Genomic DNA, 288,358 nt, shown 5'->3' on the forward strand with positions numbered 1-288,358 from the left:
TCACCTTCTCGAAGGTAACTAGGGATGGGTAATAAATGCTGGCCAGTCAGCGACTCCCATGTCCCATGAATGAATTAAAAAAAATCAGGAACCTACATGCCTTAATTGAAAACAAATTTAATTAACCACAACTCAGTAATTCCTTGTCCTTTTGCAAATAGCTGGTGTGAGGATGTATTCTGCAATTATGGACATATGGTTGATAACTTTTCAAAGTGAGATGTGTCGTATTATTTGGCTTTTCTATGACTTGCTTCAAAAGGCCTTGGAAAATTTCAAATCCTTTTTTATTCAATGCCATTTAACCACAAGATTCATTGCCACAAAAGTACTATCTGCACGTATTGATCAACAAGGTGGTGGCATAAGGCAAAGTGTAGACACATGCACAGTCCACAGAACACCTATTCTTAATAAAAACACTCACGGGTTGCTATTTGCAGTAACTATTGAAAACAACTTGACAGTATCAGAGAGAAAGAGAGAGATAGAGAGAAATATCGTAAGATTACAAATTTACACAAAAAAGATTATTTGTCTTTTGATTGTCTTAGCAATAGCAGATTTTGTATTTTTTTAAATAAGAACTTATCTTCCTTTTGGGGCAAGTGTGTTTACACATATAGCACAGTTCATGTTGGGGGAAAGCTGAGTTCATAAATAGCAAGTATCATTTTAAAAAAAACTATAGGGGAGTCAAGGGTTATGGGGAACAGGCAGGAAAGTGGAGTTGAGGCCAAGATCAGGTCAGCCATGATCTTATCGAATGGTGGAGCAGGCTCGAAGGGCCACAAGACCTACTCCTGCTCTTATTTCTTATGTTCTTATAAACAGTGATTGTACCACGCTGTTGATAACCACAAGTCTCTGTTCCCTCTTGGTGTCCAAAATAAAGTCTTGACAATAAAGAAGGATTCAATCGACTTCGTAGTTAATATCAGATCAGGTTTGTGTCTTTTCGATAAAGGCACATTTCCATGACGAAGACCTTGGTGCAGTGGTTTTTAAATCAATTTTGTTTTCTCTTTGAAGGTCAGATCTCATTCGTAATTCTGAAACCATTTTCATTTTGCTTCTGTGAAGGTTAAGACAAAGCGTATATCAACTGCATAATCCACACATTTCATAGCTGGATCAGCACCACAGTCAAGGAGCAAAGGTGCAGTCTGTTTTTCTGCTACAAGTACTCAAGTTCCAGGGCATGTCGTAGGGCCTCAAGGTCTGCATGGCACGAGATCCTCCAGAATGGCATATTGTTCTGCGGAAAGCACAAGACAGCTTGCTGAAATGATAAATCCTTTACTTCAAGCAATCCATCTAACTGTTAGAACCTAACACCCCACAACAAGGTTCTCAATCAGAGTATTCCGTTCAGAACAATTTACCGGACCACCCCCAAACAGCTCAGCTCAACAGCACCAAGTCAAAGGAACTGTGGCAGGGATCAAAGGTCAGAGACTGGAGAAGAAAACCAATGAAAAAAGGCATTATTATTTTGGTGAATTGTTCAACTTTGTGTCATGACCACCGGTGATGGAATTGAGAATTTCTACATCAAAATCACTGTACAGATAATCTCCAATGACTATTTCTCTCCTTCAGTAATACAACCCAGATTTGACGTCAGCCAAACACACACATCAGTGCATTTATACATTACTGGTGGCGAGGGGAAATACTGAGGATGTAGGATTACGTTCTAATGGGCTTGATATTTATACTTTAGTGAACACATTTTCAGGATTATTTTCTGCCTTATTATTATATATATACTTCTTTTTATTCATTTGTGGGACATGGGCATTGCCAGCTGGCCAGCATTTATTGCCCATCCCTAGTTGCCCTTTGAGGGCAATTGAGTGCCAACTGCATTGCTGTGGCTCTGGAGTCACATGTAGGCCTGACCAGGTAAGGACAGCAGATTTCCTTCCCTGAAGGACATTGGTGAACCAGATGCGTTTTTCTGATAATCGACAATGATTTCATGGTCATCAGTAGATTCTTAATTCCAGATTTTTTTATTGAGTTCAAATTCCACCATATACCATGGTGGATTCGAACTGGGTCCCCAGAACATTAGCTGAGTTTCTGGATTAATAGGCTAGCAATAATACCATTAGACCATCACTTCCCCAACATATATATATATATCAGTTAATGTGATTTAATGAGAGTGTATGAGAGAATTCTTAGAGGACCTATTCCTCCTGGAGTTTGGGCTGTAATATTTGCCTTATTGCAGGGTAGTTCTATCTCCAATTACAGTCTCATCTAGTGAGGTCCCACTCTGGGAGCAGAGTCTTGTAAAATGAATCTTTAAAGCTGAACAGTCTTTCATTGAGAATTCCATCGAGCACTTGACCCAAATACTGAAAATAGATGCGTAAACTACACCCTCTTTGGACTAGTCCAACAAACAGGTTCTTCCAGTGCATTGCACAAAGTTGTTGACTTAATGAAATAATCATTTTTCTAACACACCCCAACCCAGCAGGTTGTAATGTACACGGGACTTGTGTAATGTGAGAGTGAATCTGGGAACAAACATTATCGTTCACTGTTTCCTCCAGGAAAGCAAAGCAAACACTAAGTCAAAGCGGTGCCAATGTGTTTGAACTGGAGTTAATGTTGCATAACTCAGTTCAGTACGACACAAAAACATCTTCACACCAACTCATCGTCGCTTTATACGATCAACAGAACTGCTGCTAATTTGGGTTGGGACTTAAGGAATCGGACTGTGAATGTGGTTTGGAACCCAAGCAGGGATTGCAGCGTGACTGGGAGTTGGGATTGCAGTTCTATCGTGTCAAATTAAATTCATTTTATTTTCTGTTGCAATTAAAAATTGTATGTTAATCCTAAGTAGAATTGTTATGTCATAACTTGCTTTTATTACCACCTCTCGAACCTTGGTTAGGCAGCACTTGGAATATAATGTTCAATTTTGGTTGCCACACTATTAGAAGGATGTGACGGCTTTGGAGAGGGTACGGAAAAGATTTACCAGGATGTAGCCTGGTATGGTGGGCATTAGCTATGAGGAGAGGTTGGAGAAACTTGGTTTGTTCCCACTGAAACGATGCAGGTTGAGGAGAGACCTGATAGAAGTCTACAAGATTCTGAGCTGCATGGACAGAGTGGATAGTCAGAAGCTTTTTCCCAGAGTGGAAGAATCAATTACAAGGGGGCACAGGTTTAAGGTGCGAGGGGCAAGGTTTAAAGGAGATGTACGAGGAAAATGTTTTACACAGAGGGTGGTGGGTGCCTGGAACTCGCTGCCAGGGGAGGTAGGGGAAGCAGATATGTGACTTTCAAGGGGTGTCTGGACAAATACATGAATTGGATGGGAATAGAGGGATGCGGCTCCCAGAAAGGGTAGGGGGTTTTAGTTCAGATGCAGCATGGTTGGTGTAGGCTTGAAGGGCCTGTTTCTGTGCTGTAATTTTCTTTGTTCTTGTCTATGATCTGGGAGATGGTGGGGAAATTGCAGCCAGTGTTTGTCATGGGTGAAAATGGTGACACCAGCAGAAGAATCATTCCCGGGTGACTGAGCAGAATTCTCCTATTTTGAGACTAAGTGCTGTGGCAGGTGCAGGAGCTTGGAATATTTCCCATGGCGGTGGCCAGCAAGAAAATACACCACATCTTCCAGCCCTGACCTCATTAACTATACAGATGGGTGTTTGAACCACACTCAGTGGTGGATCGGGCCTGGATGGCATGTAATGTCATCATGTAACGGCTGTTGTGTCTGGGTGCCATATTGAAAAGGTACCTGACATCACTGACTGACTGCTGGAGAAAGAAGGTGGACCTCCTGAAAATGAAGATAGATCTCTCGGAACATCCTGAGGCTGGAAGATGGATCTCCCTCCAGGACACTTAATCCGGAATGTCCAACTGCAGCTGTGCTCCGGATCCACTGCTGTAGTGTTGCAGGGTGTAGGGCTGAGGAGGGGGGGGGTAGCGTGGGGGGGGGGGAGGGGGGCCCTCCATCCTGAACTCTGGGAGCAGCTCTAGGCATTGTCCAGATGTGTCTGCATACCGTGTTGTTCTGGAAATATTTCATGCCGCATGCTGGCGTGATGGGTTGGACCTTGAATGGGATGGAAATGAGGTTCATGTTGGCCTCTGGTGGGTTTCCCGCCCTAACATGGCGTACACTGCTGGAAGATTCCCGCTGGTGTGAAACTGATTTCTGGGCCTGCTGCCGTATTCTCCCACCGTGTCCGCCATCGAGGGCTTGGGAGAATTCCGCTTCCCACTGCACCGTGTTAGCTAAAACTATTAACTTCCACATCACCCTATTACTACCTCCTCAACCATACAAACAGAAAGTTAGTTCTTGCCCTGTTTCTCTCTTCCCTCCCTGCAGTCCAGTTAAAACAAAACAAGCACCTTGACTTCCCAAAATACATCACTAATGCATACCATTTACTTCTTACTTTTCTTTGCGCAAGGATATTTTGGCCCTGGAGGGAGTGCAGAGGAGGTTTACTAGGCTGATACCGGAGTTGAGGGGATTGAGCTATGAGGAGAGGCTGAATAAACTAGGCTTGTACTCGTTAGAGTTTAGAAGAATGAGGGGAGATCTCATTGAGACGTATAAGATGATGAATGGGATGGATAGGATAGAGGTGGAGAGACTCTTCCCGCTCAAAAAAGACAGTAGGACTAGGGGGCACAGCCTCAAGATAAAGGGGGGGGCGGTTTAGAACGGAGTTGAGGAGGAACTTCTTCACTCAAAGAGTGGTGAATCTCTGGAATTCTCTGCCCGTTGAAGTGGTGGAGGCTGCCTCGCTAAATATTTTTAAGAAGTGGGTTGATGGGTTTTTGATAAGAGAGGGGATTAAGGGTTATGGGGAGAGGGCGGGAAAGTGGAACTGAGCCACAACAGATCAGCCATGATCTTATTGAATGGCGGGGCAGGCTCGAAGGGCTAGATGGCCTACTCCTGCTCCTATTTCTTATGTTCTTATGTTCTTATGTTCAGTATTTTTTATGACATGATTACTTTTTTAAAAAAGGATGTCACCAGCACTTGCTAAAATGGGGATCTAGCTATTGCCAAAAGCCATCACTGCTGCGGGCATGTCAGTTATTTGCAGTGAAAGTCTCTCTCCGTGCTATTGTGTGTAGCTCAGGTGTGGAACTGAGTCAGCCATTCCAATCAATCAAGCCAAAGACAGGCATGCAGGCTGCTCTTCAAGCACTGCCTTCACTACACACACATACAGCATTCACACCGGGAGACATCAGTAAGAGGCCACTTCAAACCTTTTCTTCAAACAGCCACTGAAGCTTATTAGAGTTAAATATCCTGGAAAAAAACGTTGTTTGCTCAGTTGTTTCAGGTGCTGACCCTGGGAAACAGGGCTTTCTTTGATGTCTGTAGGTCCGATCTGTCGCACCTTTGTTCAATCAGCCAGTTACTGGGATAGGGCAGCTTATCCAATAGGATCTCCACTATCTGTCATCATGGAGAGACCACCACACCCAGCCCCCCACCCCCTCCCCGCCCAGAAATCCCAGGCTGGATGCTGAAAATTGACAGATAATATAGAGCCTAAGGCATAGGATAAAAGGAAGAACAATACAGCTAATTTTAAATTTACATTTTCTGAGGTTAAGTTTTGTCAGATAGCAAATTAGTGATGTCTTCATAGAATAGAATCCCTATAGTGCAGAAGGAGGCTATTCAGCTCATTGAATCAGCACCGACCACAATCCCATCCAGGCCCTAATCCCGTAACCCTACATATTTACTCTGCTAATCCTTCTGACACTAGGGTCAATTTAACATGGCCAATCCACCTATCCTGTACATTTTAGGACTGTGGGAGGAAACCCATGCAGACACGGGGAGAATGTGCAAACACAGGCAGTGACACAAAGCCGGATTTGAATCCATGTCCCTGGCGCTGTGAGGCAGCAATGCTAGCCATTATGCCACCATGCCGCCTTTGTATTAGGTCCTTTCAATGACAACTGGGGACGTGAATAATTTGACAGTAGTGAAGGGTAGTTCTCCTGTAACAGTATGCAATGATATATATATATTTGTTTCAACAAGATTAAGGCTCAGAATATGATACTGTATGCAATGACAACATCCCAATGTTATGATGTGTGGAGTTATGGAATACCACTGCCAGTCCATCAAATTAGAATACATCAGCAATATATTTCAAAGGTAATTGGGAAGAACTGGCATCTAGTTTTAGGGTGCTATCAGGTTGGGACCTATTTGTAGTTGGAAAAATGTCTTTAAGAGCATCTTATAGTTTGCTATTTATTTGAGAAACCAATGTATAGAACCGAGGCTTAGGGTACAGGGCATCACCAAGGTTGGCAAGAATGAAATGTAAGAGACATCTGGCAGAAGTAGAAGTTTGATCCTGCGCATGACAGGAATCAATGAGGTTACACTGAGGCCTCATTTGAAGCAATTTTTAAAAACCGCCATCTAGGCCTTTTGGCTAAGATGAAGCTCGGATCAAGCACTGGAGGGGGTGCCATGCCCGCTCCTATCAGCTTGGATCATGTAGATTGAGCCCAAGACAGGAAGAATGGGCCCTGTCTTGTCAGCTTGGGTCTGTATCGTCTCTCCTGTAGGGATTTTGATTGGAACAATTTGGTTTTCAATTGGATATAACAAAAATAAAGTTGGAGAGCTTCTTGGCCCCTTGGCTAAGATCAAGTGTATATCAGGTCATGCACTTGGTCAAAGCCAATGAGGTTACACTGAGGCTCTACTTGAAGCAACTTTTAAAAAACCGACTCAGTCTTTAGGCTAAGAAGAAGCTCAGATCGAGCCTGGGAGGGAGTGGAATGCCTCATCCTATCAGCTTAGATCTGGCTTGACTGAGACCAGATAGGAGTATGGACTGTCTTGCCAGCTTGGATCTGTAATGTCCCTCATGAAGGGATTCTGTTTGGCATCATTTTCCCGGAGCTAGCTGGCAGATAGGACCAGTTGGCAGAGACGGGAAGGGCAGAATGAGACTGAGGAATTTGGAGGGATTGATTAAAGGAAACGGCAACTTAGCTTTCTCCACGTAGCTTACAGAGAGGACTATCCGTTAGGCAGTTCGACATCTGTATTATTGGAACCAGTATGAATGGTACATTCTCTGTTCATCTATTTATTGGGTCCTACACCCGGCATAGGGAAATTTGCATATTTGAACAAAATAGCACATCTGCAGGTAAAAGAAAAATACTGCGGATGCTGGGATCTGATACAAAAACAGAAAATGCTGGAAAATCTCAGCAGGTCCTCACAGTATCCGTGGGGAGGCAATAGAGAGATTCTCTCCACACAGATGCTGCCAGGCCTGCTGAGATTTTCCAGCATTTCCTGTTTTTGTTGTGAATAGCTTATCTGCTTTGTGCACAAAAGCTAGGCTCGCTTTTAAATGAGTGACTGAAAATTGAATCAGGCAGTCAAGTGGATGTCCAGGACACAGATCTTCCTCTGTCAAGAGGCTGTTTGTCAGACAAGGAATGGGGAGTTCTCAGTTACAAATCCTCTCTGGAGAAGAAATGTAAAGAAAACAAGATTTTCTTTCTTCTGTAATAAAAACCTACACATCATTATCATAGAACTCTTCCCGGGGCTCAGGCTGGCTTCTCCAGGGTCGTTTGCATTACCGCACTAGACGCTGGGAGGCGCCCGTCTTCGCCACTCTGGATTCGGGGATCTGAACCTTCCGATCAGCTGAGGGCGATGGAAGCCACCGCCCGTCCCTTCGGGGTGGCACACGCCCATCTCTTAGGACCAACTGACCCATGTAAATGTAATGCAAATGGTGTAAAAACCACGAGGAACATAAGCAACAAACTATTTCTCATGAATCTCTGAGCTTATAGGATGGCACGGTGGCACAATGGTTAGCACTGCTACCTCACCGTGCCAGGAACCCGGGTTCGATTCCTGGCTTGGGACACTGCCTGTGCAGAGTCTGTACATTCTCTCTTTGTGTCTGTGTGGGTTTCCTCTGGGTGCTCCAGTTTCCTCCCACAGCCCAAAGATGTGCGGGTTAGGTGGATTGATCATGCTAAATTGCCCTTTAATGTCCTAAGATGTGTAGGTTAGGCAGATTAATGGGGTGGAGTTACAGGAATGGGAGGAGTTGCAGGGTTTGCCGCTCTCTCGGCAAGTTGTTGCAGACACGATAGGCTGAATGGCCTCTTTTGCACTGTAATGACGCTATGGTTCTATAAACTGCATTGCTTGAATACTTTTAATAGTAATAATAATTAAAATTATAACAGTAATAATAGTAAACTTAATCTGCTTGGAATGGGTTGAAGTTCAATATGAGAGGCTTACCTTTTTTGCTGCTTGTTCTTCTTCAACCCCATCTCCCACCACAATGTAGACGGCTTTTCTTCCAAACCTTTGAATTATTCTTTCAAAGCAGCTTTCCTTCCCTAAAGGTAAGCATTACAAATAACAGTGCTCCAATCTCGGTGAGCAGTAATAACTTTGTAAAGTGTTTGCATACAAGTTTGATTTTGATAAGTGGCTGCCACTTGTGTAAAATACTCATGGGACATGACTCAAAAGTATGCAATGGAAATATATTTAATATCAAGATAACCCATAAATGTCTATCATTGCTGTCGTGGGTTGAACTATGTCTCAGAGCAGTATAGTTAAAAAGAGCATGTCCCCTGTACAGTCACAATGCAATTAGGCTAAAAAATACCATTAGGCCCTTTAGAACCATTAATGTGATTAGGCTGCACTGTCTCTTTCTTGTTTGTGATCCAAATTATTTGTCTTACATTGCCTAACTACTTACATTCAATTCAAATGTTTAATTTTAGTTTAAATTCAATTATCTATCAGTGTTGATCATGCAAGTTCTACAGTCAACATTAGTTTGACAACCCTATAGCTTGACAAAACCTCTCTCTGTTTGCCTTTATCTGACCATCGTTTACACACATGACATGTCATCCAGAAGGTGATCATCATCTATAATGCAGAATTAAATAATTTCATAACGTCTTTAAAATTCACATCTGCTTACCCGTTTTTGTAGCGCTGTAAATATTTTCTATTGGGAAGACTGTCCCCAGTCCGTATAACAATACCTTTGAGAGGGCAGGTATCAGCTGTGTTGTTGTAACGAGAATATTCACACAATTTGATCTGTAAAAGAAACCAACTCAATTTTTTACAATCACCTTTGAAATGCTGTTCCTACCTGCAGTGCCCGCGATGCCCTGCTTTCTAACACATACCTCCACTTTGTCTCAGCACTTTCTCAATCTTGAGCATCGACATCCAGGATAAAGGAACTTGCTTGTTTGACACCCATCCACCCACCACCCTGTCCATCACCGGTGCAATGTGGCTGTAATGAATGTCATCTATAAATCACGCTTGTCTAGGCTTCTTCCACATCATCTTCAAAAGCTACAGTTGTATCATTAGGGTGGCATGGTGGCACAGTGGTTAGCACTGCTGCCTCATAGTGCCAGGGACCTGGGTTTGATTCCTGGCTTGGATCCCTGTGTGGAGTTTGCACCTTCTCCCTGTGTCTGCATGGGTTTCCTCCAGGTGCTCCAGTTTCCTCCTACTGTCTAAAAGACATGCTAGTTAGGTGCATTGTCCATGTCTCTCTCTCAGTGTACCCGAACAAGCGCCCCTATGGGGCGACTAGGAGATCTTCACAGTAACTTCATTGCAGTGTTAATGTAAGCCTACTTGTGACACTAATGAATAAACTTTAAAACAAACATCTAGCAGGGTAAAAGCAGCAGGCACACAAGAACAAGACCACCTCCAAACTTCCCTACAAGTCACACATCATCCCTTCATCTTCATTTGGCCAAAATGTTGGAATTCCCTCCTTATAGTAGTGTTCACAGATAGGCAATAGCAGTTCATGGAAGTGTCTCACCCTCCTTCTCGAGGGCACTTAGAGATGGATAATGAATGTTGGCCAAGCCAGCAATGCTCACATCCCATGAACAAATAAGAATAGAAATCACACCAGCGTGCATCATCTTCATATCCAAAGCAAGTCATTTATGTAAGCTCAATCTGCTACTTGTTTTCTCCATTTTTCACCAATTTACTCTCTTGCCAAACAAAATTTCGAATGAATCTGTTCAGTCTTGACAAGTTGCTCAAGTGGCAGTTAGAATCCATAGAATCCCCACAATGTAGAAGGAGGCCATTTTCTCCATCGAGTCTGCACCGACTCTCTGAAAGAGCATCTTACCCAGGCCCTTCCCTTTTGTGCTTTATCCGTAACCCCATGCATTTACCATGGCCAATCCAACTAACTTGCACATCTTTGGACATTGCACATTGTGGGGTTGCCTTGGCAGTGAGCTCTGACAGGCTATTTGGCTAGAAAACCCATGCATGCACAAACATTCCAACAGCGGCTATCTGACAGAAATCAGGAGGTGAAGACTAAGTTGCTTAATTTGTTCTCTCACTCAAGAGATACTTAGGTCAGTTGAGTGTCTTGGGCTATAAGAAGATATAGACGGGAGAGTCAAATAGGCAGATAAGTGGCAAATGGAATTTAACCCTGAAAAGTGTGAGGTGATACACGTTGGAAGGAGAAATTTGACAAGCAAGTATTCAATGAACGGCATGACACCAGGAAGTTCTGTGGAACTGTGGTGTTTGTCTATAGATATCTGAAGACAGAAGGGAATGTTAGTAGGTTGGTAAAAAAGGCGTATGGGCCACTTGCCTTTATCAACTGAGGCATAGATTACAAAAGTAGGGAGTTGTATAGAACTCTGGTGAGGTCACAGCTAGAGTACTTTGTGCAGTTCTGTTTGCTATATTATAGCAAGGATGTGACTGCACTGGAGGGGGTGCAGAGAGATTCACCAGGATGCTGACTGAGTTGGAACATTTACATTATAAAGAGAGTTTGGACAGGCTTGAGTTGTTTTGTTTGGAGGAGAGAAGACTGGGGATGGGGGGGGGAGTGCGGGGAGGGGAGGTGCTGGTTGCGACCTGATTGAAGTGTACAAGATTATGAGGCACATGGACAGAGTGGATAAGGAGCAGCTGCTCCCCTTAGTTGAAGGGTCAGTCATGAGGGGAACACAAGTTCAAGGTAAGGGGCAGGAGGTTTAGGAGGGGATGTGAGGAAAAAGGCCTTTACCCAGAGGGTGGTGATGGCCTGGTCTGCACTGCCTGGGAGGGTGGTATAGGAGGGTTGCCTCACATCCTTTAAACTGAGTGAGAACTTGGCACGGCATAACATTCAAGGCTATGGGCCAAGTGAGATTAACTGGGAGGTCAGGTGTTTCACATGTGTTGGCGCAGACTCGATGGGCTGAAGACCCTCTTCTGCACTCTATCGTTCTGTGATTCTATGAATCGAAACATCCTTAATATCATTCCAGTTCAGAGCAGGTGATACGAAGCAGACTAGGAATTGAACATATCCCAATACCAATCCTGTTACCTATATTAATGGTGACAAACTAGGATCAAATACGCCTGTTAAAGTCAGGGCGAAACTAAATTACACAGAACCACCAAGAGAAGCAGTTTGTAAGACTCCGAAGATCTAAAGCAGCTAATTTGCTGCTTTTCACTCCAACAGCATGCTTTCAACATCTAGCTGGTTAAGAGGTGCCAGTGAGCTAAACATTACTTACCTAGAGTTAATTAGACTGAGTGCTTTCAGTGCATGTGTCAGCCACAGATCAGTTAGAGCCTCCATATCTGCCCTCAGCTGCAGCCAGCCTTCCCTCTTGGGTGTCCCAATTAAACCTACGCAATGACAAAGAACACAGGCTTAAGGAGAGTCGCTGATTTTCACCTTGTGTTGGTTATTGCACAGTTCCATAGTCAAAACTAACCAGCAAGAGAGATAAAGAGTAACAGATCGGCATTTTTGGCGACATTGTGTGAGGCTGGATATGGATTCGACAACAGAAATGATACAGACTGTTGTGCTCGTGATGAATTACTATGTTTACTTTACTCTTCAGAAAGGTTAGATGAGCTGTGAGGAGAGGCTGGACAAACTAGGGTTGTTTTCTCTAGAGTGGCGGAGGCTGAGGTGGGGAACCTGATAGAAGTCCATAACATTAGAGTTATAACAAGTCTACAACAAGTCTTTCACAGTAACTTCATTGTAGGCATCGATAGGGTAGACAGTCAGAATCTTTTTCCCAGAGTTGAAATTCTGGGAGGCATGTGAGGTGAGAGGGGGGAAAAGTTCAAATGATTCTAGGAGATGTGAAGGGCAAGTTTTTTTACACAGAGAGAGGCAGATGCCTGGAACACGCTACCAAGGTGGTGGTGCAGGCAGATATAATAGGGGTGTTTAAGGGTCTTTTAGATAAGCACATGAATATGCAAGGAATAGAGAGATATAGACCAAGGGCAGGCAGCAGGGATTAGTTTGATTTGGCATCATGCTCGGCACAACATTGTGGGCCGAGGTTCCTATTCCTGTGCAATATGGTTGAATGTTCTATGATTTACTTGTGGAAAAATCCAGAAATAGTCCAGAATCATTGTGCTATCCTTTATCTGTTTTTTTTTTCTTTAATGGCATCCTGCTTTTTCCCTTTGAAAGGAATTTCTCATTTGGGAGATACAAATAGGATTTCTATCTTAAGTGCAAGAGCAGTCAAATAGGGTGGAACTTGAAGGGCTCCTCTTGACTCATTCTGGAGTTGAACTGTCCATTGTCTGACTTGTGACAGAACTTTCCCGTTGCGATAAGAAAGATTTCAGCATTTTATTAAATTGCGGATACTTGCCCCCGACGTTGTTTTTGTAAGTGTTGTACATTTCTTTTACTCGACGATAGCGGAATGCTAATTTCCTCATCCAATCTACACCCCCATGCACACCAGAGCCTATACAAAGGTTTCCACCAACTGCTGCTGTTTGGAAACCATCTGTTGCAAAGTTATACGTGCTGTGTGGGAGGAGAGAGGAAGACTGTTAGTGGCATTAGTTCCATTAATTAGTGCACAGCTGACATTCTGAAGAATACAGCAGCCCGCGCGGGGTTTATTTACAGCGAGCAGCTCACCTCAAATCCTGCCCATTGTCATCCGAAGATACATCGTCGATGTGAACCTGGTCACACTCCTGCGAAAACATAATTAACATTAAAAACTCTGGAGTTTAAACAAAGTGCAGCACGATGAATATTCTAGTCAGCACGCAGTCTGCAGCGGAGAACTTTCCCATGTCAAGATCGCTTCCTGCATCAGTTGGGGATGAAAATGTGCCATCGGATGTTATATCAAACGCCAGAAAAATGATTTTAACCTTTGCCCTCCTACCGAAATCTACATTCTGTCTCATTTAGCTATAGTCTCTCAAGATGCTGAGGTCAAAGTTGAAACCCATGTTGGCTTTTAGCATTCCATGAGCAAGATCACAGGTTTTAACCAGTGAATGTAGTTGGAAAGTACAGCTCGCAAGGAAATGTTTGGTTCTGTATTTCTACTTGATTGCTCTGAATGAGGAGAAGTTACAGTAAAATTCCTTTTGCAGATGTTGATTTTGTTGGTTAATGCGCAGAGACTCTGAAAGCTGCAAAGTCTATTTCAGCTCAGCTTTGAAAATCTAATCAAAAATAACACTGGCTAAGTGCATGCGACACTGACAATTGTTCACAAATGGGGTTCATTCAGCAGCATGAAGTACTGGTTTCACTTTAATCTTGATTATGTGAATCAAAACATCGAACAGCCTTGACACAAATGACTCACTTCTAAACAAAATGTGTAAGCACTCATGGACTTGCCCAATCTGAGCTTTTTTTCATTCCTTCATGGGCTGTGGGCATCACTGGCGATTGCCTTTCCTAATCGTCCTCAAGAAAATGGTGGTGAGCTGCCTTCTTGAACCGTCTGAAGGCAGTCAGTGTGGTGTAGGTACACCCAGTGCTGTTAGGGAAGGAGATCCAAGATTTTGACCCAGTGACAGTGAAGGAGCAGTGATGTAACTCCAAGTCAGGGTGGTGAGTGGCTTGCAAGGCAACTTGCAAGTGGTGGAGGACAGCGCGGTGGCACAATGGTTAGCGCCGCTGCCTCATAGCGCCAGGGTTCGATTCCTGGCTTGGGTCACTGTCTGTGCAGATACTGCACATTCTCCCCATGTCTCCTCCGGAAGTTCCTGTTCCCTCCCACAGTCTGCAAGATGTGCTGGTCAGGTGCATTGGCCATGCTAAATTCTCCCTCAGTGTACCCAAACTGGCGCTGGAGTGTGGTGATTGGGGGACTTTCATAGTAACTTCATTGTAGTGTTTGTACTTGTGATACTAATCAATAAATAAAATAAATTTGTCCTTCTAGGTGGTGAGGGTCAAAGATTTGGAAGGTACCATCAAAAGAGCTTTAGTGAGTTGCTACTGGGCACCCTGTATATGGTCCACACTGCTGGGTGGGTGGTGCAGGGAGTCAACATTTAAGCTCTCACCTCACCTCCAGAATTTAGCTCTTTCAGCTCTTCAGCTGCATTAGCAGGTGAAGCTGTGAAGGGAAATGAGGGGTTGGGATGAAGAAAACCTTGCCCCCTGCATTGCCTAAGGACCAAAATAGAAGCTGCAAAAAAGTCCCATCAGAGACAAACATCACAAACCTTAATCTGGACGATAAAAAGCGGAGAGTAGAAACGACAGAAATATGACACAAGTGAACAAATGGCTATGCGTTATTGCCTATCATGATGTGCCTGAGTGTCAGTTTGTATCCCTAACTCTAACAGTAAGTTGATTGCAAAGGCAGCATTACAACACTGAACGTGCTCAATATTCTCTTTCACAGTCGGCCACAGACAACCTATTTTATGTGTTGAATTTGTACTTAGCAAACTGAGGGGGCTCTGTTCTGAAGAAAGGAAAGGAACTACTTCGCTTAATGCACTCACTGTCAGCATCAACTATTTTTAGATAAGATATATTGCCATTTACAAACTGCAGTGATTCTCAAATGTTTTCTGTCAAAGGATCCATTTTCACATGAAGTAATAATCATGGACTCTCCATCTAAATTACGGTGCTACGATCTGGAATCAACAACTGTAGATTCTGAACAAACATGGCATCAAATATGTTTTTTTCCCATGAGAAGGTCTAGAATCTAAAACCCCTCATCTCACCCCAAAACTGGAGAATAGTAGAAGATAAGAAACACTCACAAACTATTGCTCAAAATTTTGGTCGCTACTATTTCATAGATTCCCTGTAGTGCAGAAAGAGGCCATTTGGTCCATCAAGTCTGCACCGACAACAATCCCACCCAGGCCCTATCACCATAATTCCAAATATTTATCCTGCAAATCCCCCTGACTCTAAGGGGCAATTTAGCATAGCCAATCCAATTAACCTGCACATCTTTGGTCTGTGGGAGGAAGTCAGAGCAGCCAGAGGAAACCCATGCAAACACAGGGAGAACATGCAAACTCCACACAGACAGCGACCCAAGCTGGGAATCGAACCCAGGTCCCTGATGCTAAGCATTGTGTCACTGTGCCACCATTTGGTGATCTTTGTGACTCTCTCAGTTCTTCTCCATCGGCACTCTCCTCCTGGATGAGGCAGCCTGCATATATACTGACCATGTTCTGCTCCTGCCTCCCAAGCTCATGCTAAGCCCACCTCCGGCTACTGCTTGTTCAGTCTCTCCTGTTTCGACCATGGAACCTCCTCCCCATTATTAATTGCAAACCGCACAGCTCTCAAGAGGCAAACATAACCGAGGCTCCTTCCCTACTGGCCAAAATGAATTGTTATATAATTAGTCCCGTCTGAGACTAATTGTGGTGTTGCATGTTACTTTTATTGAAAGATGTCTTTCTGTCACTGTTGTAAAACATGTTCAGCAAGAGCCCAGCAGTGTTACTGATTATTTTTTGACCCCCACCCCCCCAATACCCCCCAACCCCCACCCCCGCTTTGAAAAATCTTCACTAGAGCCTCAGGGATCCGCAGACAGCAGTTTCCAACAGTAAAACCTCTATTCTGTCTTTGCTTAATGAACTCGAACATTAGAAGTTCTTTTTCTCTCGTATCACTACCAGTCACTGCCTCAGCTTGCCAATTTAGTGGTGGATAGAGATAATTTTGTACTGCGTATTTTGTACCTTTTAGAAACTTCCCTGACACAGCCTGGAACTCACTTTCTTTAAGATCTTTAGAGGGGGCAGCGAGGAGTAACTTTAATCCTTTCAGTCTGGGCTGCACTCAAGCTCAGGTCCCAGAGGTGAAAGTGAGTGTTCTAACACACTGAGCCACCATGTCCCATAAAGGCTCAGGTTTTCTTTTCAAACAGTGTGGCTTACCCTAAACCTGACACCCGCAGAAGCAAGGAAGTGACCTCTTGCACATGCCTGTAAAATAGCTGCAACCATTTTTATTATAAATCAAACTGTGGCAACCATTCACATCGGTTAACAGTTAGTCGAAACTCAGCGAAATTGACACTTTGTACCGCAATGCCAAACTGTACGTCTTAAGTGAACCTGGGCTTTTTGAATGAGGGAAATGAGAACTCAAAATGCCATTAGGACGGGGCTGAATGAGAGCACTGGGTCCCAGAATGAGAGCACTGGGTCCCATTTTTTTCTAAACGTATCTATGGGCTTCAATCAAAGGCTTTCTACCATTGCTGGGCTTAGTTCAAGTTCTCAAAATGGAGGGCTAAAGCATCAAAATACACCGCCAAGTAATCCTTAACGGCTCATCGCAATGAGTTGTTTTGCATTTCTAGTCGACCCCAATTGTCTCCAAGGAACGTGAACGGTCGCTGGTCACCAATGCAATGCATTCTAACCAGCAGGTGTCTCCAAAAAACTTTGAAAAGTTGCTATTTTATTGCACCGGCTACTGATATGTGTGTGGGCAAAGGCCCCTCCATGTGTGTGTGTTACTTATCAGTCTTCATTGGAACAGGTCTAGCCAAAAAAGTTATCCTTTAGGGGAAACTTGAGTGCGAGACCAGTTTTCAACCTTGGATTTCCCAGTTGGAAGGTTTGCTCTATCTTTACAGCAATGTGATTTTCATTGCTGCAATTAATGTGGGTCAATAATACGAGCACTCTTGAAACTGCATGTGTAATTGTTTAGTGCTGCATAGTTTTGCTATTACATGCTATGGGCAAACATTAATGATTTATTATACAAAACCATTACATATACATTTGTTCTGCAGAATACGTGAGCTTGAGTCACAGCCAATTCTACTGAAGGGTTACTGCCTGCCTATATAGTTTGCAACGAGTTTGCTTCTCTCAACCGTTAGACTGATACTTTGACTACAGGAGTAGCATCAAAAATGTCAACTAAATTAAGGAGATTGTCATCAACTTCAGGAAGCATAGTGGAGAACATGCCCCTGTCAATGGGGATGAAGCAGAAAGGGTCAAGAGTTTGAAGTTTTTAGATATCCCGGTCACCAACAACCTGTCCTGGTCCCCCATGCTGACACTATAGTTAATAAAGCCCACTAATGCCTCTACTTTCTCAGAAGACTAAGGAAATTTGGCATATCAGCTTCAACTCTCACCAACTTCTACAGATGCATTCTGGTTGTATCAGAGCTTGGTCTGGCTCCTGCTCTACCCAAGATCATCACGCAAACCAGCCTCCCATCCACTGACTCTGTCTACACTCTCCGCTGTCTCGGAAAAGCAGCCAACATAATTAGGGACCCCCTGCACCTTGGACACACCCTCTTCCACCTTCTGCCGTCGGCAAAAAGATACAACGTCTGAGGTCATGTACCAACTGACTCAAGGACTGCTTCTTCCCTGCTGCCATCAGACTTTTGAATGGACCTACCTCGCACTAAGTTGATCTTTCTCTACACCCTAACCATGATTGTAACATTACATTCTGAATATCTCCTTTCCTTCTCTATGAACGTTATGCTTTGTCTGTATAGCGTGCAAAAAACAATATTTTTCACTGTATACTAATATATGTGACAATAATAATCAAATCAAATCAAGTCAAATCAATCTTCAAATCATGTTGATTAATGCGCAGGTAAAATGATGTGCTTTCTTCATGAGTGAGGCATTTGTGCTATGAATATTTTGCTTTCTCTGCTTTCTACAATTTTTCTTCTGTTTTACAACTATACAAAAATATTGAACAAAATACTCAATTGTTCTGAAGACCACTAGCTTTCAAATAGCTGTTTAAGTGTTTCATTAAACAGCATTGGTGGTGACGCCATGGTTAGCACTGCTGCCTCACAGTGTCAGGGACACGGGTTCCATTCTCGGCTTGGATCACCGTCTGTGCAGAATCTGCATGTTCTGCGTGGGTTTCCTCCAGGTACTCTGGTTTCCTCCCACAGTCCAAAAGACATGCTAGTTAGGTGCATTGGCCATAGTACGTTCTCCCTCAGTGTACCCGAACAGGCACCAGAGTATGGCAACTAGGGGATTTTCCCAGTAACTTCATTGCAGTTATTGTAAGCCCACGTGTGATACTAATAAATAAATTTATTTTAAAAGCATCCATCAGTAGCTACAACAAGACCAATAAGATGCCTGGGTTCGAAGGCCAACCTAAAACAGAGACATTCAACAATGGACCAAGAGACGCAAGCTTTCATTTTAGTCTAAGCAATCTGTTTGTCTACACTGCTCCGACGTCTCACTCACAGCGAAACCAAGTACGTGATGAGTCAGTCAGGAAAATATTACACATTCATCTTCTGTGAATCTATAGGATCAGCTGCAGAAACCCATTGATGTCACTTTAATGCCATCTTCTGCACAAAGGGGGTGGAATTCTCCCATTGGGGACTAAGTCCCGTAGCAGGGATGGAGATATTTTCTGCTGTAAAGATGGATGATGAACCATAGCGAGAGAATGGGTTTGTGAAACGTATCAGCCATGATCGAATGGCAGAGCAGACTCAGTGCACCAAATGACCCAATTCTGCTCCTATAGCTTATGGTCTAATATGGTGCAATATCTTCTGTCCATGGTGTAATTAAATATGCATCCAGGGGTTTTGCCCTGTGTTCCGTGACGGGACAGGCTTAATGTTGCATTGATGCCATCATATCTGGGCACAATATTTAGAAGGTTCCTGACATGTTCAATGCAAGAAGAAAAAAGACAGAAAAACCTCCTGAGGAAAGTAGATGAATCTTCAGGAACACACTGGGGCTGGAAGGTGGACCTCCTCGATGACACTGAAGCTGGAATATCCACCTGATAGATGCTCCCCCACCATCCAGCGCTGTGCTGTTCCAGGTTCAGGGTCACTGGCGGCCTCCATCCTGAACTCCGGTTGCAGCCTCAGGCCCCCTGCAGGTACGTCCCAGCAACTGCACACGTTGGTGCAGACGTGTTCTGGACAGGTGTGTTTTTTCGCTGCGGTCATGGAGAATGGAGCATGGGTGCTGGGGCAAGATTTTAGTTGGGTCGTCATCTGTAGCCCATTAACCGGATAGAAATTGATTTCTCGCCAGCCTCCAGCGAGATTCCTGATAGATTATATAGATTATATAGATTATATAGATTCCATCTATATAAGGCTCCGGTCAGAGCCCATTTGGAGCACTGTGGGCAGTTTTGGGCCCCATATCTAAGGAATGATGTGCTAGCCTTCGAAAGAGTCCAGAGGAGGTTCACAAGAATGATCCCTGGAAAGAAGAGCTTCTCATATGAGGAATGGTTGAGGATCTGGGTCTGTACTTGTTGGAATTTAGAAGGATGGTGGGGGGGGATATTATTGAAACTTACAGGATACTGTGAGGCCTGGATAGAATGGACATGGAGAGAATGTTTCCACTAGTAGGAAGAACTAGAACCAGAGGGCACAACCTCAGGCTGAAGGGGCGATCCTTTAAAATAGAGATGAGGAGGAATTTCTTCAGCCAGAGAGTGGTGAATCTGCGGAACTCTTTGCCACAGAAGGTTGTGGAGGCCGGGTCATTGAGTGTCTTTAAGACAGAGATAGATAGGTTCTGGATTAATAAAGGGATCAAGAGTTATGAGGAAAAGGCAGGTGAATGGGGATGAGAAAAATATCCGCCATGATTGAATGGCAGAGCAGACTCGATGGGCTGAGTGGCCTAATTCTGCTCCTATGTCTTATGATCTTATGATCATGGTGGGCACCTTCAGAAGATCCCGCTGTAATTTCACATTGATTTAAAACTGACTTTCGAATCTCCTGCCAAATTATCCTCCCACCTACAGGGGCATGGGAGGATTCCACCCATAACCTCTGTCGTCAAGAAGAAGGACAATAACAACTTGCATCGATACAGTGCGTTTAACAAGTAAAATGTTCCAAGACACTCTGCAAATTCTTATCAAGAAAAATCTGAGCCACGTAAAGAAATATTAGGCCAGATGTCCAAGCGCTTCATCCAAACAAAATTAGCTTTTGCACAAGTTGACTTTGGACTCTACACATTCACCCATCTCCAGCTATGCCATTTTATTTCAGGCCAACTGTATGTGAAGAAGATAAATTACTTACCTCATCCTTCGCACAACATTGTCCTCTCAAAACCTCCCACACTATTTCATTCTTTCTAGGGTTATTTACAGGAGGCAGGAATTGGGCTGGACTCCCAGAATAACAGGTCTCTTCCCCTGCATCCTGTGCTTTGTGCCCAGGGAATCCACAGTCCCTGGAAGCAAACCACAGGAAAAGCAGCCCCATTATTATTGCAGATTACGATAGTAGTTCTGCCCATTTCCTCATCCTCTGAAGGAAGAAGTCATGGCCAATTCCATGTTAGGCTTTTTCTTCCAGCTCATGTGGTCATGTCCTCTTATTCCAAGCTTCATGGGAAGTACAAAGAACTTGTTAATTTATACTGGAACTGTTCTTCAGCAAATTAAGCACTTGTCCTATGTCCCTTCTGAACCCTTAGTCTTGTTTCTTTGTTGAAGACAAAATCCCTAAATTCTTTTAGTCCATTTTGTATTTCTTGGATCGCTGCCCAGAAATCATCCCGGTTGGTATTCATTCCACTTTTTCCGGAACAATCTCTGCGGGGATTCCTACATCTTACGGAAATCTTGTGCCTGATGCAAATACTGGAATGAGTTCCTGAAATTATGAACCAATGTTGGTTTATGTTCAGTGCATATCTAAAATGGTTATTAAAATTCTTCTTGAACGTTTGTTAGTTATTTCCACAAGCGCCTTGGAGATTCATGCATCGCATATTTTCTTTTTCCACAATGTGTCTTAACTAATTGCCTTGTATCCATTCACTGGGAGGAACAGAGTGAGAGAGTAGAGCTACAAAGCCAAAGTTACGACAGGAACCCCCCGCCCACCTTCAGAGATTCCGGGTGAGGGCAAACAAATCATATGTCAAACTTGGGACCAGGTGGACCAAACTTTATTTGCATTGCATTATGAATGAACTAGATAGAAAGCATGTGACACAAAAAAAGCAAAGGATTTGCAGAATACAACAATGTGTTTGCAAATATGTGCAAGTGTATGGAGAAAAGGTAGAACTTGGCACTAAATCAGAGTGGCGCGGTGGCACAATGGTTAGCAATGCTGCCTCAAAGCGTCAGGGATCCAGGTATAATTCCCGCCTTGGATGACTGTCTGTGTGGAGTCTGCACATTCTCTCCATGTCTGTGTGTGTTTCCTCCAGGTGCATAAGATCATAAGATCATAAGAACTAGGGGCAGGAGTAGGCCATCTGGCCCCTCGAGTTTGCTCCACCATTCAATAAGACCATGGCTGATCTTTTTGTGGACTCATTTACCCACCCGCTCACCATAACCCTAAATTCCTTTACTGTTCAAAAATTTATCTATCCTTGCCTGAAAAACATTCAATGAGGTAGCCTCAACTGCTTCATCAGGCAGGCAGTTCCACAGGTTCACAACCCTTTTGTGAAGAAGTTCCTCCTCAACTCAGTCCTTTCTTCTCACGGTCCATAAAGATGTACCCCCTGCTCACAGGGGAGACGCTGTCCTAGTGTTGTATCGCTCAGTTATTAATCCAGAAACTCAGCTAATGTTCTGGGAACTTGGGTTCGAATCCCGCCATGGCAGACGGTGGAATTTGAATTCAACAAAAAACATCTGGAATTAAGAATCTACTGATGACCATGAAACCATTGTCAATGATTGTAGAAACCCATCTGATTCACTAATGTCCTTTAGGGAAGAGAATTTGCCATCCTTACTTTGTCTGGCCCACATGTGATGTGTGACTTCACACTCACAACAATGTGGTTGACTCTCAACTGCCCTCGATCAACTAGGGATGAGCAATAAATGCTGGCCAGCCAGCGATACCCACGTCTCACAAATAAATTAAAAGATTAAGTGACTTAGCCGTTCTAAATCACCCCTTAGTGTCCTAAGATGTGTAGGTTAGGTGCATGGGGAATGGAATAGTGGAGAGGACTTGGGTGGGATGCTCTGTCGGAGAGTCGGTGCATTCGATGGGACGAATGGCCTCTTTTGCACTGCAGGGATTCTATGAAAATGCTCATTTGGAGAGCGAGTGCAGACATGATTGGGTAAATGCCTGTGTCATAACACTTCTGTGATTCCGTCACATGGATTTATATCAGCCTTACAACTAGGAAGACACACAGCAAATAAAATGCAGCAGCGATAAGTATTAGAAATGGGCCAAATACTTGGGGCATCAGTAAATAAATGGATTTAGCTTGGGCAGTGTAATAGTAAACAAAGCACTTTCAATGTCCAGTCATTAACAAAATGTCATAGAATAAGGAATATATTTCCACAGTGGCAGGGTAAGCATATAGAAATCACGCTAAGTCTTGGCGAAATACACTTCACTTGGAACATAATGTTCATTTGGGTCTTCGTATCATAGAGATGATAGACTTTGATCAGAGAGGGTATAAAAAAGAAAAGTTAGCTCAAATAGGATTGCATTATGGAGAAAAAGTTAAAATAGATTTAAACTTTGCAGACTAGGAAATGAATACACTTCTTGCACGGGGTGGGGCAGTTGTGAAACAGGGGGAAAATATTCAAGAATCTTTTAAAGATATTTGATTGGATAAAGTAGCCCAGATTATAACTTGTATTCATCTCACCCAAGTATCACCATGAACATAACCAGAGATTAGAAAAAAGGAAATTTACAGTGGATGTCATAAGAAACCTATTTTCCAAATGACACTCTTTAAAATCAGGTAGAATTTGTTCTGTAGAAAATATATAACTATTTCAAAGACTGCCGCTATATTCATGTATGCTGAAGGCTCCACTTAGGTGCTACACTCTATTTCAAGGGTGAAACAGACTCTCTTTCTGCATTTCAAACCCCTCTTTGCCCTCCCCTTCCATGATAATTTGCTCCAGCCCTACATCCTTCGGTGATAGCTGTGCCCCTGCCCTTCCAATTCTAACTTTTTGAGCATCCCTGCTTTAAAATAAAATTGGCAGTCATGTCTTCATAGAGTTATAAAATTCCAACAGCACAGAAGAGGCCATTTGGGCCATCGAGTCTGCACTGACTCTCTAACAGAGTATCTTACCAAGGCCTTCTTCCCTTGCCCTGTCCCCGTAACCTCACACATGTGCCATGGCTAACACACTTTGAACACTAAGGGGCAATTTTACATGGCCCAATCCGCCTAACCTGCATATCTTTGGAACGTGAGAGGAAACCAGAGCACCTGGAGGGAACCCACGCAGACATGGGAAGAACATGCGGAATCCACACAGACAGTCACCCAAGGCAGATTTGAATGCAGGACCCTGGAGCTGTGAGGCAGCAGTGGTAACCAGTCTGCCACCATGCCACCCATCTTCAGCTACCTAACTCTGGAATTCCCACCTTGAACCTTTCTGATTCTCAGTGTCCTCATTTAAGACATTCCATAAAACCTACCTCTTCGATCAAGCTTTTGGGCACCTTACTGGAGTTCTATGAGGATGTGTCTAGGGCGGTGTTTAGAGGAGAGCCGGTGGATGTGGTCTTTCTGGATTTTCAGAAGGCGTTTGACAAAGTACCTCATAAGAGGTTATTGCAGAAGGTCAGGGGACTTGGAGTTGGGGGTAGGGTGTTAGCGTGGATAGAGGATTGGTTGTCAAATAGGAGGCAGAGAGTGGGGGTCAACGGGTGCTATTCGGATTGGTGGATGGTGACTAGTGGAGTGCCCCAGGGGTCGGTGCTGGGGCCTCAGCTTTTTACCATTTATATAGATGATCTGGAGGAGGGAACCGAGTGTAGGGTGTCGAAATTTGCAGATGACACCAAGATTGGGGGAACGGCAAATTGTGCGGAGGGTGTGGAGAGTCTGCAGAAGGATCTAGATAGGCTGGGCGAATGGGCCAGGAAATGGCAAATGGAATTTAATGTTGGCAAGTGTGAGGTGGTCCACTTTGGAAGGAAGAATGGTAGGAAGGACTATTACTTACGTGGCGAAAAACTGCAGCAGGCGACGGTGCAGAGGGACCTCGGGGTCCTTGTGCATGAGTCGCAAAAACCCAGCTTGCAGGTGCAGCAGGTGGTCAGGAAGGCGAATGGGATGCTGGCCTTCATAGCGAGGGGGATTGAATATAAAAGTAGGGAGGTCTTGCTGCAGCTGTATAGGGCATTGGTGAGGCCGCAGCTGGAGTACTGTGTGCAGTTTTGGGCGCCGCACCTGCGCAAAGATATTTTGGCCTTGGAGGGAGTGCAGAGGAGGTTTACTAGGCTGATACCGGAGTTGAGGGGGTTGAGCTATGAGGAGAGGCTGAATGAACTAGGCTTGTACTCGTTGGAGTTTAGAAGAATGAGGGGAGATCTCATTGAGACGTATAAGATGATGAATGGGATGGATAGGATAGAGGTGGAGAGACTCTTCCCGCTCAAAAAAGACAGTAGGACTAGGGGGCACAGCCTCAAGATAAAGGGGGGGCGTTTTAGAACGGAGTTGAGGAGGAACTTCTTCACTCAAAGGGTGGTGAATCTCTGGAATTCTCTACCCGTTGAAGTGGTGGAGGCTGCCTCGCTAAATATTTTCAAGAAGCGGGTTGATGGGTTTTTGATAAGAGAGGGGATTAAGGGTTATGGGGAGAGGGCCGGAAAGTGGAACTGAGCCACGACAGATCAGCCATGATCTTATTGAATGGCGGGGCAGGCTCGAAGGGCCAGATGGCCTACTCCTGCTCCTATTTCTTATTTCTTATGTTCTGACCACCATCTCGTCATGTGGGTCAGCGTCATACTTTGTCTTATAACGTTGCTGTGAAGCACCTTGGGACATTTATTACATGAAAGGAGCCAAGTAACTGCAAGTTGTCCTTGACGCGTTAGGAAATTTATGTTAGGCAAAGTGTGTGAGGCAGTGCTGAGATATCAGGAATACAACATCTATTGTTATTTTGTTGTTTGCAATGATTGTGCTGAAACACACAATTCCTTCACTTCAAATGTTTTCAATGCACTTTTTTTTAACAAACTCTTCTCTTCTAAAGGCCTTGGGTTTTATTTTGTGCACAATAATTCTTTTAATGACAGCAATATATCACCCAATATATTGTGCAGACTGCTGTCTACACAGCTAGTACAGTGCCCCTTTAAATGGTTGAACATGACTTCCACTGGAAATATGATTCCGAAAGATTTTCCCTGTCAGGCAATTGCTTCAAACTTGGCCTGATCTGGGGAGAAGTTCTGCCAACAGCATATAACTGGCTTCTTACCCTGCACCTTTTTTGTAAGGCAGGTTGGCAGGGTTTTATATTAAGACTGGAAGGTAAAACAACATGGTGGGCACTGGCTACACGGCAACATATTTCTTTAAATGAAATGTATCCATCATTTCTTGCAGCAGCAACGTATAATGACTGGGGTGCAATTTTCACATTTCCATTTGAGTATCTAAAAACTCCAGGCATTCCCAAAGGGAATGATGCTGCAAACTCTGCTATTTTTCTAATGGTTTATGAGGAAACCTTTTTCAAAAAGAAAGTAGATTAAAATTATTTCTTTTTGTCAAAATGAATTAAAATAAATACTTTTAAAAATTATTGGATGATTCAAAATATGAAAAGTATTGATCATTCTTGAATTCCACTTTTTTTTATTGAATTCTCTGCAATCCTTTCTTTCTCTTTCATTGGCCTATATTATATATCACTCCTTGGTCAGGTGCAGAGGCAGGTACCACACCCTTTCAATATTTAATTATGAAGGCGTGGATGAGAGTGACCCACGGAGATTTAGTTACCAATTATTCCCCGTTCTCCTTCCTTCTTGGGGTGAAACACCATTTTCTTTTTGCCTCTCTGTCCAACACCACAGTGGAATTTGGGAAAGCACCTTTCAAACAACTATTCCAAAAGATAGGTGGCTACGGCATCATCTATCTTAATGTTTTTCAACTGTCATCGTCCTCTCTTCCTTACTAACAGAGTGAGGAGAACAATTTCTTCCTGGCTTTTACATTCGCAAATCACAAGTTAGGCTGAGTCTGCAGCCAGGTCCCTTTTTATAGGATGTTTGCCTACCTCCCAACAGTCCTCCAGGAGGATTGGCTAGGTGGGGTAACAATGGTTAGCACTGCTGTCTCACAGCGCCAGGAATCCGGATTCAATTCTGGCCTTCGGTGACTATCTGTATGGAGTCTACACATTCTCCCCGTGTCTGCATGGGTTTCCTCAGGGTGCTCTGGTTTGCACCCACAGTCCAAAGATGTGCTGGTTAGGAGGACTGGCCATGCTAAATTGACCCTTAGTGTCAGGGGGATTAGCAGGGTAAATACGTGGGGGTTATGGGGATAGGGTCTGGGTGAAATTGTTGTCACGGCAGACTCAATGGGCCCAACGGCCTCCTTCTGCACTGTGGGGATTGTATGATTCTATGATTCTATGTGTGGCGAGGTGCATTGCTCCTTCCCCATCTGGCATGACCCCACATGATGTCAGCTCAGTATTCAGAGACTTGAGCTCTCGCTGCTCTCCCACTTGCTGAGGCTTCTTTGGTTGTAGCAGAATGAAATTTGGAAATCCTCCAGGCAAAAAATCGAAGACTTGATTCACCAGCAAATATGTCCCTCAACATGTGCCCCCTAACTCTTCACCTGCACCCCCCACCTCCCCCTGCCCTGTCCCCCCATCTCGTAACTTCGCAAGAGGCTCCTACTGCACGGTAAAGCATGTTTCAACTTGACATTTTAAAAGCTGTAATGGCATTTGTGTGCTCCAAAGAAAAATTATAGAATTGTGAAGATAGTTCTGCCAGCCTCCTACCTCCTCTCTTTTGCTGATCTCATTTGTGGACTGAACAACAGCATCAATGGAATTTTTCCATCTGAACAAGAAACTTTTGCCCACAAATTTAAGTTTAGGTTTATTCATTGGGTGTCACAAGTAGGTTTACATTAACACTGCAATGAAGTTACTGTGAAAATCCCCTAACTGCCACACTCTACTGCCTGCTTGGGTCCAATGGGGGAGACTTTAGCACGGTCAATGCACCTAACCAGCACATCTTTCGGACCATAGGAGGAAACCTGAGCACCCGGACTAAACCCATGCGGACATGGGGAGAACATACAAACTCTGCGCAGATGGTGACCCAAGCCAGGAATCGAACCCAGGTCCCTGGCGCTGTGAGGCGGCAGTGCTAACCACTGTGCCACTGTGCCACAAAGCGATTAACAAATTTATAAAGTAAAAACAAAAGCTGCTGCAAACACACAAAAGAGGCTAACCCCCAGCGCTGATAGAAAGATAGCTTAACTTTCCAACTGAGTTTAAATGAACAGTTGGACTCCAAACATAAATCTGTCCTTTTAAGAAAAATATATAGATGATAATCACCTTGTTGTATCCAGCCTTTAGATTTTTATTTGCTATTTCCCAGATTGGTAACTCACTTCTCACCACAAAGCACCCTTTCAGTGCGGAGACTACTGCCTTGCAGAATCCATTGTGGATTATCTGTGCACACTGGATTGTACTGCTACCCAATTCCTATTAAGACACAGCTCAAACTGTCTAAGCAGTTTGGTATTTGCTTGGGATCTGTGTTTTCCATTTTCTTCTTTTTTCACTGATTGTTCAGTACAGGAACGTGCAACACTGGTAGCTATCACATTACTGACTTAATGAAATACCATGAAATTAACTGAGACACTACCTCAGAACCCATCAGCAGCCGCTATCGGATTACTGACTAAGTGACTGGTACAGAAATTGACCGAGACACTAGTTCAGACTGGCAAGTAGGACTACTTTATTGCTACTTTTTGAGACCTTTTTTTTTCTGTTTGCCATTTTTCTTGTCTTAAAACCCTGTACAACTTTTATTAAGCAAAGGCAGATGAAATATAAGAAACACTCGCTGGATGCTAAACTTCAGTCCCCATCCTTCAATAAATCTGGTAAAGGTGCAGGCTGCACACTCACTGTTTCTTTTGAATACAGACAATCCAGCAGCAGGCAGAGACCTTTCCAAAGGTTACACTGAGCCGATCTAAATGGCCTGAACGACCTTTTCACATGTCTCATGATTTAATATGTCTGTATCAGTATAAATGTACTATACGTGACCTACCTGGTGCCTTTTATTTCCCAAGTACTGCTGGTCCTACCTCTTTGAATAGGGTTAGAGTAAGTTCAGCACTCAGAGATAGGGTTATACAGCATTGTCCTGTCAATGCGGCTGCCTGATGGCAGCGTGCAATTGCTAAATTGACCTCAGTCGTCCCCGGTTAACTCGATATCTCTAAAGTGTGATTCACTCTCTTTATCCAACATAGTTGCTTGGGCTTAAACTGTTGGAACTAAAAATTCCAGCTATAGTGCACCAACAACTGAAAATTTACCAGCATTATTTCCATATTCCCTCCTTTCAATGCACTTACATATGAGAAGATAGGAACAGAAGGAGGCCATTCAGCCCCTTAAGCCTATTCTGCCATCCATTTAAACCATGGTAAATCCATACCTTAACTTCATTTACTTGCTTTGGTTTCATTATTTTTAGTATCCTTGCTGAGTAAATATCTATATATCAATCTCAGGCTTGAACTTTTCAGTTGACGTTGCCTGAACAGGTTTTTGAGGCAAAATGTTGCAGTTTTTTTATGATTCCCATTTATATGAAGAAGTGCTTTCTAACATCTTTGAAGATGTTTGAAGACATTTAATGAAGCAATAGCAACAGGTTTTAAATTGGGTCAGTCCATTAGTTTCATCACTCACATCAGGCGCAAATGTGCAAAGTCATCTGACATTCATTTGCATGTAATTTTTGTTGAAATACAGGATACAGGATAATTGCAGTTACATAGAAAGGTTGGAGAAGTTGGGACTAGTCTCCTTAGAGAAGAGAAGGTTGAGAGGGGATTTGATGGAAGTATTCAAAATCATGAGGTTTCTGGGCAGAGTAGATAGGGAGGAACTAGTCCCATTGGTGGGAGAACCATGAAGCAGAAAGCATAGATTTAAGATCATTGACAAAAGAAGCAATGACCACGCGAGGAATGACATTTTCATGCAGCGAGTGGTTAGGATTTGGAATATGCTGCGTAAACATGTGGTGAAGCTTCCAAAAGGAAATTGGATTATTATAAAACCTGGGTTAGGCCGCATCTGGAGTATTGCGGTTCTAGTCACCACACTACCAGAAGGACGTGGAAGCTTTGGAGAGAGTGCAAAGAAGGTTTGCCAGGATATTGCTTGGTCTCGAGGGTGTTGGCTATGAGGAGAGGTTGAATAATAGATCTGTCTTCACTGGAAAGATGAAGGCTGAGGGGAGATCTGATAGAGGTCTACAAAATTATGAGAGATAGACAGGGTGGATAGTTAGAGGCTTTTTCCCAGGGTGGAAGTGTCAATTACAAGGGGGCACAGGTTCAAGGTGAGAGGGGGAAAGTTTAAGGGAGATGTGTGGGGGAAGTATTTCATGCAGAGAGTGGTGGGTGCCTGGAACGTGCTGCCAGAGGAAGTGATGGAAGCAGGCACATTAGCTACATTTAAGGGGCATCTGGATGGTTACATGAATAGACAGGGAATAGAGGGATATGGTACAAATAAATGCAAAAGTTTAGTTTAGTTAGGGAATCATGATGATCCACAGGACTGGAGGGCCAAAGGTCTTGTTCCTGTACTGTACTTTTCTTTGTTCTATCAGAAAAGGACAAATTTGCCGGATTAGGGGGAAAAGGCAGTGAAGTGGCACAATGTAAATTATGATGGGCTGAATGGCCTCCTTCTGTGCTGTAATGATTTCTATGACTCTATGGCAAAGAAATTTTGCAATGGGATTTGCTTCAAATTGCTCAGGTGGGGGCGTAGTAGAGATATGATAGAGCCTCTTCTGTGCTACAAGCTTCTATAATTCTATGGTTTCATCCTACATTCCCACCCAGTGAGGATTTCAGAAAAGCCATAGAGAGTGGTCAAGTGCCAACCTATTCAAGTGCAGATCACTGGAAAAAAACTGGCAACCAATTCTCAGCTGCACTGCATCCATTTTCTAAGCACTGTTTTTGCTCCCCTTTTTGAAACCTATGTGTCAGAGGCTCTTGATGAAAAGTTGACGGTACTCTTTTCGTGGAACCTCTTGCTCTCTCGCTGCTGCTGCACATGCTCTTGTTGCAATAACAGGTGGCTTTGAAATTAAACTGCGCCTCCTGCAAATCACAGTCCACAAGTTAAACTCCAAGTGAATGGGATTGTCAGCTCTGCGCTGAAAGCGTTGCCTTTCAATCACACTAAATCCCTTTATGTAAGCATTGACCACATTTACAAAAGCACAGAGAAGTACTTAGCAAAGGAGGCTTGAACACTGCTTGGGAGGCAATTAAGCCCCTCCATCAGATTTTCTCATCTCTCTGTCTTTTCTCCCAGGTAATCAGGTATGGCTGCTCTGACACATTGCCACCTCTGTTCTCTGCTTAAATACATATTTTCCTCCTCACTGCACTGAGTCTATTCAGATGTGTCATTAGCAAATGGAGTTCTTAATTATCTGAATTAAGGGACTATGTAAGGCACAACCTCCCCCAAACCCACAGTACAATGTTGTTCCGCATTCTACTATTAATTATGTTTTTTCTTTAGATGTTCAGAAGGACTAACCTGCGTAATTCTAACTGCCCAAATATCACTGATTTACCAACAAACATTGTCCCTAAATTTACAGAGTAAAATCTGGCTGCATAATTACTAGGTAAAAGAACTTGTTCTAAAAAGCCAAGAAGATGTAAATCATGTGTCACATAGTCTGTAAGGGATTGTGACAAGAGTTTTAAATACAATAGTATTGTTCTATATTGTAAGTTTTAAAGCTTATCTTATTTATTATGGTCATCACAATTAGGCTTACATTAACATTGCACTGAAGTTACTGCAAAAATCCCCAAGTCGCCACTTTCCAGTGCCTATGCGTGGACACTGAGGGAGACTTTAGCATGGCAAACTAGCATGTCTTTCAGACTGTGGGTGTAAACCGGAGCATCCGAAGGAAACCCACGCAAACATGGGGAGAACATGCACACTCTGCACAGACAGTGACCCGAGCCAAGAATTGAACTGGGGTCCCTGCCGCTACGAGGCAGTAGTGCTAACCACTGTGCCACCATGTTACCCACAAAGCGGCATCCCTAAAATCTGTGACATAACCTGCTGTTGCAACGTCCCCAAACCTTAATGCCCTATATCCCTCATTTTCTCTTCCTAAGGGCAATCATCATGCTTACAAAACCAAAACTCTGAACACTCAATGCCAACGGGTCAACAATTTACCTTGTCTTCCCTTTTACTAATTTTACCCTGAGCGTTATGTTTGCATTTATATAAATCGGCCTTCACTGCTCTGACCAAAACAAACACAACAAAATGATCCAGAATCCTGAAACATTTTCTCCCTTACATCTGGCCTCAAAATATGATTTTATTGAATATAGTGCCAAAAATTCTGTACTTACCTGATAAGACAAGAATCTTTCCAAGCAAACATGCATACATGTGCAAAAATTATGAAGAGGAACATTGAGCATTAACATTCTTGGGTCACTTTATAGGGGTTGGATAATATCAGATGTGCATTGTGCAGTAAATGTGAGGATTATCATGTTACTTGCTGAGGAAATTCTTCAAAAATTACAGACAGGAAATGAGTTTGGATTACCTGTATCTTTTTGTATATACACGCCTGATGTTATTTGAACACTAAAATATGTCCGAGGGAACATAGCTCTGATACAAACGGACCCAACGAGTCCATTTAATTGGACCAACTGCATTTAATTCATACAAATGCACAAAAGGATAAATAACCAAATCCATCAACACAGCTGCAGAACTAAAACAGTGATTCATTGCAAGTGAATGCAGGTCAATGAGTAAATATGTCACCTGGGGTCCAAGATCAGGTTTGTTCACAGGTCCGTGCCAAGCTTAGCGGGTGGCATGGTGAGGTCTGCAATTTGTTGCAGTGCCCTGCAACAGGAGGGCAGACATCCACAAGGGTTAGCTGCCAACCCTGACTACATCCAGTGTGAATGCACAGATAATAGTCTCTACTTTTTCAGGAGGCTAAGGAAATTTGGCATGACCGCTACAACTCTCACCAATTCTTACAGATGCATGATAGAAAGCATTCTTTCTTTCTTTTATTTACCAGTGTCACAAGTAGGCTTACACTAACACTTGCAATGAAGTTTCTAATTGTATCACAGCTTGGTATGGCTCCAGCAATGTGAAGAAAGTAGCAAAGGGTTGTGAATGAAGTCAAGTCCATCACGCAAACCAGCCTCCCCTCCACTGACTCCATCTACACTTCCCGCTGCCTCGGAAAAGCAGCCAGTATAATCAAGGATCAAGAATCACACCCCAGATATACTCTCTTCCACCTTCTTCCATCGGGAAAAAGGCACAAAAGTCTAAGATCACATACCAACTGACTCAAGACCAGCTTCTTCCCTACTGCCGTCAGACGTTTGACTCTTGTATTAAGCTGATCTTTCTCTACACACCACCTGTGACTGCAACACTGCACCGTCACCTTTTCTTCTCCCCTATGTACTGTATGCTTTGTCTGTATAGCACGCAAGAGGCAATACTTTTCACTGTATCCCAATACAAGTGACAATAATAAACCAAATCAAATCAAAGAACGGCATTAGACTCAGAGAGGTTGTAAATGCCCACAGGCTGTAGCACACCTGCTAAACATCCCCTCAGGTAATCAGATCCATTATTGTCAACTGAATTGAGTACTGGATGGTACACGTAACAGCAACCAATGCAAAATCATTGGTAATACCCTATGGCCTTGAACCAGTTCTTCTCTATGCTTATTGCCCCATCCTCCTCAACAGCCGCCTCCTCTCCCTGCCCCCCCCCAACCCCCGCCACCCCCCACCACACACTTTGGTTGCATACTTTTTCAACATTCTCTGTCAGGCTTACATGTGAGACATAGTTACTTAAGTGAGGTGTTGGAGGATTGCCAGTAGCTGTGGAGCCACATCGCAGAATGAGACACTGCCTTCAGCAGAAATGTGAAGAAAAGCGGATTTAGAAAACGTGAGTGCAGGATAAGCTGAATAAAATTAATATTATTTTGAAATGTCTCATTGTCACTGACAGATATGTCTGAACCTATTTGGCAATTACGAATATGCAGGCAATTTTGAATCCTGACTTGGCATTCTACAATAGCTTTGGTTTTATTCAAAATAAAGTTCCTCCTTACCTCTAAGTCATTGAAGAATAGGTGCATGTCGGCCAAATTAAAAATCATTTCCTCCATTCGCAATCCAAGCGACACTGCGGTGGGTGTATCCTGTCAAAAGAAATGGCAGATTTAAGCCAAAAGCAAAATACTGCAGATGCTAGAAATCTGAATTAAAGGTCCTGACTTGAAAAGCTGGCCGTAATTCTCCAGTCTAGCACACCCCGCCAGCGAGAACAGAGAACTCAGCACTCAGCCAAATCGCCTTTAACTGCAGCAGGATTGGAGAATCCCAGCCACAAATGAAATGAATACTGTCCCAACCATTAACTCTGTTTCGTTCTCCAGAGATGCTATCAGACCTGCTGAGTATTTCCAGAATTTTCCGTTATTTATAAGTAGATTCAAGCTCCAGTTCTGAGAGCCCTGGTAAGTTTTAAGTTTACTTATTAGCATCACAAGTAAGCTTACATTAACACTACAATGAAGTTACGGTGAAAATGCCCTGGTCACCACACTCGGGCACCTGTTTGGTGCACTGAGGGAGAATTTGGCATGGCCAAGGCATCCAACCAACACATTTTTCAGACTGTGGGGAAGAAACTGGAGCACTCGGACTAAACTCACACAGGCACGGGGAAAATGTGCAGACTCCGCACAGACAGTGACCCAAGCCGGGAATCAAACTCAGGCCCCTGGTGCTGTGAGACAGCAGAGCTAACCACCGTGCCACCCTTTAGAGACTTGTTTAAGCGTATAGATGCAATTATTTTGCTCTTTATTTACATTCCTTTAGGGACAGTTCATAAAATATTTTCTAGCTGTCAAAAAAATCATAGAGTGATCAATTAATTCCATCAATGGGCTGATTCACAATGTGAGTCACACATACAGAGAGAGTGTATACTTTGAGACAGAGAGCAATGCACATTTTGAGTAACCTCTCAATTGTAACACAATGACTAATGTTGACGTAAGTCATAGAGTACTAACAGGATAAAGCATAAAGAAAGAATTTGTATTTATATGGGACCTTCACAAGTTCAGGCAGCCACTTTGAACACTCCAGTGTCTCGCAAACAGCAATGAAGTAGGATAAAAATTGTTACAATGGCTGTGGTTAAGGGTTAAAGGTTGGCGAGCGCTTTGGGAGAACGCCCCTGTCTTTCTTTACAATAATAGCTTGGGATCTTTTACATCCACTTGAAGAGGAAGATGGGGCCTGGGTTTAATGGTTCATTTGAATGCAGCGTTCTCTCAATATTGCAGGGAAATGCTGGCTTCTGTTATGCGTTCAAGTCGCTGGAGCAGGACTTGACACCACAACCTTCTGACTAAGAGGTGAGAATGTTAGCATGAATCCAGGCAGCAACCTTGTACTGAGCACCTTCAGTAGCCAAGAGTGAAACACTCATTCATGGCATTGTTTACGTAACATAATGGTCACAGGATATTATACATACAGGCTACAGACTGCATAAATTATGGCTGACACAAACTAACATGCACATTTGTAAAATATATTTTATTTCATTCCCCATCCACTGGAATGTCGCAATTTTTCATTTATGACGGTCTCATCACCATTAATTGTCAGTTGGTCACAGGTAAGGCATCAGACATGATAATGAGCTAATTGTGCGTCTCATGTCACTGGAGTAAGCTATAGTTAGGACAAATGCATTGACAACTGCAGGCAGAATTTTACTATCCCTCATTGGCCTGTTTGCAAGTGGGAGTGCCCGTAATATTGCCTGAGTGACCTTCCTTCTGCCCTGCTGCTTGTCCCTGACCTGTCCACAATTTCATACAGGGCAGCCCTTCCCCAGTTGAGGCCCTTACGTGACCTATTAATAGCCATTTTAGGGCCATTTCATGGCATATGGAGCTCTGGGAAGGAGGTAGGGTGGGCGCAGGAGCAGGGGGGACTGCCCAGCTGATCTCCCTGTTTGGGCCTCCGATGGGAAGGAGGGCCACTTTGCCTCAAAGGCTCCCTTTCCACATTGGCTGCTTCACTCCTAAGGTATGCTCCCTTATGGGTTCTCCCTCCTCCACCTCCCCCCATATCTCTTGCTTCTTCATCAAGAAACTCGATCCCCTCTTCCCAACCCCCTGACCCTACTTTCCCCCCTTAGCTCCTCCTGGACTTTGGGACTTAGAATTTGGGGTCAGCTCATAATCCCAGTCCTGGCCACTGTGACACTCTCGTTGCTGGGGCTACAGAACTACCAGCCAATCAGATTGCCTGGCAGCTCTCTGAGGCAGGGCCTCAGCCCTAAAAGAGGCAGAAGTCCCACCTCCAGCCAATTAGGGTGTCTAATGATTGTAGGGTGCTGTGATTGGGTGTTGGGGCAGGAAATCCCCCCACCTCAAAACCCTGCCTCATACGTTTAAAATCTGAGGAGACTTGCATTTTCACCCAATGCCTTTGTGAAGGAAAAAAAAATGTTTTACTTGGTTGGTTCCTGGAACATGCTGTCAGTGGAGGTGGTGGAAGCAGGCATGTTAGCAACATTCAAGGTGTATCCTGATAGACGCATAAATGGGAGGCAAAGGAGAGATAGAAAGTGTGTATCGGTGTACGCTTCATGGGCTGATGGGCCTGTTCTATTCTTTGTTCGTTGTTTGTTATTTGTGTTAGTCCCTTAACCATAATAGTGTTTTTTTTAAATGCTTTGGTTTGGTGATATGACACCTTTCCAGGATATGGAAAATTCTGGTTTTCCGGTGCGCTTCATCACATTATCTCATGTTTCAAATGAGGGGCTTTACTCATGGAAGTTGGCCAATGAGGAGCTGGGTCTACACTGCTCCAGAATTCTGCACAGCTGTTGCTAAAAATGCTAGTGTTAAAAAATTCTTGAACAACGGAGAGTCCACCACCCCAACCCCCTGCCTACCCCCCAAACCCCCCACCACACTCCCCCACCCTTCACATTAGCCCAAGCGCTCCATCACCAATCACTGCAAGTGACCCAAAATTCACCTTTATAAAAACTGGGCAAGCTGCCTGTGGAGGCACGGCTAGAGAAAATGTGGTTTTCATGTTAAAGTGGATTTGCAACAGATACTTTCAATTTCATTCAGTGCTGGAGCAGGGTCTGCGTGGAGCTTGTCACCGGTGTGTTGACAGGCTACTGTAAGGAGTTCTTTAGGTCAGATTGCAATGTGGAGCTCCACAGCACTGCAGCAGCATTTTTCAAGTTTAAAGTTCAAGTTTATTTATACAAGTAGGCTTACATTAACACTGCAATGAAATTACGGTGACAATCCCCTGGTCGTCGCACTCCAGCCCCTGTTTGTGTACACTGAGAGAGAATTTAGCATGACCAATGTCCCTCATCAGCTCGTCTTTCAGACTGTGGGACGAAACCTGAGCACTCGGAGGAAACCAATGCAAATGTGGGGAGAACGTGTATACTTCGCGCAGACAGTGACTCAAGCCGAGAATTGAACCCGGGTCCTGGCACTCTGAGGCAGCAGTGCTAACAGAAAGCAGTTAGAATTTCTCCACTCTTTTTAACAGGCTATTTTTCAATATTTTCATTTTCTGATGTGATAAATCCCATTCAGAGGATTTTACTGAGGAATTTGAATTTTCATGTCAGTTTGACCTTGGTTCTCAAAAGCTTGGCAATGGAGTTGAAAAGATGGGATTGTGGTATGCTTTATGCCATATTTCTGAATATTCTTGGGGTCTGATGCCTCAGAGGGTGGCATCATACATGGCCCTTTGCTAAACTTGTATTATAACATTACAGAAAGCCCTTCTTGTAGAAGCTAGGTGATTGAAAACATATTTGGGGTGTAAATTAACTTCACAAATCAAAGCGTTCAGATAGTATAGAACTACATTGCTTGGGGACAGGAAATGTGGATAGTGCTTAGCCTGAATTTGTGCAGCTAGAACTTGACTCAGTGTTATAAATTACTGGACCATTAATAAGGCAAAATGTGTTGTAGTTTGAATTTTTAAAAACTATTTTGTGACCTGAAGAGTTAATCTGAAACAAAAATGAAAAGTTTCATGTTGTCAGAATGACAAGTAATTTTTTTAGGTTCAAGACCAGATTTTTCTCTGACGAAAATGGTCAAATTGTCTACAAGTTGTTTCTTCCCTTTCAGTGGTAAATCTCAGACCGGGACGTGTCCAAACAAAGAGACTGTCTGAGTGGTGAGTGAGGCAGACTTATAATAATTAAATCTTTCTGTTGCTCTAGCTCTTCCTCCCCCTGAATTCCATGTTCCTCAGGTCCATCTCTGTTGGGACTTTAAAAACGCACCTTATTTAATCCATTAAAAAACAATTACGATTCAAAAAAAAATTTATTAAACCTTCCCTTAACCTTCTCGGCTATGAGGAGGACAACCACAGCATCTCTAGGCTTTCCAACGGAACCGATCCCCTTTTCCCTGCTATCATTCTGGTCTCTCCTCTGCAATCTCTCCAATCCTTTGGCAACCCTTCCAAAGTGTGGTGCCCAGAATTGGGCACAATATGCCAGCTGATACCTAACCAATGCTTTATAAAGGTTTGGCACAACTTCCTTGCTTTTGAGTTTTATTCCCCAGTTCAGAGAGCCAAGGATCCTTTTATGTCATTTTAATAAAAGCTTTTATAATCTTATTCTCCGGCCTCCAAAGATTTGTGGATTTGAACTCTTCCTGCACCTCTTTTAAAAACTGTAAAATTGCTTCTCCCCATCCTTCCATCTAAAGTTCGTCACTCGCTAATTGATTAGTCCACTGTATTTTATTTATTCACTCATGGGACATGGGTGTCACTGGACTCAGCAACATTTATTGTCCATCCCTAGTTGCCCTTGGAGGGTAACTGAGAGTCAGCCACATTGCTGTGGCTCTGGAGTCACATGTTGGCCAGACCAGGTAAAAATTGAAGATTTTCCTTCCCTAAAGGATATTGGTGAACCAGATGAGTTTTCCAACATTTGACAATGGCTTACACAGTCATCAATAGATTCTTAATTCCAGAGATTTTTTAGAAAATTGAATTCAAATTCTACCATAGCAGGATTTGAACACAGGCTCCCAGAACATTAGCTGAGTTTCTGGATTAATAGTCTAGCAATAATACCACTAGGCCATCCCCATCAACATGTACTTAGCACTGTATAATCCAACAAGCAGGACGGTAAATATTTCTGCTTTAATTCAGCAGCTCTTGACTCTCAGTGACCAATAAAATTTTCTTGTTACGATGCAGTAAATAGAATAAATCCTCTGCTAGGTTGTTCAGTAATAGCTCCATGTTACTTTTTGACAAGTATAGATTATTAACTGCAGAACAATTCAATGTTTTAATATCCCCTGTGACAATTAACATGTCTGAAGGGTTTCTGGCTAGCACTCAAAACCAAGTAAAATCACATCAACTTTTAGCATTCCCCAACATTTCGGGTTTGTTTTGGCTTCATGCATTTGGTGTATTGTGTGCAGTTCTGGTCACCACACTATCAGAAGGACGTGGGAGCTTTGGAGAGAGTGCAAAGGAGGTTCACCAGGATGTTGCCTGGTCTCCAGGGTGTTGGCTATGAGGAGAGGTTGAATAAACTAGGATTGTTTTCACTGGAAAGATGGAGGCTGAGGGGAGACCCGCTAGAGGTCTACAAAATTATGAGAGGCATAGACAGGGTGGATAGTCAAAGGCTGTTTCCAAGGGTGGAAGTGTAAATTACAAGGGTGCACAAGTTCAAGGTGAGGGGTGGAAAGTTTAGGGGAGATGTGTGGGGGAGTGATGGGTGCCTAGAACCTGCTGCCAGAAGATGTGGTGGAAGCAGGCGCATTAGAAGCGTATGGATGGTGACATGAGTAGGGAGGAAACAGAGGGATACGGACCGAGTAAAGGCAGAAGGTTTCTCTTTTACTTAGGGCATAATAATCGGCACAGGCTTGGAGGGTCGAAGGGCCTGTTTCTGTGCTGTATCTTTCTTGAAATTGTTCTTTGCTCACTAGGTATCAGCAATCTCAGGGATTGGTAAAGCAGAATGGGATGATTTATTAAGCCTCAAAAGTTGAACCAATCCTCGTATTTTGTAAACCAGGGCAGCCCCTTGCAATGATTAATCAAAGGCATTTCCTGCAGCAATTATTAGTTTGAGATTCTTTCCTAAGGTTTTCTTCAAAATTGAAAGGCTTTATGGAAGGGATTTTTATAGTTCATCGTGCAGCCCAGCAACTTCTGAAATCCAGAGACAGGTAAGCTTCTGGTGAAGCAAGAGGACCTATGTGTGGCCAGAGAATTTACTCCGACAATTAATCTGGAAAAACAGTGTTCTGGACTTAAAATGCACAACGTACTGTGCCATGGCTTACAAAAGGAGAAAGTTAACTTGTAGGGGAGTGGGACTCTCCGGCTGTTCACACCAGCGGGATTGTCTGGACCCGCTGGAACCAACGGAGGTTTGACTGGGTGCCAAATTCTTATCCTCACTGGCAGCGAAGACAGGGCATGAGTGGTTGGAGAATCCTGGCTGCGGTCATCTGTGTCGCACCAAAAATAATTGGTGGGCTAGTGCGGGGGGTGAATTTTGGTCGTCCCACTGAAACTTAAGGCCCACTTGATTCCATATTCAGGCAGGACTGTAAATGGGCAATCAACGTGCCCACCTAATACACTGATTGTAGGATCCCAACTTCAAAACTGAGCTACAAAATGGCCAGAGAGAAGTGTTGCCCCAGGTTTTGACTGGCCAAAACAATAGTCCTTAAAGGGACAACAGGAAACCATTCAAAACCCGCCACAATGTTTATTCAAAGTTATACAAGAGACCTAGGTCCCTCAACCTATCCTCATAAGGCATGCCTCCCAATCCAGGCAACATCCTTGTAAATCTCCTCTGCGCCCTCTCAATAGCTTCCACATCCTTCTTGAAGTGAGGTGACCAGAACTGTACATCAAAGGCTTTCCTTTATCCAGGGCTTCTGTTGCTCCAAAAAAAAACTTCAATAAACTTGTTAAACATGGTTTTGTGGAGGCGCAAACAGACGTGTTCCATCAGAACATGACCACTGGCCTTCGGATGAGCCAGATTTTCCCCATTTGCTCCCCGTGAGCAGTGCATTGTCAGATCCATTCTCATTTTGGGGCAATATGGAAAGAAGCATCAAGATGTCTGTTTGGCACCTGTGGCTCTTGTGAATCCATTTAGATGAGGTCTGATGCCAACTTTGCCAGGGAGACATGGAACAAAGCTCACTGACTTACTGGTGCAATGGTCACAAGGTGAAATTCTAACCAGCCACCACTGTCCCCCCTTTCAACACCATGTAAAAACTGTCCAAATATTAGAACAGCAACATTACAGAATAGAACGTGGAAGCTATCTATTATAAATGAGGTCTGAAGTGAGATGTTTGTAAACCTGGCAATAAACTACAATTTCAGTTTATTTGTTCGTGTCTAACAATTTCAAATGACTTGTACATTAAGGAAGCTTTGAAATTGTATGTGTTCGCTTGACTCGATGGCAGCATTTGGCTTCCGAGTTAAAAGGGCTTAGGTTTCACTGCACAATTTCAACGTAGAATTCTAAGCTGCTATTTTCATGTAGTGCTGAGGGAATTGATACTTAAAAAGTGACATTGTTGGAATCCTGTTTAGATGGACACTAAAGAAACCATGGGATTTTGTTTTAAAGAAGAAGGGCAAGGAGTTCTCCAGGTGTCTGGTCATTATTTACCCTCTCAGCCAATATCACCTAACAAGATTAAAGGGCCTTTCCTCTCCATTAGACCAGAAGACCATAAGGCACAGGAGCAGAATTAGGCCACTTGGCCCATCGAATCTGCTCTGTCATTCAATCATGGTTGATATTTTTCTCATCCCCATTCTGCCTTTTCCCTGTAACCCCTGATCCCCTTATTAATCAAGAACCTATCAATCTCTGTCTTGAAGATACTCAATGATCTGGTCTCCACAGCCTTCTGTGGCAGAGCTCCACAGATCCACCACTCTCAGCCTGAAGAAATTCCTCCTCATCTCTGTTTTAAAGGATTGTCCCTTTAACTATTATAATTAATTAATTAATTAAGAGTCACTTAATTTCTCCTCATCTCAGTCCTAAATGATTGGCCCCTTATCTGGAGATTGCGTCCATGTGTTCTACCTTCCACGACCTACAGAGACGATCTCTGTGCCTACCCTATCAAACCCCCTCAGAATCTGATAGGTTTCAATGAGATTTCCTCTCATTCTTCTAAAATCCAGAGAATATGAGCCCGATTTACTTGACCTTTCATCTTAGGACAATCCCCTCACCTCATCAATCTAGTGAACCTTCATGTTGGTGGCTGGGGAATGGAGTTTCTGTGTGGCACAGTAGTTAGCACTGCTACTTCACAGCACCAGGGACCCAGGTTCAATTCCCAGCTTGGGTCACTGTCTGTGCGGAATCCACATGTTTTCCCTATGTCTGAGTGTGTTTCCTCCCACAGTCCAAAAGATGTGCTGGTTAGGTGCATTGTCAATGCTAAATTCTCCCTCAGTGGTGCTAGAGTGTGGCGACTCGGGGATTTTCACAGTAACTTCATTGCAGTGTTACTGTAAACCACTTGTGACCCTAATAAATAAACTTCAACTGTTTGGTATTGTTTGTTATTTAAACAGCTTGGCGTGAATCTACCAGGTGAAGATTCTCCCGACACAACATTGTCACGCATTCCTTTCAGAGACTTCCGATCCCAGCTGTCCAATAAAACTCACAGCACAGCATCACCCGGATGGAGCAGTGTGGAGTCAGCTGAAATCAAGGACAGGCCCCTCTTGCGGCACTAGCTCCCATATTCAGATCCAGTTTTTGAGTGGGTGAGGTTGGAGAATGGGTAAGTGATTGTCTCCGGCCATCTGAGGACTAGAAGACTTGGGGCCCATTTCTTTTCTGAGTAAACAGACTTCTTGTTTACTGTAAAAATACATGGATTGCTGCAAGTCTTGTCCCACCCTGCTCCCAACACACTGCAGTCAATTCACAGTCTGTCCAAACTTAGCTTTCAATATGAACTAACTTGGAGCCATGTCAAAACTTCCCTAGCATGTGCTTGGTTAATGTAAACAAAAAAATCTATTTCAAAACATTGAATAAGTAACTTAAGCAGTGTCTTAAGGATGTGTAGCAGTGACCATATTGATGAATGATATAGCAAACCTATAGACAATGACATTCAATTCTGAATTAATGCTGAATAATAGAACCACAAAATCCATACAGAAAGAGGCCATTTGGCCTTTTAGGTCTCCGCCAACTCTCGGAAAGAGCATCCCACCCAGGCTCTCCCCTCCACCCTATCCCTGTAACCATGCATATTTACCACAGCTAACACACCTATCCTACACATCTCTGGGCGCAAAGGAGCAATCAGGTGAAGCAGTGAGTGTTCAATGCTTCACCTGATGAAGGGGCAACGCTCCGAAAGCTCGTGCTAACAAATAAACCTGTTGGACTTTAACCTGGTATTGTGAGATTACTTACAGTGCCTACCGCAGTCCAACGCCGGCAACTCCACATCATCTTTGGACTGTGAGAGGAAACCCAGGGAAATCCCAAGCAGACACAGGGAGAATGTGCAAACTCCATTCAGATAGTCACCCAAAGCCAGAATCAAATCTGAATTCCTGGCGCTGTGGGGCAGTAGTTTTAAACATTGTGCTACTGTGCCACCCACATGAAAATAAACCTGATAAATTAGGTTTTTAGGTACAAAGATATGCCCTATAAATAACTTGCACACTTAAACGATAAATGCAAAAAGTAAAATGCTGTGGATACTGTATTTTTTATTCTGACATAAGTCCATTGATATGAGACATCCATTCTACCTGCCTCCGTCTAACGACGCTGCCTGATCTGCTATGCTTTTCTATCATTTTCTGTTATTATTAGTGGCGCAATTAAAGGATGGTTAGTCCCTACATAGCGTTAAATACAATGTTAAAGTGCTGCCTGTTTTTTCTGGGGTTTTTTGCATCAAATCATACAATTCTTTATTTCCCTAAAGTAAATTTTTAGTTTTAAAAGCCTTGCAACATAATTACAGGATTCAACAGGTACCGCTAAGTTGCTTTCTGTGTGCTTAACTGCAGTTGAATAGATTGGCGTGTCTCTGTGATAACCGTTTCCAAGTAATTAAACTATTGCTGTCAGTTTCTACCTTGCAAGGAACATGCTTTGTATTCTAACTGCAAACGACAGAATCTCAATTGTCCCAAAGAGCCCACAGCAATGCACTAATCCCTGCCTAACCTCTGGTTGACTCGCATACAATTAAACCCACATTGAATACAGGTCTAATTTTAATGGAGTTCACCCCTCTACGTTTACTACACCACAGACACAATAGACTACTTTCAGCCTCATCACACTATACTTGATAGAACACAAGGCTCTCTTTAACCTCCTCTCGCTGGAACACTTCTCTTGACGGTCTCAAGAATGGACGGATCAGGTGTTGACAAGTTTAAAATTTATTTTTTTTTTGCATTCAGCCAAATTAATATGATTTCGGGGAATGCAGCAGTCTGTATTTCATTCTGATTATATGGGAAATTTGCCAAATTTAAATCCCTACTGTTGGGGAGAGCTGCAAAGGGGCAGAAGTAGGCCAGTCAGCGCCTCGAGCATGTTCTGCCATGGCTGATCTGCATCTCACTCCATTTGCCTGCCTGTACTCCATGTTCTCCTTTAACCGACCAATCCTGAAAATTTAAACTGACCCAGCATCTTCTGGGGGAAGAGAGTTCCACATTTCCTCCATCCTTTGTATGAAGAAGTACATCCTTTCGGTTCTTTTCAGGGGCGGCACGGTGGCGCAGTGGTTAGCACTGCTGCTTCACAGCGCCAAGGATCCAGGCTACTGTCCGTGCAGTGTTTGCATGTTCTCCTCGTGCCTGTGTGGGTTTGCTCCGGGTGCTCCAGTTTCCTCCCACAGTCCAAAGCTGTGCAGGTTAGGTCAATTGGCCATGGTAAATTGGCCCTTAGTTTCTGAAGCTGTGAGGGTTAGATGGATCAGACATAGGGTAAGAAAGGGTGGTGGTGGTAAGTTGCTCTGTCAGAGAGTCGGTGCAAACTTGGGGGGCTGAATTGTCTCTTTCTGCACTGTAGGGATTCTATGATCAACTAATGGAATTCCTATTTAAAGATGTGACGCCCTTGTTTGGAATCCCTCCGTCCCACGAGAGAAAACAGTTCCTTCATACTTATCCAACCAAACCTCTATTATTTAAAGACTTTGATTTGATCAGTCCTGAAGAGAATGTAGGGCACGTTCATATGGTTGCCAAGCACAGTTTCACCAAAGGAACGCCAAGACTTATATCATGATTTAAATCTTGGCATTCCTTTGGTGAAGCTGTGCTGTACCTCTTCCTGAGCAACCATACAATTACTGGAACACAGTGTGGAAAAGTCTGAGGTTGTGCACTTTGGAAGGGGGAATGGAGGCATAGACTATTTTCTAAATGGGAAAATGCTCAGGAAATCAGAAACACAAAGGGACTTGGGAGTCCTTGTTCAAGATTCTCTTAAGGTTAATGTGCAGGTTCAGTCAGCAGTAAGGAAGGCAAATACAATGTTAGCAATCATGTCAAGAGGTCTAGAATACAAAAGCAGGGATGTACTCCTGAGGCTGTATAAGGCTCTGATCAGTCCCCATTTGAAGTATTGTGAGCAGTTTTGGGCTCTGTATCTAAGGAACGATATGCTAGCCTTGGAAAAGGTCCAGAGGAGGTTCACAAGAATAGCCCCTGGAATGAAGAGCTTTTCGTATGAGAAACGGTTGAGGACTCTGGGTCTGCACTCATTGGAGTTTAGAAGAATGAAGGGGGATCTTATTGAAACTTACAGCATACTGCGAGGCCTGGATAGAATGAACGTGGAGAGGATGTTTCCACTAGAAGGAAAAACTAGAGTCAGAGGGCACAACCTCAGGCTAAAGGGACGATCCTTTAAAACAGAGATGAGGAGGAATTTCTTCAGCCAGAGAGTGGTGAATCTGTGGAATTCTTTGCCGCAGAAGGCTGTGGAGGCCAGGTCACTGAGTGTCTTTAAGACAGAAATAAATAGGTTCTGGATTAATAAGGGATCAGGGGTTATGGGGAAAAGGCAAGAGAATGGCGATAAGAAAAAATCAATTTAATGCCCCTTCCCAGAATCAGGGGCATTAAAAACAGTCATGGTTCCCAGTCCCAACAGTATTATATTGACTCACTGCTGAATAGGTTCATGTGCCTGGGTGCCATGGAAGGATATATTTGATTTTGGCTCTGATAATCAAGACTGAGCATCTTGCCAACCTCCACCATCCAGGCTCCCACTTGAAACAAGGTCGCTTGGTTAAACAAAGAAGAGGACAGCCAGCGTTCATGATCTATACCAGGTTGAGTTGCTGGCTTTGGTGGAGGTTGGGGAGAAATAATAGAAGCATAGAAATCATACAATCCCACAGTGCAGAGAGAGGCCATTTGGCCCATTGAGCCAGTGCCTACAACAATCCCACCCAGGCCTTATTTCCATATTACCACATATCTCCCCTGCTAATTCTCCTGACACTAAGGGTCAATTTACCAAAGGATAGCATGTTGGCACAGTTAGCACTGCTGCTTCACAGTGTCAAGGACCTTGGTTCAATTCCGACCTTGGGTCACTGTCTGTATGGAGCTTGAATGTTCTCTCCGTGTCTCTGAGTTTCCTCTGGATGCTCTGGTTTCCTCCCACAGTCCAAAGATGCGGAGGTTAGGTGGATTGGCCATGCTAAATTGCTCCTTAGTGTCTGTAGGTTAAGGCGATTCGTGGGATAAGTATGTGGGTTTACTGGGATAGGGCCTGGGTAAGACACTTACCCAGCCGGTGCTGACGTGATGGGCCAAATGGCCTGTTTCTATACTGTAGGGATTCTATGAATCCACCTAACGTGCACATCTTTGGACTATTGGAGGAATCCTATGTGGACACAGGGAAAAGGTGCAAACTCCACTAAGACAGTGACCTGTGGCTGAAATCGAACCTGGGTCCCTGGCACTGTGGGGTAGTGGTGCTAATCATCGTGTCACCCAATGAGAGGGAGAAAAAATGTTCATACATAGAACACAATTTGATTTAATTGGTAAACTGCACTGCAGAATTAAGTGTAGTAAGGTTCATTATAAGCAATTCTCCTTAATCTTGTGCTGTGTTTCCAAGAAAAAAAAGGAACATTTTTAGCTTTATCTCTGACTACTCTATTCCATTGGCATATATTTAGCTTGGTATCTGTGGGATGCCCAGTGTATTCTATGTCTTGCATCTGTGGGATGCCCAGTCTATTCTGAATACATATATTTAGCTAGGCGTCTGTGGGATGCCCAGTGTGTTCTGTGCATTGCATCAGTGGGATGTCCAGTCTTTTCCATTAGTATATTTTTAGCTTGACATCTGTTAATGCCTAATTTACTCTGTGAGTCTATCTGTGCCTTAGTGTTTGTGACTTTGGATCAGGTTGCACTATTTTCACTGACATATGCAGAAGAAATAAACTCGTCAAAGCTTTGAGAAAAATATGAAGCTTAATTGTAATGTAAAATATAAACATACAAATGTCCAGCACAAAAAAAAATGCTTGCTGCTTTAACAGTGCATTCACTTATTATAACTGGGTTATATTTTAAGATCCTAGTTTCCACAAAAATCTTCTATTCCAACTAAGGGTCCAGCCTCTCAATTCCTTTAACTGCTTTGCAAAGTAATACCAAAAACAAAAATTTGTATGCAGTAGATATTTTGAATATCTCCGCTGACACTAATCTCAGCAACAGAATACAAATTGATATTACAGAACTTGAGGATTTCTGGGAATGAGGCATGTTGAAACTTTTCGTCTTACACTGACCAAGACACTTCCCAAGAAAACGGATAAAAGCAAATTACTGCGGAGGCTGGAATCTGAAACCAAAAGAGAAAATGCTGGAAAATGTCAGCAGGTCTGGCAGCATCTGTAAGGAGAGAAAAGAGCTGATGTTTCGAGTCCAGATGACCCTTTGTCAAAGCTTTGATGAAGCTTTGCTGCCAGACCTGCTAAGATTTTCCAGCATTTTCTCTTTTTGTCCCAAGAAAGCGGACTGCTGTATGAGAAGAGAGTGCTCATTGATTGGCAAATGGACTCTGATTGGTAGAGGCATTGCCATGGAGACTGCACCAGTTGAAGGTGACTGAGTGAATTGCCAAGTGCTGTTTTGAAATTTAAACCAGGCAGCTTTTCCCTGATTGGTCAAGGCACTGCTTCGAGAAATGAGTCAGCAAATAGCTATCATTTATTTTCTTTAGCCGATTTAGGAGGAATATGTGTATGTGTTTTTCCGTCTGCAAAAAATAGGGCCCTGTGTCTGTAGCTTCCAGTGCACTCAAATATACCACACTGCAAGCCCGAATTGCAATCTTAAAACTGTTGTCAGCTCTATTCTTAGCACACAAATGTGCTAAGTCTACAAACTCAAGAACAGCTCCTTCCCCACTGCCATCAGACCTTCGAATGGACCTCCCTTGCATTAAGTTGATCTTTCTCTACATCCTACTGTACTGTGACACTACATTCTGCACTTTCTCCTTTCCTTCTCTATGAACAGTATGTTTGCCTGTATTGCGTGCAAGAAACAAATGCTTTTTACTATATACTAATACATGTGACAGTAATAAGTCAAATCAAATCAAAATCAAAAACTGGTCACCTGCATGAAATAATAATCATTCCAACGTGATACATAAGAACTTTACTTACAGTTATTCTGTCGAACATGATCTTGTGACACGGTGGCGCAGTATTTAGCACTGCTGTCTCATCAATTTCGGATTCAGGAGACTGTGCGGAGTTTGCACATTCTCTCTGTGCGTGGGTTTACTCTGGGTGCTCCAGTTCCCTCACGCACTCCAAAGATGTGCAGGTTAGGTTGATTGGTCATGCTAAATTGCCCCTTAGGGGGAACAAGCCCGGTAAATGCATGGGGTTACGGGGATAGGGCCTAAGTGGGATTGTTGTCAGTGCAGGCTCAGCGGGCAAAATGGTCTCCTTCTGCACTGTCGGGATTCTATGATTAATACACTAGTAATCACTGAATAAATACCAATTTACTCTTGCCGTAGCTATAGATCTAACTTGGGTAAGTACTCAAAAAGGTTTTGTTCTGTTCTTGTCGCACAAGAGGTATATTAACGCTGCTAATGCAATAAGCACTGACATCACAAGCTCCCCTGGCACCTCATGATGCCTTCACCATGTCCAGCTTGATACTGTTGTCTAACATTACAACAGTGACAATAGGACAGCAATACATATTTGGCTGTAAGGTGCATTGGGTTGTCCTGAGATTCTGAAATGCAGTGTATAGAAACAAGGCTTTCTATTTAATGTCCCCTCTCCCCCTCTCAATCTTACAACTGTTTATTTTTTTTTGTTTTGTGGAAAAGTTGTGACATGGTTAAATAAATGGTGGGCAGCCGCAACGTAACAGCACAAGACTGTCCCGACTCCTTATTGCTGTTGGTCGTGGCTAACCCTGTTGGAGCATGTCACTGGAACCAGCAGAAAGTCTCCACATCCTGAAGCTTCCCACTGACAAGACATGAATAATGATCTTCATGGCTTCTTCAGAAATGGATGGCTCCGACTGGAAGTATGCTAAGAATGTCTGTTACCAACATTAGAATCCAAGTGGTTGCTGGTGCCAGAAAGGCGCTGACTTGTGCTGATGGTTTGGAGGCTTTAAGAGACATGGGAAACTGGACGGGCCATTCACAGACCGGTCACGGGTCACTGTTGAACTGTATGGTCTGACCTGTGGTGTCAGGTGGCTCAACTTAGTGTTTACAAAGGAAGGTTAAAAGGGATTTGGTAACGTTTAAGAGGCAGTATCCGGTTGGGCAGGTGAATGTAAGCTGGACCAAGCTGATGTGAAAGCAACAATGTTGCTGTCTGTGAGAATCACGCTAAAAGTTTATTTAAAAATGATCTACTTATTTCGGTTCACAATCAGCAGCAGTAAACGAAAGAGTTCCGGACAAAAAATGCACCCATTAGACATTGTGCTGCTTTACAAACTGGAATTACTTTGTCCCATATATTTAACTTAGAATCCCTACAGTGCAAAAGAAGGCCATTCGGCCCATCGGGTCTGCACCAACTCTCCAACAGAGCAACTCATCCAGGCCCATCTCCAGCCTCTTCCCTATCCCTGTAACCCCACACATTTGTCCTGCTAACTGCCCTAACCTACACATCCTCGGACACTAAGGGGCAATTTTACTATGGCCAATGCACCTAACCTGCACATCTTTGGACTGTGGGAGGAAGCCAGAGAACCCGGAGGAAACCCACACAGATACAGGGAGAATGTGCAGGCTCTGCACAGTCACCCAAGCTAGGAATCGAACCCGGGTCCCTAGCGCTGTGAGGCAGCAGTGCTAACCACTATGCCATCGTGTCACTATTTTCTTTCCATCCACTCTTCCTGCACATTAGTGCACTTCTGTCATTAAGGATGATAGCTCAGTCTGACTGTAAATAACTCCACAGGCAGCATTTACTCCTCAGGAGACCACAGCCTTCTTCTCCTTCTCAACTGCGACCCACTTCATTTCCCTGGAGTCTTTTTCTAGACAAAACAAACTGAGCCACTGGCGGAATCTAATTCGCTCTGAGTGTTTATCAAAGTTTAAGCATTTGTTGAGACTTTAATTGGAACTTGGGTTGCCCGAGCAAGAGCCTAACATTCTAATATTACAGCAACTGGGTCTCCTTAGGGCGGACAATTGAAGATTCTATCGACTGGATACCATCGCAAGCTAATCTAATGTTACATTTCCTTTCACATCTTTCTTCACAACGTCTTGGTTGGACAGATCAGTAATAGAAATTCATAATAATTAGCTGAGATATTCATGGTTTCCACTCAAGCCATTCTTACAAAATAGTTTTTATAATAGCTACAATATTTTGGGTTAGAGGGTTTTTTTTATCGTCTGATTTGATGATCATTCTTCACGCTTGGTGAGACTGTTAAACGTTCAAAACTTGACCATAAATCATCCAATTGCCAAGAAGGAGTGATGTTTTCTCTTCATCCTTTCTCGGTGAGACATGGAAAGGGCTTGTTACAGAGGAAATGCTCCAAGGAATTAAAGGTTTGGCAGCATGTCAGTTAACATCGGACTGAAATATGTATCAACTATTCAGCTGCCATAAACTTGGCCGGGTGACATGGCAACAACTGGTTCTGGGAATTCAAAACATCCCCAGACAAACCAATGAGTCTATTGTTCAGTGTATGACTATCACAAAAGTTATAAGGTGCCAAGTCCTCAAGCCGTGTCATTTGATGTGCAATGGGCAAAATTATGTGGATTATACGAACGCTTGTAGGAGGTTGTGCCTGACTGTTGTTTGTCCCCCACATTCACAGTAAATAAAAGGTTCCCAAGCTTGGAAATTGCTTTAGTTTTCTATAGCAAACCTTTCAAAGGTATTCAAGCACCCAGAAAGCTTTCTCTTTTAATTAAAAGGTGCAATGGGAAAAGTGGAGAGGTTTCATTGTGCAGAGATTCTTGTGGTTTAGGAGCCTGTGTTTAAGAAGACTGTAATTAGTCCGCAGAGTTGAACATTGTTGCTGCAGTGTGCCCTTGCGAGGGCTCTGCGGTGTAGCGACCTTCCTGCAGAGAATGTTTACAGCTCAGCTCACCATTCCGATTCTGAACAGCCTGCAATGCACCTCCTGTTTAACTGTACTGGGTACAGTGCTGGTGTCCCGCAAAAATAATATGAGGCACCTGAGAAAGTACAAAGATTTACCAGGATTGTACAAGAACTAGACGGTTTGTAATATCAGAAAAGACTGAACAGAGTTGGGGTCTTTTCTAGAAAAGAGAAGGCTGAAGTATGGCATCAAAATTTTTAAATTTTGAGCAATAGGATAGAGAGAAAAGATGTTTCCAAGTGTGGGAGTAAGAACTATAAATGTGAGACTGTCACTAATAAATCCGATAAGAAATTCTGGAGAATTCAGTTGTTGGAACATGGAACTTCGACCAAATATATGTAGCTGAGGCAAATAGTAGAGATTTTAAGGGAACGCGAGGTACATAAATGAGGGAGAAAGGAATAGAAAGATCTGAAGATAGAGTTAGATGAATTAGACTGGACGGATGATGTGTGGCATTTAAATGCCAGCACAGACTATTTGGTCAAACTAAATTCTATATAATTTGATTTGATTTAATTTGATTTATTATTGTTACATGCATTGGGATACAGTAAAAAGTATTGTTTCTTGTGTGCTATACAGACAAAACATACCATTCATGGAGTACATAGGTGAGAAAGAGATGAGTGGATGCAGAATATAGTGTTACAGTCATAGCTAGGGTGTAGAGAAAGACCAACTTAATATGAAGTAGGTCCATCCAAAGGTCAGATGGTGGCAAAGAAGATGCTGTTCTTGAGTGGTGGGGTGGGTGTGGGGAAGGGGCAGCCTCCTCATGACATTGTTACAGTACTCCTCATCGTAATGCGGGAAAGACCAGAACAAGTACAGACTGATTTGTAGCATTTCCTCACCTACAAAGTGGCACATGCATCTTCAACCAGAGCCAGACTCATTTAACGTGTGGCGGAATGGACAGTGAAGCTGTTTCTCCACCATTCTTATTCCAGTTTCTATATTTTGGAAATACCTGAATTTGGTTGAATTCTTCTAATTATTTTCAGGTACAGCATTGACAACATAGACTTATAGGACTGACCATGGCAAAACTTCTACCTGTCCTACGGATATGCCTTCACCTTTTGCCAAATTGCAGCATCAATGGAATTGGCGCAATATTGGTGAATGTTCATGCCCTTTATAGTGCAAAAGAAGTTCCCAATGCCGTCTAGTGATGGGAGTCGATGGGTTAAAGAATTGTCAGTGGTTTCTGGACACAGTTTAAATTTAGTGATCAGAAAATACAATTGGTAGATTGGATGAATAGGCCACCTTCCCTACTTAATGCCATTTAGAATTGTAATTGGAGTACCTGCAAACAATCCAGCAATGCTGAATGAAGGACTACACAGGTCTTCCTTGCAGCACAGTGGCAGAGTGGTTAGAACTACTGCCTCGCAGCACCAGGGACCCGAGTTCAATTCTGGCCTCGAGTGTCTGTCTGTGTGAAGTTTGCACATTCTCCCTTGTCTGTGTGAGTTTCCTCTGGTTTCCTCCCACACTTAAAAGATGTGTGGGTTAGGTTGATTGGCCATGTTAAATTGACCCTAGTGTTAGGGAGTTAGCAGGGTAAATATGTGGGGTTATGGGAATAGAGCCTGGGTGGGATTGTGGCCAGCGAAGTTGTGATGGGCCAAATGGCCTCCTTCTGCACTGTAGGGATTCTATAATTCTATGATTAGCATTGCTAAGGAATGGTGGGAATTAAACCAATGCCCTCTTTTTTTCAAATTCCCATTAGATTTTGAAAAGGACAATGATTCCCCCCTTCCTTTTCCCCTAATAAGAATAGAAATGGTTCATTTATTATGCTCTCACAGCTTATTGATTCAAACTCAATATTGAATCCAGTTTGAAGCTTTTCTCCAGTGCATTAATATCTTTCATAAGCTTAGCATTTACGAGTGCTGAATGTTGCACTTGAAGCATCATTTGATTTATTGAATGTCAGCAATAACCTCTTTGAACTCTGCATTCTGTGCACAGAATTGAATCCAGGCGATAGAGTTCATGCTTGCTGACTGCAGAGCCCGCATTGTCTCCCTTGGGTAAGACTTGCCATATTAACTCCCAGAAAGACACTTAAGAGGCCAGTGGTGGGCTTCCTCTGGGATTAAGGATCCCAAGGGGCGGAAGTCTTATCCTTTAGGATCGGCCAGCCACAAAAGACACTGGCAACTCCTCATTACTGTCAGCACCACCAGGGGAGTTGAGGCGATTTGCTGGGAATAGACCCGCCAGGGTCAGTGCAGGGCACAGGCCAGAGCTGACTGAGCTGTGGGGAGGTAGTCAATTGAAGGGAGGAGGGTAGGAAAGGTCGGGGGTGACTCTCAGTGTCCCCCACCCCTAACTTCCCAATGTTGGGTCCTCTGATCAGGTACTGACTTAACATAATAGAATTTGCTTTTCAGGCTTCCCATATGTGGCAGGATGGCACGGTGGTTAGCACTGCTGCCTCACAGTGCCAGAGACCTGGGTTCAATTGCTGGTTTGGGTCACTATCTGTGTGGAGTTTGCATGTTCTCCCTGTTTCTGTGTGGGTTTCCTCCAGGTGCTCTGATTTCCTCCTACAGTCCAAAGATGTGCCGGTTAGGTGGGCTGGCCATGCTCAATCGCCCCTTAGTGTCAGGGGGACTAACAGGGTAAAACTGGGGTTATGAGGATAGAATCTGGGTGGGATTGTTGTTGGTGCAAGCTCAATGGGCTGAATGGCCTCCTCCTGCACTGTAGGGATTCTAGGATATGGCAACTACCCTGTCACAGCTGGCTAAATACCAACAGCAACGGGATGAGGCCCTTAAATGAGCATCAATGCCTGCTTAAAATTTTTAATTGGCATCTAGCCAAGAAGAGCATCCATGAGCCTTCGTGACCTAGACTTATTTGGGCCAGAGTTGGGAAGGTTGCAGCTTCCCTGTCTGACATCCTCCTGCCCGACTGAATGCCCCCTGGCTCCATAGTCACCTCAGGAAAGACCATTAACTCCTTTCCTGTCATTCTACTAATAGGTCCTACCATTCTGTATGGTCCGTCAAATAATATCATAGTGTGGTGGCACTTAGATATTTACTCACCTAGTAAATGCAAACCCCCTTACTTGTTTATTTAACCACGTCTTGTTTCCTGTTATTGGCTATATTACTTCCTGTAATTGGACAGTGTGACCTCCTGAGAGAAAGTCTTGAGCTGTTTGTAAATGCCAATAGAACTGACACACTGATTAATTGCTCCAAACTCACGGCCAGATATTTGTTCATTTACATTACGTGATCTACTCTTGGTAAATTGAACATCTTTTTTAAACTGAACTGATGCAGATGAGAGAGAAATAAAAAAATATGGTGAAGTGTTAGCTAAGGGTTCAACACCTCATATATCAACCCTATCTCTGCAGTGTCGCTTCAGTCATTGCTTCTGTCATTGCAACATAAAGCCCACTGCGCCCCAAAAGTTATACATCGAATACTTAGTTCACAATAAATTACGGCATGGAGTGTTTTTGTATAATTCTGCTTAAGTTGTTCGAGGAGAGACTTGATTTGAGACTTTTTATTTAAAGTTATACTTGTATAAAATTGTGGATATTCCCACCTAGAGGGATGAGGACAGTAGATACATAGGAACACCACCATCTGCAAATTCCTCTCCAAGCTATACATCGTCCTGATTTGGAAATATATCACCGTTCCTTCACTGTTGCACAGTCCCCTGACAGCACTGTGGGTGGAACTGCACCACACAGACTACGGTGGTTGAAGAAAGTGATTCACCACCACCTTCTCGAGGGCAATTAGAGAGGGGTAATAAATGCTGGCTTAGCTAGTGATGCCCACTTCCTGTAAAAGATTAAATTTATAAAAGAATTGTTTGCTTTCGGGGATTTTAGTACCGTGTTGTATTTCAAAATTCTAACTGAAATTCCAACAGGTATTCCCTAAGATTTGGAAGCAATACCTGTACAATACAATGTCCCCACATAGGCCAACATTAAAGGGTTAAAATTTACTCAGGTTACTCAGTCACTGGTTAACAGATTTGTTCCCTCATTGTTCTGAATCAAGATCTTGGAATTCCTTCACTAATTCTGAGTGGTGTGGGAATACTCACACCACACGGACCACAGTGGTTCAAGAAGGGGGCTCATGATCACCTCTACAGGGGCAATTCAGGTTGGACAATAAATGCTAGGTACACATCACATGAACAAATAAAAGAAAAAAATCTGACCACTTTTGTACTAAATTACTACATAAAACCTTCGTAAAATTACACGCAACTGGAAGCGTACGGATTAAAAAACAAATGATTATATGTGAAAATAAACAGTAATATGAAGCTTAATAAAAGTACAATATATCAACATTCATGGAATGAGAATGTCTACAATGTGTCATTGCCCTTTCTAAGACCCGTTTCTGATTAAGTTCAACAGTCTAATGTCTTTTTACAGCATAATGAATTTAGCCTCTTTTTATTCTCTCATCAAACATTCATTCACCCTCAGGCATCGTTTATTTTTCTGAGAGTTCATTTAGTTCAAAAATCACTTTCAAACAAGCTCAGTGCTGTTTTAAGCCACTCCCTTATGCCGTGCGCCAGCATCTCTTTTGTCATTTAATCACTCCTGCTCTCTTGCCGACAACAGACCCTTCCCTTTATTTGTTGCTCTTCCTTCCCTCTCGTTCCTCTGGCTCTGTAGTTGGTTATGAACTATCAATTCTCTAACTCTTCAAGTTTGGAAGAACAGTCATTGATGATTCATCGTTTCTCTCTCCACAGATGTTGCCTAACCTGCTGAGTATCTCAAACATTTTCTGTTTTTATTTCAGATTTCCATCATTCAGAGTGGTATGCTTTTGTGTTGTTCTGCTATTTCAACTCTCTTTTGTTTATTGTATACCTATTGTAGGCAGCTGGAGGACATTAATTGGGGTGTCACTTGCACACACACATAGAAATATTATTGAAATGGGGTGTGGTTGAGTTGGGAGGTACATGCATGTGATCTGTCATTCCGTCAATAAATGCAAGACTGAGTAAGGATTTTTTTCCAGTACTATCTTTCACTAACTGGCTTTCAGAACACCTTTGAGTACAAACTAACACTTCAAACTGCCTGATTAGGTTCTCACACAACCTTGTACAGTGATTCAGTAGAAAATAGATGTTACAAGTGCAGAAATGAACACTGAGTAAAATATGAACACTTCCCTTTGGTGCACACACACACAAACATACTGCAAACATGCTAATCGTCACATTGGAGTAAACCAGTTCTTTTCAATTAAAGGAACAATAGACCAAGTTTTATGAGTCCCCAGCAGGTGTGTTTCCGTGGAGGGGGCAAGTGAAATAGGGCATCCTGTCATATTCCTACCAAATCACCTTCACAATTGGCAACCTGTCATATTTAACAATAATTATCAAGGGTCAGTTAGACTTATTGCCAAGCCAACTGACCTCAATATTATGCTGCCCATGCCATAACATGCTGGGTAGAAGCAGGCAGCCTGATTTTTTTTAGTTAAATGCTTAAAGGATGGGAAGAAAGAGGGAGGGAGGCTGCCCTTTGCAGATCATAGGGTACCCCCCACCTCCCTTCTTACCCAGTCTCTCCCTTAAACCTGCCCCCTCCTCCCGCACTTCTCCCTAACCTACCCAACTCTCCTGGCTTAAGACCCTGGACCTACCTCCTCCAGAGATCCACTGGGCCTTGGTCTTCTTCTGAAGTCCTGGCAGCAGCTACTGAATCTCTACTGGCCAATCCAATTAGCCAGCAACTCCAGAGCAAGGGACATCTACGTCAGCGAGGGGCAAAGGTCCCACTAGGCCTTCATCAATCTGCCCCACAGCATTTCAGGTGGAATTTTACCATCCTACCCACCACAGGAACTGTAGCAGGTGGGACACAAACCATACAAAGATCCATGGACCTTGGGCGGGAATTTACGGAATTGAGATGTGAGCGCGGCTGGAAAATCCCTCCCTCTTTGGGATGGGTCATTGTGGAGCATGTTGTCTCCAGACTGACTTGTTTATGTTATTATTCTGCCCAATGCTTCTAAATGAAGGGAAGAAACATCTCTTTCGGGAAAGGGATAGGGTTTTCAAAATTATGAACAGTTTTGAAAGAGTAAGTAATGTTTGGAAAATAAGTAACAAGGGGGCATAAACTCAGAACCCAATCTGCAATCGGATACAAAACTTCAGTCTGTTCCCTTCGATATTTCTTTTGCCAATTTTCTCCTTTCTCCTGAAAAATGAAAGGAATATCCATATAATGCCATTGGCTCACCAGATTTTATAAAGAATGGTTGTGTAAAGCAGATTCATTTCATTCGCTTGTGTCCTAAGGTGAAAGGTAGTGTGGCATACATTGATGGATAGACGAATACAGTCTGTGCTCTACCCTTAACATTGATAAGATGTAGATGATAACAAGGAGCAATATGCATAACATATCGATAACATATCGGGCAGCACGGTGGCACAGTGGTTAGCACTTCTGCCTTACAGCGCCAGGGACCCAGGTTTGATTCCTGGCATGGGCCACTGTCTGTGTGAAGTTTGCATGTTCTCCCCGTGTCTGCATGGATTTCCTCTAGGCGCTCTAGTTTCCTCCCACAGTCTTAAAGACATGCTAGTTAGGTGCATTGACCATGCTAAATTCCCCCTCAGTGTACCCGAAACAGGCACCAGAGAGTGGCAACTAGGGGATTTTCACAGTAACTTCATTGCAGTGTTAATGTAAGCCTACTTGTAACACTAATAAGTAAACATAAATGATACAACATTTAATGTACGCACTGTGGGTTTAAAATGATGCTGCTATAGTATGTTCTGGATGGTTCTCCCATTGATGGGTTTTAGCAGGATGGTTCTTTTTAATATGAAACTCTTGCTAAGTCACAGAAACCTTTATCAGCTGTACGGGGGAGTTTTGAGGGCATGAATAAACACTTTATTGGCTCATTATCTCCAGGGGTCAGGCTCTTATCAAAATCACAAATAACATCCAATAGGAATGTGGCAAAGGTAAACAATTCCTGTTCATCCTTCTTGATCTGTTTGCAGCCCTTAATATGGTTAGCTAACTCATCTTCTTCCTGTTGTCTTGTCTCCAATTCTTAGCTGTGTGGAACTGTGTCACTTCCATTCTTAATTATAGCCAAGAAATCACCCGCAATGGCTTCTCTTCCCACTTCACACTATTCCATCTGGCGTTCCCAGGGTTGTTCTTGGACCCCCTCCCTCCTATTCCTCATCTACATGCTGCCCCTCAACAATGTCACCAGAAACTTCAATGCCCGTTTCCATGTATGTGCTAATGATACCCAGCTTTACCTCAACTCTTGACACTGCCACTGTCTCTGAATGTTCAGACTTCTTGTCCAATTTTAGCTTAAAATTAATGGGTCGGTGTAGGGTCCATTCATTCATTTGAATACACCAGGTGAGAGCACTTTGGTATGAGTTTTAAAATGGTTTTCTTTTATTGAAAAGAACTTTAAAAAAAATGATTAACATGACACAAGCGAGAAGAAAGCAAACTTGGGGACTGGTTTCACAGCCAGGCCTGTATAAAAACATGTAGCCAGATGAGCGGAATCTGAGAACTGCACTGAACAAGACATGTACTGAAATAAAAATATATTTCAATTGTTACCTTGTTATTTGAAGTGTTTTTCACATTCTCTCTCTGTCTGCAAAAACAGTCCTTGCTGCTGTTATTATGAAAACTTGTTTTGCCTGCATTGTGTACGCTTTAGGAATGCAGTCAATTTCTTGCCAACCCAGCATGCCTTCTGAGTTTTAAAATGTAGTCAAGTTTAGCATTTAAATGTAATTGCATAGGCAGAAATATCTTAAAATGAAGTCTTTGCATGGATGCAGTCTTTACACAGACTGAAGAAACAGGGCTAAGCACACATAAGATCTTTCAGTGGGTTTTGATTGGGTAGGGGGGTTAAAGTCTGAAAGATCTATTTCCCAATCCAAATTGGCCCACTCCCTACTTTAATCGGGGAACAAAGATGAGAGGGTAAGCAATCCACACCAAGGAAGTGAGCTGGTAATCTAAATATGATAATGATGCTGTGAGCTCCACTGTCATTCAGTTTTCCAACTTTAACTCTGCGCAGCCAGGTTTCCTGAGCGTCAGTAAAACCAACGAAGTACCACATCCAAGGTAATACAAGATAAGAGCGCACGGTGTTTGGGGTAACATAAAGGATTGGAGCGAACAAGAAGCAAAGAGTAAGAATAAGTGGGTCTTTTCAGATTGACAAACTGTAAGTAGTAGAGTGCCACAGGGATTAGTGCTGAATCCTCAACTTTGTTCAATCTGTATCAATGAAATGGATAAAGGGACCAAACACATGGTATGTAAAATTGCCACTAAGAGAGTAGGAAAGTAAGTTGTCAAGAGGAGGTAGAAAATCTGCAAAGGGATAGTGACAGGTTAAATGAGTGGGAGGAATTTGGCAGATGGAATAAATGTGAACAAGTCCATTTTAGCAGGAAAAATAGAAAAATAAACTTTTAGGGGACGTTCCCATTCTGCCCGCCACAGGAATCATAGCAGGTGGAGGGGGGTAGGAGGACCATGCAAATGTCCGTTGACCTCAGGCGGAGTTTTCTGGTTTTGGGGCGAGCATGGCTGGAAAATCCCACCCTCTACTATTTAAATGGAGGGTGATTACAGAACTCAGTGGTACAGAGGGATCTGGATGTCCTGTACATGGATCACATAAAGTTAGTTTACAGGGACAGCAAGTGATTAGGAAGGCAAATGAAATGTTGGCATTTATTGCAAGAGGAATGGAATATAAAAGTGGGGAAGGTTCACTGCAGTTGTTTTGATGAAACCACATCTGGGGTAGTGCGTGCAGTTTTGGTCTTCTTATTTGAAAAAACATGCTTTAGAAGCAGTTCAGAGAAGGATCACGAGATTTATTCCTGGGATGAAGGGTTTATGAAGAAAGGTTGAACAGGTTGGGAGTTTAGAAGAATGAGAGGTTATCTTATTGAAACATTTAAGATTTTAAGGAGATTGTATGGTGTATGATGTTTCATCGTGTGGGGGTTCAAGAACGCAGGAAAATAGTTTAAGAATAAGAGATTTTAAGACAGAGATGAGAACTTGTTTCTCTCAGAAGGATATTAGAATGTGGAATTCTCTTCCCCAGACAGTGATAGAAGCTGGCTCTTTAAATTTATTCAATGCTGAGTAAGGTAGATTTTCGTTAGACAAATGTATGAAGGGTTATGGGATGCAGTCAGCAAAGTGGAGCAGATATCACAACCAAATCAGCCATGATCTTATTGATTCATGGAGCAGTTTGAAGGGCTGAATGGCTTACACCTGTTCCTAAGTCCTATGTTCCTACATTTCTATGACAGCTTTGTTGAGATGAGGGTCAGAATTCTCTGGCTCGCATGCCCTGCTTCCACGGCCAGCGAGAACGGAGATTTGGCGCTCAGTCAAATCTCTGTTCACTGCAGTGGGACCGGATAATCCCAGCTGCGCTCAAGGTCAGAGAATTCCAGCCAAGTTCTTGGCAGAATCAAAAGACTGGTGCCTTTATGCTCAGCTGTTGGACTCAGATCCCCGTTTGGGGTTTGAAATACAATCAATCAATCTAGATGTCACGTATGACTTTGAGTTGATTTATTATTGTCAGATGTATTGGTATATAGTGAAAAGTATTGTTTCTTATGCGCTAGCCAGACAGAGCACACTGTACATAGAGAAGGAGAAAGTGCAAAATGTAGTGTTACAGTCTTACGCTAGGGCATAGAGAAAGATCAACTTAATGTGAGGTAGGTCCATTCAAAAGTCTGATGGCAGCAGGGAAGAAGCTGTTGAGTCGGTTGGTATGTGACCTCAGAATTTTGTATCTTTTTCCCAATGGAAGAAGGTGGGGCTACAGTATGTATGGGGAACATGGGGTCCTTGATTATGCTGGCTGCTTTTCCAAGGCAGCAGGAAGTGTAGACTGTGTCACTGGATTGGAGGCTGGTTGGAGTGATGGATTGGGCTTCGTTCATGAACCTTTGTAGTTTATTGCAGTCTTGGACAGAACAAGAGATATACTAAGTTGTGATACAACTGGAAAGAATGTTTTTGATGGTGCATGTGTAGAGGTTGGTGAGAGTTGTAGCTGACATGCCAAATTTCCTTAGTCTCCTGAGAAAGTAAAGCCTTTGGTGAAGCTTTCTTAACTATAGCGTCTGCATGGAGGGACCAGGACAGGTTGCTGGTGATCTGACCACTACAAGCTTAAAGCTCCCGAATATTTCTACTTTGTCTCCATTAATGTAGACAGGGGTATGCCATCCACTATGCTTACTAAAGCCAATGATTATCTCCTTCGTTTTGTTAACACTGAGGGAGAGATTATTGTCATTGCAGCAATTCACCAGATTCTCTATGTCTTTCCTGTACTGTGTCTTGTCATTGTTTGAGATCCAACCCACATTGGTCGTATCATCAGCAAACCTGAAAATTGAGTTGGAGGGGAATTTGACCGTACAGTCAGAGGTATGTAGAGACTATATTAGTGGGCAGAGGACACAGGCTTGCAGAGCACTGGTGTTGAGGATGATCATGGAGGAGGTGTTTGTGTCTATCCTTATTGACTGTGGTCTGTGGGTTAGGAAGTCTAGGATCCAGTTGCAATGGGGGAACCTGAGCCTCAGGCCATGAAGTTTGGAGATGAGTCTCATTGGAATAATAGTGTTAAAGGTTGAGCTGTGGTCTATGAATAGGAGTCTGACTTGCAGTAGTCATGTGACTCTGCCATGCGGCAAGCTGACTGTCAGCTACCATTTCTACTCAGTTTAATAAAGCCTCTCACTGAGAACATGCTGAAGAAGAACAGCAGTCCGTATACATGACACTATCCCTATCTAAGGAACTTCAATAATCATGCACCTCCCCCGAGGCCTCTATTCTGACCACAAGCCTCCAACCTCCCAAACCAAACACAAAGCCGACAATCCTCCAGGGCCCGATTTATTGCCCTTAGGCCTCAGGCCCCCTCCCAGCTGCGACCTTCAATCCCAACATCCTTCAGCCCACCATAAGTCACTCACTTCACACTCCCAGCCTGAGACTCCTGTTTCCTCTCCAGCTCCATCCCACTGATATCTCCTATCTCATAGAATCATAGAACCCTACAGTGCAGAAAGAGGCCCTTTGGCCCATCGAGTCTTCACCGAACGCAATCCCACCAAGGCCCTACCCCCATATCCCTACATGTTATACCCACTAATCCCTCTAACCTACGCATCCCTAGATACTAAGGGGCAATTTCTTAGCATGGCCAATCAACCTAACCCGCGCATCTTTGGACTGTGGGAGGAAACCGGAGCACCTGGAGGAAACCCACGCAGACACGAGGAGAATGTGCAAACTCCACACAGACAGTGACCCGGGCTGGGAATCGAACCCAGGACCCTGGAGCTGTGAAGCAGCAGTGCTAACCACTGTGCTACCATGCTGCCCACTCTGCACAATCAACTCTCCCTCCTCCGATCAGACCCTCTCCATTGATATCATTCCTTGCCCCTTCAGCCCAGCACAGACGTTCTGTGGCCTTCAGTGCCCTGCTCCTATCCAGCCGGACACTCAGCCTGTCAGTCAGGCTGCAACTTGATTGGTGACACTGTGGAGTTAGAAACCCACAGCATGCTTGGAAATCCTGATTTCTGGATTCCTGATGGTTTTCTTACCTGTCTGCTCCCAGGCAATCAGCTAAGTAAAAATTTACCCCGTTGTCTTTGGTACCAACCTCTATCTCTGTTCCACAGCTACCCACTCCAACCCTCTCCTTGGCAACTGCGTGAGATTGAATCAGATTACTCAGAATATTGGTGTCATATTTCATCCCAAACTAAGCTTCCTACCAGATATTCACCTACTTCCACTCTTCAGCGTTTGTTGACTTTGTCTGCCTCAGCTAATCTGCAGCTCAATCTCTCACCCAGACGTTTGTTCCCTTTAGATTTGACTATTGCAATGTTATTTCTGGACAAATTCCCACAATCTACCTTCTGTAATGGGGAGATGATGGCCTGGTGATATTATTGCTAGACTGTTAATCCAGAAACTCAGCTAAAGTTCCGGGGGACCCGGGTTCGAATCCTGCCATGGCAGGTGGTGGAATTTGAATTCAATAAAAAAAAGCTGGAATTAAGAATCTACTGATGACTATGAAACTATTGTCAATTGTCAGAGGAACCCATCTGGTTCACTAATGTCCTTTAGGGAAAGAAATCTGCCATCCTTATTTGGTCAGCCCTACATGTGACTCCAGAACCACAGCAATGTGGCTGACTCGCAACAGTCCTTTGGACAAGGGATGGCAATAAATGCTGGCCAGCTAGTGATACCTGTGTCCCATAAATGAATTTAAAAAAAAGTTCTGCTGCCTGTGTTCTAACTTGTACTCAGTCTTATGACCCCATTATCCCTGACTTACATGGATACCTGGTTAAAATTGTAAAAATCTCACCCTTACATTCAAATCTTTCCATAGCCTTGTTTGTCCTTGTATTTGAATTCTCCTCTAGCCGTACAACCTGATATCTTTTTAAAAATTTATTTACAGGTTGTGGACACGGCTGGCTGAGCCAACTTTTATTGCCCATCCCTATCGACACCCTTCCTCGATTTTAGTCATTTCATGATTAGTGGCCGTGTCATCAGCTGCTGAGTTTCTAAGCTCCGGAATTCTCTTCCTGAACCTCTTCACCTTTCTTGCTTTAAGATGCTCCTTAAAGTCCACCCCTTTGAAAACCTTCTGGTCACTGACCCTAAACTTCCCTTATGTGGCTCGGTGTCATATTTTGTTTGCTCATGCTCCTGTAAAGCACCTTTAGAAGTTTTCCTGTTACGGCCTTTAAAAGCAGGCAGCCAGTTCAAAGGGCAACATTAGTTTTTAGCAAGATGACAGAAGAAGAATCCTTATTATATTTCTGCAAAGTGACGCTTGTGAGGCCTGTCATTTTGAAGAATGGCATTTTTGAGGATTGATGTTTTGACATCCCTCCCCTCAGGGACCTATGAGCTCCATTCACCCCTCCCCCTGCCAGCCTACCCCTTAACATTGAGATCCTCCTCCCCACCGTCTACAGAGCATCCCATACACTCCTGCATCCGGTACCCCTAATACTTACCTGAAGTGCGGTCCTGGGACTTAGGCTCAGGCATGATGCTGCAGTACCTCTTCCAGCCACTGCAGCACTGTGCTTGGAGGGGCTGGAAAATCCAACTGGCCTACAGTTCTCCAAGGTTGAACTCCTGTCCAAGGGTACACAGATATCCCACTGGTTGCCAACCAATGCTCAATTGAACTTAAAATGGATGTGTTCCCCTCTGACTCTCAGGATGGTGGGCACTGAGTGTTCACCATCCTACAAATTGAGGCCCTAAGTTCCATTCTAAATTTCCTTTGTGGGGGTAAAACTTTATTCTCTTATAATGTTCCTGCTGTTTACTTAAAGTACCATTAACTCTCTAACCACACTTGTCAGTTCTTTTATTTTAATATTGTTCTTCCATTGTTTATCTAAATTCTTTCTTTACATTTCATGTTTGATAGTCTCTTGCACTATTCCATATATTAATAATGCTTTCAAAAAATGTTTCTAGTCCAAATGCTAGGATTATGGCTCTTTTGGCAGACAGGAGGCATTAAACTTTCACTATTTACTCTCATACTACTTCATTACTTTGTCGGTTTTGCACCCAGCGCCAAACAGTTTGCGATCATCCCGGCCCCTTTCCAAAGGCACAAACCAGATCACATCCAGAAAAGGCGCGAGGCTGTTTTGTATGAGATTGACTGGATTTCAACCTCATTAGCAGGTTTGGCACGCGATTGTCCCACCTCCCAGAATGTTCCCACCTGTCAGGAGGTCACACTAGCACGATTCACTACTGGTCTCCACTAATGCAGACCTGGCACAATGGGTAGGGGGGGCACTGGAGTCATGGAAGTCCCCGGCTGGCCAGGGGCATGATCGAGCAGTGTCCATCAGGCAGTGCCCATCTGGCATCCTAGCAGTGCCAGCTGGGTGCAGCCAGTGTGCCAGGAGCAACACCAAGGGTGTAGGATTTGGGTGGGAGCTATGACAGGGATGGGGAAACTATGATGGGGAGGGGCATGCGGGGGTGGATCAGACTGAGGGACCCATTGGGAAGGCCCCAATGCCAGTGACCCGTGTCAGGGAGGGGGTGGTGGAACATGCCGTCGATGAAGGGTGGGGGGTCCTGGCGTCCATGGGGGGAGGGAGGGGATCTTCCAGTGCACTATGAGATCAGGGAGCCTTATTAAACAGCGCCTGAGTGCCCTGAAGCCGGGCTCACTGGCACCGCCAACTACCCCACCACCGCACCCCCCACCCCCCCCAACCAACCCCCCACCCCCCACTTTACCGGCACGTACCTCACCATACTCCAAAGAATTGACTGAGCGTGGACTGATGACAGTGTGGAGTGTACCTGTGAGAGCAACGCAGATTGCTCCTGTTTTCTCGCCAATATGACAGGCTCGAAGGGGCAGACTCGAAGGGCTAGATGGCCTACTCCTGCTCCTATTTCCTATTTCTTATGACACTGCCTGTAGGTTTAATTGTGTCTGAACCTGTCATGTACAGATTGGCTATCCTTGCCTTGTTTTTGTATTAGGTGCTTTAATTCAGAACCCCATTTAATTTTTTTTATGGCTTCCTTACATTGGCAATCCCACTTTTCGGACCTTTATATATATAGAATGTCACCATAAATATCCCTATTCTGCAAAGAAGTTTACTGTTTACGATTTCGCTCCCCCTTTCTTGTCCAGAAGGCTTCACAAGGCTTACTAATTGAAAATGGGACAATTGAAGTGCAAAATAAGCAGCGTCTTTAACCAAACCCTTTGTAAAATTCTTCTCCAAAGTTATGGATTCTCCTTGTATCATCTTTGCCACGTGACTGGAAGGGTTAGGTTTGTGTCTCATATTAGAAATGCCTTATTAAATTCTCCACTTTAAAAATCCACGGTCTACTGAGCACATTATGTTCTATTTGTTTTCTAGACTAGTTTAAACGGTTTAGTGGGTTCTGTTTCACTTCTTTTGCCTGTAAGCCAAGCCAGTGTTGGAGTAAGGCATCTGCAGCTCTTTAATGTCCCTGAGTGCACAGCACGCATGACTAACACAGTGTAAATAAACACAGCTGAGCTAGGCAGAAATTGGAAGGTTTTCTCATTAGAAAAATAAAATAAACAGATGCGGTTAAGCGCTCTGTCTAAAGTGTTTGTCCAAAGAATGGAGATCTCTCAGAAGTTTGGGCACAAAGGTGATAGGGCCAAGTCTCGTGTAAAAGGAATGGAATCTGCATGGTCCTTTTAACTAATAGTCCTTGGGGAAGCCTGTTGATTTTAACCTTAAAGGAGTGTTACGTCTTGGGATTTTGGCAGCTTTTCTTTTTGGTTCTTCAATAACAAACTTGGGACAGTGGTTTTGTGTTTCACAAGGAGCAGAATTTATTGAAGTTGCCCATTGCTGATACTGGGCCAAGAAATACCTAATTCAACTCGTCTGGCTCAAAACGGGGCTGTTTTTATAACACAATGGAGACTATGGGGCTCTGTATAAAACACAAGGTAATTCAACAGACATAGTAATCACTGACCTCTTGATTAGTAAAACACTATTACATCCTTACACATAGCAGTAGGAACTACACACTCAAAGCATCACTCCATGATGTAGTAAATCCTGATTATTGTGAGAATACTTTATGGCAGTGAGGGATTTTGCAAGGAAATATATTTGAGAGGGTCGTATCCTTCCACTTTTTTCTTAAACATTTCTGACTTCAAAAAAAAACTGGGAAACCCCTTTTGCGATGTCTTACTGAAAATAATATTGCACAGCGATTTTACGACAGAATATTCATCTAAACAAAGAGAACGCAAAGGTGCTAAATATAACTGGCTTATTCTTATTTTCAAATACATTCAACAAGTGGTGACCAAGTGTGTCTGCTGTTACATCTCATTCATAGCCTCTCTGCAAGGAGTTTTGCCCAGGAGCAACAGTGAGGGTCAAAGAAAAGGATCTGGTGTGAAAATCAGAGGCTGCAGGTTTGAGTATAAATGGATTAGTGGGCAGGTACAGAACTCTACAGCAAGTCAGAAGCACTTGACATGGACTGCAGAGGATCAGGACTCATTGAATTCCTGCTTACTGATCCACATTTGCTGGAAGGTGGAGTGAGAAGCCAAGATGGAGCCTCAGATCCACACTGAACACTTCCTCTTGGATGAAGCAATGATCATAGTCTTCGTTACACCGGGAGACAAGGCTGTGATTTCCTTCTGCATCCAATCGGCACTAACTAGAGGTGACATTAACTAAACGTAGCTGTTGACTTATGCTGTCAAACCACCTCTTGTTTGCATTCTGAGTGTGAAGCAATTCAGTGCTCCCAGTGGTACCATAGGGGAAGTGCATCTCACAATATCCCTCAACTGTGTCCCTAGTGACTTCCCAAAATTTCTTCCCCCGTGAGGTAGTGTCAGATTGTTCTTTAAATCAAATCTTGGGAGCACTGGTACCAGAATGTGGATATTACAGTGCAGCAAAGATTTACCAGACTGATTCTGGCAATGGTGGGACTGATGTATGTGGAGATATTGACTAGGTTAGAATCGTTTTTGCTGGCATTCAGACAAATGAGGGGGGGATCTCACAGAGACTCCCCTGCAATCATTATGAAACAAATGTTGGGGAGCCTTATAAAATTCTAACAGGACTAATGGTACAAGCTTTCCCTGGCATCCAACCAGTGCTGCACCTGAACTGTGATTATTGTTCGGAATACAATGGGATCTTCAAACTGCTGTACCTGGCTTTAGTGTGCTTGAAGTTCCAGTGCAAATGTAATCATTTGTCCATGAATGAGATGAGCATGATTTCACACACACACTTCACAAGGAAACAATGAAGCTAACAGAGTTTGGTATTTACAATCTTGGGTGCAGTACAGTAAATTAATTTGAAGTTTGAAATAAAAGTTGAAAAACTAGAATCATGGAATACCCACAGCGTAAAAGGAGGCTGTTCGGCCCAATAAGTCTGCACCAACAACAACCTCACCCAGGCCCTACCCCTGTAACCACATGTATTTACCCGGCTTATCCCGACACTAAGAGGCAATTTAGCACGACCAATCAACCTAACCCACATATCTTTGGAATGTGGAAGAAAATCGGGGCACCTGACGTAAACCCACACAGTCTACGTGGCGTTTGCACATTCCCCCGTATTTGTGTGGGTTTCCTCTGGGTGCTCCGGTTTCCTCCCACAGTCCAAAAGACGTGCTAGTTAGGTGCACTGGCCTAAATTCTCCCTCAATGCACTCGAACGGGCACCGGAGTGTGGCGACTAGGGGAATTTCACAGTAACTTCATTGCAATGTTAATATAAACCTACTTGTGATACTAATAAATAAACTAAAACACATACATGGGAAGAATGTGCAAACTCCACACAGACAAGCACCTGAGGCTGGAATTGAACCCAGGAACCTGGTGCCATGATGCAGCAGTGCTAACCACTCTGCCACAATGTTGCCCTAACTAGTTTTGTAACAATTTATTTTGACTCTGTGATCCAGGAAGTTATAGCCACAATATTTCTAATATTTTAACTCATATATTGACAACAATGATGACTTATCGTTAACATGCTTCAGGAATGTGGGAATGAGTGAGTATAATAGAATCCCCACAGTGCAGAATGAGGCCATTCAGCCCATCAAGCCTGCACTGACAACCATCCCACCCAGGACTGATGAGCAATCTCAGAGACCTGGCTTGTGACCAGTATGTGAGATTACCAGAATACAGCAGGGCAAGGAGTTATCAAGAAAATCAAAATTGTCTGCTATAACTTTAGCAGAAGATTAATAGAAGGAATGGATCGAGTGATTGTGCATAACCGATAATAGAATTATTTGTAAGTGGTGATGGAATTTGTGTATATGGATATGCAGTGACTGAACTGTTACTTGTAAAGATATGTGGTTTCAGAAACCAAACCTCACGGATAAGTATTAGTTGGAGACATTTTTGATATGTTGGAGTGATTAGATATGCATTGATTGGACATCTATACCAGAGTATATTTTTGATATGAGAACACCTCTAAATTTGACTGCAAATTGGCATTACAGTTGTAAATACATCAATACATTCATAAACTGGCTCTGCGCAAACAGAGTAGTGTAGTTCTACTGCCATATTTCCTCTTCCATACAAGCAGTCTAAGCCTCTTCAGTTTTTGGTTTGTACACAGTGCTTAGCATGTATAATCATTATACATGTCGCAATAATTTTCAAGGGGAGAATTAATGTCTAGTTCTACCAGTGTTCATTTGGACTTCTGGACATCAGAACAAACAGCAACTGTAAAATAAGACTCTACCTTACAAAGCACTGGCTCTTTATTAGCCTCATTCCAAGTGTGTAAAATCCCAGTGTTCGGTATTATGTAGAGGTAAACTCTTAAAAGCTGAACAGTGTCTATCAGAAAACGTTCATGTCCATCAAAGTCCATTTTCAGTCTCCTTTAGTGATTGTCTAGTTATATCCTTAGTCACTCAACAACATTGTTTATTTTCACTGAGACACTGGCAATTCCCTCTGTGGACCTGAAAGCATCTTTCACTTCCTTCCTGTTGAGACACGGTGGTCACTGAATTGCAAGTCCTTGCCTGCAGAATTTGCTTAAAATGTCACTGAACATCACTGCATCTATTAGCATATCCAATGCAAATGCACTTAAATACTTTGCTTACATTTTCTTCACAACTTCAGTCTGAAATACTATCAAACCAGAAAACAAGGTCACACTATATCAGGTGCTTGGGTGATTTTGCAATTTCCCTCTCCAAGGTAATTATTTGTGCAGACACATGTTTGGGAAGAGCATGTTTCTGTGGGTTTAAAAAGTTTCTCAAGTGCTTGTTAGAATGATCTGGCATTCCAGTCCAAGCTGTTTCACTGAACTAAAACTGTTTGACCCTTGGAAGGAAATCTAACTCCCCAGGAATACAGTAGTTTAGAGAGTTAATGTAAGATAGCACAGCAGCAGCAAGGCACATATCCGCACACATGCGGATTTTTGAGACTACTTCCTAAGCAAGGCTCCTGCTGTTCTTGTCTCCTGACTCAGGGCAGTAGTGGCATATTGTTTACCACTCTCCGCAACCAAACTTCCAGAGTTATGAATTTATAGTTGACAGCGGATCTATTCCAGGGAATGGTGTATGGATGGAGTCATGATGTCAGCAGACAGTTATTCTCATTGCAGCTTGCGTACAATGTAATTCTCCATTTCCTTTCTCTTGTTCAAGAGCTTCTTTACGAGGTCCAATTGAGGGTTGCTCAGATTTCATCAAACAATCTGTTTCTTTCGCTAAACATACTGCTTATTGAGGGAGTGACCTGATTGTTGTAAAGTTTTATTTTCCCAGTATTATTGTTATCACCCTTCATAACAAAATACTTAAGTCTTCACTGTGTTCTGCATGAAGCCACCAGTTTTCGTTTCATTTGTGTTCATAAAACAAGGATGCACTGCACTGCTAGTCCTTCTTTAATGGAAGAAATTGGCATGAATCTTTCTTTTATTGAAGTCAGCAAATGGAACAATTTCCATAGTTTACAACAGCATCAAGCACTCCCTGATCTGAGATAGCTGCAGGGCAAAGCAAAGGAGACACTCATCCTAATTGTCTGCGTTAGATTTGAACCCAGGTTCTGAGGGCGCTGGAGAGATACTGGCCGAGAAATCTGATGACGCAGTGTTTCACATGTGGATTTCCAGGCCAGTTCTGTGATTGAAGATGCACACAGAAAATCTGCATAATACATTTCATTCCTAAGTTTTACATTGGCCGGAATTCACAGAATCACAGAATACTACAGTGCAAAAGAGGCCTTTCGGCCCATCAAGTCTGCACTGACACATAAAATGCCCTGACTTGCCCATCTAATCCCACTTGACCCATTACCTTGTATGTTATGGCGTGTCAAGTGCTCATCCAGGTACTTTTTAAAGGATGTGAAGCATCCCGCCTCCACCGCCCTCCCAGGCAGCACATTCCAGTTTTTCCTCAAATCCCCCCTAAACCTCCCACCTCTCACTTTTAAATTGTGTCCCCTCGTGACTGACCCTTCAGCTAAGGTGGAACAGCTGCTCTCTATTCTAATTCCCTGATCGTTCACACCCACCACCGCTTCATGCCAGGATGGAGGATTTGATACTCAGCCAAATCTTTGCTCACTGCAGCAGGACCACAGAATCCCGCCCATTAAGTTCACGTTCTCCCACCGCATCCGCACAGTGTGTACAGTTTCTCCTGTGTCTTTAAGTGCTTCTCATTTACACATTCCTGACCTGACTCCAGGGGCTGGGTTTTACTGTCCTGACTTGGGACCACATGGAGTTGGGTGGAAGAAACAAAATGGTGCCCAGAGGGAGGATCCAGATGTCCCATCCCCATTTCCCCCTCTGGCCATTAAAATCATTACAGTGCAGAAGGAGGCCTTCTGGCTCATCAAGTCTGCACAGCCTACCATCCTTCTAGGCCCTATCCCCACAACCACATTTGTTTACCCTGCTCGGCCCCCTGACACTAAAGGTCAATTTACTGTGGCCAATCAACCTAACCCGGCCATCTTTGGACGTGGGAGGAAACTGGAACACCTGGAGGAAACCCACGCAGACACAGGGAGAACGTACAAAACTCCACACAGTCACCCGTAGGCTGGAAGTGAACCTGGGTCCTTGGTGCTGTGAGGCAATAGTGCTAACCACTGTGCCACCATCTGTGGTGAATGACAGGAATCCCGCACACAGCTGTTTAGAAGTTGCCACCACCATTGGAAGCCTTTCTAACTTGTAGAGATAAACCATGGATGGAGGTGGAATGAGTAGGGAAGGTGAATAAAAACTGAGTTGACCCCTTTACAGCTCATCATGAAATGCTGTAGCCTAATTATATCTATGTTTGCTGAAGTGAGTTATGATTGTGCTATTACTGAAAAAGTCAAGTGATATTTAAATAATGTGGTTGCCAGATTGTTACTTTGGACAACTGGCAAGTTGTCAAGTGAATGAACAGCTTCATAAAAGTAAAAATGTCTTCAGATGAATTAGAATAGATCATTCACTGGATAAAGTGTTAATTTGCTTTGTACGTAGAAAACATAGCCCATTGTGGGGTGGATAGCCAAGTTATGATATTTTTCCCTTGGCTTTCATTCATTCCTTTAACACTACTCAGCCATCTATTTGGCTGCTTCAATGTTTTGACAGATTTTTGAGCTTTTGACTGTCTTCAAAGGCACTGATGGATTCTGTATTTCAAGATTTGTTTATATAGAGAATAGAGTTCCAACAGCGCATGACCTAGTGATAATATCACTAGAGTATTAATCCAGAAATTCAGCTAATGTTCTGGGGTCGAATCCTGCTTTGGCAGATAGTGGAATTTGAATTCAATTAAAAAAATCTGGAATTAAGAATCTACTGATGACCAGGAAACCATTGTCGAATGTCTGGTTCACCCATGTCCTTTAGGGAAGGAAAACTGCCATCCTTACTGGGTCTGGCCTACATGTGAATCAGAGCCACAGCACTGTGGGTGACATTCTGAATAGGCCAAGCGAGACACTCAATTCAAGGTCAACTAGGGATGGGCAATAAATGCTGGCCAGCCAGCGACACCCACGTCCCACAATGGATAAAAAAAACATGTTTCTTCCTCCCAGAACACTAATAAATTGGTGAAACGTGATTTTTTTTCACAAAACCAGGTTGACTCTGCCTGATTACCTTGAATTTTTCCAAGTGTCCTGCTATAACACCTTCAATAATAACCTCTAACACTTCCCCTATGATAGATGTTATGCCTGTAGTTTCCTGCTTTCTGTCTCCCTCCTTCTTTGGATAAAGGAGTTATCTTTGCTATTTTTCAATCTAATCGAACCTTCCCTGAATCTAGGGAATTTTGGAAAATTAAAGTCAGTGCATCATCCATCTCACTAACTATGTCTTTTAAGATCCTCAGGTGACGTCCAAAAGGAACTGGGAACATATCAGTTGCAGCTTCAACAACTTGCACAGTGTCATTTCTCTGGTGGTTGTAATTTTCATGAATCCCTCTCTCCTTTCCATTCCCTGATGTACAGCTATGTCTAGGACATTACTTGTATCCTTTAGACTGAAAATTAGCGGAAAATATCTATTCATTTCATCCGCCATCTTCTCGTTTCCATTATTAATTCCCCAGGCTCTCATTCTATAGGATCAACACTCACTTTGTTAATTCTTTTCATAGAATCCTACAGTGCAGAAGGAGGCCATTAGGCCCATCGAGTCTGCACTGATCACAATCCCACCCAGACCCTATCCCCATAGCCCCATGCATTTACCATAACTAGTCCTTCTGACATCAAGGGGCAATATAGCATGGCCAACCCACCTAACCTACACATCTTTGGACTGTGCGAGGAACATAGACATGGGTCAAGGGTGGAAGAGGAAAAGCACATTGTTAAAATGGTGGCGCGGGCTCATTGGGCCGAAGAGCCTGTTTCCCGTGCTGTGTTGTTCTTTGTTCTTTGAAACCAAAGCACCCGGATGAAACCTATGCAGACATGGGGAGAATGTGCAAACTCCACACAGATGGTGACCCAAGCCGGGAATCAAACCAGGTTCCCGGCACTATGTGGCAGCTGTGCTAACCATTGTGCTATACTTTAAAAGTTCTTTATTGGCAGCAAAGTGTCTTATGAAGCTTTGAAGATGATATGTACGTTATTCTTACCTCTTTGCTGCTGACCAAATTATCCTTGTGGCAGGATTTTACGGCCTTGCTTGTCCCAAAACCGTAAAATCCCACCCAAGGTCCTTAGACCTTCCCATTGTCCGTCTCTTGATTGCTCTGATTCCCACGATGGGCGCAGGGGTAAAGTTCCAGCCTACGTCTTTTATTTTCTCCCATTTATTTTCTACCCACCCACCCAGCTCTTCCAGCAAAATCCGTGGGCGAACTCGATTTTGTTCAGGAAAAATAAAAAGCTTGAATTTACATTGCACTGTTCACAACCTCAGCTCATCTCAACGCACTTTATAGCCAAGTGGGCACTGACAGAGTGGATAAGGAGCAGCTGTTCCCCTTAGCTGAAGGGTCAGTCACGAGGGGCTATAGATTCAAGATGAGGGACAGGAGGTTTAGGGGTGGGATATGAGGAATGTGTAGCCTGGGAGAGGGGTAGAGGAGGGTTGCCTCACATCCTTAATGACAACTTGGCATATCATAACATTCAAACCTCAATGACTCTATTTGGGACTAGCTTAGGGGTTAAAAAAGGGACAGCATGGACAAGTTGGGCCGAAGGGCCTGTTTCCATGCTGTAAACCGCTATGGGCCAAGCGCTGGTAAATGGGATTTGGTGGGAGGTCAGGACTTTCTCACATGTCAGTGCAGACTTGATGGCCCAAAGAAACTCTTCTGCACTGTATGATTTTGTGAAGTATATTGGAAGTGGCGCGTTTGTTGCAACAGAGAAAAAGTGGAGCTGACAACTCAATTTTTGATGCCTGAACTGCTTCAGCTGGCATTGGAGCTCCAAGACACCAGCTAATGTGGGCAAGAGGCACCTGGCAGGATAAGAATTTGTGCACCAACCATGCCCTAGGCTTCTCACGGCCTCAGATATTATTTTAATTAGAGGGCTTGCCCATGACGTGGCTGGAATGCATTAGCAATGCTCCAGTCCCTTCGAACCTGTTTTCAAAAGGATGCTGAGGGGTATACTTGTATGACTAGCTGGTTCTCAGTGACTGTCCTTTTCTTATGCTTCGGGTTTGGACCAGAATGAATGGGCAACATGAAGCAACACAACAGAGGCCTGAACTCTCTTCAAGAAATGCACTTTTCCAGATGGTATAGATGAACATAAAAACTTTACAGCAAGTTAGCTGAAAGCACAGGGACTTGTGGTTAAATGCTAATGTAATTTTTAAGGGGAGTCTTTGTGCACCTGATTTTCCTATTTTCCATGCATCTGGCGAATGAAGACTAATAATTCTGGGTACTCTACATTTTATTATCATTGCTTGTAAAGATCGGTCCCTCTAAATTCCACACATTCAATTTTACACAGAGAATTCTTTCCGGTTGTATCACAACTTGGCAAGAAACTACAAAAGGTTGTGAATGTAGCCCAGTCCATCACGCAAACCAGCCTCCCATCCACTGACTCTGTCTACACTTCCCGCTGCCTCGGCAAAACAGCCAACATAACTGAGGATCCTCGCGCACCCCAGACATATTCCCTTCCACCTTCTTCCATTGGGAAAAAGATACAAAACTCTGACGTCATGTACCAACTGACTCAGGGACAACCTCTTCCCTGCTGCCAGCAGACTTTTGAATGGACCTACCTCACACTAAGTTGATTTTTTTTACACTCTAGCTATGATTGTAACACTACATTCTGCACTTTCTCTTTCTCCATGAACAGTGCGCTCTGTCTGTATAGTGCACAAGAAACAATACTTTTCACTGTATAGTAATACATGTGACAATAATAAATCAAATCAAAACAGAGAAATGATTAAATCTATAGAGCAACAGAAACTTAATTTGTAATGGTTTCACACAAACAGAAAGATCAACTTACTTTATATTACCCTGGTCCTAAAAGGGTTAATTGCAACCTCTATATAACACATAAAAGGGGGTCCTTATCTTTCAACTGGCAAATAAATACACACACAGCATTCTTTATCCTCTGAGGAATAGGGGCTTTAGAGTAAAAGGTCCTACCTTTCCATATCGGGTGGCATATGTCCCTGTGAGTAATGAATGGAAAATAATGATGGTTTCGTCCAAATCCCACACAAAAACCCGCTGTGAAGAAAAGAACCAAAGAAGAGGTTAGCCCTGTCAGTAACTTGGAACTAATCTACAATATCATTATCCTATAAATGTGGGTTCATGCATATTTCATAGGCTGAGTGCTGAATCAGAATCTGGCCTGAATGTTATCGTTCGATCAGTGGGAGTCGGTGACTGCATTATGTGATTGCAATTCGCAACTTCCTCGGCAGTGACAGTCTGCTAAACCACCAAGAGAGGAAGCTGAACTGGAGGATGAATCAGTATTTGATGAATCTGTAAATAGGTGTGAAGAAAACTTTTCCCTGACAAATTCAACAATACTATAAATCCGCCTTCGCAATAACACCGCGACTGTTCAAACGTCAAATAAAGGCAACCCTCTGTTTTTTCAGTTTTCCTGGAAAAGAGATGGAATCTCAGAATAATGTCCCCAAAACACTGGTAAAATCCTGGAAAATCCCATAGTTATCTGCAATAAAAATGGAATTTGAGTCATTTAAGTCACCATGAACCAGTAGCTCTAATTGTAAGCAGACAGAAACCTGGAATCCAATCCCCAAAACACTGGTTAAAACAAAATCACACAATCCTTTGTAATAAAAGCAGAATTTGACTTATTCCATCTAGCAGGAAACACTGACCATGGAAACACGCTGAAACTGAGGTACATAATGGAATTGTGAAATATCCAATGGGACTGAATGGACGGAGCAGCTTATAAATCCGTGCTTTGTGTAAGGTGAGAGGGGGAAGTTCAAAGGAGATGTGAGGGGCAAGTATTTTTACATAGAGGGTGGTAGGCATCTGCAACACGCTGCCAGGGGTGGTGGTGCAGGCAGATGTAATAGGGGCATTTAAGGGGCTTTTAGATAAGTACATGAATATGCAAAGAACAGAGGGATGTGGACCAAAGGCAGGCAGAAGGGATTAGTTTAATTTGGCGTCATGTTTGGCCATCATGGGCCGAAGGGCCTGTCCCTGTGCTGTACTGTTCTATATTCTAACACAACTAACAGATCTCATAGAATCCTACAGTGCAGGAGCAGGCCACCCACTCCCTTTCCCTATAACCCCATGGTAGTGCCCCTGACACTAAGAGGTAATTTAGCATGGCCAATCCACCTAACCTGCACATCTTTGGATTTAGAAGGAAACCAGAGCACGCAGAGGAAACCCACATAGACACGGGGAAAATATGCAGACTCAACACAGCCGGGGATCGAACCCAGGTCCCTGGTGCTGTGAGGCAGCAGTGCAAGTCACTGCGCCACCATGCCGCCCCGTTCAAGGCAATTTCATACATAGAACAGGACTGCATATTCTAGTCCTTAGTTAGCAATAGTGGAGAAAAACTGCCTTTCCCCCCCTAAAAGAAATACTTAAGAACATAAGAAATAGGAGCAGGAGTAGGCTATCTAGCCCCTCGAGCCTGCATCTATATAGCACCGCATCATATCTCTGAAATAGTTTAGATACAAAAAATTACTTTGCCGTCACTGTAGACAAGTACGGCAGCAATTTTCTACCCAGCAGGATCCCAAACAGCATGCTGTGACACATAATCAGTTAATGCATTATTGGTGGTGTTAGCTAAGGGAAGAATGTTGGCACTGGAAGAACTGCCTATTCTTATTCAAAATAGTGCCATGTTGGGTAAACATAGCTAACGTAATCCTGTAATATGTGCAATATCGATTCAGATATGTGGCACGGCCGAAAATGAAAATTGGGAGAGATGAATAACAGACTATTGAATTAATATTGTTAATTTTACAGCAGAATTCAAAGTCAATATTGTCCTCATGGGATCTCAGTGGCCACCCCTAGTCAAGCAGGTGAGTTTATTGCTTCTACCAAAGAACACCATCTCCAATAGTGCAGCATTCCCTTCATACTCCATGGGGCGGCATGATGGCACAATGGTTAGCACTTCTGCCTTACAGTGCCAGGGATCTGGGTTCGGTTCCAACCTTGGGTGACTATCTCTGTGGAGTTTGCACATTCACCCTGTGTCCTTGTGGGTTTCCTCCAGGTGCTCCAGTTTCCTCCCGCACTCCAAAGATGTGCAGGTTAGGTGGATTGGCCATGCTAAATTGCCCCTTCGTGTTCAGAGATTTCTAGCTAGGTGGATTAGCCATGGCAAACATGTGGGATTATCTTGATGGCCTGGGTAAGGTGCTCTTTCAGAGAGCTGGTACAGACTCGATGGGCTGAATGGCTTCCTTCTGCACTGTCAGGATGCTGTACTAGAATATTAACCAAGATTATCTGCTCACATCTTGTAATGGTCCCTGAACCCACAGCTTTGACTCAAAAGGCGAAAGTACTAAAACCTTAATCCGACAGGCTTTCTGTACTGAGTGGAACAGGGAAAAATGCTGAACAGCTCTGACTACCCAGAATTAGGGAGATCAAACTTTAACCAGAATATTTAATAAACTTGAAATTATACTAATGAGGTTCTCTTTTATGTCGCTTGCTGTTGGGTAAAATATAAACCCTGAAAAGCCTTGGATTGAATAAATTCACATAGATAGTTCTTAAGGAATTGAGTTGGAACTACTTTTACCTTTTATTCTTTTTGGATTTATATCCAAAGCCTAATACAAAACTCCATAAAATCACAGTGCCCAGGGCTCACAAAAAATTTCACCCAGATTTCACCCATTTGGTGCAGTCCTATTGAGTTGATATTTTGCTAGAGATTGTACAGATTCTAACTACACTAATATTAGAATCATAGAATGCAGAAGGAGGCTCTTCAGCCCAGTGAGTCTGTCCCGACCACAATCCCACCCAGCCCTATCCCCGCAGTCCCAAGTATTTATCTTGCTAATCCCCCAAATACTAAGTGGCAATTTAGCATGGCCAATCAACCTAACCCACACATCTTCAGTCTGTGGGAGGAAACCAGAGCACCCAGAGGAAATCCACGCAGACATGAGGAGAACGTGCAAACCCCACACAGACAGTAACCCAAACTAGGAATCGAACCCACGTTCCCTGATGTTGTAAGGCAGCAGTGCCCCACTCTGCCCCACCATTTCCTGGTGCAAGAGACCATCAGTACTAACCACTGTGCCACCGTGCTGCCCATATTGAAGGAATATGCAGCAGAAATGCATTAAAGAGCAATATCATGGACTCACTCACTCTAAGGGAAGCATCACATAGATGATAACTTGGAGGGCAGGACAGTTTAAAAATTAGGGTCTCCCACTTAAGACTGAGATCAGGAAACTCTTTGTTTTTGTCACAGTGTCATTGGTCTGTGGAATTCCCTCCGCCAGAGAGCAGTGGAGGCTGGGTTACTGAATATGTTGAGTTAGAATCTTGATGAGCAAGAGAGTGAAGGGTTTATTGAGGGGGGCAGACAAGGAAATAGAATTGGGGCCCTAATCAGATCAGCCATGATCTCATCAAATTACAGAGCAGGCTCAAGGGGCCGGGTGGTCTACTCCTGTTCCTGTCTCCTTGCATTCATGCGGGCAAATTAAAAGAGCAGGTGATGGCCGCACTGGAAAAAAATCAGCCACGATGCCACATTGAAGAGACATGTCACAGAGGATTATTAAATAGTGCATCATGAAAACGATATGTCACTGGGACGTTTTAAAGGGATACCTCACAAGTCACATTAAAGGATGTAGAACAGGCACAAATTTTAAGTCCAATTAAACAAATTGCTCTCTCTTCAAAGTGATTCTGGCCTCTCCACGCCAATGCGTGCACGACATATCAATGTAAGCAACCATTATTTCACTGAATTTTTTTCAAATTATGTGGCTTCATATGGATGTTCAATCCAATCTGAAACAAAACAAGGCGTATTGAGAGGGTAGCACAGATGTAGAATATGGTTGCTTTCTGAGAGTCGATCGTGTCAAGGTGTACGGAATAGAACTGTCATCCCAGAAATGTATAAAACAGGACTGAATATACCAGCTTTCCAAAGTTGAAAGGTGCATTAGACTTTTTTTTTCTCCCAGGAATGTCCTTAAGTAAACAGGGGCTGCCCAGTACCAATAAAACATGTTTGAGTTTTCATAAATTACATGTTTTACCTTCTCTGTTTAAATACAGAAGTTGATGACTTGGATAAATGATGGCTTTAAATTTGATACTGGCCACACAAAAGTAGCAGCTACTTTATAAAAATTTGAAAAGTATTCAGAAAGCTAACTTGTTTAGACAGTATCTTCCCTTGACTTGGGCTTTTACAGAGATTACTTGACTCATTGAGTGGTTGGTAAATACAGAGAAAAAAAGCTGTACTGTAATATTTGACTGACATCACTGTTAATGCTGCAACATTATGATGTAATCATAATATTGTAATACAAGCGTTGCAACTTAGTTGCAACAAATATAATGGTAATTCCAGCATCAAGCACTAAGCTTTCCTCCTCCCCCTCAATAATTCTTCATTTGACCTGGATGGGCCAAGGTAGATTGCAACACAGTTTATTATTAAAGTTTAAAGTTTATTTATTAGTGTCACAAGTAGGCTTACATTAACACTGCAATGAAGTTACTGTGAAAATCCCCTAGTCACCACACTCCAGCGCCTGTTCGGGTACACTAAGGGAGAATTTAGCATGGCCAATGCACCTAACCAGCACGTCTTTCGGACTATGGGAGGAAACCGGAACACCCAGAGGAAACCCATGCAGACACGAGTAGAACATGCAAACTCCACACAAACCGGGAATCAAACCCAGGTTCCTGGCACTGTGAGGCAGCAGTGCTAACCACTGTATCACTGTGCCACCGTGCCACCTCATTCTGCCCCACCATTTCCTTGTGGAAGGGACCATCAATAGAAGCTGGATCTAGGAGTTATGATTGGCAGGATCACAAAAATAAAGGAACCACAGTCTCAAATATTTTGCATTCTTTGTACACTGGAATCAGGGGTTATCTGTTAAATCAAGGTACCCATTGCCATTGAAAAAGGGGGACCGCGGGGAAAAGAAAATGATGATGTACTGGACCCAGAACTTTCAAAGCGCAGCAGCCTATCAGTCAGGTAAAACATTCATAGCCAGCAAACAAATCTAAGAGACACCTTGACCCACTTCCCATTTCGACTAGGTACCTGAGGGGTGGAGGGTCAATAATATTATATAACCATGCCAAAAATGAGAGAGGGATGAATAAAGTAACTACATGGACAAGATAAACTTTAATTTGGAAAGGAATGATAAATTAAGGAGCTTCAGCATGGATTTGCTAAATTAAATTGTGTCGACTAACATGACTGAACCTTTTGATGGAGGTTGATCATGGTTAGTAGATATAACACATGAGGACTTTCAGAAGGCATTCTGCAAAGTTCTATGAGGGAGGCCTATCAAGAAGAAGGAAGCCCATGGGATTAAGGGGAAAGTGGCTGTATTGACATAGAATTGGTTCAGTGACAGAAGCAAAGAGTGGTGGTCGAAGAATGTCTTTCAGACTTAGAGATGGTTTGAGGTTGCGTTCTCTGAAGGTTAGGTGGAGTCCATTACTCCTTGCAACTTTTATAACTAGCTTAGAATTGGGTGTAGGGAGAAAGCAGCATTTAAAACTTGCAGACAGCACAGTTACGGGAATTGTTATAGATTTCAGGAGTGCATCGCTGGAATGGATAGAAACATTGAAGGTTGAGTTAAGTGCAGTGAAGTGTGAAGCGCAGCGCTTTGGGAGGGCTAATATATACTATTCATTACATGTAGATAAGCCTCGGTGTCCATGTACACAAATCCTTAGCGGTGGCAATGCCGGCTGACAGGGTGATTCAAAAAGCATAAGGGTTAAAAGTTTATTTATTAGTGTGACAAGTAGGCTTACATTAGCACTGCAATGAAGTTACTGTGAAAATCCCCTGGTCGCCACATTCCAGTGCCTGTTCAGGTATACTGAGGGAGAATATAGCATGGCCAATGCACCTAACCAGCACAGAAATTTTCGGACTGTGGGAGGAAACCAGAGCACCTAGAAGAAACCCACACAGACATGGGGAGGATGTGCAGACTCTGTACAGGTGGTGACCCAAGCCAGGAATTGAACCCTGCTCTCTGGTGCTGTGAGGCAGCAGTGCTAACCTCGGTGCCACCATACCGTCCATATAAATGAAGGAACAGAATGAAAAAGTAACCAGATCATGCTAGAACTTTATGAATCATTGACTTGTTCTTAGCTGGGGTACTGTGGACAATTCTGGGCACTGCAATTCAGAAGAGGAGTAAAGGTCTCAGAGAGGGAACACAGAAGTTTACAGGATGTTACCAGGGATGAGAGACTTCAGTTAACAGGGAAGGTTGGAAAAATCAGGAATATTCTCCTTCAAACAGAGGAAGTTAAAAGGTGAACTCGTAGAGGTTTTCCAGATGCTGAAATGTTTTGCTTGTTTAAATAAGAAAAAACATAGGCTGGAATTCCCTCAGCGTTCACGCCCTGCCACCAGCAAGACTGGAGAATTTGAAACTCAGTCAAATCTCTGTTCAGTGCAGCGGGACTGGAGAATCTCAGCTGTGAGCAAGGTCGGCAAACGCAGCTCATATTCCCTCTGGTGAGTGGGTCAATAACTGGAGGTCAGTGATTGAAAATCATCAAAAGAAAACCTAGATGAAGAGAATTTTTATCACTCAGAATGTTGCGATCTGCAATGTTCTACCTGGAAAATCCAAAAAGAGCTAAATGAGGTTGAGGGACTTGCAATACAATAAACAGGAATGTGAAATTTAACATGATTCTTCTTCCAATATAGCATAATGAGCCGAATGGCTTTCTTCTGAGCTGTAGGTTTCCATAAGGATAAACTGGGGCAAGGATGCAATGCCTCCTTAATCACTTACCAGTGGAGAATCTCACCTCCTTCCACATGCTGAGGACCTGAGAGTTGGGATAATGCCTGACATTAGTAGGGCATTTCTGGGAGCAGATGGAAGTACCACCACGCCAGGTGATACTGCCATCAAATATGGGGAGAAATGGATGGAAAGCCAAGCCCCTTAACTCTGTGATTATGTAATATTGTAACTATAACTGTCTCAGTTCTCTAACATTATGTTCATAATATTCAGGCACATTGTATAAGTGTGGTATTAACCTGTAACTAGACTTCTGTGATTTATTGATGCTGTAATACTAATCCTGTAATGTTATAATTCTAACACTAAGAATACAGTGTATAATGCTGCAAGATTATAATATTGTAACTTTGTAGCACTGGAAAGTATCAGTAAGATCTTCAAGTTTCTAGACGTCCAGATTACCAACTAACTGTCCTGGTCTCTCAATGCCCACGCTATGCTTAAGAAAGTCCACCAACACCTCTACTTTCTCAGGAGGCTAAAGAAATTTGGCACATCTGCTACGACTCTCATCAACTTTTATAGATGCACCACAGAAAGCATTCTTTATGGTTGTATCACAGTTTGGTATGGCTCCTGCTCTGTCCAAACCCGCAAGAAATGATAAAGGATCATGAACGAAGCCCAGTCCATTACACAAACCAGCCTCTCATCCATTGACTCTGTCTACACTTCCCACTGCCTTGGACAAACAGCCAGCATAATCAAGGATCCCGCGCACTCCAGACATTCTCTCTTCCACCTTCTTCCATTGGGAAAAAGATACAAAAATCTGAGGTCACATACCAACTGACTCATGTACAGCTTCTTCCCTGTTGCCAGACTTTTGAATGGACCTACCTTATATTAATTATAGAATCCCGCTACTACAGAAGGAGGCCATTCGGTCCATTGAGTCTGTTACGGCCACAATCCCACCGAGGCCCTATCCCCATAACCCCACACATTAACCCTGTTAATCCCCCTGACACGAAGAGTCAACTTAGCATGACCAATCAATCTAAGCCGCACATTTTTTGGAGTGTGGGAGGAAACCAGAGCACCTAGAGGAAATGCAGAAACAGGCAGGATGTGCAAACTCCACACAGACAGTGACCTGAGGCTGGAATTGAACTGGGTCCCTGGTGCTGTGAGGCAGCAGTGCTAACCACTGTGCCATCATGCTGCCCTGTTGATCTTTCTCAATATCTTAGCCATGACTGTAACATTACATTCTGCACCCTCTCCTTTCCTTCTCTATGAATGGTATGCTCTGTCTGTATAGCACACAAGAAACAATACTTTTCACTGTGTACTAATACATGTGACAATAATAAATCAAATCAAAAATACCTCAATGTCAGTATCTAGTAGAGGGGAAGGATCATTGTTCCTTTTTGATCTCCCACGTAACTTCCCATCTGAACTTCTCCGCTGTCGATCTGAATCCAAATCTTTCACGGGGGTTCTGGCACGATTGACAGTGTTGTAATCTCCTGAAGCAAGCAAATGTGAACCATTCAGAACAATCCAAAACGAACAGAGGTTCTTCAAGTTTCAGAGCAGTTGCAATTTTATTTTAATATGTAAGTTTGTCACTTTTAAGAACATGAAAACATCACTGGCCCAGTTACTGTATAAAGAGGCAATGGCAGCATTCCACTGCTACGGACATTATAAACTGTAATGATACACCAATATAATGCACTTTGCATTTGATAATGGTTAGACAGGGTAAAGTTTAGTATAATGTATTTATTAGTGTCATGTGTAGGCTCACATTAGCATTGCAATGAAGCTACTGTGAAAATCCTCCAGTTGCCACACTACAATGCCAGTTTGGGTCCACTAAGACAAGTATAGCGTGGCCAATGCAGAGTCTTTTGGACTCTGGGAGGAAACATGCAGCACCTGGAGGAAACCCACACAGACACAGGGAGAATGTGCAGACTTCACACAGATAGCGATCCAGGCCAGGAATTGAACCTGGGTCCCTGGTGCTGTGAGGCAGCAGTCTAACCACTGTGCCACTGTGCCACCTATATGTCGACTGCTGAAGAGACAGAGACATCTTTTCTATTAGTTGTTTAGCTTTCCACAGGGACTCTTGTTGGGGAGAGTCTTGCTAAACAAAATTGCAGTGTTCTTTTGGGCAAGAAAGCAAGCATGATTTTCTCCAAAAAAAAATGCCAGATTTCTCTTATGACCCCACTCCGTCCCATCAATAATTCCTTCCCCTATCGGCCCTTTCCCCCCTGCACACCAGTCATCAGACCCCTTCTCCCCACCTGATGATTGGTTCCTCCCTATCACCACAGTCCAAGCTGGTACCAACCTCTTTGTGCAACTCCCCCCCAACAACGGCCATCACTGGGACCCCCTTCTCCATTCGTTCTTGCCACCACGACATCTAAATGAATTCCACCCCCATTCCACCCCACATGAATCTCCCACTGGGGTCCATCCCATGGCACAGGTTGGCACTGCCAGTTTGGTATGGGCATGGTGCAAACCTTGCAGTGCCAATCCATGCCAAAGGGCAGTGCCGGGGGCATTGGCAGGCCACTGCCTAGCCATGTCGCTCTCCCCTGGGGTCTATAATTACCTTGACGCTTCTGGGAAGACCCCCACAACAGGCTCATGTCCAGGTGAACCTGTTGTAAACCAAGCTGACATGATGTCACGTTGGCGCGGTGTTAACTTCTGGCGAGGATTAGTGATTTTAAAATTCTGCTAATTCCAGGTCTTCAGCCTGCACCGACACTTGCAAGGACAGAAAGCGTGGGCTCAATATCAGCCCCATGATTTACTTTCATCTCACTGATTGTAATTATTTTGATTCTGTAACTGCGCATGGGCACTTGCCACATCAAGACTGTTAATCCCCTTCTTTGAGTGTAAACATTTTCCACATGGATTGTGTCGTCACACTGTAATGTGGTAATGATTGCCAGGTGAGACACGACTGGAACTGGCTCACAGCTGAATCATCAGATTTCTATTCCATTTACAACATGCATTCCAAAGTATCTGAAGAATTTTTTCCCCAGTTATTGTCATGCCGATGTGCCATTGGGATCTTTGCATCCTGGCGAAGCAGAATCTACCCTTTACATATGGGCTGACTTCTCACATTTCTTCACTTTACACCATGAGCAATCGCTAAAAAGGAAACTTATAAAGAATCCTATTCAAGTCTTCCCTGATATGTACCAGATTTTCACATTAAACAAGTCACCCCAAAGCAATTATTTCAGTTCATAAACAATGACATTTTCTGCTCTGTTCCTATTTCTTAAACCAACGATACTTCTGTGCATTAAAATCACCCACCCAAATCTAATAATACTTTGTGAAGTATCAAATTATTAAGTTTGTAATTTGTAATCATTGTTATCAAATATGTTACAATATTTTTATTAGATAAATGCATTTCAATATAGCATCCAATTTAATTTGCAAATAAAGTTAGAGTCATTAATAAATCAAAGATACAACACAGAGAAGGCCCTTCAGCCCATCACATCTGTGCAGTCAAAAACAGCCACCTAACAATTGTAATCCCCCTTGGCCCATGACCTTGTAGAGCCTGGTATTGCACGTGAATATCTAACTGCTTCTTAAATGTGTTGAGGGTCTCCATCTCCCCGTCCCTTTCAAGCAGTGAGTTCCAGACTCCCACCACCCTCTGGGGGAAAAAAGTTCTTCCTCACTTCCTCTCTAAACCTCCTGCCCCTTATCTTAAATCTGCACCCCATAGTCATTGACCCTCCACCAAAGGGACAAAGCTAAAGATCAAGTATTAGTCATATTCTCAGTAGTTGTTTCTACCTTGCTGCAGATTAAGATAACACATGACATTGACATTACTTTAGTTTTCAGGTATTGGGCAGGATTCTCTGGCCAGTCATGCCAGCGGGATTCTCCAGTCCCACTGCAGTGAACAGAGATTTGGTTGAGTGCCAAATTCTTTGTCCGCACTGGCAGCGGCAGAGGAGCATGAAGAGCTGGAGATTCCTGGCCATTATTTTAACTCTTACTTATCTTTGATCCATTTGTACTTTGCCGAGATTGGCATAATAATCCTGGTGAAATTGGAAGAGACATATTAGAATAGGGAAATTGAAAATTATTAGATTGATCTGGAGGAACTTAAAATTACACATATTTTTTGAGGCAGTGACAAGGAAAATCAATGAGGTTATTTGATTAGATTTAGACTATATGGATTTTAGCAAGGCTTTTGATACGGTTTCAAAGGGCAGATTGGTCACAAAAAGAAAACTCCATGTGATACAAGACAACATAACAGGTTGGATCCAAAGTTGGCTCAGGGGCAGGAAGCAAAGAGTAATATGGATGTTTTTGCAAGTGTTTCCAATTGTGTTACATAGGGATCAGCGCTAGGTCCCCTGCTTTTGTGACATTTATCAATGATTTGAAATTCAGTTTAGGGGGGTTAAGATTTAGAAGTTTGCAGATGATAAAAAAAATTGGCCAAGGGATTAGTCAGGTCGCTGAACTGTGACAAATGAAGTTCCATCTTCATTTGTCCCTCATTTGCGAAAATATGTCTTGACCTTAGAGGAACAAAGAGACATTGGAATGTGTGTCCACAGATCCCTGAAGGTTGCTGGATGGGTAGAACAGGTGATCAAGAAGATATACAAGTATTTCCCTTTATTAGCTGGAAGGTTATGCTGGAACTGCACAAAACACTAGTTACATCACAGTTGGCACAGTAAGAAGTCTCACAACACCAGGTTAAAGTCCAATAGGTTTATTTGGAATCACGAGCTTTCAGAGTGCTGCTCCTTTGTCAGGTCATGATTCCAAAAAAACCTATTGGAGTTTAACCTGGTGTTGTGAGACTTTCTCTTTGGAAAGACGGAGATTGAGGGGTGACATGATAGAGGTATATAAGATACTGAAGGGAATAGACAGGGTCAATAGTGAGAGATTGCTCCCTAGATTGGTTACGAATACAAGAGGACGTGATTTAAGGGTGAGGGGGGAGAGGTATAATTTGGATATGAGAGGAAGGTTCTTTACGCAGAGAGTAGTCGGGGTATGGAACGCGCTACCGAGTGGGGTGGTGGAGGCGGGAACGTTGGGCTCGTTTAAGGTTCAGTTAGATAGTCACATGAGTGAAACGAGGATGGAGGGTTATGGTAGGGGTTATTGAATAAGGGTTAGAGCCTCGGGAGACACCGGAAAGGCAGGCTTGTGATTAACGTTTTTGTCTTTTCACTCCGCAGGTGGAGGTCCACCTCGTTGTCAAACGAGGGGCATGCACACGGTGGGTCGTGCGTGGGCTGCTCCTGGAGGTTCCGGGAGTGGCCTAGTACTTCGTGTCGGTGTGTGTGCTTGATCCTGGACCGGTAGACGGGCGCCGCAACAGCTCGGTGACTAGCACTGCTAGCTGTGCAGATACATGGATTTGGGCCTGTGTCTGTGGGAGTTTGTGCATTCTCCCTGTGGTTGCGTGGGTTTCCTCCGGGCGCTCCGGTTTCCTCCCACACCCCAAAGATGTGCTCTTAGGCTGATTGGTTTTACCAAATTGACACTATTCTCCCCTGAATCTGGCTAAGTCAGGGGTTCTATTTGTAGATACGCAGGGTAGAATAGGTGTAGGGTGATGTGGCGGCGCGGGCTCGTTGGGCCGAAGGGCCTGTTTCCCGTGCTGGGTTGTTCTTTGTTCTTTGTTCTTTGTTTGTTCTAACTGTGCTCACCCTAGTCCAACACCGGCATCTCCACATCATGGACATCACAGTTGGAGCACTCCAGGTTGGAGTACTATGCACTGTTCTGATCACTGCACTATAGGAAAGATATAATTGCACTAGGAAGGATGTTGGCCAGACTTGAGAATTTTAGTGATGAGGAAAGGTTAGATAGGCTAATGTTGTTTTCTTTGCAGCACAGGAGACCGAGAGGAGACTGGATTGAAGTATATAACATTATAAGAGGTCTTGGTAGAGTGGATAGGAAAGCCCAATATCCCTTATGGAGGAGTCCATAACCAGAAGGGTGAGAGGACAGAAGTTTCAGAGGGAAATTGAGGGGAGGCAAAACCTCATAACATTGAAAAAGTACTTGAAGTACCATAACCAACTAGGTTACAAACCAAGAGTAAGAAAGAGGGATTAAGGTTGGTGACTAATTGGCAGCCAGTATGTAGCTGAAGAGGTAAATGACCTTCTTCTGCACTATAAATTTCTATGTTCTAACCTGGAGGAGCTAAGAATGGTGCAATTGCCTATAATAATTGAGAACCCATATTTAGAGGGACCTGACGATGATGTAAGAGCAACGGTGTTTCAAAGGACAGTTCCATTTTAAAAAGCAAATGGCCACATGTTTTACTTTTTATGACATAATATTACAGGTTGTGTGTTGAGAATTGAGAACAGGGTATTCTGGTGTCTCATTTGTTTGGCAGATGTCACCCAAGGCCGAAATTGAACCCAGGGAACAGTGCCAGGGATCCGGGTCCAATACTAATCTTGGGTGACTGCCTGTGTGGAGTTTGCACATTCTCCCTGTGTCTGCATTGGTTTCCTCCAAGTGCTCCGGTTTCATCCCACAGTCTAAAGATGTGCAGGTTAGGTTGATTGGCCGTAATAATTTGCTCCTTAGTGTAGATTGGGGGATTATAAGTAAATATATGGGGGTACATTAAGAGGGCCTGGGTAAAATGCTCTGTCGGAGAGTCAGTGCAGACCCGATGGGCCAAATGACCTCCATCTGCACTATAGGGATTCTATGTCATCTTTCTCTTCGCATCATTTAGTTGTTAAGAACTTTTTACAAAAGCTTTCTCATGGGATTTGAAAATTGCTGTCCACACCAGCATTTGTTGCTCATTCCTAATTGCCCTTGAAAAGGTGGTGGTAAGCCATTTAAACGAGTCCTCCATACAGCTAGTCTGAGCGGCATGATGGCACAATGATTAGCACTGCTGTCTCACAGCGCCAGGGACCCTGGTTCAATTCCCGGCTTGAATCACTGGGAGTCTGCATGTTCTCCCCATGTCTGCATGGGTTTCCTCCGGGTGCTCTGGTTTCGTCCCACAGTCCAAAAGATGTGCTGGTTAGATGCATTGGCCATGCTAAATTCTCCCTCAGTGTACCTGAACAGGTGCCAGGGTGTAACCACTAGGGGATGTTCACAGTAACTTCATTGCAGTGTTAATGTAAGCCTACTTGTGACACTAATAAACAAACTTTAAACTTTCCCAGTGATTCTTATATATATTACACACCTGAACGGTTATATTATTTATATATCTATGTCACTTCATTGCAGGACTGTTTGTATTGAAGAGATTTAGTCTAACACTAACCCTCCCACAATGTTTGAACTCTTTATTCTCCCAACCCATGACTGCCAATTCAATTGTAAGGGCGAGCATGAGCAGTCCTTTTAAGGGCTGCATAACAATTAATTTGTTTTGATTACTGGGTAAAGGATTTAGAGTTTAAAGCTGGTATAACTAGTGTCAGGAGAGGGTTGTCATTGTCCAGTGCTGAGGAGTGCTGAAAAAGGAGTAAATAAGAAAAAAGTAGTTTCTGGACCAGCTGAAGATTTATACCTGGCTCTTACCTGGCATTGACTCTGCACTTGTTTGATTGCTGATAGCAATTGGTGGCTCCGGAATCTGATAGGTCATTCCAGAAATGGCTGAAGGACTAATGCTATTTGCGGTTACGTACGGAGAACTGTATGGAGAACTGTAATACTGTGGATACTGACCCTGTGGGAAGCCTGGATATGCAGTATATTCCTGAGGAAACAGAAACAAGCAACAACATGTCAGTTTACAGAGAAGAAAGATCACTTCCATAACGTCAGATTTTTCTGTGTGATCTGAATTACATAGAAACATAGAAGATAGGAGCAAAGGGAGGCCATTTAGCCCCTTGAGCCTGCTCCACCGTTCATCACGATCATGGCTCATTATCTAGCCATCTAGCCCTTCACCATTCATAATGATCATAGCTGACCATCCAACTCAGTAGCCTAATCCTGTTTTCCCCCCATAATCAATGATCCCATTTGCCCCAAGTGCTATATCCAGGCGCCTCTTCAATACATTCAATGTTTTGCCATCAACTACTTCCTGTGGTTATGAATTCCATAGGCTCACCACTCTTTGGGTGAAGAAATGTCTCCTCATCTCCGTCCTAAATGATTCAGTCGCTTACCTTCAGCGACTGGTGCACAAGGACACCCAGGTCCCTCTGGGTTGTGAGCATAATGCCAGTCAATCTTCCATGGGAACCTAAGGATTGGAGGTGGTGGTGGTGTGGTGTGGTGGTGGTGGTGAGTGGGGGGTGGCGTGGTACTGTCCAACAGAAACCAGGTGGGATAGGAGTTAAAATATGTAGGTAACACCCAAAACCATTTTAATGGCTTGTGCAGAACATCCATCGCAGATGCTTTGCTCAGTAGAATAGAGTTACCAACCCTCCAGTGTGGTCCGGGGGTTCCCTTTGTAAATTCCTTACCTCCTCTTGTCAACAGAAACTGATAATTAATCTCCAACACACTGGAGGGAGCAATTCAGGGGAAAAATTACTTTCTTTCAGCGCTTTTGTGTATTGAGCATAAAAACATTGGAATAGGGAAAGCTAAAGTGTTGGACTGAGTTGGGATTCGCCTAACCAGCTGACGAAGAGGGTGTTCATATTCTGGTTGCTGAGGAGAAATGTTGTAGAAACATGGGAACATAGAACAGAGGAACATGAGTAGGTTGTTTGTCCCCTCAAGTTTACTCCACCATTTGATAAGGTCATGGCTGATTTGGTTGTGGTTCCAACTCCACTCTCCTGATTACTACCCGGAACCCTGACTCTCTTGTCGAACAAAAATTGATTTGAATCAGTCTTGAATAAATTCAATGGTTCAGCCCACACTGCTTTCTGGGGAAGCACGGTGGCACAGTGGTTAGCACTGTTGCCTCACAGTGCAAGGGTCTCAGGTTTGATTCCTGGCTTGGATCACTCTCTGTGTGGAATCTACACATTCTCCCCTGTCTGCGTTTCCTCCGAGTGCTCCGTTTTCCTCCAATAGTTTGAAAGACGTGCTGGTTAGGTGCATCGGCTGTGCTAAATTCTCCCTCAGTGTACCAGCACAGGTGGTGACTAGGGGATTTTCACAGTAACTTCATTGCAGTGTTAATGTTAGCCTACTTGTGACGTTAATAAATAAATAAATTCCACAGACTAACAACCCTTTAAGGGAAATAATTTCCCCTCATCTCCGACTTAAACGGGAGATGGCTTATTCTTAAACTGTGTCCCCTAGTTCTAGTCTCCGCCACAAAAGGAAACATTCTCTTGATATCCACCTTATTGATTTCTCTCAGTGACGCTGGAGAAATGGCAGCAATATATTTCCAAGTTGGGATGATGTATGACTTGAAGGAAAATGTATTGTGTTTCCAAGTGCCTGCCGCCCTTACATTTGGACATCTTCAGACATTGTTACTGCATTGTATTTTGTAGATGGTAGACACTGCATCACCCTGCTCAGTGGTGGAGGGAACTAATGTTTATGATTGTGGGTGATGTGCCAATCTAGTGGGCTGCTTTATCCTGGATGGAGTCAAGCTTCTTGAGTGTTGAATATTTCTTCACATTTCTAACTTGTGGCTTGCACGTGATGGAAAAGGTTTTGGGGAGTCAGGGGATGAGTTACAATGTCCAACCTCTCACCTACTCTTGTAGCCACAGTACTGGTATGGCGGGTCCAGTTAAGCTTCGGATCAATTGTGACCTTCCCGCTTCTTCCCCTTACCTCCCAGGATGTTGACGGTGGGGATTCAGTGAGGTAATGCCACAGAACACATAATGTCAGAGGGAGGTAGAGTCTTTCTCTTGTTGGAGATGGTCATTACGTGGTGTGCTATGAATGCTACATACCAATTGTCAGCCCGAGCCTGAATGTTGATCAGGCCCTACTGCAGGTAACTTTCTTTAATGAGTTTTAATCTATGCATATACTGGCTCAGATAGTGTAGGCACAATAATGTCAATCTCTGGGGGATTATAGCACTGCTAACAAGTAACTCACAAGATCTGTAGATCAAGAACTGGACGATTTTGGTCATACCTGTTGTGCACTGTTGAAGCCTGTAGAGCTGGTGATTGTATTATTTCCCTGATAAATCCCTGATGTTGCTGTCAGACCACTACCTGCGAAATGAGAACAGACCCAATTATCGTCACAAAGAAGCACATATTGGCACACATACCGTGACTGCAAATCTGCTTGATTTCCAGCCTGCTCATGTATTTTGTATACATATCGTAATGACCCCCCTCCTACCATTTCCTCCCCCTCCCCCTTCCAGGAACCATCTGTTCTCATTGATTTAAACAACTGCTGGTTTAAACAATCCAATTTTCACAAAGTAATATCTCTTGAATGGCAAGAGATACAAAGAAACATTTACAAAGGAACATAACTATGGACAGACAGATTTATGAATGGAGACAGTTTACAGATGGATAGGTTTGCACATGGATTGATTTACAGATGAACAGACTTACAAATGAACAGGTGGAAAGGTTTATAGATTGGCATAGGGCAGATATATATAATGACAGGTGAAGTATGCTAGACAGGAAAATGGACAAATTTACAGATGGAAGACCGCTAGATACGGCACAGTGGGGTGGTACGGTGGCACAGTGGTTAGCACTGCTGTCTTGCAGCACTAGTGACCTGAGTTCGATTCCTGGCTTGGATCATGGAGTCTGCACGTTCTCCCTGTGTCTGTGTGGGTTCCCTCCAGGTGCTCCAGTTTCCTCCCACAGTCTGAAAGATATGTTGGTTAGGTGCATTGGCCATGCTAAATTCTTCCTCAGTGTACCTGCACAGGCGCCTGAGTGTAGCGATTAGGAGATTTTCATAATAACATCATCGCAATGTTAATGTAAGCCTACCTGTGACACTAATAAATAAACTTAAACTTAGATACGTGAAGGGGTAATGTGCTAGGGCATAAATGAAAGCTGGTAGACTCACAGGTGGATAAACATTCCTACTGTCATAAATTTATAGATGGATTAATTTAAATATTGACAGATTAAGACTTTAATATATTGATCACTTTGAAGTTGAACAGTGAAATCATGTTGCGTGATTTTAGTCAACCCTTCATGTTAATGCTTCTTTTAAAATAGCAGATAAGGAACTCTCACCCAAACAGATTGGCCGGGATTCTCTGGCCTCGCCCACAGCTGGGATTCTCCAGCCTCGCCCACAGCTGGGATTCACCAGTTCCGCTGCAGTGAATGGAGATTTGGTTGATTGGCAAATTCTCTGTTCTCGTTGGCATTGGTGACATCGGAGAATTCTGGCCATTGAGTCCTCATTTGCTAATGGTAATGTTTTGAAGTTTACAGATGGATTGGGGCGGACTTATCGATTGACTGATAGATTTATAGATGAATAAACAAATTAAACTGTAAACTAGGGGATATATAGGACATAAAGTAGTTTAAAGGTTTATTTATTATTGTCACAAGTAAGCTTACATTCACACAGTCATGAAGTTGCTGTGAAAATCCCCTATCTACCACCCATAAGCACCTGTTCAGGTACACTGAGGGAGAATATAAGTATGGCCAATTCACCTAACCAGCATGATTTTGGATTGTCAGGGGAAACTGGAGCACCTGGAAGAAATGCATGCAAACATAGACAGACTTCACAAAGACAGTGATCCAGGATGGGAACTGAACCTGGGTCCCTAGCACTGTGAGGCAGCAGTGCTAACCACTGTGCCACAATGCCACCCTAGTAAATAGGATAGATAGCAAACAGATAGGCAGATTTAGAGTCACCCTCAGAATAAGGGCATTCCGTGATGATTCTCTCGCAACTCCTGATGGAAGCATATGTCTATTAATGATGGGTAATGATAGAATTAGTTTGGACTCATCTCTGGTGGCCAGCACAGTTCAATAGTCTGCCAAGACTCACTGCCAATGGTCACTCATGGACAATTATCACCTGCGCAATTTCAACTGAGCCAGAATGACTGCATTTTGGAAGAAGTCACTCGAACTGTTCGGTGAAAAAGTGTTTTTGGATTCTGCTTTCAAATAGCTGAGCTCTCTTGTTCTGGATTCCCTGGCCAGAGGAAATGTTTTCCTTACTCTACCAAATGCCTTTGTCACTTTAAATAGCTCATTAGATCATCCCCGAGCCTTGCAAACTCAACAAAATGTAAGCCAACTTTATAAAAATGTTTCCTAGAATTTAACCCTTTAAGAATCATTCTAGTGAATCTGATCTAAACATCTTCCAAGAGCAATATATCTCTCTAGTCGTTCACTGCCCAAAAATGAATGCAGTGGTCCAGATGGAATCTGACCAAGGTTACATACAACTGAAGCATTACTTCTCCACTTTTAAATTCGAATCGACTTCAAAGAAAAGCCAACATTGCATGAACTTCTTTGATTGTTTTCTTATGCTTGTGCAGACTGACTAATAATAGATACCCGCAAAGATGTTGACAAACATTGAGAAACAGAAAGACTTACAGATGCGCCATAGGAAATATTCCTTTCTGGCTTGGTATGGCTCCTGCTCTGATCAAGACCGCAAGGAACTACAAAGGGTGCTAAACATAGCCCAGTCCATCAAGCAAACCAGCCTCGCATGCACTGACACTGTCTACACTTCCCACTGCCTTGGAAAAGCAGCTAGTATAATAAGGGCCCCACGCACCCTGGACATACTCTCTTCCAACTTCTTCTGTTGGGAAAAAGAACAGTCTTTTCCGTGCTGCCATCAGATCTTTGAATGTTTTACCTCATATTACCTTATATGAAGTTGATCTTTCTCTACACCCTAGCTATGACTGTAACTCTACATTCTGCATCCGCTCCTTTCCTTCTCTATGAAAGGCATGCTTTGTCTGTATAGCCTGCAAGAAACAATACTTTTCACTGTATACCAATACATGTAACAATAATAAATCAAATCAAATCAAAAACAAGTGTAGCAAAGGCAGAAAAGAACGGACACATTTGTAGGTGCAATTACTTGCGATTAGATATACTGACATTTGGAAGAGATAGAACATTATATGAGAATTTATGAGTTGAAGACAGACATGTTCATAAAATGAAGGTTCACAGGGCAAATAGAAAAGAGAGAGATGGCAGAGAAATCGCCAGACACATGAATAGACTTACAAGATGTTGGAAACACTAGGTTTGGTTAAAAGGGAAACATTCATATAAATCTAAGATTACACAAGGCGGGATGGACAGATGCCTCAAGTGACAGAATAAGATTGGCAGATTTATATACTGTTAGGTTTCCAAATAGACAGATGGGAAACATATTAATTATATATTAGTAGCTGGATGGATTTACTAACCCAGAGATTCATAGCCTGACAGGTGGTGAGAATTATTGATTAATGAATGCAGATTGACAGATGGGGAGATTTACTGATTAACAGATGGTTACATTTTAAAGATAGGCCAATTTCCAGATGAATATATTTATATATTGACAGATTGATGAATAGTTAAATGTTTGAGTCGTTTGTAGATTGATAGATTATAGGTGGAATGTGGTATTAATGGGGAGATTTGTAATTTGAAATGCGTATTGATGAACAAATAAACAGAGGAATTTATGGATGAGCAGATGGGCAGAATTTTGAGATAACTGTATTTGTTTGAAGTATGGGAAAGTTGATAGACATACCCAATGATCCATTTATGAATTTATAGACGGGCAGGGCTATTGATAGACATACTTTTTCAGTTCAGAGCCAATGGGAGCAATGCTGGATTTAGGCTTAAGTGAATTAAGCTACAGCTTAAGAGACTCAAAAAATGAGGGGCCTCTAAGTAAGAACACAATTGACTCAATAACAAATTTTCTCATAAACGGTTGTTAAATAAAGATATGGGAAAACGACTCTCTAAATATTGACGTTTTGTTCCAATATGACAAAAATCTGCATATATTGGCTTCTTGTCAAATTGAGTTCATGTATTTGAGCAGGTATAATAATTATTCATCTCAAAATGTCATGAAAATCCATTGAGAAATAGTGAAGCCGGGTAAAATGAAAGAGTTTGTTCAGTTACCCCTGCTGCTAGCCACAGCCAGCTGTTGATATTAGCCTCATTGGGAAAATAAGGCACTTCCATGCTTATATTAAGAAAGATTATGCAGATAAAAGAGCAGTTAAGCCTAAGGACCTAAGATATGGAATCACAGAATTCAGACAGTGCAGAAGGAGGCCATTGAGCCCATCGAGTCTGCACTGACTATTACCCAGGCTTACCCCATAACCCCACATATTTACTCTACTAACCAACCTCCCCCTCCCCCCACCCCCCAACATAAGAATGCTGGAAAATCTCAGCAGGTCTGGCAGCATTTGTAAGGAGAGAAAAGAGCTGATGACAGTCTGGATTCAAACCACCAGCTCTTTTCTCCAGCATCCGCAGCAATCTGCTTTTATCCCCTAACACATAAATCTTGGGACACTGAGGGGCAATTTTGCACAGCCAATCAACCTGACCTGCACATTTTTTGGGCTGTGGGAAGAAACTGAGCACCCGGAAGAAACCCACGCAGACACGGGGAGAATGTGCAGACTCCACACAGACAGCGACCCAAGCCATGCTAACACTTTGCCACCCTGCCGCCCAATATTTCCATTTAGTGAGCCGCCGTTGTGTGGAGTAGCTTTGCGGTTGGTGTCGATAAAAAGGTTTCATATATAACAATTTAGAAATCATGATCATATTTTAATTTGAGGGTGTTAACAGTTCTTTTATATGGTACACCATTTCAGTTAGATTATTAATTTTTCTAGGTATCTTCATCTTTGTGTATGAGCAAATATGAAGCTATCATATTTATAATTTCAGTGTCTTTGTGAGAATCATAAAGGATTATTTTTGTTGCATGAGGCCTCTTATGCTTGACATAGCTTAGGGCCTCAGCATGTTATAATCCGGCTCTGAGTGGGAAGCTGGATGCCAGCCCAGAATTGATCCTTGGGTCTGATTAACCTTTTTTTGTGTGAGCTGCTGGTGTCTGTTGTACAAAAAAACTAAGCCGCCTGTCCTGTAAAGCAACTGCCTAATGTAAGTCACGAACGCAAGAAGCAGCAAAGGGATGGGGGTCAGTCGTGAGGATGGAATCAGGGGTAAGGGTTTGATTAACGATGCAGGAGAATCCAAATTGGAGGAGGCTTGGCCTTCGCCTTGCTCACTGCCAGTTAAGTGTGTCCTTTGGGGTCATGGCATCACCAAATGCAGTCTTTCAATGAGGAACTCCCAGTGTGGGTGGCATGGCAGCACAGTGGTTAGCACTGCTGCCTCACAGCGTCAAGGAACCAGGTTCAATTTCAGCCTCGGTCACTGTCTGTGTGTGGTTTGCACGTTCTCCCCGTATCTGCGTGGGTTTCCTCTAGGTATCCTGCCACACTCCAAAACTATGCGAGTTAGATTGATTGGCCATGCTAAATTGACCCTAGTGTCAGGGGGATTAGCAGGGTAAATATGTGGGGTTACGGGAATAGGCCAGGGTGGGAATGTGGTCACTGCCGATTTGATGGGCTGAATGGCCTCCTTCTGTACTGTAGGGATTCTGTGGTTCTATGAAACTAAAACAACATTTTCATGTGGGGGGTGCCTAACAGTAGTTTCAGGAAATTGACAGAAATTCCATTTTGTCCATTAGGAGAGATTAGCAGGGTAAGTACGTGGGTTGCGGGGATAGGGCCCGGCTGAGATGCTCTGTTGGAGAGTCAGTGGCGACTTGATGGACTGAATGCACTGTAGGGATTCTTTGAAATTTAGCAGTGGCATGAACATGCGTAAAGATTGGGCACTGCAACTGGGCATAATGTAGAACTGTAATGGTTACAATGCCTGCGTGTTTCTACTGCCTGTGGTTTTAGGCTGGAAAATGGGCAAACCTATTGTTGGTGTGATGATGGAAGTCATGATGTGGGTATGCCGGCGTTGGACTGGCGTAAACACAGTAAAAAGTCTGACAACACCAGGTTTTAGTCCAACCTATTTATTTGATAATATACTCACAAGCTTTCGAGGGACACCCTCTTCGTCAGGTGAATCCATTCACCTGACGAAGAGGGTGTCCCTCGAAAGCTTGTGAGTATATTATCAAATAAATAGGTTGGACTAAAACCTGGTGTTGTCAGACTTTTTACTGTGATGATGGAAAGACAGACAGGCGAGTTTACAGATGTGTGTAGAGGTGATAATCACGTTTACAAATGTACAGATGTGCGGTGACATCATTTAAACAGATGGAGTGATTGGTAAACTAACTTCATGGGTGATTAACAGATGTCAGCCTCGGCAAGGACGTGAACTTGATTTACATCAAGCCTCATGGCGATAAATGCGGCTAAAGAGCAGAGCACCGTACCTTCCGGGGCATCAGATACCCTCCCCCACCACCCCGCCGGGCATGATATCACGCCAGCGGGAATCACTACTGCTCTGCAGCAGTCGAAATGACCACCCTAGAGGCCAGTGCAACCCCTGGGTGGTAAGGGACAGGGCAGTGTATTGGCAGTGCCAATGCTGACCCAGCATGGCACTGCCAGAGAGTAGGGGAAGATGGCTGACATGGGGCAAGGGAAGATAGCCAGTGATAATAGATGGAGCGAGGGGGGGGGGGTGGGTTGTTAGTGTCCTGATATCCTTTGGGGGCAGGGCACGGGGTGGCTTGTATTTTAACTCTGAGATCTCTGGAGCTAGCCTTGCTGACGTGCTTAGACCCTGCCCCTCAGGAGAGACGGCATAAGACATGCATCCCTGTACTAGAAGATCTGGAGAGAAAATCTACCTGATCCTCTGGGGAAAAACGCACCAGTTTTCAGTCAGAGCCTGACTGCCATTCTTTTGGCAAAATTCCCCCCATTGCAAATAGGACCAGGATTTTCCTGCTGCAACCAGGATTGCCCAGTCCTGCCTAAAGTCAGTAGACATTTGGCTGGGCTGCTGTATGTGCCGTGGCTGATCCCTCCATGATTCAGCCAAAAAATCCAGGCCATAGTTTGAAGATAAAATTCCATATATATTGGGTAGTGGGATTCACCGACTTCACCAGATAGCTGGCGGGAACTCTGGTGTCCTGCTGAATGGGGTGTTGGCCAAAATTTGGGATTCTTGCTGGGTGTGAGGGCTATTGGATCCACCCAGTCTACCCCACTGGTCCCATAGTGGGTGGCAACCTAATTATTATGCAATCAAACCTGGTAATTGTAGTACAATTAGCAGTCTTGATGGCCCATTCATTGGCTCCCTACCATTCATGCACCTCTGCTGCAGAAAATGTACCTGGTGGGCTTTAGTGCTAGCAATGAACTGCATGAACCTAGTGTGCTAGATGCTAAGGGTCCAGGGGAGCGCCACCAACCCCTTGGCAAAGAGGGACATCCTTCCTCACCACCACTCAAATAACTCGTCACCCTCACACCATGCAGGCATGAAGGTGACTCAATCCCACTTCCCCACCTCAGCTGTCCTCACAACCCAAGACACTCACTCTGCCACCATCCCCTCCTAAGTGGTTTCACTTCTTATTTTGCAGACCACTTATTCCCTTTGAATAAACCATAGTTATCAATCAGGCTTAGAGTCTTTGTAAACATTGAGGTTAGGAACATGGGGGTATTTAAGATGCATTCAAGCATGAAGCGAAGAGTAAATAAGCACAGCTGACTGGAGGTTGCATAGAAATCCATTTAGCTGTCAATAAAATCCTATTTTAAAGCATTGCACTCCTAAATTGAAAGATTTCAAAGGTTTTCAATGGAATAGAGAGGGTTTAAAAGGTTTCAGCTTTCCAGAAAGGCTCAGAGATTTCAAATAAAAGTTGTGTGAATCCACTGGGGCTGAGTGCACAGCTGTGGAGAGGAAGCACCCTAGCTGAAATTGACATCTCATCTCTGTCACAGGACATCAAAGGGGTGGTTCACACTTGCAGCTTCTAACAGGGAGAGAGGGAAATCCCTGCTGCAGAATAGAGCGCTGAACTGATTTAAAAATCTGCTAATTGTCCAAGGGGGCATGGAGATTAAAGTGACCTGGCCACTTCAAATTTTCATAGCTGACAGGCAGGAATTAAGATATTAATCACAGAGCTGTCTGAAATAACCATGTCATGTGGGGAATCTTCAAGTCTGCTTCGGCTAGAAGGGACAGTCCAACCACGACACCCCATTCCAGGCGAGAGTGGCAATGTCAAATCCTTGCGCCCAGCCCAAGCCCAACCAATGCCCAGGATCCTTGAGAGACCCTCGCTCTGCATCCTGGCAGCAGCAGAGGGAACATCGGCACTGGACTTATCTTTTTGACCTTCCTCGAGTTCCCAAGGCACCAGACCAGGGTGTCACTGCCAGAGGACAGTGCATTCTTGGCACTGCCAAGGCATATGGCCTGAAGATGGGCCTGAGTGGAGATTTGGGGATTGGGGGGGAGGGTGGATGCCCCTCTTTAATGAGGGCTGAGGGATTTTTCTGGTCGGGGGGGGGTGATTGGGGGGCAGGAAGGGGGCGCTATTTCAGTTTTGGGGGGAAGGGGCACTTGTCACCAACCATGGAGATTGGGGCATCCTTTAAAAAGCTCTGATCAGCTATGCTGGCTGGCAGGTTTCCTGAGCTGCATTAATTTGCATCTTTCTTTGGGTGAATTCCACTTGGAGGATGCTGTCAGCGACAGTGGGAAAAAAACTCCAGTTTTCCCACTGCTGTGGGCACATGGTTCCAATTTGGGTGAATTGCGCCCATGGTATGTGTCTAAGTTTCTGAATTTTATGTACAAGCATACATTTACATACATAAAAAATGCCTAACAAGTTTCTATAAGGAGACACTACAGATGTGGAGACTGCACACTTACGAATATTTTTACATAGTGAGCGATGAATGATAGAGTGACTCATAATATTTCAGTAGAACAGATGGATTAAGTTGGTAAATATTAAGAAAGAACATAAGCTTTCATCTGTGGAGTGATATACGTAATCACCCATAAATAACCCACATCAAAAAGATACTGGTTTATTCAGAAATATGAATAAGCTTTAATGTAATTATCCATCATTCTGCTCGCTTTACTTCTCATCAAAAAAAACACGTTTGTTTAGCTTAAACTGTGTGTCAAGATATAATTGAAGACATTAGCATGCAGAAATTATTAAGCTCCAATCAATGGGTGCAAAAATTCCCATAATCTGCCAGAGTCAGGCTCTGTCTGAAAACTGACATGCATCCCTCCAGATTCACAGCCGAGTTTTTGGATCAGGAAGGGAATTCCAGAATTTGGGAACTAAGCAGGTGAAGGCACAGCCACCAGTGGGGGAGGGGGCAGTCCTCAAGAGATGAGATGTAAATGAGTGCACATATTTCAGATGGTAAGGAACTGGAGGAGATTATAGATGTAAGGAAGGGCGGAGAGATTTGAAATTGAGGATGAGAAATTTAAAATTGAGGTAGGTGTTGCTTAACTGGAAGCCAATGTAAGTCAGCGAGCACAGGGATGATGGACAAAAGGGTCATGGTAGGAGGTAGGACACGGGCACCAGGGTTTTGGATGACCTCACATTTACAGAGGGTGGAATGTGGGAGGCTGGCCAAGAGTGCGTTGGAATATCCAACTCTCGGGGTAACAATGGCACGCATGAGGGTTTCAGCGGCACATGAGCTGAGGCAAGATTGGAATCAAATGATGTTACAGAAATAGGCAGTCTTAGTGATGGTGCGAACATGTGGTAGGAAGCTCCTCTTTATTGGATATTCTCAGCAATTGTAACCAAATCAATGCTCATCATTGCAGACTGACATCCCTACAGCATGTATTAATCTCATATTCCAATATGCAATCCTCCTCCTAAGAGGGCATTGGATTTCCTTTGATTTGGTCCATGATTACGCTTGGCATAGCACTGAATAGTTTGTTGTTGCCTTCTGCAGTATGGCTAACTGGAAGAATGCTAACCTCTGCAACATGGCTAACTGGGAAATTCTTCTGCTTTTACCACCTGCCATCAGGTGCTTTGGAAGGACTTACAACCTTATGAAGTCCTGAAGTGGGACTCAAACCCAGAACTTCTGATCCAGGGGTAGGGATGTGCCTCAAGACCCCACCCCACCAATATGCATTGCCATACATTTAGCCATTTAAAAATCTGACAGACATTCCTTTGCCCTTTTAAATCCATTCACACTTTGAACCGTTCCCCTCATCTGGCCAGATCACCTGATATAATTAAGAAATTTCCAAAGGGAATCACAGTATTCTGATAGTGCAGAAGACCATTCAGCTCATTGAGTCAGCACTGACTCTTACCCAGGCTTATCCCAGAAACCCACATATTTACCCTGCGAATCCCCCTAATCTATATATTTTAGGACACAAAGGGGCAATTTAGCATGGCCAAACCACCTAACCTGTACGTCTTTGTGGGAGGAAACAGGAGCACCTGGAAAAAACCCACACAGATGCAGGGAGAATATACAAACTCCACACAGACAGTGACCCCAGGCCAGAATTGGGTCCCTGGTGCTGTGAGGCAGCAATGCTAACCACTGTGTCACTGTGCCACCCTAAACTTAAATCTGGCAGCAAAGGGATATGGGAAAGGAACAGTGGAATGAGACAAGTTACAAAAAGCTGGCAAATGATTAAGGGACCAAATGGTCTCTTTCTGGGCTGTTTCAATCCATGATTCTGCAGTAACTGCTACTATCTACCTGAAAAATGTAAGGAAAAGAATTAATGCTAAGATTTCAGTGAAGGTCCTGATAGTCACATTGATTGATTTTTTACATCGTAAATCAGAATGAATATTTAAAAGAATATTATAACCTCAAATTGCTCTTTAAACAAAAGATAACATGACACAAGGTACTCTTGATAATTAATGAGCCACTATTCCGAAACATCGGTGATCACAGGGGAAAAGAAGGCATTATCCTATTTTTCACCAATGAGGCAACTGCCCAGCTTAAATGGTTCCAATCACATGTTTGGGGGTGAGGAAGGGGGTTTTCCTTTACAGTTCAGTTGCATCTCTGATTGGGTTAACCCAGAGAATGACGTGGACTTGTTGTTGCAAAATGATCTGATTAGGGAATCAGATAATTTCTCCTGAGCGTTTGAATAAAGACAACTTGGATGTGCGCAAAGAAGAAGATAGCTGGGAAAAGCATATGGAAAGAAAGCAAAAGATTCAAAATGGTAACTTGGATACATTAGCTTACCGATTTACTGTGATCAATGTTATTGCTGAGTGTGTTAATGCCCGGTACCAGTTGCACCTATTCAGGTACTGACACAAATATCTTTTACGAATAAGGACTGAGCTCTGGCTGTTCTTTGCTACTGTCCTTGATTGCCACAAATCTTGGAGGTACATCTGTGTACTTAGTCCATGGAGGCAGAAGTCCCTTCACCACTTTCCTTTATTTACAAGATCCAATAACACTATACAGAGGGCTCTCAGTATGCAGTCTACATCCAGAGTGCCAGCGGAACTAACACTCCTATTTAAGTACAGAGCATGGGGCTCCCCGCATGAACCATCAATTTGGCCCTTAATCATATTCAAGCAGCTCCACCTCAATTGCCTGATTAAAATCGTTACAATCTGCACTCTCTAAAGGGTACAGAACAAAATACCTTTGGTGAGCTCTGCTATTATGAGTAGAAGGGAGGTGGAGGTGGGGAAAGGGAGGGGGGAATAATTTTAAAACCTCAGTCAGCAGAAATGAAAAAAAGGATTGTGGGGATCCAAGCCACAATCTTAATGTAATAACTAACTTTGTCGCTTAAGTTTGCACCTACAACAATAACTCATATTTATATAGCACCTCTAATGTACTGAAACAATACAAGGTGCTTCACAGTATCGTTATACAATGAAAACTTTACACCAAGCCACATTCAGGCAAATGACCAAAAGATGGTCAAAGAGTTAGAAGGAATGTCCCAAATGAGCAAAGAGGTTTACGGAGGGAATGCCAGGCTTTAGGATGTAGGCAGTGAAGGCACGACCACCAATTGTGGAGTGATTAAAATTGGGGATGCTCATGAGGTCAAAATTTGAGGAGATCAGATAACTGTATCTGTCAGGCTAAAGGGGAGTGTAGAGATAGTCTAAAAATAAATTGAACACCTTCAGAAACTCTTATGGTTTATCTCCTTTTCTCAAAAAAAATTATTCTCACTGTAGCCTGGGTAGTAAAAATGTTTTGCCTCCTTCATTATGCTGAAGCAGTGAGCTGCAGTCTATCTTTGGCCAGGCAGTATCTCTCCTCTGCATTATACTTCTTCACCACATTTTTCTCTTCTATCCGCCTGCCTTCCACCAGTTCTTCCAACTTCCCGCTGTGCCAGCTCTGCTAGGCTTCTAGCATTTCCTCTTTTAAATGTTGTTATCGGTCTCCAGTAAGTCATTCTCTGACTGTGATGTAGTGTTAAGCCGCATCTGCAGTTCACTAATTTGCTGTCTGAACTCAAGCACTGTCATTCTTTTCCTTTTCAAGTCATTCTATTTGAAGCATGTGCTTTGACCTGAGGTTCCGGGTCTCCCTCCTGGATGCCTCTTCTGCACACTGTACTGCTTGCATATGCTCTACCATATGCTCTGCTCCAGCCATGTTGTGACCTACTCAACCCTCAGTATTTCCAGGTCAGCTACTTTATTCTCTGGTTCTAATTTTTCATCTTGGGAGTGCTGGAAATTTCTGGAAATTTTCTTTATTTGCTGCACTTTCTGGATTAGTTCTTTCCTTTTTCTGTCAAGAGATCTTCATGGTTTTCAATATCACTCTTGAGAATGTCAATATCTGACTGTGGCACATTCACTTGGCCTTGCATGCTATCTCAAAACAGTGGGATTCATCCAATCTGTAGGCCCCGTGACTCTGCAGTCACTTTCTTGCTTCTGTCCGTAGGTGCTTTTCAATGGGTGTACACTACCATCAACCCTCAGTGCCACCTCTTTCATCTCATGGTTTACTGGGATAATCTGCAGCTCTTTGCAATTGGCATGGTAACACAGTGGTTAGCACTGCTACCTCACAGTGCCAAAGACCTGGGTTCAATTCCTAGCTTGGGTCTCCTTGTGGAGTTTGCACATTCTCCTCATGTCTGCGTGCATTTCCTCCAGGTGCTCCGGTTTCCTCCCACAGTCCAAAGTTGTGAAGGTTAGGTGAACTGGTCAGGCCAAATTGCTCCATGGTGTCAGGTGGACTAGCTAGGATAAATGCCTGGAGTTATGGGGATAGGGCCTGTGTGGAGTTGTGGTTGGTGCAGACTTGATGGGCCAAATGGCCTCCTTCTTACTGTATGATTCTATGCTCAATCCCAGGATAGTAGGGCCATCTGTTTCAGTGACGTAGAACATTCAGCTAACATATTTTTCTTTGTGTGTCCCTCTGATTTGGGGTGTTCCGAGCTGTTGAATCTCAGTACTCCCACATGCCAACAGCACCACCTTGCTGAGTTTCACAGCATCTTTCCCTGAATAACCGTTTCCTTGTAAATTTTCAGGGAAGGTTCTTCAGGGACAGTCTGAGCGGGATGATGTTACTCTGTGCTCCAGCAGCAAGCTGCAGCTTCTTGGTTGTGATCTTATTTCTCACCCCCAACCTGATCAGAATGGTTGTGCAAATTTCTCTTCTGTGGGAACTGCCACCTCCAGCCATCTCCTAGAGTTGTATGGTTCCTTTGCCTACTGTGTTCTCAAACACATCATCATCTTCCAGGATATGGATGTCTTAGATGTTTTTCCTTTACATTCATCCTGTCGCTCTGTCTCTGATAACTCCTTTGCCATCTTCTTTCTTTGTTTTGCACACCTTTTCCCAGTTATTGGGCTTCTCCACAAGCTCTGCAGTTTGATCTAATAAGAGGGACATTTTCTTCGTCTATGAACTGCTGGCCACTCACAGCTGTATTATATTTTTCCCTCTGTCCGGTGTGCACTCTTTTCTTGCTGTTTCAGTGTATTGGCCCTGCTATCGTTTTTTTTTTGACTTGACTGAAAGCTAGCTGTTTGGGTAGTCAGAATCTTTTGTGTGTCTATTTATGGCTTCACGTGTGTTGGCAATGTTAACAGCCTGTGATATTGTGAGCTTGTCCTTTCCAATCAAATCGTTTTGTACTTCAGGGTGATTAGAGTCTAAGATGCACAGATCTATTAGCCTGTCATCGCTGTCCTTGAATTTATATTTTACGGCTGCCCTTTTCAATCTTGTTAAGAAATTGTTGACAGGCTCACCTGGTTCCTGTCACAAGCTTATCAGCGGCTCAAGATTTCTCCTGAATTTGTTTAAAAATTTAGTCTGGGTTTTTACTCTCATGCTCACTCCATGGCCAATTATTTGAAAGAAATTAAACCCTTTCCGTCCTGCCCACAAAGAAGTGTTGTTGACCCTTCTTGCTTTGCTGATGGCTTTCCACAGATGACTGCATCTCAGTCTTCACTCCTATTTAAACTTCTCAAATGCCTCTCTGGCATTACCAGCCTCCTAATTCATCATGGGCCGGAGCTGTGCTGTAATTGCCAGCAACCATTTTGTTTTCACATGCTTTACTCAGTTTTGCTGTCTCTCTCTGCTCAAATTTGGATTGATTTTTTTCAGTCGCGTTTCTGCATTAAATATTTGGGTTTTTACTTCCAGACTTTCACTGCCACCATTTTACGTCTACCTATTCCCAGAGGTTCAAATTAATTAAACTCAACATGTTGGGCCTTCATTTAGTGTATTTCTTCAAGGTCCACTTGTGGCTGTTGCTCAGAACCTTACAGCAGTGCAGGGGTGTACAGAGGTGACAGCAGTAAATATGACGCCCTGGATATACATTGTCACAATGCAGCACAGTGGCACAGTGGTTAGCACTGCTGTCTCAAAGTGCCAGGGACCTGGGTTTGATTCCATCCTCAAGTGACTGGCTGTGTGGAGTTTGCACATTCTCCCTGTGTCTGCGTGGGTTTCCTCTGGGTGCTCCGGTTTCTTCCCACAGTCCAACAATGTGCAGGTTAGGTGGATTTGGGGGCGGGATAAGCTGCTGTATCCTACAGTTGGTGCAGACTTGATGGACCAAGTGGCCTCCTGTGCTGTAGGGATTCTATGTGTAATTAGTTCCTAGCTCTTTTTGAATAACATAACAACGTAACCTCTCAACGTACAATATCCTGAGGAAACTAAACAGGACCAGATATATAAATACTGTGGGTACAAGAGGAGGTCAGAGGCTGAGAATTCTGTGGTGAGTGACTCGTAACTCCGCAAATCTCATTCACCACCTCCAAGGCACAAGTCAGGAATGTGATGGAATACTTTCCTCTTGCTTGGGATGAGGGTATCTCCAAAAACACCCAAGGAGCTCGAAGCAATCCAGGACAATGCAGGATTCGAAATACAACCTCTTCAGCGATAATGTTACTGAATGGTGGAGCAGGAGCAGGCTTGAACATAGAACATTACAGCGCAGTACAGGCCCTTCGGCCCTCGATGTTGCACCGACCAGTGGAACCAATCTAATGACCCTCTAACCTAAACTATTCCAATGTTATCCATATGCCTATCCACTGACCATTTGAAAGCCCTTAAAGTTGGCGAGTCCACAACTGCTGCCGGCAGGGCATTCCACACCCTTACTACCCTCTGAGTAAAGAATCTACCTCTGACATCCGTCCTATAATGACCACCCCTTAATTTAAAGCTATGTCCCCTCGTGTTAGCCATCACCATCCGAGGTAAAAGGCTCTCACTGTCCACCCTATCCAATCCTTTGATCATCTTGTATGCCTCAATTAGGTCACCTCGTAGCCATCTTTTCTCGAATGAAAATAACCTCAAGTCCCTCAGCCTTTCCTCATAAGACCTTCCCACCAAACCAGGCAACATCCTGGTAAACCTCCTCTGCACCCTTTCCAATGCCTCCACATCTTTCTTATAATGCGGCGACCAGAACTGTACACAATACTCCAAGTGCGGCCGCACTAAAGTTTTGTACAGTTGTAACATGACCTCACGGCTCCGAAATTCAATCCCTCTACCAATAAAAGTCAACACACCGTACGCCTTCTTAACATCCTTATCAACCTGGGTGCCAACTTTCAGGGATCTATGCACATGTACACCGAGATCTCTCTGCTCGTCAACACTACTAAGAGTCGTTCCATTAGCCCTATATTCTGTACTCCTGTTACTCTTACCAAAGTGAATCACCTCACACTTTTCCATATTAAACTCCATCTGCCACCTCTCAGCCCAGCTCTGCAGCTTATCTATGTCCCTCTGCAGACTGTAACATCCATCCTCACTGTCTACAACTCCTCCAAGGGGCTGAATGGGCTACTTCTGCTCTACTTCATGTGTCCTTATGTAAAAGGCTTTTATTTTGAGGGAGTAAACGTTATTATTGTTGTTGATGAGCGGAGAGTGGCACAACGATACAGTGGTTAGCATTGCTGCCTCACAGCGCCAGGGGCCCAGATTCGATTCCCAGCTTGGGTCACTGTCGGTGCGGAGTCTGCACATTCTCCTGTGTCTGCGTGGATTTCCTTTGGGTGTTCTTGTTTCCTCCTACAGTCTGAAAGACAGACTGGTTAGGTGCATCAGCCATGCTAAATTCTCCCTCAGTGTACCCGAACAGGTGCCAGTGTGTGGTGACGTGGAGATTTTCACAGGAACTTCATTGCAGTGTTAAGGTAAGTCTACCTGTTACACTAATAAATAAACTTAAAAAAGAAACTCTGCACCTGTTTTCTCTGTACAGAAAGAAACTGAGGAATTGTGTCACTGTTTGTCTTAAGCTCCACACCCCCCCTACCGAATTGTGCTACTTATTTTACTTAAAAGTCTTTGAATGCATGGATGGAAGGGACAGCTGTAAAAACTTCAGTAACTGGGCCATCATTGCAAATAAAACCCTTAAAAAGAAGAGTGTGCCACAAGATGCCTTAATGGCACGTGGCCCTGAAGCCCTTTTGCACAAAACAGGAAGTATGGTTTTTACTTCTGTATAAACTCCTCTTCCTTCGGGCCCCAGTAGACCTGTTTTGTCTGAACCATTGCATGCAAAATACCTAACTCTTTTCTTCTGAATGGAGGGCAGAGGATAGGTGGGTAGCTTTATTGCTGTAAGGCAAAATCTTAATAACTGATACCTAAACAAAAAGGCCCTTGTATCTTTGAGCTTGGAAACAAAGCAGGCTGGAATTTTCTACTCTTAACAATGTCACTTCATATAGATCCATCATTCTTTATTAAGTCTGTCAATGGGAGGACACAGCTTAAGGCAACCAGCACTAAAAAAGAATCTTAATGTTAAAAGTTTATTACCTGTACCGAAGTAATATGATACGCTCTTTACTCGTACAACCTCAATATGACGCCCTGCTTAATTCTGTGGGAGTTAAAGATAATTCCATTCCCCAGGAATGTAAGCATTAAATACAACAAAAATAAAACTACTAACAAAGTGCCAGTGATTATCACTTAACGGGCTGAACTACAAGGCACATTCCAGGACTAAATGTTCAGAACTGAATAAATGGGACATTGTACATTGCTGGGGAGTGTCCTTCATACGAAATAGTGTCATAACTCACTTGCGCTTAGGACACTTATGATTTACGACTCTTTCATGTAGCAAGGCTGTACATGTAAAGCGCTGATTATTTCTGAGCAATTTGTTTCCTTCAGGTCTTCTCAGACCATATGCCATCCATAAGCCGAGACAGCAGACAAATAATTATCACTAAGGTCACTAAAAATGGCAATACATAACTCTTCCCTCTGTACGAAAATATTCAAACATGATGGCAGGATTTTCCAACTGCACTCGCCCCTAAGACCGGAAAATCCCACCCGAGGTCAACGGACCTTTCCATGGTCCTGGCCCACCCCCAATAATTCCTGTGGTGAGCGTGATGGTTTTTTTGTTTTCTCCATCCTTTCTAAATGCCTGATGCCTCCTGGCATCAAGGATACAGACTCTGACTATGTGGGGCTTCATTAATGATGTTGCAATAATGGGTGGCACAATGGCACAGTGGTTAGCACTGCTGCCTCACAGCAACAAGGACCCAGGTTCAATTCCCAGCTTGGTTAACTACCTGTTTGGAGTTTGCACATTCTCCCTGTGTCAGAGTGGGTTTCCTCTGGGTGCTCTGGTTTCCTCCCACAGTCCAAAGATGTGCGGGTTAGGTGGTTTGGTCATGCTAAATTGCCCCTTAGTGTCAGGGGGACTAGCTGGGGTAAATGCATGAGGTTATGGGGTTAGGGCCTGGGTGGGAATGTTGTCAATGCAGACAATAGGCTGAACGGCCTCCTGCTACACTGTAGGAATCCTGTGATTCTATGATCTGCTATCCACCATCTTGCCCTTTAACTGGCATTGAGTACATAACAATATAAGATCCAAGATCTGGGTATAGAGATACATTTAGTGACACAAAAAGGTTACTGGTGGGAACCCTTTCTACTTTTAGAAACTGGGGCTTTTTTGGCCATTTTTACTTACTTAAACAGCAGTGAGCAGTAATTCTAATTACTTCAGCTTTACACTGAGCAACACTCGATGAACTTATTCTACCAGATTTCATTTGCTTAACGTGTAAACCCATCAGGAATCAGCTGCAATAACACTCGCTTCACAGCCCTCAAGTGACTTATCAATGACTTGTCTAGTCAATGACAGCAAAGGACATTAATGCAGAATCGAGGAGCAGGAAGCCATAGAAAACTAAGCACTGTCGTAAATTTCAAAGTCCCAATTCATATCCAGATCCTGAAAGGCTGCTTGGTTATAACAAATATCCCAAATGGCTGCACATCCAGGCAGAATTAAAAGGAAAAGGTTTATATTGGTGGCCGAGGTCAATGTTAAAGGAAGATTTGAATTTATGTCGTGTTCCTCATGACCTCAGCATGTTTCAAAAAGCACTTTAATTGGTCAAATGATGTCAGGATTGTAATGCAAGAAATGCGGCAGTCAATTTCTACACGGCAAACTCCCTCAAACAGAGAGGGAATAAATGATCAGGTTATAAACGCTGAACTTCAGGGATAAACGCTGAACGAGGTATTTAAGAATCCACTTCTGTTCCTTGAGTAGTATCGTGGGATCTCTTATTTCCACCTCATTTGGCCGATAGGGCCTTGTTTTATCATCTGATCTGAAGGATGGCAGTTCAGGCAGTGTAGCACTCCCACAATTCTGCACTGACAATGCCACCCTAGGTTATGTACTCGCATCCAACTTGATGCTTGAACACTGGACCTTCTAATTCTGAAGCATTGGTGCCAGCGATGAATCTTGGCTGACAAGATAAATTTGAAGGAAAGCTTCAAAGGTGCGGAGTGATGTAAAAATGGGGGTTCGGGAGAGAATTTCAAAATTGTGATGCCAAGTTGATCCAAGATTTTTCCACAATGGTAAACAGAGTAAGTAGGGAGTGCATAGATTTGGAAGAACAGATGGTGTGGGCTGGGAAGTAAGGTTAGAAAGGGTAGCAGAGATCGGGAATAACAAGACCATAGGAGGATTTGGAGGTAAAAATCCTGCCCCGATTCTGAAGCTCGGAGAACGGAATTCTTTGTTGGCCTGAGTCGGGATTTTACAAGCCTCGCCTGAGCAAGGCCATAAAATACCGGCCTATGTATTGAGGCTTGCAGAACCAATAAAGTTAAGAAAGGACAGGGGAGGTTGGCAACCTGAATGTTATCTGGCAAAGAGCATGGGCGCCAGAATTCTACATGAGTTGAAACTAATGCAGGATAGAATTTGGTAAATGGGTGAAGAGGGCATTGGCAAAGTTGAGTTTCTAAATGGCGCAGGCATGGATGGATACTTCACCAGTGGTGGAAGTACAGCAGTAGAGACAAAAATGGGGGATGTTCTGAAGGTGGAAGTAATCACTCTTGGTGATGGATTGGTTGTGGGATTTGAAGCTCAACTCATTGTCAAGCAGTACATCAAGGCAATACGATCATAATAGTTTCAGCTACTAATCTGGTTTTCTGCCAATTTCAACACCTGGCTTTCTGGATACAAAATGGAAAGCATTCTAATAATGTATATCGGTTTCAGTTAAAACTGATTTATTAAAAATCTTATTTACAGTGTAGCTGCAAACCATACAACAGTTTTGCAACAACACACATTCCAATGTTTCAGAAGACAAACCTTCCACTGAGGTAATAATATTTAATGCGTAACTGAGAATTACCTTTTATAAAGTACCTCCTGTTGTATGTGTTGAACTTGTTACAGTGGATAGGTCAATTTCTTCTGGGATATGAGGCACATTCTGAAGTCACAAAAGGTGACTAAATGCAAGCTTTTTTTTTCTTAGTTTTTATTCAATGAAATAATTTTCTGTGTATGATTTTCAATGCACTTGTTAACGAATGGCAGCGTGATTCTCACTGAAATAGCCTTGGTATGGATTACCTTGATTAAACTCATTTCTTTGTGCTACAGAAGATTGGAATCAAAATGAGTCAGCCCAGTGTAGTTAAATCTGGTAATAAATGATTACATCCCTTTTATTCTGAAGTGCACCATAAAAGAGACTAAGTAGTACAATAATTGCTGGTATGTAATCCTTTATGAGGGACCATGCTGTTCTCAGCAAGTTTCTCAAAGGACTGATAACTTTTTCTTTTATGCATTCATGGGACGTGGGCATTGCTGGAAAGGCCGACATTTCTTGTCCCTCCTTAATTGCCCTTGAATTGCTGCAGTCTGTTTCGCGATAATGAAGGAACAGTAATATTTTTCCATGTCAGGATGGCATATGACTTGGAAAAGAACTTGGAGGTAGTGTCATTCCCATCTACCTGTCACCCTTGCCCTTCGAGGTGGAAGATGCTGTGGAAGAAGTCTTGGCAAGTTGATGCAGTGCATCTTGTAGATAGGACACATTGCAGGCACTGTGACGATTTATGGATGGAATTAATGCAATGACTAGGATGCTAATCAAATGGATTACTTTGTCCCAGATGTTGTGGAGTGCCTTGACTGTTTTTGGGAACTGCATCCATCCAGCCAAATGTACCAGTTTCCCATCAAACTTTTGACTTGTGCTTTGTAGGAGGTGAACTGGCTTTGGAATAATTAGAAAATAAATTACGCGCCACAGAGTTTCCAGCCTCTGACCTGCCTCACTATTTATGTAGCTTGCCCAGTTAAGTTTCTGATCAAGGGAATTCTGGGATTTGATGGTTAACATTTGAATGTTAAGAGGAGACGGCTAGATTTTCTCCTATTGAGATAGTCATTGCCTGACACTTCTGTGGCTTGGGTTTTATTTGCCATTTATCAGCCCAAGCCTAAATGTTGTCCAGTTTTATGTCTGTATGCTTCATTGTTTGTCACTTCTTATTTCAGAGCTCCTATAAAAGTTGGAAGTACAGGGATGGATTTTGAGTGCAGCAATTGCACCATCAGTAGAAGCAACTAATGGGAATATTGGCAACAGACCAATTCTAACACAAGCAAATGTATGAAGTGTGATGTTGTGTTATGCTTCATATAGGCCAGATCTTAAATAGCTGTGCACTATCCAAACACTCATAACCAAACCCTTGCATCAGCGAATGATTTAAATACAATTTGTTTCATATTATGTGCAAATAACATAGATTATTGCTTTTACAAAACGCAAAAAATTGGTCCTTTGTCATTCCATATAAATGTATAAAAGTTTGGGGAGTTGTCCTGCTGTGTAATTACTCTTCAGTCTGTGCACTGGTGCATTAGTAATAGCACTAACCACTTCCCTGTAAAGCTTTGAATTAAAAGCTCAATATTGGAAAGTAGCTTTTCTTTAACTGAATGAACCCATTCCCTTTCCTGCTTTGCAAAGCATCTTTACGATAAAGTTTAACTTCTGTCTTTCCATTGCGCTGGTAATTCTTTCCGTCAGGACATCTCTAATAGTAAAGGCACTGAGACAACACTCAGAATTCAATCTGAGCTGTTCAAAAGAGGAATAAAAATAGACAATGAGTAATTTAATTGCTTTTTTTCAAGTTCCCTCTGGCTGTAAAATTACTTTATGTGGATACCAACATATAAACGCTTAATTCCTCTCTCTGCTACTTTGAAAGAGTTCAACCGATTCCAGATAAATCGGCAAACTTCTCCAAATTGCAGACAAAGAATGCATTAAGCCTCTGTGCACTAATATTTGCATAGCACAATTTGTGCCTACACTGAGTGCATTAGATTTATTAGTGCAAATCTTAGGCATTTTAACTGGCGAGCATTTTTCATTGTGGTGATATCGTTTTGTTTTGGAGGGATGCACTTTCGTATCTTCGCTGGATCTTTTGAAAAACACAATGGCAGCCAAATTGTCCTTGTTGTCATACATTGCCCAATTCTGAATAACCTGGATCTCATTTCCCACGTTATGTATTTTAACTCTGTGGCAAATAGTTTCACGGGGAAACAGACGCAGTTTCACGCTTATCATGAAACAGTAAAGGTGATTATTTCTGCTACATTTAAAGTCGACCTGTGTTTGTTTGAACACTTCTGAACCTGACGGGGTGATTTTCTGCAGTGATTTTTTATCATGCTGTTTAAAAAGAGGAGGTTTGACCTCTTCTGAAGGAAGCGGCTGCTCTCGTGCTGTGTTCACCACCGTTGCAGTCTCACAGACTGTGTCAAATGAGAACCATGTGTAGAGTGGGAGGCCAAGAGGACACAGGAGTTTATGGTGGCTTTGCTTTTAAATTATATATGGCAGAAGTTTAGCCGTTGCAATGAGTTATAAAAGGAGTTCAGAAGTATCTGGAGATCTGATGCATGGGGAGAGGGCTGTTTACTTATGTGAACTTTTCTTTTTAGGGAAAAAAAAGAGCAACCTCCTTTTCGGTGAGGTCAGAGTTCAGCCTTGTAGAGTTCGTGAAGGCTCCATAAAAAAAAGAGCTTTTCAGCTGTTTGAAGCAGCCCTGCTGAGAGAAATTGATAGATCCCATGAGATGACTTGTCTTCTCCTCCTAAGGGTGGACCTGTAGTTGGATTTTCATGAAGGGTTAATTTGCTTTTAAGTCTCTTTACAAGATGAGGTAAAGGGCTGGACACGCAAAAAGAGAGCTTAGGTTTAAATTCCAGCCACGCGTCAATTGTATACAGATGAGCGAGTTAGATGAGATTGTGGCAGAAGTACAGATCCTGTTGATTAATCATGAAGGAGAACTAGACTGTGACACTGTTTGCTTAAGGAAGAAACTTAGCATTGAGAGAGGCCATCTTACCCTTCCAACTGAAGGATGATATTGTACCTCTACGATCGAAAATAAAATTGATTTTCAGCAATATTGATTGCGTCCATCTAATGTCAGGGGTGGGTGGGGAAGGGGGTGCAAAAACATCCAATTGATCATGTCCAAGTGAGCTTATTGAAGTGAGGAAGAGATTAATGATAGCTTGTCAGCCTTATATGTATGAACATTGCAGTCAGCTACTGTCCAAATACAGTAATACATAGGGCATCCTCCCAGGAATAAAATGTTGGTTTGGAACTGACGTTTTTGACTTATTTATTATTGTCACATATATTAACATACAGCGGAAAGTATTCTCTCTGGCGACACTATACAGACAAAACATGCCGTTCTTAGAGAAGGAAACGAGAGAGTGGAGAATGTAGTGTTCCAGTCATAGCTAGGGTGTAGAGAAAGATCAACTTAATGCAAGATAAGTCCATTCAAAATTCTGACAGCAGCAGGAAAGATGCTTGAGTTGGTTGGTGCGTGACCTCAGAATTTTGTATCTTTTTCCCAAAGGAAAAAGGTGGAAGAGAGAACGTCTGGGGTGCGTGCGTCCTTAATTATACTGGCTGCTTTGCTGAGGCAATGGGAAGTGTAGACAGAGTCAATGGATGGGAGGCTGGTTTGTCTGATGGATTGGGCTACATTCATGACTTTTTGTAGTTCCTTGCAGTCTTGGGCAGAGCGGGAGCCGTACCAAGCTGTGATACAACCAGAAAGAATGCTTTCTATGGTGAATCTGTAAAAGTTGGTGAGAGTCGTAGCTGACATGCCAAATTTCCTCAGTCTTCTGAGAAAGACGTGTTCCACTTGGGTTTAAGAAAGGAAGTGGGTCAGAAGGAAGAGGGGATTGACCTAAGGGGGGGATAGCCCTGCAATCAGCAAACGGTAGCCCCTGAAGAGTGATCCCCCACCATCCTTCCTGCCTTTTAAACATTTAAGTTAAAAAAAAGTCAAACTTTCCACTCTTACATTGCTGTCCATGCCAAATGTTTTATGTTATCAGGGTCAACTGGGTTGATAACAAGCCTAGTTGACCCTTCATTGTTCATTTAAATATGGCAGATGGGTTCAATTTCAATATCCACCAACCCCCTGTATTATGGGGGTGAGCTCAGGGGTAGACTGCAAGGTAGTGGGATGGGCTCCCCGCCCTATTTCACTTGCCCTCCACCCCCCCCACCATGAAAACATACTCATGTGGGCGTATAAAGTTCAGCCCACATTGTGTAAGGTTGGGGCACCCTCATAATTTCGTGAAGACTTGCATGAAATGAATTAGTTCACTAAATCTCTGTAGCTTCGAAATAAAGTCAACCGTTCCTTTCATTTTTAAAAGTGTGTTAGGAATCATTTTGGAATGACAAATGCATGAATAGGATGGGAATGGAAGGATATGGTCCCTGGAAGGGTAGGGGGCTTTAGTTAAGTCAGGCAGCATGGTCGATGCAGGCTTGGAGGGCTGAAGGGCCTGTTCCTACGCTGTAATTTTCTTTGTTCTTTGACCAGCAAATTTGAAGGGAGCAAAATGTTGACGTCCAAGAAGGAAAGTAGAAAATTCAATTTCTCCCCACTTGATGCAATTCCTATTGCATTTCCTCATGGATAGATAATCAAAAATATGCCCTTCGTATCACACCCAGTTTCTGAAATGCAAACATGTTGAAGTTATCAGTTTCATTTTTTGGCTGCAATAGAGAAGGAAGAAATGATGAAAAGCTGGATTGCAGGGTTTTAATGAATATTAAATTTACTGTGGAATTAAATCTGCAATATTTATGAAATTTGAACCTTTGGGTGTGCCCAGTTACTGATATCTTGGGGCACAACGCAGAAAGAAAGCAATCAAACTTGGTGTCACGGTGAAGCCTGCGGAATGCCACCCTTTCAAATACCAAAGGCAAAATTTCCTGCTTCCACCAGCAGCGGGAATTGTAGCGGACGGGGGCAGCGAGATTTGGTGGGAGGCCAAAAATCAGTTTGCTGAGGTCAGGAAATTAGCTTGGACGCTTGTTCTCCTGACCATCGTGGTGGGTCCAAGGCAGCTCAAATATGCCACGGGAATTATATCAGGAACTCTTAACTCTTGTTAGGAGTGCAACATACCAGAAACTTGTTTACTGCGAACCCCCCCCCCGCCCCCCCCCCACTCCCCCCACACAACTTACAAATTCAGTGCCCCAACAATGGGAATCTTAAACGATTTGGGGTGAATTTTCCTGTCCACCTGCCATGGGAATCATAGTGGGCTAGGGGTGGGGGATGGGGGGTGGTGATGTGAGAGGGGGGGGAAACCATGCAAAGCTCCGTTGACCTTGAAGCAGGATTTTCCAGTTTTGTGACGTGCATGTCCAGAAAATCCCACTCTTTATTTCGCAGCGTGTGGCACAATGGCACAGTGGTGAGCACTGCTGCCTCAAAGCGCCAAGGATCTGGGTTCAATTCCCGGCATGGGTCACTGTCTGTGTGGACATCTGCACATTCTCCCTGTGGCTGCATGGGTTTCCTCCGGGTGCTCTGGTTTCCTTGCACAGTTCAAAGATGTACGGGTTAGGTGCATTGGCCATGCTAAGTTGCCCCTTAGTGTCCTGGGGTGCATAGATTAGAAGGAGTAGCAGGGTAAACATGGGGGGTTACGGGGATAAGGCCTAGGTGGGATTGTTGTTGGTGCAGACTCGATGGGCTGAATGGCCTCCTTCTGCACTGTCGGGTCTCTATGATGCTATGACTGTACACAGTGGCATGCACGTTTTTTCAATTAATTCAAGGGATGAAGGAATGGCTGGCTGGGCCAGCATTTATTGCCATTTGCAAGGGCATTTAAGAGTCAAACACATTGCTGGGGGTCAGGAGTCACATGTAGGCCAGACCAGGTAAGGGTGACAGATGTCCTTTCCTAAAGGACATTAGTGAGCCAGATGGGTTTCTACAACAGTCGACAATGGTTTCATGGTCATCAGTAGACTTTTAATTCCAGATTTTTATTGAATTCAAATTGCACCATCTGACATGGTGAGTGTGCCATGGGAGTCTTCGAGCAAGGGAAGAAGAGTGAATGGGTGCCATTCAAATATGGTGCCTGGACGTTGGAGCCTCTAAAGATGATGGCAAGGGTGGGCCACTTCCTGCCCGGCACACGAGATTTGGCATGATCTTTGTGGGAATGAGTGGAACACTGCTAAGATTTTGAGTATTCAGAAGCTTGCTCTTTAGTCACTTTCGCCAATGGAAGGCAATTAGTCCACAGAATGGAAATTTTGACCCTTACTTCCACATGGATGTAAATAATGCACATTTGGCGCCTGAGAGTTCGTGCGACAACTCTCCTGATCCACTACTTCCCTGGCAGCAATGAGGCAAAGATTAAACTCATGTTTCCTTGATTGTAAGTTTTAAATCAGAATTTTCCATTCTTGTCCGTTAACATTATTAAATAGAAGATGATTTACTTGGATGAAGTGCAACACGTCATTCTACAGATCAGGCCTTGGGGGTGAATCTTGCCTTTGGAAGATAAGTGTAAAATGCGCGACAGCAAGCTTTACATTCTTACTGATTTTTATTTCCATTGACCTCAGCAATAATAAAAATCAAGTGGCGTGAAAAAGGCCACTGACCCACTGTCACCTGTCTTACACTATCGCACAAAGTCAAAGCTACCCTATTGAATCAGAATTGACTGGGATGGTCTTTGCTCCGCTTGTGGACTTGATTCTCCAGCTGACTCTATTCCTCAGTTAACCAGACTGTCCACAACAAGGCATCAGCTTTGACAGCAGGTTGAGGGTCCAACCACATATCCATCACTAAACTAAGACCACTTATTCCTAGTTCTGTACCATCGCCCCACTCTGTCCCACCTCTGCCGCTAATGTCCTCATCGATAGTCCCGTAGGGTTGATAGACCCACTGGGTGGAATTTTACTAACATTTGTCAGACTCTGACAGAATACCAACGGGTATCTCCAGATGCCAGGTTTTCAGGACAGATTTTCTGGCACTCCTCATGGGCATGTTTTACACTGTCATTCCGGCAAGTTGGGCCGGATAGAGACAGCAAGGCCAGCACCACAGAGATGGAATCAGAGAATCCTTACAGTGTAGAGGAATCCATTACCCCAGGTCTTGCAATTGTACCTTGACCCTCTCACATCTTTGTTTCCTGACAGGAGCCCACAGGGGGACCTATGCCAAGTTACATTAAACTTTAAATGGCACAAGTTACATAAGAACATAAGAAATAGGAGCAGGAGTAGGCCATCCAGCCCTTCGAGCCTGCCCCGCCATTCAATAAGATCATGGCTGATCTGTCGTGGCTCAGTTCCACTTTCCCGCTTTCTCCCCATAACCCTTAATCCCCTCTCTTATCAAAAACCCATCAACCCGCGTCTTAAAAATATTTAGCGAGGCAGCCTCCACCACTTCAACGGGCAGAGAATTCCAGAGATTCACCACCCTTTGAGTGAAGAAGTTCCTCCTCAACTCCGTTCTAAACCGCCCCCCTTTTATCTTGAGGCTGTGCCCCCTAGTCCTACTGTCCTTTTTGAGCGGGAAGAGTCTCTCCACCTCTATCCTATCCATCCCATTCATCACCTTATAAGTCTCAATGAGATCTCCCCTCATTCTTCTAAACTCTAACGAGTACAAGCCCAGTTTATTCAGCCTCTCCTCATAGCTCAACCCAAACCAGGTTACCAAACCAGATTTCAGCTCGACCCAGGCAGGCTCAGTGCATTACAGGGCATGCTGTATTTGTTCATTATTGGAGCACAGAGGGACTGTGAAAGTTGGCCCCATATCTTCTAGATAGCTCATGCCAATCAAACATTAAGCCCTCAAAAATATAACCTTATTGCTTTAAAACACAATGCTGACTTCACTTTGTAGTCTACACATTAAGGATGGACATTGTTGATCTCTGCCAGGGCAGCATTTGGAGAACTGCTGTACGTTTCAATCCCTCCATGGTGGAGAGGGCACAGGAGACAGCCATGGATCAGTGCTAACTAGTCATCGCAACAAAGCTGCACATTGCTGGATATCAGATGAGGACAGAATCAGGTTTGGAATGGGTGATCTGTATAACCATATCTCCTACTCATTGTTCTAAACGTACACCAATTTGCTGAATTTTGGAAATTTTCCCAAGAAAATCGGAGCCTCCATTTTAAATGTGACATGTCAGCATATCAGGGTTTTAACTCGCAGGTAAGGGATATAAGGGACAGTCACTTCAGCAAAGTGTTGGTGGTATCTGTACTATAATTTCCAGCTTGAATCAGTGTCTTCTCACAATGAGCACTTAAACAATAGATCATTGGAGATTGCTTGTTGTATCAAACTACTGATAGAATAATCTTCATCAGCTCAAGAGATTCATGCATTCCACAGAATCATACACTATTACCAGGTACATTTAACAAGATGCAAATATATTCCTTTTTTACAAATTTTAGAATGAATAGATTGGAAATTTATAGATTATATTCAGATACTTGTCCTTACACCAATATAATATTTTGGATCTTTCATATGTATGCAGGCAAGGAAAGATCTTTGGTGAACTTAAGATATCCCAAAAATGCTTTAAATTTTTACTCCATTCTTGAAGTTACAAAACAATGCTCAGAATGGACTGGACAAACCAAAACCATTCCCTGCTTGCTCCAAAAACCAAACTGAAAAACAAATAAATCCAATTCAAGTTCCTTACAAGGGAATTGAACAAGATCCAAGCTGACAAGATTGAGGCACTGCACCCCATCTTGGGGGTTTGCTCTGATGCTTGATTTTAGCCAAAATACACAAAAACCATAGTCAGCTCTCGGAAATACAACAGCCCAGTTTGAGCACAGCAAGGCCACCCACAAGCGCAATACAATAATGACCAGAGAATCTGTTTTATAGAATCCCTACAATGCAGAAGGAGGCCATTCGACCCACCGAGCCTGCACCGACAATGATCCCACCCAGGCCCTATCCCCGTATCCCCACTTTTTTACCCTGCTAGTCCCCCTGACACTACAAGGCAATTTAGTATGGGCAATCAACCTAACCCGCATATCTTTGAGTGTGGGAGGAAACTGGAGCACCCGGAGGAAACCCACGCAGACACGGGGAGAACATACAAACTCCACACAGACAGTGACCCGAGGCCTTTATTGAACCCGGGTCCCTGGTGCGGTGAGGCAGCGGTGCTAACCACACTGCCACCGTGCCGCCCATGTTTCCATGTGCTGTTGGCTGAGGGACACATTTCCATGGTTCCTATCTAATATCTGTCTGCGTGGAGTCTGCACATTCTCCCTGTGGCTGCGTGGGTTTCCTCTGGGTGCTCTGGTTTCCTCCCACAGTCCAAAGATGTGCGGGTTAGGTTGATTGGCCATGGTAAGTTGACCCTTAGTGTCCTGGGATGCGTAGGTTAGAGGGATTAGCGAAGTAAATATGTAGGATTACAGGAACAGGGCCTAGGTGGGATTGTCGTTGATGCAGGCTCGATGGGCCAAATGGCCTCCTTCTGCAGTGAAGGGATTCTATGATTTTATGAACCTGTATGCCTGACGCTGTGAGGTAGCGGTGCTAACCACTGCGCCACCATGCTGCCTTGGCAGATTTGAGGGCAAACTGACTGATCGTCTTATTCCTGTAGCACTGAGCTACTTATGTAATGTTACTGAAATGGCAACGAATGCAAACCCACACAAGTACAATGGAAAGCGGAGTCGCGTCGTCATTTGCAATTGGAAGCTGGTATTAAAAAACCAAGGGTCGTTAACTGTGACACTGCACACCTGGTGTTGTGGCAGCTTCATACAATGGAGTTTAATATAACTTGGCCAAGTGGGGGCATGTTAAGCTTCATTACTCAGCGTTTGTGTGGGTGTAAATTCTGAACAGAAACCGAAAAAAAAAATGAGCTAATTTTCATGTGTTGGCCAATGCGAGCCTCACAGGAGCTGAGACTTCTTTCATCCTTAGCCAGCTCAGGCGCACAGATCAGTCTTATATTCAGTATAAAGCTGATTTCTCTTTCCCCATTTGCTTTGGAATCTGACAGCCATTTTAGATTCATCACAGACTGAAAAGCTTTATTCCCTTCTCTGGAGCGGTTGTCCAAATTAATTACAATGGAAGAACAGTAAGAAGTCTCACAACGCCGGCTTAAAGTCCAACAGGTTTACTTGTAATCACGAACTCTCGGAGCACTGCTCCTTCATCAGGTGAGACTCTCTTCACCTGATGAAGGAGCAGCACTCTGAAAGCTCATGATTCCAAATAAACCTATTGGACTTTAAACTGGTGTTGTGAGACTTCTTATTGTGCCCACCCCAGTCCAATGCATCTCCATAAAGGAACAGCCTGCATTACAATTACTGCAGCCCCGAAATGCACCAATGTTTGAAAATCAAACTTACTTAGCACGGCCAATCAACCTAACCTGCACATTTTTGGATTGTAGGAGGAGACTGGAATACTCAGAGGAAACCCATGCAGACATGGGGAGAATGTGCAAACTCCACACAGACGGTCACCCGAGGCTGGAATTGAACCAGTGGCATGGTGGCACAATGATTAGCATTGCACTCTCACAACTCCAGGGACCTGGGTTCAATTCCTGCTTGGGTCACTGTCCGCACATTCTCCCTAGCTGCACATTCTCCCTGTGTCTGCATGTGTTTCCTCTGGGTGCTCTGGTTTCCTCTCACAATCCATAGATGGGCTGGTTAGGTTGATTAGCCATGATAAATTGACCCTTAGTGTCCTGGGGTGCATAGGTTAGAAGGATTAGTGGGGTAAATATGTAGGGTTACAGGAATAGGGCCTAGGTGGGATTGTTGTCAGTGCAGACTCGATGGGCTGAATGGCCTCCTTCTGCAGTGTAGGGATTCTATGATTTTATGAACCCGTGTCCCTGGCGCTGTGAAGCAGCAGTGCTAACCACTGTGCCACCATGCTGCCTTGGCATTGTTCTGGCCTCACATGTAACAAGTGAGGGACCAAATACAGATGGATTTTAGAGGAAGTTAATTGGTAAAGTGTCTGTTGAAGTCTAACAATGTTTTGCCTGCCCTTTTTGTACATGTATCTTAGCATGTATATTGAGGCAGTTGGAATTTTGTCTGGTTCACACAATTTTCTTTCTTTTTCCCTCCAACAGTTTGTGGAATAGATGGGAGAGGGATTGCTTTCATTTATCAGGTTGAGGCAAAACTTCTCTATATGATCAGAATCACAGTTTTGATTTCAATTCCATGAATTCTTGAATTTTATTAGACCTCACACTAAAACATGTAACATATTTCGGATAGTAACACATTATAAGTGTCTAATCGCATTGATATAAAATATATATTTTGTTAAGTATATTATATTTTCATTTGGATATAATTGCTCAATGAAATCTTAAATGAATGAAACAAAGATTTCTAAATTATTTAAGTGCTTTGGGATATTTTACTACTTTAAAGAGGCTATATAAATGCAAGTTATTGCCATTTCGAATCCCTGTTTACATTCATACTAATCCAAGAAACATCATGATGGTAACATACCACGGGGGTTATTCTCCCATCCCGCTATGCTACTTTTGAAGTGCCCCCTAGGCATTGCCCTGTGACCAGTGGGCTGTGCCAGCCTAGGCCCCTGGCACTGCCCAAGGGGCAAAGTGCCAGTGCCTGGGGGGCATTGGCACTGCCCATTGGGCATGGGGCAGTGCCAAGGGGGCAGGGCCGAAAGGGGTCAGGGCCTGATGGGGTGGCCGATTGTGGAGATGGGGGATTCCACTGCCACTCTGCTGTCAGGATCGGTGGCAGAGGGAGGCAGGGAATCCAGCGATTGGGGTTTCCATTGGGGTGGGTGGGGTATTCCGAAGGTTGGGACTGTGGGGAGTGAGGAGGGGGGCTTGGGGTCAAGGTTGTCCCGGGTGTGTTCCCAGGTGGCCAGCGATCGGGTTGTGGGGGCTCGCACAGCTGGCGATGTGGGGGTCGTGGGGTTGGCCAGCAATCAAGCTGGCCAGCGATCGGGGGGGGCCACTGTGCATGCGCCAGTCTCAGCGCTGACAGATTGGCACATGCACAGTGACCTGCTCAGCGCTATGCTGCTGGCCTCTCCAGTGAGAATAGGCCCTGCCCACTGATTTTTGGAGTGATTCATGCATTCTGCAATGCACAGATTGTGGGAGGAAAAAACAGAGGGATTTACACCAGTTTTTATGTGAATGCGACACTTAGAATGTTTTTGGGACAATCGTCTGTCCGTCCCCCTCCCTCCCTCCCATGTCTTGGACAACTTTATGTGCATTTGTTAGCCTTCAGTTTTTTTTGTCCATTATATTTAATGACCTCAAATCCATTAAGCGAACTTGGCTAAAATCCTTGGAAAAGTACTGGTGAAATCGATGTGGAATTAGTGCTGTAATAGACTAAGTATTGAATACGTGTCCTGTTGTATAAACAGCTGCTCTGAAGATGTTATCAGTTAATGAAGGATTCTAAAGCTAAGACCATTTCAAGAAAGCTGCATTTGAAAATTAATAGGGATAGATTCCTTTCAGAGGGCAATTCTTCCTATGCTCTTGAGTGAATGTTTGATGGGTGAGTAAAAGAGAAACAGAGCAAGAGGAAGAGAGAGACGCAGATCCGGAATTCTCCGAGTGTTCACACCCAGCCGCCACTGCTGGCATGAACAGGGAATTTGGCGCTCAGCCAAATCTCCGTCCATTGCATCAGGACCAGAGAATCCCAGTTGTGGGCATGGTCAGAGAATCCAGCCCTTGGAGAAGGAATCAGACCAAGATTAAGAGACACCAAACCAGTTGAAGTTTCATAGAACATAGAACATTACAGCGCAATACAGGCCCTTCGGCCCTCGATGTTGCGCCGACCAGTGGAACCAATCTAATGACCCTCTAACCTAAACTATTCCAACGTTATCTATATGCCTATCCACTGACCATTTGAACACCCTTAAAGTTGGCGAGTCCACAACTGCTGCAGGCAGGGCATTCCACGCCCTTACTACCCTCTGAGTAAAGAACCTACCTCTGACATCCGTCCTATAATTACCACCCCTTAAACAGGAAAAATTTCCTTAAAACAGCTTCTGTTCCACCAAGATCATGGTGGTAGAACAGGCACCGTTGTAAGGAAATTGTAGTCACTGTGAGTGAGGAGACTGGAGAAGGGAGAGGCCAAAAAGAAATTTTTGTGATTGGCAAAAAGCAATCGAGTGGGAATAACATTTTGAATCTTAAGAAAATTACAAATCCTATAGTATATTCACTGTTGAGTGGTATCAAAGTAAGAAACATTGGCTGGAATTTTACTGGCAGAGGCTCGTAAGATCGCGCCCGAGGACAAAGGAGAATGCCGTTCTGTAAGCCTCCCCCACCCCGATTCTGAGGTGGCCGTGCTGGTAAAATCAAGACCATTGTTTGTATTTTCTATTTTAAATGTTTGCAAATGGTAGTGAAATAATTCATCATCTTGCATTAGCTCTTCCCACAATGTACTATTCAAGATATGTACTTACTATCCACAAAATCTGCTCAAATACTTTGGCAGAAGAACCAATCCCACATCAATGCAGGAAATTTCCATTTCAATGTCCTCTTGTATACTGGGCTGAACTTTAAATCCCAGATCTCATCCATCATTGAGGCCATATATTCCCGCCTCCACAACACTGGCCATCTTTGACGTTGCCTCAGCTCACTGCCGCTGGAACCGTCATCCAGCACCTTGACCTCTCTATTCGGCATTCTCATTTGCTTCCTCAGTTAAAACTCTGATGTCTGCATGCTGCCCCCTATCATGTCTGCCCTCACTGGCTGGTTTGCATCCTTCAAACTGATTGGATTCAAACTCTTTGCCCTGATTTACAGGTTTCTGCAGAATCCCACCACTCCTACGTGACCATAAGAAACAGGAACAGGAGGAGGCCATTTGGCCCCTTGATACTGCCCCGCCATTGAATAGGATCATGACTGGTTCAACATTCCTCATGTCGACTTTTCTGTCCTTTCCCCTGTAACCCTCGGTTCCCTTACAGATCAAAAAATCAAAATATTTCAGCTTCAAGTGTACGCAATGGACGGGATTTTACTGCCTCGTTCGTCCCGAAACCGTAAAATCTTGCCCAAAGTCAATGAACCTTTCCATGGTTCATCCCTCGCTTGCTCTGAATTCTGTGGCAGGCAGGACAGTAAAATTCCAGCCAATCACTCTGCCCCCACAGCTCTCTATGGCAAGGAGTTCCAAAGACTCACAACCGTCTGAGAAAAAAAAATCCGTCTCAGCTCAGTCTTAAATTGGCACCCCTTTATTCTGAGGCTATACCCTCTGGTACTAGACTCCCCAGTGAGGGAAAATATCCTCTCGCCATTTACCTGATATATTTCAATGAGATCACCTTTCATTCTTCTAAATTCCAATGAGCAGAGTCCCAATCTGTTTGACCTTTCCTCAGAAGACAATCCCTCCATACCAGGGATCATCCGAGCGAATATTATGGGTGTTGGCTTCCCTTAAATCTTTTTCTCTTCCAGTCTAACTCAGTAGCAAGGCATTTGATCCATTCTAAAATGCTCAACTGGAAGAGTCCGCCCTGACAACCCTTTTTCTAGCTGAATCCCTGAACATCTGCCTCTTGATTCATATCTTGATTAACCTTCTTTGGCCACTGTTTCCAGCTGTCCAGGTGTTATACTGTGATGAGGGAATCAGATGAATGTACGTTGTTGATCCATGCTTATTACCTGTGTAATCAATATTACGGTCACTCTGAACATTCAACACAGATTCCAGAACAATCCAATGATTGATACATATTTCTTTTTGTTAGACCCGGCTGATACTGACCATGCATCTGGTAACTGTAAGGTGCCTGGCCTGGTGACGGTGTACTGAAACTGGTGCCGTAGCCGAGAAATCCTGTCTGTCCTGGTGAGTGTGCCTGGCTCAGACCATCTTCTGTCTTGATGCCTGATTCAGAGGCACATTGTTACTTCAGGAAGGCGGGAATCAAATTGCATGCACACACATTTGCACCACTCACATACAGCCCTTCAAATGCTCTTTTAAGTAACTCTTTCAATAGTTTACAAGGCAGCTAGAAACACCTCTGACGTAAAGTTAACACCAAATAAAGTTTATTTGTTAATCACAAGTACGTGTACATTAACACTGCAATGAAGTTACTGTGAAAATCCCCTAGTCCTCATACTCTGGTGCCTATTTAGGTACACTGAGGGAGAATTTAACATGACCATTGCACTTAACCAGCATGTGTTTTGGACTATGGATGGAAACAGGGAGAATGTGCAAACTCCACACAGACAACAACCCAAACTGGGAATCGAACCCAGATCCCATGCGCTGTGAGGCAGCAGTGCTAACCACTGTGCCACCCATGATAGCCCAAACTATGGCATCCACTTAAGGGGGAATGTGGTGTTGATCAAGTAGATTGAGATCAAATCAAGGTGAGGAGCTCCCGTACTCTCCTGTAAAATGCATTACCTGATGACTGCATACCCATGTTGCCTCCTGGTTGATGTGTGGAAGTCACCCAGGGCTGTAAAAGACTAGTCTGCCCCACAAAAAGTTTCAGTATGATGAGTCATGCTTGGAATCAAGGTGAGATGCTGTTATGTGATTGTGGCTGGCAAATCTTCACACAGTAAGTGACAGCTCCCCTATTGCTTCGTTGTGAAGTGTAATTTCCTAGTATACGCATGGAATCGTAGAATGTTGCAGCACCAAAGGAGGCCACTCTTCCCACTGTACCTGTACTGGTTCTTTGCCAAGTTATCCAGTTAATTCCAATCTATGGCTTTTCCCCAATAATCTGGGGTGGCACGGTGGTACAGTAATTAGCACTGCTGCCTTACAGCGCCAGGGACCTGTGTTCGATTCCCAGCTTGGGTCGTTGTCTGTGTGGAGTTTGCACGTTCTCTCCTGGTCTGCGTGGGTTTCCTCCCACAGTCCAAAGATGTGCTGGTTAAGTGAAGTGGCCATGCTAATTTCTCCCTCAGTGTATGGCGATGGAGTGTGGCGACTAGGGGATTGTCACAGTAAGTTAATTGCAGTATGAATGTAAGCCTACTTGTGACTGATAAATAAACTTCTATTTTAAACTTTGATTCCCAGTGTCCCATCCCCAATCCCACACTGCCTCCCCATACCACACCTCCCCCAACCGCTCCCCCCCCCTCAACCCCCACCACACACCCTTGCCTTCCCTCATCACACTGTTAATAATGGTACTGCTTTCTTTCAGGCAGTACACACCAGGTTTCACATCTCCTTCTTAGGATTTTAATGTAACCCGTGCATTCTGAGGGGAAGACTGGGGGGGGGGAGAGTGGACTTTGCATCCTCACAGCTTCACTCCCTTTTGCTCTATCCTATGCCGCTCCTCCTCCATGACGGTGGCATACAAGGGTACGGGATGCCAGGCTACTCCATAGTGGGATTGAGGGAAATGAGAGTGGTGCAGGTGGCTTGTCTCTGTCAGAGTCAAACAGAAGCAAATGCAGCTGTGTGTGGGCAGAATAGCAAAAACAAAATCACAGCACAGAGTGTTTCCCAGACACAGAAGTAGTTAATGAAGCTCTCCAGGCTCCCACATTCCTCCATTCTGTCTGTCTCAGCTGTTGATGGCAGCAACTGTGTCGACTAATCCTCAGGCTAAGTTACTGAGTGCACAGTGAACGCAAAACTAGAACCTGTAGCATCACTGGTACCTTGTTACAACATATATAGGATGCACAAGACTAGGCAGATAAATTGCAGGAAGGACCAATAAGCATGAGGAAACTCAGATGGCGACTATTTTCTTTTGGAAAACTGGGGTAATTGACTTCCGCCCAATTTTATTGTCACAAATTATCTGGCCCAATTACACACAATTCTGTTCATGGATTTTAATGTTGACCTTCCAGATCTCTGAATTTCTGGCCTGCCTTTCATCTGAATATGCCGGCCTCAGTTTAGTCATCTTTATCTGAGTTCAGATAAAGGTGGGCATTAAGATTTGGTAGCATATCATGGGCCTTGCTGCTAGCACTTTTCTACGTCTCAATCATGAGGTGATATTAGTCTAGACATGCGTCCTTTCAAGAAGCATTCAAAGCGGCTTGTGAAACCACTGAGTTTTCCTGGTACTTGGTGAGAGATCATCTAGATTGTCAAACGTCTCTGAGCTCCAGCACAACGCCAAACACAGTGAACCTTTATCATTCATTAATTCCTTCAAAATACTTAAGTCTGACCTGTGATGTCTGGAGTGCAAGAGATGATTCCAAACTTGCACATAAATAGATACATTGTCTGGCCTTGCTGGTCCCGAAACTGTAAAATCCTGCCCCAGGTCAACAGGCCCGTGGTCTGCCCCTGGCCCATTCCAATTCCCATAGCTGATGGTTCGGTAAAATTCTAGTGGGAATGCTGCCTGCACACAACTTGGGCAGAACTTTCCTGCCCATCTGCCACAGGAATCATACGTATCGTACAAAGACCCTTTGACCTCAGGCAGGACTTTCCGGTCTCGGGGCGAGTGCTGCCGGAACGTCTCCATAATTCTATTTCCGGTATATAATCCTTAGAACACTTAAAACGAGGATCGGAATAGTAAGCATCAGAGCTGCAGTCATTTCTTCTGCTTTATAATATCTCCTCCTGCACATCTATTAATCAAATTATTTTACGGGCCAAATACTTGATCAGATGTTCTTTATTCTCATCAATGAGGGCTGACTTCAATTTACTCTTAGCAAATATGGAGATGCTGCTTGAAGCATTCTGTTTGAGTGAATATATCCTTTTGTACTCACTGTAAGGTAATCCGTAGGGCTGACTTGGTGGTGGGTAAGTGGCGTAAGGAGCAGCTTGCTGAATTCCCGCTGTGTACTGCGTTTGCCCGTAGGCCGCCATGGCGTGGAAAGGCGCTGTAGGGATAATGTGTGGATATGATCTGATTGGGATAAATAAAAGATAAATCCATCAACTGGTATCCATTACACCGGCTTATAAATTATTTTTGGAGAGCACATTAGAGCAATTAGGTTGTTGGTCGGCAGAAAGGAAGGGTTGCGTTGGGTGATCAGAGTATTTACTGAGTGACAGAGCAACAATGACTCTTGATGGTCCAATGTGCAAGTGGAAAATGCTTTTATTTCATAAACTTACAGAATTCTGAGAGGCCTAGAGTGGACGTGGAGAGGATGTTTCCACTAGTGGGAGAGAGTAGAACTCGAGGGCAAAACCTCAGAGTGAAGGGACGCTCCTTTAAAACTGAGATGGGGAGGAATTTCTTTAGCAAGAGAGTGGTGAATCTATGGAACTACTTGCTGCAGAGGACTGTGGAGGCCAGGTCATCGCGTGTCTTTAAGACAGAGATAGGTAGGTTCTTGATTAATAAGGGGATCAGGGGTTATGGGGAGAAGGCAGGGGAATGGGGATGAGAATCACATAAGAACATAAGAAATAGGAGCAGGAGTAGGCCATCTGGCCCTTCGAGCCTGCCCCGCCATTCAATAAGATCATGGCTGATCTGTCGTGGCTCAGTTCCACTTTCCCGCTTTCTCCCCATAACCCTTAATCCCCTCTCTTATCAAAAACCCATCAACCCGCGTCTTAAAAATATTTAGCGAGGCAGCCTCCACCACTTCAACGGGCAGAGAATTCCAGAGATTCACCACCCTTTGAGTGAAGAAATTCTTCCTCAACTCCGTTCTAAACCGTCCCCCCTTTATCTTGAGGCTGTGCCCTCTAGTCCTACTGTCCTTTCTGAGCGGGAAGAGTCTCTCCACCTCTATCCTATCCATCCCATTCATCATCTTAGACGTCTCAATGAGATCTCCCCTCATTCTTCTAAACTCTAACGAGTACAAGCCTAGTTTATTCAGCCTCTCCTCATAGCTCAACCCCCTCAACTCCGGCATCAGCCTAGTAAACCTCCTCTGCACTCCCTCCGAGGCCAAAATATCCTTGCGTAAGTACGGCGCCCAAAACTGCACACAGTACTCCAGCTGCGGCCTCACCAATGCCCTATATAGCCGCAGCAAGACCTCCCTACTTTTATATTCAATCCCCCTCGCTATGAAGGCCAGCATCCCATTCGCCTTCCTGACCACCTGCTGCACCTGCAAGCTGGGTTTTTGCGACTCATGCACAAGGACCCTGAGGTCCCTCTGCACCATCACCTGCTGCAGTTTTTCTCCATGTAAGTAATAATCCTTCCTACCATTGTTCCTACCAAAGTGGACCACCTCGCACTTGCCAACATTAAATTCCATTTGCCAGTTCCTGGCCCATTCGCCCAGCTTATCTAGATCCTTCTGAAGACTCTCCACACCCTCCGTGCAATTTGCTTTTCCCCCAATCTTGGTGTCATCAGCAAATTTCGACACCCTACACTCGGTTCCCTCCTCCAGATCATCTATATAAATGGTAAATAGCTGAGGCCCCAGCACCGACCCCTGAGGCACTCCACTAGTCACCAACCGCCAATCTGAATAGCACGCATTGACCCCCACTCTCTGCCTCCTATTTGACAACCAGTCCTCTATCCACGCTAACACCCTACCCCCAACTCCATGTCCCCTGACCTTCTGCAATAACCTCTTGTGGGGTACCTTGTCAAACGCCTTCTGAAAATCAAGAAAGACCACATCCACCGGCTCTCCTCTATCCACCGCCCTAGACACATCCTCAAAGAACTCCAGTAAATTTGTCAGACACGACTTCCCCTTAACGAAACCGTGTTGTGTCTGCTCAATCAAGCAATTCCCCTCAAGATGCCTCGCTATTTCCAGCCATGATTGAATGGCGGAGCAGATTTGATGAGTCAAATGGCCTAATTCTGCTCCTATATCTTACGGTCATATGGTCTAAAACAAACCAGTCCATACCCCTCGAGCTTGCAATGAACTCTTTCATATAAAGTTTACTTGGCCAGGCTTTTCTTCATCAGACTAACAAAACAGACTTGGAGTACTACCTTCCATAATCTCCCTCATTCATTATTGTCAAACTCACACACCCACGAGGCAACATTCAGTGTTCTTTGGAGAGTTTAATTTTCATTCCAGAATATTCTGCCAGGGAATAAATGACAATGTAGGACCTGGAATAACAATCAAAGGAATGGACTCAAATGAAAGGTAGATGATGGAACCTGGAATGGACTTTACTGGAACATGGGTGGCAGCTGGTGGGCGGTGGTGGGGAGGAGGCCAATATTTGCAAGAATTAGATTAAGAGATAAAGAATACAAGAAATGGACTTGGATTGAAGGAGGGATTGAAATGCGAAGAACAAAATCATCCTGGAAAGTGTGGAATGAGAATACAGAAAACACAGAGACACTAAAAATTATGGGCGTTTCATGGAGTGAAAATTGATCTTTTAAAAAATTGACATAGAATAAAGACCTGCAGCAATGAAAATTTCCATTATGATGTAATACTGAAAAACACTGCATTTCGCAAGCAAAGGGTGATTTGTGATTCCGACAGGAGTGAAAAGTCATCGTGATAAAGTTAAACTTTATTTATTAGTCACATTTAGGCTAACATTGAAGCTACTGTGAAAATCTCCTCATTGCCACACTTCAGCACCATGCGCGGGTACACTGAGGGAGAATTTAGCTCGGTCAATCCACCTAACCAGCACGTCTTTCAGACTGCGGGAGGAAACCGGATCACCCGGAGAAAACCCATGCAGACATGGGGTGAGCATGCAGACTCCACTCAGACAGTGACCCAAGTTGGGAATTGAACCCAGGTCCCTAGCGCTGAGAGGCTGCAGTGCTAACCACTGTGCCACCCCAGTGCCCTTGTTATTGGTTTCTACCATCGTGTCAGAGTAAAACAAGAGGTTAAAAACCAGCCTCATTCACAGGAATGCAAGTCACTTCGATAAGAATGCTCGAGGTTAAAGTCAGTTTGGTGTCTGAGAGAGGGACTACATGATTTAATTTAGTATGAATTGCAGGACTTCTTCAAACATGTGTTTATTGTGAAATCAACAGATTTTTTTTTTCAAATCTCTTAGAATAGGCAAGTTTAATGACCACTGTTCCAAAATTACTACTATTCACTTTTCTCTCTTTTGTTTATTAAGATCTTGGTTGTACATACCCAATAAATCTATCACGGGAGATCATATGAATCCTAAAAAAAGAGAATAGACAAAAGAGAAAAAAGAGAATCTCTTGATATCTGAAGAAGTGAAAACACTCTCTGGGACATAGAGGATAAAGGCTGTCTTACTGGAGAGATCAATGATCAAACACTCCCACTTGTCCAGGTAAGAAGTTCTGAAAATATACCAGTGACAGCCACTTTATAACCCAATTAGTCAAGATGCTTGATAATCCAGGCGAGATAGGGAGAAACTGCTCGCACTGGTGAAAGCATTGTTATAGTGGCACAGTGGTTAGTGCTGCTGCCTCATAGCACCAGAGACCCAAGTTCAAATCTGGCCTCGGGTGACTGTCTGAGTGGAGTTTGCACATTCTCTCTGTGCCTGCATGAGTTTCCTCCGGGTGTTCCGGTTTCCTCCCACTCTCCAAATAGGTGCTGGTTAAGTGCATTAGCCATGCTAAATTCTCCCTCAGTGTACCCGAACAGGCACCAGAGTGTGGCAACTGGACGATTTTCACAGTAACTTCATTGCAGTGTTAATGTAAGCCTACTTGTGACACTAATAAATAAACTAGTGGTACCCACTGACAAAATGTGGGCCCTGTAATTCTTAGCTTCAATGGAATATATATGAATTATATGAATTACTGTTAGCTCAATCTTTGTTTAGTAAAATCCAAATTAATTCTTTCCATGATAGAAGCTGTGTGATTACCAGTACTGCCCTCAGTGGCAAATGTACCAACAGAAACACAAATCAAACTGGCAAGACACACAATAACAACAAAACATCTAAACTGAATCAAAACATGATTTAAAATGCCACTTACTTTGATGTATAAATCTGGGATGAAAACTGGAGTGGTTGTCTTTTACTGAAAATATCACTGTTATTAGCTGTAGAATGTAAAACAAGCAAAGAGAAAACACAATTAGCTGCAGAATAATTGCAGTAAGTTCTCAGAGGCGGAAGTCCCTTCACCAAAATTCCTTTATTTACAAGATCCAACAACACTATGCAGAGGGCTCTCAGTATGCAGTCTACATCCAGAGTGCCAGAGGAACTGACACTCCTTTTTAAGTACAGGGCATGGGACTCCCTGTTTGGATCATTAATTTGGCCCTTAATCAGGGACATCTTTTGTTGTCCAACCAAATAAACAAAATCAAATTAACTTAGGGAAAACTCAAAAGGGGCAGCTCCCTAAAAGGAGGGGAACTGCCCAAAACAAAAGACAAAGCAGAAAGCAAACTTAAAGCATCAAATTAAAATGTGAATAAAGGGGTCAATAATACACCCCAGCCCTTGTGGTGCCCAGCAGGCATGGAAGGCATTGACGGTGCCCTCAGACACCGTATGCTCCCTCTCCAGGGAACCCGGCCCTATTCTGCCCATCGAGCCTGCACTGACAACAATCCCACCCAGGCCCTATCCCTGTAACCCCATGTATTTGCCCTGCTAATCCCCCTGAAACTAAGGGGTAATTCAGCATGGCCAATCTACCTAACTCTCAATTTAAGACTGACTTGAGATGAAAACTTTCTCTCAGAAGATCGTGAGTTTTTGGAACCCTGTTCCCCAGACAGTGATGGAGGCAGGGTCAGAGGCCGATAAATTCTTGACTAAAAAGTTTTCGGGAGGAGGCTGGAAAGTTGAGTTGAGACCATAATCAAATCAACCATAATCCTGTCGAATGGCAAAGCAGGTTTGACAGGTCAAATGGCCAACTCTTCCTAATTCATATGGTAATATGAAACTTTGCCCCCTATAAATTATGTTTACAGAGTGTGCACTTTAATCAATCTATATGTTAGCTTGTTACAGTTTCACAATAAAAAACAAGGGGCACGACCTTACCGCCCCATTCACTCCACGCTCCCGCTGCAGCGAGGTCAGAGAATTTGGTGGCCAGCCAAATCTCCGTTCATTGTGGCAGGATGGGAAAATCCCACCGGCGTGAACCATGGCAAGATTCCAGCCAAGGTTTTTCACTGATTCTGGCAACCTTCAATCCCATTCCGGCAACGTTTAATCCCATTCCATGGTTGATCTATTTGATCCCAAAGAGATCAGTGGCAGCTTGGAGCTACAGCCTATACAAACCAATCATTCACAAATTACTTTCCTCCGCTGTTGGTTGCCCATAAAATTGAATGTGAAATTTTGAGACGTTAAATCTTAAGATTGTATTTTTATTTTAAATGGATTAAAACTTCAGTAAAACAATGGACAGTTCAATGTTAAGCATTGATGTGCTACAATAATCAGCTTTAACAACTCCTCCAAGCCCAGACCTCCAACATCTAGAAGGACAATGGCAAGAGCTAACTGGGAGCATCATCACCTTTAAGTGCTCCTGCAAATCACACAACTTCCTAGCTTTCATATACATGGCTGTTCACTCTGGCCCAAATTTCTGGCACTCCCTCCCCCGCAGAACTGTGGATATATCTTCACCAGCTGGACTGCAGTGGAAACGCTCACCTTCTCAAGGACAATCACTTTCTTTCCTCGACTCATTCATGGAACATAGGTGTTGCTGGCAAGGCCATCATTTGTTGTCCAAACTGAATTTGGGGTGGCACAGTGGCAGAGTGGTTAGCATTGGCGCCTCACTGGCGCTGGGTTCAACTCCAGCTTAGGCGACTGCCGGTGGAGTTTGCATGCTCCCCACATGTTAGCCGGGGTTTCCTCTGGGTGCTCTTGTTTCATCTCTCAGTCCAAAGATGTGCAGGTTAGGTGGATTCAGCATGCTAAATTGCCCCTCGGTATCCCTAGGTTAGATGGGTTAGCCATGGTATATGTGTGGGATTAAGGGATAGGGCAGGAGAGAGGGCCTGGGTAAGATACTCTGTCAGAGGGTCAGTGCAGGCTCGATGGGCCAAATGGCCTCCTTCTGTACTGTAGGGATTCTATGAATTGCCCCTGAATTCAGTGGCTTGCCAGGCCATCTCATAGGGCAGTTAAGAATCAACCACATTGTTGTGGTCTGGGCTAGACAAGAATGGGATTAGTGAACCAGATAGGTGTTTATGACAATCAATGATGGTTTCATGGTCGCCAATATCTGACACTAGCTTTTTATAAGTCAGACTTATTAACTGAATTCAAATTCCACAAGCTGCTATGTTGGGATTTGAACCCATGTCCCCAGAACAATAGCCTGGCCCTCTGGATCACCAGCCCAGTGATGTTACCAGTACACCACCATCTCTCCTTAAGCGGGTTAGGAGGATTGGCGAGGCTAAATTGACCCTGGTGTCAGGGGGATTGGCAGGATAAATGTGTAGGGTTATGGGAATGCGGCCTGGGTGGGATTGTGGCCAGTACAGACTTCTTGGGCCGAATAGCCTCCTTCTGTACTGTATGATCATGAAATGTTGGCCTTTCCAGTGACACACCCCAAAAATTAATTTTTAAAAATATGCTCCTAGCCTAGTGCGTTTTCAGGCTTTTGAGAATGGAAAATATTTGAAATGCAGGTTGATTAGCATTTGAAGAAGAACGTATGTTAAAATTAGATGTGATAATTCATCGGAGTTCACTCGTAAGGTTTTGTTTGACTAATACCAACACACTTATCCATGCAGAAGCCAGTTAAATGCAAAAATTGTTTAGTTTTTAAGTAATTAAATCAGCGTACCCTCAATCCAAATAATTACCTTGCTGTCTCGTGGGTTACCATGAAATGTAGGACAGACGCAAGAAGATTACAATTTAATTTTCAAAAGGTGAAGTGTCTTGCAGTTAGAATTACTGTGCATGCAGCTTGCAATCATGTTCCATTCACAACTTCACATGAGATTAAATTCAGAATGGGAGGGCTTGGTCCCCCCAAAATCCTACTGCTGTCTATATAATTATTTTTATTTTCCTATTTAAAGTATGTTTAATTCTTTAAGGATAAATTACCATGGGTTGGTATTGCATTGGGTTCCAAAGTGAGAAAGTGCCAGATAAATTAATAGGTCACAGTCTAGATCTATAAAATTACTTTTACACTTCAGTAGTTCTAAAGTTGCCAAAGCTTAAATTAGAACAAACTCAGTTTCCGTAAGACTTTTAATCTAACTTCCTGCCTTCATGTATATTCCAGGCTGTTTTTGAGCTATTTCCCTTTTTGTTGTCTTTGCTCATTTTCTGGATGGAATGTGTTGGGTTTCCCATGGATTTTGAGACACTGATGTCAGGGCCATATGGGGATCCTAAGCCAGTGCTGACCGAGAGCAAGACTGGCACAGCAATATATCCAGAGGGCAGGGTGGGTTTGCAGTGCTGCCAGTGCAATCAGAGGGTTGGCGGTTCTAGAGTCTCAGCAATCTCACCAGGATAGTTGGGTGCTGCTGAGGAAGGCTGGACACTTCAAGGGCACCTCATCACGGAGGCAACCTTGAAAGCGAGGACTTTAAGGGGGAACACCAGTCGGCAGATCCCTTGGAATGGAGGGGAAACCTGGCAGAAGCATTTGGGCTACGGGCACGGCCTTTACTGCCCACTACTCCCTCTTTGCAGCATGCACCCCCTACCACCCCACTCCCACACCAGACTGTCACAAGATGGCCGCTTCCCCAGGTCTGGCACCCTTTGCATGTGGCAATGGGTCTCTTATGCAAACACTGCCTCAAAATCAGCCCCCGTCAGGGCCTTGGGTACATAAATTGGCTGCCTGCTTCCTTTCAGCAGGGGGCTGATCAATTTCCCATATCTGGGAAAATCCCTGGTAACGGGCATGTGTAGGAGCCATTATGAACCAACACTTCCCCACCCTGCACCCCACCCACCCTCACCACCTGATCCAGAACCTTCAGCCCAATGTTTCACTAAATTATTGTTGATGGTTCAGTGTAATCACTTAACACCTACGCAAAAATATTTTCCTGTGGCTACAGTAGGACATTCACTGAAGGGCATTACCTTCCATGCCCAACTCCAGTGCCATTTTCAATCCACGCCAACATCTTAAGATCAAAGGGAGTGATAAGGAGGCATGGGTATCAGTCAGAAGGGCGACCATTGGAAAAGTCTTTGTTTTCCACTTCTGCGCCCAGCTATAATGCTAAGTGCTCCTGAATAAAATATGTTGGAGATCAATGGTGTGTGTTAGGTAACCCTAGCAGTCTCTGTAATTGCAGCTTCAGCATTGCCTTCACCAGATACTTGAAAGAATGAAACATAAAGCACTGTGACAAACAAAGGTTGACACCTTTGTCTGTATCTGTGAATATGGTGCATCTTTCACAAATTAGAATGCCTAACTTGGGCACTAAATTGTGATGGTGTTAACCTTTTCACTTGAATGTCAGAGGCTGTGGGGCGATCTGAGAGACCTTTACAAAGTTATTAGAGGCATGGATAGAATGGATAATCCCAGGGCAGAAATATCAATTACTAGGGGACATAGAATAGAATCATAGAATCCCTACTGTGCAGAAGGAGGCCATTCGGCCTATCAAGCCTGCACCGACAACAATCCCACACAGGCTCTATCCCTGTAACCCCGCATATTTACCTCGCTAATCCCCCTGACACTAAGGGGCAATTTAGTACGGTCATTCCACCTAGGTTAAGGCAAAAAGGGAGAAAGTTTAAAGGTGATGTGAGAGGCAAGTTTTTTTTACACAGTGTTGGTAAGTGTTGGAACGCACTGCCAGAGGAGGTAGTAGAAATAGCTACAATAGCAACGTTTAAGAGGCATCTTGATAGATAGGCAAGGAATAGAAGGTTATGGGCTGTGTAAAGACAAAAAGGTGTTTAGTTTAGAAAGGCATCAAGTATTGGTGCAGACTTGGTGGGCCGAAGGGCCTGTGCTTGTGTTGTACTGCTCTTTGTTCTTTATAATGCAGCAATAATTTAACTGCAAATGAAAAACATTGTTTACTCCACTCTCATTGTAAAAATGGAGCAATGTCTCCATAGATTTTGAGTCCTGAATGTCATATCACTAGAGTGGGGTTCGCATGTACCGAGAATGCTCAATTCTGATTAATACTATAATTAGGGGCTGGTTAATTTAACAGCAGAATGAGAGGTCAGCCGCTGTTATAATTGGAGAGCACCACTCTGTTATCCAAGTGTGGATTCACCAATCTGTTTCGTGAATGAAGTAACCCTTTCGATATGTGGCTGCTGAGGGGCCCACACTTTATGTAGCTGATTCTTCCACTTGGCTAATTCAGAGAAGGCTTCCTGCTGCATGCATGAAGACAGAGTGTTGCCCAACTGCAGGAAGACATGCCCAAGTTATGCAGCGGTGGAAAGGCTACTGCATAATCGAAGAGAGACCTTCTGTTGTATAGGTGTGGAGAGGTGTATCTCCTTCTGATTGAAAAGGGGAGGTGATGGCCTAGTGGTATTTTTACTAGGCTATTAATCCAGAAACTCAGCTAATGTTCTGGGGACCTAGGTTCGAATCCTACCACGGCAGATGGTGGAATTTGAATTCAATAAAAAATGTATCTACAATTAAGAATCTACGGATGACCGTGAAACAATTGTCGGAAAAACCCATCTTGTTCGCTAATGTCCTTTAGGGAAGGAGATCTGCTGTCCTACAATGTGATTCCAGAGCCACAGCAATGTGCTTGACTCTCAATTGCCCCTTGAAATGGCCCACTCAGTTCAAGGGCAACTAGAGATGGGCAATAAATGCTGGCCCAGCCAGCGACGCCCAGGTCCCACAAATAAATACTTTTTTTTATAAAAATGAGACCAGCCCGATGTATAAACATAGAGAGAGCTGCCCACTCCACAACTGAGGAGGTCTAAATCTGAAAACATTTGTCTGGTCTGATTTATTGCATTATTCACTTTGCAACTTTTAATGTAAACTGCCGGATTATCGCCATTAACTCACCTGAATTAGAGAAATGTTCTACTGCTGTTGTGGCAATCTCACTGCTGCTCATTGACTCTGACTTGTCTGCAAAAAAAAAGAGAAATTCTCACTGAACATTGAACAAATAGTTGTGAAGATGATTGTGAAACCAAAGAACAAAGAAAATTACAGCATAGGAACAGGCCCTTCGGCCCTCCAAGCCTGCATTGACCATGCTGCCCGACTTAACTAAAACCCCCGACCCTTCCAGGGACCATATCCCTCTATTCCCATCCTATTCATGTATTTGTCAAGACACCCCTTAAAACTATCATATCTGCAACCCCAAAATTCAAAGAGAACACAAGGAAGATTCACATTAAACTAATTTCTGCTTCTTAAAACAAGCTGGGCCAGTCTGAAATATAAAACAAATGATTCTACACAGCTACACCCTTACTGTTTTTATCGCTATGCCCCATTTACCACTCTTTCATTGTCCTTCCTCTATATCGAGTCTTTGATTCTACTCTTCATTTTATATTTTGATAACATTGAAAAGAAAAGCAGTCAACAAAGATATATCTTTATTTTTCTCACTGTCTTCATCCACCACTATATTGTATTATTTGATTATCCTTTAATTTTCTTTGTTTTTCTTTTGTTTCTCCATGTCGAATGAATATCCTGCACCAGTTGAGACTTGAGCGTGGAGTGAAGGCAGGTGCAGCAACTGAGACAAGCATTTGGGCTTATTTATTCGTTTGTGGGATATGAACATTGCTGGCATTTGTTGCCCATCCTTAATAGCCTTTGAGACGATGGAGATGAGCCATCTTCCTGAACCACTGTAGGTACATCTGCAGTGCTGTTAGGAAAGGAGCTCCAGGCTTTTCATCCATTGGCAGTGAATGAATGTTGATATATATAAGTCAGGGTGGTGCGTGGCTTGGAAGAGAGATTGGGGGTGGGGGCATTCCTATGCACCTGTTATCCTTGTCCATCCAGATGATAGAGGTCTCAGGTTTGGAAGGTGCTATCAAAGGAGTGAGTTGCTCCAGTGCACCTTTGAGATGGCACACACTGCTGCCACTGTGCACCGGTAGTGGAGGCAGTGAATGTTTGGGCTGGTGGATGGGATGCCAATCAAGCAGGCTGCTTCTTCCAGAATGGTGTTGAACATCTTGCGTGTCACTGGAGCTTTACACATCCAGACAAAAAATCCACAATATTTACATGGCATGTCCGGTTAGGTTTCTGGCCAACCATTCCCACTGACTTGCTTGGGTTCCTTGATGCCACAGTCGATCAATTGCTGTTTTGATGTCAAGGGCAATCACTCTCACTTTATCTCTACAGTATGCCTCTTTTGTCCAGTTTGGACCAAAGCTGGATGGTGATTTGAGGCCCAGGGACCCTGTCGGAATCCAAACTGAGCATCAGTGAGCAAGTTATTGCTGTTTAACGTAGTTGAACCCAGCTCTTTAACATTGTCTCTCTAAAAGACCTGGATTTTCTGCTCCCCTGCCCCTCGTGGCGGTTTTAGAACATAGAACATAGAACATTACAGCGCAGTACAGGCCCTTCGGCCCTCGATATTGCACTGACCAGTGGAACCAATCTAATGACCCTCTAACCTAAACTATTCCAATGTTATCCATATGCCTATCCACCGACCATTTGAACGCCCTTAAAGTTAGCGAGTCCACAACTGCTGCAGGCAGGGCATTCCATGCCCTTACTACCCTTTGAGTAAAGAACCTACCTCTGACATCCGTCCTATAATTACCACCCCTTAATTTAAAGCTATGTTTCCCTCAGTGGATGTGGCAAACAATTGACTGTTGGTGAGACCTTCCAGGCTTTTGAATGGCTTGCTTCCCCCTCCCCTGATGGGAAGGGGGGGGTGGTGCGAGGAGGGGGTGAAAACTTCAGTGGGACTGAAAGATTCCACTGGCGGGAAAGACCAGAAAAGTCGAAAGGGTTTAAGGTGCAATGAATTACTGTGGTCACTGTTGCTATCTATATAAGTGAGTATTGTAAAGAATGTGATAATAGAGGAGAAGGAAATGCACGTTAAGTATAGGAGTAACAATAAGGTCACCAAGTTTCAAATTTGCAAATCTGGATCATTATAGTTTTAATATGAGACATAACTGGAATAGTTGACCCCTGTAAGGGTCATCTGAAGGATCACCCAATTGATCAACGGGGAACGAGCGTGGGGATCTTGGGGTAAAGCGTGGGTTTTTGCAGCCAGAGTGATCCTATAGCTGCGAATGAACATATTGATTATATCACCCTCTACATCATTGTAAATAGAAATGAACCCATTGTCATTCGTAAGCTAACTGTTGGTCGCCAGTTAATGCATTTACTACAATAACAGATTAAAGTTTTACACTGAAAAGTTGGCCTTTGTGACCATCAGATCTGAACCAAGTCTTTAAAGACAGCAGTGGCGTGCACCATCGGCAAGATGCACTCCAGCAACTGAGTGCCTTCAATAGCACCTTCCAAACCCGCAACCTCCACCATCTAGAAAAACACAGGCAGCAGATGCATGGAAAACTACTGTTAGCATGTTCCCTCTTGGCATGGAATTATGTTGTTGTTCCTTCATGGTTGCCGGGTCAAAATTCTGGAACTCCCTCTCCTACAGCACCGTGGGTGTATCTACACCCCCATGGCTTGTTGTAAATCAAGAAGGCGTGCGTCGGGTCACCACCAACTTCTCAAGGGTAACTAGAGATGGGCTTGTCAGTGCTGCTTGAATCCCGTGAATGAAAATAAAAATCATTAAATCTTTTCAGCTACATGGCTCTTAAACATTTCCCTGGATTCTGCATTCCCTGCTGTGCTGAATAGGATCGTGGAATGCCCTATGTAAAAAAAAATCCTAACCCCTCTCATCATTCTTTGGTGCTGATCCTATTTCACAATTTGCAAGGCTGGAATTTAAATTTATGACCCATGGGCTCTTCATCCATTAACCATTAAGCTACTGTACCCAGACATGATTAAATAGCTTCAGCATTATCCATTTGCCTTTGTTCCTCGTGCCCTTTTCATGAAAGCTGGATTCCCACATATTTCTACATTTAAACGACTGCCGAATATTGCGGTGGATTTTTTTAATCATACGCACTTAGCTATGCTGACTTAGGAAGCAGTCTCACAACACCAGGTTAAAGTACAAACAGATTTATCTAGTAGCACGAGCTTTCAGAGCGCTGCTTCTTCGTCAGGTGAGCGCAGGATTTGTTTCACACACAGGGCACATATAGACACAAACTCAATTACAAGATAATGGTTGGACCGCGAGTCTTAACAGTTTGTGTCTATATATATGCCCTGTTTGTGAAACAAATCCTGCACTCACCTGATGAAGGAGCAGTGCTCTGAAAGCTCGTGCTACCAGATAGACCTGTTTGGACTTTAACCTGGTGTTGTGAGCCTACTTACTGTGCCCACCCCAGTCCAACGCCGGCAACTCCACATCTATGCAGACTTGGTAAAGTACATGAGATGTACTTAGTGAAGGAAGGCTGCACAGATTCTGCCCTTGACCACTTTGCATTTCAACAAGGAATAACCAATTCTCACCTGAAATGGTTCTTGCCAGAACCACCAGGTTTACAGATCTCCTTTGTGGGGATTGGGGTGGATGCATCGTCTGAGCTGGCAAAAGACTTTAAACTTATGCCTAGCACATTCAGTACATCAGTGCACAATATGCTGAAGGAACATTTTCTCTTCTTTCATACAGTGAATACTTAACAATAGCATAAGTACTGAAGAGGTCACACAACTTTGAGAATGTTACCTCATTTATGAAATGATGAGTCACTCTCTGAAATGTTGATTTACTAGAATGTTATGAAGTGAGGGCGACAGAGAAGATAGACTATTAGAAAATAAATATTGGGACAAGGTGCCGTCAACATCACAGTGAGGAAAACAACAATTATCTCAGTCAGATTAGAATATCATTCAATTACATAGAATCCCTACAATGTAAAAAGAGGCCATTCATCCCATCGAGTCTGTATCAACACTCTGTCGCAGTCTCTTACCCAGGCCCTCTCCCCTATCCTACTCCAGTAACCCCACACATTTACCATAGTTAATCCGTCTAACCTACGCACTTTTGGACATTAAAGAGCAATTACTTTACCATGGCAAACCTTCAGATCTTTGAACTGTGGGAGGAAACTGGACCCGGAGGAAGCCTACGCAAACACGGGGCAAATATGCAAACTCCACACATACAGTGACCCATGGGCGGAATTGAACCCAGGTCCCTGGCACTGTGAGGCAGCATTGCTAACCACTCTGCCACCGTGCTGCCCCTTGGTTGAAATGAAATCATATCCCACCCATTTAGGATGGAGATGAGGAGACATTTCTTCACCCAAAGAATGGTGGGCCTGTGGAATTCATTACATAGGAAGTAGTTAATGCCAAAACACTGAATGTATTCAAGAGGCGGCTGGATATAGCAGTTGGGGGCGAGTGGGATCAAAAGTTATGGGGAGAAAGCAGAATTAGGTTATTGAGTTGGATGATCAGCCAGGATCGTGATGAATGGTGGCGAAGGCGCGAAGGGCCAAATGGCCTCCTCCCGCTCCTATCTTCTAAGCTTCCATGTTTCTATAGTTACAGAACATATAGAACATAGAACATTACAGCGCAGTACAGGCCCTTTGGCCCTCGATGTTGCGCCGATCAGTGGAACCAATCTAATGACCCTCTAACCTAAACTATTCCAATGTTATCCATATGCCTATCCACTGACCATTTGAACGCCCTTAAAGTTGGCGAGTCCACAACTGGTATTGTTTTAAACCTACATTCTGCATGAACTGAAACTGGGATGGATGAGATCAATTTATCCAAATATCCCCGATGTGCTGACTGTGCAATCAACATTCAGATTTTAATCACACATTTCTGCTTGATTAAATTCATTACACAACAAGTGACCTGTTTTTGCCAACTACCAACAGCCTCTGATTAACCTTTTGTAACAAAGGCATGGATTGTACCTGTCAGAACTTGTTCAACAAGCTTTGCTGCCAGTAATTCTTTGAAGGGAGTTTTGCATTCTTCTACTTCCCTTTCCTTTGAGAAATAACAGAGATAATGTGCTTATGGCACCATGTCGGCCCGGAGATAAAATGTCATTGTGGAATCAAACTAAGAATCCGTATAACCTGAAGCTTATAATTAATCATCAGTATGCTGAAAGAACTCCATTTACATAGCACTTTCCATGACCTCAGGATGTCCAAAAACACGGTACAGCCGATTAAATGTAGCCACTATTCTAATGTATGAAAAATGGCCTCCAATTAACGCACAGCTAGTTTCCACAACGGCAGTATGATAATGACCCGATAATCTGTTTTAGTGATATTGATTGAGAGGTAAGAATTGGCCAAGACCCGGGGAAGAACTCCCCGCTGTTGTGTGAACAGTGCCATGGGATCTTTTATATCCATCTGAGAAACAGACCGGGTTTAAAATTTCATCTGAAAAATGGCAGCTCCGAGAGTGCAGCGTTTCACAGGAACACAAGGCGCGATTATGAGCTCAAGTCTTGGAGCAGGGTTCGAACCTGCAGCTTTCAGGCGTGAATGCTACTTACTGAGCCACAGCTGACACCTGAAAAGGCCGGCAAAGGGCACGTCATTAGTAACCTGCTAAACGTTCAGGCGCCTCTGAAAAAACAAATTCTCCTCGTTAGGGTCGAGTCCAGTCAAGGAAGAAAAGATCTTCAGACCAAGTGCTGTCAAGCAGAGTCAGAGTGATTAGTAATATTATTGCTGGAGTGAGATACTGTTATAAAATTAATGAGTTCTGCAGGCGTCGGACATAATCCACAGCAGATGTAACCCCAAATGGCAAAACCGCTCTAAATGCAAGCTTCAGTGGGCTTCGTAAGAGAGAAAGGAATGGAATGACGGAGCAGAGCAACCTTAGTTGCAACACTCACAGAGCAAAAGGGCTGTAACAAAAGGGAAAAAAGCAGTCGGGAGTGGAGTTAGCAGCTGTAAAATTAACGGAAGGCCAGTGTGAAAATATTAGGCGTTGCTGAATTAGGCAGTGGAATGCCAGTGTGCAGATTTGGCCACTGGAGATTAGATTTCCTTCTTCGCTGCCTGGACAGTAAGGTGGCGAGTTTCAATCCATCAAAACAAATTTGAATGATAAAAGCAAAATTTGATGATTTGAATGATAGAAGTAAAATACTGCGGGTGCTGGAATCTGAAACAAAATGCTGGAAAATCTCAGCGGGTCTGACAGCATCTGTTGAAAGAGAATAGAGCTCTGATGAAGGGTCATCCAGGCTCGAAACATTGGCTCTATTCTCTCTCCTCAGATGCCGTCAGACCTGCTGAGATTTTCCAGCATTTTTTGTTTCAAAAGGAATGAATGTTCTAAAATGAGCGGGCAATCCTCGCGTGACCGTGAAGGCAGAAATTTAATCCCACAATAAGTAGCAGAAATTTTTCTTTAACTGATTGACTTGGGTTGTGAATTCATGAATTTGCCCACCTGGCAAATTAATAGACAGAAAACTACGGGCACAGGCCGAATCGCAGAATTACCAAAATCCACTCCACAGTAAGAAGTCTCACAAAACCAAGTTAAAGTCCAACGGAGTTTATTTGGAATCACGAGCTTTCGGAGTGCTGCTCCTTCAGCAGTTGAGCAGACAGTTGGATTCACAAGCAAGGCATGTGAATCCAACTCTCAACTGCAAGATAATGGTTGGAATGCGAGTCTTTACAGGTACAGACAATGCGAGTGGTGGAAGGTTTAATCACAGGTTAAAGAGGGTAGTTAGTAAGATTTTGCAAGCCCAGGCCAAACGGTGGGGGTTACACGCAGTGTGACATGAACCAGGTTGAAGCTGTCCTCATGCTTGCGGAACTTGACTATCCACAGTTGGAAGACACTCCACATACGGGGCACAAATCTGTGGAAAGGCTCACATCTAGCAAACTCCGTGAAGGTTTTAGTGCCTCAATGCAATGTTTGGCTTTCAACATCGGCAGGAATTCCTTGGGCCATCACGCCCCGCTGTCGCTGCCAGCGAGATCAGAGAAATTGGCGCCAAGACAAATCTCCGTTCACTGTAGCAGGATGAGAGAATCCTGTTGGCGTGAACGGCCAGAGAATCCCGCCCATTGTCTTTCCCCACCTCAAATAAGTAGGAAAAGAGAACTGTATAGATTATAGACGTAACCTGATGCACCATCATTCACTTACAAAAAAATGACAGACCTGAATACAAGAAACTTGGGAAAGCTGTACCATAGTACACAGAATATAATCTGTTTTAACCTTCTCTGTTCTAAGGTGAGCAGTCACAGCTTCCCTAGTTTCTCCACATAACTCAGTTTATTTATTAGTGTACAAGTAGGCTTCCATTAACACTGCGATGAAGTTACTGTGAAAATCCCCCAGTTGTCACATTCTGGTACCCGTTTGGCTACACCGAGGGAGAATTCAGCATGGCCAATGCACCTAACCAGCACGTCTTTTGGACTGTGGGAGGAAACTGGAACACCTGGAGGAACATGCAAACTCAGGCAGTGTCTCATCTGTTCTACCAGCCTAGTCAATCTCCTTTGCATTCTCTCCCAGACCTGGGCAAGTTTCCTAAAGTGTGGCACAGACTTGGACACAATACTTGAGCTGTACTCAGGGCAACCATCTTCACAAATGCATGCTCGGCACTGACTATTTGTGTTATCATTATTTCTGAAGGATGCAGGATATGATTTGTCATTAAATATCCATTTTTAAATATATTTTCATGGCCGAATGTCCTCTGAAAGCAAAATACTGCAGATGCTGAAAATTTGAATCATGAATGTTGGAAATTATCAAAGGATCAGGCAGCATCTTAGGAGGGAAAAAGTATTAATGGGCTGACTTGTGCAGAGGAGGCAGATCCACTTCCCTCAGGGGCCAAAATCTGGTGGCAACGAGGGCCTAATGGTAGGCACTGGAGGGATGAGGATGCATCGATATCTAGTATTCCTGATGAGGGGTAAATGGGCAAGGGAGTATTCATGCTAGGGGATAGGGAGGAGAATCATAGAGTCACTGAATCCTACAGTGCAGAAGGAGGCCTTTTGGCCCATCAAGTCTGCACCAAATACAATCCCACCTAGGCCCGATCCCTACAACCCTATGTATTTACCCTCTCTAGTTCCGCTGACACAAAGGGGCAACTTGGCATGGCCAATCCACTTAACCCACACATCTTTGGACTGCAGGAGGAAACAGGAGCATCTGGAGGTAACCCACGCAAGTCTGTGAACAGGTGGTGCCATTGCCATGGGGGCAGCCATTGCTGTCAGGGCTCCTCCCATGAGCCAAACAATGCTCATAAAGAAGGTCTGCCGCTCTGGAGCCCTCTGGAAACTACCCCCCACAACACACATCAACAGCACCCCCTCACCCCCAAATGCCCACAGAAACTGCTGGTAGGCCTCAGTTGGCCGCTTAAGCAGCTCATTTAGGGCTTTGAGCTGTCTGCCATCTTTCCTGCTGGTGGCAAAATGGCATGGAAATGGGAAGACCATCCATGCTACCTGATACCTTCTCATGTCACTTATCAACCTTCTTGGCACACAGCCCACCCCAAATAGAATCATCGAATGTATGGCATGGAGACAGGGCCTTTGGCCCAAACTGATCCATGCCGGCCAAAACACCCATCTAAGCTTACCTCAGTTGCCTGCATTTGGCATAGAAATGGCTGGTGAAATTCAGTCCAATGTTCCAGGCCAATGATCTTTCATTGGAATTGGGAAAAATTAGAGATGTGCGGCTTTTAAGCAAGTTCAGAGGAAGTGAATAGGGGTGGGGAGGGGGAGGGTAAAGAACAAAAGCAAAGGCCTCAGATAGGGTGGAACCAGGCGAGGTGAAATGATCAAGGTGATGAAAGGCCAAGGAAAAATGACAACGCGATAAATGAAAACGAAAAGATGGGTCTGGAGGAGGTGTAAATGGGAATGGCAGAATCATGGCCAATATCTGCTGTCTGAAAAAATGGGGTAAAGGTTACGATCTGAAACATCATATCCGGGAAAACTGTAAAGTGCCTCAGCAAAAGATAATGGGGAGGAATTTTCCGGCCATTCACACCAGCGGGATTTTCTGGTCCCGCTGCAGTGGCCGGAGATTTGCCTGAGCGCCAAATTCTCCGTACTCGCTTGCAGCAGCAGCAGAAAATTCCGGCTGATATGTTGTTCCCCAAACTCACATCGAGCTTCATTGGAACTGCATTGGCGGCTGGAGTCAGAGACATCAGAGCGGGAGATTTAAAATGACAAGTCACTGGAAGCTTAGGCGCATGGATGTGGAGTCAACAGACAGGTTCTGTAGAGGAGAACACATTGTGAGTAGAAAATACATCGACTAAATTGAAAGAATTACAAGTAAGTTGCTATTTTACATGGAAGAAATACCTGGTTCCTGGATGTTGCGAAGGGAGGAGGTAAGAAGACAAATTTGCATCTCCTGCACTTGTACAAAAAGGTACTGAGGAGAGAGGAGGTCATGGTGATTGAGGAGTGGATCAAACTGTCCACTTTCCATATCTGTGTTTCCGCTGTGTCTTCATTTTACCTCAACTGAGGGTTTCCCTGTGCTGTGATAGCGTGGCACTTGCCTGTGTCCATTCTGTTTCCTACACTTACCCTCTCAATCTTACCCTTTCTCTTGTTCTCACTTTATTCTCCAACTCGCCCCCACATTCAACAGAACTTCCTCTGCATTTCTATCACTTCCAAACACATCATCTCCTCCCCTCCCCTCAGCATGTCAACGGGACAATTCCTTCCACCACAGTGAAATCTCCTTGTCTGCACCAATTTAAAAATTATTACATCTCAAAAATTTCCCAGAAGGCCTTGAAGAACCTAAAATAGCAGCTCTCCACAGATGCTTTGTGGCCTCCACAGTATTTGCAACATTTTCTGTTTCGAATTAAAGTCTCTTCCAATGCCACATTATTATTCAATTCAGACTCAAAACTGTAGTATGACTATGATCAAGAATTAAGCAAGTGAATTATTTGCAGTCAGTTTTGACTAAGTCATGAAACAACAAATTGGCCGACCAAAGTGATTGGTGGAGAGAGGGGAGGTTAAGCAGGACTCTACCAAACCCCCACTGTTGGAACTATGAATTTGATTGCTTGGTAGTACAGATCTGTGCATTGCTGAAAATTGAGACATGCTGTTCAAGCGTCTTGTCCTACACTCATCAGAACAGGCGCAAGAATACCAAATTTCAAAGGGACCATCAATATACACTGCATGAGAAAAGGGTGCTGATTGATCGGCGACTAGGTTCTGATTGGGCAAGATATTGCCCAATCAGAATGCACCAGGGAAAAGTTATCCCCCAAACTTTATTTAAAATTCAAAAAAGGTAAGTTGACTTTGGTCGTGGCACTGCCTGGGGACTACCCCAGGGAACTGTTGTTTCCTTGTGTTTTTGTTTACGTACAAAAAGCATAATGCCTGGAAATGTTCTCTTTGTTTGTACAAGACAAGCCCCTGAATATGTCATTTCTAGCAGAGAGTGAGCCAAATTGCAAATCTATCTGGGTGAAGAAATTTCTCCTCATCTCAGTCCTAAATGATCTATCTTGTATCCGTAGACTATGACTCCTGATTCTGGACTTCCCCCACCATCAGAAAAATGCTTCCTACACCTACCTTGTCTAGTCCTGTTAGAATTTTATAGATTTCTATGAGATCCTCCCTCATTCTTCTGAACTCAATCGAATATAATCCTAACAGACCCAATCTCTCCTTGTACATCAGATCCGCATTCCCAGGAATCAGGTTGGGCAAACCTTCACTGCACTCCCTCAATAACAAAAACACTCTTCCTCAGGTAGGAGACTATACATCTGGGTGTGGCCTCACCAATGCCTTGTAGAATTGCAGCAAGACATCCCTGCTCTTGTACTCGAATCCTTTCGCTATGAAGGACTGTATACAATGTGCCTTCTTTACCGCCTGCTGTACCTACTTGCTTACCTTCAGTGACTGGCATACAAGGACACCCCGGTCTCGCTGCACATTCCCCATTCTTAATTTATAATCATTCAGATAATAATCTGTCTTCCTGTTTTTGCTACCAAAGTGGATAAGAAGATAGAGGCCCTTGAAATGTGAATGCTAAGGCATATGCTAAAAATTCAATATAGAGACCATTAAGCCAATGATAAGGTGCTTGAAATTGTGAGAATTGAAAGAACTCTAAAATGTGACACTGAGAAAAGAAAATGTCAGTATTTTGGCCATCTAATCAGACTGAAAAGCTATAGGGATCTCTTCTGGAGACAAAGTGGGGGGGCAATAGAAAGAGGAGTCAACCTAGGCATGGTGGGATGACAAATGCCACAGAGTGATTGCAGACAAACTATAGTTGATGTATGCGGACAACTTAAGACAGATGAATGTGAGGTACCATGACAGCAGATCCCATGGTCGGAGTAGCTACAAACAGCAGCAGAAAAGATTTTGCCTCAAGGACTGCAGAGATAGTCAGTTACAAAGCACGTGAAACTCATGGAAAACAGTGGAATTTAAAGCCAAAACTGACCCAGGGAAGTTGCACTTTACTCTGACAAGGAGGTTTGGAAATTGGAGAACAGTTAGTACTCGAGAGAATCAAAAGACAGATCATATAAAATAATGAGGTGCTTCATAGTGCTTTCTGTGATTCTAAAAATCTTAATTAAAATGTAACTAAAAACAAAGAAAACAAATGAAATATTTGTCCATACACTTGTTATCATTGCAGTATACATAGGCAAGAACCATTCATTAGCAAAACTCTATCTCAGGCTGCTAATATGTGAGGAATTGGGTCTCTTATATGTTGAATAAATTTGGCCACTGATCCCCACTGTTTTGCTGCCATTTATGAATGGATTTTAATATGAATCCAGGCCTTTAACAAGAGTATTTTGTCTGTGAGGTAAAAAGGTTAAAATACACTGACACCGGAGCTATTTATGTCTAAAAGCTTTGAGTGCCAAGTTATGTATTTAAGATTGGCAAGCTGTGCCTACACTTGTGTCAATGATGTTGCGATCAGATGTTTGTGTTAGTGGTGGTGTGACATGCACTGAGGATTCTGGACTAGTCCCTACTAGAGCTAATGTTCCAGGAATGATATATTCTCACTGTGAGTCATTGAGTTTTCTGAATAGACGATTATTCCAGGTGAATACATCGGGTTGCAAGTTGCAACACTTTACATTGCACAGTTCAGGAATTTGGATTTTAACTGAAATAGTGATTCATAAATGAGCATATTTCACTTGTGCTGAGGTTAGCCACAAACCCTTTCTCACAAATTAATCGTGGGCACGGGACGGGTTACACAAGTGGACTCTCTTCCATCGCTTTTGCAGGCACTTTAATCATAAAATGTATAAATTTTAAGGACATTAATATCATAGAATCCCTACAATGCAGAAGGAGGCCATTCAGCCCATCAAGTTTGCACCGACCACAATCCCATCCAGGCCCTATCCCCACAGCCTCACGCATTTACCCTAGCTAATCCCCTTGACACTAAGGGGCAATTTCGAATCGCCAGTCCACCTAACCCACACATCTTTGGACTGTGGGAGGAAACCGGACCACCCAGAGGAAACCCTTGCGGACAGAGGGAGAATGTGTAAACTCTGCACAGACAGAATCGAACCCAGGTCCCTGGCGCTGTGAGGCAGCAGTGCTAACCATTGTACCGCTACATATGCCTGTGTGACATGGATAAAACACTCCAATGTTTATAAAATCTCTCTGTGTGGTTATTTAACACAGCGCACTGCATATTGAGAGCTTCCCCGCGCTGAGGAAAATTTGGGGAAATGATTATAAACTAAATTAACCTTGAGGGAAGCAGTTTAATAAGTAACTCCAGCACAATGAAACTCGACGGCTAATGAGAGTAATTGCCACTTACTGCAATGACTGCAAGTTTGGCTGAAGCATTCAAAGAGAAAATCAGCAGTTTCCAAATTCAGCAGGGAGGTCAAGGCAGAAAAAAACTGAATGAATTCATTTACACAAAGTTAGACACAGCCCCGAGCTAGATGGGACAAATGTCCTCTCCTTCATGGTAATTTGTTGTGAATGAATGAGATGATGATTTGGATAAGATGATGAGCAACAGGCAGTTTTGTGTTGTACCCACTGGTTTCAGAATTATACAACTATTTGATTTGATTTATTAGTGTCACATGTATTTGGAGATAGTGAAAAGTATTGTTTCTTGCGCACTAGACAGACAAAACATACCATTCATAGAGTGCATAGGGGAGAAGGAAAGGAGATGGTGTAGAATGTAGTGTTACAGTTACAGATGGGGTGTAAGAGATTCAAAGAGAACATTACTAGAAGGTTTAAAGGGGCCAGAGTTATGGTCTAAAACTACAGAACAAGAGTAAAAGATAGTATTAGAGTGTATGCTGGGGACAATCTTGCTCTGGCATTAACAATTTGATGAATTATTTGATGAAATAAACTTTTGCCCTACTGTTTTAGGCAGGATATGATCACACATTGGAGGAAGGGGAAGATGATCTGGAAAATGACAGCAGTCAGGAGGGCGATATCTGGGAAAGGATAGGGGCTTATTGGGTGGGGACATGATTGGAAGAGGGCCATCGTTAAAGATGGACAAAGTATATACTGGGTAGGATGTGAGCCAGTGGCAGCCCATGGCAAAAATATTGATTGCACATTTAGGCGTGTGTACTTCCTACAAACTTTTCTATTTTGTGATGCCCGGACTGGACTTCCCTGAACATATCTGACCCAGTGCAAGCTATAGCCCAAGTTTGCACAGGGGTGGTCATAACATACTTCAGACCCTTTGTTCACGTATGAAAAGCCATTTTTCATATCAATAATTACATTTTGGATTTAAGAAAACTACTGCTTGGGTGTTAACAGCCTGAAATCAAATTATAATTTCCAAAGTCACCAGTATGGAGTCAATCTGTCATGAAAGTCTCGGAGCCAATTATCTTGAAGAAACATGAATGGAATCATCTCCCAACACATTCACATCCAGACAACCACCTGGTTAATTCCACTGGATAGGGACGACTCATTAGATGTAATCATCTCAAACAATGAACTCTGAGAAAGGAGCTCCCCCAGTCATAATCTAATCAAGTCAAAAGTATACTCCTGGAATACACATGACCATATTTGGGTAACTGGGAAGTTGATGAGAGGAGATCATGGGATAAATTAGTGAAGATTCTTTGGTGTTTCAAGAAAATGCTTTTCCCAGGCCATAGATCTGAACAGACGAGGCAGAGAGCAGAAGATCCCGAAGTGGAAACTCTCTTCTCCCTCTCCCTCTACCCATCTTTCAAGTTTGAGTCCTGTCTGCTATTGACCGTTCATGTGTCACAGGTAGAGTTTTTTTTAAAAACAATCCAGGACATGTTGCCACTAGGTATAAAGATCAATCTACCATTAGTATCTTTAAACTGCCTCCACAATAAATCTTGAGTCACCACCAAGCCTTCTCTGACTCCATCCAAGTAGTCAAGCTACAAAACCCATACATCTTTAACTATCATTGGACTCTAAATAAATTATTCTATCTATTCTCTATGTTCTATAATTTATGTGTGAGTATGCATGTGTGTGTGTGTGTGTGTGTGTGTGTGTGTGTCTGTGTATACCTTGACTGTGTATATGTGTGGAAGTCAGAGCGAATGTTTTATTTTTACTTTGACTAAGTTAAATGCAATAAACACTATTATCTTTAATTTTTAAAACCTTACAAGAAAATCTATCTGTGTGCATTCTTTACTGCCACAGCACTTTGACAATTAAACACTCACTGAATTGGCAAAAATATCCTTTTTTAAAAATTAAACACAAAATACTGTGGATGCTGGAATCTGAAACAAAAACAGAAAAATTCTGAACAATCTCAGGTCTGACAGCATTTGTGGAGAGAAAATAGAGCCAACATTTTGAGTTTGGATGACTCTTTGTCAGCTCTGATGAAGGGTCATCCTGATTCAAAACATTAGCTCTTTTCTCTCTCCACAGATGCTGTCAGACCTGCTGAGATTTACCAGCTTTCATTCCGTTTTTGCCGTTCTTTAAAATTCTGTTGTGGCCATATGAGAGTGGGAAAAGAAGGGCACTATTCCACCTTTGTTCATCTGATTGTAACAGAAAGATTTCAGGCACAGCCAAAGGTTGCCCTTAGACCTATATGGCAGGGAGCTTAATTTCAACATTTATTGAGTACAAACTTCCTACCTGTCATGGAATCACAGATACCTGTTTTTGTACAAAGATGGGTACATTGCCAGTGAACTTCTAGGACATCATGTCAACCTGATAGGCATTTTTATGATATTCTTATGAAGCACTGGAAATATTTTTGTGAATATGGTGGTCACAGTGTCAATACATAAACACTCTGCGGTTGTTTCCCCTGTCTGGAGAGAGAACTCGGGTTCATAAATAGTCAACTATTCACAGCTGATATGAGGAGAAACATCTCGACCCAGAGGACTGTGACTCTTTGGGATTCTCTATGCTAAACAGCTGTGGATTCTCAACTACTGAGCACAATTGAGAGTGATATCAACAGATTTTTGGATAATGTGATGATACTGTGCCTTTAAGAAACTTATTTATAATATGATTCTTGAAAGGGATATGTTTAAAATTCAGATCTGGTTTGCAAGGTATCAATTTATCCAAGAAATCCTTTAAATTGGCAGCTGGGAGAACAGGATGAGTACCCGGGGTGCTTGTTTTAAGCTGAACAAATGCATTTGTGTTTACTTAGGCTTCCCCTAGGGTCTCAGAGTAGAGTTTTTATTACGTTGATTGACAGGGACAAAGTCATGTGTTGGGAGGAGCTAAGCTTGCAGGGAAGATACACACTTTCATTTTCATTTTTTAAACATGTAGATACTGCCTGGTTCAGAAAGAAGCAAGATGTGTCTCTCTGTCTCTGTTGCTCTCTCTTTCTCTCTCTCCAGAAGTACTCTGACAGTTCTAGGACTGTTAACCTGAGATAAGCAAGTAAGCTTACATTGTGCTGACTAATTTTAAAAAAAGAGGGGGTTTAAGTCTACAAGACGAATATTGCTTGAATTGGAACTCATAGTGGGAGGTTAGCAGTTAAGAATTGTATCTTGTCCTGTTTAAGAGTTGCTCAATTGTTAAAAGTAAGCCAATTCATTTGTTGAAGCTGAACTATGTTGCTAAACAAGCAGAGGCCACTGAGGCCCCCTGGGAGGTTTGGGCGATGCTTCTTGGGCAGTGCCAAGGGGGTGGGGTTGATTAGTGGTGGTGGTGGAGAGACTACTGCCATTCTGCATTTGGGATCACTGGGGGAGAGAGGGAGGAAGGCAATTGGGACTGGCCATGGGGAATGGGGGGGGTTGGGCTGTCTATGGAGAGTGGAGGAGTTTGGGTTGGTCATGGGGGTCTCGAGGAAGTCGGTGATGGGGGGGAGTGTCATGGAGACTGGCAACAGGGGAGGGGGTACCAGCGGCTGGCAGTGTGGGGGTGCGGGGAAGGCATCGGAAAGCTGACAATTGGGATGCTGTTGATGGGGACAGGGGCCAGTGCACATGTGCCAATCTCCCCACTGACAGATCGGTGCATGCGCAGTGGCCCGCTCAGTGCATTGATGCCAACTTCTTAGGTGAGATTAGGCCCTGCTTCACCCTTACTGGTGTGAATCCCCTACCGGACTTTGTGGAGTACAGAGTGGCGGAAATCCATCCCACTCAGTATGCCCAAAAAAACAGGCAGAAAAATCTCCCGTTTTCCTACCCGTTGGGCACTTAAGATTTTTTTGGGTAATTCTACACAAGCCTCCAGTCAAAGGTTGAGGTGGAACAGGAGTAATTTCAAGAGGATAAGAATTATCTTTTATTCTATGATTCATGTAATTCATTGCTCATTTTATAGCCCATGAATATTTTCATGCAAAGATATTCCCTATAGTTTTGTATGGCCGATTTAAGAGGATTCCAATTATTTGTTATGTCAACTGTGCCACATTCGAAGAACTCTAACATCTTTCTTTTGTCATTTTCCCACCTTCCAAACATTTCCAGCCACAAACAAACCTGTCAAATTTGTTCTCCTACCTTCTTTGCCATTTGATGTGACTGAGGTGTTATTAATCTGAGCGTTGTTGAAATCTGAGTTGTTGGGACACTCGATGCTTCCAGTCAGATTGTGAGGGATCACCAAATCTAACATTTCCATGCACCTGGCAGAGAAAGTTAACAATAAGTGTAAGATAGTCATTCAACGGCATATACAACTATGCAAATTACAAGTAAATTATTTCAACATCACCACCAGAAAGTCTCCGTGAGAAGTTAATGAACTCCCAAAGTATTTTGGAAAACAAAAATGCAAAAACCATTCCTCCAGAAGTTTAGAGATCTAAAAATCTTGAAATCTAGATGCATAATTGAATTGAGAAGTTAAAATAAAGCTTATTTATTAGTCACAAATAAACTTACATTAACACTGCAACAAAGTTACTGTGAAAATCCCCTAGTCGCCACACTCTGCCACCTGTTCGAGTACACTGAGTGAGAATTTAGCATGGCCAATGCACCTAACCAGCACATTTTTCAGACTATGGGAGGAAATTGGAGCACCCGGAGGAAACCCACACAGACATGGGGAGAACGTGCAAACTCCACACAGGCAATGGCCCAGCCAGGAATTGAACCCAGGTCCCTGGTGCTGTAAAGCTAACCACTGTGCCACCATGCCAACCAAAGTGATTGCTTTAGTGATATTGCAGTCACTTTTTGTTAACAGCAAAACTTCCCTTGCCTCACTCATTGCGTTTTCTGAAATTCGTGAATTACTACCTAGATTTGCAATAAAACGTTCACAGCATGCTTGTACAAATATCAACATGGCAAGCCTTAACTTGGCGGGGAGAAATTTTGCTGGGGACTGCAGTGGAAATCTCCAGTGCAGGAAACCTGAGTTATGAGGAATGACTGGAGAGGTGTATTGAATTCTGGGCTTACAGTAACCTTCAATCATCGTGTGACTGGCTATAGACATTAGTGTAGCAGCTCCCTGAGGAGCATTAGAGATTATTAATTCCACATTTAAACAAACACACATTGTTTCAGTTTCATTTTTGTTACAGGTTTACTGCCAACAAACAGAAAAAGAAATACTCTTAGCTCTTATAAATATTCATTGATCCATCCTAAAGGGATATTCACAGGCGAAACCTCACTGATGGTTGCTGTTTGTGTATAGTCATTTTGTGGCAATTTTCCACAAACCAAATCTGAGTCACTGCTCTCTCATTAAATTATATTTTTTGACTATGTTCCCTTTAATTATAATCAACAAACAAACCTCAACTACTGTTGAAAGCATGAGCATCAGTCAACCACAGGAAACTTCTTTATTACTAGTAACGAAACTATCTCATCTGCAGAAGGACAACTGTTACACCAGCGAATGAATGGAAGATTAGATAACAAGTAGATTTGTAGCCGTTGGATCATTGGAATTGCTAATTATGGTGGATATCTGATTAAACCGAGCACCGTTTTTGCGTGATATTTATGACAAAGAAATCTACCATGAATCTGGAGTACAGTTAAGGGAACAATGCACCAGGTTAGCAAACAGTGCAATGATACAGTTGGGGGTGGCACAGTGGCACAGTGGTTAGCACTGCTGCCTCACAGCGACAGGGACCCGGGGGTCCAATTGCCGGCTTGGGTCACTGACTGTGTGGAATTTGCACATTCCCCCCGTGTCTGCATGGGTTTCCTCTGGGTGCTCTGGTTTCCTCCCACAGTCCAAAGTTAGGTTGATTGGCCATGCTAAATTGCCACTTAGTGGCAGGGGGACTAGTAGGGTAAATACGTGGGATAACGGGCAGAGAATTCCAGAGATTCACCACCCTTTGAGTGAAGAAGTTCCTCCTCAACTCCGTTCTAAACCGCCCCCCCTTTATCTTGAGGCTGTGCCCCCTAGTCCTACTGTCTTTTTTGAGCGGGAAGAGTCTCTCCACCTCTATCCTATCCATCCCATTCATCATCTTATACGTCTCAATGAGATCTCCCCTCATTCTTCTAAACTCTAACGACTACAAGGTTGAAGTGGTGGAGGCTGCCTCGCTAAATATTTTTAAAACGCGGGTTGATGTGTTTTTGATAAGAGAGGGGATTAAGGGTTATGGGGAGAGGGCGGGAAAGTGGAACTGAGCCACGACAGATCAGCCATGATCTTATTGAGTGGCGGGGCAGGCTCGAAGGGCTAGATGGCCTACTCCTGCTCCTATTTCTTATGTTCTTATGGGATGGAGCCTGGGCGGGAATGTGGTTGGTGCAGACTTGATGGGCCAAATGGCCTCCTTCTGCAATGGAGCGATTCCATGATTCTATGATGCAACAGCCCCAGATCTCATTAGTGATCTCCTCTGATGGACAAACATAATAATGTGATCAGTACTTTGCTTGTTGTGCAAGAAATATAGTTGGTGATGGAAGGAAAGAGAGTCATCAAGTCAGAGGAAGTCATGATTTGATATGATTTGATTTATTATTGTCACATATAATGGGATGCAGTGAAAAGTATTGTTTCTTGCATGCTGTACAGACAAAGCATGCTATTCATAGAGTACATAGGGGAGAAGAAAAGAATGCAGAATATTGTGTTACAATCAAAGCTAGAATGTAGAGAAAGATTGGATTACTATATGGTAGATCCTTTCAAAAGTCTGATGGGCAGCAGGGAAGAAGCTGTTCTTGAGTCAGTTGGTATGTGATCTCAGACTTCTGTATCTTTTTCCCTGTGGAAGAAGGTGGAAGAGAATATGTCTGGGGTGCGTGGGGTTCTTGATTAGACTGGCTGCTTTTCAAAGGCAGCAGAAAGTCGATGAATGGGAGGCTGGTTTGCTTGATGGACTGAGCTACGTGCACAACTCTTTGTAGCTTCTTGCAATCTTGGTCAGAGCAGGAGCCATTATGCTGTGCATTGCTCTGGTTAGATTGCAGATCGAGTGTGGTGACCAGTTCTGCTTGATAATCAGTGTGCAAGGGCTGGAGGCAGTGCTAAGAAAAGGGGGCACACTGATGAGCTCCAGTGTCAGTAGTCTGAGTTGAGGAATGACTGGAGAAACTTGGGCTATTCAGTCAAGAAAAGAGGTAATCTTACAGAAGCAGACAAAGAAGTAGCTATGGAAAATATTCTTGATATTGTAGGATGGTGTCAAAAATGCAGTTTGAACCAATGTTCAAGTTGGTAAATGGAAATTTCAGGGCCAAAATATCCTGCACCAGATGTTGGCCAAATATGTTGGAAAAGCCTAGGGTAGGAATAAGCAGGCGGCAATCAGAAGGATTGGAGGAGAGTTACTTGGCAGTGACACAATGTTTTAACATAGAACCAGTCGGAGTAGTTCTGTTTCCCTTGACTCCACAATTAAAATTTGTGCTTTGGGCACATTCGATGATCAGGGCACAAAATCCCCAATTGTCAGAATTGCACTGGGATTGACGAGTGTTTGCTTTTATTGAGATTCTTCTTAAAATTATTCTCATATTGCCACATGCCAATTCTTCCAATGATCAGACACCATTGGCAATACTTTGGAGCATTTGTTTTTAAGTTTGCTTTGAAAATATACCTTTCTATGTTCAAGGTAGACAGCATCGTGCAGTTAATTAATTAAGAGAAAGTGGCTTTATCACAAAACATATGCATTTTTATGTTGCATATGCATATAAAATGAATATAAAATATGCATTTCTTATGCATACAAAAAAATCCATTTTTGAGCTTTGACAAACGGTCATCTGAACTCAAAACATCAGCTCTTTTCTCTCCTTACAGATACTGCCAGACCTGCTGAGATTTTTCAGCATTTTCTCTTTTGGTTTCAGATTCCAGCACCCGCATCAATTTGCTTTTATATGCATTTTTAATCTGAGCACCATTTGTGAGTAGATGGGTTTGAAAAGCAGAACATGACTTTAAAAATAATGATTCAACCCATTTGCTAGTTATATTGGTGTACAGTCACTATCTCTGTAAATTGGAAAAATTAAATTCTAAATCTTTTAAACTTTGCCTAACAATGGCCTTGTTCTAAAAAATGGGATCATTTTAATTTTTGGAGCTTTCTCAAAGGTTTCCAAGCAAACCCAGTGAACACTTCCAATAATAGTGAACTTGAGTAGTGGCACAGACCACTTTTACCTGCAGGGCCATCTTAGAATCACAGAAATCCTACAGTGCAGAAGGAGGCCATTCAGTCCATCGACTCTGCACCGAGAATAATCCCAGCCAGGCCATATCTCCACATATTTACCATACTAACTTGTCTAACCTACACATCCTGGGACACTAAGGGGCAATCTAGCATGGCCAATGCACCTGACCTGCATATCTTTGGACTGCGGGAGAAAACCAGAGAAACCTACACAGACATGGGGAGACATGCAAACTCCGCACTGACAGTAACCCAAGCCAGGAATCGAACCCGGGTCCCTGGAGCTGAGGCAGCAGTGCTAACCACTGTGTTTGTAGTGTGATGCTTCTTAAAAGATTGCCCAAATTCCATTTGTGCTCAATGCATTTAGAAATAATTAACAAACCCATTTTGCACTTAAACCTTGGCATCCTTGGCAATGGTTTCACCTTCCTAAGCAAACTGCACTTAGAAAAAACTTTTGCATCTGAGCCAAATCTCCAAGCCAAGATCTTTAAAACTTATCTTCATGCAGGAGTCTCCAATGGTGTCTTTACGGATCACTGGCTTGGCTGGCAAGAACATGAACAGACTGGCCATAGCATGCATGGCATCAGCCGCCAACGTTCCCAGTATGGTTCGGCAAAGGTGTCTGGTAGAGGTGTTTGACCTCAGTGTCAGTGGGTTGGAGTGCTAATCCAGGAATTGAGTACCTAACCTAGCTTGGCACTCCAGTGCCATACTGCAGGTGGGTTATATTGATAAAGGTTCTGCCTTTTTGGTCAAAGTATTCAACCCAAGTCTCAGTCAACCACCGGCCAACATCTGCCAAAGTAGGGTGATTGACCACGTATCTGGTTAGTGCTTATGGGATCTTGTTGCGTGCAAATGACCGCAGTTTCTGTCAGTGAGACAACACTGACTATATTTCAAAAGTAATTGGTTTCTGCAAAGTGCTTTGGGATGTCCTGAGAATGTGAAGATCTGACTGTATGAAAGCGAATGATTTCCTCTAGGTACAGTGCATTGGATACATTGGGGCAGATTCACACTTTGGGAAAATTGTTGTTAATGGGGTGTCAAGAGCTTAAAAATAGGATTGAAAGACTGACCAGCTGATTAACCATAATGACTGACGTACTGCAATCTTTGCCAGGCCCTATCGCTGGATGGCTATTTGAAAACAAGCAGTATTCATCTGTCCTAATAGGGCAGGCATGGTGGCACAGCTATTAGCACTGTTGCCTCACAGGGACTCGGGTTCGATTCCCAACTTGGGTTACCGTCTGTGTGGAGTACGCACATTCTCCCCGTGTCTGCGTGGGTTTCCTCCAGGTGCTCCGGTTTCCTCCCACAGTCTGAAAGGCGTGCTGGTTAAGTGCACTGGCCATGCTAAATCCTCCCTCAGTATACCCAAACAGGCACCAGAGTGTGGTGACTAGAGGATTTTCACAGTAGCTTCATAGCAGTGTTAATGTAAGCCTATTTGTGACACCGATAAATAAAAAAAGCCCAAATTAATGGCCTGCTGGCCTAGTTAGGAAACCCTTTGCAATTTTAAAGAAAATGCAAATGGACAGTGCACCACACGAGCTTTGATCCTGACTGCAGGCATTTAAATATGGTCAGCTGGTCACCAGGTGCCACCATGGGGGATTGGCCTTTGAAGCATTGCTGGTGTAGGCAGCTGGGCTCTTGAAGATTCAGTGGGATGGGCAGCTGCGCTAAGCACTCTGTTGGTGTGGTGAAATAGCGTCCCTGTTCCATTGGCGTGTGGGCCAGCCACCAAGTGAGTCTCTGCAGGAATGGGCAGCAGCTCAACATATTTCACTAGTACAAGCGGCCAGTCTCCAGGGTTCCATCAGACTCAGCAGCAGCAGTGTGTTCTAACTACAAGATGCACTGCAGCAATTCACCAAAGATCCTTAGTCAGCAACCTTCCAAAGCCATGACTACTTTCACCCAGAAAGTCAAGGGCAGTAGATACATGGTTGCCCTCCAAGCAATTCACCAACCGGACTTAGGAATATATTGCCCTTCCTTTACAATCGTTGGGTCAAAATCCTGGAATTCCCTCCCTAACATGGGTCAACCAACATGTGGACTCAAGGGGGCACTCACTACAACCTTCTCAAGGGCAACTAGGGATGGGCATTAAATGCTGGCCAGCCAGCAATGTCCATGTCCCACGAATGAATAGAAAGAAAGTACAGAGGGCCATAAGTCCACCTTTGACCCTGACAAAATCATGTTGCTATTGTGGAGGTGTAAGACCGAAACAGCTAAAATCTCATGTCCTTCCATAAATTCAGTGATAAAACAATTGTGCTTGTCATTTTGCCATGATGAATGAATGAAAAATGAAAAAGCACTGCATTTCATAGTGAATTATGTTGAATCAGAATGGAGGGCTGAACTAAATACCCCAGTCATGCAAGATATACCTTGCAAGTAGATGCATAAATTGAGTTCAATATGTGGATGCATAATCCTATAATGTAACAATTAATTATTTATCTGAAGGCACTGAAGACATAGAGGGATTATAAACATGTTGAGTCAAGTTTCCAGAACATATAAAGCTAGCATATTAGGGTGGGTGAAATGAAAATGTAAGACAGGGGTCTGATTAATTTGGGAAAACTCCACATTTTAATCTTATGTCCTGTCAACTAGTTAGAGCAAATTTGATTTTAAAAAATTGGCTTCAGCCAGTTGTCTTTCTGTAAGGGCCATGTTTTTGTGCAGTAGGGGTGACCAATATAAATAACTGGGGCTACAACTGGACAGTATATTCAACAACATTTATCTTGCATTTATAACTAACTTTGAGTGTAGTAAAACAGCCCAAATGCTCCACCAGGTTGCTATCAGACAGAATTTGACATAGTGCCGTGTAAGGAGACATTAGAAGAGGGGACCTGGACCTTATTCCCAGGGGTAGTTTGAAGAAGCCTCTGAGAGGAGGAGATTATGAAGACAGAAATTCAGGAAGGGAATCCCAGAGATTAGGGCCTAGGCGACTGAGGACGCATCCATCGATGGTGGAGTGAAGAAAACTGGGAACGCGCAATGGGTCAGAATTGGAGGATCGCAGAGTTTAAGTATCATACAGCTGGAGAGGTTTCAGAGATCGAGAATGGTGAGATCATGGAAGGATGAACTCAAGGGTGAAAATGTCAAAATTGAGATTGTTGGACTAGTAAAAAACAATTGTCCTTAATGGATTTTCCATGTTGATTTCCAAACTCAATTCCATATTTCAAGATTTTAAAAAAATTGTTTGCTGGATTTAACAGATTATTTGTAATTTAACATATATGAATTAGACAGTAGAGTAGTGATTGACCTGTTAGGGCAAATGTACAGGGGTAGTGGCAAAAATCCAGACACAGTCACAATGGGTGGTACATGGTTATTACTGCTGTCTCACAGTGCCAAGGAGCTGGGTTCAATTCCTGGCTTGGGTCACTGTCTGTGCAGAGTCTGCACATTCTCCCCGTGTCTGCGTGTGTTTCCTCTGGGTGCTCCGGTTTCCTCCGACAGTCTGAATGATGTGCTGGTTAGGTGCACTGGCCACGCTAAATTCTTCCTCAGTGTAACCAAACAAGTGTTGGAGTGTGGCAATTTGGGGGTTTTCACAGTAACTTCACTGCAGTGTTAATGTAAGCCTACTTATGACACTGGTAAAAATAAATTTTATTTTAGCAGCTGTCTAAACTGCTGTTCTCTCGACGGGTGACATCCTGTGAGGTACCTTCCCATTTTCTGTCTACCTTCAACAGAAAATGCCATGGCAATTCGACACTTCTTCCTGTCTGTTTATGTCAGGGAAATGATTTGCTCAGCCATTTCAGAAGGCAGTTAAGAGTCAACCACATTGCTGCGGACTTGGCCAGGTCAGGTTAGGACACCAGACTTCCTTCTCTAAAGAACAATAGTGAACAAAAACAAGGTAGTTTCATGGTCTCCATTACTGTTACTTTTTTGAGTACCATTTCTGATATGCCATTGAGTACCATTACTGATCACTTACTCAAAAAAGAAGTCCCATACTTATTTAATACACCTCAACTGTCCTGGTAGGATTTGAACTCATCTTCCCATTTCATTAAACCAGTATTACTAGTCCAGTAACATAACCACTTTACTAAAGTACCACTGCATTCAGTTACAACATTGCTCTTGGACTCTCCACTAAGTGGCAATCATGGAAGTTTCACACAAGGTCCTGTCACTTGGAAGACTCTGAAGAAATAGTCTCTAAAAAAGGATGTATGAAAACCTTGTGAACTAAACCTAAGTATTGTGTTGACTCCCTAGATTGCTGTTTCATTCTGTTACTATGTATTATTTAATATGTAAAGTAATCTGACCCAATAGTTATAGCAAAAGATGTTTTCCAATATTTGGTAACATTCGGCAGATGCAGTAGGGCATCTCCTGAGCAACAGTGAGGAATATTCTGAATGTTAGGAGGGTACATGCAAACGTACTCAGGTTAACCACCTCACGGCCTGTAAGAAAGATGCAGGTTTTGGATCAATGAGACTCAGTCAGTTTAAGAAAACCAGCAGAGAGCTATAAACACAACAGCAGTGCTGGGATAATCCTGAATTGCAACAAAGGAATTACGACTAAAAGTGTGACTTGCGTTTGGTGGGTGTTTGGATGATTATAGTGATGCACCAGAACAGCTTTTGGAGAGCAGAGGGCTTGCAAATGGTTCTATTCAGAGAATAAAGGACACACGCCTATTCCATTCTGAGTGCATGGGACCTTTGGCTCACAAGGGATGTGCTTGAATCTGCTTCGCAACATTTTCTCAATCTGTCAGATGATTTGCAACATTAACGCCCTAGAGCAAATTGAGGTTCTGAGAGTGACATGACTTTCAGAGCCCAGCTGCTCTCATACTTAGATTTTCAAAGGAACTTAGAAATATAACATTGTTTTAAAACTGAAAGGCAAAAGACGAGGTTAATTTTTTTTTGGTTTGGACTCTGTCCTAATATGATTTGGCTATTGTTTCATTATAGTTGTCAGTAACATGTGTTTTGTGACAGTGGTCAGTGACAATCAACATCCTGAAAAAGTCTCCAGTCCAGAAGAGACAAGAAAAACGCCTTTATAAGACGAGAACTTGCAATTGTTTAGGTTATTCCGGTATATATTGGTGGACATTCGAACAAAGTAAGAAGAAAGAGATTGTATGACTCCCTCTGTGCTACAGCTTGAAACTATACAATTACATTATCTCATTGATCTGTTGCAGAAAGTTACCCTCACCCACAGAAGCTGAAGACAAAAGTGACAACTGGTTTTGAATGTAACAATATGATCTTGCCATGTGACTCAGACATTTGTGGGGTCTGATTCTTGGAGCCCGAGGCAATGACATGCGATGAAATAGTTGAACTCGGCATTTGCAGGAGTGTTCCAGACTCGAGTCAGAGAACAGAACACAAGAGATGACAGCTGTGTGCGACTTCAAAAGGTTCCCTCTGCTGTGACTACATCCACAGCATATGGTCGTCTCAGAGTCACTTGGAGCAGAGCTCACCTTTCTAGCCATTGTTCCATTTACTTTGCACGCAGCCATGAGATTAATAAGCGCCATGAACCTACTCTTATCTCAACAAACAGGTGGCACTGTCCAAACTAAACTACACTGGCCACACAACTAATTTGTTTTCTGTTAAAAAAGACACTTTTTAAGAGAAAGAAAACCATACTTCTTTCATAGAATCCCTAAAGTGCAGAAGGAGGTCATTTGGCCCATTGAGTCTGCACTGACAACAACCCCACCCAAGCCCTATTCCCATAACACCATATATTTACCCTGCTAATCCCCCGACACTTGGGTCAATTTAACATGGCCAATCAACTTAACCCACACAACTTTGGATTGTGGGAGGAAACTGGAGCACCCGGAGAAACAGGGAGAAAGTGCAAACTCCACATAGATAGTGACCCAAGGCCGGAATTGAACCTGGGTCCCTGACGCGGTGAGACAGCAGTGCTAGCCACGGTACCACCTTTTATCCTGCCATTTTGTACTTCAGTTGTCACACTTTTATAAATGGATTTCTTAAATAAGTGAACACTTGAGCATCCTCCATTTAGAACTGATAAAATTAAAAATTTTATTGCAAATGCTGATTTTGTGTGCTCTCAGCAATGTCTGCTCTAACATGTTTCTTGCAGTTTTGGCACAGGAACCCACTTGATAATATAAACTTCTGTCTGTGTGAGTTATTTTTGCATGTAATGCATCTAGGGTGATTTGTAAGCACTGATGTAGATGCATTTGTAAACAAAATCTTGATGTGTTCATACACTTCTTCCAATTAATTAAAAATGCTGTAATTAGGGTTTGCTGCTGAAATTTGCTCTCTTAATCCTCCCAAGCTGCAAACCCTGCTGGAAATGAGAGTTGTTCTCTTTGGAGCAAAGGCCATTGAGGGGAGATTTGAGGTCTACAAGATTGGGACAGATTTAGATAAAACCGACAAAGGAAAGCTTCATCCATCATCTTACACTACAAGGAGTAGGGGCAAAGCAGGTCAAGGTTCTGGGAAAGAGATGCAGGGGGATGTGAAGAAGAACATTTTTTTTACGTCATGACCTGGACGCAATGACCTGGAGACTTACCACCTATGAGGATGATTGAAAACAAAGACAAAAAATGATTTCAAAGGGGAATTGGATAAGACACTCGAGGCAAATAAGTTTGCTGAGCTAGAGGTTGTGGAGGTTGGGTGGGGAAGGGGAAAAAGAGGGGGTGTTGGAGATGATATTCCCACAAAATGGTGTGGGCCAGGCAAGGCTGTGAGCCCGGGTTGAGCGCTTCTGCCCTGCCTGGCCCACCGTCTTGTGCGTCGCCTTCAGCAGTTTCGTTAAGATCCATCAGTTGGGCAGCTCAGCACCCAGTGCAAATGAGGGAGTTTGCACGGGGCATACCTACGCTCTGAAATTTCAATCAGGGTACCTAAGTAAAGCAAAGGACCCTGATTTGCATACATTAATGAGCGTCCTGTCTGTTTCAGGCAAAAAACCCAGGCCACAGTATGCCTTGTCATATGAGGAATGGTTGAGGACTCTGGGTCTGTACTGGTTGGAGTTTAGAAGGATGAGGGGGGATCTTATTGAAACTTACAGGATACTGCGAGGCCTAGATAAAATGGACATGGAAAGGGCGTTTCCACTACTAGGAAAAACTAGAACCAGAGGGCACAAGCTCGGGCTAACAGGACGATCCTTTAAAACAGAGATGAGGAGGAATTTCTTCAGCCAGGGAATGATGAATCTGTGGAACTCTTTGCTGCAAAAGGCTGTGGAGGCCAGGTCATTGAGTGTCTTTAAGATAGAGATAGATAGGGTCTTGATTAAGAATCAGAGGTTATGGGGAAAAGGTAGGAGAATGGGAATAAGGAAAATATCGGCCACGATTGAATGGCGAAGCAGACTTGATGGGCCGACTGGCCTAATTCTGCTCCTATGTCTTATGATCTTCTGGTCTTATAAACCCCAGGAAAAAATACCAATGGATAGGATTGGAGCAGGAACAAGGTGGTAAGTGCAGCACCCTCTGGTTTTTGGGCTGCTACTGGCCCACAACCTGCCCTGAAGACTGAAGTAAATTTGACTGTGAAACCTTTATATTATTAAAGCTTAAACAGTTAATTAATCTCAGAATTAGACGTCGCATGAGAAGCGTCTCTTCTAAAGGTTGAACATTAGATTTCAATTCACTTGAACATTCTTGCATTTTGCTGTTTGCTCAGTTGGTGAATAATTTATTCAACGTTGTTTGTTAATTTTAAGATAAAATGCAGCGTGAAAGTGAATTGGTTGTAAATCTGCACTTTTAACACATCCCCACTTCCAACATTACACATTACAAAACGGCACCAATGAGCTTCAAGTGGATTTCAGTATTAACAAGATCAGCAAATCTGCTACAAGGATTCTGAACTCATACCAACCAACCACTTCAATTACTTTAAGAGTAATTCTGTATTGTAATAATGCCAAATTAAACATGTGCTCTGCAAACTTAAGTATGTCACTGTATTTTCACTGATGATAATATATCAGTCTTCACAGTCATGGTCCGTCACTCCTTCAAGCAAGTGCCTAACCCAAGAACAAGGGGGTAAGGCATGTGGGTGTAATAGGAAATGTACGACTTTGAGAACACATAGCCTGGGTGTGTTTAAAAAGTTCAATTTGTCACAGTTAAATATGTCACATTATTGGCAGATGGTGGAATTTGAATTCAATTTAAAAAATCTGGAATTAAGAATCTACTCATAACCATGAAACCATTGACAATTGTTGGAAAGACCCATCATACAACTATGACTGTAATATTACGTTCTGCCCCCTCTCCTGTCTTTCTCCTCTATATACACTATGAATTGTCTGTAAAGCAGGCAAGAAACAATACTTTTCACTGACAATAATAAATCAAACGAAAAGTTGGGCAAAATGTATCTTGAGGGGCTCCGTAGGTATCAGGTATAGATATGCATGATTTTTTTGCCTGTGGTCACAGGCCAGCTGTATGCTCAAAGAATGGAAGAACCCGTGATTTACAAATACTGCTGGCTGACCCCAGGGAGCTCTAATAGCCACACGGGTGCAGTCAACGGCCTCTAGGGAAACATCTGATGTCCCAAAGCAGCTGCCCTCACCTGTGGAGAATTCGATGAATTCATTCACATCATTGAAGAGGGCATTGGTCACCACCTTTTATGTACCCATGGTGCGGCAGTCTGTCAAATTCTCCTCAACAGCCTTTGGCTCCCTGAAAACCACTGCTGGTGAAAATACTGAGTGTCACCAACACCACTGGCACAGGCTCCCCATCAAATCCATGTGACTGGGTCTTGCTGTAGGATCCTACACAACTTATCTCTGTGACTGCTTACTCGGGCTACCTCTGCTATATCTGGCATTGCCTCTCGGCCGTTTTCAGTTAGTTAGTTCCAGACCTGAACATGCGGTAAAAACGCTGGCGCCTGTATTCTCTGATACACCCCTGGGTGCTTGCTTCCTGGCCAGCCTCTCCCTCTGGTGCTAGGAGCCAGCTGCTGGCCTGCAACAGCCCTCTTTTATCACATTCTCTTCTCCTGCTTCTGAGACTGTGAGGATATTAGATGTAACGGACACACAGCAAGTTCACTAAGTTAACAGTAGAAGGAAGGCAGACATTGATGTGAGCATCTGTGTGTTCATGGCTTTCATCCACGGAGCTGAACAGTGAGGTTTTCAAATCTTCCCATTGGCCTCACCCAGAACTCCTCTCCCCCTCCACCCCTCAAGTAGCCTCCTCCCACTTGGATCTGGACTTGTCCCAGCTTCACCAATAGTCTGGAGCAATGGACAGCCTCAGGACAAGAATTACCCTCCACTGAGAATCCGCCAACCTCCCTCTTGCTCCTCCAAATTTGAACCCACCATCTTTGTCCCTCCAGGTATTACTGTGCACCTTCCTTTTGTCAACAGTGAACCTCTCACCATGACCCTTGAGCCCCCTTCCAACCCCCAACTACCTCTTGCTGCTCTTCATGGTCCAATCCAACTTGACTCTCATCCCTAAATCATCCCAGCCATTCCTGGCACTCCACCCAAACTGGCAGCTTCCTGTTCCACTCCCCTGTGCTACATCCCTCAGGAGTGGCACAGTGGGGGGTGGGGGGGTGGAGCGACATGATGGCACAGTGGTTAGCGCTGCTGCCTCATAGCACCAGGGACCCGGGTTCGATTCCTGGTTTGAGTCACTGTCTATGTGGAGTTTGCACGTTCTCCCAGTGTCTGCGTGGGTTTCCTCCGGGTACTCTGGTTTCTTCCCACAGTCCAAAGATGTGCTGGTTAGGTGGATTGGCCCTAGTTTCGGGAGGATTAGCATGATAAATATGTGTGGTTACCGGGTTAGGGTGGGATTGTTGTTGGTATGGGCTCGACGGGCCGAATGGCCTCCTTCTACTGTAGGGATTCTATGAATTCAATCAGAATGGACATGCTGAAATGGTGTAATTAAACAATCGTGAAACCAGTGCCATCAGTTTCCTGTGGGCTACTGACTTAATCTGGAAGGTAATTTTAAAAGGTATAAAGATAATGGCCTGGGATTTCCACCCCCACCAACCCACCCTCATCCGCCCCCACCCTCCCCCAACCCCCCCTTCATCTATGTCGTGTTTTCTAGCGGTGGATTGGCTCACTATTGACCACCGGGGTCCGACCTTCCAGCACCACTGAAATCAATGGGGATTTGTGTTGCTTGCCCATCCTGTCACCTGGAACCCGCCACTGGGGTCACCCTCGTTGGGAGTGGAAAATTCCACAGGCAGGAAGGGCCAGAAAATCCCACCCCAATGAATATTCATGGAATGCGTATGTTTTGAAAATAGGAAGCTGCCACCAGACGGCCGGAGACTCAACCCAAAACTGCAACATCGTCCACCTACTCCCTGCATCCCAGCTCTCCATTGGGAAACTGAGGTTTTGGCTTCCATCTAATTACGTTACACCAACCGCCATGTTTCCCACTCTTACAGGTTCCATTAAATACTACCCCATAAGTTTAGACTAATTAAGTTTACTTGCTGAATAAAGATAGACAGTATTCCTGATCTAATAAATTATATCATGCAGTTACCACTATCAAGGGGAACTAGGGATGGGCAATAAATGCTGTCCAGCTAGCGCATGTCCCACAAATGAATAAGGAACATTACCATGCCAAGTGCGCAAGATCCATAGACTCGCAAGGTGAGCAAGACTCTTCTAACCTGATTAAAAAGAAATGCTGCATAAAAAGCAGTGAGTAATCCTTACCTGTTGGCTAAACAAGAAACAGGTACAGGGAGACACCATTAGCCTGCTATAAACATGAACCTCACGCTGGTATGATGAGTAACTCTAGTGTTGCTGATTGGAAACTGTACCTGGTTACGCAGAGTAATTATTACCTCACAGTTTTACAAAAACTGAATATAATTATGAGGCAGAGATGCCAACATTGGACTGGAGTGGGCCCAGTAAGAAATCTCACTACACCAGGTTAAAGTCCAACAGGTTTATTTGGAATCATGAGCTTTCTGTGCCCTGCTCCTTCATCAGGTGAATCGACATAATTAAAATGTGTTATCTGATGACTAACCCTTACTCATCTGAACAAAAAACGTTTGCTTGAATAAGGTGAACAGTCTACATAGTTAATAATTCCAATAGTTATCCTTTTGCCAACAAACAGATCCACCACAATTCAGAAGCAAGAGCTATTAGAGTCCAACAGCACAGGAGGAGGCCATTTAGCCCATCGAGTCTGCACTGACCACAATCCCACCCAGACCCTATTCCTGCAACCCCATACATTTACCCTAGTTAGTCCCCCGACACTAAAGGGCAATTCAGCATGTCCAATCCATCTAACCCGCACATCTTTGGATTGTGGGAGGAAACAGGAACACCCAGAGGAAACCCACGCAGACACAGGGAGAACGTATAAAATTCACACACAGTGACCCGAGCCAGGAATTGAACCTGGGTCCCAGGCGCCGTGAGGCAGCAGTGCCTCCCATAGCTACTATGGCCAGAACTTTGCCGTCTCATCTGTCCCGATTCCAGGACAGACGAGGCTTGTAGAATGGGATTCTCCGCTGGCCTCGGGCGGGATTTTATGAGCCTTGCCCCAGCAAGGTTGTAAAATCCCGATACATATGTGTCGAAAGTTGGTCGTAACAAATAAATTTTCCTGCTAATCAACTTCACTTTGGAACAGATCTTTTTTTCGCAATTCTTAAGGAGTTTGTTTCTACCTGCCTCAGGTTAAATCCTCACTTATTGCCATGACCTTCACTCACCTGCTTTCTAATAGCATCAAAACGCAGTAATCAATTAAACTTAAATCTGATAAAAGCGAAACAAATTTCCCATTAATGCGGGTCCATCTGTTGCACATTTTGTTTTATGAAACTAGGACCCAAATGTGAAAGGCACATTTCTACCAGCCAGATTGGAAGCAAATGCTTTCTTTGAGCGTCATTGTGCATAGGTTAGTATTACTTTGGTCTTTTCTTCTGCCTCCTGGATATCTGCTCCTCCCCCCAATCACGGAGAGCAGCAGAATGACTGAGGGTCATTCATTATCGCAGGGCAACAGCTGGGATGTAGACCTCCCCGAAACTTCCCTGCTCATCATGCAAAACAGCTTAGTCAAGGTAAGCAGGAGGATATTCCTGCAAAAAAAAATAGGTAGCTCCTAGCAATCTGCTCACAGGAGAGAAGTCATGCATTAAATCCCCAGTGAGGTTCGGCATATAACAAGGATGTCACCCCTCCCCCACCTTGCCCCCCCCCTCCACTCCCCCCCCCCCCCCCCCCCATTGCCTCAGTTGCAATAAGAACTTCACAGCCCTATCTCAGCATGCTCACAGTCTGCCCCATTGTGAATGCATGTTCATACTTTATTGATTAATGTAGATCAGATGTGACTTCTGCTGTGAAAGTTTATCTATAGACACTCCCCCAGTCAGTCCAGGGGCTGCTGGCTGAAGACTAGCTGACCACCCACCTGCGGCTCAAATGAAACACATCTTTATAAAATGTGCTCAGGATCTGAGTGTTGTCCTGGAGGCTGATTGTACGGAACAGCTTGATAATTACAGCCCGGCTACCCTTCTCCACGTTTGCACACACACATAGATTTCCAAAGCAAACTGATCGGAAGCTGGAAGCATCTTGTGTAAACTTCAGGCCTGGCAGGCCTTTAGGTTCTGTATCTGATTAAGAAACACTCTGCCGAGCCAAGCAAATAACTTGCAGGGGTGCAGGAGGGGACATTAGAGACTCTCGCCTATGATGGTCTCTGCCAACCTTTGACAGCTAGTTCATGGGCAATGGCAGTATATGGCACGGCATGTCTTCTCTTTTCGAATCATAGAATCCCTACAGTGCAGAAGGAGGCCATTCAGCCCATCACTTCAGTGACAGCTCTACGACAGAGCATATTTACCCCACTAATTCTGCTAATGTATACATAGGGCGGGATTTTACGGCCTCTCTTGTCCCAAAACCATTAAATCCCATTCGCGGTCAATGGACTCTTCCATATCCGCCCCTCGTCCGCTCCGATTCCCGTGGTGAGCGGGGCAGTAAAATTCCAGCCACAGGATCCCTACAGTGCGGAAAGAGGCCATTCAGCCCACTGAGCCTGCACCGACAACAATCCCACCCAGGCCCAATCTCCATCACTCCATTCATTTATCCTATTAATCTCCCTGACACCAAGGGGCAATTGAGCATGGCCAATCTGCACATCTTCAGAATGCAGAAGGAAACCGGAGCACACGACGAAACCCACACAGACAGGGGGAGAACATGCAGACTCTGCACAGTCACCAAAATGGGGAATCAAAACTGGGTCCCTGGCACTGTGAGGCAGCAGTGCTAAACACCCGTGCCACTGTGCGGCTCCTCCAGACAATGGTTAAGTGAAAAGCTGATAGAAATAGACCTGAAATAAAGTACTATAACACTTTTAAAAATGAATTCATAGTTCAGATTGAAGCCTCCTTACTTAATCCAGGATCTGAAAAAGTCAATGTCTTTGAAAAAAAACCCATTGAGAATGAATTTCCAATGGTAGTTCTTTCTTTATTTCCTCGTAATAGAGTGGCCTATACAATGCACACTGGGTGCATTTTTTTAAGTATCTTGAATCCCTACAGTGCAGAAGGAGGCCATTCGGCCCATCAAGTCAGCATCAACCACAATCCCACTCAGGTCCTATTCCCATAACCCCACATATTTACCCTGCTAATCCCTCTGACTAGGGGTCAATTTAGCACGGTCAATCAACCTAACCCGCACATCTGTCAGGCCGTGGGAGGAAACCGGAGCACCCGGAGGAAACCCATTCAGACACGGGGAGAATGTGCAGACTCCACACAGACAGTGACCCGAGGCCAGAATCCCTGGTGCTGTGAGGCGGCAGTGCTAACCGCTATGCCACTGTGCCGCATCACTAGGATAAGGCAACAAATTAAGTTAGACTGTTAGCAGCCTGGTGCTAACAATCAGCCCCTCCTCTCCCCCCACTCTCCCCGCCCTGCCTTTGGCACATTGATTTCAAATCATGGAATTTATACTACATCACTTACACATTTCGAACAATATTTTTTCGGTGTAGGGCCATAACTCAGCCACAGCAGGCATAGTTCTGAGCTCAACTGATCTAATAAAGGTTATCCACAGGAGTGCCTTGTGGAAATGTCACTGCTGTTCATGTTAATGGATTTCCCCCTCTCCCCCGCTCCTCCCTGCCATCCCTCCCAGGCCCCCACGTTATGAAGTTTTCGGTCATCTGTCACATCAGCAGTAACATTTCCACAATTGGATTTTAATCTGATTTATGTGAACAGACTCAATTCAATTACTGAGAGACGTTTGGTGAAAGAAACGGTAAATTTAATTTGCGAAAAGGAATAAAGAAACGCTTAGTTTTCCGTAAATTTCCTGGGAAACACTACATTTGGGACAGAACTGGGGATTTTATTCTGTATGTTGCGTAAAAACGCAATTCCTGTCTTCCATTTTCTGTTTAGTTTTATCTATTTTTTTCTCATTCTTTCTCTCTCACCTTTGCCCTTTCTGGTTAATTCTGCATATATACGTAGCTTCCTCTCTCCGTCTGTTATTTTGTGTATGTGTTTGCTCCTTCCTTTTAGAGTGATAATTTGCTGTTCTGTCGTATCATTCAGAGCCTCAGGACATCCAAAGGCATTGCTCATTAATGAGAAAGCGTTGAAGTGCCATCACTGCTGTAATGTAAGGAAATATGGCAACCAGTTTGTACACAGTAAAGTTGAAAACAGCAATTAAATAATTATCCAGTAATATGTTTTTCTATTAATGATTTTGGTTGCATGACAAATGGCTCCAGGAGAACTCTCCTCTTTTCATTTCAATAATATTGGGTGTCTTATTTCTTCCTGAGTGTACAGTTGGGCCTTTATGTTGCCTATTGAGTCTATTCATTGGTTTACTCGCTTTTGTTAGAATCATAGAATCTAGTGCAGAAATAGACCATTTGCCCATCGAGCCTACACTGACAACAATCCCACTAGGCCCTATCCCCGTAACCCATGTACTTACCTAGCTAATCTTCCTGATGCTACGAGACAATCGAGCAGGGTTAATCAAGCTAGCCTGCACACCTTTGGACTGTGAGAGGAAATCAGGGCACCCGGAGGAAACCCACATGGACACGGGGAGAACGAGCAAACTTCACACAGTTACCCAAGGCTGGAATTGAACCATTGCACTGTGAAGCAGCAGTGCTGACCACTGTTGTACCGTGCCACCCGTTGATTAAATCCCCTTCCAATATTATCCTACCGTAACATGGATAGAATCACTGAATCCAAAACTTTCAATGATTGCCAGTCAGATGGTGGAACCGGTGATGTTACAACTGATCTGAAGCCATATCTCTATGACCGGGGGTTTGGTCTGGTTCTTCCCTGTGAATGTGTTTTGGTTGGCTGGGTTTATGTCCCAGAGTGAGATCAGGTCAGGTTGAATCATGCCTATGAGTTGCTTTGGATTGGATTTTGCCTGAAACAGGCTGGAATTAGATTGGCTCAGTTACTATCTAAAAGTAGGGTTGGATTGTCTTCCACCTCAAAGTAGCGCGTGACCCCGTTGGCTTCTTCCTGAAAGCAGGATTAGACAGGTTGAGGTTTATATGGTAGAGGGATCAAACGTGCCCAAACGTGGGGTTGGATTAGATCAAATTCCACCTGCAAGTGAATCTGGATTGGACTGAGTTTTGCCTGAAGGAGAGGCTGTTCTGGATAGGTTCTGCCAAATAAAAATGGGTGGTGACAGGTTCACTAAATGGGGGGAGGATGAGTCTTAGATCCAATTAGTGTTTGTGTTCTGCCTGAGACTGGCATTGGTGATGCTTCTCAGATTAATAAGAAGAAAGGTCACCAGTGAATAGTATACAAGAATAGAGGCTGGGTTTCCTCCTTCCTCATGAGCTTTCCCAGAATGTTGACCCTCATTCTCTTCCCCAGACATTGATTTTGTTTTTTGAGATGGCGGGGAGAGCAGTTTGTTGATTGGTGTGCTACCAGTTAAGCAAGTGTACATATTCCATCAGAACAGGCAACAACAGTGAACAACACATTCTAGGTCAGAGGAACAGTATGTTCAAGAAATGACGTGCAGTTAATTTATATGTATTAGGGGGCCAATGGAAAAGCTGTGAAATTACATCAGAAGATAACAATCAGTGAATAATATAATGTAGTGAGATTATAGAGAAGTCTAAAGATTCACAGGGCAGCATCGTGTGACAATTCCTTCAAATTTCCAATCATGGTGCACAATTCGTTGCTTAAATCCTGCAGTTTTTGCACGAAATGCCTTGGAAATAGTGAAAGCGCTGGTTTTGAAGTGATTAAAAAATTGCTTACTTCAACATATCGCTTTCTCTAATTAGAGAGATATTTCAAACATAGAAAATGCTGTATCGTTACATGTGACATTATGATATATTTATGTATAATTTCACCTGATTATATGTCATTATATAATCTGCTATATTTAGATTTACGTACAGCTGGATATATTTATGCAATTTTTATAAATAAATCCGATGTATTATATTCTGTTTGTTTCTGATATCTATTCTACTGCTAATTACGTATTATGGGGGTCAGGAATAAGGCAAGAAACAGATTGATTTAAGTGGTACCTGGCACTTGTAACTCAGGCATATTTATTTATTGAGAGGAGAAGGCTGGTCAGGACATTAAGAAAATTTCCCAGTTTCTATTGAATGATGGCACAGAATCTTAAACATCCATCTAAATGGGCAGATTTGCACTGTTAGGTGAAATGAAGAGATAAAGTTTTACCATCTCGGCTGCCACAGGAATCATAGTGGACAGGACACGGACCATGAAAAGATCTGTGCAGGATTTTCAGGTTTTGGGGTGAGTGTGGCTGTAAAATCCTGCCCCAAAAAGAGAAAGGCACAAATCTAGTGTGGTAAATGGCATGAAGCATTTGCCAGAATTAAACGGGACTCCCTACACTCAAAATATTTGCCACTGCTTGGAAAAATCAATGCAATTTGGCATGGTGGCGCACTGGTTAGCACTGCTGCCGTGCAGTGCCAGGGATCCAGTTCAAATCCAGCTTCGGGTAACTAGAACATAGAACATTACAGCACAGTACAGGCCCTTCGGCTCTCAATGTTGTGCCGAGCTACGTCCAATCCTAGACTGTGTGGAGTTTGCAATGTTCACCCCATGTCTGTGTGGGTTTCCTCCCAGTGCTCCGATTTCCTCCCACAGTCCAAAGGTTAGGTTGATTGGCCATGCTAAATTGCCCCATACTTTCAGGGACAGTTACGGGGATAGGGCCTGGGTGGGATTGTTGTCAGTGCAGTCTCAATGGACCCAATGGACCTCTTTCTGCACTGTCGGGATTCTGTGATTCGGTCAAAATGAGAGAAAATTTGAGAAGCAAGGAGGGCTTTGCGTCGCTTTCCATGAGAGCCAGATGGTGACGACTGCTCTTTTAATCAGTTCACTTCAACTTGCTTCATTTGCAATCATCAGTCTGATGGGCAGGAGGTTGTATGTACATGTGTGGTTGTTTCTTAGATTTACAGCAGATCACTTAGAATGATTGGGAGAGAGAGAGAGAGGGAGAGTGCAGCTGTTTCAAATTGTTCCTCCCTCGTTTCAATCATTTTGTGCTAAAATTGTACTGGTCCCCGCGTGGTCTGAGGGATGTGGTATGCATTCCGCAGCAAGTGTTTGCCTCGCACATTTATTGGCCATTTATGTTGTGTAATCGGATGCTCGGAGATCCCACATGATTTTGATTAGCAGTTCAATCCTGGCAAAACAAGGCTGTGTGTGTGTGTGTGTGTGTGTGTGTGTGTGTGTGTGTGTGTGTGTGTGTGTGTGTGTGTGTGTGTGTGTGTGTGTGTGTGTGTGTGTGTATTTAAACCAAAGCCAGCCAGTGTGATGGTGGTGAAGCAGCATGCTGATTTATCAAAAGCAGCCAAGAATAAATAGTACTCGCATTCATATCCATAGCTTTAAATATAGGTTGACTGGTCCGTTCCTGGAAGGGTTGGGAATGAAAGGTTGGTGGTGTTGGGGTGGTTTGGGGTAGGGTAGTTTGGGGTAGGACAGTGGAGGTTGTGAGGTTCTTTCGCATCTATTTCCTCGCAAACTGGAAGAAATTTTCCCTTACAGATGAAGAGGCGAACTTATCTCACACGTTGCTCATGAAACAATGATGCAGTTGTTAGTCTGGCTACATTTCCTATCAGGGAAGAAGTGAAGACGCAAGGAAAAGCTAAATGAGATGACAAAATAATGAGAAATAGTAATATGTTAAATGCAACACATTGCAATGCCTTTGATTCACAGTGGCACAGTGGTTAGCACTGCTGCCTCACAGTGCCAAGGGCCCCGGTTCGATTCCTGACTTGGGTCACTGTCTGCATGGAGTTTGCACATTCTCTGCATGGGTTTCTTCCAGTTGCTGCAGTTTCCTCCCACATCTCAAAAGACATGCTGGGTAGGTGCATTGGCCATGTTAAATTCTTCGTGAGTGTACTGAACAGGAGCCGGAGTGTGGCGACTAGGGGATTTTCACAGTAACTTAATTGCAGCATTAAAGTTGGCCTAGGTGTGACACTAATAAATCAACCAATTAAAATAATGAAATCACAGTAAGAATAGTTTTATAAAAGCAAAATATTGTGCATGCTGGAATCTGAAACAAAAACAGAAAATGCTGGAAAGTGTCAGCAGGTCTGACAGCATCTGTGGAGAGAGAATAGAGCCAACATTTTGAGTCTGAGCTTTATCAGAGCTGAAGAGGAAGAAAATAGGATGAGGTTTATACAGTATATATAGAAAATGGGATGAGGTTTATACAGTGTTTATAGAAAATGGGATGAGGTTTATACAGTATATATAGAAAATGGGATGAGGTTTATACAGTGTTTATAGAAAATGGGATGAGGTTTATACAGTATATATAGAAAATGGGATGAGTTTTATACAGTATATACAGAAAATAGGATGAGGTTTATACAATAAGGACAGGGGGAAGGCCGTTGTGTAACTGGCCAAGATGTCATAGACAAAGAGATAAAAGGAATGTAAATAGTGGTGATAAATGCTGAGAATGGTGCTAATAGCTTCCATTAAGTGATTAGAACATGAAAAAGATGCGGAATGTCAAACGACCACCACAGGCAGGTGGTGCATGGCCTGGTTGAGGTGGGGGGTGGTGGGGGGGGGAGGCGAAGGAGGAACAAGATGGAACGTGAGATAGACAAATAAATTGATGGAAGACATTAAAATTAAAAATAAGAAGAATGCAAAGTAAAAATGGATACATAAGATAAAAAAGAAATGAAATAAAATAAATGGAAATGGAGTGGAGGTGGAGGAGAGAATTCTTGAAGCTGTTGAACTCAATGTTCAGTCTGGGAGACTATAAAATGCCTAATCGGAAGATGAGGTGTTATTCCTCCAGGTTTAAATTACTTTGGCAAATAATTAATACAAAAAGAATGGCCAACTGGCGTCCTTAAGTCTTTGATTTTAATCTAATTTCTACATGAGCATATAACAATAGGCAAAGTGACCCACGTCAGGACAATTTTTGGATGAAGGTTAGAAATTAGGATGATTGCTTCCCAGACTCAATTTCCCTTGCCCAGTTTCCTCCAGAGCATGCTACAAGGTCCTAGGTACATCGACCAGAAACAGGAGTAAGGTTCCTTAATATGCCACTACTTGAGGGTCTGCTGCCTGTTTTAGAACCCAAGGCTAATGAAAAGATAGAAATATTTGCAATCTTATAGTGCTTTACACAAATACCTGGCATCTCAAAGTACTTTTGAAGTGTAGCCACCACTGTGATGTAGGAAACGTGGCAGTTAACAGGTACTTGGCAAGCTCTTGCCGACAGCAATGTGGTAATGACCAGATAATCAGTTTTTCTGATCTTGTTTGAAGGGTAAATATTGGCCATGATAAGCTCCCTCTGCTCTTGAAATAGTGCCATGGGATGTTTTACATCCACTTGGGCAAGCAGATGAGGCCTCGGTTTAACATTGTATCCAAATGGTGGACAATCCTCTGACAACCCCCTCAGTACTGCACTGCTAAGTCAGCCTTGACTTTTGTGCTCCAGCCCTAGAGGGGGACTTAGGCACAGGGTCTCTGAGGCAAGAGTGCTCCCAACTGAACCACCAGTGACACACATCCATCCATACAAGATGCATGGAGCTTCTGCAGTCTTTCCAGGCGCGCAGCGGCCCAGCCAGTGATCCTGCAAGGGACTGCTGGAAGCGACCGAAGGACAGATTAAAAAAAACCTTGCATTTATATAGCACCTTTCTCAAAGTGATTTGCAGCCAATTAAGTACTTTTGAAGTAACTGTTGTAAAGTGGGAAACGTGGCAAATTTGTGCACAGCAAGACCCCACATGCACTGAAGTGATAATGACTGGATAATGTCACGTTTTGTGTGATGTTGATTGAAGGATTAAATATTGGACAGCAGGGATAACCTCTCTGCTCTTCTCCAAAATGTTTGACATCTACCTGAGAGGGTGGGAGGTTTAAAGTCTGATCTGAAAAGCAGCACCTCTGACAATGCCACCCTTCTTCAGTACTGTGCCAGAGTGTCAGTCTCGATTTTTGTGCTCAAATCCTGTTGTATCATTTCTGATTTTTCATTTACTTTAATGTGGAAGCAGGAGGCACAGGAACACTAAACGCCATATTACCTCCCCCCCTCCGCAACACCCCCTCAGAACCCCACCACACCACCACCTCCCCAGATTGAAGCCAGTTGAGATTACTAGGCCTCGCACCAGCAATCTCTATCAATGCCCCTGACTGTTCTTCACAATTCACATGTAGATGATGCACAATTTCCAGCAAGACTTGGACAGCCATCTTCAGGTGCAAGTTGACAGCACGCGCCCCACTACACTGCTTTCAGTGAGAGGCCAATATCCCAGGCAGCAGAGTAAAAAATGCCATTCAGAAAGAGCGTTTGAGCCTTATTAAGGTGCACTCACAAGGTGCAAATATCATTGTCAAAGTATCCACCAAACACAGGGTCCAATACTAGTCAAATACTAACAGTACATTGATTTAAGGCCTTGATTTCCGACTGTGGTGTTAAGAAGATTTACTATTTACCTCAGGCAGACATCATCCAGTGAGACAGAAAAATAAACTTGTATCCCTGAGGCAACGACAATAATTTGTGGTTTTGCCCTCTCTATCACTTAAGTTCACATTCTTTCAATGTCAAAGTTGGCACATCTGCGCAATCCATTAATATTGGCGCAACACCTCTCTGACATACAACTAACCAACCAGTCCCTGAAAATGAATACACTGTCCTCTTAGGGAAGACACAGGCGTCTGGGTTTTCCCTCCAGGGCAGGAAACAGACAATGGGGCTTTTTCTGGGTCTCCTATAGGAGGCGATGGCCTGGTAGTATTATTGCTAGACTATTAATCCAGAAACTCAGCTAATCTTCTGGGGACCTGGGTTCAAATCTTGCCATGGCAGATATTTGAATTTGAATTCAATAAAAAAAATCTGGAATTAGGGATCTATGGATGACCTTGAAGTCATTGTTGATTGTTGGAAAAGCCCATCTGGTTCACTAATGTCTTTTAACGGGTGGCACAGGGGTTAGCACTGCTGCCTCACAGTGCCAGGATCCCAGGTTCAATTCTGGCCTCGGGTCACTGTCACTGTCTGTGTGGAGTTTGCACGTTCTCCCTCTGCATGGGTTTCCTCCAGGTGCTCAGGTTTCCTCCCACAGTCCAAAGATGTGCGGTTAGGTTGATTGGCCATGTTAAATTGACCCTTGTGTCAGGGGATTAGCAGGGTAAATATGTGAGGTTACAGGAACAGGGTCTTGGTGGGATTGTGATCAGTACAGACTCGATGGGCTGAATGGATTCCTTCTGTACTGTAGGGATCCTATTCTATGATTGTGCATGTCCCCATGGACAAATCGTCACTGACTGGGATTTTCACAGGACACCCTCTCAATTAGCATCGGTTAATTATCTAGTTAGGGGTGTGCATGGGTTCTCAAAAGTGAAGATCTAATGAGAGGCCTTCCAACTTGAAAGCAGCAGCAGACTGTATTGGAGGGTAAACAAAATAGAGGGCACTTCAACATGGAGGCACATCTCTCAGAATACTGAAAGGCCTGGATAGAGTGGACATGGGGAAGATGTTTCCATTAGTCGGAGAGATTAGGATCTGAGGACACAGCCTCAGAGTAAAGGGACAACCCTTTAGAACCGAGATGAGGAGGAATTTCTTCAGCCAGAAGGTGGTGAATTTGAGGAACATATTGCCACAGAAGGCTATGGTGGCCAAGTCATCGAGTGTATTTAAGATAGGGTTCTTGATTGGTAAGAAGATCAAAGATTACAGGGAAAAGGCAAGGGAATGGAGTTCAGAAACTTAACAGCCATGATTGAATGGCAGAGCAGACTTGATGGGCCAAATGGCCTAATTCTGCTCTTACATTTTATTGTGTATCCAACCTCTTCAGGCCATAACCTAAAGATAGATTCAGCAGCTCGGAGAGGGGAGAACATCTCTACAAGGCAGTCTCCTGCAGATAGGCCAGATGTTTTCTAGAAATGCCTGGAGTGCTCGCACGACCCCGGCCCAATACTAGGCGCACTCCTCCAGGCACCTAAACTGGGTCCTGACTGAAATCGTACGGGTAGGTCATGCCAATCCCAATCCCATCTCCACAAAAACGGCCCAGATGTATGAGGAAACAGCCCTTGGGCTTGCGGGGTTAACTTCTGATGCTGCCCAATCCCGCTGGGGCCCGAAAATGCAGCCCAGTGAGTGCACCGTCTTGGGCACGTGCAAAGGCTCGGGCATTATGAAATGAGCACAGTTGCAGTAAATATTACTGTGCGTGGTTTTCATTAAGTTTTCATTTCAGAATTAATTTAGATCAGAAATAAGTTACAAAACACTATTATACATCAGCATCAGTCCTGCGCGCCCAAGTTACAAAATTACAGGGCAGCTTGCCCAAAATCATCCTGAGTATGACATATTAGATTTCAGAATCGTTTAGGACTCATAAGAAGAATATAGGGTGTAGTTTCTTTCTATTATGCAGCTTATAATAAGGATTAGTGTTGTCATGTTATTCCTGCTTTGTTTCAAACTTCATATATTGGTAATAGCTGTTTCTTTAGTGATTCAGTCAACTTCATATAGTATGATATAGTTTATAGGATATTTGGAATATCCTGCCAATTTAAATGAAACATTCGTGTATAAATTGGCACTTAATTCCCTCACTACTGCCAGTGCATCTTTTTTCAACAGGTTGTTGGAATTTGCTGTCTGTCAATGTACTTTTCACCAAAACTTCAATGGCTTTGGATTTCAGACACAGCGACAAAGTAATTACATTCGCCACTGGCTTTGAAGAAAGCAATCCACAAACATCCAGCGATCTCTGCGGTGTGGATTTTCCCCTTTCCTGATGTCAGTTTAAATCTGGCACCAAGTCAATGAGATCACCACGGGGTGCAGCAACAGTGACGTCATCAAACAGCCAATCCCACCGAAGCACTTCCACAGACAGCAAATCAGTCAGTGAAAACCACTCAAAACTTCATTCTCACTTGAAACTTTTACAGAGAAGGGCAATAACTGATTGGAACGGGCCCTTAGGACTGAAGTCGAAGCTACAATAAAACAAACCTTGAAAAAAATTAAACACCTGAGAATATTTTTTAACAGGGCAGCATAGTGGCACAATGGTTAGCACTGCTTCCTCACAGCTCCAAGGACTGAGTATGATTCCCGGCTTGGGTCACTGTCTGTGTGGAGTTTGCACATTCTCCCTGTGTCTGTGTGGGTTTCCTCCAGGTGCTCCGGTTTCCTCCCACAGTCCAAAGATGTGCAGGTTAGGTTGATAGGTCATGAAATGTTGCCCCTCAGTGCCCTGGGGTGTGTAGGTTAGACAGGTAAATGTGTGAGGTAGTGGGGATGAGGCCTAAATGGGATTGTTGTCAGTGCAGAATCGATGGGCCAAATGGTCTCTTTCTGTACTGTAGGGTTTCTATGATTCTATGATTGACATTCCACAAAGATAACCCTACTGCACATTTTAAAACTTCATTCAACAGGGTGCATCTTTTTCAGAGGTTTTTATGAGACTCAACCAAAGAGTAAAAGCTTCTATCACCATGATTTCTGTTTGATTATAACCTGAGAGGGATGGGGAAGGTTCCTCAATAATACATCACCTGGAGAAATGTAGCATCACTGACAGCAATTTTGGTATTTCCGTGTTAACCTGTGCATGTGTGGATTCGAGAGGTTTCTGTCAGTTTCAGCGAGTAATGAAGATAAACCTGGACTGTTTCAATGTCGTCACTAATGCAAAATCTGAGCCAACATGATTCATCCTCAATTGGATTATTTGGAAGAGCCTACAGTATATTGTGAAGCTTTATGAGTTTTCTGTAAATTGTACAGAACTAAATGTAGGAAAAGTGCTTCCAGGACACCAAACGTATGTTTAACAGAGCTTTTGGTGTCATTACTACACAATTTTAAAGTTTGAGATAGGTGAAAATGAAGTTGTACCAAACCTTTATAAATCACTGGTTTTAAAGTTTATTTATTAGTGTCACAAATAGGTTTACATTAACACTGCAATGAAGTTACTGTGAAAATCCCTTAGTCGCCACACTCTGGTGCCTGTTCGGGTACACTGAGGGAGAATTTAGCATGGCCAATGCATCTAACCAGCAAGTCTTTCGAACTGTGGGAGGAAACTGGAGCACCTGGAGGAAACCCACACAGATATGGGGAGAACTTGCAGACTCCGAGTAGACAGTGATCCATGCCAGGAATTGAGTCTAGGTCCCCGGCGCTGTGAGGCAGCAGTGCAAACTACTGTGCCACTGTGCCGTTTGGATTCAGCTGCAAGACTGTGTTCAATCCAGGATACCACATTTTAGAGTGAATGTCAAGGCTTTGGTATGGATGCAAAGGGAATTTATTAGAATGATAACTGGGATTTAGGACATCAATTATATGGAAAGAACAGAGAAGTTAAGATTGCATTACTTAGAGTGGAGAAGGCTACTGGGGGGACTGAATAGAGGCATTCGCATTAATGGGGCACTTGTTCACAAACTCTTGATACAATGCTTCAGAGATTCTCTTTACCTGAAATTGACAGGGAGGCTAAGAGCACTCACTGATATTTATGCAACAATCAGACAGAAGCATGGTGTGAGGTGTTAAATGTGAAAATCCAGAAGTTGCTGTATGAAATGTGCCACTCCTCCATGAGCTGGGAGAAAATGGCACGTTGATATCTGGTTCCCATTTAATGTCTTACATGGCATGAAGCTCCTGCATTTTACCATAGATATGGACTAAACATTCCACAAGAAGTTGTTGTGTCAGTCCTTAGCTTGTAACATTGTGCTTGGGCTGCTCTTGAATGTTCGAGAGTAGCCTAGTGCTTCATGTCGTTAGTGCATGCTTAAACTGGACCAGACGCTGGGCAACACGACAGCTCAGTGACTATCACTGTTTGCTGTGCAGATACATGGATTTGGGCCAGTGTCTGTGGGAGATTGCGCATTCTCCCCATGCTTGCGTGGGTTTTCTCCGGGTGCTCCGGTTTCCTCCCAAACCCCAAAGATGTGCTATTAGGCTGATTGGAGGTATTAAATTGTCCCTAAATTAGTTTCCCTCAATGTGGAATGCCATAAACAATAGATAAGGGTCATGGGTGGAGGGGGGAACTGGTAATGATAAAATGGCGGCGTGGGCTCGTTGGGCTGAAGGGCCTGTTTCCCGGGCTGTTTTTGTTCTTTTTGTTCTTTGTACATCTTAATTAATACCAAACCCCTCTGTGACTGGAAATTAAGTTTTACAAATTTGGAGCCTCATTCCATCAGGCTCAAGAAATTTGAAACCATCTGAGAAAAAATGGCCCATTTGATTCACCACCTGATGTATAATGATATCAGTGTGCAACATCTACAAAATGCACAATAGCAACTCACCAAGGCTCAATTGCCAGCAGCTTTCAAACCTGAGACCTCTACTACCTAGAATGATAAGCGCAGCAGGCGAAGAGAACCTTTAAGTTCCTCTTTACATTATGCACCATTCTGACATGGAACTACAACACTGTATTTTCACTGTCACTTGGTCAAAATCCTGTAACTCCCTCCCTAACAGTATAGTGGATGTAGCTACAACACATGGACTGAAAAAGGCAGCTCACTACATAGTCAAGGGAAATTGGTGGTGGGCAAATGAATGCTGGTTTTGCCAGTGATGCTCATATGCCAAGAACAAATGTAAAGGAAAAGGATTTTAACTGTTGTTGGAGATTTGAAGTGATTTTGAATGTCCTTTTCATCTTAATCCAAACTTCCTTCTCTTTATCTTGCTTTCTATATCTGATTTGTTATTAAATTCAAGACTCTAACTTACACTTCTAGTTCAAACTCTGTCGTGCTTATTAGCAGTTTTTCAATCTGATTAGTTAAGGAGATAGATACACAGTTGCTCCTTCCATTCAGATATGCCCTGGATGGCCTGTAGAGAGCGCCTCACCATTTAACTGTCCTGCTAACAACAACTTGCTTTGCAAAATGGCATAAAAAGTCTATCCACGGCGTGGCAAGTCTATCTTTGGGCAAGTGCAAGTCCTGCAACAAAATGTGGCCTCAGAACTTAAATGGGGGGCATTCTTTGACGTCCTTAAATGGTAAAATGATTCAATGAACAACTTAGACATTTATTATCTACAACGAATATATGGAACATTGAGAGGAACTTCCAATCAGCAGTGCCTTGTTGTATGGCCTAAGCTTCAGTGTGACACTGAAAAGGTTCTGAAGAGCACAGAGTGCACTTCAGAATAGGTTAAGGCTTTGACTTGCTAGTTATTGCTTTATTAATTAAGCCCAAGTACTCTTTTACCATGATTTTGGAATAAAAATATTTTTTTGCTGTTTCCCCTACATACAACAAACTCAGGGCAAAATCTCATAAATTCCAAAGTCCGGTAAAAATTAGTTAAATCTAGTTAATCCTGAATCAACAACTGATAGTAATTTAATACAAGACCACAACCCTATACAAAAATGAAAGTAAAACTTCCATGTCAATTAAACACAGATGTGAGGTGACCTCATCTTTCAGAAAATGTTATATTCCAAATACCGTATTTTTTCTATTAGACCATTAGATACTCGCACAATCTTTTTTTTTGAATTGGGGAAAATTAGCAGATTGTCTGATTGCATTTTAATCCAATGAAAGATCTATGGTTAGTGAAACCTTAAAGAGGAGCCATAATAAATATAAAATGGTAAAGAAGTGGAGAGTATAAAAATAAATAACTACATTGGCCTTTGTATCCTGGGCTGGTCAAATATTGGTCAACTATCATTTATAAGGCAACTTTCCTGGTGTGAGCCCAAGTCTCTTTACACTGAGAAGCAAAGAAGTCCACATAATCTTTGGGAAACCGGGCTCCAAATTGAATCCAGATTGAATTTGGAAGCCATCCCCAGATCTTTCCCTCTCGTCCTGTGTTGTCCCATCTTTGAGGAAACAGTGGATTCAATTTCTCCTGAGAAAAAAAATCACACCTGCCCTCTATCCCATCACACAAACCGTTATCTTCATCTTCTCTGTCTCCACACTTACACAAATGCAGTTAAGTCGCTATGATCTTCCACTTCTGATGAAAGGTCTCTGACCTGAAATATTAACTCACTCCACAGATGCTGCCTGATCTGCTGAGTATTTCTAACGTTAATTTTGTTCTTATTTCAGATCTCCAGCAGCTGCAGTAAGTTGATTTTATCATGAAATGCAATTGCTGGAACTAGCACTAGGACTCCTTGAACTATTTCTTCTTCCTTGAGAAAACAAGTGAGCAGAAGACCTATTTTGTGTTCACCAAGGTAAAGTATGTCAAAGAACGCCCCAGCAAAATCATTCCTCCAATGTAAGACAGGTGGTTAAAGATCCATTTTTTCTCCCATATGTGATTTCCTGACCCGCTCTTACTGGGCAGTCTTAGTGGAGCCAAGACCTGTCCTAGTTACAATACCTATTCAGCAGTTACACTGGGAAAGGGACCAGGGCCTGAACAAAATTTCTGGCCCAATGTTAAAACTCTAATAAAAAAGAACAACGATTTAAAATGATATTAAACAGTAACAAATGTTATGAAATCGGAATATTGCTCAAAAGAGAAACATGCTGCCAAAGCTTATTGTTTTGGCCTCTTCAGAACAAACACAGGAATGCCAAATTTCAAATCATCATAATTTAGACTACAGAAAGAAAAGGGAGCTGATTGATTGGCAAGTCAACTTTGATTAGCCGAGACATGGCCATGCCCATTGGGGGAGCTCTTCTACATGATGACTTCTCTCACCATCTTGTGCCCACCCCCAGGCACCTAAACTAGCCCCTATCGGTTTGAAAAACTGAAGGCCAACTGGAAGATTGGGGTGGCACAGTGGAGCAAATGGCCAGCACTGCTGCTTCATTGCGCCAAGTTCGATTCCTGGCTTAGGTCACTGACTATGCGGAGTCTGCACATCCTCCCCGTGTCTGCTCCAGGTGCTCCTGTTTCCTCCCAAAGTCTGAAAGATGTGCTGTTTAGGTGCATTGGCCATGCTAAATTCTCCCCCAGTGTGCCCGAACAGGTACCGGAGTATGGCCACTAGGGGATTTTCACAGTAACTTCATTGCAGTGTAAGCCTACTTGTGACACTAACCAATAAATTTTAAGCTTATAAAAAAAGATTTTTTTTCACCCCTAAAAATAACTCTTTTGACTCCTAATGAGCCTAACCAGCTGGATGTTGGTGAATCACTCTGCCGACCCCAATCCCCCATATGAGAAGTGGATGCTCGGAAAGCAGGGGATGGCAGGTGTTGGGGGTATGGCTGCTGAGTTATTGTGGCCTAAACTAGAGATCACACTGGGCAGTGAGTCGTTTGAGGTGTGGGTAGAGGGTCAGCCAATTTCCGAGGAAGTGGGGGAGGAGGGGGGTGGTAAAGAGATTAGCGAGACAGATTGGTGAAGAAACACTGCTGCTCTCCCTGGCCCGCAAACAATATTGCAAATACATTTACCTCATGGATCCAGTCCTTCATGCATCATTGTATACCGCAGGGTTCCCAAGCCCTTAGAAACCTGGCCTCCACATGTTAAAAATAAAAGTTCTAGTAAATGGAGGCATGCTGACTCCTTAAAAGATTTTAGGAAGAGGAACTGCCACCTGCCCCCCGTCACAAAGAAAACCCTTGACCTGCCTCCATCTAAGGTCAAAGTGGATGGGTTGGGGTCAGGTTTGAGAGTTTAAAATTTTTACCTCCTACTCAATGCCAACCCACCTGAATCTGGAGGCTAAAAGTCCTTCTAAACTTAAACCATCATTGTATCAGAGCAGTGGCATGAACACAAAATGCTGCTGGCTTTATTAAAACATTTGAATCTAGATATTATTATTGCATTAATTGAGCATGATCTTTATTTCATGTTTTCCAATGAGAAACATAAAGTAAAGGGATCTAGCAGGGTACATAAGTAGAGTTATGGGCTTAGGGCCTGGATGGGATGGTGGTCAGTGTAAACTTGATGGGCTGAATGGCCTCCCTCCGCACTGCAGGGATTCTATGATTCTATGAGAAGTTCACAGAAACGCAGAATAGTTACAGCACATAGTTAGTGGTAGCTATTCAGACCACACTCTGAGCCAGTGCATTCCAGATCCTAACCGCTTGCTGTGTGAAAAGGTTTTTCCTTGCGTTGCCATTGCTTCTGTTGCCAATTATCTTAAATGTGTGCCCAGTGGTTTTCGATCCTTCTAACAATGGGAACAGTTTTTCCCCATTGACTCTGCCCAGATTTCTTGTGATTTTGAATGCCTCGATCAAATCCCCTCTCAATCTTTTCTTCTCCGAAGAAAACAGTCCTGTGGCACCCACACCCCAGCTGAAGCTGAACCAGTGTTTTACACCGATTTAACTGCTGTTCTTTAGTACTCTGGGCCCCTACTGATAGAGTCTAGGATGCTGTATGCTTTATGAACTGCTCTCAACTTTTCCTATCATCTTCAAAAATTTAAGGCACATTTGCACCCAGTTCCATTTGCTCCTGCACCCCTTATAGAATTGTATCCTTATTTTATGTTGTCTCTTTCACCAAAGTGTATGACTTCCCTGCATTAAATTTCATTTGCCATTTGTCCACCCATTCCATCAACTTGTCTATGCCCTTTTGAAGATCTACACTATTTTCCTCACAGCTCACAATACTTTCAAAGTTTTGTACTGTCCACAAATTTTGAGTGTTTGTCTTGCACACTCAGGTCTAGATCATTTTTAGGGATCAGGAAGAACAAGGGTCTGGGATCTCCATTATTCCAGTCTGAAAAACATCCATTAATGTACAGCTCTCTGCTTCCAGTCACTCAGGCAATTTCGTATCCATGTTGCTACAGTTCCTTTCATCCCATGTTCTGATGCACATTTCAAAATAGAAACGTAATTGCATTGTATACTATTAACCAGCTCTTCACAAATGTGCTAAAGCAATCACCAGTCCCACCAGACATGTTGCACATACACTATCCTCGATATTAGCTATCACATTGAAATTATAGGGCTAACACAGCAGGTCTGATTCTCCAAACTGCAGCTCCTTGATGCGAGGGCAGAACCTGGTGTCACAGCTCTCCAAACCTGGCTGGATATCCTTTTGGCTGGTAGCATTATTGCCTTCTAGGACTTAAACGCTAAAATCTAGGCTGACACTCCAGTGTGGTACTGAGGAAATGTTGGAGTTGCTTGTTATTTTGAAAAGATGTTCATCCCTCAATTAATATAATTGAAACAGATTATTATTATTAATGCAACATACTACTGTGTGTCTTCTGTACAGATTAAGTGATGGACTTGTCTTTATTATAATCATTTAAGGGATGTGGGTGTCGTTGGCAAGGCCAGCATTTATTGCCATCCCTTGGAAGGTGGCGGTGAGCTGCCTGCTTGAACGGCTGCAGCTCACGGGTTGTCAGAACACGGGTTGTTAGGAATGGAGTTCCAGGATTTTGACCCAGTGACAGTGAAGAAACGGCTGTATATTTCTAAACCAGGCTGGTGTGTGACCTGGAGGGGAACTTTCTAGTGGTGGTGTTCCCATGCTTCTGCTGCCCTTGTACTTCAAGGTGCTGGAAGTTACCTTAAACCCAGCAAATGAGGAGTCCAATGTGGCTTTGGGGATTTAGCATTTGCTAAATAATGAGATTGCTTTGCTGTTTGTGGGAGTTTGCTGTGCACTTGTTGGCTACTAACTTTCCTACACTGCAACAAAGAATACACTTCAAAAACACTTCATTGACCATAAAGCACTTTGAGATGCATGCTGTTGTGAAAAGTTCTATATAAATGCAAGCCTTCTTTCTTTAGATATGCCAAAGCAAAACATATTTTGTATGATAGAGGGTTTTTCAGAAGATCCTATATCATTTCTTGGCTGCTTAATAAAATGCATTTGTCAAGTAAACAGTTGATTGCACTCTCTGGATGCCTTTATGCGGGGGTGAATTTCTGCAGAGTTCATCTGCTCGTCCAACATATGCATGGTCAAATAACCATGAACAGCCCATGGAAATTACCAGTGAGTGCTATTTGCCTCCTTGTTAATTTTGCATACCCAAAGCTGCATAGAATTTACAGCAAGGAGAAAAGACCATTCTGTCCAACTGGCCTATACAGTCCATACAAATCTCCTCCCATTCTCCTTCATCTAACTCTATCAGCATATCATCTTGTTCCTTTGTTCCTTCCTCCCCCTCCCACCGCCCCACTCCCACGATGTACTTATCTAGCTTTCCCTTAAATGCACCCATGCTATTTCCCTCAGCTACACCATGTGATAAGAAATTACACATTGTAACCATTCTCTGGTTAGAAAATATGTATGTGCATGTATTTGTACAAACAAATCAACTTGTACAAATATATATTTTACATCCCACAAGCACCCAGTAAAGACCAAGCAGCATAGTAGGTTAACATATGGTTGATTGTTCAGATGATGGTCTGGTCTGTCACTTTAATAATCTTATATTAAAAGAACTTGAGCTATCTGAATCACACTCCCAATGGGAACTGCACAAATTGCACAAGGTTTGCAGTTTCTATCAATGAATATGTGGAAGATTAAAAAAAAATGCTATGCTAGAACTGTAGTCCCATTGCCACTACTTGTGATTCACTTTTTAGAAGCCATGCTTTTTCACATGGGACATTCAAACAAAGCTTTCTATACATTTACATTGCATGTTTGTCCTTCTGGCATTCTCTATAGAACGAAAGAATTCCTACAATGCAGGAGGATGCCATTCGGCCCAATGATTCTGCACCGACCACCATCCCACCCAGGCCCTATCCCTACAACTACCGCATATTTACCCTAGCTAGTCCCCCTGACACCAATGGGCAATTTAGCATGGCCCATCAATCTAACCCACACACCTTTGGACTGTGGGAGGAAACTGGAGCACCCAGAGGAAATCCACTCTGACCTGGGGAGAATGTGCAAACTCCATACAGACGTTGACCCAAGCCGGGAATCAAACCCAGGTCCCTGGCGCTGTGAGGCAGCAGTGCTAACCACTGTGCCACCGTGCCGCCTTCTGATATAGCGGCCCATGAAACATGCTTGCAGCTCATGCAGTTGGTACTGATTTGCTGCACACCTTTGGTGAGGTGGACCAGTTTCTGGCTGGAGAAGTAATCATGATGTACAAGAGAAAGACGTGATTCTTTGTAGTATGGTTGCCATTTTCTGGTGCCGCCAAAGTCAATGGCATTTTGGATGGCTCGCAGCACCCGCTGCAGCGGGACTGGAAAATCCCTGCCATGGTCTAGTTTTGTTGGGAAGTAGGAGAGGAATTTTGCAAGTTTTATTTTCTCCCTTAATTGGCCATGCATTTTTTTTTTGTCTGGTATTTGTTTTCCCTTCACACAGGCCATTCATCTCTTGGAGGATACGGAGTGATGGGAATCATGATATTGAAGGCATTGTGATTGTGTGGAGGAGGTTGGATTGACCAAATAGTGTTTTAACTGCCCGTGGTTTTAGCATGGTTCATACGCTTTGTATTGACCTTACCATTCTTGCTTCAACCAACATTCCCAGAAATAAAATATCTAGTCATTCATGCACTTGCTAGTTGTGGGCCTTTGACGTGTAAAAATTGGATGGCACTGTGACTCCCCATTAAAAGTCACAAGGGCATTGAATCCCTTTCAGAAGGTTCAAGCTCTCTTTGGCATTTCCCTGCAGCTGTATGTGTTTGAGAGTAGGGAGCTGGATGGATCAAATCTACATTCTGCCACCAGCACATTGATGTTCTCGATTCCCTACAGCACTCTCTCATCACGATAAGGATTAGCTTCAAAGTCATTCACAGGGCTGAAAGAGCCAAGGTATGATCTTATGCCACTAAATTGTTGTAGGGGCTTGCTACCTCATTTTCAGCATTCAATCTGTTGAATATAAGCCAAACAATCTTGGTGCGTTGTGAATGCCACATTATTAATCATCAGGGAATTCGTTGCACAATATTAAGTAAATTAGTACTTCTACTAACCACAGTTTTTGCTCGGGTTTAGCGTATGCATGTCGCTAAACCATTTTTAATTACTTTCCTCTTTGACCTCCATGCCCTTTGACCTTTACTCAGCCATTATTGTTTCCTGAATGTTGTTGGTCTGAGAGTCTTTCTGTCAAGAGTAAAATTACAAATCACTTTAATCCCCAGCAGTGGGTCTTCGAGGTTAAGGCAATGCCCATAAATGTATTGCCAACGCCTCATTGTTGAGGTCTGAAGACACAATAATTCTGAATCTCATTCCAACTTTTAAAGTGATGTTTCCCGCATCTCTGTTAGTGAAACTGCAGATTTAGCACAAAAAGCAAAGTCTGTAAGTTGTTGCTATGGCACAAACACTAAAGTCCTCTATTAAGGTCCTCTCTCCTTGAATGGAGGTGCTAACCTGTTTGTTTTAAATTGGTTAACACCCCCATTAAAAGACCGGAATTTGATATGACTCTGTTATGCATTTACATGATGACATTGCTCATGGTAATTCCCAGGCTCGCTTTTTAAGCTGTTTAAGTATTTTGCAGCACAATTACGCTATAGACAAGGAAAAGACAAGTGAATGAAAAAAAGAACAAATACAGAGAACGGCATTGACTAACCATTCATTTAATGTGCGATTACCTTAAGGAATTTTAGGCAAATTAAATGCCTGCTTTGTTTTGTCGTTTCTACCATCTTGGGCGAGCTAACAAATCACATAGGTCTATCTTCAACAAACCTTTTCTATAGTAATATGAACCATATTGAAAAAAAACATTTATACTTTAGAAGTTGAAGTTTTTTTCCCTTCAGTAACTATGTTTACATTCTCTGCGGTGAAATAAAGAAATGCTTGCATTTATACTGCACTTCCTCACTATGTTGGAAAAACAAAATCAAAATAATTCCTGGAATGTGTTGCATTTCATCTGAGGTTCAGTTATTACTTGGACGATCTGTGTCAAGAACACACCACAAACAAAAAGATAGATGCATCTATTTTTCAGGAAGATTATTGGCCTTCAAATACTGGTATGGAATCTTTAATGTTCACCACACCAGATGGACAGGCTCTCAGTTCAATGTCTCATTTAGAATGCAGCACTTCCAACATTAAAGCACTCCCACAATATTAGGCAAGAGTGTCAGCCCGCATTATGCTCTCAAGATCTGGAGGTCAGTGGAAATAAAAATTGGGAGGGATGTAAGACATGCTGCCAATTCACTATCACCCGTTTTACAATGTCACATGGTCAAAATTACCCCCTCCCCCCTAATGTGCTACTTTAATCCTTGAACTTCTGACCCTGAGACAACAGTACTACTAACTTAGCCAAACTGAGACACCAGTGTACTTCACCAGAGGTCAATGCGACTCACAAAAAAAATGAAGCCGTCTTTTCTTGTTTTGGTCTGGTAGCTGTCCCTTTAAATTAGGCACACTGTTTAAGAATTTAACACGGTGCCCCCAGCCTAGGCCATTACATAAGTTGTAAAGTTATGTTGTTATTTTCTCCCCAGTAGTGGGTTTGAAATTTGTTGGACGCACATTTACAAATATAATCACACATTATCATTGATTCAGTTATATGTGCCATTTTCTTCTGAAAGAAACTGAGTTAAAAATTTCTAGCAACCCTTGATAACCAAGCGAAGAGTATGGAACAATTCAGAGCACCTCAAGTGGAGTTATCAATAGACTGAAATCAAAGAATGACAGCAGTATGTAGCTAGCTTTCACAGCTCATAAAGGAGACGAGAAGGAGGGAATATTTGTATGTTTATATTAAAGGTGTTCATCGAAGGTCTGGTGGCACAGTGGTTAGCACGACTGGCTCACAGCTCCATGGACCTGGGTTTGATTCCTGGCTTGGGTCACTGTCTGTGCGGAGGTTGCATATTCTCCCCATGTCTGCGTGAGTTTCTTCCGGGTGCTCTGGTTATCTCCCACACTCCAAAGATGTGCTGGTTAGATTGACTGGCCATGCTAAATTGCCTCTTAGTGTCCTGGAATGCATTGGTTAGAGAGATTAGTGGGCTAAATATGTGTGGGAATAGGCCTGGGTGTTATTGTTGTTGGTGCTGACTCAATGGGCCAAATGGCCTTCTTATGCACTGTAGGGTTTCTATGATCCTATGGCAGTACAGCACATAGATGAAACCCTTTTTTATTGCTGTCCCCTTTGAGGATGTTGAATTTCTATTGTAGACAGAGTTTTCATTCTTCTTTAACTTGTCAATTGTCTGTTCAATACATTTATAATTGTTCAAGGCTTGATGTTCTATCACTTAATGAAGATTTTAATCATAATTTCATTTTACTAACAAACAGAGCTTTCTGTTTATTATCCTGGAAGCACAACCAAACATTTACCCTGACAGGAAGGTTATTGATGCTACTCTTGAAAGCATAAGGATTGGATTCACCTATGAAAGTGGTCTAAGATGTGACTGCCATAAAGTCTAAAGTAAGAAAGAGTAGTAAAGATGCTAAAACATAACTGTCTGCATAAACTCCAAACTAAAGTTTATTTATCAGTGTCACAAATAGTCTTACATTAATACTGCAATGAAGTTACTGTGAAAATCCCTTATTGCCACACTCCGGCACCTGTTCAGGTTCACTGAGGGAGAATTTAGCATGGCCAATGCACCAACAAGCAAGTCTTTCATACTGTGGGAGGTAACTGGGGCACTGGAGAAAACGCACGCAGACACAGGGAGAACGTGCAGACCCCGCACAGACAGTGACCTAAGCCAGGAAGCGAACAAGGGTTCCTGGTGCTGTGAGGCAGCAGCGCTAACCACTGTGCCAACGTGGCACCCAATTATTAGAGCAATCAGAAGTTTCTTTCTTTTACCTTAGCTTTCAGCGTAGCGCACTGCAGAAGGTGAAGTGAAGGCACAATGATGAAACTATAAAATTATATTAAGCAATGATAGCCTGCAGGTGGGTTGGGGCTGTGTGCTGCAGAGGGGCAACACAGCAATACTCTGAAGGTAAACCAAGATGTCAATATTGAATCAGGTATCCAGAAAAACAAAAGCGATATCCTCATAGAGGTGCTTGAATAGAAGTGACAAGATAAATAAAATGATGACAATGATAAAGCGACAGATGCTTTTGCATAATGTTTTAGTACATTTTTCCTGAATTAATCTCATTAGCTGCATCAAGCTTCTTCATTCCTGGAAAGAATTGTAGAAGTTGGGCAGCATGGTGGCAGACTGGTTAGCAATGCTGCCTCACAGCACCAGGGACCCGCATTCAATTCTAGCCTCGGGTGACTGTGTGACATTTGCACACTCCCCATGTGTCTGCGTGGTGCTCTGGTTTCCTCCCACAGGCCAAAGATGTGTAGGTTAGGTTGATTGGCCATGCTAAATTGCCCCTCAGTGTCAAGGAGACCAGCAGTGTAACTACATAGAATTATGGGAATAGAGGCTGGGAGGGATTGGTGCAGGCTCAATGGGCCGAATGGCCTGGTTCTGCAGAGTAGGGATTTTATGATTCTATGAAGTGTGGGCAAAAGTAATGGCACAAACAATTACTACCCCACAATAGATAATTGTCATGGACAGACACATTTCACAACAGCACATCATCCTTATAAATTGTCACATTATTCCTTTTATAAACCATATATCTGTATTATCTAATGCAAAGTAAGAAGTTTCACAATACCAGGTTAAAGTCCAACAGGTTTATTTGATATCATGACCTTTCGGAACACTGTTCCTTCATCAGGTGACACACCACATCATATTAGCTAGTGATAATACCACAAGGCATTCATCCCCCCTTGGTCTCTTTCTCCACAGATCCTGACAGACCTGCTCAGTATTTCCAGCACTTTCTGTTTTTATTTCAGGTCAACTTGTATTACACATTGTGGATACTGGGGAGAGGGAACCATTAGTACAGACTGCTTAGCTGCCTTTCTATTATGCCCTAGATTATTCTTTGAGTTGGGTTAACTGTTAATTAACTGCTGGGTTAATTCTTGTGGTCATCTCCTCACACAGACAAGCTCACTTACTTATAAAAGTACGTAGGCTCAACAAGGTCAAAATATCTTTTGCTGAAAGGAACAGAGTTGATGGGCGAGATTGGATGTAGCTTTTGGATCTCTGGTGGCTAAGAACTTTTGAGAGTGTGAGATTTGAGTTGAGAAGCAGACATTATAGCAGACAATGTTTGGAATGCAATAACTTTCACTGGAGTAGCATGATGTCAGCCCACTGAAAGTTAACAGCAAGTGATTTAGCAGTTGCACTAAAATTAGAAAAGAATTAATAATTTCTGTTTCCACTCGCACTAATCCCTTGAGCTCACAGGGAAAGGAAATCAAACCAAATAAAGCTGTGCTGTAACGGTGCTTTGGCCAATAGCAGTCCTCCCATCTAGTATATTATTTCATGTTTTCATGTTCTGTTTTGTCCCTCCAGTTTTTCTTCTCTCTTTCTTAATTTTCTTTCTGTGGTGTGGTGATTCATGATGGGAATCCAGTCTAACGTTATTGGCAGTCCTCCAGTATCATGCCCTAGTGGATAGTCTTCATGTGTTTTCTTTTATTTTGCATACCACTGGGCCATCAAAACTAAGTCTAATCCTCTCCTGTTCATGTATAGCCCGGGCCATTGTAATTGCCTGCAGGACCCCTGGTCCAGTCTGCTTCCTAGGATCACTGAGGCCAACAGTGGCATTCTCACTGCAGCCCAAGATTGGCTATCACAGGTTTTGGCATAAAAAGGACAAAAGATCAACTTCTAGGCTGACACCAACATACCAACAAAGGACTGGTGACCATTTTGATAGTGGGTCGGCCTCCATCACAATAAGTGGTCTACACTCAACAGGATCAACTCTCCATTCAAGCGTGTTACACCTCCTCCAAGTGGAATTTCAAGGAAAGGCGGGCATGTGACTATGGTCATCCCAGATCAAACTGTTCACCATACTGTGAACAAATGTGACCAACGAAAAATTGCTTCGCGATTCAAGGCAATCCTTCTAACAACAATCGAATAACAATTCTCAATGCAAACCAGCCTCCTATCCATTGACTCTGCCTACACTTCCTGCTGCCTCAACAAAGCAGCCAGCATAATTGAGAACCCCACACACCCCGGACATTCTCTCTTCCACTTCTTCCTTCAGGAAAAAGATACAAATATCTGAGGTCATGTACCAACTGATACAAGAACAGCTTCTTCCCTGCTGCTGTCAGACTTTTGAATTACCTGGCATTAAGTTGATCTTTTTCTTACACCCTAGCTATGACTTTAACACGACATTTTGCGCTCTCTCGTTTCCTTCTCTGTGATTGATATGTTTTGTCTATATAGCACGCAAGAAATAATACTTTTCACTGTACGTTATTACATGTGCCAATAATAAATCAAATCAAATCAAATCAGTGTTGTGAGTTGGCTGTAAAACTTGGACTAAAACTTATAAAACTGCAAGCTGTCAAATGCAGAAAGAAGATGCCTGAGATGGCTTAGAGCAACACAAACCAAAAATTGAACCATGATAATGTTTTGGTTTCTATAGCTGTTGAATGCAGTACAAATACCAACTGAGCCATCACGGTATAGCTTGTGACTTTTTAATTTAAAAGCTTCTTTAAAATCAACAAAATGTTTGTTTCTTACAGAGGAATTCCATAAAGAAGTTTCTTATGAAAATGTAATTTGTTCTTTTAAGGAAACTGGTGATGCTCAGTGGTATCAAATGATAGCAGCTCATCCCTTTGTATAATACAACAAATTTACTGTAGCCATTTAATTTTATCGCTTAAGCGACGCAAGGAAAATATTATACATTTGAGTAATATCTAAGGCTTCTTTCTTTTCGATACCAGCTGTATCTCCAGATCATTTAAATAATCTTGCTTAAGTTGCAAGCAACTTTGTTCCTCCTTTCCCAAAACTTCCTCTCCTCAATTTGTTCACATTGCAGATTTTTTTTGGCTTTACTTTCGCTGGTGGATTTGCAATATTTGATTAAGATAGATATGTTTAATTTATTCATTTCTATCCCCAAATTTCCTTCTGTTACTTAGTTATCTATGGGATTACAGAAGTTTTTCTCCCCTTACCCTCCAAGTGGTGTTTTTGCTCCAACTGCCAGTAGTGTAGCACTGCGCTAGTAATTTAGGGGAGGTGATAGCCGAGTGGTATTATCGTTAAACTATTAATCCAGAAACTCAGCTAATACTCTGGGGATTTGGGTTTGAATCTTGCCGTGGCAGATGGTGGAATTTGAATTTAATTTTAGAAGTCTCAAATTAAGAATCTACTGATGAGCAAGAAACCATTGTCAGAAGAACCCACCTGGTTTACTGATGTCCTTTAGGGAAGGAAATCTGCCACCCTTACCTGGTCTGGCCTACATGTGACTCCAGAGAAATCTCAATGTGATTGACTCTCTACTGAACAATGGCAACTAAGGATGGCAATAAATGCTGGCCCAGCCAGAGATGCCCATGTCCCATGAAATAATAATAATAAAATTCCCCATTGTTTTGTTTCCAATGACAGTATCCTGAACAGTCACTCACCATGCTCCAGGTCTGGTTGCTTGACGCCCTCTGACTACAATGTCTGAATGCAGCATCAAAGCACCTCGTCAACATTTCTCCACCAATTCCAGTGCCAACATCTGTTGCCCTCAACCCCCTCACAAAGGAAAATTCATTGTAAATATAGTTAGCCCAGAAATTTTATCCAATGGCCTTGGGAAGAAAATGAATTCATTTTGTTTTTTGATAATTACCACCCTCCCTCCCCCGCCCCCACCCCCCAAACCCCAACTAAGACGTATGCTTCACAGTTGTTGAGTTTTTGGGGTTGTCATCTGACAAACACTGTCAGACGCAGGATAGTGATCAGACTGGATCTGTGGGATTCCTGAAACTCCAATACGTTGTTAACTCCTTCAGATCCATTCACGATTTGTCAACAGGAACTAGAAAGGGTTCCTACCTGGTTGTTCAACAATGTGGGCTGTCACAGTGCATGGTAATTACTGCAATCTCAAAGGAACAGGTTGAAAGGGATTCCTCTTAAGAGGTATCCTTTTCCCATCCACATTGATTTTATGCACAGCAGTTGGAAGACTCGAGCAGGCAATGTCGAGGTGAAATTTCCAATTCAAGCTCAAAAGGGAAATTCAAAAATGTGGGAGAAGCTTCTTGAATGCATTTCTAACATTAAGTGGCAATTATGGGAATGTGGTTAACAGAATTCATAAGAACATAAGAACATAAGAAATAGGAGCAGGAGTAGGCCATCTAGCCCTTCGAGCCTGCCCCGCCATTCATTCCGTACCTTAAATGTTTTGTTGTTTTTAGCTACGTGCATTAACATGAATGAGAAAGGACATTGATAGATTGAATCAGTCTGCAGAAATCTGAGAAATTTGATTAAGTTAATTTAAGATTTTTCTTGGTTGGAGCTAATTGTACTCGAAAAATAATTAAACTACTTGATCTGGTACTTTTGTGGTGTTTGTTAACAATTAAGTGATTCTACCTTTTAGGGAATACAACTGTTTATTTAAATTGCTTTACATTTTGTCAGTGGGGAAGTGGATCTAATCAACATACTTGTTAATTTGATTGTGGTTACTGGAGTTAATCGTTTTTTTGCCAGCATACCTGTGATGCTCTTGAAGGTTGATACTTAAAATGTGACACATTCTTGAAATGCCACATTTTCGAATCTCTACAGTGCAGAAGGAGACCATTCAGCTTATCAAGTTGGGACCAACACCAATCCCACCATATTTACCCCACTAATCCCTCTAACCTAAGCATCCCAGGACATTAAGGGACAATTTAGCATGGCCAATGCACCTAACCAGCACATCTTTGGACTGTGGGAGGAAACTGGAGCAAACTCACACAGACACAAGGGGAACATGCAAACTCCACACAGACAGTGACCCAAACCGGGAATCGAACCCAGACCTCTGGAGCTATGAGGCAGCAGTGCTAACCACTGTGCCAGCGTACCACCAAAGAGGCCTTTGAGTGGCATTAATCATACACAGACAACTCTACCCAGCTACCAAAAGCAAAATCTTGCAAATTTAATTAACCTTCAAGCAGTTGAACTTTCTGTGGGGATTATTTTTTTGCACAATTGCTTACGCATTTGATGTTTTTGATCTGCGTTCACTTGCGCATGCAATGTACTGTTATAATCACATATAGTGCACACTTTCCATCTCAGTAAATAGTTTTTTGTATTGACCACATGCTTGCGTGCTAAAATATAATGTGTATTGTTTATGAAAAATGAAGGCATTACCACTGCTTTCACAGAATAAATCAGTTTAGAGAAAGGAGTCACACCTCTCCTTAATTGCTAAGTAGCTTAAAAACTCATTGAAGTCCTGGCAAACGTCCCATGTATTAATTTGTTACTAAGGTAGCGCTGTGTTTAAAGTTGCCTTTCCTTTTAAGGACATGACTCGAATTGCTGTAAATAGGACATGTTGCGGTCAACTAAAGGTTATAGAGAAAGAAGGAGATTTTGAGCCTTCAAAGAATATCTTGGATGGAATTCTTGATAAACAATTTATAGCTGCCCATTAATGCAGCCAATGTTTTACTTAATAGTTGTTTTAATGATGGATTATGATCTCCTTAGAAATTTCATAAGTTTTGTTGTTAACTATGAAACCATTTGAAAGACTAAGAAACTGGAAACAGGAAATAGCTAAAACCTAAAACCAGCTAGAAATAGAGATCAGATTAAAGAATGCCAGAATTATTATTTCAAAATTCCTGTTTACATTAAAAAGGGAATTTCGACTTAATATTATTTTGACAGCGACCTCCACCACTTAAAAGAACAAGGGCAGCAGGCATGGGAACACCACCTGCAAGTTTCCCTCCAAGTTACACACCATGCTGACTTGGAACAATGTCCTTCACTGTGAAACTGGGTCAAAAAACTGTCACTCCCTATCGAAGCACTGTGGGAATACCTTTACCATACAGACTGGACATTCAAAAGTTTACCACCACCTTCGAGGGCAATTGCATTTGGCAATAAGTGCTGGCCCTGCCAGTGATGCCAACTTCCCATGAATGGATAAAAATCCTGCCCTGCCTGACAGAAACTTGGTAGAAGGGGGATAAAATTCAAGTGGCAAATGTGTCACTGCTTTAAAACATCTAATTTTAACCCCAAGGATTGTTTGAGTCAGTGAGGTTTTAAATATTACAAACTTGATCCCATCTGGCTTGAACCAATGCATTTCACTTCAAAAAGGCAGTGGAATGGGATTAGGTGAACCAAAACATTCTCAGGAGATGGATCCACAATCATGACTCTCATAATCTCTCAACACCTCCGCACTCTTCCCCTGCAAATCCCTGCAACCCCTACCGCCCTCCAGCCCAAACACAGTCCATGCCCCCACCACCAACTATGATCTCCCTTCCTCACTATCTGCTCTTTCTGGCTGTTGAGTAGAGAAACTGCAGGCAAAAAATAGTCAGTTAATCGTAGAATCCTTATAGTACAGAAGGAAGCCATTCAGCCCATCAAGTCTGTACTGACCACAATCCTACCTAGGCCCTATTCCCGTAACCTCGCACATTTACCCTGCTAATCCCCCTGACATTAGGGTCAATTTAGCACGGCCAATCAACCCAACCCGCACATCTTTGGACTGTGGGAGGAAATCGGAGCACCCGCAGGAAACCCATGCAGACACAGGGGGAAAGTGCAAACTCCACACAGTCAGTGACCCAAGGCCAGAATTGAACCTGGGTCCCTGGCACTGTGAGGCAGCAGCGCTAACCACTGGGCCACTGTGCAATATCTAGCAAAGGTGTATACGAATATATTAGGCTGAATTCCGTGGGTCTCCCAAGTAACTCCCTGGGCATGTTCACTAGGCATGGGGAAGAAATGAGTGCAAGATTCATCTCTGTCTTCCCCAGGAAATGGCTGAAACAAAGCAAGGTTTTCCCAAAATTCCTGGCCTCCTCTGATGAAGATTTTCTCTAAGGACACCCCCCTCCCCCCCCCCACCCGACGACCCCCCCCCCCCCACCCCCGAGTTATTTCATGCTTTAAAGGCATGAGCTGAGAAATCAAGTTCTGCTTTTCTTGGACCCACGGAAGTTAAAATCAGGAAGTTCCTGGAAGATTTCTGTGTGGCCTTCAGTGTTCCCTTTAAGGGTCACTGGTTGGACAGCTCAACATGAGTTCTGACCAGGACAGGCCCCATGTTTGCATATTCTAGTTCTCCTTCTAATACGTTCGAGGCGACGAACTAATGGATGACGGTGAAGTGAATTTCTCTCCCAAATGTTATTTCATCCGATAGCTGGTGTTAGCACTGCGAAGATTCAACATGGCTGTGCAACAAGCAGAGATGGTTTAATGTTTGTTCCTCGTTGTCTCCCTGCAGTATGAATGTGAATTGTTCCATTTTCCACATCAATCATCTTTGTGGCCCTTTAGATGAGGTTGCCAAGCTCTTGTTAATTTCTGCTAATTTATGGGTTTGGTTAGTAACAATAAACAAAAAATGTTGGAAATACACAGTGAGGTACATTAACATCCTGAAATGGAAAAGACAGGGTAACGTCCCAGGAACAGATTTTACATGAATTCCAATTCTGGCATTGGATCGCTATCAAAAATATCCAGTCACCTTTTCTTGTTGAGAAGGACAAGGGCAGCAGATGTGTGGGAACACTACCACCTGCAAGTTCCCCTCCAAGCTACTCACCATCCTCACTTGGAAATATGTCGCTGTTCCTTTGCAATCATTGGGTCAAGATCCTGGAATTCCCTCCCTAACGGCATTGTGGGTTAACCCACAGCACATGGACTGCAACGATTCAAGAAGGCAGCTCACAATCACCTTCTCAAGGGCAAGTAGGGATAGGCAATAAGTGCTGGCCAGCCAGCGAGACCCATGTACCATGAATGAATAAAACAAAAGTGGGGACTGATTGCTGCGCATTTCTAACATCTTGTGCTTTAATTTCAGATTTTTAATATTTGTACTCTGGTTTTTATTTTGTGACTGGTATTGCGTTACAAACACCACTGCGGTTTACTGTAAAATCAGGTTTACTGAGGCCCATATAGCCAGCAGAAGGAAGGTTATCTACTGCCTTTGGAGCTGAGGTTCAAATCCAAGTTCCTGGCATGGGTTTTACAGCCCCGCCGTGACAGGCCCCACTACAGGGGATGCAGCGGGGCAGCCAAACATCCATTGACTTTCAGCAGGACTGGACAATCCCACCCCCAGACATGACTATGCTATCTTATGTGTGCACAAAACTTCCCATCCTTTTTAAGTTCAATAGAAGTTGCTGTCACAGTGAAGAGTATTGAAAATATTACTGATGTAGCTTCATTTTTCTCATCTTTCTTGATATATTAATTTGGGTATTTTGCTGTGATGACTTTGGAAAGCACTACAAGAGATGACTCAACTGACAATAGAATACCTCCAGTGCAGAAGGGGGTTCAACGAGTCTGCACCAACTTATCAAAAGAGTATCTTACCCAAGCCCACCCTATCCCCCAACCCTGTGCATTTATCTCGCTAATCCACCTAATTTACAGATCTTTGGACACTAAGGGGCAATTTAGCATGGCTAATCCACCTAATTTACAGATCTTTGGACACTAAAGGGGCAATTTAGCATGGCCAATCCACCTAACCTGCACATCTTTGGACACTAAGGGGCAATTTGGATGGTCAATCTACCTAACCTGCACATCTATGGACTGTGAAGGGAAACTGGAACACCCGGAGGAAATCCACGTAGGCACAGGGAGAACACGCAGACTCTGCACAGACAGTGACCCGAGGCATTGATACTAACAATTTGGAGATAGTTGCTGGTATCTATGACCACTGGAGGCTGACTGTTGAGAAGAGCACCGGAAGAAGCAATCAGAAACTAAGATCAGAGTTTTACGTCCCTGTCTGCCATGGGAATCAAAGAGGGCGAGGAGTGGACAATGGGGAGGTCCATTGATCTCGGTGGCATTTTACAGTTTTGAAATGAATAAGGCTCTAAAGTCCTGTCCTAAATGTCCAGCTAGCCAAGAAGAGGGCCCAGAGAAAACAGGGGTTAGTGAATACTGCAACTTCTCCACTGTGTTTCTCTGTATCAGATGCAGCAGAGAATGCCATGCTAGAGTGGGGCCCCTGAGCTACGAAAGGCAATGTTTAATGCAGAGTTGACCACCACGGGGCAAATCATCATTTTATGAGACAGAAGAACGCTTTAACCTAACCTGATTATAATCTTGCACTGATTGAATCACTGCACTGATAACATTCCTAAATGATTTTGACTGGTAAATCAATAAAAAATAAAATTGTCCCATGTTGGAGGAGAACAATTTGTCAAATTTCCTATGGTTTTCTTATTAAAAATTGGGTGCAAGGATCAATGTACATTGTGTGTTGCATGTGGCTGACTTGATGTCACAACTGTGATGCATGCATATCTCTGGCTTGATGTTCAATAGAATACATCCCAGACTATCTTCGGTTCCTGGTGTGAGGATTGTATTCTTGAAACTGCTATAGATGCCAGTCTTTCATTCCTTGTCAGGCAGGGAGCAAAGACAGTAAAGTACTGATAAAGTTACCACACTGACTGTCCTCTTCAGGCTGAGGTCATTGATCAAAGGTGAACTTAGTTCATGCACTACAGCATTGTTAACTAAACGCAACGTTGTCACTGTCCTGTGCATAATCTCCAGCAAATTTGATTATCCCACTATCCCAGTAGCAGCTAACGACTAGAGCTGCAACAACAAAATTGAGCTCCTCAAATTTATGAGGGGAACAGTGGTGTAGTAATAATGTCACTGGACCAATAAGCTAGAAGCTCAGGCCTGTGTTCTGGGAATAATAGGCTCAAATCCCAACATGGTAGCTGGTGGAATTTAAATTCAATTAATTATAAATTTGGAATTGAAAGTGAAATACATTAATTATGAAACTATCAAGGGTTGTTGTAAAAACTCATCTGGTTCATTCATGCCCTGTAGGAGAAGGAAATCTGCTGTTCTTACCTGGTCAGGTCAGTGCGTGATTTCAGAAAATAATAGAATTATGAATCATAGAATGCCTACAGTACAAAAGGAGGCTATTTGGCCCATTAAGTCTGCACTGATTCTCTCTGGCATAATATCTTATCAAGGCCCTTTCCCCAACCCTTGAGGAAGATATGCATTGGGATTCTGAAATTCTTTTAGCATTGACTTTGGAAGATAGCACAAATTGGCTTTTTTTAAAAGAGTTTTGTTGGTTGCTTTATTTGGAATGTTGTCGTTTGATTTACCATATAGTGGATTGCCTCAGCTGCTGCGGCGGAATACGCCACAGCTGTCAAACTGTGAGCAGAGTTTTTGGGGCAGGTTGTTGGATGTAGATTGGCCTAAAACACCCTCAATTAGATGGAAGTTCTTAATTAAAAGATTTATTCTTTTCAGTTTTGGAGCTACAGAGCATTAAGCAGTTAGGGAAACCCCTCCAGGAAGAGCTGTGTAATTGTCATGCCATTGAGTTAACAAGATGTGGTAGAGGTATGTGTTCCACTGACTGTCTTTCTCACTTGATTTCTTTGAGTTTACTTGGGTTTTTGGGATTGATTTCCTCATCAATTTTCTCTAAATTTGTAACATTAAAAATGACAATAGGAACTGGTTTTACAAATCCTTGCCTGTTTTATATGGGAATCATAAGAGATCAATACCCCTAACTTTTTTTTAGTTATTCATGGTACATAGGCATCACAGGCTGGCCAACATTTATTGGCCATTTCTACTTGTCCTTGGAGTCAACCACATTGCTGTGGATCTGGAGTCACAGGTAAGGATGGCAGATTTCCTTCCCTAAAGGACATTAGTGAACTTATTTAGGCTTTATTTAGGAAGAATGAGATGAGTTGTAATATTTAGGCACTGTCCATTTCATTATCCTGAAATATAAACAGAAACCAGTACTCATGAAACTTAAGTGGATCCCTACCTTGTTATATATGGGAATTTCATGAGTGACTATGGTAATTACTGCTGCCTTAGTTATCACTCTCAATGCAGGAGTCAGGGATGGGAACCTATGTCACAGTCCAAGGTTTACATTGGAGCTTTGTGAAAACTGCCCCTTTTTTTACTTACCTGAGATGTGTGCCACTGGTAATTAGGGGTCTTACTGGAGAGCTAAAAGGAAAAAAATATTTGCTTTCATTCATCCATCCTCCATTCTCATGATACATAAAAAATTTGGATCCCAAATGTGGGGTGGCGCGATGGCACAGTGGTTAGCACAGTGCCAGGGACCCGGGTTTGATCCCTGGCTTGAGTCACTGTCTATAAGGAGTCTGCACATTATCCTTGTGTCTGCGTGGGTTTCCTCCCACAATCTGAAAGATGTACTGGTTAGGTGTATTGATAAGCTAAGTTCTCCCTCAGGTGCTGGAGTGTGGTGACTAGGGGATTTTCACAGTAACTTCATTGCAAATAAACTTTAAACAAATGTCATAGGAATCATGGGAGGCCAGATATTTTATTTTGATAAGTGACACTGAGGGTTGAAATACTACTGATGGTGGCACATTTTCAATGTGTAAGTGCCTTATGTCACAGTGAAGCACTCCATTGACTACTGCTGCTCAGCCAGACTGTACAGTGAATAATGATTCTCCCAGTACTGTAGGCTAGGCCATTAAGTGTTTATAAAGAAGGCTGATGCCTTATGTGATTTCCACGCACAAAGTGAAGAGATTATATAACATGCCATGTGCATCGGTTGGTAATTTCGAGCTCATGTCTACATAAATAGGAGTTAGCTGCAACTGAAACAGATGAGCCTGATGGTAATTAGAATGAAATTGCTCCCAATTCCCTTTACTTTGCCTGAGTAAATGAGTTGTATTCCCTTTCTGAAGGTAATTACTGTTGCCTTGGTTTATCATTGGCAATCAACTCAGTGCAGCTACAAGCATCAGTGAGATCAAACAACATTATTGCTTTACCTACAGCAGGAGGACCAAATCATTCAGTGGATCTTTATTATTAGAAGGCTCAAAGAATTACATTTAAATATCGGCTAGGCATTATGATAAGTTCATTATGTCAAGGAAACGCCCAATCAAGTAGGCCTGAGAAAACATCGACTGAAAAAAGCCGCATGAAAATAAACTAGAAAGGCAGAAATACTAAAGCGTTTCTTCTGCCAGCTGAAGTAATATTTAGATAATGTGAGATTTGATTGCACAATCAAAAGCCTCATCCACGCATCTAAGAGTCAGGCTCGGTGACTCCAAACACTTTGGGGTAACTCGTGGCTTTTCACAACAGGTCAAAACGGACAGCAGCAAATCAGTCAGCCCATTTTACAGCCCTCCTGAAACGAAGACATTGTAGAATGGGCTGACAAGTCCCTGATGCCTGTTTTACACTGTCCAGCAAAGTCAAATTTTATTTATTAGTCACCACGAAGATTACATTAACACTGCAATTAAGTTACTATGAAGATCCTCCAGTTGCCACACTCCGGCGCCTGTTCGGGTACAGTGAGGGGGGATTTTGCACAGTCAATTCACCTAACCAGCACAGCTTTCAGAAGGAAACCGGAGCACCCAAAGAAAACCCATGCAAACACAGGGAGAATGTGCAGACACAGTGACCCAAGCCGGGAATTGAACCCAGGTTCTTGTCTCTGTGAGGCAGCAGTGCTAATCACTGTGCCACCGTGCTGCCCATGAGTCTATGTGAAAAATATTCATATTTCACATATACATGCACCAAAGTTTAACTTACTCCATTCCACCAAGCATCCCTATGGTCAGTACCCCACTTGCAAACTAGAAACACTGTTCATGTGGGCATCATTTACACTTAGCAACTGTACTTGTACATCGAGGCGTTCTCCTTGCAGGATAAAGCGATGTGTCTTTCTGCCCAGTCGCAACATCCACTTGATCAGGAAGTCTCATTAATGTAAGAAGGAATCTGATTGACAGGATTGCTATTGAGGTCAAATTACACAATCAGTAGCAGCCTTTACAGGAATGAAGTTGCACTTATACACTGGGAACCAATTGCAGACTCATGTATGAGTTTGGTTACCATGGTTGCGTAATTAGTGCTCTATCTGCACAATTTGGAAATCAAATTACATGATCAGGAACTTTACTTCCATAGTCAAGATCCTATTTCTATTTATCAAGAGTCCTATTTATCTGAAGAGGAATATTATTTGCATAATTAAAAGTTATTTTTACAATCAGTACCGATGTTTGGGAGGATGTTGATGGGGTTCGATGAAGAGCCTCATGTTGTGCCCACACATCAGTATCGACTCATTGGACCAAACAGCCTGTGCCAATGCAGTAAATGCTACGTAACTTTGTCTACATAAATAGAATCCTAATTCACACAGTTTCAAGTAGTATTTTACGATTCGGAGTGCTCTATGCACCGCCAAGTGTCCTGCTTACATAAATCAGGCACACTTGTCACGCTATCAGGGAGGTACATTTGCACAGCTAAGAGTGGTGTTTACATGATCAGAGAACCACTTAAATAATTAGGAGCTGTAGTTACTTGTATAGGAGCCATGTTTGCTCAATTAATATCAATATTTACACTTAGTAATCCTTTTTATAAGTTCATCATTTATTTTAAAAAAATACCTGTATGCCGTTCTGTGACATTTACTTGAGCAGCAGCCTAGTTAAAGTTGTAGCAGTTTCATTTATAAGGTCAGATGTTCTTTGCCATTAGTTACCATGTTCATATGATCCAGAATCCACTTTATAGCCAGTCCCCAGAATTGTCATCTACGTAGACAGAACCCTTGTTTATGTGGTCACATGCATGATTTACAAGTTGCTCAGTTACACCATCTAGAATCTCATTTCTATAATCAGAAGTCCCAGCTGTAAGATCGGGAATTTAATAAACATAATCACTTGTCATACTTATACGGTGAGAAGCTCCCTTTGAACAATGAGGGATTTTGTTGACATGGTGAGAAGTCAATGTTTATGCTACTGCTAACACTGTTAGTGTGGTCTGAGGATCTGGTTTATGCACCCAATAATTCAGTCACACTGCAAAATGTTTACTTGCACAATTTGGGCCTTAGGTATGCAGGTACATATTACTTACTTAATGATTACACCAAACCACAAGCAAAGGATAAGGATTTGTAACCGTCTTCAGGCAGAAGTGCCGAGTGGGTGATCAATCTTGCCCTCCCACTGGGGTTCCCCACTACCACAAATGCCAGTCTTCAGCCAATTCAACTCAATCCAAGTGATGTCAAGAAACAGCTGAAGGCACAACAGAGTCTATGGACACTGACAACATTGTAGCTACAGTACTGAGGGCTTGTGCTCCAAATCTATCTGCGCCCCTAGCAAAGCTGTCCGAACACAGCTACAAGACTAGCATCTAGCTTTCAGTGTGGAAAATTGCACAGATATGTCCTGTCCACAAAATCCAGCCAATCACTACTTCATCAGTCTACACTGAGGCAGCATTTGACCAAGTGTAATGTCAAGGAGCCCCAGCAAAATTGAATTCAATGGGAATCATGAGTAAACCTCTCCACAGGTTGGAGTTTTTAAAAGGCAACTGGAGCTTAGAGGTTTAAAAAAAAGGCGGCATGGATGAGTTAGGTCAAAGGGCTCGTTTCTGTGCTGTAAACCTCTATGAGTCTATGAGTTACACCTAGTACAAAAGAAAATGGCCATGTTACTGGAGGCTGACCATTGGAGCCACAAAGTATTCCTGCAAGATTTTTCAGGCTAGTGTTCTAAGCCCAACCACATTCAGCTACTTCATCAATAACTTTCCTTCCGACATAAGGTCAAAACTGGAGATATTTGCTAATTGCTGCACTGTGCTCAGTATCATTCACAACTCCTCAGATTCTGAAGCTGTCTGTGCCCATGTTCTGCAAACCGTGACAACATTCAGGTTTCAGCTGATAAATTACAACCAGCCTTTGTGCCACACAAGTGCCAGGTGATGACGCCTCCAACAAGACAGGATCTAACCACCTACTTTTGACATTCAAAGGCATCGCTACATTCCTCACTGTCACCAACCTGGGGTTCACTATTGCCTAGAAACTGAACTGGACCAGCCGTGTAAATCCTGTGGCTACAAGAGCAAGTGTGAAACTGGAAATTCTGCAACAAGCAATTCTCCTCCTGACTCTCTGAACCCCGTCCACCGTCTACAAGGCACAAATCAAATGTGTGATGGATTACTCTCCACGTGCCTGGATGACTGCAGCTTCAACACTCAAGAAGCTCAACACCATTGAGGAAAACATGGCTACCAACAATGGAACAATTAAAATTGAATATAATCAAAGGGGCCTAAAGTAATGTGCGATACAGGGCCAATATAGTCTGCTTTTCTGCCAGAGTGGAGGGCCAAGGTCTACTTCACGTTGCAGACAAAATGGAAGTTTCAAATTTTTCCCAGTTCCGATAAGAGGAATAGCAGCCCACTTGTTCGGTACCATATTCATCACCTCAAAGGTTTACTCCCTCTCCCATCAGTGGACAGTGGCAGCGGTGTGCACTATCTACAAGATGCATTGCAATAACTTGACAAACCTCCTCTGACAGCAGCTTCCAAACCACTTAGGACAAAGGCAGTAAACACATGGGAGCACACCAGTCTGCAAGTTCATCTCCAAGCTACGGAACATCCTGACTTAGAACTTGCCATTTCTTCAATGTCATTAAGACGAAAACCTGGAACTCCCTCTCTGTGGGTGTAACTGCATCACATGGAATTCCGCACTACCACACCACCAACTTCTGAATGGAATGGTGTCAAATACTGGTCTTGCTAGTGACGCTCACATCCCATGAATGAATCAGAATGAATATTGGCTGCAATTGGTGTTACCAACTGTGTCAATTCTTATTGGAACAGGGAAAAATTTTATACTTCCATTTTGTCTGCAATGTAAAAAAGTCCTTGGTATTCCAGTCTGGCAGAAAAACAGACTACATTGGCCCTGTATTGTATGTTATTTTAGGCCCTTTTGATTTTACTCAATTTTAAATTGGTAGCCATGCTTTCAGCTGTCTATTCCTAAGGCTCTGCAATTCTCTCCCTCACCCTCTCCACCTCTATACCTCTCTCCCCCTTCAAGACACTCCTTAGAACTTGCCTCATTGACCAAATGTTTGGTCATCTGTCTTAATATCTTGATTATTCGCTCAATATTTGTTCATAAGGCAAAGTGCCTTGGGGCATTTTAATGGAATATATTAGTGAAGTCTTTGTATCCCCTGTAAATATTAATGTAATTGTTGTCATAAACTTCTATTTTCCTTCCCACTTCCCATTGACCTCAATCAATAGCACAATTGCATCTAACTATTCTCACATTTCCTCAAAGCCTGTCGAAAGTGGCTAAGAGTAGTTGCAAAGGAGTAACCTAGGGATGGCTTTTGTTAAAATTATTCTACCCTCCCGCTAAAAATGTGTTTGGATGTACTATTCCGGTCGTACATTCTGTATTATTAATTGAAGTATTTGTTTGCGGTATTAATTACTGCAGCAATAGGCTTGGATACACTAGATCTTCTGAATTGCTGTTAACTTATTATTGCACATTCCTCCAAACAGATTTTATAGATTCCAAAAAACATTTGACTCATTTGTACAGATACAAAAGATACAAAAAGGTACAAAAACATACAAAAGTCTGATGTCACGTACCAACCAACTCAAGCACAGCTTTTTTCCCTGCTGCTGTCAGACTTTTGAATGGACTTACCTTGCACTAAATTGATCTTTCTCTATACTCTAGCTATGACTGTAACACTACATTCTGCACTCTCCTTTCCTTCTCTATGAACGGTATGCGTTGTCTGTATAGCACGCAAGAAACAACATTTTTCACTGTACGTTAATACATGTGACAATAATAAATCAAATCAAATCTAAGTGATTAGCTTGTACAATTCCTTCCAAATCAAAAGGGGAAGGCCTATAACCAGAAAACAAATGTTACAATCACAAGTGTGCAATATAAATGGGACCCAGCCCAGACCAATAATAGCCAAGAGAACCAGCTCTGATTCTATTTGAAGTGGTTCTGGTTGATGAAATGTGATATAAATGCTCGCTATTTTGCTCAATCGCACAGGGTATAGGCTTTCCTGTATCTGAGTCCTGAGAAACATGTGAATTCTGCTACCTGCCGTGGAAGAGATGCCAAAGAAGGGTCATCCAAATGTAATTCAACTATTTATTCCCAAATGTCATGCTTCAAACAATTCCCAAGCGTGTGATTCTTAAGATTACTCCCTCCTTTAAATAAATAGCCTCGTGTTTTGATCAAACACTACCATACCTCCCAAAAATTTTGGAGGAAAATTAGAAGCCCAACCCAATGTTAAATAAGTAATTTTGAGATGCATTACCTGTGGCACATTCTGTATTGATTTAACCACATCTAAGCTCTTTCTGGTCTTTTTGAAATCTATTTCCTTTGTGATTTACTTTTACAATGAAACACATACCACTTCCTTTGTAAATCTCAGTGCAGAGAGGGATGTCCGTAACGATTGATAGCATCAATCTTTAGTTAGTAGCAGTTTTGTAAATGGATGTTTAGTCTGGTTTTTTAGTCTCCCTGCGGTTTTTCTGGGGGGATTCATATCAGAACAACTTGACAAGACCATTTTTTCTTGTAGTCAATTAGTTGCGTGCACAACGATTTACATTGGGCTGATGATGAGTTAATGGAACATGAATAGAAATTAAATCCTCCAAAATTGTCACGGCGCATATAACTATTAAATTAATTGCTTTTAATGGAATGTTGCTAACAGGGCTCTATTCATCTGAATTGTCACACAATCCAGAGTATTATCAAAGGAAATATTTGTTCACTTACGGAGAGATTTTCCATCTTCCCTGGTTTCTATGTTTTACATTTTAAGATCTTTAATCAATTCTCCATGGAACCTTCTATTCACTGAAGCTCTTTAGTTCCTCTTCCATATCACTGTGGTTATGGGAGTGAGGATAACTCACCGTCACTCCTCATCTATAATGTTACAAGCAGGAATGGACACACGTTTTTCTTTGATGTGTTATACCAAATGTCAGCCCTGGATTCAGTAGGAAAGTGAGAAGATAAACTAAAACCAGCACCATTTTCAGTAATAATACGCCTTTTTGAGGAAGAGACAGCCATAGTTTTACCCTTAAGTTGACAGCATGCTTTGTCTTAAAGTGCTTGTAGCATCATAGCGATAGACAGCACCAAAACCAGCCCCACTCGTCAATGCCAGCCAGGTTTCCTAGGTTGAACTAGTCCTATTTGCCTGCATTTGGCCCATATCCCTCTAAATCTTTCCCATTCATGTACCTGTCCAAATGTTTTTTAAATGTTGTAATTGTATCCGCCTCTACCACTTCCTCTGGAACTCATTCCACATACGCACCACCCTCTATGTGAAAAAGTTGTCCTACAGATCCCTTTTAAATCTTTCCCCTCTCACCTTAAAGCTATGCCCTCTATTTTTCACTGGGGAAAAGACCTGAGTTATTTACCTTACCTATGCCCTGTTCACAAAGCTCAGACTCTTTGACATGGATATTCTTTCCCCAGCAACTGAGGGAGATGGTGGCTCCCGATAATAACTCATGGACGGCAACTTGAAAATAATGATGCATATCAATGCTGTTTAAATGTAGATCCAACATGGTAGGAACTGACATGCAATGTAATTGACTTCGTTTCCACAGCATTGGAATCTGAGTGCAGCCTATACTCATTGAGGGTACAGCCTCTTAATGTATGGCATTTGTGGGTGGGATTTTCCAGCCACGCTTGTTCCAATACTGGAAAATCCCGCCCAAGGTCAAGGGATCTTTGCATGTTTCACCGCCCCCCCCCCCCCCCCCCCCCCCACCCCCACCACACACCCATTACAATTCCCATGGTGGGCAGGATGGGAAAATTGCATAGCGAGGTCTTTGCAGTCATTGTACTGAATGCAGTTCCCATGAAGATTAGTTTATTGGTCAGTGAATACAATGCATTTGCACCAAGTTCACTTGCTTATGGTGGTCTGTCCAAAACAAAACCAGTTAGAATGTTAACTGGCTTTCCAACAAAACACAGCTGGTTTAAGTTAAAGGGACGCTGCCTTCACGAAAAGCTCTTTGATAACCCACTCTAATCAATTACATAAATTATGTCAATGATATCAATTGCACATGATGTCATCACTCATGGAAATAATTACCTCTCCGCTCTTTTGAAACAAAAAAGAAGTTGGCAAATAATTCCCATAAAGGCAATGACCCTTTAAGGCTACAGTGCAACTGTATAAATACTAATTCATAATCTTGTACTACTCATCGCAATTATAACAGACTATCTCCTTGTAGTTGGTACAGTGGCTAGCACTGCTGCATCACGGTGCCAGGTTCAATTCCGGCCTTGGACGGCTGTCAATAGAGTTTGTACATTCTCCCCATGTCTGCGTGGGTTTCCCTCCAGGTGCTCAGGTTTCCTCCCACAGTTCGAAAGCGATGCTGGTTAGATACTCTGGCCATGCTAAATCACCCCTAGTTTCAGGGGTATTAGCACAGTAAATGTGTGGGATTAAGGGATAGAGCCTGGGTGGGGCTGTTGTCAGTGTAACCTTGTTGGGCCGAATGGTCTCCTTCTGTACTGTAGGGATTCTATGATTCTAATTGCCCACCAGCAATTCATTTGACATTTCTGTTCAGTAAATTCATACAATCGTTGCTTTTTTATTGATGCAGGATGCCAATTACACCACAACAGTCACTATAATTCTAAAGAACAGATTTAGTTGTAAAGTGTTCTGAGACATCTCGAAATTGTGAGAGGTATAGAAGAGAAGAAACATCTCACAAAACAGTCCATTTTGAATCTTGCAGCTCTCTGAAACTCCAATGCAAGTAGACTGTTTTTTTAAACATTCTTTCACTGGATGTTTTTATCACTGGCAAGGCCAGCACTTATTGACCATCCTTAATTGTCCTTGAGAAGGTGGTGCTGAGCTGCCTTCTTGAACCTCTCTAACAGCACTGTTGGTAAGCCCACAGCGCTGTTAGAAAGGGAGTTCCAAGTTTTTGACCCAGTGACAGTGAAAGAACGGTGACATATTTCCACGTCAGGATGATGTGTGGCTCGGAGGGCAAATTTTCAGGCAGTGGTGTTCCCACACAATTGCTGCCCTTGTCATTCTTGGTGATGGAGGACAGGGGCTTGGAAGCTGCTTTAGAAAAAGCCTTGGTGAGTTGCAAAGTCCAATTCTCCTGCTTTCACCACGCCCTATTGTTTTTCAAATACTTATCCACTTCCTTTTTTATAAGCTATTGTGAATTTTCTGTCATGTAGAATTCATGGAAGACCATTCCAAATGCTTATAAACCTCAAAGATGTTCTCCCTCATTTATTTGATAATGATTACAATTTTCATCCTCTAGTTGAATATTCATTAACCAATGAAATAGATTTCCACTGTTGAACTAATCTACATGCCTCATAATCCTAAACAGTTATATCAGATAATTTTCTTTTGTTCTAGTGAAAGAAAGTAACATAAAATCTGAACTTTTTATTCATGTTATCTTCTTGGCAAATTTCTTCTGTAGTGGCTGGTAACACTCTTGCTTCTGAGTCAGAAGGTTGTAAGTTCAAGCCCTAGTCTACGAATTCAGCATAACAATCAAGGCTGATACTTCAATACCAACACTGAGAGAGTGCTACACTGTTGGATGCACTACATGAGATGTTAAATTGAGGCTCTGTCTGTTTTCTCAGTTGGATGTAAAAGATCAATGCACTATTTGAAAGAAGAATGGTAAGATAATGCTGGGGTTTGACCAATATTATCCCTCAAACAACATTGTTTAAAAGAACATAAGAACATAAGAAATAGGAGCAGGAGTAGGCCATCTAGACCTTCGAGCCTGCCCTGCCATTCAATAAGATCATGGCTGATCTGTCGTGTCTCAGTTCCACATTCCCGCCCTCTCCCCATAACCCTTAATCCCCTCGCTTATCAAAAACCCATCAACCCGTGTCTTAAAAATATTTAGCGAGGCAGCCTTCACCACTTCAACGGGCAGAGAATTCCAGAGATTCACCATCCTTTGAGTGAAGAAGTTCTTCCTCAACTCCGTTCTAAACCGCCCCCCCTTTATCTTGAGGCTGTGCCCCCTAGTCCTACTGTCCTTTCTGAGCGGGAAGAGTCTCTCCACCTCTATCCTATCCATCCCATTCATCATCTTATATGTCTCAATGAGATCTCCCCTCATTCTTCTAAACTCTAAAGAGGGAGGCCATGACCTAGTGGTATTATCGCTAGACTGTTGCTCCAGAAACCCAAAAGAGAAAATGTTGGAAAACCTCGGCAGATCTGGCAGCATCTATGAGGAGAGAAAAGAGCTGTCATTTTGAGTCCAGATGACCCTTTGTCAAAGCTGGATAAAGGGTCAGCTTTGACAAAGGATCATCTCGACTTGAAACTTCAGCTCTTTTCTCTCCTTACAGATGCTGTCTGACCTGCTGAGATTTTCCAGCATTTTCTCTTTTGGTTTCAGATTCCAGCATCCGAAGTAATTTGCTTTTATCTAGTGTTGCTCCAGAAACTCTGCTAATGTTCTGGGAACCCGGGTTCGAATCCTGCGAGGGCAGATGGTGGAATTTGTATCCAATAACAAATGCCTGAAATGACGAATTTACTGATGACCATGGAACCAACGTCAGAAAAATCCATCTGGTTCACTAATATCCTTTAGGAAAGGAAATCTGCCGTTCTTACCTGGTCTGACCTGGATATAACTCCAGAGCCACAGGTATGTGGTTGACTCTCAAACGCCCTTCAAGAGTAACTAGGGACGGGCAATAGATGCTGGACAGCAAAACCCATGTCCCATGAATGAATTTTAAAAAATTATCTGATCATTGTAATTTTGTTGTTAGTGAGAGCTTGCTGTGTGTGCAAACTCTGAAGAAGGATCACATGAATTCAAAACATGTTTCTCTTTCCACAGATGTTGCCAGATTGGCTGAGTTTTTCTAGTACTTTCCATTTTACTTGGTATGTGAAAATTAACTGCTATGTTTCCTAAATTACAACAGAAATAATTCAAAAACGTTTCAATGAACGTAAAGTGCTTACGGACATTCTGAATGGGAATGGTGCTATATGAATAAAAATCTATCTTTATGCTTTCTTTTGGTCTTAACACTCTTTTAGATATTGCAGCCAAAATCTACACAAAATTCTAGTTGCAACCTAGACAATGTTTTGTATTTCATACATTGTATTTGATACATTAAATTAAACTTATTTGAAGCATTCCCACTTACTGGATGTTTTCTTTCCTTTTGCTCCTGAAAAGTACCATTTTCCTATTTCTCCTCTTTAAATTTTATCTGCCGTTTATCTTCCCAATTTATCTTATTTATGTCTTCCTTGAGGCATTTGCGTTCTTTTTTTGCTTCTGCAAATTTTGTTGTGTCCCTCTACCCAAATCCAGATGAGTACCAGTTGATGGGCATTTTGAAGGATGCAAAGCTGCACACCCCCATTAACCACTCCTCCATTAACCGATACTCTGTATTTTCTGTCCTTCATCCAGATTCTTATCAAAGGTCAATGACCTGAAACATAACTCTTGATTCTCACTTGCCAAATGCTGCTTGACTTGCTGAGTTTATTCAGCGCTTTTTTTACTTTTTTTCTCAATCTTTTAATACCTTGTGCCTAGTCACATCTTAATACATCTTATTAAATACCTTTTCTAAACCTATTTATACTACATCCACTACAATTGTTTCCTAATACAACCCGCTATTTCCTCAAAGATTTCAATTAGACAACTCCTGGGCTTTCTATTTGCTTAAAAGTTGTTCTGACATCTATCAGTTCTGATGAAAATGTGCAATCCTAAAATACTGGGTTGAAATTTTTAAAGCTTATTTATTTATTAGTGTCACAAGTGGGCTTACATTGACACTGCAATGAAGTTACTGTGACACACTCCGGCACCTGTTTGAGTACACTGAGGGAGAATTTAGTGTGGCCAACACACCTTACCAGCATGTCTTTCAGACTGTGGAAGGCAACCCGAGCACCCGGAGGAAACCCACACAGACACGGAGAGAACAAGCAAACTCCACGCAGACAGTGACCCAAGCCAGGAATCGAACCCAGGTCCCCGGGGCTGTGAGGCAGCAGTGTTAACCACAGTGCCACCATGCAAATTTCCCACCGGTTTCAAGGTCCCGACATCAGAGTGAAGAGCACCTCCTGTTCCTGCACTTGCTAGCGTAGGACAAGCCTGACAACTTTACCACAGGTGGTCTGTTAATAGGCTGGCTGCAGGCCTAGTGAAATTCAATTATAATTACGTGAATATGTTCTCAATAAATACAATGGCCCCACATTCACAGGGAAAATATCAAGAAGATCAATGTGTACATTGTTATTAGTGTGTAAGGGAAATGCACTGATTGGTGCCAAGGAAGAGATACAGCATGGGTTGCTGGATGATTTACACTGTTCTGCTGTTAGTCTTACAAAATTTGAAATCTCCGTCAACCTACCTATGAAGTTCAAGACATTTTTGCTGTTGGAATGAATTAAATTCACCACAGAATTTTAGGCCCTAAGGATGTAAAGACTCGCTTCATGTTGAGATTTCAGTTCACGCAAAGCCACTCAACCTCAGAGATCCAGAAAAGGGACAACAGAAGCTGTGGTGTCTCATTTCTGCAGGTAATAAATTGTTTCTTGAGGTTTCCCTGTCTTTTCCTTGGTCTCCTTTTCTCCCCCCTCGTCTCACTAAGCCCAATCTTTTTTTTCCCTCTTTATACAGCTTTGTTTAACTGATTTGATTTGAATTCAGCCTATTTCCACTTCCACTGTTCCTCTATTTCTGTCCTCAGATGTCCTTTAGGGCGGTACGGTGGCATAGAGGTTAGCACTGCTGCCTCACAGCGCTAGGGACCCGAGTTTGATTCCCAGCTTGGATCACTGCCTGTGCGGAGTCTGCACGTTCTCCCTGCAACTGCATGGGATTCCTCCGGATGCTCCAGTTTTCTCCCACAGTCGGAAAAGCGTGCAGGTTAGGTACATTGGCCGTGCTAAATTCTCCCTCAATGTACCCAAACAGATACCAAAATGTGGTGACTAAGAGATTTTCACAATAACTTCATTGCAGTGTTAGTGTAAGCCTACTTATGCTACAAATAAATAAGCTTAAAAATTTAGTTAAGGATATAAACTATTGGTCGCGCTGTTCATCAATGTCCCAGATGCCCCATCGACCTTGCGCTATTATGAGCTCACACTTCCAGTCATTTGCTGTGCAAACAGGTTTTCCGGGTAAATTTTGCAGGACAAGATCTAACAAACTGAGCCAGTTGCAAAAAGCCTCACTCCAGCTAACTCTGAATATTATCACAGTAAAACTATTTTCGTCAACATGGTTGCTTTAATTCTGATTTCTTGACTGGTACATACGGTAAATGTAGCATCAGTAAACTAGTCCACTGCTGTGATGAGAGTGGGTTTTTGAATCCTTAATGAAAAAGGTTCCCTTGTTATAATTCAATTTAACATCACTGTTCAAGACTTCAAACTCTGTGCACCATAGCAACACGTAGACCCTTATTGTAGTTACTGAGCCTGTTGGGAATGGTTGGCTTTTCTCTTTGCCAGATACATATTTATTCCTTTGAAAAGGTACTCTGTACTCACATTTTTAGCTCTTGGATTGCTTCAGGCACAGACACAAAGCATTGATATCTCTATGCAGCAGAGTTAGTCTAACAGATGGTCAGAAATCACATTGCGGCAGATATTGTCAATATAGAGACACGGGGCTCCCTATGACATCTTCAAACAAGGATTTAATTGGTGAAAGGAAATAAGAGGCTGTCCTTAACACTGGGTCCAATTTTCCACCTGCTGTAAATCATTTTAATGCACTTAATAAACATGAAATGCTGTCACCCATTTCTATGCACAGTCAGCATGACTCACTCCTAGATCTTCAACAAATAACCATCAACCACTCCTATATATTTACTGAGAGAATCATTGACTTCTTTGCACATGGTAAATGCCGTCCACCTAGTTCTTGACATTCAATAAAATTTATCCTGTCCCATATACTTGATAAGTACCAATTACTCAGTGCTATATACTTGATAGGCGCATTTCAACTACTCTTATGCCAGTATTAAATGGCCATCACTAATTTCTATATATTTGATAAGTGGTTTTGATTCTACTATAAAGGTAGTAATGGTGTCACACGGTGACACAGTGGCTAACACTGCTGCCTCTCAGTGCCAGGGACACAGATTTGATTCCCAGCTCAAGTCACTGTCTGTGTGGAGTCTGTACATCCTTCCCATGTCTGCATGGGTTTCCTCCGGATCCTCCAGTTTCCTCCCACTGTCCAAAAGAGGTGCTGGGTAGGTGCACTGGCCGTACTAAATTCTCCCTCAGTGTACCCGAACAGGCGTCAGAGTGCAGTAATTAGGGGATTTTCACAGTAACTCATTGCAGTGTTAATGCAAGCCTACTTGTGGCACTAATAAAAAAACTTTAACGTAGATAACATATACTCTTGTAAATTAAAGTGACAATATTTCTGAGGTGGAACTTAACAAGTTCAATCACCTCCTGGAGTAAAGATTTGTGCAAGCCACTGACAGTATAATCCAGCATCTGTAAAGCAGCCAGCACCTTGTGCTCCTGATGTCTGTCAGCAGAAAGTTTTTAGCACTTGATAAAAGCAATGTTGTGATACTGCCTACTGATGTCAATGTCAAATCTCACTCATCGACAGGAGCACACCAAATTTAAAATTCTGAGAAACACCCTGCTTATTCAAAACATATATTGATTTATTTTAACTTACCAAATGCAAAGCATATCCATCAGCACACAAAAGCAAAATTTTGCTGGAAATTTGAGGTAAAAGCAAAAAATTACCAGAAATGTTTCAACAGGCCAGGAAGCATCTATGGAGGAAAAAATCAGGTCAATTACCCTCCAGTAATGCTGCCTGACCTTAAAAGTTTGTTTATTAGTCACAAGGCTTATATGAATGTTGTAATGAAGTTACTGTGAAATTCCCCTAGTCATCACACTCTGGCACTTCTTCAGGTCAGTGCACCGAACCAGCATGTTTTTCAGACTGTGGGAGGAAACCAGAGCAAGCCCACACAGACATGGGGAGAACGTGCAAACTCCAGACAGGCAATGACCCAAGCCAAGAATTGAACCCAGATCCCTGGCGCTGTGGAGCAGCTGTGCCACTGTGCTGATCGGCTGAGTATGTCTAACATTTTTGGACTTTATTTAGAACTATCAGCATGTTTACTTCCATGCAATCATGTATAACTGTATGTTTATGTGGAATAATCATATTGCATTAGTCAATATCTTTATATTCAGTGTAAATGTCAGAACATTTGTGTTTATTCTTTATTAATTTACACTTTAAAAGTAAACTGGATGAACACTTGTGTGAATGGGGGAATGGGACTGATTGGATTGTTCTACAGAGATGGGCCAAATAACCTTCTTCTGTGCACTGATGATTCTATGATACTAATAGACATAATTCTCTCATGGCCCACACTGACAGGATCAATGGCAGGCTGGGGTGGGCTTTGAGAGAACTTGGTGAGAGGCCCAAAATTCGATTACATACAAGCGTGAATTTAAATTGGGATCTTCCGAATGTGCATCTTCCAAATGTGCCCGCCATACAGGATCAGGAATCCCACTGGAGGGCCACTGTAAAACTGATTTGCATCCTGCTAATGGGATGCAGATGAAGGTTTGACCAGAGTCTTATCTCCAGGTCCAAATTCCCGTGATGACAGCAGGAAAACAGGTTGGTCCAGAATGCATCTGGATCAATGTGACATGCGAAAGGACCTATCCGAACAAGACCTGGCGATGTCTTCGGAATTCAGGATGGAGCTACTGCTTACCCTGGAACATCACTGCAGTACAGACTGGTGGTGCATCCATCAGGTGGACCTTCCAGCTTCAGTACTATCCAAGAGGCCCATCTTCCATCTTCCCAACATTCCTGGAGGTCCATCTTCCATTTGCGCAGTGTTCCTGGAGATTCATCTTCCACCTTCATAATGTTTCTGGAGATCCATCCTCAGTGTTCCTGGGGGCCCATCTTCTTTCTTCAACGATGAGTCCGGAACATCAGGCAGCTTTTAAATATCACTCCTATCTATGACTGTGGGTTGTGCATCGTGAAGCATGCCCTGCACAGAAGATGGTGCACAATGTCTAAATGCATAATTAATTATGCCGGGCACGGAAGTCGTGGCGTGGTTTCCTGTCATCCTCTACAGTTGGAAACACTCCTCACTTCTGCTCCACCACAGGAGTTAGACCTAGATGAGTGAATTGGCTTACAGTATAGTAACTATCTATTTTGATATATCTACGTAAAATATAACTGCCACTGTATTTCATGATGATGACAATATAACTGTCAATGTATCTATTAAGTGCAATTTTGTTGTACTTACATATATTGTAATACCAGTATATTTTTATAGTGTAACCAACAGTGTACTTTTGTCAGAATGTTTGCACACACTGTGAGTCTATTTTCTGTGCAGTTGGAAGCTTTTCATGTGCATTCTATTTACGAATAGTATAACCCAGTATAACCATCAGTTTCTTGTTATTGTAACTGCGAAAGTAACTATTGATATAATTGTGTTCAATATTACTGTTGTATGCATGCCAATGTATTTATGTTCAGTATGGAAGTTCAAACATTTACTTTGTATATTAAATATATTTATATACAGTTTCAAGTTCAATGTATTTATGTATGGTCCATGCATTTCTGTGTGGTACGATTATAATGCTGCATTTACATAGCAACTTCCTGATTCAGACTAGTCATTGCAGTATCAGTTCCAGCCAAGCAGCACCTTGTTTATACAACCTAGATGAGCTTCTGCCCAGGAAACAACTTTATATACATAGGAGTATGCATATAACAACTGAGGTGTCCGTGATTAAAATTTAAATGTTTAAAGCAGTCAAGAGAGAGCTGTCTGTGTAATCATTTGAAGTATGTTATACATGGTACAGAATACAGCCAATGCAATAATATTCATTATTAGTGATTCACCCCGGACTACTGCTAAATATCTCAGTCTATGCATTTTAAAATTAAAAAACATTTGCATGCTACAGAAATCCATGAAAAACCACAAAGCATTCCCTTGGCAACCATGCTATAATTAGTTAATGTGCCAACAAGGAGCCATGCAAAGTTTTGAGCTGGATGGTTCCTCACTTTGATTATTGTACAGTAATAATATATGCAGGAGCTTTGCAAATCAAGTACAATGTCACCTGATCCAGTTATTCAACTCCCTATTGTCCAAATCTCTTCACTATGCCCTATCAGACCTTTAACTTAAGTTTATGGGTAGTATACAATAATGCAACATATTCTATGATTGTGATCTCCTTCAAAAATTCTAACATTACTTGCTTCATAGTACGTCTGCCTTCAATTTTAGTAGCATTTTGCAATTTTTTCTGCATGATACCGACCCTGGTACAATGATGCCACTCAGCGTTTTGTCACTACTGTCTCTGTTGACCTCTCCACTGTCTCTAAATAATTAGACTGTTTGTCGAACATTCAAGTTCTGGATGAGCAGAAATCTTGGCCAATTAAACACGGGGAAGAGTGAAGCTATCATTCTTGGTCTTGGCTATCAAACTCTTGTTTGCTCGACCCCAACTCCATCCCCTTTCCATGCAACTGTCTCAGGCTGAACCTCAATGTCAGGTTTGACCAACTTTCAACCATATATCAACACCATCTCTAAGACCACCTCTGTAACATTCTACCCTCTGTAAACTTAAGGTAATCCAAAATTCTATACCTATGTCCTAACTCTCCCCAAGTTCCATTCACCCACCATTCCTGTGCTTGATAACTTATTTTGGCTCCGAGTTAAGCAGTGCCTTGATCTTAAATTCTCACCCTTGATTTCAAATCTCTCCATGATCTGACCTCCACTGGTCTTGTAATCCCCTCATGCCCGCCAAGATATCTGCACTGCTCTAACTCTGGCCTCCTAAGCATCCTCAATTTCTATCGCTCCACCATTGATGGCCATACTTTCAGTTGCATAAGGTTCTTCCGCCCACCACCCTTTCTGCCCATTTCCTCCTTCAAAGACACTCATCCAAACCCACCTCTTCATCCACCCTTATATCTCCTCACATGGCTTGTGTCCTATTATGATCTATAATGCTTCTGTGGAGCATCTTGGGACATTCCATTATGTTAAAGGTGCTATATAAAACCAACTTGTTGTTGTACTGCTACTTAATTATTTCTGCTCATGTATAATTAAAGATATATGAGACCTCTTAAATACAAAACTGATCTCCCAACTTGCTTTGTCATCATTAAGCGCTTAAAACTTCATTGTCCATGTATGATTTGGTCCAGTTTATAAATGGGAAGCAAAATCGTATCCAAATGTAGCCCCTATTCATAAATTATCATAACACTCCTGACTAATACCAAAGGGACAGGTCCATTGGAACATTACACTCAACATAAAATGTTCTGTCTCCATCGCAACTCTCGCCAGAAAATATAAAATGTTGCTAAATTCTTCCTGTCCATAATTTTGACAAGAAAGTCAAAACACAAAGATCAATTTTCTATCTAATTTCAACAATGAGCAGATTTTCCCATATGTTACGCAAAACTACCTGCATAATATTTTGCAAAAATAACAATAAAATATCAATGAAGAATCTACAAACATATCACAACAGCACATGAATGCTGGTCCATGGGCAGAAGTCTGAAGATGGCACTGAAGTCATGAGCGTGTATAGTATTAAAATATATTTGCTGCCTAAGTCAGTATATTCATATATAGAACAATTGTACTCGAATTTGCTTATGCATGTAATTCTGAAAATGTGTGCTGCATACCTGTATTGCTGTTCTCCTCTACTGTAATTGTTTAAGTCAGGTGGAAATAATTGTACAAGATTTTTATTTAATAAAAAATTAGATTGCAAACGGGCTTAAGGTGCAACATCATTCTAAGCTGCATTTACTGCAAAAGACAAATGCTGAAATTGTAACAGTGCCTTCAATACCAAGACCTACAGAATCATCATAAAATGTGCAATACTGCATTAAACAGCTTAAAAAATATACCATTAGACCCATGGAGCTAAGACTCGGTGAACAGATTTAAAATTCTTAAGTGTGGGTCTATTACAGGCTGCATTTTTAAAAGAATCTCTAATTTACCCTTATGCAAATTTCAAAACACAAGGAGTAATAAATGTCAAGAGGATGAAGAAACGAAGATAATAAAATTCTTGACTATTGTTCATAAATAAAGTGTTTATCCATTCCATAGATGGATAATCTAAACATAAAAGTGAGTTTGCCCTATGTAACACAGTATAATTTCTGTTTATTAATTAATATTATTAAGTTTATTTGCATGCCTTAGAACTATTAATGAATTTATGTGGATGGTGTATATATCAAAGTTATTAAAAATCTCACATTTTATTTATCTCTTTTGTGATTCCATTATTTTGTTCTTTTTAGCTGTTATCATTATAAGTGCTGATTTTGTTGTTATTCGTGTGAGATTGACTTTTAAAAAAGAATGCTCAAATGCAAAGTGGGGTGAAATGTTCTGTACTTTTTAAAAAAATTTCCACATTTTGAGTCAATGGCCTAATCAAGCAGCCAGTCATCACCGTTTCAGCAGAGCCCTGAAACAAGAGTACGGCAGCTAACCTAGGGAATTTAAGCTCAGCGTATTTGAACCTTTTCGCTGTCATTAAGACACCATTATAATTATTTGTCGCCTAAATCTAGTTTATCTCCATTCACCTGATTAGAACAGGGTGTTGGTGAAAATCCATTAGGAGCAGCATGATCAGTCAGGAAGGAAAGAGGAGCCCCTTTGTCTTGCTGAATTATCTGTATTTTCATTGTCCTCTGACTGAATCTTTCAGCTAAGGAGTGTAGCAAACAAACTAAAAGCCCAGAAGCTGAGCCCTGTTTCTCAGAGTTTCCTCCTCTGTCAGCAGCTATGTGTTTGCTGAACATTTAAAGCCTTTCTTATAGAAGTGCTGCTTCTTAACAACCATCTTCCGCCACAGCTTAAATAATTTCTTCTTTTTTGTTTAAAAAAAATCTGCAGTTCCACACTTGACTCCACACCAAACTCTGTGACTACCTAACACCTATTATTTAAATATATGGCAAATACTCTTGGAAACAGCTTTTCCATAGCATTTGCGACTAAGTTGTACAAATTCTATTTGTTGTTTTAATTCCTACCATGGTTCATTTTTACAGCCATGCTTTAAGACCTTACAAATTTCATGCTTCAAATTACAGTGTAAAAAATCTTACATATACATGATAAGCGAACTATAGTTGGTTTAAATGCACTCCTTAAATGTTATGTAACAACCCGCTTATGACTACCCATTAGTTTCAACAATACCTCTTTGCCAAACTGTCCCTCTTGTTTAGGGACCGGGCTGAATGTAAATTTAATGGCATTCAGATTTTATTTTTTGGATTTTTTTAAAGCCTCTGCACTTTCAATGAATGGTCCGATTATTCCCTTGTCTTTTCAATATGTTCATGACAAAATAGAAGATATTAAATATCCACACTTTACTTCTAACATATTGCATTTCAAGTGTTCTATTCTAATACAAATATATGTGTGCAGATATATAACTGTTCAGTAAATGATTCACATATTTTTTGGTTACCATCTATTCATAAATTGAGCTTGGATTTTATTCCAGAATACTTTGAGTTTCTGGGCAGTCAGAATAAACATTTTCATCAGCCCAAAGTGTAATGCAGGCCAGTCATTAACACAGGTTCCTAGCACCAAAAGGGTATATTTCAATGGTGCACATGTCAGTCATTTTTGCAAAGAACCCCCCCCCCCAGATTGTCTAAAATATAAGACTTAAATGGAATTGCTTCAGGTTCAATTTGTCAGGGTAGCTCGTCTCCTCCGTATCAAACAAATGTCTGCATCATGATGTTCTTAACTCCTCATTCCAGTTTTTTTTCCACGGTCGATGCTAATTAAATTTTAAACAACTTGATAGCTGACGTCTGTTTAATGTTTATGATGTCCAGCAAAAATCTTCCTGATCCAAATTCAAAAAACTAAAAATGCATAAAACAGTTTGAAGATATGTTAAGATCTATTATACCTACGCAGCTTCAAATGCTATATATTGCTATTTTAAAATTATAAATTGATTTAGATTGAAGATTGCATTAATAGCAATTGCTTCAATAATAAGGATATTTGGATACACTCAATTTTGGACTACAGACTTGTATTTTTTGCTGCATTTCATATCATGGTAAAAAAAAACTTCTCTCCAAAAACCTTAATCATGTAAATGAGAGTCTTTTGAAAATTCTGGAAGATTGCAACATAGTGTATCATCAATGCTGATAGGAAGAGGGACCTTTTAAAATATTACCATAATTTTTACACCTTATTCATGGTTCACAAGACTTAACATCAGGAGTTTAAAAAAAAGACAAAATAAGCTGAGAAATATGTTTTGGAATAAATTCAGAATGCAGAAATGTAAAGGCTTGAAGAACATTTTAAGAGCAACAAAATCATATTGTTCCCTACAGACGCATCTCTAAGAAAATATTGTTTATTATCTATTTTCTGCAAATCTAGATGAATATAATTGATATGTTCTACGTATTGCTGCGTGTGGACATTGAGAAAGCCTCTAGACTTACATAAAGCACATAAACTTCTCTTGTCTCAGTAGCTTCCTCGTATATTCAAGTATTCACAGATAAATCCTTCGTATCCTCGTGTGTAGCACAAGCACATTCGCAACATTTATATTCTCCTCACAGGCAACCTACAGATTGAGAATGCCTACAGTCTTATGCGGTTCACAGCCTTCCACTGTGCGTGTTAATACTCCTCGCTTATCTGACACACCTTTGTTGTGCTGTAACTATTTGTTTTTCATCTCTACAATCTACAACCAAAAAAGTAAGCCCCTACCCCCCCCCACTAAAAAAAATCCGAGCATCTTCGCATCCGGAATCACATTGCATTATCTGTAACTTTTTATTTGCTTAGCATGATCTTTACTCCTGTTCTTTCCAACACGCTCTCTCTCGCCGTGTTTAATTGCTCATTTGTCCCTGCCAGTTCTTTTTTTTCACACCGATTGTCTCAATAAACGTAGATTTCTCGTTCTGATCGCCGAGATCCCAAACCTGACTGCCTTTGTCGGTGCCTGCGTCCTGGGGTATCGTAATTACTCTTACCAAACCCCAACTTGCAAATAAGACTACTTCAGACTGCGATACACGCCACAAGAGCAATTGTTCCGTCCTCGAGTATATTTGTGATTTTTGTTCCCCCCTTTTTAACAGAGCCCGGGGAGATACAACGAACATCGGCAAACAAAAGTCGCTGAGTTGCACGCATTTCGCAAAAGATTATTTTTCCTTTAGCGTTAAAGCAACATTTTACACATGGCCCTGTGTGTAAAAGACCCAATGCACCAAGAGGCAACGGCCAACTTACTTACCGCTACCCAGGCCGATGTTTGTGTGTGTCTCCAAGGAAGAAAGACTAACTCTGCAGCTGTTGGTATTCTGCAGAACTGTCGACAGTCTGGAGAGTGGCTTTGCTGTTCCACACAAAATTAAACAGCAGCAGGAGCACACTCACGGTTCCAGCACCGATTCTCGTGTTGAAGGACTCTTCTGGGCTTCTCTCCTGACTTCCACTGCGCTTGGCAAATCTACTTCTACTGAGCTGTTCTCAAATGAAGATGAAGGTCTATATTTCCATGACATCTCACTTGTGCTTCAGGCTATATGAAGTGCATTTTTTTTATAAAAACACACGGGGCTTCTCTGGCAGAGCAGTGTACGCACACTGACTGACTGCTCCGGCTGTTAGATGTTACATGCAGTCACTGCAAAGCAGTGTCCCAAATGAGACTTGCACAACTCTCCCTAGACCCAGTGGACGCAAGCTGACTTGAAGAAAAGCCAGATATGACTCCGAGCAGAAGACATTGAGAAATTCCACGGCGAATCCTCCACCTCCCCACCCCCCCCCCCCCCCACCTCCCTCCCCAACTACAGCAGCACCCCACCCCCACCCCAATCTCTTCCCTCTTGATCAATCCCCCGGCCAGACTTTGAATCTAGCTCAATTAGATATTATCTGTAACCCTTAGACAAAGGCAAGAGCCCAGAGCTGAATGGCAGAAAGCTTACCTTTATTTGCTTAATCAGTCTGCTACTGTGCCCACACCAATTGTGATTTTGCTTTTCTCTCCCCTCGGCCTTAATTTTTCACGGTTTAGATGGAACAAGACTTCATTTTATTGTGCGGACGAGGGTTTTGAAATGAATATTTCAGGTAGGCTTCCCCCCCCCATCTATCTTTTTTTTTGTTTGAAAATGATTCTAAAAAGCCCAAGTGCCAATAACTCGTGGCGCAATGTGCACAGAGTGAGCGAATCGTAAAACTGTAAGTGAGAAGACACAGTGAATGTTTAACTGCCTGGGAAGGCGAGTTGCCAGCATCCACTTTATCTATAGCGTTGACGAAAAGAGGCTCGCTGAACTCACCTTCAAAAGAGTCATTTCACCAACAGAGTTGAGCTGTGATTTACCATAAAAAAACACAATCCTTATACCCCCCCCCACACACACACACATGAAAAGACGTATTGGAATCTCAGCAGAGCTGTGATTTATACCATTGGGTTTATTATTTTAGTAAATACTTTATAATAATTTGTTTGCAATATATCAAGACACCAAAGACTTGAAATGAATTTCAAGGTAGTTACAGAACGCCGCCTGCAAAGGTCAATCATTCCCTCTAAGCGCAACAATCTCAAGTTGATGGGCAGTCTAGACAAAAAAGTGCTTATTAAAATGATCGTTTTCTCAAAAATGTGTGTACTTTTACATTAGTTGGATTCTATAATTTTTAACAGCTGGAATTAACAACAACAAAATCAGTATGCCGAACTGACTTTGGTAATTGCACAAACCTGAAATGACTTTTCTCCGTTTTTAAGGTCTACACGGTTGTGGAAATGGGAAGGGTTTCCTTGCTGATGTCAGGTTGCGCCTGTGTCTGAGACGTCGTGTGTTTCTCTCAGTTATTTTCACAGTAACTTCATTGCAGCGTCAACGTAAGCCTACTTGCGACACTAATAAATAAAGTTGAAACTTTATTTTTGCAGTGGAAGCCTGTTTGATTTGTCTTCACCGAGGCCCACGTGTTTTTGTTTTGGTTTTGCGTGGTTTGAGAAGCAATCTTGTGAGAGGACATGGCCAAAGTTAGCAGAACATTTGCAGAAGTTAGCAGAACACTGCCCATTACTCAACAGGCAGAAGGGATGAAGCATGTGCATCATTTGCAGACGGGAGCTCTTTTAATTTAGTTTTGGGGGGGTCGGGTGTAATCAGAGAAAGCTTTAAAGTTCAGTTGCCAAATTACTTTGATTTAATAAATGAACATCAAGGTATAAATTCATTTGTGTTAGAGAAAAGAATAAATTGAAAGAAACTAAATTCCACGGGTGAAATTTTTGCTGTCCACTACGTTTAACACTCAAGTATACTGAAGTCTGATTTGAAAGAACCACCTTAGTCTCTGTTTGGGAACAAGGTACGTGTGACATATATTTCGAATTACCCACAAACTACTCAATAGTCAAACACGCCACAGAAAGTGTGGAATGCTTGTGTACTCCACGGGGCTGCAAATCTTTACTTCCAATCTATTGATTTAAGAAAAAAAAACTCCTTAAAATAAATGATAGTTCACAAATCTCCAGCACAGCGGGGTTTTTTTTCTCTCTCCCCCTGCATTGCAATTTAATAAACGACTACACAACTACCAAGCGCTAAATGAAGCTGTCACATACTAGCCGCACGATAGAGAGAGAGAGAAAAGCTCCAGCTTTCTCCGGTAATTTAGTATCAGGTAGCCAGTTTTAATTCGGAAGCCCTTTTTTCAATTAAGCAAAATAATAGGCTTTGTGCCGTTTAGTGACCAGGTGCAGAAACGCTGCTCAGTTTTGAAAAGCTCTGATCAGATGGTCCTGCTCCAGAGATCTCACTAGTTCCTAGGTAGTAATTTGGTGACAAGTCGCATCGGTGATTGTAATGATGCGCTTTGACCACCCCGAACAGCCTTTTGTTACGCAGAACTTCAACTGGTAGACTGCCACTCAACACCAAAAAGTCATCGGTTTATTTTTATCCATCAGTGACTCTCTATTGACAGAATATGAAATTGTTCTTGGATTCTCAGTATCAGTGATAATGATATCCCGGGTTAATCATTATTCATAGAATCATAGAATCTCTATAGGACAGAAGAAGGAGGCAATTCGACCCATTGAGCTGTACCGACAACAACCCCACCCAGGCTCCACACCTACGTATTTGTCCTGCTAAACCCCCTGACACCAAGGGGCAATTTAACATGGTCAATACACCTAACCCGCACATTTTTGGATTACCAATTGGCAATTCCAAAAGCTACAAAAAGCGGTCACGGTGTTTATAAAGACCACTCCGAAATAGAAGTGAAATTAGAAGGTGAATTCAGCAATGTCAAGTCACCACCTCAGGGACACAGTGCACTGTCCCGTGCACTGTCTTTCTCGGTGACCTGTGCTCCCGTTCGGTGCCGCTTTGTTTTTACTGGGAGCGTGGGATCCATTGCAGTTAGACCCTGGTTGATTCAGCCCACCGGATCCAGAGAGAAAGCCCAAAGTGCGAAAGAAGCAAGTTCCAAATCGGGTGAATGGTCTCCAAATGAAAACATGAATCTGTCTTCTCTCTTTCAGCTGACGGGATTTAGGCGTATTTCCTTTCGCTTTATTCTTTTTTTAGAAACAGGCTCCGTCCTCCAACTCGTTCCTTTCAGTTGCGAGTTGCATTGATAAAATCACAGCTGGAGTTTCAGAGTATCTTCTAAACTACATTGAAAAGATATTTCCAACTCGACAGTAACGCTGTGTCTGGACATGGAGGGGAAAGTGAGGTTGAATACTAGTCTAAACGCTTGTTAAATATTTACTTTCGGGGGGCAAAAAAACCGAAAGGCTTCGCTTCAAATCCGCAATCATGCAAGTGGTGTAGTGCATTCGATGAACAACTTTTGCAGCCTTTGATTTGATTTATTATTGTCATATGTACTAGTATTCAATGAAAAGTATTGTTCCGATACAGACAAAGCATACTGTTCATAGAGAAGGAAAGGAGAGGGTGCAGGATGTAGTGTTACAGTCATAGCTAGGGTGTAGAGAAAGATCAACTTAATGCAAAGGTAGGTGCATTTAAAAGTCTGACAGCAGCAGGGAAGAAACTGTTCTTGTGTCGCTTGGTACGTGACCTCAGACTTTTGTATCTTTTTTTCCCTGACGGGAGAAGGTGGAGGGGAGAATGGCCGGGGTGCGTGGGGGTCCTTGGTTGTGCTATGGGACAGACTGTTTTTTTTTCACACCTGCGGCAGGGCTTTGTCGGGGGATGGATGCTGAGCGGAGGCCCATAACCTTCGCAGGGAGGAACGGGAGGGAGAGTAACTTCAGGCTGGTCATGTGCATCCTCGCAGTGTCTGGTTTCACAGCACCACTGCAAAGGCCAGGGAGCAGGCCAGCTTCGGTGGCTGCAGATGGTGTCCGAGACGGGGAGACCGTTCGAGAAGGGAGGAGAAATTGTTGGGGGGGGGGGGGGGAAGAAAAAGACAATTGTGTCTATTGCGGCGTGGCTTGGTTTCTCTTTGAATTAGCATCTATATATTGCCAGACAAAACTGATGCTGATGGCTTGTACCAACAGAAATCACCATATAGCAACCTGAGTCCTCATCAGTACCTGAATCCTCTGTCTCCCTCACCAATGTTAACTCTGTGCCCTGTTCCATCTGTGATACCCGTCTAAAATACTATTTCTCATCAAAGATTTCTTAAGCACAACACACACATTTCGAGAGAATCATCGTGTGGCCTTCCTTTCTCTGGTGTGTGACAAAAGATATTGGTCGACTGAAATGTTCAATGTAACAAAAATAAAATAAATGCCCAGCAAGTGGATCCCAGTGGAGTGAAGTGAGGCGGACAATGTGCATTTTGTCGTAATTCGCTGTCCATTATGAAATCCGATTCTCCCCCCAGCACCCTCTCCCCAGAACAGTACAGCACCGAAACTCCGAATGCTTTTCAACACTTTGGAGCCACGGCAGGGTCAAGTTCAAGCAAGCAGCTGAGAAAGCCGTTTTACAACCCACCCCAAGACTCAATCCAATCGAGGTTCGTCACTCACCTCGCTCACCGCTGAGGAACATCACGGGGAATGGGCAGCTGGGCGTCAGAAATAGCTCCATGGTGCAGGCTCGGTATTATCCCCCCAAAAAAGTTCGATGCCAGAAACAGGCTTTGGCCACAAGGCTCGCAACACACCTAGATTTTAACTTGAGTCGCAGCAGGCAGCCTATGAGTGCGGCTGCGGGCCACCTCCCATATAAGGAAAATCAGGGTAAACTGATCAGCCCCTTCAGGCCGTCTTCCCAGGAACAACAACACAAGCGGAAATAATCCTCTGTTTTCAAATAAACCAAGCATTACCGAAAATGATCGAGATAAGATTACAGCCAGATCGCACTGAATATTTATTAGGCCATAAACTTCATCGGCGCAGTTACAGATTTACTTTCAGCCCCCTTAACAGTCTCTCTACTGGGCTTTCTGTCAAGCTGGGTTTCTCACTGCATGTTTTTGTGATTATTATTTTTTATATTAATGGATATTAAAGCGTTCTATCGCAATCGATCAACAAACTGAGGGATCACAACCAATTTAGAAAACAACGCATTTCTGAATGAAATTGATTTGCTGGTTGCAAAAGGAAGCTTCAAACACGTAAATGGACAATGCTAAAATTGCAGACCGACACATTCCACGTGTTAATTGTTGGTGTGCTAATATGGCATACAGGTTCCAGCAAGCATGCAGGACTGGGAGATTTGTTGAGGTGTTTGAACTTGGTGGATTCCAGATTCTCAGAAACATGTTTCCTTGCTGCTCATCAATCCTGACTTCATTTTTTTTCCTCTTTCTCTACCTAAATTCAAAGTCCTCGTTGGGGGGTGGGGAGGAGGGTAGAGAGAGAAAATGTAGCAGCGATACCAGGAGAGAACGCTTTCCTTGGACCTGCAAGTAGGCCCTCAGTTGAAAGCCATCGAGGTGGAGTGGATGAGTTTGCCTTGATGGTGCGCCCCTCAACATAAATGTCTTTGCACGCGATTTAATGCACTTGACAACTTATTTATTTTAACTGGATTCTGTTAAGATAGAGCATAAGGGAACTTTACACGATCAAATTATGCAATCCCATCAGAGGAAATTAAACTCTATGAAGTAACAAATGCGCGAACCCTTTTTAACCAAAGCTCCATCTCATTCCTGTTTTTTTTATTATGATAGCCTATTTACTAATATTCTTGCTTGGCCACAGAACCATCACAGATCTACTGACCGTGCACATTTTTAAACAGGCAGGTAAACTGCCCAAACGTTAACCGGTACAGGTATTTGGGGAAAAAATAACATTTTTATTATTAAATGTAATTTAAAAACAGGCAATCCAAGACATTAGACAATTCGATAGCATGCCATGAAAACAAAACCTTCATTATTATACACAATTTCTTTGCAAGTGTTGATTGCAAAGCAGATTGTACCATTGCGACCCCACAGTGAAACTCGATGTGGGAGACAGATTTTGTCCGGGTGTATTTTCGGGTGTCGCCCTGTGAATGTTACCAGGTGTTGCGTGAAACATTTCCACGGATTTACATCAGCCACCCGAGGTGGGAAACTTGAATACTCAATCAGGTACGTATGCCATGGATTAGGCTGGGAAATTGAATTCTCCCAGGTTCAAGACGCCTCTCGCCTCTAGGATTAGGCAGCATGGCACAATTTTAGATTTGATCTGAAATTTCGTCCCAGAAATACAACTCAATGATGAACCGAGCAGCAACTGTGCAACAAGACAGTGATAATAATTTTCAAAAATGCTAGCATTTTTAGCATGAATTAAACCTCTCAGCGTTGGCTAAATGAGGGTTCCTTCAGCCACCATGCAAATTAAATAATGGTATTTTACAGTGACAATGTTGATTGAATGACGGCCCCTAGTGTAACAATATCAATTGAATGAAGGTCCCCACAATAACAACCTCAATTGAACGATGCCCCCTACAGTAACAAATTCAAAAGAATGAAAGCCCTTACAATAACAACCTCAATTGGCTGTGAATTTTATTTAAACAACATTAAAGTGTTAAGTAAGGAGAAGAAGAAAGAAGCTCAGCCATCCTGCAAGCTTCTTCTGAGTGAAGGTCAAAGTGTTTACTATTTAAAGGAGTTGTAATCGGAGCTGTGCAGGGCTCTGCAGTCTTACAGCTCAGGGTATGTGGGATGTCTACAAGAAACCGAATCAGCAGTCACATTCCCATGTTCGTGCACAGGCTGACAGTGCCAGCAACGCTGCCCTGTGCTAGTAAACATCCTTAGCTGTCATTAGCGAATTTAATGATAATTTGGGGGTGGAGGGAGGGGAGAGGGGGGGAGACATATTCGAGAATCCGAACAGGAAAGGGTAAAACAGGATCACACAAGAAAACTGGAGCGGCTGCCCGCTGGTGCATGCAGAGAATCCCTAATAGCAATCGAGCAACAGACTGAGTGCAATCGGTGAACCATTGCAGATAGATGTGCGTTTATATACTGCACTTGAATGAACTATAGAGTCATACTCTGAAAATGGAACACAAGTGCCTAGGAATAACACGCTGAGCGTAGTATTCTCTCATGTGGATCCTAATACATTTTGTATTGTATTCAGGCATGTTAGTAAGGAACGGTCTGAGCATTAGGGCGGTTTAGTGGATTGTATTTAAATTAGCCTGTGAATGTATTGCTAAGACAGTTTTGTAACGAGTACAAAAGTAACGAACACAGACGAAGTGCAAGGTACATGATGCGAACAAGTAAATGGAAAAGTTATTGTGACATCAACAATACTCTAAAAGGTTCAAATCTAGGATTTTTTTTCTTATAAGCACATTAGGGCCTGAAGAAACTATTTCACTCACTTTGAATTAGTGTGCACGGTAGATACTACTTGGTGCGATTGTTAAAGTCTCCTAATCTAGATGATTTGGGTTTCCCTAGACCACACTTTTGAGAGTCTGGCACACAATGATTGTAAGCATGCTATATGCCATATTGGACCAATTACAGCTTCTGTCCCACCAAAAAAAAAATAGGCGCTGTGTGATCCAATTTCTAGGTCAGTTTTTCTCCTTTCTCTGAGGAATACCAAACTGACTGTTACTACTGATTGCTTCCCTGCCAGTTTCCTTTTCTGGATTTCCCAACTTGGATTTAAAAGTTCGTTCTTTTCCAATCAGAAAAAAGAGTCACTGGATCTTCCTGCATTTTGACTGGCTCACCACTCAAATACAACAAAGTCAAATAAAAAAAAACTAGTCAGTGGCATTGTTGAAACTGGGAATTGTCTTTCCCTTCAGACTTTAACCAGCAGTGGGATGTTCTTGGTTCATGACTTAGGTTTTATGTTAATTTTTTTTACTCCATCCTTAAATTTCCAAAGCCCATGTTCAGAATGGACTGAACAAACCCAAATCCATTCCTTTTGCTGGATCCAAAAACCAAATTCAAACTCCAATTCATGGTCCTCACAACCATAGAACCATACAGTGTGGAAAGAGGCCCTTCGACCCATCGAGTCTGCACTGACCACAATCCCACCCAGGCCCTACCCCCATATCCCTACATATTTTACCCATCAACCCCTCTAACCTACCCATCCCAGGACAGTAAGGGACAATTTTAGCATGGCCAATCAACCTAACCTGCACATCTTTGGACTGTGAGAGGAAACCGGAGCACTTGGAGGAAAACCACGCATACACGAGGAGAATGTGCAAACTCTACACAGACAGTGACCCAAGCCAGGTAGCAAACCCAGGTCCCTGGAGCTGTGAAGCAGCAGTGCTAACCACTGTGCTCCCGTGCTGCCCACAAGGGAAACAAACAGGATCCAAGCTGACAAGATAACACATTGCACCCCATCATGGGCTTGATCTTAGTCAAAAGGCTGATCAGCAATCGGACACTTCAGCCCCTTAATCAGAATATTGGGTCTCAAAAGGGACTATTGCCAAATCATAGCCTCGGCAAAAATACATAATTTGGTAACAGTGGATGGATACATGATGCAGTTCCATTCACATTCCTCTACGGGTAATGTCATAACTGAAACTATTTATTTTAACAGGTGAAACCAAGAAACAGAGGAAAATCATATGAAAGCATTGATTAAGCACTCATCCGCTAGTATTCAGACAAAAGCTTCATTTGTAACCTAATATTTGAATATCATAATTTTAATGTCTGTGTCATTTATATTAAAATGTGCAGTTAAGAAAGTAGGCTATGTATATAAGCAGGTGGTAAGTTCCTGCCTATAATTTGTTTACCTCTTGGCTGGATATAAATGTCACTAGCCTTGAAATTATTCTATGCAAATATATGCCTCCAATGAAATTATATCTTTCCTAGATGAGGGGACCAAAACTGCTCACAGTACCTAGATGTGGTCTCACCGATACCTTGTAGTTGCAGCAAGAAATCCTTACTCTTATACTCCAACCCCCTTGAAATAAGGGCCAACATTCCATTACCAGCTGCACTTGTGTCTAGCTTCCTGTGTTTTGTGCACAAGTACTCCCAATTCCATTTGTGTTGCAGTTTTATGCAGTTTTTCTCTATTTAAATAATACTGTTCTTTTGTTCTCCCTTCCAAAATGAACAACTTCACACTTTCCCACATTATCCGGTTTGTCAATTTTTTTGCCCACCAACTTAACCTATCAATATCACTTTGTAAACTGTTTGCATCCCTCTTGCAACTTGCCTTTCCACTGATTTTTGTGTCATCTTCAAATTTGGCTACTGTACTTTCGCTTCCTGCCTCATTAATAGATATTGAAAACAGTTATGTCCTAGCACTTATCCCTGTGGAACCCCACTGGCTACAGGTGACCAACCTGAAAAAGAATCCCTTATCCCCACTCACTGTTTCCTGCCCATTAGCCAATTCTCTACCGTGCCAATATACTACATCTAACACCAAGGGCTCTTACCTTATGACTTAACCTTTTGTGAGGTACCTTGTGTTATCCGCAAACTTGGCAATAGTACATTCACTTCCATTGTCCAAGTCATTAATATATACTGTAAATAATTTTGGCTCTAGCATTGATCCCTCTGGTGCTCCACTAATTACAGCTTGCCATCCTGAAAATGTCCCTCTTATCCCAACTCTCTGTCTTCTGTCAGTTAACCAATCCTCTATCCATGCGAATACACTACCTCCAACATCATGGGTTCTTATTTTGTTAAGTAGCCTGTTGTGCAATTCCTTATCAAATGTTTTGATTTGATTTGATTTATTATTGTCACATGTATTAACATACAATGAAAATGTTGTTCTTGAGTGCTATACGGACAAAACATGCCATTCATAGAGAAGGAAATGAAAGAGTTCAGAATGTAGTGTGTTAGGGTGTAGAGAAAGAGCAACTTAATGCAAGGTAAGTCCATTCAAATGTCTGACAGCAGAAGGGAAGAAGCTGTTCTTGAGTCAATTGGTATGTGACCTCAGACTTTTGTATCTTTTTCTCGAAGAAAGAAAGTGGAAGAGAGAATGTCTGGGGTGCATGGGATCCTTAATTATGCTGGCTGCTTTGCCAAGGCAGCGAGAAGTGTAGACAGAGTCAATGGATGGGAGGCTGGTTTGCATGCTTTTTGGAAATGCAAATATTTTACATCCACAGGTTCCCCTTTATCTATCCTGCTCATTATCACCTCAAAAAATCGGAACTGAAAACCATTTCTCCCACACCAGTCTTTGAACCTTTCTAATTTTATGCATCCCATGCCAATTTGCACAAGGCTTAGGTAATAATCCAGAGATTATAATCTTGGAGGTTTTGTTGTTTAATTTAGTGCCGAGCTCCTCAAGCTGTCCATGCAGAATCTCTTCTCTTGTTCAACCTATGTCATTGGTACCCACATGGAGCATGACAACAGGATTCTCCCCTTCCCACAACACGTTCCTCTCCAACCCAAAACAGATGTCTCGAACCCTGGCAGCAGGTAGGCAACACAGCGTCTCACTCCTTGCTACAGAGAACAGTGTCAATCTCCACTCACTATCCTTTCCCTACTACCACTACCTTCTTATGTGCTGCCCTGGCTTGAATGGTTTCCTGTCCTACAGTGCCATGGTCAATCAGCTCATCCACCTTGCAGTCCCCGCGCTCACGCAAACAAGCTGAAAGAGCCTCAAGCCTGTTGGATAATTGCAGAAACTGACACTCCTGCATTCCTGTTGTCCGGGTCCCCTTACCTGCCTCAGCTGCAGTCATCCCCCCACCCCTCATCCATGACACTTTCCAAACCAGAAGATCCTATCCTAAGAGGTATGACTGTCTCCTGAAACAAAGCTTCCAGGTAACTGCCTCCCTCGCTGATGTGTCACAGTGTTTGCAGCTCATGGTGGCACAGTGGTTAGTACTGGTTAGCCTCACAGTGCTAGAGATCTGGGTTCGATTCTTGGCTTGGGTCACTGTCTGTGCAGAGTCTGCACGTTCTCCCTGTGAATGGGTGGGTTTCCTCCAGGCGCTCCGGTTTCCTCCCACAAGTCTGAAAGACTTGCTGGTTAGCTGCATTGGCCATACTAAATTCTCCCTCAGTGTACAGGCGCCGGAGTGTGCTGATTAGGGGATTTTCACAGTAACTTCATTGCAGTGTTAGTGTAAGAGTTAGTGTCAGAAGCTGACTTGTGACACTAATAAAAACAAAACACTGAGCCAAAACTCCTCAAGATGCAGACACTTACTGCAGATGTCCTTGCCCTGGATAACAGCAGTATCTCTGAACTCCTACATGCTATAGCTTTGACACATCACTTATCCTGTCATACTTATGATCTTTAATTATTCAATTATTTATCTTCTTTGGGATATTAATGAATCTTATCACAAACTGCAGGACAAATTTAAACCTTTGGAAAATAGATCTTGGCCACTTACTGGATAGTCACCAGACATTCACTAACAGCTCAACTCCTCCTCTGTCGAACAACAGAAACAAATTTCCACTGGGTGAAAAAGTTAGAAAAGCAAAGTATTGACTTCCCCTCCTCATCAAACCCCCTCTTCTCACCAAATGTCCATGCTCTGTCCAAAGCTGCACTCAGTGCTGGTCATCAAGAAAGTGCCTGAATATATTTGTTCTGAAGAGAGGGACGAGCTGAGCCCAGGTACAGCAGAGAAAAGTTCAAGCTAGCTTCCTTAATTAATTAACTCTTTCTGCTGCTGCCAGTAGATAGATTCTCTCCCCCTACTTAGGCCCCTGGATGAGACTTTAAGTTAAACAATACTTGAAGTCAAATGTTAAACACAAATACAAATAATATTAGATTTTTAGGAAGATATTTAAAATTTCCCTCTTCTCATCTTGTCCAATGACACTCAGAACTGTTCAGTGAAACCCTTAAAGTGTCTGCCTCCAGAGAAACAGCCTCGTGGCATTGTCACATAAAGCCAGATATGACATCAGACTGATGAAATTTTAAAACCAAACCTTTCCCTTTTTCATATTGATAGAAAGGTACAAACATCCCCTTTTTCTTAGCAGACAATAAGTGCATTTGCATGCATGATTCTGTATGACTGTGAGTTACCCAAGTGATCCTCTGGGCACCCACTGTTCTCATGCATTAATAGCTGCTTGTTTCATGAACCAGATTCTGTGCACTCTTTAAATCATGCAAGTTTCTCAGTGGTACACAAATGTGTTCATATTGGTTGTTCACCTGGGCGATGTTCCATGTCTGGAGTAAGTATTGGATAGGCACATGGAACACACCAGAATGATAGGGAGTGGGATAGTTTGATCTTGGTTTCAGACAAAGTTTGGCACAACATCGAGGGCCAAAGGGCCTGTATTGTGCTGTATGTTCTATGTTTTATGTTCTAAATTTTGCCCTTCGCACCTCACCCCTAGTAATTGATTCTTCCACCCCAGAAAAAAGCTTCTGACTATCCATTCTGTCCATGCCCCTCATAATCTTGTAGACTTCTATCAGATCACCCCTCAACCACCATCGTTCCAGTGAGAACAAACTAAGTTTCTCCAACCTCTCCTCATAGCTAATGCCCTCTATACCAGGCAAATTCCTGGTAAATCTTTTCTGTACCTCTCCAAAGCTTCCACATCCTTCTGGTAGTGTGGGGACCAGAATTGAACACTATATTCCAAGTGTGACCTAACTGAGTTTCTATAAAGCTGCAACATGATTTGCCAATTTTTAAACTCAGTGCCCTTGCCGATGAAGGCAAGCATGCCGTATGCCTTCTTGACTACCTTCTCCATCTGCGTTGCTACTTTCAATGACCTGTGTCCCTGTACACCCAGATCCCTTTGCCTATCAATATTCATAAGGGTTCTGCCTCTTATTGTATATTTTCTATCTGTATTAGACCTTCCAAAATGCACATTTGTCCAGATTAAACTCCATTTGCCATCTCTTCTCCCAAGTCTCCAACTGATCTATATCCTGCTGTATCCTTTGATGGTCCTCATCACTATCTGCAAATCCACCAACCCTTGTGTCATCCACAAACTTATTAATCAAACCAGTTACATTTTCCTCCAAATCAGTTATATATATTACAAACAACAAAGGGCCCAGCACTGATCCCTGAGGAACACCACTTGTCACAGCTCTCCATTCAGAAACGCACCCTTCCACTGCTACCCTCTGTCTTCTTTGACCAAGCCAGTTTTGTATCTACCTTGCCAGCTCACGTCTGATCCTATGTGACTTCACCATCTGCACCAGTCTGCCATGAGGGGCCTTGTCAAAGGCCTTACTGAAGTCCATGCAGACAACATCCACTGCCCTACTCTCAACAATCATCTTCGTCAGTTCCTCGAAAAACTCAATCAAATTCGTGAGACACGACCTCCTCTTCACAAAACCATGTTGCCTTTCACCAACATGTCCACTTATTTCCAAGTGGGAATAAATCCTGTTTCAAAGAATTCTCTAAAATAATTTCCTTATCACTGATGTAAGGCTCACAGGCCTGTAATTACCTGGATTATTCTTGCTATCCTTCTTAAACAAATGAACAATTGGCTATTCTCCTACCCTCTGGGACCTCCCCTGTAGCCAGTGAGGATACAAAGATTTCTCTCAAGGCCCCAGCAATTTCCTCTCTTGTCTCTCTCAGTATTCTGGGGTATATCCCATCAGGCCCTGGGTACTTGTCTACGTTAATGTTTCTCAAGAACCCCAATACCTCCTCCTTTTTGATTTCAACATGGCTCAAATTATCGACACATCCTTTCCCAGACTCATCATCCACCAAGTCCTTCTCTTTGCTGAATACTGACGCAAAGTACTCATTTAATACTTTGCTCATTTCCTCTGGCTCCATGCATAGATTCCCGACATAAAAGTAATCTTCTAGAAATTTGAAATAAGAACAGGAAAGGTTAAGAAATGCTGTGACGATACTGTGCATTTAAGAATTGCATTTGTGTTGTGTTTCGTGTGCTGAATTTTTTTTCAGATTCTGTTCCATTTAGCGGTACTGCTTCGTCTGTAATAGGCAGACTATATGTTGAAACTATAGAAGCACAACTGATCCTAATTATGGGAATGTTTGTTTTGATCTGGGCTAATACAAAGTTGTTATTTTTGTGTTTTCCCTTGGGGTTTTTCAGAGTAGGGTTTGATTAGGTCTCTCTCTGAGGGTTGGAGACTGGGAATTTCCAGAAAATAGGTCTCTTTCTCTGAAGCTCCGCTGTTCAAAGTTATAACTTTCTCTGCAGGCTGCTGTACGAGAGTCAGAAGACAAGAGTCTTTCTGTATCTCTGTCCAGAGGGGTCAAAAGGCTGGAAATGTAGCACCCACATTAGCATATCTGCTTTTGTGTAACTGGTTCTGAAGAAGGATGAATGTCAGTGGGGATATAGCTTAAATTGGAACTATAAAGATAGCCAGCTGTTAAGAATTGTACCTTGTCATGCATAAGCATTTCAATTGGTAAACGTTATGTTAATTCTTTTTGTTATATTTTAACTGTGTTGTTAATTTTTTTTTTGTTTTAATAAAAACTTCCTAGCGGGTTAATAGAATTACACCTGTAGTGAAGCACCTTATGCTTGTACTAATGCCAAATGCCAGAATCAAATAAGGTTGAGGTTTATGCAAACTTTATGCTATATCTTGGAGTTTCAGATCTGATACCTGACAATGCAAAGAAAATGAGTGTCAGCAATGAAAAAGAGAAATAGGAAATGCTGGTAACACTTAGCAGCATCTATGGAGTCAGGAAGGAACAGAGTGAGAGTGGGATGAAAAATTAAAGTGGCTGTATCTGCAGTATTTTACTTTTGTTTCAGCAAAGGATCAGATAGGTTAATGCAGCAGGTGTGACACTTAACCAAAGATATGGAAAAAAATCTTTAAAAAGGTTGTCCTCTCTCTTTTCACAGCTAATGATTGACCTGAAATGCATTTCCAATGTTTCTGTTTTATTTCCAAAGCAATTGTAGCTTTGAGACACTGACTCTCAACTCAATGGCATGGTATTGAGAAACTATATTATTATAGGAGTCAACCGTTAAGAGATGGTTGACTTTGAAATCTGTTCAATTTCAGCATTAGTCTATGGGTGGGATTTTCCAGCGACACTCGCCCCAAAACCAGAAAATCCTGCCCAAGATCAATGGACTTTTCCATGGTGCGCCCCTTGTCTGCTGTAATTCCCATGGGGGGCAGAACTGGAAAATTTGGCCCTCTGTGTTACTGGCATGCTATATATGGTCCAACTTTAGAGATTTTGGATTGGACTCAGGCATCAATTAGCCTTTAATTCTATTTGCAACTAAAGATGTTTCCTCAGTATATGCCTGAAGAAGTCTCATAAAATATTTAGCTAAAGGAATATTAAACCTACATATAGTCATGCCAAGACATGCATATTCACATCATGTTGAGGAAGATCAAAGAACAGAATCATAGAATCCATACAGAATAGAAGTGGCCACTCAGCCCATCAAATCTTCACCGACTCTCTGACAGAGTGTCTTACCCAGCTCTCCCCCTGTAACCCCACACATTCCCCATAGCTAATCCATCTGACCTATAGATCTTGGGACACTGATGGAGAATTCATGGCTCCTAATCCACCTAATCTGGACGTCTCTCAGATGGTGTGAGAAATCGGAGCACCCGGAGGAAACCCGCGCAGACACAGGGAGAATGTGCAAACTCCACACAGACAGTGACCCAAGGTTGGAATTGAACCCGGATTCCTGGAGCTGTGAGGTAGCAGTGGTAACCAGTGTTAAAAAGATATTTTAACTCATTTTTGCCGTGCATAAACATATTCCAAAATCAAATAAATTTCCCTTGCCTTGTCTGCAAGGTCGCTCATTCCTATGCAGCCATGGACCACAACCCAGAGAAACTTGCTAGAACAGAAATTTTCAGTGAAATATCTGTATATTTAATGCACTGAGTGATGCATCATTAAAAAAAAACTTGAATGTAATTCCAGACCAACATTATTGTGAATACTAATAAAATCTGCAACATTCATATCTTAGATGTAAAAATGAGGTTTCACATTCTGTAAATGTTTTCCAAGCTCCTGCAGCTGTTTGGATCCACACATTCAGGCTGTGGATCAGAGCCATCCTGCACAATGGACTACTGCCCAGTGGGTCTGCACTGAGAAACTCAGACATGCCAGTAAACAGCCCATTCGCAAAACTGACCTGTATTATTGTATTCAAGGCTGAACCCAAACCTGGACTTCTAATGGAAACATTTCCAATGTCATTGATTTGATTTATTATTGTCACATATGTTAACATACAATGAAAAAATATTGTTTCTTGTGCGCTATTCAGACAAAGCATACCGTCCGTAAAGAAGGAAACGAGAGGGTGCAGAATGTAGTGTTGCCCTTATAATGAGGGCGTAGAGAAAGATCAACTTAATGCAAGGTAGGAAGGTAGGTCCATTCAAAAGCCTGACTTCCCAAAAGCAGGGAAGAAGTTGTTCTTGAGTCGGTAGGTACGTGACCTCAGACTTTTGTATCTTTTTCCCGACAGAAGAAGGTGGAAGAGAGAATATCCGGGACACGTGGGCTCCTTAATTATGCTGGCTGCTTTGCGGAGGCAGCAGGAAGTGTTGACAAAGTCAGTGGATAGGAGACTGGTATTGCACCAGAGTTCTGCTGCAAAATGTTCTATAAAAAATTGAGCTGTGAAATTTGTTGCTTCTGATCACTGCATTGCCCCACTTCATTATTAGATCATATATATATGTGTCTGTTTCTGTTTTTGATTATTCAGTTATTGCTTGATTCCCAGATGTCTGTGTAAGTCTGTGTACAAACCGATACCAGTATCACAATTCCTCAAAGTTTTTTTTGTGGTCTGTGGCTCAAATTTCCTAAGAGTACATTTAAAGTGGCTGAGCTGAGTGTCATACCAGGGTTGCACCAGCAGGTACAAGATTAAAGTAAAGTTTATTTATTTGTGTCACAATTAGGCTTACATTCACATTGCGATGAAGTTACTGTGAAAATCCCCTAGTCGCCACACCCCAGCACCTGTTTGGGTACACTGAGGGAGAATTTAGCATGGCCATTGCACCTAACCAGCATGTGTTTGAACTGTGGGAGGAAACCAGAGCACCTGGAGGAAATCCACGCAGACAAGGGAAGAACATGCAAACTCCACACAGACAGTGACCTAAGCCGGGAATTGAACCCGAGTCCCTGGTGCTGTGAAACAACAGTGCTAACCACTGTGCCACCGTGTCACCCACAGGCATGCCAGGGCATGCTGTGGAACAAGACATGCTCGCTTGGACACCATCAACGTAAACACTATTATTCACACAAACTAGTTTTATCATTTACATGTGTAAACAACAGTGCTGTGAAATTTAATATAACTGCAGCTTTCTGATAGGCAAATCCTCGCGATAGTTCTTGTGAGTCTTGCTAACATGCAGATGCCTCAACATTCAAGCTGCAGTTAGCACTGTCACTGCTTCTCTGACAACATTAAAATTATAAATATGAAGCCACTCTATTCACATAGGGTAAATATTAATTTAAATAACTAGTTCCTCTACTCAAAGTTAGCCAGCCAGGATATTATGATTCTCAGTCAAATCTACCATCCTAATTAATTTTCTTCCTTACTGCCAGAATTTTAGCATCCCACTCGCCATGGGAATTGGAACTGGCAAGGGGCAGACAATGGAAAGGCCTGTTGACCTTTCAGGCAGGACTTTATTGCTTCGGGATAAGCGAGGCTGAAAAAGCACATGTTTGCATCATTGCCAAACCACTGAAGTACTCTCCTGCATTTTAATATGCGTGATGTGAGACGCTGGCGTTGGACTAGGGTAAACACACTAAAAAGTCTCATAACACCAGATTAAAGTCCAACAAGTTTATTTGGTAGCAAATGCCACTAGCTTTTGGAGCACTGCTCCTTCGTCCTACTTACCTGACGAAGGAGCAGCGCTCCGAAAGCTGGTGGCATTTGCTACCAAATAAACCTGTTGGACTTTAACCTGGTGTTGTAAGACCTCTTACTTTTAATATGCAGCCAAACCATTCACAAATATAGCAATGTTCCAGTGTCTTAACACTCAACCATAACTTGACTTTATGTGGCACATTTAGCATAGATAACATCCCCAAGTTCATCTCTGGGAGTTAGTGATAAAAAGTGGGAGTAGACACGGAAAGAGATAATGAGCTTTAAAGAGAGAGATTAGAAAAGGGGAACTAATGCTTGACTGAGAAGCTAGGCACTGATATGATTGCTAAAGTGGCAGAGATGAGCAAAGTTCAAGGGTTGATAATAAATATTCCAAAGAGTTCAACTGAACAGATCCATTTTCTATTCATTAACATGATATAGCAGTGGCTAAGCCTAATTTACATTGATAGCTTAGTATGAAGTTTAACACTTCTTTAATAAACTAGCAAGTAATTGCTTTAGTTTGGTTTTAAAAAATGTCAACAAGTATTTTGGTGAAACCTGACTTGTCAGCTCCTCTTTACAATCTTCCAGGTAATTATCTTCCTTTGAGTTTCTGCTTTTCCATGTCTTTTTATTGGAAAGCCACGCTGAGAGGCCAGAATCCACAGCGCAAGGCACGACCATGTCCGAAAAGAGAAATAAAGATAAAATGAATCAAGGAAGAAAGTCAGTTAGCATTTAACGTGGGCTTTAGAAGGATATTTAAGTTTATTTATTAGTAACAACTGAGGCTTACATTAACATCGTAATGAAGTTACTGTGAAATTCCCCTAGTCACACTCCAGCACCTGTTCGAGTCAATGCACTTAACCAGCACCCCTTTCAGACTGTGGGAGGAAAACAGAGCACCCAGAGGAAACCCGGGCAGACACAGGGAGAATGTGCAAACTCCACACAGACACTGACCCAGTTGGGAGTCGAACCCAAACCCCTGGCACTTTGAAGCAGCAGTGCCAACCACTGTGCCACCAGATTGGAGGATGATGGGAAAATTGAAAGAGTTAAGGGATTGTCGATATTATTGATTAAATGAGATATCCAAAGAATGGAATGTTGCAATGCAGAAAATAGTAATTTGCCCTCCACATTCCTGCACATTCTCTGCTAGAATTCTACAAATCTAATGCCACTCTCTTGCAGAGCCCCATATCTTTCCCTGCTTCAAATATATATCTAATCTTCTCTTTAAGGATGCTTTGTCCTCTGCCTCAATTATTCCCATGGCAGAGCATTTCGTGTTCCAACAACCCCTTTTCTTAACAAAAAGTATCATTGGCAAGTGATACCAAGACATGAGCAAGAGTTAGGACTACAGACTCAACCACTGTAAGCAGATCTAGATACAGTGGGAGGTTGACTCTGTGTTTGACAGATGATGTTTTACTGATGTGCAGTAAATTGTACACAGGCAGGCCAAATTCTAAACATGCATATATCTGAAAGGGAACTGAATTAAAGCCAATGGTGATAAAAAAGGACACCTGGATGTTTTTGTGCATCAGTTCGCAGGGCCGTAAGGCAGAAAGGGTGCTAGGATGTTTTGATGGATGATTCAGTATAAAACAAAGAAAAGTACAGCACAGGAACAGGCCTTTTGGTCCTCCAAGCCTGTGCCAATCACGATGCCCAAACAAAACTAAAATAAATCCTTCCGCTCTTACTCGGTTCATATCCCTCATTTCCCTCCCTATTCATGTACCCATCCAGATGCCTCTTAAATGTTGCCAATGTGTCTGCTTCCACCACCTCCTCTGCAGCGCATTCCAGGTATCTACCACTCTCTGCATGAAAAATGTTCCCCGCACATCTCCCTTAAACTTTCCCCCCTCACCTTGAATTTGTGCCCCGTTGTAATTGACAATGCCTCCCTGGGAAAAAGCCTCTGTCTATCCACCCTGTCAAGTCTCTCATAATTTTATAGACCTCTATCAGGTCTCCCCTCAGCCTCCACCTTTCCAGTGCAAACAATCCTAGTCTATTCAACATCAATTCATAGCTAGCACCCTTGAGACCAGGCTATGGTGAACCTTCTTTGCACTCTCTCCAAAGCCTCCACATCCTTCTGGTAGTGTGGTCACTAGAACTGTACACAATATTCCAAATGTAGCCTAACCAAGCTGCAACATGATTTCCCACCTCTTGCACTCAGTGCCCCAGCTGATGAAGGCAAGCATGCCATATGCATTCTTAATCACCTTGGCTGCCTGTGTTGCCATTTTTAGGGACTTGTGGATCTGCACGAACAGATCCCAAAGTATACCATTTGTCCTTGTGCAAGACCTTGGTTAGGCCTCAGTTAGTGTACTGTGTTCATTCCTCACAATACTCCCCTTCCACAATATTCCTTCACTTTCCTTCCATCTACAACACATCAATCCATCTCCTTCGCCTCATACTGTTACAATGCTTATTTCCCCACACACCTTATATGGTGCATACTAGCTAATTTATAGCAGACACATACTCCAAACAGCTCATAAAATTAACAAACTTCCTTTACTCTTGCAAGAGAAGGTTGTGCACAGTCTGTCATAGTAGGCTGGAATTGGAGGAGGTTAATTCCGCCAGCTCACCTTTTCCCCTGTGGAAGAAAATGGATCGGCCATCTCAAGTATGGGGGGATTCATGACTGTGGTGATTTTTAAAAATTCATTCTTTTTAATTCATTTATGGGATGCATTGCCCATCCCTCATCACCCTTGAACTGAATGTCTTGCTAGGCCATTTCAGAGGGCATTTAAGAATCATTGTCTCTGGGTCACACGTAGGCCAGACAAGGTGAAGATGGCAGATTTCCTTTCCTAAAGCACACTTTACAATTCCAGATTTTTATTGAATTCAAATTTCACCAGCTGCCAAGATGGGATTCAAATCTGGGTCCCCAGAGCATTACCTTGGGTCTCTGGATTACCAGTCCAGTGATAAAACCACTATGCCATCACCTCCCTGCTATGCTGAGTGACAACACTGCTTGAGAGATCGCACATGATCTCTTTGCAACCTTTACCCTACTTACTTATGTCTCACTTGACATACTTGTGCCATGCCAAGGTATTTCAGTCTGCAGCTGGGTCCTCAAACCTCGGAGCTTTCTGGATCACCCAACATGGCCACCTGTTGCCCGCAATAAATGTTCAGTTCCCTCAAAACCTCCAAGCAGCAGCTACCGGTGAAACATCTTGTAGGAGCATTAAGTGAACAGAAAGGCATGCATTAAGGGCTTGATAGTTCACGGTTAGTTCTGTTAACCATTTAATATAACCAATAATAGAATTAAGGGCGACATGAAGAAAAAAAAATGCAGTAATTTATTTTGTTTTGGAAGGTACAGCTTGAAAGTGCAGATTCCACAGCAACTTTACAAAGAGAATCGGATACGTGTACGGGGCTATGGCGAACATGCAGAGCAATGGGACTAATTGGATAACTCTTGCATAGAACCAGCATAAACTTTGATTTGATTTGATTTATTATTATCGCATGTATTAGTGTACAGTGAAAAGTATTGCGTTTTGTGCGCTATACAGACTAAGCATACTGTTCATAGAGAAGGAAAGGAGAGGGTGCAGAACATAGCATTACAGACATAGCTGGGGTGTAGAGAAAAATCAAATTAACGCGAGGTAGGTCCATTCAGATGTCTGATGGCAGCAGTGAAGAAGCTGTCTTTGAGTCCGTTGGTACATGAGCTCAGACTTTTGTATCTATTTCCTGATGAAAGAGGGTGGAAAAGAGAATGTCAGGGGTGCGTGGACTCCTCAGTTATGCTGGCTGCTTTTTTGAGGTAGCAGGAAGTGTAGATAGTGTCAATGGATGGGAGGCTGGTTTGAGTGGTGGACTGGGCTTAGACAGGATAAACTGAAAGTCCTCCTTTTATGCTGTGGTTCCATGGGCACTATCCTCTGGCTTTTCATGTCCCTGCGGGATCTTCTGATCCTGCTGATGGCACACCTCCAACACATATTTTTAGCATCATGGTGGGTGGAATCAATGGGAGATCCCATTCGCAGTGACAGAACCAGAAAACCCTACCTCTGGCCAATAGCACTTTGCTTTCCATTGCCAAGGAAAATGCTGCAGGAGCCCCAGAAAAACCCAGTGATTAATTCTAATAACAGAAATCTGTAACTCGTGCTTAGGTAAAAGTTAATCCATGTCGCCCACTCCAGCCTGAAATAAGCAATTTGCATAAAATGAAGGCTCATGAGGGTAATGCTGTCCTTGCTCAAGTAATTCACTGAAATTATGTTTTCAGGAGGTGACAAAGTTCAGTGATAACCTCCTTTGTAAAGTGCTATCTGAGATAATGGTCCTCAGTGACATTTGGTGGAAGAAGTTGGCCCCTTAAGAACTGATATAGATGTACCCTTCTTTCCAGTGTTCACTTCACCCTCTCCGTCTGTGAGATGCTCCTGCTCTCTCCTTTTTCTTATTCCCCCTTGTCCGCCTGTCCTAAGTGATGAGGGACAACCCTTTAGAAGCGAGATGAGGAGGAATTTCTTTAGCTAAAGGGTCGTGAGTCCATGGAATCCATTGCCCCAGAAGGCTGTGGAGGCCAGGTCATTGAGTATATTCAAGGCAGAGATAGATAGGTTCTTGATTGGTAAAGGGGATCAAAGGGATGGGGAAAAGGTGGGAGGATGGGACCATGATTGAATGGCAGAGGAGACTTAATGAGCCGAATGGCCTAATTCTGGCTTCGATATCTTATGGTCTTATGGTATCGGACCGCTCATAAATGCACTAAAACTGTTCATCAGGCAGCCGCAGATAGTGAAGCTTCAACTAAAGCTTCATAAAACATCAGAATTCATGATCAGAAAAGACCAAAAACATCCAGAACTTTATCCGCAGCCTCAGATAATAAACTAGCGACTCGCCAGCATGTAGAGAATAAATGCTTTAAATAAAACAGCTGGAGGTTTCTTTCTGCCTATGAATGTCATGAGATGCTAAGAGAATTTATGACATGATGAGTGGGATCCTCCACCTTGTCCGTGGCTGCCTCGCTGCAAGTGAAGGCGGACAATTTGGCGTTCCAGCCAAAATACCATTCACTTTCAGCGGCACTGGAGAATCCCAGTGACACACGAGCTCAGAGGTTTTTGGTGGGTGAGTCCAGCGTTGGAAAAGGGTCTGACAACAGGGTCAGGGTAAAAGCAGAACACTGCGGATGCTGAAAATCTGAAATCAAAACAGAAAATGCTGGCAGTGAGTCTGGAATCTATGGGAAGAGAAACAGAGTTAACGTTTCAAACCCAATAAGACCCTCTTCCGTTTATTTGAATAGGACATTTATTTGAATATTTTAACCAATGAGTGAAATCATTTTGGCATGTATCCTAGACCCCTGCAGAGCACCCAATTTAGGTGGCCAGTACTTCCAGCATGTAATTAGTACATGTGGCCTACCTGACGTATTGGACGCTTAAGTTCCTGTTTGTGCCTGAAAAATGGGTGCAGCGGATTCAAACTTGACATTTTGGGTGGAATTTTCCTATCTCGCCCCGGAAAACATAGCGCACAAGACAGAAAATTTGGTGGACCTTGCAAAGGTCCACTTTGGGTGAGAATTTCCAGTCTTGAGGCAAGTCCTTTGATGTTTTGATTTCTTTCAGGTACTACTGCTACTTATTCAGCAGATTGTAAATTGCAAAAGAGATATGTAGCTGATACATTAAAAATCTGCTGCAACATAGCTAGGATAGCTTTCCTCTCACTCAGTGAGCAATGTCATTGATGCTGACTGATTAGATACCTCACTGAATACTACATGGATCCTGGCAAGATTTAATGCACTCCTTGCAGCATGAAAGACAATGTTCATCAGTAAAATCGCTATGTGTGAGCTCACAGAATGGTTTCGGCACAGAAAGAGGCCATTTGCCCCATTGTCCCTGCACCGATTCTCTGAATGAGCAACTCACCCTGTCCCATTCCCCCACCTCCTCTCCATAAACTTGCCCATTCTTCCTTTTCAGGGTACAGACAAATCCCCTTCAGCACCCTTTATTTTGCATTGTCTCTCCATGCCAAAATGAATCGTTTCACAGTTCTGTGCATTGAATGTCATCTGTCACCTGTCCACCCATTCCACTAACCTGTCTGTGTCCTTTCGAAGTTCTACACTATCCCCCTCACAGCTCGCAGTGTTTACAAGTTCTGTATTAATGCATCTGCAAACTTTGAAATTGTGTCCTGCACCCCAAGGTATTGATATATGAGTAAAAACAAGGGTACGAATGCTGACCTCTGGAGAAAACAATTATAAACCTTCCACCAGCCCAAAAAACATTCATTAACCTCTTTGTTTCCCATCGCTCAGCTGATTCCATATCCGTGAAACTCTGTACGCGCGATATGTGTTGGGGGATGTAGCCTAATATAACAGCTGTTAAAGAGATTGTAGCATTAGATGGAAAAAATGAGAAACAATCATCCACAGGTTTACTGCATTTCAACAGATCCATAGACAGAAGATCAGGAATATTGATGTAATGGGGAATACATGAAGCATAACAATAACACCTCATCCAGCAACTTGTGATGATGATTCACCTTATACAATGTTCCTTCCTTCAACTCGCTAAACCATTTACACATTAATAGCAGTCAGTGCTGTTAAACTCATCATCATGCAGATGGTAAATTCTGGCCCTTAACAATTCTTTTGTTAAATTTCCTCACAGCCTTTAATCTTGGATCTAACTGCGGAAGCTATTAGCTAATGGAAGTTGTCTGAAGGAAATTGACCAAAAATTGATCTGATGATTGGTAGTAATCTTTTCTCAATTCTGATATGTCATTCAGACTCTGTACGACATTTGTGCCAAGTGAGAGCTTCTTAGAACAAGTGTTGAAGGCTTAAGCGTTAATCACAGCTCTGATGGGCACAACAAGTACTTTCATACAGAATATGATACTGCCTTAGGATTAAATTGTATCATTAGCCCTGTTAAACAAGAGAAAGAAATAATATTTAGGTTAATTTTTTGTATATGTATACATATGAAGTTATGGGATGGCATGGTGGCACAGTGCTTAGCACTGCTGTCTCACAATGCCAGGGACCTGGGTTCAATTCTGGCCTCAGGTCACTGTCTGTGTGGAGTTTGCACATTCTCCATGTCTGCATGGGTTTCCTCCGGGTGCTCCGGTTTTCTCCCAGAGTCCAAAGACGTGTGGGTTAGGTTGATTGGCCATGCTAAATTCTCCCTTAGTGTCAGGCAGATTAGTGGGGTAAATATGTGGGATTACAGGAATAAGGCCCGGGTGAGATTGTGGTCAATGTAGACCCGATAGACCGAATGGCCTCCCTCTGCACTGTAGGGATTCTATGATTCTATGTGAAGGTAGTGTACAACATTATTTTTAATTAATAAATTATAGTGATTTTTTTTCTCTACCCTTGATTTACTACATGGAGATCCTATGCAATATAACTTTTCAAGACTTTGTCACGAATGCTGAATTTTAGATATTCATGTTTAGAAGTCCCCTTTAACTTAAGGTGAAACAGACCATTCTGAAAAGGGGGATGGTGAAGTAATGATGAACACCTTAGCTCAGAGAGATGCCCATGAGATTTGGTTGCCACGGTGAGGGAAACTCAAACCTATTGAAGTGCAACTTTGACCCAGAAGCAGTAGCAGTGAGGAAAGTTTGTAGTTATTTTAAAACATGAACAACGTGGCACTGGTTTTCCAGTGTGAACAACATTTAGAAAACATCCATTGAAGGTATATGTTATCTGGAAGCCTACTTCAGAAATTGGAGACTTCAACCACGTGCTACCAAGACTGTTGCTTCAGCCTGAAACCTTGAAGGCCAGGGAAGAACTACACATGGACGAAAAGGGATTGGTATAGGCTAGTGGGTCATTGTTTTTGTAACTGGTCGGCGCAACATCGTGGGCCGAAGGGCCTGTTCTGCGCTGTAATGTTCTATGTTCTATGTTCTATGTACATCCATTCACCCACAACCCAACTCCAAGATTCCTTGATACCACTCTTTTACCATATGCAAACTTACTAGCACCACCAGAACAGTGGAGTCATGGTCAAGGTGAGAGTGACTCACACACAGAAACTTGTGGGTACCTTCTGGGGCAGCAGAGCCAACACAGTATGTAGTGCTTCACTCTGTCTGGTCTATGAAACAGCAGAGTACTGCTGCTCAACCTGGATCAGGAGTCACCACATGGAAATGTGTTACAACCTAGATGGGAGGAGTGCACTGTCTGTCTCTGGTTCCACCACCCCACAGGTCACAACATATACACCAATGATTTTACAGCTAGCTATATGGTGAAATGTGTGCGTTACATGGTAATCTCAAAATGACCACATTTCTTCAATAAACAATATTATTTGTTCATTATGAAGCCACTCCTGTCAAGTAGAAAGTCAAAGCTTAATTAACATACAGTGCTTTCTCCAAGCACCCAAACTCACTCAACACACACACACACACACACACACACACAGACATACACAAAACCACATGCACATGCATTGAGATACACATAGATGATTGGTTTCTCAGGATGGTCTGTGAAACAATTGATGATTGGGGTGGCACAGTGGCACAGTGGTCAACACTGTTGTCCCACAGCGCCAGGAACCCTGGTTCGATTCCCAGCTTGGGTCACTGTCTGTGCGGAGTCTGCACATTCCCCCTGTGTCTGCGTGGGTTTCCTCCAGATGGTCCGGTTTCCTTTCAAAGATATGTGGGGTGGGTGATTGGCCATACTAAATTGCTCCTAAGTGTCAAAGGACTGGCTAGGGTAAATGCATGGGGTCATGGGGATAGGGCCTGGGTGGGATTGTGGTCGCTGCAGACTTGATGGGCTGAATGGCCTCCTTCTACACTATACGATTCTATGACTCTTCTCAGAATGACTCGAGGAAAACTTGCAGAAATTCAATTTCTTTACATAGTGCAATTTAGGAGCAGCTTCTATTCACTTTCAACTTTGGATTGGACTTGGGTGGTAAAGAGATATAGACAGGATTTTCCGACCTCGTCCGTGGCTGGGATTCTCCAGTCCTGCTGCTGTAAATATAGATTTGACTGAGCACCAGATTCTCCATTCTCGCCAGCAGCAGTGGTGGACCACGGAGAATTCCTCCCGTGGTCTTCTTTACTGCTTTTCTCCCAAAGTAAAGCCAAAACCAGCTTTTCAAACACAGTTTTTCCATGGTCCAAACCACAATGTGACCCAGCTTTTAGTAAACAGTCCACCAGGTCGAATAGATTTTCAGATCCTTTAAAACTGTTTAATTACAGTCCAAAGATGTGCAGGTTAGGCGGATTAGCCACGGTAAATGAATGGGGTTATGGAGAAAGGGCAGAGGGGAGGGCCTGGAGCGGGATGTTCTTTCGGAGAGTCGGTGCAGACATGATGGGCCAAATGGCCTCTTTCTGCACTTTAGGGATTTATAAATGCTACCCTTTCTTGCGAAATGGAACTATTTCCAGGAATAGCAGTAATAAGAGTCCTTGCATTCACCCTTTAAGGGCTTGTGTCCTTTAAAAACACAAATTCTTAGTCCTTGAAGACAAATCATTTTGTGTGATCAAAGTATTCATGACATATCGTTGAATCCCTACAGTGCAGAAGGAGGCCATTCAGCCCATTGTGTCTGCACTGGCCACAATACCACCCAGGCCTTATTCCCACAACCCAATGCATTTACCCTAGCCAGTCCTCCTGACACTAACGGACAATTTAGCATGGCCAACCCACCTAATCCGCACATCTTTGGAGTGCGGGAGGAAACCGAAGCACCTTGAGGAACTTCACGCAGACACGGGGAGAATGTGCAAACTCCACACAGAGAGTGACCAAAGCCAGGAATCAAACTCGGGCCCCTGGTGCATTGTGCCACAATGCTGCCATAGATATCCAACTCCAGAAAGAGACGAGAATTATCTCAGGGATGTTGAGACCAACACAACTCAAGTAGCTTTCTGTGCTAGCACACATTGAACCTCCTGATGTTTCCAGGTAAAAAACATCTTCCTCAAAGAACAGCACTGACAGTCAGCTAACATAGCTCGCCCATTGACATAGGATCTCAAAAACAACCCGTACACCCAACCAAGATCCTATAGCCCTGTAGAAACACACTCTAGTACAAAATGATAACAGCCCCACAACTCAATGGCATCTCTTGGTTGACTGCAAACATCACCAACTGTAACTTGATAACGGATCAGCGTGTTGAATTCCAGATTTTAATGGATTTTCCATATTAACTGCTTGAGGATGGGCCAGGGATGATGTGGCCACTTGCTACACAAGTGGAACAGCTCAAATTTTGACAGTGGCTGTCCAAGTCAGACTATCGCCCACACCCTGAACTCTTGCACTGAAAGTTTCATGCTGGTGGCATTCAAACCATTGACACTGAATCAGCCGAAACTATTGAATGGATTGTTATCCTTAACATTGAGTCATAACTGCCTCATCAGCCACACAAAATATATACATGAAAATGTTTGGGAATCTGCAATTATGTTTAAAATGTGTGAAATAGGGCTTTTAAAAGTTTGCATCACTTGTTATATGATCAATCATAATTTTTGGACCATATAAAATATAGGTCCATGTGACCTGGTGACCCTTAACCCTGGGTAACCCTTAGCCCAGAAGCAGTATCAACAGGAAAGAATTTAAAATGTGGAGGCTGTGTGGCAGCCAGGAGAAAGTTTATTTATTAATGTCACAAGTAGGCTTACATTGACACTGCAATGGAGTTACTGTGAAAATTTCCTAGTTGCCACACTCCACTGCCTGTCCGCTGCCTGAAGGAGAATTTAGTATGGCCAATGCACCTAACTAGCACATCTTTTGGACTGGGAGGAAACCACAGCACCCGGAGGAAACCCACGCAGACATGGGGAGAATGTGCAGACTCCGCACAGACAGTGACCCAAACCAGCAATTGAATCCGGGTCCCTAGGCATTATGAGGCAGCAGTGCTAACCACTGTGCCACCTTGCCACGCCAAAGAAAAAAATGGAAGGACTTGGGAGAGGAGAGGTGGTCAATAAGCCAAGCCAGAGAGCTAACTCCTGAGTGGTTGGAAAGCACATTTAGGATGGTTGCCAAGATTTCTTTCATCTCTGAATGATTGAATTCTTGGAATCGGTGTTACTGTGTGAAGATAAAGGCAAAACTGGTCGATCCACATCCATGACTGGTAGGAGCTGAGAAGGCTCCAGAAGGAAGTGCACCATTTTGGGAAGATTGCATGGGTGGAGCTCTATTCACATGGAAGCTGCTGCCTTCAGAGAATTGGCTAAATCTGTGAAGGGAAGGAACTGGAATTCTGCTTTGAAGAACCAAAGAAACTGGGACTATGCAGGCTAAGTGGTCTGCCTAGAAAATCAGTGAGAAAGTCTCTGTTGTATCTGCTATTCCATGTGTAATTTTCAGCTCAAACTAACCATGATTTTCCTATTAATTTATGTCATGTTTTAAATGAAAGTTACAAAATGAAAAATTACATCTAGTGATTTCTTGACTTAGGGTCATTTGGTAAGTTTGATTATTTTGGCTTATGGATTCCCATGAGGATTGTAACAACTTTTATTCCTATTGAAAATATCACTTGTCCTTACACGCACCTTTAAAATCAAATAAACTGACTAATGCAAATAATAGGGGAGGTGATAGCCAAGTGGTATTATCACTAGATTATTCATCCAGAGACTCAGCTAATGTTCTGGGGACTTGGGTTTGAATCCCACCATGGCAGATGGTGCAATTTTAATTTTAAAAAAATCTGGAGTGAAGAATCAGCTGATGACCATGAAACAGTCATTGATTGTCAGAAAAACCCATCTGAATCAATAATGCCCTTAAAGGAAGGAAATCTGCCCTCCTTACCTGGTCTGGCCTACATTTGACTACAGAGCCACAGCAATGTGGTTGACTCTCAGTTGCTCTCTGAACAAGGGCAACTAGGAATGGGCAATAAATGCTGAACAGCCAGCAATGCCCATGTTCCATGAATGATTTTAGAAAAGTTTATGTGTCAAGAACTAAATCACTAATTTATATTATATGTAATGGCCAACTTTTGTCACTAAAATGAAAGCATAGTTACATACTTGAGTGTTCGGACAATCAACATAAACCCAGTCAGAATTCACTCTAATATTTTTATGTCATCAGGGCTACCCCTGCCTCCCCCCCATAAATCAGTTCCATGTAGTAACCTGAAGAAAAAAACTATGATATAGATAAACCATACAAACCCAGAATCAGATTACTGTTTTGTAACCTATTCCTCAGTATAATATAATATCTGTAGTTCATGATGTGGAGATGCCGGCGTTGTACTCGGGTGAACACAGTCAGAAGTCTCACAACACTAAGTTAAAGTCCAACAGGTTTATTTGGAATCACGAGCTTTTGAAGTGTTGCTCCTCTTCCATCTGAGGAAGGAGCTCCAAAAGCTCATGATTCCAAATATACCTATTGGATTTTAACCTGGTGTTGTGAGATTTCTTCCTGTAATTCAGTAATGATACCAATTATTTTACTTATAAAACCACCTTAATCCCTCAATTAGATTATATTCTAATGATTGCCCTCAAGTGTCCATTTTCAATGAATATATAACCATAAGGTGATTTGCAATGTCAAATGATAGAATCCACTGTCTGTATATACCTGTGGTAAACTTTGACTATTTTTCTTGTCTGGCACTTTGGCTGCATGCTTTTTAAGCGAAAGGTTTATTTTATTTGATATAATCACTGAAAATGAACAATATTCCTCTGGGCTGTAGAGGTCACTAAAAAGCAAAGGATTTCCAGGTTCTGTACTTGTCCATGCTGTGACTATCTGGTTAAAGCAATTCTATTGTCTTGTCATAATGAATAGTCACAAGCTATCTCAGAAGACAACCTTTACAAATCAGCTTGCATCCATATTTTAAAATCTATAAATATTTAAAAGCTTTGCATGCAATTCACAAGTGAGCAAGTCATTCTTCAGAATTCTGGTACCATGTTTAACTTTGGGCAAGGGATCTCAGGAAAGATATATTTACCTTGGAAGGGCACAGGGCAGAGTACCTGAATTATACTTGGGTGTCAATGAGGATAGGTTTCATTCATGGGATGTGGGCATTGCTGGTATCTATTATCCATCCCCGAGGGCATTTTAATCCACATTTCCTTATGGATCTAGAACACATATAGGCCAGACCAGGTAAGGATGACAGATTTCCTCTCCTAAAGGACATTAATGAACCAGATGTGTTTTTACAGCGATTGACAATGATTTCATGGTCATTGTCGGACTTTTAATTGCAGATTTTTTTAAATTGAATTCAAATTTCACCATTTGCCATGGTGGAATTTGAACCCAGGTCCCCAGAATAGTACCAGAGTCTCTGGATTACTAAACCAGTGGCAATATCACTGTACCATCGCCTCCCTGCTGCATAAACTTGGATAATCTTCCTTTGAATTTGAAAGCTGATCTAATCAAGGCACTTCAAATAATTAAGGCGCTGGGTATAATAGAAACAAAGGAACATTTTTCTCTGGCAGGAAAAGTTCAAAGGATGAAGCGTAACCTTAAAATTAGAGGCAGGCGGTTTTGGAGAAAAAGCGGGCAAAACTTTTTCACACAAACTGTCGTTGAAATCTCCCCCCCTCCAACAAATACTGGGTGAAATTTTCAAGAGTTTAATCAATGTTTTTTGGCAAGGATGTCAAGCAATATAAATGACTGCAGGCAAATAGAGTTGAGATATATCTCAGCCTTATTCTAATTGAATGGGAGAACAGGCTTGAGGGGCTGAATGGCCGATCTGTTCTTGTGCTCCTGCCTAACTTACCAGTTAGTCCCTTTGCAATGCTATAGCAGCTATAATTATGTAGTGATTACGGCCCGGTTTTTCATTTTATGTGCTTGGGTGTACATAGACTGAAGAATTCCTGCGCCCACAGGTCGGATTTTCATTCGGGATTAGGGAGGGAGTGCAGGCTGGATTGGAAGCCAGGCCTAACCCCCCCCAAATAGATGCGGAGGCTTACAGGTCCTGGGGCAGGCTAGGTAGAAAGCCCTGTGTTGAATTTCATTTTAAAAAGAATGAAACAAAGAATAACCCTTACCCCTTCCCCCCCACACCCTCTCACACAACCCCACTACACATCCATGTCAAACTATGTCTACTCATGCCCCCAATCCCCATTGCTCCTCATAACTCCATGCTAACCCACCCACACGGCCCCTCATAACTCTCTGCAACCCATACCCCTCTACCCAGGACCATGGCCCCTCACACTTACTACGACCCCACATCCTAATGGCCTCCTGTAGCCTCTGTGCTGACTTACGCCATCCATACTACCACCCACTATCTTTTGTCCTTAAATTCTTCATGTCAACTGACCTAGTTCATTGACAGCTTTGACAGTTCCTTGACAGTTCTTTGCCAGATATACAACTCCTTGACAGTTGAAAAATTCCAATGTGTTATACACTTTCTACACAGAATCATGTTTTTTTAAATACTGCCAAAGGGTACCTTACCTCTCCTAAAGTCTTCTGGGACCCTATCTAAAGGAGTACCTTACCTTTCCAAAGGGGTGCCCTGGGTATCCAAATGAACCCACCAAGTTCAAACACTCCCTCGTGGTGAAAATCTGGACCTATGTGTAACTTCTGTTGAGACATTATATTCTTTAATTATTTTTATATTGTACTCTTGACTAAGTCCTTCTCCTCTCCTTGAGACTTTGGGAGTGAATGTTACTGTCCCGCCCACCACAGGAATCAGATTGGACGAAGGGTGGACCATGGAAATTGCATTGACCTCAGGTGGGATTTCCTGGTTATGTGACGGTGAGGCTGGAAAATCTGACCCTTGGTCTCTCACTCCTTCTTTAAGATCCTCCTCAAAATCTATCACTGTGACCAAGATCCTTGCTAAAATCTACATTTTTGGCATGACATCTATGTTTTCATTATGCCTCCGCAAAGCAACATTAGACGTATTTCTACATTAGGGGCATTGTGTTGGTGTATTTGTCATTGTGCTATTTGCCATCCTTCAGCAAGAAGGTTGGGAGGAGGCAAATGGAGCAGGATTTTCAGGTCACGCCAAGGTCAGGAATGGAGGTGGATGGCGTCAATTTCATGGCTGAGAACTGGGATTTTCTGGTTGGCCTCCCAATGTGACCTGGCCAGGGTGTGGGGGAATGCTAGCAGTTAACGTGCTAGCAGCGGGTCAGGGGGACAACACTCCAGGTTCTACAGGTTCTCTCTCCCTGCCTGGGCACAGGTATAGCCAGCAGCTGCCAGGTAAAGGGACTTCTCCAACCCCCCCACCCTATCCCTCCCCACTGCCACCCACGGGCTGGCCGCATTTTCAACTTTTACTTGAAATTTTAAGAAAATGTTGTTGACTGGACGCCTCCATGTTGAAGTGCCTCTCGGTTCCTTACCTCATACTTCAGTCTGATTTCTCTCACAAACTGGAAGGCCTCTGATTGGCCATCCAGCTTCAAAAGCTCTCCAACTGCCCCTAACTATACAGAAACTATCTCCACACCAACTACCATCTTAGAATCCCTACTGTGCAGAAGGAGGCCATTCAGCCCATCAAGTCTCCACCCAGGCCCCATCCACATAATGCAACATATTTAACCTGCTAATCTCCCTGACAGTAAGGGGCAATTTAACATTGCCAATCAACCTAACCTAACCCGCACATCTTTGGACTGTGGGAGGAAACCGGAGCACCCGGAGGAAATCCACGCAGGCACAGGGAGAACATGCAAACTCCACACAGACAATGACCAGAGGTCAAAATTGAATGTGGGGCCCTGGCGCTGTGAGGCAACAGTGCTGACCATTGTACCACCGTGCTGCCCTTTAAAGCACTTTAAAGTTTTGGCACTACTGATTTTCACACTATTTCAATCCTCCCCTCAGTCCGGTGGTTCCGAAACTTGAGAAGTGACATCAAGGTTGTACCCTTCTCTGTTTGCGTTCATCTGCATCATCGTGAAAATGTTGTTTCTTTTTATTTATTAGTGTCACAAGTAGGTTCACATTAACACTGCAATGAAGTTACTGTGAAAATCCACACTCCAGCATCTGTTCGGGTACATTGAGGGAGAATTTAGCATGGCCAATGCAGCTAACCAGCGCGTCTTTCAGACTGTGGGAGGAAACAAAAGCATCTGGACAAAACCCACAAGAAGAACATGCAGACTCTGCATCGACAGCCCGAACCAGGAATTAAACCCGGTCCCTGACACTGTGAGGCAGCAATGCTAATCACTGTGCCACTGTGCTACCCTAAGGGCACTAAGGGGACATCCTGGTCAAAATTGCAAAGTGTTGTGGATTCCTCCCAAGCCTTAGCTCCTGTTTCTTGCTTCCAGAGAGGAAGTTCTAGCCACAGTCCCTGGTCTACGGCATTCCATAATCAGCCACTCAGGGAGCCATTAAGGCAGATGAGAGCTGATCAATTTCTCATTCCTTGATAGTGAGACTTGATTACTTTGTGACATCCGTCTGCAGTAACACTTACTGTGCACTTGTGTAAAAATTCCTGCACAAACTTGGTCTGAGTAATGGTCCTCCAGCAGTGGTCAAATTGTGGGAATATTAAGTTACATGATCCAGTCTTTGAGGTTGCCTGGTATTTTGTGGTCAGCAGCAAAGCAAAGGAGCTGCCTGCTGACCTCAAAGAATACCACCCAAATGATCTGTGGTATGGATTTCCCCTTTCCCAATGTTCACTTAAATAGGGGGTGGCACGGTAGCACAGTGGTTAGCGCTGCCGCCCCACAGCACCAAGGACCCAGGTTCGATTCCCAGCTTGGGCCACTGTCTGTCTGGAGTTTGCGCACAGAGAGTGTGATTGCATTGTTTAAGGATTGTGGGCTTGGAGTGATCTTCACTGTAAGAGGAAGCATAGAATCACTGACCACAATTTCTGGGTTTCCTCAGTTCACTCTATAAGTATGGACTCCAGGACCATACGTACGGACATCAGTAACTGAGGTAACCATGGTGGCACAATAGTTAGCACTGCTGCCTCAGAGCGCCAGGAACCTGGGTTCAATTCTGGCCTTGAGTGACTGTCTGTGTGGAGTTTGCATGTTCTCCCCCTGTCTGCGTGGATTTCCTTCAGGTGCTCCAGTTTCCTCCCACAGTCCAAAGATGTGTGGGTTAGGTTGATTGGCCGTGCTAAATTGATCCTAGAATCAGGGGGATTAGCAGGGTAGATATGTGGGGTTATGAGAATAGGGCCTGGATGTAATTGTGGTTGGTGCAGACTCAATGGACCGAATGGCCTCCTTCTGTGCCATAGAGATTCTATGTTTCTGTGGATGTCAACAGCAAATGTTAATGGTTTTGCCATCACTACCACTAGTATAAATAGAATCCCTACAATGCAGAAAGACGCCATTTGGCCCATCACTCCTGCTCGAATAACAAACCCACTTAGGCCTTGTGGGCCGAAGGGCCTGTTTGTGCTGTAGTGTTCTTATCTCCATAACCCCATGTATTTACTGTGCTAATCCCCTGACACTAAGGGGACAATTTAGCATGGCCAATCAACCTAAACCCACACATATTTGGACTATAGGAAGAATCCGGAGCACTCGGAGGAAACCCACACAGACAAGGGGAGAAACGTGCAAACTACATGCAGATGGTCATCCAAGGCCGGAACTGAACCCAGGTCCCTGGCGCTGTGAGGCAGCAGTGCTAACCGCTATGTCACTGTGCCATTTCACTTGTTGTACATCATATCTAAGATGACAAAATCCTGTGTAGGATGATTTCAACTACATTACACCTCGTCTGGATCAGAAGGAAGGGAACTGAAAGATCTTTCTTTTATGTTGCCCAGGCGCTCAGACACGACTGACCACATCACGTGTCAGAATAAATGCGTCAATGACTTGTAATTAAACATCAGTAACATTGAAAGGGCTAATTTCTTGATCCATTTGTGAATTTAGCTGTTTGCAAGTTATAAACTAATAATAGTATTAATCTTACATTTGGAAAGAATTTTAATTAGGGGATTTTTAAGTAGCTATTAGTTTTTAATAGTTTGACAGTAGTTTCCATCAATGGATTTTGTTTCCTTTGAACCAAAAACCATTTTAGATTTTTCCTTTAGTTTATTGATTTTTCAGAACTCATTATCCATATTATTAACAATTGCTTTATTTGGATTGTGTCTGTGTGTGTTCCCTCCAGGAGCTCTGGCTTCCTCCCACAGTCCAAAGATGTGCAGGTTAGGTGGATTGGCCCATAATGTCCCAAGTTGTGTAGGTTAGGTAGATTAGCCATTGTAAATACGGGGGGGTGGGGGGGTGGTTACTGGGATAGGGCAGAGGGGAGGGCCTGGGTGGGACGATTTTTCAGAGAGTCAGTAGGCCAAATGGCCTCTTTCTTCATTGTAAGGATTCGATGGAAGATCTCGGGTGCACCAGGGAAGGAGTGCCAGTACTGGGGAAGGCTTCAGGAATATCAGGGAAGGTCTTGGGGCTACCAGGGAAGGAGTCACAGGCACTGGGAAAACACTCAAGTGTTCTGAGAATGGAGTCACGACTGAGAAACAAAGACCCTGGATGAGGGGCAATGGGCCCCAGAGAAGGGCAAAGACTTAGGTATGAGGTATGAAGGTTCCATGGCTGAAGGGTGAAGACAGCAAGGCTGAGGGGTGAAGACTTGGGGGCTACAGGGGCAAAGGCCTCAGGATTGAGGGATGAAGGCATCAGGGCCAAAATGAAGGAAGCCCTTCCACTGGGAAGGGAAGTCTGGGCTGGTGGGCGTGTGGCCATTCATCACGGATCCACTCAAATATTGTGGGGGATGCGGTCTACAGGCTCATTACGGACAAGGGCAAGTCTAATGGTAAGACATGTCAGTAAGGAACACTCCACTGCAGCTGAGATCATTCAACCACAACTCAGTGAACATGCCTGGAGCCTAACTGTTGACCCAGCTATGCCCAATAAATCGTCATCACTGTGGCCACCATTGATTGTTGTTCAGTGGTTAACCCTTGGCATGCTGACCTCCAGCTTTAGTAACTTCTATATCCTTTCTCCCTGCACCACTGTCAGACTGGGCAAGCACATATATCCCTTGATGGTTAGCTAGGGTACACTTGCTGAAGGGAGCACTCCAACTCATAAGTTGTGTGCTGGGGTGTGATTTGACAAGTGCCTCCCAAGTTGTGTGCAAGACCTTGAAGTAAAGCTTAAGACAATGTGAGATGTGAGCTCAGGATGCCAGGTGGCCAGAACTGTGGCCACTCAGTCAAGTTGTGCGGGGCAAGACTGGTATTGCGGCCTTGCCCATTGAGAGAGTGAATGAAGGACAGGAAACACAGTGTGATGGCCAGCACGGGTTACTGTCTGGAGACGCAGCTCCCCAGGGGGATTGGGCAAACAGTGCAGCTTAGGAGACAAATGCTAACCATCAACTCACACTCTGTTTCATTTTGCAGTGACTTGTGTGAGGGAGAGATGGAGCCTGTGGAATTAGCAATCATTCTTCTGGCTCATAGACAGGAGAGTGGACATCAATGGAGGCACCAGATTCTCCAGAGGCACAAAGAGAATCCAAAGGACAAATGAATAGCAAGGCCTGCTCTGCAGGGAGGGGGGTACCCAGAGAATTGTTGTTTGGAGGTATCTTCCTCACACCTGTGTCTACAGATGGTGCCTGAACTTCCTGCAAAACAGCAAGATCCCCGGTCAGGGCTCCTGGGAGCTCATGTATATACCCTTCTGCAGAAGTTGGCCCCATGGCACTTAGAAGGCATTCACTGCCTAGGGCTTTGAAAGAACATAAGAACATAAGAAATAGGAGCAGGAGTAGGCCATCTAGCCCTTCGAGCCTGCCCCGCCATTCAATAAGATCATGGCTGATCTGTCGTGGCTCAGTTCCACTTTCCTGCCCTCTCCCCATAACCCTCAATCCCTTCTCTTATCAAAAACCCATCAACCCGCTTTTTAAAAATATTTAGCGAGGCAGCCTCCACCACTTCAACGGGCAGAGAATTCCAGAGATTCACCACCCTTTGAGTGAAGAAGTTCCTCCTCAACTCCGTTCTAAACCGCCTCCCCTTTATCTTGAGGCTGTGCCCCCTAGTCCTACTGTCTTTTTTGAGCGGGAAGAGTCTCTCCACCTCTATCCTATCCATCCCATTCATCATCTTATACGTCTCAATGAGATCTCCCCTCATTCTTCTAAACTCTAACGAGTACAAGCCTAGTTTATTCAGCCTCTCCTCATAGCTCAATCCCCTCAACTCCGGTATCAGCCTAGTAAACCTCCTCTGCACTCCCTCCAGGGCCAAAATATCCTTGCGCAGGTGTGGCGCCCAAAACTGCACACAGTACTCCAGCTGCGGCCTCACCAATGCCCTATACAGCTGCAGCAAGACCTCCCTACTTTTATATTCAATCCCCCTCGCTATGAAGGCCAGCATCCCATTCGCCTTCCTGACCACCTGCTGCACCTGCAAGCTGGGTTTTTGCGACTCATGCACAAGGACCCCGAGGTCCCTCTGCACCGTCGCCTGCTGCAGACACAGATGTCCTCAACTTTTACATGACTGGCCCCCTTTAGGGCTCCACGGGTGACCTTCGCAGCACCTCACAAGCCTACACATCCCAGAGACAGACACAGCCTTTGCAAGCTCGCATCTGAATCCATTTTGATTGGGATCAGGTAAGCCACGTTGCTATCCTTGCTATGTTGTCCTGGCTGTATTGGAGTGTTGGCACAACCTCCTCAGACAGAAGGCAGTAGGACTCCTCTATTCTGCCTTTCAATCCGACGAATGTCACTGATATCCCCTCCTGCTTGCCTTTGTAGCTCCAACAACTGGGTCAGAGTCCAGAGACTTACCATCTGACTGCGACTCCGCAGATTCCTGGTCTCCAGCAATCCTCCGAGGACCAGAACCAGAACACAGCTTGCTTCCACCTGTTGTGGATCAGAGGGAGCGAAGTGCTCACCAGTTTGTGACCCTGAGGCCCCTGCGAAACCAGGTTCCGCCAAGTATGTCTCTGCGCTAGTGGAGGGTGTGGCTGAAAGCTGTGATGGCTCTTTGATCTTTACTTCTGAGAAATGATCTACCTTAGTGTCGGAGTTCTCTTGAATGTGGCTGGCGGAGGTGTTGGGCTGTTCCCCTGGATGTGCCTGCAAGAGGAGGGAGATTTCATAGGTGCTTGGCCAGGGGCCTTCAAATAAAGGTGTCACGATTCATGTCAATTTGGTGTGATGATGTGCTGGATCCTCACTTGATTTGTCGCTGCCCATCTCACCCTTGGCGTAGGAGAGATCAGCTTCCTCCTCAGCCAGCTGGGGGGTTCTTTCTTCGAAGTCCATGAGGATAATCATCTCAGGCATCGCTCCATCCATCTGGAATCTCTCCCTCTTATTATGATCCAACTTGTCCTGCATAAAAACAGATGGAGAGAGTGTAAGCACAAGCCGGGGCTGATGTTAAGGATGCCTGGCATGTGTGAATGGTGAGTGGGAGCAGCGAAACGATGAGGACATGACCCGCAGGCAAGATGAAGGTGCGTGTGGGAGAGCAAGTGGGGGGGCGTCCCTTGAGTTGGCAGTGAGTGAGCACCGTGTGGATGTGTCATGGGCGGCACGGTGGTTAGCACTGCTGCCTCACAGTGCCAGGGACCAGGGTTCGATTCCTGGCTTGGGTCACTGTCTGTGTGGAGTTTGCACATTCTCCCCATGTCTGCATGGGTTTCCTCCAGGTGCTCCAGAGCCCAAAGATGTGCGGGTGAAGATGTACGGCCATGCTAAATTGCCTCTTAGTGTGAGAGGGAGCTGGCCAGGGTGAACGCATGGGGTTATGGGGATAGGGGCGGGATAGGATTGTGGTCAGTGCAGACTCGATGAGCCAAATGGCCTCCTTCTGCACTGTAGGGATTCTATGATTCAATGATTCTATGATGTGCATGTGAATGTGTGAGCTGACAGCGATGAGAAGAGTGACTTACCCTGGCAGTACAGAGGAGATCATTCATCCCTTCCTGGCAATGTTTGACACTGACCACTGCTGCCACCACCTCCCGTGCTGGGTTACTCATCCACTTTGTTGGTCTCCTCCCTGTGAATGGGTAGAGGACATCACGCCTGCTGCATCCAGCAGTATGTCGAGAGAGGCATTTGAGAACTTAGTGACCGCCTTCATTGCAGTCAAACGTTGCCATGAGCCAAGGAGAAGTGGCTGGTGAGCGCTGGGATGCCCGTTAAATGAAGAACCCCCATCATTAACACACTGAGATGAGGGGGGGGGGGTGCAGGTGAATCAGAGGCTGTCCGCCACCGAGCCAGCATGAAACCCATGACCTAAAATCTTTTCTCGAAGTACAATATGGCGTGAAAATCCATCACCCCCAGTGGGCTAAATGCTGCTTTTTCTGCTCGCCATCAGCCTTTATCAAATTTAGGGAAAATTCCGCCTGATATATTTGCAGATATGGAAGGTTGAATAGGTTGGGACTTTATTCCCTGGAGCGTAGAAGAATGAGGGGAGATTTGATAGAGGTGTATAAAATTATGATGGGTATAGATAGAGTGAATGCAAGCAGGCTTTTTCCACTGAGGCTAGGGGAGAAAAAAACTAGAGGACATGGGTTAAGGGGAAAAGTTTAAAGGGAATACTTGGGGGGGGGGGGGGGGGTGCTTCTTCACACAGAGAGAGAGTGGTGGGAGTGTGGAATGAACTGCCAGATGGAGTGGTGAAAGTGAGCTCACTTTTAACATTTAAGAAAAACTTGGACAGGCACATGGATGAGAGGGGTGTGGAGGGATATGGTCCAGGTGCAGGTCAGTGAGACTGGGCAGAAAAATGGTTCGGCACAGACAAGAAGAGACAAAAGGCTGTGCTGTAATGTTGTATGGTTCTATAGTTCTATATGGAAAATTGAGCATAAATCATTTTGGAGAAATACTATAACATGACAACTTGTAAATCTCAAAACATGAAGAAATGGTTGATGATGACTGAACTACGGTCTGTATGAAAAACCTTTGTTTGCTGAAGTCTTTAGCTTCACTCGTCTAGATGTTGGGTTGAATATGATAAGGATGGTGGGCGGTGAGGGTGCACGCATGGAGCAATCCCCAGTGATAAATCTCATGTGGACCCAATACTGAGCCTGGGGCCTCATTATCATTGAATTTGCAAATGCAAACACCAGATAGGTGCACCTGGACAGTTTTGAGGTATAGAAGATCAGGTCACAGTAGCTGCAAGTGAGGGCAGTAGATCAATGATTGAAGGTCGTTGGGTCAGCTCCACATTCAGGTAATTGTGTTTTAAGCGCTTGCCTATAGTTTGTCACCCTTTCATGACCACCTGTTAGATGATCATCCTCAATGTAATAAGTGCCAGTTATATAAAAAAAAGGTGCCTGATACCACAGAACAAACCAACAATGCTGAGGGGGCATCACACAGTCAGTAGGCATCTTGTTGTCCATGTATCTGTTTCAGGACTGGGTCCTGAATGGTGTGTTTCTTGGCCTTTACGGTGGGTGTGTCTTTCTAATTTGTAATGAGCCTGCTACTCATTATATTGGACGCTGCTTAATGCCTGAGATACAGGTGCTGCACAGTCACATTTTTAGACTCAAATGTGATTTGTGTAATGTTATGGGTTTAATTCCCTTAATGATTGCTTACAGAAATTATCTTAACTGCTTGATCAGAAAATCGCCCAATTTTCAATTTTTTTATGGCAGATTATCTGAGTAGAATAAAGTATTGCTTTTGGTTGCTCTTACGCAGGACACAAAAGACTCCACTGGACAATTTGAAAGATGAGAAAGAATTGCCTTTATATAACGATCTTTGCAACCACCATAGACTCCAAAGAACTTTACAGCCAGATAAGTTGTCGTCACTGCTATATGCTAATGGTGTACACTGCAAACTTCCACAAAATGCATTGTAATAATTGTAATGACTTTAATGAGGTCCACGAGGTGGGCCTGTTGGAATATGAGCTCCTTGATTGAAACAGTTGATGCAGTCCAATCTGGGAGTCCTGCAGAGATATATAATGTGGAGTATCCAGGTTACTAGCACTCAGGGTGTGTACTCTGTATTGGGAAATCACAAACTATTGTAAATAAATCTGGATTCGTTGAAAGGGGACCGGCATCATGGGAGTTATTTCAATAATGATCCAGATTATCTGCTTTTGTAAAGTTGACTGAGAGAAAAATATTGGTGCAAACAACTTTGTAGCTCCCCCGATCTTCTTTAAAATAGTACCATGGGATTTTTTACATCCACCAGAAAGGGGAGACAGGGCTTCAGTTTAACATCTTCGCTGAAAGACAGCACAACTGACAGTGCAACACTCCCTCAGTATGGCATTGGAGTGCCACCATAGATCAGGGTGCTTAAATGGGACTCTATGATCTTTTGATAAGAGGTGAAAATCTACCAACTGAACCTACTTAGTATCTACAACAGGCATAACGTTGTTCTAATGTGACCAGTGATAACATTGGGGTCTGTTACAATGTAACCAATGATAACATGCTGTGAGGGTCAGCTGACCAGTAGCAATGCAACCAATAACAAAATGTTGTGATAGTCAGCTGACCCAATAGAAATAGAAAGAAGATGGGGATGGTGGGGACCTTATGTGGCCCAGGGTGTGGCCTGAGTGTTGGTGCAATGAAGTTTCTTTATTAAATCTTTTACTTTCTGAAGTTAGTTATTTTGTTGTTTACAACTGAAGATCCTCACTGCTGGATGATCAAAACATCGTAAGATTAAGATGCTTCTTCCGGATGGGGGGCATCTTGCACCATTAGTTCAAATTTTTCCCGGTCCCTTCCAGATATTGTGATTCACGATTTACAGGATAGCTGTTCCCTGCAAAAGGCTGAGCACCATTAACCTTGCGATTTTTAAAAAAATTCTGGCGGCAAAATCTCTCTTCATAATGAACCATTTGTGAAACCCGAATCTTAGCTTAAGTCGCAGATTGTCAGACATGCACCGCCGTCTTAGAAAGATAATGAAAAACGGTTATGATGTTATGATCATCCAGCAGTGGGGAGCTTCAGTTGCAAACAATACAAGAACTAACTTCAGAAAGTAAATCACAGAGAAAGGTTTAATAAAGAAACTTCATTGCACCAACACTCAGGCCACACCCTGGGCCACACGAGATAATAAAAAGTCTTATCAAACACTGCAACTTTACCTCAGTGCAGTCAATAGAAGCTCCGCCGGTGAGCCTCACCCCTTCTGAGAACAAAAAAAACCCCCTTTGGCTCCGAGAACCAGCTGCTTCTAAGGTAAAATTAAACTTGCGTATTTTACGCCACGTAATATAACGTTTGCACATCAATAACACAAGCTTACTAATTTACTCCTTGTGTCTGGTTTGGCCACTGCAGTGAGTTATCACTTTCCTAATACCTTTCATTTCAGATCCAAAGTTCAGCTCTTTCAAGCAGTTTGCTCGCAGCCCAACGCCGCAACCACCACCCCCCCCATCCCCTCATTTGCTCATGTGGAATTCCGTGAATGCCTTCAGACATTCAGGGTCTGCTCCGTGATCTCGATCTCTTTGGATTCCCGTGTCTTGATAGATGCGGGTTCCCCTGCATGTTGTCAGTGTTCTGCTCTGCAGCAATTCGGCTGGCCTCCTCTCCCTGATGGTTGTCACATACCGTGACTCAAGGAATGACACAGATTTTTTAAATAGCCAAATAAAAGACGGGGGCTGGGGGTGGGTCGGAGGGGGGGGTGCAGTAATGGGAACATGAGAACAGCTGCAAAGAGAGAGTGAGAGAGAAAGCAATCAACATTTCTCAACGTCCGGGTAGAAACTTCAGACATTCGGCTTGGGTTAAAGAGAGGCAGCAAATGAGCATTCTGCGTCCATCAAGTAACTGCAGTGCAGCAATTTTGGAAAGTGTAGTGAGGTCCAAAATCAGCTCTTAGTTTGTTAATAAATCCTGTGCTGTGTCTTTGCCTGGTCATTGAAGCTGTGGGGTTAATTATTTTTGGATATGATGGCTGTGCGCCAAGTTCTCCGTTCTCCCTAGCAACTGTGGCAAGGCGTACAACGTCGGAGAATTTCGGCCGCTGCTGATAAGAGAGATGCAGGTCGCAGTTCGTCCTTGCTCACCTCAGCGAAAGTGAATGGGCTTTATTTTTTAATGTATTTCTGGTGAATTTATACGCTTGTAGCCATGTTATTTTGCTACGGTTGAGGTAACTTCATGGCATTCTCAAAGGCTGTAGGAGGCGATTTCTTCTTGAGAGCTGAATAAGCAAAGAAGCAGGGAAAAAAGGACACTGTCTGCCTAGTATTTGCAGTTTCAGGCGGCAGGGTAGCACCGTGGTTAGCGCTGCTGCCTCATAGCGCCAGGGACCCGGACTCGGGTCACTGTATGCATGGAGTTTGCACATTCTCCTCATGTCTGCATGAGTTTCCGTCGGGTCCCCCAGTTTCCTCCCACAGTCCAAAGATCCCCGGGTTAGGTTGATTGGCCATGCTAAATCAATAGAACATAGAACATTACAGCGTAATACAGGCCCTTCAGCCCTCGATGTTGCGCCGACCAGTGGAACCAATCTAATGACCCTCTAACCTAAACTATTCCAATGTTATCCATATGCCTATCCACTGACCATTTGAATGCCCTTAAAGTTGGTGAGTCCACAACTGCTGCCGGCAGGGTATTCCACGCCATTACTACCCTCTGAGTAAAGAACCTACCTCTGACATCCGTCCTATAATTACCACCCCTTAATTTAAAGCTATGTCCCCTCGTGTTAGCCATCACCATCCGAGGAAAAAGACTCTCACTATCCACCCTATCCAATCCTTTGATCATCTTGTATGTCTCAATTGGGTCACCTCGTAATCTTCTTCTCTCTAATGAAAATAACCTCAAGTCCCTCAGCCTTTCTTCATAAGACCTTCCCACCATACCAGGCAACATCCTGGTAAACCTCCACTGCACCCTTTCCAATGCCTCCACATCTTTCTTATAACGCAGTGACCAGAACTGTACTCAATACTCCAAGTGTGGCCGCACCAGAGTTTTGTACAGTTGTAACATGACCTCACGGCTCCGAAATTCAATCCCTCTACCAATAAAAGCTAACACACCGTACGCCTTCTTAACTTCCTTATCAGCCTGGGTGCCAACTTTCAGGGAGCTATGCACATGTACCCTGAGATATCTCTGCTCGACCCTTGTGATACGGGGGGATTAGTAAGGAAAGAACATGGAGTTACAGGAATAGGGCCTGGGTGGGATTGTGGGCAGAGCAAACTTGATGGGCCGACTGGCCTCCTTCTACATTGTAGGAATTCTATGAGTCACTGATGCCTCACAGTGTCAGGGACCTGGGTTCGAATCCGAGCTTGTATCACGTTCCCCCCATTTCTGGGAGCTCCGGTTTCCTCCCACCATCTGAAAGATGTCTGTGTGGAGTTTGCACATTCTCCCCATTGTCTGCGTGGGTTTCTTCCGCGTGCTCTGGTTTCCTTCCACAGTCTGAAAGATGTACTGGTTAAATGCATTGACAGGCGCCTGTTTCCCTGGCGATGGGGGAATTTCACAGTATCTCCATTGCAGTGTTAATGTAAGCCTTACATATGACTAATAAATAAATAAGTAAACTTTAAAAAAAATGTAGCCCACTTCTACCATTGCCACTCCGAGCTGATCATTTGGATGCTGCATTAGCATTGCTTGTCTTCCCAATAAGGACATGTTATACGTATCATGCAGTGCTGCAAATTAGGGGGACTATGAAGTCAGAACCGTTCCCCTCCCCCCCACCTCACTCAAATCCATCCCAATGAATTGGCATATTTAAAAGTTAATTCCAGCTACATTAACATCCTGGTCAAGCCAACAGTCATTGCCCTTGAGAAGGCAGTGGTGCACCACGTTCTTAAACCACTACAGTCCACGTAGTAAAGGTGTGCCCCCAATACTGTTAGGTAAGGAACTCTGGGATTTTGACTCTGGATATGAAGGAATGATGATGTACATACAAGTCAGGCGGTGACGACCCTCCTCTGTGAAGCAGTACAAAATGTTGTTCGGCAGGGACGTCTAGAATTTTGACTCAGCAACAATGAAGGAAGGGCTGCTTCTCTGACTAACTTTGCATAAAGGAATAATCCTGTGAGATTCCTTTGGAGAGTCATGAAGAAATAAGACTAGAATATTCAAGTAAGTTAAAAAATAAATATAGTCCATACTGGAGCCGAGATTAGTGAAACAGCACACTGCCTCTGAATGGTAAGACAGAAGCTTATGACATGCTGGTCCTGCGAAAAAACCAAAGGTCAGGGTTCAGCATACAATCATATAGAACAGAAGGAGGACATGCAGTCAAGCATGCCTGCCGCTTCTTTGAAAAGGCTTTTCAATTAGTTCCACTCCCCTGCTCTTTTGATACAATTCCCCCATAGAGACTGATAACATTAAAAAAGAAATTTGAACTTCCAGTGACTGGCTGAAAGGATCACCTGACACGATTTCAAATTTTAAGACTTTTACTGCAACAAACAAATTAAAAGCAACATTGACTAAACACTAATTTTGTAGGTACCTACACTCCAAACCACAGAATGGCCTCCCCTATTTAACTTTTGAAACAATCAAAAATCCCACTCCACTTGCAAGTTTCCATGACTGTAACACTTTCCCCATAGTTATATCAGTTCATTTCTTGGGAATTCTGTTTTTGCCTTTGCTCGCGTTTTGTTGATATGTAATGAAGTGGCTGAAAATCGCCTCAGGCAGACCAAGGAAGTTTGAGATGCTCTTATCTTATCTCTGATTTTCAACTATTGGCCATCCATTTTTCAGGTGAGAAATGGATGGTTGAGAATTGGCTTCAATATTTGAAGGCTATATTTTGCTTTCTTGTAGTTCACAGGCACTGAACTGTAGACATTTAAACAAGGTTAACGCAACAGGACGTAGAAAATAGGAGTAGGATTAGGCCATTTGGCCCTCCAAGTCTGCTATGGCATTCAGTGACAGAGTACAGGAACGAGGTAGAGAATCTGGTGAACTGGTGCAGCGACAATAATCTCTCTCTCAATGTCAACAAAACAAAGGAGATTGCCATCAACTTCAGGAAAAATATGTCCCCGTCTATATCAACAGGGACAAAGTAGAAAGGATCAACAGTTTCAAATTTTTAGGTGTCCAACAACCTGCCCTGGTTCCCCCATGCCAACATTATGGTTAAGAAAGCCCACCAATGCCTCTACTTTCTCAGAAGACTAAGGAAATTTGGCATATCAGCTAAGACTCTCACCAAATTTTACAGATACATCATAGAAAGCATTCTTTCTGGTTGTATCATATGGCTTGATATGGCTCCTGCTCTGCCCAAGACTGTAAGAAATTACAAAAGGTCATGAACGTGGCCCAATCCATCACACAAACCAGCCTCCCATCCATTGACTCTATCTATACCTCCCCTGCCTCGGCAAAGCAGCCAGCATAATCAAGGACCCCACGCACCCTGGATATTCTCTCTTCCACCTGTCATATTACAACCAACTCAAGAACATCTTCTTCCCTGCTACCACCAGATTATTGAATGGACGTACCTTACATTAAGTTGATCTTTTTCTACACCCTAGCTATGATTGTAATACTACATTCTGCACACTCTCGTTTCCTTCTCTATGAACAGTATGCTTTGTCTGTATAGCGCACAAGAATCAATACTTTTCACTGTAAACTAATTCATGTGACAATAATAAATTAAGTCAGTGTGATCGTGGCTGATCAAAGCAGGTCAAGTCCCACCAGGTCTTGGTCCACTAGATGATGCCCGCCAAAGTGAACAAAGACAACAGAGCAGAGCAGTCAGCAAGCTACCTCTATCCCTGCTGCAGATGCTAGGGATACACTATGATGCAGTGGTAGGGTTAGAAAAATGAAGAAACTTTGACATCACTTCAGGGTCATGGGTGTTTAATCGCTGTATGTTTCATGCACCTTTATAAATACATCTGCTGTTCATGAAAACGTTCTTGTACTTAGTTGCATCTATGTGTCCTTTAATTGCAAGGGTGAGCCATGCTCCCACTCAGTGATCACCTCCCTTTGTGAGCCTTACATTCAGGTGATGTGTAGTCATGATAGTTACTCGATCCTTGTGTTATGTCAAAGGGATGTGCAGAACTCTTTACTGGAAGTGTTTGCAAACTGTATTGGCAACTCGATTCCTTACTCATAGAACCCTACAGCACAGAAAGAGGCCCTTTGGCCCATTGAGTCTGCACCAAACACAATCTCACCCAGGCCCTACCCCCCTATCCCTACATATTATACCCACTAATCCCTCTAACCTACATCCCTGGACACTAAGGGGCAATTTCGTAGCATGGCCAATCAACCTAACCTTACGAGACAGCGCGGAGTTAGGCTCAGTTGTCTTGGAGCTATTGCGAGATGCCATCCCATTGGCATCACTGAGAAACTGGAGCAGCACTCTGGCAGGTAGGCTTTGAATGTTGCACTTACCTCAAAGCCATGAGGGAAGTGAGGGCAGACAGTTGCACAGCACTTGGATGTGATCGTGACTGAGACTGGTCTAATTTCCTGCTGGCATGGCACGAATTTGGGAGGGTGAGTGTGATTCCGGCGACTAGTATTTTTAATGAGTATTCCTGACACGCTAATACATGAATGGGCAGCAAACCAGACCCGTCATGAGCCTGTCATGAAAGCGATGAGGGAAAAATTCCCATTTGATTTCCCGCTGGTGGGATTCCAATTTTTGATCTTTGTCCGAACTTTCCACTCCCACAGACCATGAAACCCACCATTGGCAGGACCGGAAGATTCTGCTCGAGGACTTTCTGTTTGCCCCTCCCACCTGAGGCCCCGTTGACGGAGAGTGCCAATTTAATGCCAAATTAGGAGCCGTTTTGTGCTGCCGAGCGAATTTATAGAGATAGGCATTCACCATCTGTGTCACACAAGTAAAGACCCAGTGTTCATCGAAGCTGCTCAACCGGATTGATTCACCACACACACACTGCGTCTATTGTTCTACCTGGTCTCTGATCATTCTCAGTGCAGCTGCTCACTGACTCTACCCTTCAGGGAGTGCTGCGCCAACAACGACAATAGAAAACTGACTGCCTTTGCTTTAATATTCTCCCAAAAGGCATCACAAAAGTCCGTGCAATTGTGACCTTGTTGGCTCGCATCGACTTTTAGCGCTTGCCTACCTGCTGCAACCAGGAATTTAAAAAAACGATTACCGCTGACCTGCAAACAAGAAAGGCGTCGTAATTGAGGCAGGCTTATGCAACTAATAACCTGAAGCTAAAGTACACCTGCTCGTATCTACAAACCACTTATTGTGGTTAAATAGGATTGTTTTAAATTAGATCAGAAGATTATGTAAATTGATTCAAAAACATCAAGTCACATTATACATAAGAGCAAATACTGTGAAATGTGTGATGTTGGGGTTTTATTGTGTTTGTGACCTATGACTATCTCTTATCCCTAGGGGAAGCAATAGCCTAGTGGTATTATCACTAGATTATTAATTCAGAAACGCAGCTAATTTTCTGGGGACCTGGATTCAATGGTGGAATTTGAATTCAATAAAAAATATCTGGAATTAAGAATCTACTGATGACCATGAAATCATTGCCATTTGTCAGGAAAAACTCATCTGGTTCACTAATGTCCTTTAGGGAAGGAAATTTGGCGTCCTTACCTGGTCTGGCCTACGTGTAACACTGGAGCCATAGCAATGTGGTTGATTCTTAACTGTCCTCAGGCAACTAGGGATGGGCAATAAATGCTGTCTCATGTCCCACAAATTTTAAAAAAATCCTGAATCAGAACTCTCCCTATCAATTTCTAATCTGGCACAGCAATTGTTTTAGTTGGCAAGGTTTAGATATGAATGAAAGATGGGTTTGGTTACCGCCTACCCCTGCATCACTTCTATATATCATGTTTAGTATTTTGTTTAATTTAGTCGGCTGTTGTTGATGAGGTTGACATTTATTGCTCATCTCTCTTGTCTTGTGTCCATCCTTCAAGGCTAAGATGGCCATGTTAATCATCTGGAGTGTTTGGTGGGTTCCAGTGGGTCTATCATTGACTACCAAGGCCGTTCTGGGCCCAGAAGGCTCTGCTGCATTCCTAGTTGCCAAAAACGGTACTGCTAAACTTTGCTTCTTGGACTGGTGGTAGGGAAGTCAACCACATTGCTTTGTGAATGGTATCTAGGCCAGACTGGGGAAAGACAGCACGTTTTTCTCGCAAGGGGCATTTGTGAATCCGTTGGACATTTACTACATAATCACTTCTACTGATGTCACCTCCTCCTGGCATTATGCCCCTAAGAGGGCATTGACAACCATGGAAGTCCATTAGATTGGCATGTGATAGTGCTTGGCAAAGTGATCCATTGGTTTCCCATTGCCTTCTGCATTATGACTGATCAGAAAACTCTCTGGCCTTTACCACCTCCTACATATTCAAAGGATTTACGGGCTCTTGTTATGAACACTGCCTCCATGGTCATCGGGGAGTTGAACATGGAACTTCTGGCCTAGGGGTCAGGACAAAATCAATATGGGTCTCCCTTTACACTCGTTACAATACCATTTTTCTGGAGTTGATCATTAGGCTTAACAAAGCTAATGAAACAGGAATATTAGAACTTAGGAGTAGGTCATATAATGCTTCAAGCCTGCTCCACCATTCAATAAGATGATGGTTGATCTGGTTGTGGTCTCAACTCCACACTCAGCCCCCCACAACCATTAGGACCCTTGACTTCCTTGTTTAAAAATCTATCCAACTCAGTCATGAATGCATTCAAAAACCAAGCCTCCACTGCTGGCTGCAGCAGAGAATTCTACACACCAATGATCTTCTGTGAGAAACAAAATTCTCCTAATCTCAGCCTTGTTATTATTAAACTTTGACCCTAGTCCCAGTGTTTGTCTGGAGTGCAAATATCCTCCTGGCATCACCCTGTCAAAGCCCCTCAGGATCTTATATATTTCAATAAGATCACCTTCTATATATATACTGCACTATTATCAAATATATCTGAACTCTCTTGGTAGAACAACATTACCCTTTGCCCCCTGTGCTGCTATTCAAGCTCGTGACCTCCTTCATTATTTGAGAGCTGAATGTCAAGGTCAGAATATCTCTTTGTTTTAAGAGCCTCAGATGACTTTGCCAGTGCAAACGGCAAAAGTACGGAATCAATAAAAATATCTTCATCAATTTTAAGTAGATAAGATTGGTAAGCTAACATAGTTCGAAGGAAGATGTTGGATTTTCCATTACTGAAAATAATACTCTTACAAAACAAAATTGGGAAAATTCCTCAGATGTGGCTGTTGCTGCAGAACAGTAAATACGGGGTTAATTCTGGAACCCAGTAGGCCCTCTCCCTCTCAGCCCTCCTCCCGGTGAGCTGTGTTCACAGGGTGTGCGTGGCAGAGGTTGGGAGCTGTTACTCCCTGGCAGCCCACCACCCCCGGAAGAAGGGGATTGCAAAATTACGCTTGCCATTTGAGTGTTATTTAAAAAGCAGCAGCAGTGTTTCTCTACAACCAGTGCTAACTAATCAACCGTTTCATGCGTGTGAACCGTGTCCCTTCAATTGATATTTCGGCTTGGCTCACTCAAAGGTTTCTCAGTAAAGGGTGCAGACAACCTAGACGTGTAACTATTTATACTGGAATGCCAGTCTCAAATAAATAAACCATTCCTCTGAAAAATATCATAATTACATTCAATTAAATTTAAAATAAAAACAATTTCACAGACGTTTTTTTCTGTTTTCTCCCCATCCCCTCTCCTGTTCCTGAAGGCATTGAATTATGGCAGGGTGTGATATTGGAAGCCACCCACTACCTTCACTAACTGTCCTTCTTTCATCGGCACAGCCCACGCAATGGAGGATAGCAGGCTATATGCCCATGGGAAGTTTTACAACTGATCACCAAGCCAGACCTGCTATAGGCTGCGTTTTCTGCTACGTGACAAAATAGTGTCAGTGTGTAAAAGCAAGGGGGCAATTAAATCCAATAGAAAATGGTAATCGAGTTTTCATCTATTTTTTGATTTGATTTATTATTATCACATTAGGCTGATTGCCCATGCTAAATTGCCCCTTAATGTTCCGGGATGTGTTGGTTTGAGGGATTAGCAGGATGGGATTATTATGGGTGCAGACCTGATGGGCCAAATGGCCTATTCCTGCACTGTAGGATTTCTATGATTCTATGTATTAGGATACTGTGAACAGTATTATTTCTTGTGCACTGTACAGACAAAACAAAGAAGACAAAGAAAGGAGAGGGTGCAGAATTTGGTGTTATAGTCATAGCTAGGGTGAAGAGAAAGATCAACTTAATTTGAGATAGGTCCATTCAAAAGTCTGGTGCACTCAGCATTACGTCCGTCATAAAAGGTACTATTGGTAGCTTTTTTGTCCAAACTGTTAGGACTTTAAACTCCTACATAACTGCATGAGTGACGGCGGAGTCAGCAACAAAAATGTTGAGTCCTAAACTAAGAGTCAGAAGCAGCTTTGCACAGCCAAGCAAGATTTCAACAGATCACCACTGCACCCCCACAGAAGTGAACACAGTGTTCTGAGCCCCCTGAACATGACCACACTAACGAATGTTAGCTTATAGTGCAACAACAGGAGGATCCAGGGAATGCAAAGGGCAAAATAAATTTTTTACTTCTGAGAAAGAAAAGTACCCCAGGTAGTTAATCTACACATCAGAGTCAGCTATTTAAACTGAATAGAGCAGCAATGCCCGTAGCCGGGGCTAGGACTGTGTATCACTGGCTTCACAGGGATAGTGAACCATTCACTAATCACTGGCAATGAAGGTCATCATTGCCCTCCACTTCCCAGGGACCTAAACTGAATGTCAGAGGAACTAGCAACATTCCTTTTCATCATTTTATTAAGGAGGCATCTACCTACAAGTAACCGGTGACAGAGATGGGTACATTTTTACAACAACAAGGTAGAGGGTATCCTCCCACTGTCTCCTCCCGGCCCCCTCCCCCAGCCAGGCCACCAGGAGTGTTTCACTCAAGCCGGTTTTATAATAGCTCACCAATAGTGTGGAGCTGGCAGCACGACCCTGCTGGAGTGAAGAGGGAGCCATTGAGGCTCCTCAGAGGTATGGGGCGGGGGGGAGCTCGATGCCCCTTGGCACTGCCCAAGGGGCAAAGTGGAGAAGCCCAGGGAGCATGGTGGCACTGTCCATTAGGCATGGGGAAGTGCCAAGGGGATGGGGACTGTGGTGGCGGGGCCTCTGCGGGACGAGATTGGTGGGGGTGGGGATGTCCTGTTGCTACTCTGCATTCGGGGGTGACAGGCGGGGGGGCGGGGGGGAGGTTAGCGATTGGGTTGTTGGAAGGGGGGGCGGTGAGTGTCAGGATTGTCGGCGGAGGGAGGTCGGGGGATCAGGATGCCAGGATGGGAGGAAGATCGAGGTGGGCTGAGGGGGTGGGGGTGGTGAGACTTGCCACATCCGGAGGGGGCCAGAGATTGGGGCTTGTGAGGTGGGGTCAAACAGCCAGCAATGCGGGAGCACAAGCAGTGTGACCCGCTCATCGTTATGCTATCAGCCTCTCCAGTGGGAATAGGCTCCCAAAAACACTTCTAAGTGCCGAATTCCCATAAAAACCAGAGTATATTGTTTTATTTTAGCAGGATTTTCAAAATGAACCTCCCACACACTGTGCACTGCAGGTGCCTCAGGGATATTCACAGTGAAAATCCAGGGGTGGGGGTCTATTAGTGGGGAGCTGTTGTAAACGCCACTGGAGTGAAACCCTCCTGGTGGTGAGGGCAGGGCGGGTGGAGGCGGGGGGAGGGGGGGGGGTGCTGCGGGGATGAGGCTAGCAGGCCCAGAGACCTCCGTCCTGGGCCCACTAATGGGATTTAAATTTGAATTTTAATATTCTGGCACGGAGATGTGCTAAGGCTGTGGTCTCCACTGGGGAGCCCAGTGAATGGCCCCCACTGATGTCTCCCAGCCGGCTGCGCTACACGAGCAGTGCAGCCGGCTGGGAGAATCGCACCTCCATCCCCCCCGAAATTTCTCTGGGGAAAGACACATTGGTTTTCAGTCAGAACCCGACACTTGGGGTAGGATTTTCTAGGCATGTGTGACCCGAAGCCGGAAAATTCCACCTGGGTTCAATGCACTTTTGCGTGGCCCATGTCCCACCCTACAATCCACGGGCAGGATGCAGAAATTCCACTTATTGTCATTTTTTTTAGAAAAATTCCACCCTCTTTTTCCACTACCTCTTGGGAAAGAGGGTTCCAAAGACTCTCAACCTCTGAGAGCAAATAACTCTCCTCATCTCTGTCTTAAATGGGCAACACTTATTTTTAAACAGTGACCTCCAGTTCTAGATTTTTCCACAAGAGTAAACATCCTTTCACCCTGTCAAAATACCTCAGGGTCTTGCGTTTCAATCAAGTCGCCTCTTACTCTTCTACTTTGGCAGGAAGATTGGAAAACAGTGTACAATTTAAATGGAGAGAGATTTTCGGACATAATATGAAGAGATACGGGTATCCTGGTTCAGCTGAGTTTGTGAATGTGAGAGTGTGAAAGTGTGAGAGTGAGATGTGGCTGGGTGTACGTGTGAAAGAAAGAGGTGTGTGTGTGTGTGTGTGAGAGAGAGAGCTGGGAATGTATGTGAAAGTTTGTGCGTGTGTG

At 43.1% G+C, this 288,358-nt stretch overlaps 1 protein-coding gene across 5 annotated transcripts; it reads right to left on the reverse strand.

Annotated features, from left to right (window-relative positions):
* Nucleotides 1-265: 265 nt before the first annotated feature.
* On the reverse strand, nt 266-238,242 carry LOC145353846 (protein phosphatase EYA2-like). 5 transcript variants are annotated; one of them, XM_080204725.1, is made up of 17 exons: nt 238,111-238,242; nt 158,692-158,816; nt 141,528-141,593; nt 135,504-135,570; nt 131,359-131,498; nt 128,384-128,506; nt 93,305-93,387; nt 90,794-90,974; nt 84,542-84,684; nt 76,278-76,361; nt 33,661-33,750; nt 13,050-13,108; nt 12,772-12,932; nt 11,656-11,770; nt 9,045-9,166; nt 8,339-8,439; nt 266-1,258 (listed from the first exon to the last, which is right to left on the reverse strand). In XM_080204725.1, the coding sequence occupies exons 2-17, from the start codon at nt 158,810-158,812 to the stop codon at nt 1,178-1,180; spliced, it is 1,737 nt and encodes a 578-aa protein (XP_080060851.1). In that variant the 5' UTR covers nt 158,813-158,816; nt 238,111-238,242; the 3' UTR covers nt 266-1,177. The 5 variants fall into 5 exon arrangements, with proteins under 5 accessions (XP_080060851.1, XP_080060854.1, XP_080060853.1 ...); XM_080204728.1 differs by lacking the exon at nt 238,111-238,242 and adding an exon at nt 234,823-234,843; XM_080204727.1 differs by lacking the exon at nt 238,111-238,242 and adding an exon at nt 234,035-234,213.
* Nucleotides 238,243-288,358: the final 50,116 nt, after the last annotated feature.

This window comes from Carcharhinus amblyrhynchos, chromosome 16, assembly GCF_965287045.1.
Source record: "Carcharhinus amblyrhynchos chromosome 16, sCarAmb.v2.hapA, whole genome shotgun sequence".
Lineage (NCBI taxonomy): Eukaryota > Metazoa > Chordata > Chondrichthyes > Carcharhiniformes > Carcharhinidae > Carcharhinus > Carcharhinus amblyrhynchos.

Bases quoted from the DNA above. Each gene is read 5' to 3' on its own strand.
- LOC145353846 (XM_080204723.1), bottom strand. The intron at 128,507-131,358 runs GTGAGTACAAAA...CCTCTGAATCAG, and splicing joins GCCCTACGGATTACCTTACA to GCATCAAGACAGAAGATGGT. The intron at 76,362-84,541 runs GTATTTTTGATT...TTTTCTTCACAG, and splicing joins TACTAGATACTGACATTGAG to CGGGTTTTTGTGTGGGATTT.